This window comes from Mus musculus, chromosome 12 (assembly GCF_000001635.26).
Source record: "Mus musculus strain C57BL/6J chromosome 12, GRCm38.p6 C57BL/6J".
NCBI classification, from domain to species: domain Eukaryota; kingdom Metazoa; phylum Chordata; class Mammalia; order Rodentia; family Muridae; genus Mus; species Mus musculus.
This window is the reverse complement of record NC_000078.6, coordinates 21,583,544-21,871,901: the sequence shown is the minus strand read 5'-3', so window position 1 is coordinate 21,871,901 and position 288,358 is coordinate 21,583,544. Positions and strand designations below refer to the sequence as shown.

Genomic DNA, 288,358 nt, shown 5'->3' with positions numbered 1-288,358 from the left:
TGGAGTTCCTTTTCCAGCCTTCATCTTCTGGAGGGAGAGGATATCTCCTGCTGCCTTTTTTTCACTCCCCCACATTCCATAGACACTCTGTCCAGGTTGTCAGTGAGTCTAAAGGAGATACCCAGAAAGAGGCCCTTGTCTTCGGAGAGAGGGTCTTTGGGTCCCCTCAATAAAAAATAGACACAATGTGGTGTGCATTGCTGGGACTAAAGAGAGAAGTTCCTGAGTCTATATGTCGGAATGTCACCTGCATACATGCCTCCAGGCCTCAGGGTCCTTGTCTCCTCTTGAGCAGGCTCGACTGGCCAGGAAGAACGACACTGCAAAAGGATCCTTCTGCACATGTTTATTGGGAGAGCTTGATTGTAGAGGCGAAAAGACCCCAAGCCCAGCACTGGTGCTGCTTATATAGGCCTAGGAGAGGTGTGACTCAGACCTGGATTGGTTGTGCTTGGGTTATGCTAATCACCTCATTTGCATGCCTACATCTGATTGGTTAACTTCTCTCTCATCTTGGCAAAAGAACCTTTACTACCTATGTATGTGTGGTGGCCAGCAGTAGCCAACTGTCAATCTGCAACTGCCACTCTGTAACTGCCATACTGCAACTGCCACTCTGCAACAGCTTCCCACATCTCCTCCTTTTTGTTTTAATAAAATGAGGCTGGTCTAGGCCTGTGCAATTATGTCCATCCACCGTGGCTCCTGTTTTAGGTCGTTCCTCTAATGTCACAGCCTTTCCCGTCATAGGGTAACCCTATCACCACCGGACCCATGTCTTAGGTTGGTCTGTGCATGAGGAAAGTTGCCCATCTCTGGATACCGCAATGCTGTGTGACAGTAACTGCTAAATGACCTAGGGCGAACTCTGCAAAAGAGGCCAGCCAAAAAACGAATTAGTGGGGAAATCATGATCACCCTATCGCGTGCAATGAGGAAACCTCAGGGATGTGCAAGGGCTGATCAATGATCGTTGAGTCTCTCTCATCCCAGTGTCGTGGGGTGCAAGAGCAGAGAACTCAGATGCTGACTAATTCTTGAGCATAGATAACCAACCTTCAGGGGAGGTGCCGTTTTCAATAGCTAAAAGTGCCTGAGTTATAATCACCTTGTCACGTTTTTGTTGGGTTCTGAATTTGCATACCAACCAGAACATGAACACCAGTCCACAGCATATGGCAGCGCCAAACATAATCACTCCCACCCATTCCTTAAAGTAAGAAAAAGCAGAGGTAAGCCAAGTGGTAAATTCTCCGAGGGTCACTAGTTCCACTCTCGTCCCATTAAGGTTCAGGATCTGTATCTGCAGCCTCGTCTGCAACCTTTCCAGCTCCTGCGACCAGTTCCCCTTCAGGTAATTCGATAGGTCTGTACTTTTAATAAAAGAATTATTAATATACCTATTGGGAGTAATGCACACATGCAAAGTGGATGCCACACAACTCATTTGTATGACATCCATCATCTGTTCCATGTCATGTTGTAAAATATCCACTCTGGTTCACTAACATTAACCTAGAGGTGATATGAGAATCCACCCTTTGCAGGGTAAGCAATGCCTCAGACTTTTTTTTTTTTTTTTTGGTTTTGCTATCTGACTTATAGTGTCAGCAGTATTAATTTGATCTGCCCAATTAGAGATAATCTTTTTCTTAAAAAATATACAGGGTATAAAAGGTTTGTCTACATTATGCACAAAGCATAATGTATAATTTAAATGAAAACTAGTACTCTTATACACCCGTGGCTCTTGAGGAGTTTGTCGTGCATAAGGCACATCCAAAAAACATTCCTTTGCAAAAAACAAAGGCTAGGTAGAAGAATTGGAATGTACCGGTAAAGGTACTGGCCATGATCTTACTATGGCCCATAAAGGTATACTTATCCTGGTCTCAATCATCACAGGAGCAGGATCATCTTGGGATTCATCTTGATCTTTCACGGTCCTTGTCAGTCGTTCTGGGACCCACAGCTGTTGTCAATGATCCTGGGGAAACAAATAAACAGACCCTCTTGCCCACGTCAACACTGTCAACACCAGTGGGCAATCATTTCTACGCCCTTATGGCAATCTGATTCACCTGCTCAAACACCTGCATTGGTTATCTTGTCTGTTGCTGTGCAAAGTGACCTTGACCAAGCAGCATATCCCTATCCCATGCTGGATTTCCTGTAGCAGAGTTAGCCACTGCCTGTTCATTTGCAAATTCAATAAGGAAGGCTTTCCAATCTAAATACTGCCCAGGTGAAAGGCATGCCTTCCTCCTCCTCCGCCTCGGCTCTTTTATTTTGTCCTTTCTGTCCACCTGATAACACTGTCTCCTTTCTTTTTCCTTTTTCTTTTTAAGCCCTTCTCCTCTTCCGACATACATTCTTGTTGCTCTGTAAGGATTTTATGACCTGTCTTGACTGCCTCTACACACAGTTTCAAACAGTAACAGAGTCCATATATCAAAACAAACAAGATCGAAACTATCAGACCTACCCACAAAGGGTCAATAGGAGAAAAAAGCATAACTCATGAACCTTAACTTGTCCCAAAACCGGGAACCTTAACCTTCCCAAAGCCGGGAACCTTATTGTCTCAATCCTTTCTTTCCTTCCTTTCCTTTCCCTTTTTTTCCTTTCCCCTTTCCTTTTCTTCACTATTTCCTTTTCTTTATCACTGATTCCTTTTATTTTTCCTCCCTTTTCTTTTTTTTTTATTCCCCTTTAACCCGGGGATCAATTTGGGAGACTTACTGGTACCACCGTTCCTCAGCTGAAGAGTTCTGAATCCACGCTGGATCCTTCTCAGCAGTCTGTTTTACAGGAACACTTTATTACCACCGTTCCCCAGCTGAAGAGTTCTGAATCCACGCTGGATCCTTCTCAGCAGTCTGTTTTACGGGAACCTTTATTAACCACTCCTTCCCCGTGATGCAGTTCTGAATCCTCCCTGTAGCAGGGGGTCTTCGCTCGTGCCTGAAGATGTTTCTTTTCCCGGGTTTCAGCACCACTTCTTGAGCGCGCTCGACTGGCCAGGAAGAACGATGCTGCAACAGGATCCTTCTGCACACGTTTATTGGGAGAGCTTGATTGTAGAGGCGAAAAGACCCCAAGCCCAGAACTGGTGCTGCTTATATAGGCCTAGGAGAGGCGTGACTCACACCTTGATTGGTTGTGCTCCAAGCTAATGCTAATCACCCCATTTGCATGCCTACATCTGATTAGTTAACTTCTCTCTCATCTTGGCAAAAGAACCTTTACTGCCTATGTATGTGTGGTGGCCAGCAGTAGCCAACTGTCACTCTGCAACTGCCACTCTGTAACTGCCACTCTGCAACGGCTTCCCACAGACTCCAGATGCCATAAGTGCACAAGTGCATGGTAGGGTCCAGTCAAGCCTGGAAACTGATGTCTGCAAGCTGGAGCAGACAAAGAGGTTAGGGGAGTACAAGTTCTAGCCTATAGTGACTCTTCTCATCCTGAGGCCCTTGGATGCTTTGGTGTACACCCAGTGACTCCTTTGTAGCCAAAGACACTTCGGCACTGAATGAGGAGAGTCTGGGTCAGATAGTTCTTAATCTTGTGTCAGAACTTTGCTATGGGGTTAGAAGTCAGAGGATGATCAGTAGAAAGATCCCTCTGATGATTGGCACCCCCTCCATTCCCACCCACCTGCCTGTGGATGAAAGTCTATACAAGTCTGGGGCACAGCCTTACTTCTAGCTGTCTACATTGGCAGGCAGTATGGCTGTGCTCAGCATGTATTAAGAATATACTCTGTCCCCAGTGATCTTGAGGGCCCTGGCTTGTAGTGGCAAAGAAAAGCGAAGTAAAGCCTGGGCCTTGAACTCATTATAATATTGGAAAAAGTAAAGCTGGAAAGAGGTTAGGCTTAGAAGGTTGTGTGTAGAGGCTTCCCTTTTCGTCAAAGTATTCCAGGAAGGCTAAGAGATGTGAGCTCAGAGAGAGCCTGAAGAAGATGTGGGAGCAAAGGCCCAGTGGCAGCCATCGGGATGGATACAGAAGCAGTGGAGATGTTCGTGGCCAGAGAGGATAGGAAGATGGTTCAGGCTGATGGGGGTGCAGTGAATCTCTGCAGTTCAGAGCTCAACGTGTACTGAGTGACAGCTCTGCGGTTGTAGATAATGACCTGCTCCCACCCTACCTAATTTCTCCACATGTTCCTGCTCTCTCTGTATCATAGTGACTCACCTCTGAGCACACTGAGGCTTCCTCTGAGCATCCATCTTTCCTGTCCACCAGTCAGCATCTTCTCCATCTGCCCAAGGTGAGGGTCATTCGCTCAGCACACCTTCAGGCCAAGTCCATGCATACTTGGTAAAGGTGGCTGGATGAATGAATGAGCAAAGGAATCTTATTCCTGTGTGTAAGAATAGCGAGCTCCCAGTGGGGATATCTTCCGGAGTCCTATGTGTGCTCTGAGAAGTTCTCCTTCTAACAGCTTGTCCTCCTGGGCTACCACTGGAGCCAGGAGGTATGGGAGCATCTGAGTAGTCAGTGAGGTAAAACATCTCTGTGTTGGGAGAGGGGTGTTGGTGTGTGTGTGTGTGTGTGTCTGTAAACTTTGCAACGTGTATGGCATGAAGTGTGAGACACTGCCTGAGGGTCCCTAACCCTCACACTCCTATTCCCAAGCAGTAGGCATGGACTTCACAGGATACCTGCTGCCATGAGAGAAGGTACCTTCCTCCTCCTGAAACCCCACCCCTGTGTCTAGCAAGCCCTTGGTGCTTGGGCCGCTGTACTAGACCTGCCCCTCAGCAACAGGAGCTTCTGCGGTCCCTGCCCTGATGTCTCCCTGGCTACATCCTTCCTTCCCTCCCCTCATTTCCTCTTTGAAGTACAGGAGTTAGGAATTCACTGGCCCTACCCAGGGATGCTTCCAGATCACAGTGACCCCAGTCTCTTTACCAGCACAGAACAGGGTTTTTAATGCCACTGCACTGGGTGTGACCTGCAAGAGAAGCTTTTCAGGTCAGTAGCTCCCTCTCCACAGGGTGCTGTACTCAGATGGAGCTCATTGAGGAAGCCTGTGGTCTTTCACAGTAAAAGTCCTCCAATGTCCCCACCGAGCATTTGCCTGGTGGTTCAGTTTGTCTCTGTCTCCTCATAGCTTCTGTTTCCCTTTCTTTCATAGAAATAGGCTGTAAACTCCACACACAGGGACCTTCACTCTTGGTTTACAGCTAAGGAGACAGGACTCAGAGAAATCAAGGTAGCAAGAACATATGGCTAGAAGGGAAGGCTGTAGGCAGGGATTGACCCAGGGACGACCAAATCTCCATGTCCCATTGCAGCCTGACACAGTAAACTGCAGTTCTCTTTAGAGAGGAACACACATAAGCTCAGTCAGGGCAATGAGAGATATTCTACCTTGTTCTTTGCGAGGCCTGGCTCAGCACCCCTGGGTTACTGCTGGACCCTCCCAGGAGTGTTGGGTGTTGGCCACTGGCCAGGGCAGCCTGAGACATTGACCATGCAGAACCAGTTCTAGAGGCCCCATGCCATTCCCTGGCTACTGGGGAAAGGCCATTGCTGGCTTCTTGGCGTCCGGCATCAGAGCACAGTTGATATGACCTGTCATCCCAGCCAATCAGGAGCCCATGTGTGAGTCTTTCCATAGCTGGCTCAGGGACCCCAAAGAACCTGCTGGATCCAGCCTGGGACAACGTGCCAACCTGAGCCTGGGTGCTGAGCAGCAAGGCAAAGAAGCCTATTCTGACTCCATCCCACCAGGACTGACTGCACAAGACGTCCATCTGTAGAGGGACTGGGGGAATGAATTGGAGGCCTCTGCCCTCTCCTGCTTGCAGCAATGTCTTACATATCCTTCAAAAGAGCACTTAAGGTGTGCTGTTCTTCAGTAATTTCAGCAGACTGAGGAGTGTCTTGAGTTCAAGGCTGGCCTGGGCTGTATAGAAAGACTCTGTCATAGCCAGATGGTGGTGAGGCTCTCCTTTAATCCCAGTACTCATTAGGCAGAGGTAGATGGATCTGTGTGAGTTCCAAGCCAGCCTGGTCTACAGAGGACATTTCAGGACAGCCAGGGCTACACAGAGAAAAGACTGTGTCACATGAAAATAAGAGGAGGAAGGAGAGGAGGAAGGCTAGGCTGGAGTTGGCTACGACTGTTGGTAGAATGCTTGCCAAAGATTCACCGAAGTCTAAATCTATCCCTAAGTGCACAACAAAATGCATGTGGTGGTGAATGGCTCTAACCCCAGCCCTTGGGAAATCGAGGCAGGAGGATCAGGAGTTCAAAGTCATCGTTCTTTACATAATGAGTTCAGTGTCCAGCCTGGGATACATGAGACCCTGTCTCAAAACCACAGGGTGTGGACTCAGCCCACAGGAAGAAGACTGTATAACACAGGTGTCTGTTCCTCTGGCTCAGCCTTGAGCTTCTACTGTGCAGTCGAGCATTGATTGTGTCCTGAGATTTGGACTTGCTAATTCCCTAAGGTTTCCTTAAAGCTAGACATTAGGTGAGGAACGTGAGGGCCTGGATCTGCCCTGCCTTTCATGTCTTTCCAGCTATCCCCATTGCCAGTACCTAGTCTGCTTGGGTTGGTCCTCTTGGTTGTGCTCCATGTTAGCTGGCCAACCTCTGTCCCTGTGGGGATACTATCACTTCCTCATTGGGCAGCTGTTGTGTGCTGCAGGGCAGTGAGTTCTCCTTAGCTCTGGCCCTGGCACTCACCCACACATTGCTTTTTGCTTTCCCCTCCTCCACCACAGGGAACTGGCTGCTCAGATATCCTGCTGGTCCCATACAGAAGCAGAGGCCTGTCAAAGGTCTGGTCTGGTGATGAGCATCTTTGATGATAATGACCTCTTGGGAAGGAACAAGAAGCCTTACTTGGGACCCCATAGCTGGATTGCTGTCCAAAAGGAGGGACAACAGCATCTGGCAAGTGAACAGCTACTAGTGTGACACATTCCTGAGTGTCTATTCTACTATCACTATTGTGTCAGAATGGAGGTTTCTAGAAGACCAATTCACCCACATCCCTCACATTCCTTCCTGAGTCCCTAACCCTGGAGGTCACAAAGTGTTTGAGCCTTCAGGTCTCTTGGGCCTCATGCTGAGCCTCTGAAATGTCATGCAGCCCTGATTCACAGTTATCAAACAATGTTTACCCTGCCCTGTTTGGGGGCACTGTGGGGGTTCACGGTGGCAATATATTAAATACAGAAATGCAGTGCCCCACAGTCTTGAGAGGTGGAGTGCTCCCTGTGTGTAAGCATAAGGACCTGGGTTCAGATCCCCAGCACCTGTGTAAAGCGCCACATATGTCCTTCTTTGCTGTGACCCTGGCACTGTGGTATAGAGACAACAGGAACCAATTCTAGGGTCGTTCTGGCCAGCTAGTCTAGACAAAATGGTGAATAGTACTCTCTGGGTTCAGAGAGAGGCCTGACTCAAAAACAGGGGCAGGACTCTGAGGGCTGTAGATCTGGCTCTGTGCTTACAAACAACTACTACTGTTTCAGAGGACCTGAATTCAGTTCACAGCACCCACATCTGGCTCTGTGAGCCACCAGTAACTTCAGTTCCAGAGCCCTGACTTCTTCCCTCCTCTCTAAGCATAGATACACACAGCCATGCATGTGAATAGAAATTTAAGTCTTTTTTAAAACGAAAAAGATAGCTGGGCATTGGCAGCACACACCTTCAATCCCAGCACTCAGGAAATAGAGGCAGGTGGGTCTCTGTGAGTTTGAGGCCAGCCTGGTCTACAGAGTGAGTTCCAGGATAGCCAGGGCTACACAGAGAAATCTGGTCATGGGAGAAGGGCAGAGTAAAGAAAAGCAAAAAGAAGGAAAAACATTCTCATGTCAACCTCTATATCCTGCATGGGAAAGCATGCCTGTGTATGTGTATAAGGGTGCATGTGTGTGTGTGTGTGTGTATGAGGGTGTGTGTGATGGTTTGTATATTCTTGGCCCAGGGATTGGCACTATTAGAAGGTGTGGCACTTTTCAAGTAAGTTTTGCCTTTTGGGAGTACGCATTTCACTGTGGGTGTAGGCTTTAAAGCCCTCATCCTAGCTGCCTGGAAGTCAGTATACTGCTAGCAGCTTTCAGATGAAGATGTAGAACTCTCAGTTCCTCCTGCGCCATGCCTACCTGGATGATTCCATGTTCCCTCCTTGATGATAATGGACTGAACGTCTGAACCTGTAAGCCAGCCCCAATGAAATGCTGTCCTTTGTAAGAGTTGTCATGATTGGTCATGGTATCTGTTCACAGCAGTAAAACTCTAATTAATAAAGTATGTAAAACACACTCATGCGCGCGTGCACGCGCACAAACACACACATGCACGCGCGCGCACACACACACATACGCACACACTCAAACACACACACATGCACGCACTCACACACACACAAGAAAAGGGAGTTCAGTGTCTGATCTGAGGAAGTGCTCTGAACAAAACAGGACCAGAGTCTGAAGGTAGATGAGAATTGATGCTAATCCTAGAGACTTCTTCCAAGAGAAAGCACATATACCTGAGGACTGACCCTCTCTGAAACAGACAGCAAGAAGGGCAGAGAGGTGGAGGATCTGCAGATGCAGGGACCCTGGCACTGAAACAGACTTACCAGGGTCCAAAGAGGGGAAAGCACAGTAACGATGTCCCAAAAGTGTAAGTCTTAACAGAAGGTCAGAAATGCCATTCAGGATGTTGGGGAGAGTGACCATGGAGTCTGGGAAATCAGCCCCCAAGGAGTGGTGGGATCTTTGTATTTGAACAGTCTGCAGGGTGTGAGTAGGAGCTTGCTGGGTGACTGGAGTGGGTGTGACCCAGATGAGCCTAGCTTAGTGAGGAGAGTCACCCACATGGCTCCCTTCCTGTTACAGTAGCAGTTTCTGTTAAGAAAAAAGTTCTTGGGGATTTCCTGTTCTTTTCTCCACCTTCTCTGGTTCCCCAACTTGTGTGGGACCTCTCAGCCTTTGGAAAGAGCAGAGGGAGAGAGGTCTGTCAGTGCAGGGTGGAGCTTTCCGTGCAGCCTTGCCAGCTGCCCCACTTTCTCCTTTTATACTGAACTTTTACCTTGTTGCTTAAGTTTTATGCATATGAATGAGTTTGTGTGTGGTGGGCAAGTGATTCAGTGAATGTAGGTCAGAGGACACAACCTCTGGGAGTCAGTTCTCTCCTCCTACCACGTGAGTTCTCAGGTTTAAACTCAAGTCATCAGGGTTGGTGGCTGGTGCCTTTATTCAGGGAGTCATTTCAATCATTCTGCTGCGTTTAAACAACAACAACAACAAAACAGTCATTGATGCTCTGGGGAGTTGGGAGTTTGAGCTCTTGGGGTATGGCTTGGGAGTCAGGAAGGTTTTGCAGTGACTAGTGCCTTGACATGGGACTGTGGCTCAGATGGCAGGCTGATATTGCAGTAACACTCTAGTCTCCCTCCCATAGATCTCACTGGGTGGCTGGCTGTTGTCCCACTCAGAAGAGGAGGGTACCTCTCTCACTATAGCCTCTGCCTCCCTGGCTGGAGTCAGGCTTCTGGTACCTTATAGCTGGCTTCTCCAGATAGGTCCAAGGTAGCCCTGCAGGATAGGTCTGTGGACCTTAGGAGGACTGTGGGATGGCAACACATTATCACTAACTACTGGTCGGTATCAGTGAGTAAAGTATTCACCGGATGTCATAGGATGCTAATTGCTGTGAATAGGATCCCTGTGTGGTGGCATCAGCTCCAGAGTCCTTGGTACTGCCGAGTGCTGTCCAAGAAATATGATGACATTCATATATAATATGAGATTTTCCTACAACCACATGGAAAGAGGAAAGAGAAACAGGGTGAACAATGTCCACAGCCTGTTGGATTTAACCCATTGTATTTCAAGCAGGCCCAATAACTGTGTATTTAACCCTAAGGACTTACTTAGTTTGGACTAGTGGTTCTTAAACTTCTAATGATGTGACCCTTTAACCAAAATATTATTTTTATTGCTACTTCATAACTGTAAATTTTGTTATCGTTTTAATCGTAATATAGATATGTGCTTTCTGATAGTTTTAGGCAACCCCTATGAAGAGTCCTGCAATCCCCAAGGAGTTGGGACCCACCCATTGAGAAGCTCTGGTTTAGACCTACTATGCTTTCTTGCCTAGTTTAGAAATTGAAAGGGGTGTATGCAGAGGGCTAGGGAATCCGCCAGCCTGCGCCCTCTAGTTTCCGGGCAGCCTTAGTGCAGCTTGTGTGGCTCCAGGTGCATCTCCTGTAGCTGATGGCCATTCTGCAGAGGGCTGCACTGAAGTGGAGGCTAAGGTTTCAAATACAGCAGGATAGAGGAGGACGAGGACGAGGATGAGTACAAGGAATACGAGGATGAGGAGGACGAGAAACAATATTCTGCCGGTCACCAAAACAAAGAGCACAGTTGAGGCTGATTTCCCCCTGCCACCTTCTGTTCCACCTGACATGGAACAGGCTCTCCATCAGCCAAGCCCAGATGGTCTGCTGAAGTTCAAATTCACAGAGGATGCACCCAGTCTCTCCTGAGTCCAGGACTTCATAGGGATTTGGTACCCACATCTCCCACCACCTTCCCTCCAGGATCTATGTCTAGCAGTCTTTGAGGTTTGGCAATCTGACTGATGAGATTGCTGCGTGGTGGGATGAACTGTACCATGTGTGTTCCTAGCCAGCACTGAGCTGTGGTTAATGGGACACTGGAGCTCCCAAGGGCCTTTCCCAGCAACAGCACAACTGTGCTTTTAGCAAAGCTTTTTACTTGCAGTACCAAGCTTGGGTTAAATATTTTCACAGAGCTCCCCAGCTACTTGTTTGCTCTTTCTTTACTTTACAATTCAGTGTGTTAAGGACAAGAGCATAACAGACCCTGGGAGAAGGGGTAGGAGCTGTTAGCTCCCTCCCCCAATTCCTATTACTGTGAAGTCACATGTCCTTGATGCTCCAAGGCTGTTGTCTGTCAGATCTAAGCCCTGCTAGATTATGAAGTGAGAGGTGGCTGTGTGAAACCAAGAGACCCTCATTCCTCCCTCCTAAAAAGGTAAAAGTAGGGTTGTCTGATCAGTGAAGCCTGGGTTAGTCTGATGGCCAGAGCTAGGTAGGTATTTTTCTTCAGGGGGGCAGGCACAGTGATTTCTCTGTCCCTGCATAAAAGCGTTCTTTTTTGTCAAGTGTTTTCCCAGACAGCTAAACATCACTAAGGCTGGCTCAATTTCTTAATGAATGACAGAAGGGTCACAGGGTGTGTACCACTGAACCTATAACACATCTTTGCTGCTGTCTCAGTACCTCCAGGAGAGCTAAAAGGAGATCTCTCATATCAAATATTTTATCCAGGTCTCTGTTAGGCATCTACGGGCGAGTCCCAGGAAGCATCTATGAGGCCACCAGCATTTGTGGGCTCCACTTAGCAGTTTCATGGATGTGAGCATTAAGCCACTTTATTTGCCAGGAGCTTCTTTTGGTACCAGCTAAACGCACCTTGGAAACTCATTGCCTCTCAAGATGTTATTAGGAAGGGGCCCAGGATAGATCAAAACCCAAAGGACAGAGCCCAGCTCTAACCTAGGTCTTTTCTTTCTCTATGGGACTCATTCTGCTAACTCCTAGCTGAGCCATGTGAGACTGCTTACCACTCCCTGGAGGCTCTGTCATCTTCTACCATCCCCCCACCCCTGGACCTTCAGTTTTGACTCTAAATTCCATCTTCTTGGCCAAAGCACCTAGTTCTCCTGCCTAGGAATGTGCCATTGTTGTGCAGGGCACTCGAGAGTAGGGACCACAATCCAGCATGACTCAATCATCTATACTTCAAGACCCCAAGAGACTGGAAAACACTGGAACAGGTCCTGTCTGCCTGCTCAAGTATGGGCTTCTCTGGTGATCCACTCTCCCAGGTGACAGAGTGTATCTGTCAAGAAAGAGGCTAAGGTGGGGGTTGGGGGCTTTCTGCTGCTGTGAGCCTGCTTTCTTGTCCTCCCTCGGGGTTCTTTGGCTAGCTTGCTCTATGACTGTTGGTCCTCTGTCCCAAGCCTCTGTACTGAATCCTTGTCCCCTTTGGAGAGGAAGGGGGGTCACTGTCACTGACTGCACTGGCTGAGAGTTCCTATGGCTCAGGGCTAGCTGCTGGATATTCAAGAGTCTCAGCAGCACTTAGCATTGTAAAGGTGTGTTTTCCCATCTGGGTGTAGTGGAACAGGGCAGGGCAGGAGGACTATGATCCATGGAGTCCCTCCAGGACTAAGGCTTCTTTACATAGAGCTCTTCTTTACTGGAGTTTCAGAAAATGGTCAATTCTACCCTCTCTTCCTCCTTATCTCATACTGCTTATGCCATTGGTCCCAGGTGCTTAAGATGGCCAGACATATTCCCATTGTCACCACCCTTTCTTTAAATGGCATTGCATGCAGGAGCAGATCTTCAAGCCATTGCTCCTCAGAACCAGGTCCTGAGGCTCAGACCCTTCCTTTTCCCTTTTCCACATCCCATGAACCCTCAACGCCTCAGGGATAGCCCTGAAACATGGAATGAAGGCTCCCGGGTGGTCTCCATCCTCCTGATGCTTATGCCTTGTTCTTTGCATCCAAAGAGGGTCACTCGGAATCTGCTTGGATGCTAACTATGTCAAAGTTCTTCCTGCCTCCAAATTAGTATTAGTAGATCCTGGGAGCAAGGGCATGTGTGTTTGTATGTGTGCTTGCGTGTTTGTGTATATGTGTGGTGTGTGTATGTGGTGTGGTGTCTATGTCTGTGTCTGTGTCTGTGTCTGTGTCTGTGTCTGTGTCTGTGTCTGTGTCTGTGTCTGTGTCTGTGTCTGTGTGTATGCAGTATCACCACAGCAGCAAGAATATCCTAAACCAGTGCAAAGCATGCATTTTGCCTAGCAGCCTGATACCAGGGAGAAGGCAAAGGCCGGGCAGAGGCAACGCCCTGTATTCTGGAGCTCCCACCTCTGAAATGTTTCGTAAGGAGCTGGGAAATCAAGCATCTCCTCCTGCAACTCCAAGGCTGTCTGCACTGCAGCCTCTTCCCTGCAGGTATAGGCAGAGAGGGTACAAGGAGTTTGGCATTCTAGTAGCATCTGTTGGATGATAAATCATAGACACAGCAGTGATGTGTGTTCAATGAGGTGAGTAGATGCTGTGTTCATGAGCTGGAAACCAAGGGTCTGTGGCAAGGCTGTGGGGTGCAGGGCTGTTGATCATTAACAGGAGCTGCAAGCACAGGGCTGGCCATGGTGGCAATGAAACTGTTTCCACATTGCCCTCTCTGGGACTGTCATATCCGCACAATCCTATAGCCAGGCAACCTCGAGTTGGGTCCTGGCTCACTTAGGAGGGGTTCTGCAGCTCTCTGATGGTCAGTTCTGTGGTTAGCAAGATGTATCTGATGGGTGACATTTCTAAGTGGACCCCAGACCAGAGACACATTGTAAGTTTCCCTGTGTGAATGTTTCAGTGGTGAGGGCCTTAGCGCTACATGGCTTCACCAGGTCTAGGTCTTCTCTCTCCAATACTAGTATTTAAGCAGGGTTCCCCACTCCCAGCTTGGTCCAACCTGGCTTCTCTATCTTTCACCTCCTACTACCCCAAACTGTTCCCTGTTTTCTGGGGTCCCCTGTCCACCTTGTCTCACACAGTTGTATCTCCTGCCTGAAGGCCTCTCGAGGGCCTGCCATAACAGAGACATCCAAGCAGCCACCTTCCTGGGCTCAACTCATTCTCCCATCTTCTAGGTACTCCAGTTCCCTCTCCCTCCCCTGCCCTCCTTTCCCCTCTCCCTCCCTCCCTCCCTCCTTCCCTCCCTTCCTTCCTTCCTTTTTTCCTTCCTTCCTTCATTCCTCTTTCCCTCCTTCACTCCATCCTCCCTTGCTTCCCCATCAATATTCCTGGAATATCCCAGACATCTCTTTTTGCACGCCTTGTCCTGCTCCACTAAGGGATTCTTTGGACCAAACATCACCAGGTGTATTACCCTCCCACTGTTGGCTGTCCTATTCTTACCTCCACTTCCGTGTTCCAGTGTGGCTTCAATTTTATGAATGTCTTGTTAATTGAGTTTCCAAAATGAATTACCTACAATAAAACTAGGGCATTTCTATCCCTTCCATGATACGGTCTTACTCTGTGTTGGGGTGTGGATTAGAGCTCTGGGTAGTGGGCTCCATGGAGAGCAGCTAGCTCTTCATCTGTATGTTTATCCTAGGCTTCTGGTGACCCCTCAGCCACCAGCAGTCACATTTGTCCTCTTAGGGCAGACTCTGTGGCTGGAGAAGTTGGTATTGTGTGCTCCTGTTCAGAGCTGGATGTAGGTAGCTTCTGGGGGTACTTCCATCCAGCCCTGGCCACCCTGTCAAGCTCAATATCCAGTGAGCAAGGGAGAGGTTGGCTGCCTCGTGGTTGAAGCCCAGGCTGTAGGTGATAAGGAAAGAGGACCCTAAACCTTGGTAGAAGCAAGGCTGTGAGATAGGAAGTGTATGTAGCAAGAAAACAAAGGATCTGGCAGTCAGCCATCACCGGGGGATTTGAGAGGGCCTGTGCCCCTCTATGCAGGCCCTCCAGGACCATAGTTCTGCCTTTTTGGATTTGTTTTTTGTTTTCAAGACATTGTTCTCTCTCTCTGTAGACCAGGCTGGCATGGAGCTCAAAGTTATCTGGCTGGCTCTGCCTTCTGAGTGCTGGGATTAGAGCTGTGTGCCAGCGCCAAGGCTCCGTCTCTATTTCTGGTTCCTGAAGCCCCTCTCAGACAGGGCTTAGCCAACATTGTTCTGTCAACTTGGAGGTTCTTAGACGGATCACCAGTCAAGAGATAGAAGCTGGGCGACTATGATTTGGGGATGCTTCTTCTTTGAGTAGAAAATAAAATCTAAGGGGACTGGGATCCTGGAGAGAGGGCTCTTGCTGTTCTTGCAGAGGACCCCAGTTCAGTCCTGTTCCCTACACCCACATGGTGGCTCACAACTTCTGTAACTCCAGCTCCAGGAATCTGAAGTCCTATTCAGGCCTCTGCTGGTCCCAGGCACACACACAATGTATTACATAACAAGAAAACTCTTGTAATATACTATATAAGTAAATATTAAAGCATTGAAGGAGAAAAATGGAAATGAACATGTGGACACATTTCAACATCTTAAAACTGCAAATGAGCAAAGCCCGGTGGATCACAGCTGTGACTGCTAGACAGGGGAGGCAAGAAGGTAAGGGTGCAGGTTGTCCTCAGCTACATAGTAAGTTCGAAGCCAGTCTGAACTACATGAGACCCTATCTCAGAAAACAAATAAACAAATAAAATTACAAAGGAAAACACGACAAAAGGGCCTACAAGGTCCCTGTCCATCCAGCCTCTTGTCTCAACTTTACTGTTTCTAGTAAATTCTTCCAGAGGAGCCCTCCACTCACAAACCCATTTGACCTGTTCTCACAGATGGCAGCAATCACCACATGCCCTAGTGCATAATCTTCTTCCATTTGTAGATCTCTCTCTCTCTCTCTCTCTCTCTCTCTCTCTCTCTCTCTCTCTCTCTCTCTCTCCCTCCCTCTCTCTCTCCCTCTCTCTCTCTTTCATAACACATACACAGAGAGAGAGAGAGTCTCTCATAACACATACACACACACACACAGAGAGAGAGAGAGAGAGAGAGAGAGAGAGAGAGATTCTCTGTGTAGTCCTGACTATCCTAGATCTTGCCCTGTAGCCCAGGCTAGCCTTCCTTGCACTTCTATCTGTCTTTTCCTGTCACTGAGTGCTAGAGTTAAAGGCATGCACCACTACAGGCCTACTTGTTCTCTCTCTTTTACTATAATTTTTTGAGACAGGGTCTCATGTAGCCCAGGCTGGCCCTGAATTGCTATATAGTCAAGGATGACCTTGAACTCCTGATCCTGCTGCCCCCACCCTCCAGTTCTGGAGTTACAGATGTGTGTCACTAGGCTAGCTCATTTGCTGATTATTTCTGATCAAGATACTGTGGACATTTGAGTTGGTTGTTTGTACAGGGGAAGGCGTGTTTAGATAAGTAAACGCGTGCTTTGAAAGGCAATATCAAGCTTCCATATGTCTGTGTTGGACAAGGAACTTTAAATACCTCCTAGTCCTGTAGATAAGTAATTAAAATATGTACATTGAATGCTAACAGCCTGAGAAAGATGTGAAGAAGACAGGGGAGGTAGCAGGTAATACTGAGTGCATGTCTCATCTTCCTTAACAGGACCTACAGCTAGTGCTTAGAATTCATAAGCCTCTGAGCAGTTCAGAGTGGATTCCTTTGGGACTTGGGTAGAGGAGACTCGCCCACACTAGTTCTTCTTCACATTTCAAAAATAACTGAGCTATGCATGTGTGTTACTGTGAAGGAAAGAAACCAAAACTGAGGTAAGGAAGTGAATGAGCATTAATGTCCAGTGGCCATTCACTGCAAGATCTCACACTTGGGCCTTGTGGGAGACTGCAGTGGGGTGTGCTGGCCAATGAAGCACAGTCCTGAATTTCCATGGGGGCTGTTTCAGCTGTTAACATTCACATCGACATTCACCTACCAATTGATGTGAATTCTAGATGTCCCTGGCAGAACAGTATCTCAGAGGCATAATAAAGAGTGGGGACTCCCATAAGGTTCCCAGGTGTCTCTTCTAGGGTTAAAAAGAGCATGGCATGTGCTGGTAACTTCTCCCAGTATTATATGGATGGGGACAGGGAGGTCTTGGGAGTCTAGAAGCTCCCTGTCAACATGCTTCAAAGCTTTAATACCTGGGTCCCCATGAAACACTACTTACCCAAATTTACCCAGAAATCTGGGTAGGAATGGGGTTTTTAAATGTCATTTATAAAATTAGGGTTGCTGATAAATGAAGTTGAACTTTGAAAGGCTAAAGCTATGTTCCTGTTCTCTGGTATCATCCCTGAATCCACTCAGGATGGGTATCAACCTGCTTCTAAATTTACCCTTTAGGTAGGAATGTGAACCACTAACAACCACCTGCCCAGACATGATTTATTTACTATGCAGCATCAGCAAATGTATCTGTGACAAGGAAACAAACAAACACACTGGGTCCCCCAGGGGGAAAAAAACCTAGCTGTTCAAAACAGAGTCTGGACACGTTCACCCCTTAGAAGCAAACAGCCAAGATCTTTAAGCAGATGGACACAAACATTAATTGTGGGAAATGTGGCAGGACTGAGGGGGTGGGGGTGGGAGGAGGGTGTTGGGAGAGGGAGTGGGGGTGGTGAGAGGGAAGTAGATGAGCCTGTGAAACTGTTGATGGCACAGAGGTGTTTGGGATATACCCTCTGCCCTATGCAGGCCTGCCCTTTTCCAGATCACTTGATTCAGCTCTGGTTGAGGGAGGGAGACTAGAATTCAGAGTCAGGTACACCTAGCCTGCATCCTGCACCCTTCCTAGGGCTCTGTAACCATGGTATGTCAGTAGACCCTCTGACCTGTAGGCTTCATCCGTGTTGTCTGAGTTAGGGTTTCCATTGCTCTGATGACACACCATGGCCACAAGCAACTTGGGGAGGAAAGGGTTTATTCACTCACAGTTTCCACATAACAGTTCATCAACAAAAGCAGTGAGGGCAGGACTCAAACAGGGCAGCAACCTGAAGGCAGGAGCTGATACAGAGACCATGAAAGGGTTGCTACTTCCTGGCTTGCTCCCCATGGCTTGCTCAGCCTGCTTTCTTATAGAACTCAGGATCACTAGCCCAGGGTTGTACCACCTACAATGGGCTGGGCCCTCCTCCATCAATTACTAATTAAGAAAATACCCTCTGGTCAGGCATGGTGGCACATGTCTTTAATCCCAGCTCATAGGAGACAGGAGGCTTTCTGTGAGTTCAAGGCTAACCTGGTCTAAAAGGGGAGTTCTAGGACAGCCAGGACTGTTACACAGAGAAACCCTGTTTCAATAAACAAAACAAAAGGAAGGGAGGGAGGGAGGGAGAGAGGGAGGGAGGGAGGAAGGGAGGGAGGGAGGAAGGGAGAATGCCCTACAGGTTTTTCTGCAGACATTTTATAGAGATATTGAAGTGAGGCTCCCTCCTCCCTGATAACTAAAGCTTCTGTCAAGCTGACATAACATTAGCACATGTTGACAGAAGGAGTGGTCTTACTATTTCCACAAGTATATATGGGAAGGGGAGGCAGGTGTACTGGTGGCTGAGAGGTGAGACACTGTGAATCAAGGGGCTTTGAGTCTTGGGATTCTGAGAGGCTGTCCAGGCCATCATCCTGGGATGTGAGGCACCTCGGATACTCATGGGGTTCATCAAGCATAGAAGCCTCATCTGCCTGTGGTCATCGTACCTAGGACTGTGAGGTCCTACCACAGCTGCAAAACAGCAGGTCTCAGGCAGAGGCAAGGTGGTGAGAGGTCACCAGGACATGCCCTGTGTCCTCCTGTGCCTTGGCTGAGTTTCTCACAGGACCTCAGCAAGGGTGAGGTAGCTGCACGGTGAGTTGATCCTGCCCGTCTGTGACTTTGTAGAGCCAAGAGTGATTGGCTTTTGTTCCAACATGAAATGCAGCATTAAGGCATGAAAGGCTCCCAGGTCGAGCTGAGATTGAATGTAAGCTAATGCATAGGAAAGAGCAGTGAACAGCCTCCAGTGCTCTGTGCAGGTGAGCTGAGGACCGGGCTCAACGGGACTCAAGGCTCCCATGGAACTGTAGACAGCAAAAAGCTTTCCAGGGCTGGAGAGATGGCTCAGTGGTTAAGAGCACTGACTGCTCTTCTGAAGGTCCTGATTTCAAATCTCAGCAACCACATGGTGGCTCACAACCATCTGTAATGTGATCTGGTGCTTCTTCTGGGGTGTTTAAAGACAGCTACAGTGTACTTACATATATATATAATAAATAAATAAATCTTAAAAAAAAAAAAAAAGCTTTCCAGACAGCAAGGACATGATTTTCAAAACATGTCCGCACATACAGCAAGGCAGCCTCTTGCCTGGCACTGCCTTTTAGCCAGTTTCTAAAGTGTTCTTTACTCTCTTATGTTCTGACAGACCGTACTTAGGCTTGGCCACTTCCCAGGCTTGGCCACTTCCCAGGCTTGCCTTTCTTCTCCATGAAATATGGATAAGCGCACTTGAGTAAGTGTGAGGCTAAAGTAGCACTATGCTGCTGGGACACTTAACATGGAGGGCCATTGTTTCTGATTGTCAAAGTCAGGAACTTCACCAGTTTCAGAGTGGAGACTGCATCCCCACTGTGCACTTGTCCAGTTGTTTGTGTCTCACTATGGAGGCCACTGATTGCATACTCTGCCCTGTAAGCCATGGGCCACTTGCTAGCACTCAAGAGAGAAGTCAGGGCTTTCAGAGAAGCTGGTACAGACAGGATCAAGAATAGGACAGCAAAGGTGGGTAACTCTCATCTCCTGAAGCTGGCAAGAGTCTACACAAGGGGGCACTGTGATAGTTTTAACTGTCAACTTGACTCAGAAGTCCTTAAGATTTAGTATTTTATTTCTACATGAGGGTTTGCCCGAATGCATGTTTGTGTAATATGTTAGGGGCCAAAAAAGAGATCTGGGTCCCCCCTGAAACTGGAGTTACAAATGATTGGGAACCGCCCTATGGATGCTGGGAACTGAATCCAGGACCCTCTGCAAAAGCAGCAACTGCTCTTAACTGCTGAGCCATCTCCCAGCGCTAGAGGAGTCTTTTTTCCTTGTTGGTTTGTTTTTTAAAGACAAGTTTTCTCTGTGTAGCCCTGGCTGTCCTGGAACTTGCTGTTTAGACCATGTGGCTTCAAACTCAGAGATCCACCAGTCTGCCTCCTGAGTACTGGGATTAAAGATGTGTGCCACCACTGCTCAGCTCAGAAGAATCTTAATAAAGAATTATCTAAATCAGTGGTTCTCAACCTATGTGTCCCAACCCCTTTGAGATATCAAATGAGATTTTCCTAGGGGTTGCCTAAGACCAACAGAAAACACAGATACTCACATTCTGATTCATAACAGTAGCATAATTACAGTTATGAAGTAGCAGTGAAAATAATCTTATGGTTGAGGGTCACTACAACACAAGGAACTGTATTAAAGGGTCACAGCATTAGGAAGGCTGAGAACCATCCATCTAGATCATGGCAGTCTATGAGCATGCCTGTTGGGGGTTGTGTTGATGGTTAATTGATGTGGGAAATCCCATTACTATTGTCTAGACAGGGGGCCTGAACAGTGTAATAAAGGGAAAAGAAGAGTATCAGAAAAAAAGTGCAGAGTCTCATTATGAGCCAGGTGCTCATACCTCTATTCTCTGCCCTGTGAGGTTTTAAAGCCTTGACTTCCTGAAGTGATGAATTGTAACCTAGAAGTAAACCAAAGAAAACTTCCTGCCTTAAGTTGCTTTTAGTCAGGGGATTTTTATCACAGTAACAGAAATGTAATTTGACCTGCAGCCATAATTTGTCCTGTCTCCCCAGCTGCCCCAGATCATGGTGGCTCTCCAGGCCTCTAGATGGGGCTATCAGCTTACTTCAGGCCACAGAGTTCATTACCAAACCTCAGGACTTGTGCTCAATCCCCAAGACCTACACCATGAAAGAACCAGCTCTTACAAGTTGTCCCATGACCACTTGTGTGCCTCAACATGGCATGTGTGCCCGTGTGTGTGTGCGTGTGTGTGTGTGTGTGTGTGTGTGTGAGAGAGAGAGAGAGAGAGAGAGAGAGAGAGAGAGAGAGAGAGAGAGAGAGAGAGAGAGAGAGAGGAGAGAGGGAGAGACTGGATATTGCCCATTTTTCAGAGGGTTCCAGACTTTAACCAGAGCACTGACTAATCCTAAGTTGCCCTCTTCCGACCCTCAAACAAACTGTCCCAGGAAGAATTCATCAAAAGTGCCAAGAGGGACCCATCCATTGTCTGGTTGCTGCAGTGTGACCCCAGCAGTGCTAGCCAATTCTGAAGGGAATGGGCTTTTACACAGTTGTGAGAAACACAGGCTTGACCTGCCATCTTCAGCTTTGCTTGCAAAAGTGGTTTTCTCTGTGATTTCTCCTGCTCTCTCAGGACCTGGGTCCAGGTAGCAATCGTACCCACCTGGCCTGGCCTACTGTGGCTCCCTCCTCTATCTGATTTATTCTATATCCCTTCTCCTCCAGTCCAGGCTGGCTCCTTCCAATGGTTCAAGTGTTCTCGGCTGTAGGACTCCTCCCTGACCACAGAGCGCTTGGAGGCCCTTAAGGACACCAGACAGGACTTTTTAGTATCTTACCAAGACCACCTGATTTATTCTATGATCCCAGGTGACTTTGTGAGGATGAAAAAGATGGAGAGTAGACAGGCAAGCCCTTCCTGTGCATGGCTCCAACTCCCTTGTTCATTTTCTCTGACCAAAGCCACTTGCACATATATACCGTGGTTTCCTTACTTTTAATATATGAGTTATGTGTATGGTGAGATGGACTATAACGTTCAGCCCTTGAATTTAATGCCTCTGACTGACTTTGAGGCATGGTCCCCTGGGGCCTGTGATTCTCCCCACCCCCCAAGTCTGGCTGTGCTGTGGTATTTATGCATTCATGATTTGCCAGATTCCACAGGAGATAGATGCATGCCCAGGGCTGTGGACATCTGCCATCTGTCCTTCAAATACAGGTGTTTCTGTGTGCTCCGTCCTTCCTGTTGATTGGTCTAGCATATTATCAATGATCAAATAAACCAAGGTCTGTGAATTTCCTGTGTTGCAGCATTCACCCTGTTCATGGTTCTGCCCCTTTCCGATCCTGAGCAGAAGTGGGTCCCTCTTCTAACTGCCACTATGTCTAAATACATTCTATGCCTGTTCTACAATATCTGCCTAATGCCAAGAAAGCCTTGTGAAAATATAGGATGACTGTTCTTGGCAGGTCTGACTGTGACACGCTGCCTCCCTCCCCACTCCCTCTGTGGTTTAATCAGCAAGGTAGCAGGAAAGCCAACTTCAAGAGAAAGGAGTAGGGTCAGCAGCAGCAGCAGTTAGGGGGAAGACCTGGGCTCTCATTATCCTCTTCTGTTATCATGCCTATGTCTGGTCCCTAAAAGTGCTTCCATCATGAAGATGTTTGCCTCTTGTACCCAGAAGTCATCAGGAACCAATATGTATCTCCCGATTCCCATGTCCCCCATGTCTTAGTTAAGGTTCCTGGTGCTGTGATGAGACACCAGGAATAATAGCAATTTGGGGAAGAAGTGTCTTATTTCACTCGCAGTTGATAGAACAGTTCAGCAACAGTGAGGGCAGGAACTCAAGCAAGATCAGTATGTTCTCTTAATTGCTGAGCAGTCTCACCAACCTGGCTTGCTTTCTTACACAGCCAAGAGGTGGCACCACCCATATCAATCATTAATCAAGAGAATGCCCTCACAGACTTGCCTACATGCCAGTCTGATGGAGGCATTTTCTCTGGAGGTTGTGTGCTTATTTTGGATTTTATTTTATTTTTTATTTTTTGAGACAGGCTTTCACTGCAGGCTTGGGTGGCTTGAAGGTAAAATGGAAGAACAGACTCCCATAAGTTGTCCTTTGGCCTCCACATGCACTTCCAATCCCAGTGCTCAGGGGACCTGACAATCTGATCCGGAGTTCAAGGTCATTCCTAGCTACATACTGAGTTTGGGACAGGCCAGGGATCCATAGTGAGACCCCATCTCAAAAACAAAACCTGACAATTGTCATAGAAAGTACTTATTAGGACTTGGTGGTTTAGAGCACTGGTGGCACTTCCAGAGGCCCTGAGTTCAATTCCCTAGCACCCACATATCAGCTCACAACTGTCTTTAACTCCTGTTCCAGGTGATCTGGCACCCTCACACAGACATACATACAAGCAAAACACCAATGCCTATGAAATAAATTTAGATAAACCTTTAAAAAGAAAAGGAAGAACTTATTCAAGGAAGAACCTCTCTTGTGGCCAAACCCTGAGCTAGCCTTCTCCATGGGTCCCCAGAACACCCACAGGATGTCTTGTTGGAAGTGAAGGTGCTAATCAGCTGTCAGAGCCTTAGGGTTGGGGGTGCTATGGTGGTTTGAATGTGCTTGGCCCAATGGAAATGCACTATAATGAGGGGTGGCCTTTTTGGAGTATGTGTGGCCTCGTTGAAGGAAGTGCATTACCATGGGAGTGGGCTTTGAGGTCCTATGCTCAAGCTCTGCCCAGTGTAGAAGAGAGCCACCCCCTAGGTGCCTGTAGAAGACAGTCTCCTTCTGCTGCCTTCAGATCAAGATGTAGAATTCTTGCTCTTGCAGCACCATATCTGCCTGCATGCTGCCGTGTTTCCCACTATAATAATAGTGGACTGAGACTCTGAAACTGTAAGCTAACCCCAATTAAATGTTTTCCTGTGGGAAGCCATTGCAGAGTGGCAGTTGCAGAGTGGCAGTTGACTACTGCTGGCCACCACACATACATAGTTTTGCCAAGATGAGGTTTTGAGAATTAACCAAAGTTAACCAATCAGATGAGAGACAAGTTAACCAATCAGATGAGAGAGAATGCCTCTCCTAGGCCTATATAAGCAGCACCAATTATGGGCTTGGGGTCACTTCGCCTCTGCAATCAAGCTCTCCCAATAAACGTGTGCAGAAGGATCCTGTTGCAGCGTCGTTCTTCCTGGCCAGTTGGGCGCGTGCAAGAAGTGGTGCCGAAAACCCAGGAAAAGAAACATCTTCAGGCACAAGCGAAGACCCCCTGCTACAGGGAGGATTCAGAACTGCATCACGGGGAAGGAGCGGTTAATAAAGTGTTCCCGTAAAACAGACTGCTGAGAAGGATCCAGCATGGATTCAGAACTCTTCAGCTGGGGAACGGTGGTACCGGTAAGTATAAAGAAATTAATGTGAGTCTCTGAGAGGCATGCTCTCCTACGAAATAGATCCGATAATTGTCGCTGGGGTTGTACTGCTTGCTATCTTTCTTGCCTTGATCTTATGCCATAGCCTTAATTGCCAACGCCCAAAATGTAAAGATACAAAAGATAGTATAAAAAATAAAAAGCGGAAAATTAAGTCAATATACCCTCCTCTCGAGGACTCTGAGTTATTAGAATTGTCCAGCTCAGAGGATTCAGAATTATCAGCAGGAGAGGAAGAAGATTTGAAGGAGGCTGCTGCTGAGTATGAGGCAGAAAGATCTGGTCCAATAGGGAGGAGTTTCAGTGCTCCCCCACCTACTCCACCTTATGAAGATAAGAAAGCAATTGGCAATAGTCACTCTTTTTGCACTCCTAGAGGGTTGCGTAAAATATGTCAGGCTTTTCCTGTTTTTCAAGATCAAGCTCAACAGCGATATTATGAGCCAATATCGCATAAACAAGTGAAAGATTTAGCAGAGTCAGTAAGGACCTATAGAGTCAATGCCTCTTTTACTCGGTCCCAAATTGATAGACTGGCTCACCATGGCATGACTCCTTTTGATTGGATTAGTGTGGTAAAGGCATGTCTTACGATGGGACAGTATCTAGATTGGAAGTCTATATGGCATGATCTGTGTTTGAGTCAGGCCTGTGCTAATGCTACTGCAGGGCAACCAGCATGGAGCTTTGAAATGCTTACAGGTCAGGGTATATGGACAAACAATCAATTAGCATACCTAGTGCAGGTCTATGATCAAATCAATCAGGCAGCAGTGAAAGCCTGGAAAGCATTGCCTAATCGAGGAGAGGTATCTGGTAACTTGACAAAAATTATTCAGGGAAATAATGAGCCGTTCTCTGAATTTGTGACTCGCATGATAGAAGCAGCAGGACGCATATTTAGTGATTCTGAGGCCACAATGCCATTAATTGAACAATTGGTTTACAAGCAATGTACCAAAGAATGCAGAAATGCTATCACACCATGGAAAGGGAAAGGACTGGATGAAAGCCTGTAGCGAAATAGGAGGAACCCTTTCAAATGCAGGGCTGACTGCCGCAGTTTTGATGGCGCAAACAAAAGAAATAACCTGCTATAATTGTGGACAAACAGGTCATATGCAAAAGCAGTGTACAAAGGTTAGAAAGAGTAGGTTTGAAAAGGCAGTACCGGGTATTTGCCCAAAATGTGGGAAAGGAAGACATTGGGCAAATGAATGTAGATCAGTCAGAGATATAAAAGGAAGACCAATACCTCAGTTTAAAGTACAACAGCCAAAAAACGGAATGAGGGGCCCCCGTCCCCAGGGCCCCCAAATGTATGGGGAATTTCAGACCACAGTGTCCATGAGGTCACCCAGAGACCGAGGAGAGCCACTCCAGGTTCAGCAGGATTGGACATCTGTGCCACCTCCAGAGTAATTCTTACACCTCAAATGGGGTGCCAACCTATTTCATCAGATTTTAGAGGTCCGTTACCAAAGGATACAGTGGGCCTACTGTTGGGTAGGTCCGCTTCTGCTTTGAAAGGATTGATGATACATCCCGGAGTTATAGACTCAGATTATGAGGAACAAGTTAAGATTATGTGTTCTGCACCCCGAGGTATCGTAGCCATTTCTCCTGGAGATCTCATTGCTCAATTGCTGATTCTTCCTAGTTTGCATAACATGTTCCCTAGAAGCCAGGATTCCCAAGGAGATAAGGGACTTGGTTCTACAGGAACTAATGTGGCATACATATCTTTAGATTTGGATAATCGTCCCACTTTACAATTACAAATAGAAGGAAAAACCTTTCAAGGTATAATAGATACAGGAGCAGATAAAAGCATTATAACCAGTAATTGGTGGCCTGCTTCTTGGCCTGTTAATCAATCGTCACATAGCTTACAAGGATTAGGATATGAGGCTACCCCAACTATAAGTGCAAAATCCTTACAATGGAAAGATAAAGAAGGAAGGACAGGGCTTTTTCAACCTTATGTACTCCCTTTACCTGTAAACTTATGGGGAAGAGATGTGTTGTCAGCCATGAACTTTATACTGACTAATGATTACTCTCAGAAAAGCAAGGAAATGATGAAAGGAATGGTATATATACCTGGACTAGGTCTTGGAAAAAATTTACAAGGCAGAATTTCACCAGTTAAAGCCACAGAAAAAGCAGATAAGAAAGGGCTGGGTTTTTTCTAGGGGCCGCTGAGGAGCCTTTGCCCATTCCGTGGCATACGGAGGACGCGGTATGGGTGCCTCAGTGGCCTTTACCCTCTGAGAAGTTAAAAGCAGTTACAGAATTTGTACAAGAACAATTAGACCTGGGACATGTGGAACCCACACAATCACCCTGGAATACCCCTATTTTTGTTGTAAAGAAGAAGTCAGGTAAATGGAGATTGTTACATGACCTAAGAGCCATTAATGCACAAATGCAAGTTATGGGTCCTGTACAAAGAGGACTCCCCCTACTCTCGGCTCTACCTAAGGATTGGAGAATTATAGTAGTAGATATTAAAGATTGTTTCTTTCCCATTCCATTGAATAAGAAAGATCAACCTAGCTTTGCATTTACCCTGCCTTCTATTAATCATATGGAGCCTGATAAAAGGTATCAATGGCGGGTTTTGCCCCAAGGAATGGCAAATAGCCCTACCATATGTCAGTTATACGTAGGAAAAGCTTTGCAACCAGTTAGAGATAGTTTCCCCTCCTTAAAAATTTGTCACTATATGGACACTGTATTTGTCACTATATGATATTGTGATTTGTGGACCTGAAGAAGAAAGTATACAGCAAGCTTATGGCTTGCTTAATGAAACTTTAAAAAATAATGGCTTGATTATTGCACCAGAAAAGGAACAGCAGTCTAATGTTAGTCATTTTTTAGGAGCCACTATTACTCTACGGTGTGTCACCCCACAAAAGATTAGTATAAGAAAAGATCATCTAAAGACATTAAATGATTTTCAAAATTATTAGGAGATATAAATTGGATTAGACCTTATTTAAGGATCCATACTTCGGAATTAAAACCTTTATTTCAAATTTTAGAAGGAGAATCGCATATTACCTCATTGAGACAATTAACACCTGAGGCTTCTGATGTTCTTAGGAAGGCGGAAAGAGCTATCCAAAAAGCACAGTTAAATCGTATAAGTGAGCAAGAACCTTTGTACCTACACATATTAAGAACCATAAATTTGCCAAATGCTATGTTATGGAAAGATGGTCCTTAAGTATGGATACATCCACATATATCCCCTAATAAGACTATAGAGCATTATCCCACCATGGTGGCAAATATGGCCCATAAAGGTATAAAAAGTTCAATTACTCACTTTGGGAAAATGCCTGATAGCATAATTGTTCCCTATACTGCCGCACAAATGCAAATGTTATGTGCGACTATAGATGAATGGGCCATTCTTAGATGCAGTTATTCTGGTTTAATTGATAATCATTATCCTAAACATCCTTTATTACATTTTATGCTATTGCATCCAGTGATATTTCCAAAGGTAACGGCTAATACTCCTATAAAGGGAGCTGTTGATATTTATACCAGTGGATCCAAAACAGGAATTGGAAGTTATATGACAAATGAAAAGGCTGTAAGGTTGCAATTTACACTAGGAGCCCCTCAATTAGTAGAATGTTTGGTGGTTTTAGAAGTCTTTAAAAGATTTCTTGTGCCCATAAATATTATCTCTGATTCTGTTTATGTGGTTAATGCTGTACTAGCATTAGAGACTGCCGGAAATTTTAAGCAGTCTAGTCCAGTATCTGAAATTTTGATGAAAATACAAGACTGTATTTTGATGCGTAAGCACCCCTTTTATATTCAACATATTAGAGCACATACATCATAACCTGGTCCTATGGTTAAGGGAAATGCAATTGCTGATTCAGCCACCAGAGATATGGTTTTCCTATCACAAAGCTCTATAGACAGTGCTAAGAATTTTCATCAACTTTATCATGTCCCTGCTTCTACATTACGACAAAAGTTTAATCTCACACGAACAGAAGCTCGAGATATTGTCCTACAGTGTGGTAGATGTGTAGAATTTATTAATGTACCTTCCATGGGTGTTAATCCTCGCGGATTGCGACCCCTAGATGTTTGGCAAATGGACATCACGAATATCCCAGCTTTTGGGAAATTACAATATGTACATGTGTCCATCGATACCAGTTCTGGTGTCCTACATGCCTCTCCATTGACAGGGGAAAAAGCAGTTCATGTCATATCTCACTGCTTGGAGGCTTGGGCTGCATGGGGCAAGCCCTTAGTGCTAAAGACAGATAATGGTCCTGCGTATACTTCTTCTAAATTTAGCCAATTTTGCAAACAAATGCAAGTGAAACATATTACTGGGTTGCCCTATAATCCATAGGGCCAAGGCATCATTGAGAGAGCCCATCGTACTTTGAAACATTATTTGCAAAAACAAAAAGGGGGAATAGAGGCTATGACGCCAAAGATGGCTCTATCCCTTACAATATTTACTCTTAATTTTTTAAAATTGGATGATGCTGGAAGATCACCAGCTGAAAGACACTGACAATGGCCTCAATCACCCAATGAAATGGTCAAATGGAAAAATGTCCTTGATAATAAATGGTACGGCCCGTATCCTATATTAGTTAGATCCCCGGGAGCTATTTGTGTTTTGCTGCAGGGTGAAGAAAATCCACTTTGGGTTCCGATGCAACTGACAAGGACCATGAAAGATCAAGATGAATCCCAAGATGATCCTGCTCCTGATGATTGAGACTGGGATAAGTATACCTTTGTGGGCCATAGTAAGATCATGGCCAGTACCTTTACTGGTACATTCCAATTCTTCTATCTAGCCTTTGTTTTTTGCAAAGGAATGTTTTTTGGATGTGCCTTATGCACGACAAACTCCTCAAGAGCAACGGGTGTATAAGAGTACTAGTTTTCATTTAAATTATACATTATGCTTTGTGCATAATGTAGACAAACCTTTTATACCCTGTATATTTTTTAAGAAAAAGATTATCTCTAATTGGGCAGATCAAATTAATACTGCTGACACTATAAGTCAGATAGCAAAAACAAAACAAAACAAAACAAAACAAAAAAGTCTGAGGCATTGCTCATCCTGCAAAGGGCAGATTCTCATATCGCCTCAGGGTTAATGTTAGTGAATCAGAGAATGGATATTTTAAAACATAACATGGAACAGATGATGGATGTCATACAAATGAGTTGTGTGGCATCTACTCCGCATGTGTGCACTACTCCCATTAGGTATATTAATGATTCTTTTATTAGAAGTACAGACCTATCGAATTATCTGAAGGGGAACTGGTCGCAGGAGCTGGAAAGGTTGCAGACGAAGCTGCAGATACAGATCCTGAGCCTTAATGGAACCAGAGTGGAACCAGTGACCCTTGGAGAATTTACCTCTTGGCTTACCTCTGCATTTTCTTACTTTAAGGAATGAGTGGGAGTGATTTTGTTTGGTGCTGCCATATGCTGTGGACTGGTGTTCATGCTCTGGTTGGTATGCAAATTCAGAACCCAACAAAAATGTGACAAGGTGATTATAACTCAGGCACTTTTAGCTATTGAAAATGGCACCTCCCCTGAAGGTTGGTTATCTATGCTCAAGAATTAGTTGGTATCTGAGTTCTCTGCTCTTGCACCCCATGGATTTATGGATCCATTGCACTGGAATGAGAGAGACTCAACGATCTTTGATCAGCCCTTGCACATCGCTGAGGTTTCCTCATTGCACGCGATAGGGTGATCATGATTTCCCCACTAATTCATTTTTTGGCTGGCCTCTTTTGCAGAGTTCGCCCTAGGTCATTTAGCAGTTACTGTCACACAGCACTGCTGTATCCAGAGATGGCCAACTTTCCTCATGCACAGACCAACATAAGACACGGGGCCCGGTGGTGATAGGGTTACCCTATGACGGGAAAGGCTGTGACATTAGAGGAACGACCTAAAACAGGAGCCACGGTGGATGGACATAATTGCACAGGCCTAGACCAGCCTCATTTTATTAAAACAAAAAGGGGGAGATGTGGGAAGCCGTTGCAGAGTGGCAGTTACAGAATGGCAGTTGCAGAGTGGCAGTTGCAGGGTGGCAGTTGGCTACTGCTGGCCACCACACATACATAGGCAGTAAAGGTTCTTTTGCCAAGCTGAGGTTTTGAGAATTAACCAAAGTTAACCAATCAGATGAGAGACAAGTTAACCAATCAGATGAGAGAGAATGCCTCTCCTAGGCCTATATAAGCAGCACCAGTTCTGGGCTTGGGGTACCTTCGCCTCTGCAATCAAGCTCTCCCAATAAACGTGTGCGAAAGGATCCTGTCGCAGCGTCGTTCTTCCTGGCCAGTTGGGCGTGCGCAAGATTTTCCTTGGTCACAGTGTCTCTTCACAGTGATGAAACCCTGTCTACAACAGGTGCCAAGGTTAAAATCAGCCTATTTAGTCCTAGTTGGGCCCTGACCCATCTCAAGCTTAAGGGGTGCAGCTAAACTGAGTGCAGAGCAACCAGGCTTTGCCTAGAGCCCAGCTCAGGGCCATAGACCAGGCTGCTGCTTGTTACTTGAATTTATATTAACAAAATGAGTTCAAGAGGTCCAATTACTCCAGACACAGAAAATGATTAGTGAGCACAGCCCACTACAATTGTATTCTAATCTGTCTCATCCTGTCCCCCATGAGGTAGGTTAGAAGAGGGGTCTGTCCTGGGACCAGCTCTAAGTGATCTATTTAATCATGGCTCAGATGAAAGGATAGCAGTCCAGGGAAGACACGTAGTTTAGGGCTGCCCTCATGCTCTTGAGAGAGAAGACAAGATGGGGGCTGGGGGCAGGGCTGGAAAGAGCTGCCTGCCATCTGCCAAGTCTTTGGCAGACAGGCAGCAAGGGGCAGTGCAAACTGTGGTGGAATGGCCAGACATGCAAGTTGAACTCCTAGCCAGACCACTGGCAACCCACACAAATATAAACCTTCAGAAGGGGACACAGCCAGTGGCAGTGTCTCGAAATCTTTTAAGCCCAGCACTCAGAGGGCAGAGGCAGGAGGACCTCTGTGAGTTTAGAACTGTCAGTCTGGTCTACAGAGTGAGCTCCAACAGCCAGCGCTACATAGGGAAACCCTATCTTTAAGAAGAAAAATGAAAAAGGAGGGGCTGGAAAGATGGCTCAGTGGTTAAGAGCACTGACTGCTCTTCCAGAGGTCCTGAGTTCAAATCCCAGCAACTGCATGGTGGCTGAGATCAGATGCCCTCTTCTGGTGTGTCTGAAAACAGCTACAGTGTACTTACATATAATAAATAAATCTTTTTAAAAAGGAGGTTCTCCCATGCCAGGGACATGCTGGCCCCTCTCTCCATGTGAATTGCTGAGTTCTGTCTCTCCACTGTGCTGTCACTATCTAGTTCGTGAGGACAGGGGGAGAAAGATGAATTGTAGTTGGGGTGTCAAATGACCCACAGTATCTGAGCCGGGGGGAGGATTCTGTGACTGGTAGATCTGCCTCTGCTTCCTGAGTGCTGGGACCAAAGGGTGTGCCTACTACAGCACAATTTCCATCTTCTAGAGACGGCTTTTGAGGCAGCCTTGATGTGTAGCCAAGGCTGGCCTTGAACTCACACTGCTCCTATTTTCACCCTCTGAGTTCTGGGATCACACGTACAAACCTGCTGGCGCTAGGGTTTTTTCTTTCTTTAATATTGTATGGGGGACGGGGTACACATCAGGAGTGCACTAGTGTAAACACACTGGTGAAAAACAGACCTCAACTTGAGTGTCAGACTTCAGGTTCCATCTGCTTTGTTTTAGAAGCCAGGTCTCTCACTGCAGTGCCCAGAACTTGCCAAGTAGGCTAGGCTGGCTGGCTAGAAAACCCCAAGGATTCCCGTCTCTGCTTCTTCAGTACTGGGATTCCAAGTGCGTGCTACCAAACCTGGTTATTCACATAGCTTTTGGAGGATCTAACTCAGGTCCTCATGCTTGCACAAGAAGCACTTCATGAACTGAGCCATCTCTCCAGGTCTTAGGACTACCTTCTGTGATGCTTATTAGAAGAAAAAAAAAGACTAACAAAACAGCTGTCCCAGGTAAAACAGCGCTCTTCCCAGAATACACTGCTCTTCAACTAGTCCAGTCAGTTTTTCCTGAACTCACTTCCTTGTCTATGAAGATGAACAGGCCAGCTGTAATGCTGAGATCCCAGCAAAAGTACTGACAGTCCCATTAAAATATCTACTGGAGGACGGAGGTCAGCAAATGGAGTACTTGCTCACCATACACAAAACCCCATAAACCATATGTGGATGTTACAAGCCTATAATTCCAGCACTGGTGAAATGAAGGTAAGAAGATCAAAAGTTCAAGGCTATCCTCAGTTATATAGAAAGTTTGAAGTCACTCTAGGCTAAATACTCCCAGTATCATCTGCAAGATAGATTAGATGGATGGATGGATGGATGGATGGATGGATGGATGGATGGATGGATGGGTGGATGGACACATAGATAATAGATGATAGGTAAGTAGATGATACATACGTATGTTTATACATAGATATATAATTGTACATAGCTGAAAGATTGATACATAGATGATAGTTACATAGATACATAAATTATAGGTAGATAGGTATATAGATAATAGATATAGACATATATATTATATATACAAAGATGATAAATTATAGATACATAAACAAAAGATAGACAATAAATAATAGATAGATAGATAGATAGATAGATAGATAGATAGATAGATAGATAGATAGATAGATAATGGCTGCAGTGTCTTTGCCTTCTACAAACTGAGTGGCTGCAAGACAAAATTGTCACTGAGAGTAAGACTGCGCCATCAGCTCCCTTTAAGAGGATTATTCGTGTGTCTGAAAATAGAAATGCCACCAATGTGGAGGGAGAGTAGGCAAAACAAATGCAAAACACATGCAAGGGAGCAAGCACTCTCAGAGCCTAAACAAAGCTGGTTGCTTCTAGCAACACTCAGTTCCCCTCTGAGCCTCATCACTCAGTGAAGAGTCCAAGAGCCTCAACGTGAAGTGCTATGGTGCCTGTGTCTGAACTTTAAGACCAGGGTAGGCTCATCTCTGTGATGGGTATCGGGTTGGTGGCACTGAAGAGGGCAGAGTCACAGGTAGGAATCTATGGGCACAGGTCACCCTCTCTTGCCATCTGGAACTGGCTTCCCATGGCTTCCCAAGTTCACTTCCTGTGAGAAAAGAGTTGTGGTATCATGCTTTTCCAGTGTGCGTGTTTTTAAAATTTGTGATGCCTATTTAAAAGGTTTGGTGCTGCACACCTGTAATTCCAGATGAGGGGAGAGGACGGCAAGCTCAAGGGTGATCAAGCGGCAAAAAAAAGTTCAAGGCCAAACTAGGCAGTCTGCCCGGGAAGATCTTGTCTCAAAAAAAAGTAAGAGGATGGTTTGGGATATAGCTCAGGGGTAAAATGTTTGCCTAATGTGCATGAGACCCTGGGCTCCAATTTTCAGTTCCCCCCAAAATAACAGCAACAAGGAAGAGGAGGGTTGAAGAAGTCTGTGAGAGACCATATAAGTACTGGAATCAAACCCAGGTCTTCAGCAACAGCAACAAGTATTCTTAACTGCTGAGTCAACTCCCTAGTCCTCTTTATAGATCTTGGCTTTCCCCTCTCTCTTCTCAGCATCCACAAAGAGTTCTGAGACTGTCTCCAAATGCTTCCCTGTAGTAAACCATTCTGCTGGGGGGCAGCCCCACCTTGGGGTGTTTCTTCTTTCTTGTCGGTTCTTCTTGAGGCAGCGGAGGGGGAAGAGTGTAGGTGGAAGGCAAGACTTTGTCTTACAAGTTTCTGGGGTAAGACTTTGTCTTACAAAAAATTTAAGGTTGCTGTATAATAAAAAGTTTACTTATCTAAGTCTAAGTTACTATGCTATTGTAGCTGACCTGCCTTCTGTGATCCTCTGAGGCCAGAAACTGCAGTCTCTGGCACTTAGCACCTCATCCTGAAAGAGCAGGAGACTGAGTAAATTGATTGCTAAAATCTTTTCCTTATTGTCCAGAATGCCTCTTGCTTGTCAGGCTAGGGGGAAGTTTGGAGCAATAAACTCCTATTGAATCAAGAGAAGAGAATAACACTAGAAGAAGGAAAAACTTTTATATAAGCAAATATGCATAATCTCACATAAATTCATATTCAGCTTCATTCATGCTCATCTATTCATTTTCATTCAAACCCAGTTGGGCCCAGCTTGCATGCATTCTCACAGTTACACACACATACACACACACACACACACACACACACACATTCTCACAATTACATACTTACACACACATCCATACTTTCATATGCATATGAAGTAAAAGACCAAGCACTGGTGCAGAAGAACTCACTCATTCTGGATGAAAAATGCACTCCAATCTTTATTACATACAGAAAGAAAAAACTTCTACCTTTTTTATGTGGAATGAATTAAACCAATGTTTGTAAGAAAAAAAGCTTTGTTTCTTTTCTTTTAATAAGACTAAACCTGCCTTGCCCTCAACCATGGGACCTGTTCTGTCCCATGGTAAGGAGAAGCCTGCCTGCTCCTTCTGCTCTCTGCGACATCTTCTTTTTTCCTCTTTCCCTCTGCATTCTGTACATTGCTCTCTTAGTATTTTATGTGACCTATAATTTCTAAGTCACTCCACTCTGCATTCTCCTTCTAATCTAAAAAAAATGTTCTGTCCAAAACTTCTCCTCAGCTCAGATCCTCTCTCAGCTCAGTTCTTCTCACCTCCATTCCTCTCACCTCAGTCCCTCAGTCCTGACTCTTCTCTGTCCTCCACTCTTGAACATCATTCGGAATACATGATCACATGTTACAAAGTTTATCACAAGTCCACACAAAAAATCAAATCATAAATTGAAATAGAAGTTTACAACAGCGAATGCTTACCTGCATAGCCCTTAGGAGGAATTATCTTGCTAAACACCCATCATCTCTCTCAGCTCCACAGGTTCACTGAATGTTTAAAACCATAACTAACTTATTAGTGAAGTTTTGTATAGAGAAACACAGTTGATATTTTATCTTCTGCCCTAGCACCTATAATAAATCATTAGTTGCCTTGTAATGACCTTTGGTTAATAGTTTTACAACCTCTTGTATGCTCTGAGTAGGAGAAAGTTTGGTTACCATCTAAGAGCAATTAACTGGTGACACTGGCAGAGTTCTCATTGCAACTTTGAAGGAATTAATAGCAGTCCCATTATAAAAGGGCTTAATAATCACAGATTTAATTTTAGAAATTCTTATAGGATCATCATTAACTTAAGTCATCTATTTGTCTATATAGCATCACTACAAGATAGTACATCTTCATGGATCTGCAGAGATCTATTTCAAAGGGAGTGTGGTTTTACTTAGTGATTGTTATATATGTTTAATAATAACAACAGGAAAAGCATATTAATAGCAGGAATCTTTCCTAAAATTAGTCACTCACAGCCTTGCTTAATGAGGGCTCATCTGTCGCAGATTATATAATCATCCGAGGCAGGCCACTCCAGGACGATCACCTGCTAGTTATTAAGTTGTCCCATTATGGCTCCTGATACCATTCTTCTCAGGCAGCATTTCAAGCTTACTGGGTTGCTCCCCATGACTTGCTCAGCCTGCTTTCTTATAGGACCCAGGATCACCAGCCCAGAGATGACAGCACCCACAATGGGTTAGGCCCTACCCCATCAATCACTAATTAAGAAAATTTCCCACAGCTCTATCTTATGGAACCATTTCCACTCTCAATTGAGGCACCCTCCTCTTAGATGACTCTAGCATGTGTCAAGTTGACATAAAACTAGCCAGATCAATACTAATAACAATTTTGATGGACAGTACATGTGAGGGGACCATGGAGATGTGGAGTCTGAGTCCAAAGCTATATGCTCTTATTTCACAGACCTGTATGTTAGCACACACCTAGCTACATTGCCAGTGGTGCTGAAACTACCACCAAGTGGGACAGCAAAGAGCAGTACAACAGAGAGAGACAGGTGAGACCATTGCTCCCCACACTGTTACCCACAGGGCTGGTCTCTGTCCAGCCTCGTCCTTCTAGATGTTGCCCCAAGGGCAAGAACCAGGTTGACTTATCTCTGCTCCACACAGAACTCACTCAGGCCAACATCCTGTAGCCTGCACATAGCCTTAGGATGTAGCTAGAGATATATACATGGAGCACACGTGTACACACTCACACACACACACACACACACACACACACACACACAGGTCTGGCCCAGTTCCTTAAGCATGCCTCCTCATCTCACACAGAGGAGAGCCCTGGGGATGTGAATTCTCCTTACCATCTCCCTGGCTATATCACGACCCCAGCCAGAGTCATTACTAGCAAAAAAACAGGATGGGGAGCATGTTGTAATAACCGGAATTCTTCAGGCTTTTCACAGTGGGAACCTTATCATCTTCTCACCAGAACTGAACGTGACCTTTCCCTCACTGAGCTGCTGATGACTGCAGTTCCAGGGGCCTAAGGTGGCACTCATCCCTCAGCTGACCCCAATTCAGAAACCGCACTGCTGTGTTGGAACTAGCTATACTGATTCAGCTTGCTGGGAAGATGCACATTAGACAAGCTTAGCATGGGGGTCCAGAATCCACTTTTTCATTGCTATTGAGTGACTGCATGGTGATCAATACTGGCCGAATTTCTCCTTGACATTTGTCACCCTAAGCCCTTTTCTGGACAGTGTCCCAAGGCACCAGATCCAGTGCTTCTGCATGGGACATGAGCCTCCTCTTCAGTTTCTCGCAATGGTGTGGGTTGTCTCGGCCCCATGGGTGAAGCCCAGGGTACATCATCTGTCCCTGCTGCCCAGACACAGTGCCGGTCTCTTGTCTCTTCCCTTCTGCTGCAGACCCTTGTCCTGGGACTTTTGGGAAAACCCAAGGCCAGATGAGCTAGTGAGCCCAGAGGCTGCTCCCTTTGACCGGTTGCTATGCCCTGCCCAAAGCTCTAGGCTCAGTAAGAAGCAGGACCAGAAGGACCTGGTTCTTTCCTTGCGTGTGAACATCAGGCCTTGAGGATGGCTTCCCCAAATCTCCAGAAGACTCACAGAGAACACTGAAGCCCCTTCTCCCTTGCTTACAGAACCAAATTAGCACCTACTGGCTCACCCAGGCCTAGAAATTGTTCTCTCCTTACAAAGGCTGTTGCAATGGGGAGGAGATGTGGCTCAGCTTATAGAGTGTTTGCATATAAGGCCGAAAAGCCATGGGTCCAATTCCCTGCACTGAATAGAGGGATGTAGTGGTGCAGGCTTAGAATCCCATTACAAGTTTAAGGTGATCCTTGGCTACACAGTGAGTTTGAAACCAGCCTGGGCTACATAAATCCCTGTCTTAAAAGCAAACAAGACTCTGGTTATGCAGACAGTTAGACAGAGACCCTCACTGACTACCATAGTGTCATGAAGCACATGGATGCGTGACTATTAGCTTAGGAAACACCATGATCAAAAGCAAGCTGAGGAGGAAAGGGTTTCTTTGGCTTATGCTTCCACAGCAGAGTCTATCATTGAAGGAAGTCAGAGCAGGAAATGACAGGGCAGAAACCTGGAGGCAGGAGCTGATGCAGACACCATAGAAGAGTGACTGGCTTGCCCATGGCTTGCTCAGCCTGCTTTCTTATAGAACCCAGAACCACCAGCCTAGGGATGACACTACACACTATGGACTGAGCCCTCTCCCTTAAATCACTAATTTAGAAATTACCATACAGGTTGTCCTATAGTCCGATCTTTTAAAGGTAGAGGCTCTGCCCTCTGTTGACTCTAGCTTGTGACAAGTTGACATAAAACTAGGCAGTATACTTTAATACATATATTCATACAGTCCTTTAGGTCTATTCTAATTTTTCTGCACACATACATGTGTTTGTACTGCCATGCATGTACACGTGTATACACACTTATAGGAATATAGGTATGCATGTGTGTACATCCATCTTACTAATAGATATGACATGTGTTTGTACAAACTTTTGCTCATATATTTGGTGCTATCTCTGTTTGGGAGTACACATCGAAGCAGAACGGGTTTAGATGGATCCATCCCACACTTGCTACTTCCTAGTCCCTATTTTGCCTCACACTGTCCTCTGAGCTTTCTAACCTGGTGCAGGTACTGGCTCCACAGCCCCACCTGTTGACCACTTTATTTCTAGAGATAGATACATAGTTGATAGACTGATACTTAAATGATAGTTACATAGATACATAGGTTATAGATAGATAGATAGATAGATAGATACATACATACATACATACATACATACATACATACATACATACATACATACATAGATGATGGGTAGTTACATAGATACATAGATGCCACTATGCATCAGAGAGGACCGTGCATCAGAGGAGAAGCCCAGTGGATAGGGACACTACCAACACAGCCCCTAAGATCACAGTGTCTCCAGATAGTCCCACAGTCCATTTTCAAATCTAAAGATGAACTTCCTGTCAGGAAGCCAGGGCCATTCAAGCACGTGAAGGAAGCACCACCCAAAAGGGACAAAGTCTTGGTGAGCCTTGAATGTGGCTTTTGCACTTCTGTGGCTGTGGGTAAAGCTAACCCCAATCCACACCTTGCCCTATACCAAACCTTGTAGCTAGCCAGTATCAGAGACAGTGGTAGCAGGAGAGGGAATGTCAAGTTTGGGGGGTGAAAGGTTGGAGGAAGTTTGGAAGCAAGATGGACTCCTGAGCCCTCCTGGAGGTTCTAGCCAAACTCACCTGTTCTATTTCACTCAGTGGATTTTTAAGATGTGTTTTATTATTTCAATTGTGGGCATGTGTGTGAGAGAGAAAGACTACATGCATTTGCATATATGCATGCAGGTACCTGTGGAGGCCCAGAGCAAGATATTGGATCTCCTGAAATTGGAGTTACTGGCAGTTGTAAGCCCTGATACATGGATGCTGGGAACCAAACTCTGATCCCAGCAGAAGCGGTAAGTGCTCTAACCATTGAGCTTCTCTCCAGCCACACCTCATCCACTTTAAGCTTAGACCAGGTGAAACTCAATGAAATTCACTCAGCACAGTGGGACAATTCTTACTAAAATGCCTTTGTACACACAGTTCCTGCATCTGGACTGCCCTTCCCCCTTTGAATGGAAAACTCCTACTGACCCTGTAAAACCTTGTCTCTGGACCCTTGGTATTGCAAACTTTATATGCCCCAGTACAGGGGAATGCCAGGGCCAAGAAGCGGGAGTGGGTAGGTGTGAGGAGCGGGTGTGGCGGCAGTCCCAAAGGCGCCAGGTACTGCAGCTAAGTCGTATGACTTGCACCTGACTTCCTCATATAAGCCACAAACATCTTGAGAGCTGCGCAGGTGTACCAGGATACTGGTGAATCCATTTTGATGGAGATATGCCCCTGCTGCCCTGATTAGCTGAAGCTGCGTGCCTGGTGAGGTGGCGTGGCCTGCTATGCGTGGATGGGAACTGAGAGTATAAAAGAGTGAGAAGCCCAGGGTTCCGGAGAGATATAAACAAGGGAGATATAAACAAGGGAGATATATAGAGAAAGAAGAAACAGGACTGAATAAACGTGTGCAGAAGGATCCTGTTGCAGCGTCATTCTTCCTGGCCAGTTGAGCGCGCGCAAGAGGTAGGTAGGGGAGCAGGGCAGAGGGAGGGTATAGGGAACTTTCGGGATAGCATTTGAAATGTCTATAAAGAAAATATCTAATATAAATAAATAAATAAATAAAAATAAAGGGGGAAAAGGAAATAAAAAATAAAAAAATAAAACCTTGTCTCTGTGTCTCATTTGTGTAGCCTTCCCTGTCCCCCATAACTCCTTCTTAGTCTTACTAGCTACCAGTCAGTAAGAACTATATATGCCTTCCATTTGGTGGCTCTATTATGTTCCTCGTGGTTCACATATTTTTAATGGCCTAATTAGGGTCGAGTCTAGAGGAGAGGCCCTTGGTATTGCGAAGATCATATGCCCCAGTACTGGGGAATGCCACGGTCAGATAACAGGAGTGGGTGGGTTAGGGAGCAGGGCATGGGGAGAGTATAGGGGGCTTTGGGGATAGCATTTGAAATGTAAATAAAGAAAATATCTAATAAAAAACAAAACAACAACAACAACAAAAAATAACCAAAAATCAGAGTGTCCAAAACTTTAAACGGTCCAGGCATGATGGTTCACCAATCCCAGCACTAGAGGAGCTAAGGCAGAAGAATCTCAAAATTGAGTCCATGTTTGCCTCCCCAGGAACGCCCTGTCTCATAGAATGAGTGACGAGGCCTAAGTAGGTTGTTCTAGGTCCAGTACCTGACAAGGGACAGACTCAGGACTCAAACCCTGTGCTGCCTGACCCAGAGCCCCTAGATACTGTCACCACTGCTTGGCTCTGTCCCCTTCCAAAGGGTGTGGGAAGCCTTGTCAGCTTCATCTCAGGGTCCCCTTGACACCCAGATTCTCTACACTAGACTTCTTTTTTCTGGGAGCCATTGAAGTTGACTGAATTGTTCCCATTGAAAGGCCCGGGAACAGTCTAACAAGGCTCCATTCCAAGATATTCAAGAGCCACCCTAGGGTGCAACACTAAACATGACCCCTAGATGACAGTAGTGTACTACTCAATTGCTGCCTCTGCAGCCTGCAGGACTATTTTTCCACTGGGTGAGTCTGGGGCTTCTGTTTACAGACCTCCAATATCAGAGTTCATGGATGGAAGAATTCATATGCTAGTGAGTGACCGAAAATATGTGGAGCAGAAAATTGATATCAAGAAGATAGGGTGTTCCCCTCCCTATTGCTTTCGTCGGAGTTCATTTGCTAGGTTTCTCAGAGACTGTCTCAGTAGGAAAGACCCCCCCCCCCAAACTGTAGAATTTAGCCAAAAAACAGAAGCACCCCCAGTGGTGTCACTTGTGCACGGAGCTATGCTTTAAGCTCATGACACAGACTTCACGGTCACTCCAGCGTCAGCTGTAGCTGTTAAATGTAATCGACAAATCATGAAAGTGTATTTTCTTTGATTCAAGCTAAAATTAGCACAAGGCCCTTCAAAGCCTTCGAGACCTATAGCCTTTTCTGGTAAATGAAGCTTAGAAACGAGTCCATTGTGATTTCTAAGCTGGTTATTTACCACAGGATGGACCACAGGGGGAGGGTATTCAGAAGTGATCCTGAGCAGAAAGCCAAAACAAAAGGTACAGAACCGAGGATAGGGCAGGAAAGAAGAGTACAGAGCCGAGGATGGGTCAGGAAGGTTCACTATTAGGAGACCCTAGCGTCACCACCCCAAAGAAGCTTATCTGCCATTTTCTAACCAAAGGAAGAGCCATCAGTGACAGTGACAACACAGATCTACATATGCCCTGAAACTGCATCAAATACCATGCACACAGCATGAACATGCCTGCGAGAACACAAACACATGATATGACAGATAATGACAAAGCTGTGCAGATGGTAGCAGTGTCCCTATCCCTGACTTCAATGTCACTGTAGCTGTGCAGGACAGGACCAGGGGCTGAACCTGAAGGACAGATGTGTAGTCTCCCCTCCCCCAGCCTGACACCTGCTTGCTCAGGGGTGGAGCTTCCTGCTCATTGGTTCTGCCACGCCCACTGCGGACCGTGCTGCTTTGCTGTTGGTGCCATCACGTGCTCACCCTGCTACTGGACTCCAAGATTATTTGGCAGGAATCGGGTCCCCTCCCCCTTCCTTCATAACTGAGTGTCCGCAACAGTAAAATTGAGCTTTGATCAGAATGACTGTCTTAGCTACATTTCTTTATCTCGCCGCCTAGCCCTTCTTCTCTTCCAGGTTTCCAAAATGCCTTTCCAGGCTAGAACCCAGGTTGTGATCTGCTGGCCGGACACAACATTTGGCGAACCAACGCGGGACTGAGAAATGGCAAAGGATTTTTGGAAGAGACACTGCTGGTTTGGAGCTCCATGGAATAATTAAAGGATAAAGGAAATTCATACCGGAGAAGGTATGGGCTAAGCTGAAACAGTGTTAAACCCGAGCGCTGGTTCACTTAGGTTCAGCAGTGAAGCTTAAGAGGAGCTGGGTAACAGGCGGTAGGCCATGGCTCTCTGAAGCTACATTAGGCGTGAGAAAAGAAAGGGTTTATTAAAAGGAACAGGTGGATTGCCGCAGTTAATAAAAACTGCATCATGAGGGAGGAAAATGTCCCAAAAAGCAGAGAGAAATTTCTCTGTGGGCCTTATAACAGGAGTACTCTGTTCCCTTTTGTGTCTTGTCTAATGTCTGGTGCACCAATCTGTTCTCGTGTTCAATTCATGTATGTTCGTGTCCAGTCTGTATGAATGAATGTTCTATGTTTTATGTTGGATAATAAAGATGGTATAAAAAACTTTATCTGCAAAGCCGAGAGCTGCCACGTGCTTCCACCAGGAATCAGACACGTGGCAGGAGGGCCCCTGCTGGAAAAACTGTTTCGTTTTAGGAAAAAGGGGCGAGTGCACAGCCTCTTAGTTTCGGGGTGAAAAAGCTGATAAATGGTTTGTGACTAATGTGTTTGACAAATGGTAAAGTGCCTTTTATTCTATGATTGTAGCTACAAAAATTAATATTCTCTGATTGGTCTAAATATAACTGCTTCATTTAGTTCTTTTTTATTGGTAATGTGTTCTACATGTTTTCACATTCAGCTCATAAGTTGTTGGTTAAGATTAATAATTGTTACATTGCTTCAGATGGCTAGTGTTAAAATTGATAACTCAAGTTTAGAGTCCTTCCGACACATGGCATAAGGCAGGCCAAGAGGCTGGGTCTCTAAAGATATTTCTAGTTTAGATAATAATTAATGCAGTTCCTATCCTAAATAGTAAAATTTAAGATAAGATTTAAAACAATGCCTCTTTATTAAAGCATTAAAGCTTGCTTTAATAGGTATTCATAGGTATTAATTGACATCCAAACTTCGTAATATGATAGTAATGCTTCTAATATTGATTTTAAAGATGATAAATTGTTTTAAACTTGGGTTTTGCTTTCCCAAGGTTGTAGGTATTATCCTAACCTTGCACAAGAAACTTAAAAATTATGGTTAAAACTGCCAGTGTTCCACTGACTGCAGCTTGCAGTTTGATTGCAAATTTAAGATTCTCTACTCACCCATATATTGTTAATTAAGATTATTACAAGAGTAATCATCTTATGAGAGCGCTCATACAGCTCACTTCATACAAAACTGTGACAGAGTTATCTAGTTATGTTTGTCTTTGTGAATAGATTAGACAAACAGTTTGGCTATAGTTGCTGCCTGGCAGGAAACTGCAGTATGGGCAATTTTTTCACAACACTAAAGTTGTGAAGAACGTTTTAACTGTAAGTCATCTTAAGAAAAAGTATCAAAAATTAGAGGCGTAGACGGTTACATTGTTTCTCTAGAATCGGTCCTTATTACAAGAGGGCCAAGATGCTCAGATTAAAAAGTATTTTACGTTTGAGTCAATGCAGGGCTCTGGGCAGCCCCAGAGCGGCTTATGGCCTTTCTTTTGTTTTGCAAACAGTGCCTGAGAAAGTTTTTCCCTGTGTTCAAGAGAATTTCTTTTTAACAGTGTTGCAGATCTATTTAGATGTTTAATAATGCTTAAATTCAAAGAGTTTTGCTTCTAGTGAACTGTAATCACTAGAAAATTTTGCCTCTAGGTGTGGCTAATGTAGCTTTACATTATGTAAGAAAAATTTTTATTGTTTCTGCTTCTATACAAGAAGCCAAGAGTTTTAATCTTTCAGTGTATATTGTTTCCTAAGTGTAAAGCATTTTATTAACTAATGCTTCTCAAAAGAAGTTTACCTTAAATCCTTGCTCTCAGAGACAATATACTTTTATTACTTAGGGTTTTAGTTTACTACAAAAGATTTTACAAAAAATAAAGAGAGCTTTTATAATTGTTATTAATTATATTCATTGGTAATTAAATATTAGTTGTGCCCAAGACAATTCTTTGGCCAGAAAAAACATTATTGTAAAGTCATTTTTCCCATTCTCCCAGCCGATCATTGGCCCACGTGGGCCCAACTAGCTTCTGTGGGGCGAAGTCTTAAGACACACAGTTTCCCCTGTTTCAGCACAAATAATCTAGTTGTGTGCTGTAGATGTTGTTTTAAAATGCTGAACAATCAAACCTTAATTTGTATATTAATAGTCAATGCCATATCTCTGAGCTCACAATTGCTTAAATTGTTCATCCCTCAGATACTATTAATTCTCAAATTTACAATTGCTTATGCATATTTCTAGTTAATAAATAAATAAATTATGCACATGTGACTCTTAATAACTTTTCAAGCCTTCTAGTTACAACCGTTCCTTAAGAAAAATGATTGATAGTGCAATTAGTCACTGCCCCTTTACAGCCAAGTATTTAAAATATTTTGTCAACAAGTTATTAATTCAAAAGGTTAGATATTGTGAAATTTTAAAACTTTAACTTCTTAAAAGACAAAAAAGAGAGAAATTGTATCCCCGTACATACTATTTAGTGCATTCCCATGCACACTATTTACATCTTACCTTTATTTTCAAAATTTAAAATTTAAATGTCAAAGAATTTAATAAATGCATTATAGTATCTTAAAGGGATCTACTTATTGGCTTATAGATTGATCCTAAAACAGCTACCTTATTGGGAAAGGAAAAAACAGGTTTTCTCCACAGAACGCTGCAGAAACATATTAATTCGTGTGACGAGCTGATAGGTAAGTTGACTCAGTGTCCTGATTGAATTGACTAAAAAAAAACTAAATTAAATTCATGTTTTAGATCCATCCTTGCTTGTCATTTTTCCAGTTTAGACTAGCTTCTAGCCTTTTAACTTTATGGCAATAGTTCATCAGAGACTGTATATTCTGACTTAGTAAAATTAGTCACTTAATAGAGTCATAATGATTTCTCTTTTCTTCAGTGTGACCAGTCATTCTAACTCAATTTTAGACTGGTTTAACATTCAGTCCAATGTTAGAGATTCCTATATTCTAATTACCCAACAAAGTTAATTCAGAGCACATCCCCCACTTCCCCTAGGTCCCTAACCTCAGAAAAATTACTGGCCTTACAGCTAGTGAAAAAAGCTATTAAAGAGCAAATTGTCATTTATATAGATTATTCCTTGCCCCTGCATCTGTTAATTTTTAATACGACTCATGTGCCTACAGGACTGCTATGGCAAAAATTTCCTATAATGTGGATACATTCGAGGATTTCTCCCAAATGTAATATCTTGCCATATCACAAAGCAGTGGCTCAGATATAGCTGTCTATAGTTCCCTTAAAAGGCTTAACAATGATATCTGGCTCTTTTCCGGAAATAAGTTTTTCACGAGATGAAGATAGAGCGCGGTGGCTGCCAGAGAGATTAATTCGTCAGATGAACACAGATCCTGACTCTTCTTGTAAGTATTATTCTGAAGACTAAAATTCCTCTTATGCTTAAAATTCAGCTGGGAACGAAAGCTCCCAGAAAAGCTGTTTTCCTGCTACTCTCTAAGCCTGCTACCCGACAGGAGGCTAGAGATTAACCTCAGCTTTACAATTTGCATTTAATTTCAAATATTAATAAAAATTGTTTTTTATTTTGATAGACGGGCTTAGTCCCTTAGCTGACCTCTGGCTTTTCATCCTTGCTGTTACTGCAAGGTGTCCTTAGTTCCTCAGGCTGTGGAAATAACAGGGATGAGGAGGAACGACTTCCAGCTCCTATTTTAGCCACAAATTGTGGTGTTACTAATGACATAATTCTTGCCTAGACTTTGCTAAATCTGAGGTTGATAATTCCCCTTTAAGAGCTGCACAGTACCCAGAACTGTGCATACTGGTTCATGATCATACGAATTTAGTATGGGTATCGCTTGGTGCAGAGAACTACTGCAGGGGAAGGTCCAGCTTGACCATTTCTGAGTTTCCTGTGGGTTATACCCAGTTTAAAAAGGAGGTTGGTATCTAATTTTGGCTAAAAACCAAAAATATCTACGGCTCTGCCTCCCCTCCCCAAAAGATACCAAGAGCCACAGGTGTGGGTCGTGACAGCACCCACGGGAGGAATCGGGTCAATGTCCACCCAAGCCAAGGTTAAAAGCCCACTCATCTACGAATGAGAAAATCTTTTGATCACCTCAGTTAAGCGTTGCCTTATTTAACTTAATTAATAGGGGGGAGAGAGGTTGGAGACCATACTGTCTTCACTGCCTCCCACCCCAAAATAAAAAAAGCCAATTGGCCTTGTACTATGGAGCCAGTCATACCCCTTCCCCCTGTTTCCCACCTGTCATCCAAAAATGCGGAGGAATATCAACTCAGTGTTATTCTTAATAAAGTATATTTTAAATTTGTTCAGTCAAACTTAGCCAGGGTTCCAACGCCCTACTTAAAATTCAACTAGGAAGCTACCTATTCGGTACTAATTAACATTATAAAGTCAGAGCCTGCCGCTCCAGGCTTTTCAGTTAGTTGTTTACTAGGATAGAAAGGACAGTCTCAGCCAGATACAGTTTACCATAAGAAAAGTTAGGGAATCCCACGGAGACAGGTTTTTTCCTTAGCCCTAGAATTCAGGCAGAACTATTGAGCATAGATAAAGTTTTTTGCCTCAGGCCAGCTTTTTCTTTTTTCTATTTTTTGTTAACAAAAGGAAGGAGATGTAGTCTCCCCTCCCCCAGCCTGAAACCTGCTTGCTCAGGGGTGGAACTTCCTGCTCATTCGTTCTGCCACGCCCACTGCTGGACCATGCTGCTTTGCTGTTGGTGCCATCACGTGCTCACCCTGCTACTGGACCCTGAGATTATTTGGCGGGAATCGGGTCCCCTCCCCCTTCCTTCATAACTGAGTGTCCGCAACAATAAAATTGAGCTTTGATCAGAATGACTGTCTTAGCTACATTTCTTTAACTTGCCGCCTAGCCCCTCTTCTCTTCCAGGTTTCCAAAATGCCTTTCCAGGCTGAAACCCAGGTTGTGATCTGCTGGCCGGACACAACACAGATGCATGGATCCAGCTGCAGCTTCCCTTGGGTCTGTCATTACTTAAACACCAAAACTTTTATTTTATTTTTTAAACAGGGCTGTGGGGAGACAATGCCTTAGTGTACAAAACAGACACTATGTAGGCATGAAGACCGGGATGTAGATCTCTAGAACCATGTAATAGCTGGGCAGGTATGGCAGTTACCTGTAATCCCAGCATCTGAGAGACAGAAGGGACATCCTCAGGGCCAGCTGCCTGACTAGCTTAGCTGGAATCAGCAAGCTACAGTTCAGGAGACCTGGCCTCAATAAATACAGTGGAGAGTGGGATAGAGAGACACCCAATGTCTACCTTGAGCTGCCCACACATGCACATGTGCCCATACATATGGAAATACACATGCACAGTGCATATGCATACACATGCAAAAACATTAAAATCAGCGATATAAAGAAATCTGTAGGCCCGTGTGTCTGTGACCAGTCCATTCTTCTGACCTCAAGCTGAGGTTTGTAAATCCGGCCCTTTCCTCTCTGCATATCCCCCAGCTTTCTCAAACTAGCTTGGCCTGAATGAAACCCATCACTGCCTTGGTCCTGAATTCCAGGGCCACTCCATGCTAGAAACTGGGGTCCTCCTTAGCATCTCCTTCTATGTCCACTTAAAACAATGATTCTCAACCTTCCTAATGCTGTGACCCTTTAATACAGTTCCTCATGTTGTGGTGCCCTCCAGCCAAAAAATATTATTTAACTTGCTATTTCATAACTGTAATTTTGCTGCTATTATAAATTCTAATATAAATATTTTTGGAGAGAGAGGGGTGCCAAAAAGGTCATAATCCTCAGGTTGAGAAATTATAAATCTGCCTTGCTCAGGTTGGGGCTAGTTTCTCCATCTTTAGATCTGTCAAGAGTTCAAGCTCTTGACAATTGTCATCTTGAGCAATTGACACTGAGAATAGACCCAAAGTCCAGACCCATCACCCTGGCCAGGAGCCTTTCCCGGCAGAAAAATCACTTGGCATTGCTCCCTGTGGGCCGGGCACCTGCCTTACAGGGTATCCCTATGGTGGACACAGGGTTTGTCTCCGTAGGTAATGTCCTCCTCTTTTGTGGGAATTTTAGATAAATTCAGTGTCTGAAGCAAAAGACATGAAGATTTGAGGAGAGTTTCAGGCTGAAAGACAAGTAGTCTCTAGAGAGACCAGGTTCTGTCTGGTCAGAACCAACTACCCAAGCCTGATCCTCTGGTTCCAGAGCCAGAGCTGGCTCCAAAAGTCCACTCAGCACCTCTCATGCTTTAGGCACCAGATAAGAGGCCTGGAGCAACTTCCACAGGAGTAAGTGGCCATGTGATAGGGGAGTTTGGAGTTTAAGGACATTTTGTACCTCAGCTGCTCTTCTCACCCACAACTAGGACCGGTGTGATGTGAGCTAAGATCAGTTAAGTAGAATGTTGAAGAATATTCATGAGGCCTGGCAAGATGGCTTTAGTGGGCAAAGGAGCTTATTACCAAGCTTAATTGATCCTGTGGACAAATGTGGTGGAAGGAGAGAACTGACACTAGCAAGTTGTCCTGTGACCAAGCACACCACCCATGTATACAAATACATAAACATAATGTGTGTGTGTGTGTGTGTGTGTGTGTGTGTGTGAGAGAGAGAGAGAGAGAGAGAGAGAGAGAGAGAGAGAGAGAGAGAGAGAGAGAGAGAGAGAGAACACCGTGGGCAGCTTCCAGCTTGCAAGGTTCTGGTCCAATCCACGTCTGCTGGATATGTTTAAATCATCTGGATGATTGTAGTATGGCTTCAAGGATGAAAATCAACCTCACAATCTGAATGAAAAATTAAATAGTAGAGGGGGCATAACTACTCCTAAAGCATGGGGAAGGTTTTTATTGTAGCTATAAGGAAGAAAGCAGACAGAGAAAAGAGGCCAGACTGAACTTGCCAGCAGACTAAACCATGAGAGAAGACAGGGAGGGAGGGAGAGAGACAGAGAGAGACACACACACAGAGACAGAGACAGAGACAGAGAGACTATTACTGACCAAGAGAGGTGGCCAGGGGCAAGAGAACAGCATAACCCAAATGGCTGAGTTATACAGGGATCAGGCTTGGGGAAGGGAATCTGAAGTCTAACTCCCAGGAAAGAGAAGTTTAGGGTAGGGGATGGGATGAGAAGTGCTAGGAGGAGCCATGGGTACTAAGGAATGCTGGGAGAGCTGGGAGAAGCCATAGGTACTGAGGAATGCTGGGAGAACTGGGAGGAGACATAGGTACTGAGAGATGCTGGGAGAGCTGGAAGGAGCCACAGGCACTGAACAACACTCCTCCCTGGTTTCCTAGAGACCCTAAGTCTGTTCTTGCGCTCACGTGTGCCCCCTGAGCATGGGGGCCTGGACTCTGGAAGGAAGATTCTGCTGTCAAGGGAGGCAGCAGGGCTAGTGACAAGCTTTCTTCTGGCCCTATAAAGCAGAAGTTTCTGTACGTGTAACTGCCTGCCCCTAACTCTTCCTTTAAACAAAAACCCTTCTGTTTTTAGAAACTCAAATCCCAAAACTATGGTCCCAGCCACCTTGTACAGAGCCAAGGTCCTGACCCTGGCCATGAACTGGGATTTTATTGTGAAAAGGAGGCAAGAATCCTCCCTGGGGTGGCAGACATCAGCAGAAAGATCTAAGTACCCCTCTCTACCATCAGAGAATGTTCAGAAGCCACGGCTGGGCAGCAGGGTCCTGAGTGTAAGACCCCCTGAAGCTGGGCCTCCACTCAAGTCACGGCATGAGCTGGATAGCACCCCAGTGACCCAAGAGAAAACCACACCTGATGCAAACTGCAAGAGGTTTTATTATCAGCTAGCTGAGGATGAAGTCCCTCTGCCGTGCAGGGCAGGGGAGTTCAACCCTGAGTGGTGACAGTAGGGGGCTTTTAACAGCTAGCTGAGGAATTGGGAGGAGTTGGGAAGAGTTGGGAGGAGTTGGGAGGAGAGTTCTTCTTTTCCTGGTGCCCTTGATGAAATTTACAAGGCAGGAGTGGGGAGTGAGTTCTTTCTGAATTTTTATCTCCCTGTCCTCGGCACAGGAAGGCAGACACCTCTGGTTGTAAAGTATAGAAACAAAAAGGCTTTTTACTGGCTATAGAGAACAGAGAGCTTCTTTCTGGCTATATTTTTAGAGGTCAGGGGAAACAAGTTTGGGGAACGTCCAGGGGCTTTACCTTCCAGGGAGAAATGCTCTAAGCCAGGGTCCAACAAGAGGACAAATGCCACTGTACACAGTTGAAACGTGGTTCTGGCTGCATAGTGCCTCACCTAGTCTGGGACACTCTGGAGATCTGGGAGTCACCCAGATCTCACAAATAAACTCCCTTACTACTTCCATTAGCCAAATTAGTATGCTGTTTCCTTGGAACAAAGAGGCCATTGGCTGTGAAGTCAGAGGAAGCAGCAAAAAAACAAAGCAAAACAAAACACTTGTCCTTCATGGGACCAGGCAGTCTGAAGAGCATGCTCAGATCTAGGGAGGGTTCTGGGTGTTCTTCAAGCTATCTCCTGGCCTGTAGGCTTGTCAGTCTTCAGTAGGCAGAGAGGCAGCAATGTGCCTGAGGTTGGGTCTCCTAGAATGCAGCTCCTTGGGCCTGGCCCCAGGCCACAGCATCACAGTACTGGAGTGTGGCACCTTGATTTCTACACCTCTCCTGAGGTAATTCCTTTGGGAGCTGAAGCTTGAGAGCCCTGGTCTTAGCCTTCAGTGCAAGCCTGGAACAGCCCTTGAGAAGGCAGGGCTCTCCTAATGGAAAGAGACTGAAGTCTCCCAACATAAAAACCTTCATTTTTCAATGAGAAAACTGAAGCTGGGAGCCAAGTGGTTTATTCAAGAGCCATTGATTAGTGAGGATGGGAGTGGAGACCATAGGATACTAGAAGACAGGAGCATTGTTCTGAGAAGAGGGAGCCCACATAAATCACTCTAGATTGCACCCCACTAGAAAAGCACAGAGTTCATTGTGTAGATAGGGCAGGTTGGAGATGCAAACTGTGTTGGAGTTATCAGATTGGAAAGCAGGAAGAAACTGTGACTGTCATGGCAAGACCAAGGTTGTACTAAAGACACACTTGTGCCCTCCCTTCAGCTTTCTGAGGACTGTGACATGGACCCCAAGGAACTGGAATTTTCACCAGGAATTTCAAGCTGACATATGGAAAGTGCTGGGACCCTGACACTAGCCAGAGCAGGAGTCTGTCTCCAGTGCTGACAGCCTGCAGGACAGATATAGGGAAGGGTTGCGTGCTGAGAAGAGACAAGGATGGGTTGACCACAGGCTGAATCTTGACCACAACCGCCAAACCTAAACAGGTCTGTAGTCAGGAGCAGAGAGAGATGGATCCTGGTGCTCAGCCTTCTTTCCCCATTTTATTCAGGCCAGGATCCCGACCTACAGAAGGGTGCTACCAACACTTAGGTTGAGTCTTTCTATTTATATGGTGCTACCTAGAAATTCCCCTGCAGATGTGTCCACAGGTTTATCGTCTAGGTAATTCTAGATCCCATCAAGCTAACAATCATTATCCACTGTCTCAGAGCCATCAGTGAGTAGGTGGTGATCCTTGTTAGTGGGAGCACTGGATGTGGAGTCAAGGGACCTTGTTCTTGCAATGGCCTTGCTGGTAGACACACTTGTGGGAAACAGCCAGACTCTGCTGTCCTTCTTGCTTTGCCCTGGGTTCCAGCACCATATAAAATGGGTTTGGAAGTACATGCCTGTGATGCTAGTACTTGCAAGCAGTTTGTTATTGTTTGTTTTTTGAGGCAGGGTTTCTCTGTGTAGCACTGGGTATCCTGGAACTCACTCTGTAGACCAGGCTGGTCTCCAAATCAGAAATTCAGCTGACTCTGCCTCCTGAGTGTTGGGATTAAAGTCCTGCACCATCACTGTCCAGCTCAAGATTATCTTTATATCAGGCCAGCCTGGGATGCATAAGACTCTGTCTCAAACGACAACAACAACAACAAAAACAAAAACCCCAGTGTCTCCCATAACAGTAGTTAGTTTAAGATGACTGTACCATTCATCAGTGTCTTCTTTACTTCCTGGGGCTATTGTTAAAAAAAAAAAAAAAGGTTAGCAGTTAGGGTGACTCACCTGTATCATCTTGGCACTCTAGATGCAAAGGGCCAAGATCAATGTGCTAAAGGGGGTGATTCCATGTGAGGCCATGTACTGACTGGTTTTGTGTTGTCAACTTGGCTAGGGTTATCACAGAAAAAGGAGCTTCAGTTGGGAAACTGCCTCCATGAGATCCTGCTGTGGGGCATTTTCTCAGTTGTTGAAAAGTGGGGAGGGCCTATTGTGGGTGGTGCCATCCCTGGTCTGGTGGTCTTGGGTTCTATAAGAAAGGAAGCTGAGCAAGCCATGATAGCAAGCCAGTAAGTACCATCCCGCCATGGCCTCTGCATCAGCTCCTGCTTCCTGACCTGCTTGAATTCCAGTCCTGACTTCCTTGATGAAGTCAGGACTTTCCGGGTGTAAGCACAGAGTGCATGCAGGGAGCCCGGGATTACAGTGACAAGCCTAGATTCTAAGTTTCAGCTCTGTACTGTTTGAACAAGCTGCTGACAAGGGGAACTGGGATGTGCACTCACTGGTTGTTGGTCACTGTCCTCTGAGTTGAAGGTTTCCTAGAGTTTGGGCAGGAGGCGCATGTGGCAGTCATAAGATGGCAAGGGTTTGCCCTCCCTGAATTATGTGATTTCTCAGTTCCTCTTCACTGGGCCAAGGGTGTATAAGAAGTACTTGGTAATTTCTTTCTTCCTTCCTTCCTTCCTTCCTTCCTTTCTTTCTTTCTTTCTTTCTTTCTTTCTTTCTTTCTTTCTTTCTTTCTTTCTTTCTTTCTTTCTTCCTTTCTCTCTGTCTGTCTGTTCATCTATCTATGTCTGTCTATCTATCCAACTATCTATCTATCTATCTATGTCTATATATCCAACTATCTGTCTATCTATCTATCTATCTATCTATCTATCTATCTATCTATAGATATAGCCTGGCCACTATTCCCTGTAGATGCAGTGCTGAGGGTAGAGGTCAGGGCCTCAGGTATGCTTAGCATTCACTCCATTGAGCTACATCCTGACTACCTTTCAATAATTGATTTTATTTCTTTCTGAGACAGGTTCTCTCTATATAACCTTGACTAGCCTGGAACTTACTATGTAGGCCAGGCTGGCCTGGAACTCACAGAGATCTGCCTGTCTCTGTTTCTCAAGTGCTGGGATTAAAATCACATGCCATGATACATGGCCCAAGAATTGAATTTAAAACATGTGAATGTTTATATTATTATCAAATGAGCTGGCACTGGTGGAACATGCCTTTAATAACAGCACTTGGGAGGTAGAGGCAGGTGGATTTGTGAGTTTGAAGCCAGCCTGGACTTCACAGTGAGCTCCAGGACAGCCAGGGCTACACAGAGAAGCCTGTCTTGGGAAGAGAAACCTGTCTTGGAAAAAAAAAAAAAAAGGATCAAATGAGCATCCTTCCCATACCTCTCAATTTTCAAGGCCATTTAAAAAATTTGCTTTATTACTATTTGTGTGTTTGTTTGTTTTCTTTGTGCATGCATGTGCACATGTGTGTATGCATGTACTGTGGTACATTGAAGTTAGTGGACAACTTTCAGGAGTAGGTTCCCGCCTTCTACCTTGTGAGTTCTGAGATGGAACTCGGGGTGTAAAGTCTGTGCAGTAAGTATCTTTATCTCTGGGCAGTCTCATTGACCTTTTTAAAAATTCTGTATTTTTAAAAACACTTTGGACTAAAAGTCTCAGAAAATGTAAAGACGGTTGGACTTTTAAAGTTATTCATGCTGTAATATTGACATTAATATATGAAATATTGAGGATAAACAAGGAAAGAAGAGTTCTGGCTTAATAGTAGTGTGTTGGTGTTAACAAGTTGACTGGGGCCAAATGTGCTGATTGACATAAGCTAGAGTTATCTGGGAAGCAGCACCTCAGTTGAGATGATGCCCACATCAGATTAACTGTGGCAAGTCTGTGGGGCATTTTCCTGATTGGTGATTGATTGGAAGGCCCCACAGTCCCATCCCTAGACAGAGGGTCGTGGGGTGTATAAGAAGGCAAACTACCACCAAAGGGAGAAAGCCAGTAAGCATCATTCCTCCATGGTCTCCACTTCAGTTCTTCCCCCAAGTTCCTGCCTTGAGTTCTTGCTCTGACTGCCCTTCAATATGGAGAATAAACTGTAGATTGGATGAACCCTTTCCTCCCTAAGTTGTTTTTAGTCCATGTTTTATCACAGCAATGGAAACGTAACTAAGACATTGTCTTCTTAGGTCATGACACCTTTCTGTCATTTGACACTCCAGTTGAAGACCACTTCCTTTTCCTCCCCACAAAGGACTCTCCTATGCTGACAACATCCAGAACCATCTTTACAGATACTTTCCTTTCACAAGTCTTCCTTTTAGAAAGAAAGTGCTCTGAAGATTCATGTCAAGATAATGGCCCAAGCTACTATGACCATTTTTCAAAAATGGAAACTAATTAAAAAACTGCCATGGATAAATAGGACCTAGATCCATCTTGTAGCTCTTAATTCAGCATTGGGGAGGATGGGCTTCCAAGCTGCAGCCATGCAGATGCCCCAAGAGACATATGACTCATCAGTAGCCAACTACATCCACAGCATTAGGCAAGCCATGACAGCTAGTTAGCATCTAGTTAGCATCTGGATACTGGTGGAGCCACACTTTGTTCCCTAGTCTGTTTCCTCATTAGAAGACAGAGACAAAATTATGAGACTGAATCTGCTAATTTGCTAATTTTCTTTTCTTCTCTCTCTCTCTTTTAAAGGAAAAAATTCCTTTATGTGTCTGTGTGTTTTGCCTGCATGTATGTATGTGCACCATGTGTGTTCTTGGTGCCTGTGGAGGCCAGAAGAGCACATCTGCTCATCGAAGCTGGAATGGCAAACAGTTGTGGGCTGCCATATGGATGTGGGAACTGAACCTGGTTCCTCTACAAGAGCAGAAAAAAATGTTTCCTCGCTGCTAAGCCATAGCTCCAGTCCTCTCTACCTGTTCTTCAACATTATCTTTCACTTCAAAAGTAAACTCTCATCTGAGTCATCTGAATGTTGTCAGCATAGGAGAATTTGTTGCAGGGACAAAAAGGAAGTGTTCCTCACTGTGAGCACTCTGGAGTGTCAAATGGGGAACCAGCGCCATGACCGCTTGTGGAAAGAAGACAGTGCCATAGTTACTTTGCTATTGCCATGATAATACACTGACCAGATGAGTAAATGTACATTTACAGTTAAAATAAATGTCAGAGAACAGGCAGAGATGGCTGAAGAGGTGGATGGAGAGATGGCTGGAGAGGTGGCTGGGGAGATGGCTGAAAAGATGAATGGAGAGATGGCTGAAGAGATGAATGGAGAGATGACTGGAGAGATGAATGGAGAGATGTATGGAGAGATGAATGGAGAGGTGGCTGGGATGATCAGTGCTCAAAGGCAGCTGTCCATGTTCTTTCATCTAAGGTGGTGGTTCTCAAACTCTGGGTCATAACTCCCAATCAGATATCCTGCATATCAGATACTTGCATCAAGATTCATAACATAAGGCAGGTGTGGTGGTGCATGCCTTTAATCCCAGCACTCAGGAGGCAGAGGCAGGCAGATTTCTGAGTTCGAGGCCAGCCTGGTCTACAAAATTAGTTCTAGGACAGCCAGGGCTATACAAAGAAACCCTGTCTCGAAAAACAAAAACAAACAAACAAAAAGATTCATAACAGCAAAATCACAGTTATGAAGCAGCAATAAAGTAATTGGATGGCAGGTGGGGGGTCACCACAATGTGAGGATCTGCATCAAAAGGTTGCAGCATTGAGAACCACCGCTCTAAGATGAAGGTGCTGCTTCTGTATTACTCTATTTACACCACGGGTTTACTGCCTGCAGATGCATAGTAAAATCATGGACTTAGAGTCACAAGCACGAGGATGTAAAGTGGCTCAGAGTAAGCAGAGGCCCTTGGTGAGCACCATGCTTGGCTCTCAGGAGCTGAGTGACCATAGCCTGGGGAACAGGCCATTTGCTAGAGGAACGAGGCCCTGTCTGCCACAGCAGCCCAGGTGAACAGCAAGCTGTTGTCATTACATGCACTTTGCATAGATGTTTTCTCTTACTTCACAGGACTCTCGATCCATGCTACAGAAAAGGAAATTGAAATCCAAGCACTTTTTGTCTTTTTGTGGTATCAGGAAATGAACCCATGGCCTCATGTGCACTATGCAAGTACACTAACCCCGAGCTATACCCTCGTGTTCATTTTTATTTATCTTGAGATAAATAAGACAAATAAGGCTCACTATGTTGCCTAGAGAGGCCTTGAACTTGCAATCCTCCTCCATCAGCATCCCGTGTAGTTGGCATAACAAGCATACCCTAGACTGGGGAAATGCCAGAATGTGAAGTGTTTTGCTCTAGAGCACAGGGATATGTGGCAGGCAGGGATTCCTAGGATCTTTGGTTAATTTAAAATTTTATCCTTTCACTGGGCTCTCCTACTCTGCAGAGATGAAAGCAGACAGGCCCCAGAATCTGTGCAGTGTCTCATCAATACCAATAGATTCTCCAGGCTTCATCTTTTTCTTTTTGCTTGAGACAGTCACACTCTGCAGCCAGGCTAGGCTGGTGTGGACTTCCTCATGTAGACTAGGCTGACCTTGAACTTGTGACAATGTTTCTGCTTCAGGTTCCCAAGTGTTGAGTCTGCAGGTGCAAGTCACTGGGCCTGGCAGCCATGTCACTGCTGGCTGTTAGAGGGCCTTAGTTACCTTTCTATTACTGTGCTAAATACCATGACCAAGACAACTTATAGAGGGTTGGAAGCTATGCTGGTAGAGCAAAGGGATGGCAACAGGACACTGAGGCAGATGCTGGAAGATCACATCTTGATTTTGCAAGTAAGAGGCAGAGAAGAAACACTGGGAATGGCAGGAGTCTTCTGAAGCTTAAAGCCCACCCCCATAACACACCTCATCCAACAAATCCACACCTCCTAATCCTTCCCAAGCAGTTACATCAACTGGAGCCCCAGGATTTAAATATATGAGACTATAGGGGCCACTCTCCTTCAATACACCATGCTAGGATGGCCTGCAGCTATATCTTCAAATAGAGGTGATTTCAGAAGTCCCTTTCTCATCATGACTTGTTCATTGAGATATTTTTGCCTAGGCTTCCTGGCTACTGAATAGTTTGAAAATCACACTGGTTTGCCTAAACAAATCCCCAACAAACTGCATTTCTCAAGAGGGATCCAGGGACATTAACAAAAACTGAGTCCAAGGCTGGATTATTTGCTCTTTTTTAATTAATTAATTAATTAATTAATTAAGTAATTTATTATATGTAAGTGCACTGTAGCTGTCTTCAGATGCACCAGAAGAGGGCATCAGATCTCATTACAGATGGGCATCAGATCTCATTACAGATGGTTGTGAGCCACCATGTGGTTGCTGGGATTTGAAATTCAGACCTTCCGAAGAGCAGTCGGGTGCTCTTACCCACTGAGCCATTTCACCAGCCCCCGGATTATTTGTTCTTTAAGATTAGATTTAGCCATTACAAACTGGGTAACCTGCAGTGAATAATCTTGTTGCCCCCGGACCACTTAGCCATTGGACCAGTAGTTCCTGAGAACAGGACTCGCCTTACAATGGCTGTATAGCTCCCAGGATCCAGACACCAGTGAAACAGTACCTTCCCCAAGGGATTTCACAGTCTTGTGGAGACAGACAAGGTACCAAGGAAAACATAAGGAAGCAAGCAATGAAAGATTCTATACTAGGCTGGGTGAGCTTCAGAGGGCATGGACCATGGTGAGGATGAGGGGGCAAAGGCCAGGGAGGCTGGAAGAGCCAGCAAGATTCAATAGGGAAGATGCTATGCCATATAGAGAGCATAGATTATAGTTCTTTAGTCCTTGGATGAGGTATGGAAGACTGAGGGAGTCAATGGGCATCCCCAGAACTTCAGGGCACTCTCTAGGAGATTCCTGGGATCCAGGCTCAGTCTCCATCCAGGTCACTTTTGCTGGTTACTGCCCTGCTCCCTCCATCTCCCATCCTACTGATAACAGTTTGTCCTTTAGAATGTGTCACCTCAGCTCTAAGGGACAGAGATAGGGACATTCCATAGCTCTGTTGCCTTGGATGAACACAGTGCCTGGAAGGCAATGGCCTCAGCGTGTTCTGCAGTGTTGTGAACAAATGTGTAAGTAAGTGAAAGAATGAGCAAGTGGATCAGAGAATGGAAGGTGCAGTAAGCCGAGCACAGATGCATGTGTTATTGTCCTGATGGTTTTAGGGAGATGAGATCACACCTTCTCCTGGTTAGGACACCATGACTAAAAGCAACTTGGGGAAGAAAGGGTTTGTTTGGCTTACACTTGCACACGTAGTTAGTTCATCATCAGATGAAGTCAGGACAGGAACTCAAACCGAGCTGGACCTTGGAGGCAGAGCCTGATGCAGAGGCCATGAAAGAATCCTGCTTTCTAGCTTGTTTCTCATGGCTTGCTCAGCCTGCTTTCTTATAGATCCCAAGACCACCAGCTCTGGGAAACCTACCACTCACAATGGGCTGGGCCCTTCTCTATCAATCGTTAATTAAGAAACTGCCTTACAGAAGGAGGCATTTTCTCAATGGAAGTATGACACCATCCCTGAGATGACTCTACCTTGTGTCAAGTTGACATAAGGTAACCAGCATACACATGACATTAAGGAGCAGAGAATGAGGTCCAATTGCTGAGAACAGAGGAAGAAATTGTTGTTGTTGTTGTTGTAGATGGTGGTGGCGGTGGTGGTGTTGGTGGTGGTGGTGGTGGTAGAGGCAGTCAGGACAACAGTGCTCTTGAGAACAACATGTAACCTCTGTTCTGGGCTTCTTCTGTATCAGATAAGGGACCGTGCTTTTCATGAAACCCTGAAACAGGGTCTGATCACAAGGTCAGTGAGGAAAGCCGGCATCCAACTTGTGCTCTTGGCCTCTGGGCTCTCCCAGCCGATAAACGATGGAGTGGAGTGTGGAATGGGTGTCCAGGGAACCCTCAACTAGAAGCCTGCTTGAGATACATAGGGTGAAGGTATGAGAGGCCCAGGGAACAGTCTGGAATTTATTCTATCTCCTCTCATTCCATCTGCCTTTATTGATCCTGTGGACTGAGTGGAGAGTTGTCCCCCAAAAGAGTCGAAACCATCCTGAGAGCATGATTCTCCAACAGTGAGCTAGCCTGGGGAAACACATTGTGTCTTTTTTTGTTTGTTTTGTTTTGTTTTGTTTTGTTTTGTTTTGTTTTGTTTTGTTTTGTTTTGTTTTGTTTCGAGACAGGGTTTCTCTGTATAGTCCTGGCTGTCCTAGAACTCACTTTGTAGACCAGGCTGGCCTCAAACTCAGAAATCAGCTTGCCTCTGCCTCTGCCTCTGCCTCTGCCTCTGCCTCTGCCTCTGCCTCTGCCTCTGCCTCTGCCTCTGCCTCTGCCTCTGCCTCTGCCTCTGCCTCTGCCTCCCAAGTGCTGGGATTAAAGGCGTGTGCCACCACTGCCTGGCTTAACACATTGTGTCTTGGGAAGCTAGCCTTGGGAAACACATTGTGTCTCTCTTTCTTCCCTGACATAACAAGCATGCTACCTATGACTGCTTCCCTGCCAGATGACATCTGTGAGTAAAGGATGCTGAGAATTCTGATGTCACCTGTGTAATGCTCTGTCAGGACAGCCCCTGCTCTCAGGTGCCTGTGGGAATCTCTGGGGCATATTTTCAGATCTAAAAGATTCTATGCACACACACTGTTGAAGCTGAATCGCCTGGGAAATCACAGACTGAGACGTCTTTGTTCCTGTTAAATGACTCATGGGTGCCCTTTAAAAGAGAATGAAATAGACATGTTTTGATGGGAAAACACATGAAGAATGCAGCTGCTTTTTCCCAAACAGCCATCAGCCCATCTACTTTAGGCCAATGAGGGGAAACACACCCAAAGCTCCCAGTTGACCTTCCCCATGAGGATCTTGTGTCCTGGTCCTGGGCCCAGAGTGGGGGTGGGGGGTAAAGAGCCTGGCCTGGTGGCAAAGGGAAACAGCTTTCCCAGGGCTGTTTAGAAAAGATGCTGTGTCTACAGTCTGCTGTGCTTCTAGGCGAATCACTTTCTGTAGCAGGATAATAGATAATCCTGAGTCTCCTTATGGAACATTTACTATATGTACAACACAGTTCTGTGTGTTGTACAACCAAGTTTCCTAGCCTCTCAAGGGAAGAACCAGGGCTCAGAAAGAGTTAGAGACTTGCCAGGGTCATATAGAGGATGTCTCTGTGGGGACAAACAGGCAGCTAGATGCAGTGCCTCTCTAGAGTAGCAGGTCTCAACCTGTGGGTCGTAACCCATTTGGCAAACCTCTATCTCCAAAAATATTTACACTACAATTTGCAACACTAGAAAAAATAGTTATGAAATAGCAACAAATATAGTTGGGGGTCACCACCATATAAGGAACTGTATTTAAGGGATGAACTATATTTAAGGATGGCAGCATTAGGAAGGTTGAGAGCCACTGCTCTAGACTGTACCTGATGGATAAAAATTTACTTAGATTTTATTTATTTTTTGTGGATGGGTGTCTTGCTTCATGTAAGGCTTTGCTCCACTGAGTGTCTGCTGACCACTGGGGTCAGAAGAAGGCATAGGATCCCCTGGACCTGGAATTACAGATGGTTGTGAGGGGCCATGCAGGTGCTAGGAATTGAACCCAGGTCCTCTGAAAGAACAGCTAGTGTCCCTAACTGCTGTGCCTTCTTTCCAGCCCTTCACTTAACCTTTCTAATGGAGGAGGTGGATGACACTGTTATTGGAGGAGACAATCAGTAAACATGAGCTGATCTGGATAGTGGCATGTCCTAAACATCTGCCTCCAGGTCTTATCTGATTCACTCAGGCTTCGAGCCCTCTGTGTGCAATGGTTGGGTGGAGAAGCAGAGGAAGCAGAAGAAGCAGAGGAAGCAGGTTGCTATGGGCCTCCAGCACATCCTGATCTGTTGTTATGAGAACTGCCTGAATGTACAGTGATGGTAAATGTGTCCCTCCTATACACACAGCCAACAGGAACCCATCAGCTGTGAACCACAGTACTCCATGCCAAGCACAGACTAATGCCAGCAGTAGTTCCTGCGGCTGTCAAACTTGGTTTCATCAACTTGCCTGGGTTCCCAGGGGGTTTCCAGGAAATGTGGCTGGTTTGTATCAACCTCTTTGAATGGGGGAAATCCCATGTTGACAAAGGGGAAGCCACAACAAATCACAGTGAAGGAGCAGGAAGCAGCTCTCTGATTTCTGGCCCCAAGTGTAAGTTATCCAGGGAAGCCCTGGTCCTGAAGCTCTCTCCTTGATTCCTTAACAGGAAGGAAATGATATCCACATGGAGGAGGGGTTTCTTGTAAATGACTTGCTCTGGGTGGGCATTCTTGACCACTTTACCTCCTCTCCTTGTTGGGAGTGTTTCCCTCTCTCCTTACCCTAACTAGGGAAGTCCTATAGAAAGTCCTTAACACCCACTGGGGGGCCACCCAGAGAGACAGCAGTAGGCTGCCCTGCATGCCCATGTGTGGTGATGGCATCAAAGCCAGAATTCAGAACAATCAGTGCCACACTTCCTATTATTCTGCCTCTTCATTACCCCATAACTGTGTGCAACTCCAAGGTCTTGCCTCAGGAAGCCAGGCATGTGGTAGCCTCTCTGTGACTCCCCTGTCAGCACTCCTTAGTGGGCAGGTAGGCATGAAAGCCAATCAACATAAGTTTCTGTAATTAAGTCCCTTAGAATAGGACTTTGATCTCTCAGAACAGAAAGAGCCCTGACTGAGGGATTTTAGACAGTATGTGGAGTGCTGAGCAGTGTGAACTGGTAGGAAGAGGAGACCCCTGGGAGGTGTTGGAGCCTAAAGGGAAATCCTCATATGTGTTCTGTCACCGAGAGCATCTCCTAGGTGCTCCTATGAGTGTGTTCCTGTGTTGTGTCCCTATTCTAAGTGTGGTCCTTTCTAGGAACACCCTCTAATCCTCAATTGTTAACTGATGATTATATATAAGACACTGTGTGAAGTCCTTATCCAAATAAGGTTCTTACAGCAACACAGAGGTAAAACCTCTATTGTTAGAAAAATCAGACTGGTTGACCCAGCTTCAGGAGTTCCAGAAGTCTGAACAGAGATATAAATGTCCATTTGGGTGACTCTGAGAGCGCAGCTGTGAGGCTGGAAGGTGACAAGAAGGACAGGCAGGGTGGTCTGGTGCCTCACCAAGCTTGGGAAAGACAGGAGAGACCCACTAAGGAAGACAGGTGTTTGCGTGTGTCTGCTTGGGGACAAGTTGATTGGCGACTCTGTGAGCAGCAGTGTCATTATAGGAGAGGCTCATGACAAACACTGAGGATAATGGGCAGGTAGCTTTGTCACATGACACTTGAGCATCAGGCATGGAGGCATTTCTTACCTGTGGGCTGAATTGGGGCACAGTGCCTAGGCAGAGCTTGAGAACTGAAGGATGAGGTCAAGCCCATCCTTCTCTGCGACAATGAGTGTGCCACTTTGCCTTTCTGAACTGCAGAGGGCATATTAGTGCCCGCCCCCATTTTGTCTACCTACAGGTAAACCAGATAAAATCTTGTCACTCCTTGCATACCATTTGCATATCTGTTACCAGGGTGGCAATATAAAGGTACAAAATGTGTAAGCACATTTTTACAAAAACCTGAAAATATAAGTAATAGCAATTTGTGGACTGGAATGTGGGGACCATTCTGTTTTCTGGGATGACTACAAAGGCAGATGGAGGTTGGGGTCTAAGTGATGGAAATAACCTTGCAGGTCTAAGTTATACCCCGGCCCGAGGATAGGGTGAGAGTTTGGACATGCTTTCCCTCCTGCGTGCTGCTGCTGTCCCAAGGCAAAGCTGTCACTCAGGAAGCATGGCATGTAAAACTTCATCTGTTCCATGAAAAGTCAATTATCTCTTCCCAGACATTGCCTTCCCTGGGTGATAGATGGGAGCTATTAGCGTGCCCTTGGCAAAGACCTTGCCATGTTTTAATTCTGTCTTTCTGGCTGGACTGTCCCTGGCCAGACCCCTCTGGGGACCCAAGTCTGGGATCTGCCAACTGTGTGGAAACTTCCCAAACTCACTTAGACCCCCAAAGTCTCTCCTGTGGGCTGTGGAGGGACCTCAGTGCCCTTGGCTCTTGTTACTCTCCTATGTGGCTTTTGTTAAATCATCTGTGATCAGAGCAGTTCATACAAAGAACTTTAACGGCAGGAGATGAAACAAATACCTCCCTGATGTGGGCAGAGCCCTGTGCTGGTTCCTTTTTTGCAGAGCAACCCTGGACATCTTCACCTTGTGACCACAACATTAGAGCAATTAGTGCTGAGACCTATTTGAGATCACATTCTATTTTAGTCAGCTCAGGCAGGCAACTGTGAATAGTCTCAGTGGGACTGACTGACCATCCAGCTTCCACAGAGAAATCTTTAATGCTCAAGCTAGGAAGAGGGGGTCAGTGGGGGTGGCCAGGCTGCAACTCCAGGGCTACTACTGGCTTTTTCTCTGGGAGAAGTAACATTTTGGTATCACTATCCTTCTTCTTGATAAGTTATCAAGATGGGAAGGAGGACTCTGAAGTGCTATCTCCAAGAGCAGGTAGGCTTCTGGCATGTTTCTTCTATGGACAGACCAAATATGGCTGTCTCTTCTCCCATCTGATTTAGGCAGCTTGTTTTTATTCCCTTGCCAAGGAAGGTGCACTGTGCACTGTGAAGCCAGCTTAGTTTGAAACCTAAAAGACATATTCCTTTAGCTTAGGTTATACCACCTGTATATGGACCCTGATCCTTAGAGTCTGGCTTATATAGAACATTCACAGAAGGACAACAAAACAGCAGGGAAGCTCCTGTGCTTACAGATGGGCGAACACCACTTTGAAGTGATGTTAGCTCACAGAGCCAGCTGAGTCTTGTGTGTAAGGTGTGCATGGAGAGCCTACCTCACAGATAGTTAACATGGTGAAGTATGACAGAACACAGGCCACACCTCCTTCCTGTAGTGGTTTGAAATAGAAATATCCCCTAGAGCAGCAGTGCTTCTCCACCATCCTGATGCTGTGACCCTTTACTACAGTTCCTCATGTTGTGGGGACCCCCAACTGTAAAAGTATTTCACTGCTAATTCATAACTGTAATTTTGCTACTGTATTGCATCATAATGTAAATATCTTAATTGTGATCCATATGAAAAGGCCATGTGACTCCCCACAAGGGGTCGCCACCCACGGGTTGAGAACCACTGCCCTAAAGGCTCAGGGATTTAAACAGCAAATCTCCAGTTGGTGATGCTGTCAGAGGAAGTTCAGGAGGTATAGCTTTGCTGGAGCAAGCATAGCATAGGGGTGGGCTTTCAGAGTTTATAAATAGGCTTTCAGAGTTTATAAAACTTCCACGTTTGCTCTTCTCCTCTTTCTGAATGGAGTTGAAGATGTGATCTTTCAACCTCCTCTTTCTCCCTCTGTGCCTGTCACTTGCTGTTGTGCCTTCCTGCCATGAGAGACTCGTATCCTACTGTAGCTATGAGCTAAAACGAACCCTGTCTTCCATGAGTTGTTTTTGGTGAGGGGTTTTGTTATAGCAACAGAAAAGCAATGAACCCACTTTCCCTTTCTGTCATCCCAAGGGATCTGCTTTCTAAGGAATTGATGGGGAAAACACAGAACATAGATTTTTGCTTCTATGAGGCTTAGTGTGCCAGCTTAGTCTTATTATCTTGGGAGTTCCTCCTTCTTATTCTATGGCTAGATATGCAATGATAGACCTTGGTTTCTCTCTGGAGAACCATAAGCAGCATCTACTCCCTCCTCCTAAGGCCCCAGTGACAAACCAACATATGTTTCTACTGAGGATCATCCAGCAGAACCAATGAATTTACTGAGGTTACGTCCTGGTTAGTTTTTTCTCAACTTGACACAAGCTGGAGTCAAACAGAAAGAACCACAATTGAGAAAATGCCTCCATCAGATTTACTATATGCAAATCTGCAGGGTTTTCTTGACTCTTAATTGAGAGAGGATGACCCAGCCGACCATGAATTGTGTTCCCCTAAGCACATGCTTTTGAACAGCATAAGAAAAGAGGTTGAGCAATCTATTGGAGAAAGCCAATAAGCGGCATACTTCCAGGGCTTTTTTTTTTAGTTCCTGCTTCCAGGTCCCTGCTTTTAGCTCCCTCCCTGACTTCCTGTCATGATGGACTACAAGCTGTAAGATGAAAAACCCTTTCCACCCCAAGTCACTTCTGTTAACGGCAGTCTATCCTACCAATAGAAAACAAACTAAGCAAACTATTTCCTTACAGTGTGGGGGTGAAGAGTTACAAGCAGGTACATGTGTGAACCCTAAGAAGGCACACTGGAAACTCTTCACTCAGCACATCTGATACATCCCATCTATCTACATCCCCTCCACAGCCATTGTGCTTTAGTAATCCCTAAGCCCCAGACTAAGTACAATTAGGGCAGAATTGAATTAAATGCCTGCAAGGAGAAGCTGGAGTCTCTCCTAAGGATCCAGGGACTCCTTTTCTGAGGGAAGGTCAGCATTCCACAGGTTGCTTCTGATGGCCTCTTGAGAGAATGCAAGGTTGATCTGATAAAGATGATGTCTGTTTTGGTCAGAGAGCTGTGTTCTACAACAGTGTTCACCTGCTAAAGGCCCTCTGGCCAGCATTCCAGTACCATGATTCCTGCTATTCAGCTTAGTCCTTGGGATCCAACCCTCTGGGTTAGGGTCAGAGATCAGCTCCATTCACAGTAGCAACAACAGGTGTGGGACTGAAGGACCCAGGTCTATCTTCTGAAGGCTCCTTTCTACTTCTCATGCCAACTGTCCTTCATCTTGAGTCCAGCACTTTAGTAAGCCTGAAGACAGAGGTTTGGACACCAGTGTTTTAGCACCAAAAAATTTTCTCACCCAGTAATCCCGTCTTTTTTTTCTTTCTGAGAACTTGTGTTTCAGACATGGAAAACTTAGCATTACTCTATACAAGAACTGATTCTTGTAAGCAGATGTTTATCATGAAGGAATAATCATCAGGCTGCATAGTATAATTATTTTATATATGCTAAACTCTATTCAAAAGATAGCTATGAAATTATAAGATTGAAAGCAATCCCATCTACCAACTACTTTTGAAAGCATAATAAATTTGAATGGTAGCAAACCCCATAGACATGAACACCATAGACCACACTAAAGCATCCATAAGAGTAGAGAGCCTAAGGTACCAAGTTTCATGTAAAATAGATCCCTAATGACTAGGGAGTGTTTCCAGGGGAGTCCTGGTATGTAATGTAGATACACACTGTATTCTATATTTGTTTGTTTATAATAATAGGATCTCAATATAACTATGGCTGACCTCCAACTTGCTGCAAGGAGGGAAATGGCTTTGAACTTTGATCTTGCCTCCACCCTCCAAGGGCTAGCTTGACAGGCCGGTACCATCCCCACACCCACATTATGCAGTGCTGGGACTTGAAGCAGGACTGAATGAGCACTCTACCAACTGAGCTCTAACCCCAGTCAGTCAGACATGCATTTGTTCGCTGAACAGATCTTGAAAGAGTTAAGAGCCTGGATACCAAGCGCTCCCTCCACCATGAGCTTTACTGTTCTGACCACACTTCCTTTTACATCCACAACTCCATCTCCAGAGACACAGGCTCTGTGGTAAGCAGAGCTATACTAACTGACATGCTATAAAACTCCAAAGAATTAGGAAAAGCCCACAGTCTACCTTTCTCCTCGATGCTAAAGACTGTGCTTCACGTTTTATTGCCTAGGAAGATAAAATCGAACACAGAGTTTAATCTGGAGGTTGTTCTGCTAATTTGAAGCTCTCCTACCTTATGTGGGCTTGGATGCCATATGGCCCCTTCTTAACCTCTTAAATTTTGGATCACTGGAGCAGCAGCTATGACTTTTCAAAGGTTAGTGCCAAAGGCAGGGCTGGGGGGGGGGGGCTAGCATAACTCGGTCCTTCCACCCTTCTGTTTTCAACACCTCCTGATGTTTGTTTGCATCCTTCCAGGATGATAGAGCTTGAGAACCAGAGCTCCATGCAATCACTTGCTCTGTGATCTCCTCCTCTTCTCTGCATCTCCAAATTCTGTCAGTGCCAAGAAGCTGCCTCACAGGTTGCCAGTTTGGAATATTCTTCCTGGAGCCAGGGAGATAACTCAATGATCAATGAGAGATGACTCAGCAATTAAGATCTACTGCCCCTTCAGAACATTTGGGTTCAGTTCCCAGCGTTTCCATCTGGGGATCACATCCAGGGGATCACACTATGGCTTCTATGGGAAAGCACACTCATGAACGTACCTGTGGGCGAGCCCACACACACACATAGACACACACACACACACACACACACACACACACACGCACACACATGCATTCACACACATAATCTAAAAAAAAACAATCAAAATGCATAGTGGCATAAAATTTAATTCCAGCACTTTGGGAGGCAGAAGTAGGCAGAGTTCTGTGAGTTCGAGGCCAGCCTAGTCTATATAGTGAGTTCCAGGATAGGACCTTCTATTGCAGGTCATTCCTATTTCCTGGCATGCCTCAGTTCTTAAAGGGAGAGGACCCAGACTGAAACCCTACATTATGTCCTAAACTAAGCACACTTATTTAGCTTTGTTTTTGTTTTTGCTTTTTTTTTGTTTTTTGTTTTTTTGTTTTTTTTTTTTTGTTTTGTTTTTTCAAGACAGGGTTTCTCTGTGTAGCTCTGGCTGTCCTGGAACTCACTTTGTAGACCAGGCTGGCCTTGAACTCAGAAATCCACCTGCCTCTGCCTCCCAAGTGCTGGGATTAAAGGCGTGTGCCACCACGCCCGACTTATTTAGCTTTGTAAGTAACACAGTGGCAATTATAATAGATGCACTAAAGAGTTGTTGTGAGAAATAAACTGTGCAGAGTCATTGCTAGGCACAAAAGTGATGCTTGGACCAGTAACAAGGCTCAGTAGGTAACAGTGCCCGCAGGCAAGTCTGACATCTTGAGTTCAATCCCTGAAACCCACAGTAGAAGGAGAAGACTTACTCTTGAAAATGGTCCTCAAAAAAAAAAAAAAAAAAAAAAAAAGAAAAAGAAAATGGTCCTCAGATGGGGCTGGAGAGATGGCTCAGTCATTAAGAGCAGAGACTACTCTTACAGAGGTCCTGAGATCACTTCCTAGAAACCACATGGTGGCTCACAACTATCTGTAATTTGATCTGATGCACCCTTCTGGTGTGTCTGAAGACATCAACAGTATACACATAAATAATAAATAGATAAAACCTTAAAAATAAAAAAAATTTTGAAAAAGAAAAGAAAATGGTCCCCTGACTTTTGCATGCATACTGTGGTATGTGTGTGATACAAACAGATTAATAATGATAAAAGTGATAAAATAATACTTTTTAAAGTGTTAAATAAAATAAAACTATTAGAAAAGCGGTCCTTCATGAACATGTTGACTGGATGAATGAAGAAATGAATGAAAGAATGAGTGAATCTCAGTTTTTAAGGATTCGTACATAGAAATGAGCTTACCATTTCAGCAAAGTTGTTAGGTGCATTCTGAGTTTGAGTCCCAACCTGCTTCTTCCTTAACTGATTAATCTCAACTAAAGACTGACAGGATTTAGTCACAAATTCAGTCAAGCTTCTCACCCAAACACCCCTTCTGGTTTCCAAACCTCACAAGCTTTACTATGTGTAGTCCATGGAGAGCTGTTTTCATCATGGGGAAGTTACCTATTTCTCTTATTTCCAATGTCACCCATAGGCCATGCAGTCCAGGAAATCTGCAGGTCGATCTTGCCAATTGTGAAGGACAAGGGGACCCTTCCTCCCCATAGTTCCATGTCACACAGTCTGCATGGCCTTCTGCCCTGCTTCACTCAAGCCTACTGTGAGTTTACACCTCCCATGTAGGTCTGTGTTCAAGAGACTTCTATTCCAAATCATGCAATTTTGGGAGAATGCTCAAAACCCCCCTGCTTGGGCGAAGGAACAGCCCAATGGCAGAGTGCTTGTCTGGCAAGCTTAAGATCCTGGGTTTGACTCCCCAGGACAACAACAGCAACAGCCAAACCTAACCAACTCAATAAAAATAAACCCTCTTCCCCTTTCCTCTAGAAGCCTGTTTGTGGAATATTGAGCAACACACAGGGTCCACCTATCCCTTACAAGATTTTTGGGTCTTAGATGGACAGGGTCCTCCAGTAGTGAAAGACAGTGAATAAAGGCATTTTCTATGATTCAAAGGAGGACCTTTCTGTACTCTCACCACACACACACACACACACACACACACACACACACACACACACAGACACACACACAGACACACACACAGACACACACACACACACACACACACCAGTATAAATGTATCCATTCAAAAGATATAATTAAATCAAGTGCTGAGTTTTAGGGACATAAAGCTGAAAGGATTATATACCTGATCTGCTGCAAACTCATCTAGTGACAAAGACAGACCTGTGAGTGGAAAGTGTTGTGTGTCACTCACATTTACATCACTGTGATGAAATGAAAGAATCAATTTAGGAGGAAAGAGTTAGGTTTTGGCTCATGGTTTCAGTCCATGGTTGCTTGGCCCTATAGCTTTGGGCATCTAGCAAGTCAGTGCATCATGGTAGCAGCATGTAGCAGGTTTACCATGGCAGAGAAGCAGGGAGGGGAAGGGGAGCAAGGTCCCAAAAGTGCCTCAAAGGCATGCTCCCAATGACCTAACTTTCTTCCTCAGGCCACAACTAGAGGAGCAATTCTTCAAAACTTGGGTCTTTGGTAGATATTTCACATCTAAACTACCACGTGCTATAACAGAACAAGGTACCATGGGAAATGTTGAAGATATGCTCAACATGGCAAGGGAAGAAGGGAAGGAGTGCTCTTGAATTTTAAAGCTTGCAAGCTCAGTTTTGGACTGTGGGAATGAATTCATCAGGTAGACTAAAGTGGAAGTCAGCCCTAGTGGATGAAAGGTTGGTTGGTTTCTGTTAAGCACAGAAGACCATGTGGAAATCTGGGTTCAAGGCATTCGTTTTGGATTTTGTTTTCTCGAGACAGAGTCTCACTATGTAGCCCTGGCTGACCTGGAACCCACTATGGAGATCAGGCTGGCCTCAAACTCACAGAGATCTACCTGCCTCTGCCTCTCATGTGCTGGGATTCAAGACATGTACCACTATGCCTCGATTTCAAAATGTTCTTTCATTCCCAATCAGAGAGATACTTTGAAAATGCAAACCTTCTTGAAGTGGTTTGGTGACTTTCCATGAGCAGACAACCTGAGTTTGATCCTGTGACCTAAATCATGGGAAGATAGAACAACCAATTCCTGCAAGTTGCCCTCTGACCTCATATTAGGACAAATGCACACTCCCTTATATGTATGCTCCAGCCCCCGCCCCCAACATTAATTGTGTAATGATAAATAAAGCAGGAACTGGGGATGGAGAGATGGCTCAGCAGTTAAGAGCACTGACTGCTCTTCTAGGGGTCCTGAGTTCAGTTTCCAGCAACCACATGGTGGCTCACAACCATCTGTAATGGGGTCTGATGCCCTCTTCTAGTGTGTCTGAAGACAGCTACAGTGTACTCATATACATACAATAACTAGATACACCTTTAAAAAGAAATAAAGCAGGAACTGAATGAGGAAATGCCTGAGTCAATAGACTATGGTTCAATCTCTGGGTACAAGCAAGGTTGGAGGAGAAGTGAAGCAGCACAGTCAGGCATTCTGGGCCATGAAGGACCTCTTAGAGCATATTGAAGAATTTAGGGTTTATTCGTAGACTGTAGGGAGACCCTGGAAGATATTGAGCCACTTAAAACTACATTTGCTTTTTAGAAGGATCACTATGGGAAAGAGTCTGGCACCCAGTAAAGAGGGTGATTGGAAAGTTGATTAACCCAGAAATGGGAAGATTTATTATAAAATAACACTTGCAGATGAGGAAAGACCTAAATGGATAAGGGCACAGTGGGAAATGAGTGCTCAGGACCACAGTGCTCATGGATAATAAACTGAAATATCCAATCCAATGGCATGTGGATTCGTTGCCAACTGATTGTCATCAGTTGAAGAGGAAGAGCCCAGAAAGTGGTGCTGAAGCTTCTGCTTAGATAATTAGAGGGAGAAGAACAAAGACAGTGAACAGTGGGCAAGAGAAGCGTCCACTCCCTGTGGATTGGCAACCACTGGGACATCCATGAAAGTGAGCATGTTTTACTGCCCCAAGTAGTTAATCTGACAAGGGTCCTGTTGAAGTCAGGGGTACCATTACTGTGCTGAAACAGCATGACCAAAGCAACATGGGGGAGAAAAGGGCTTATTTGGCTTAGGCTTCCACCTCACAGTTCATCATCAAAGGAAGTCAGAACAGGAACTTGAGCAGGGCAGAAACCTGGAGGCAGGAGCTGATGCAGAGGTCTTGAAGGAGTGAGTGCTAGTTATTGGTTTGCTCCTCCTGGCTTGCTCAGCCTGCTTTGTTATAGAACCCAGGATCGCCAGCCCATAGATAACAGCACCCACATTTCGCTGGGCCCTCCCCATCTAATTATGAAATTGCCTTAATTTCTCCATTAAGAAAATGCCTTACAGCTGGATCTTATGGAAGCAATTTCTAAATCTAGATTTATCCTCTCAGATGACACTAGCTTGTGTTACGTTGACATAAAACTAGTCAGGACAGGATCTGTAGGATCAGACTTCAGACAAGGGAGAAGCCTGCTTATATGGGCTATGAGTCCCCTGAGACATGAAAGATGGAGGTTACTCCTGGCTTGCCATCAGTGCTCCTGGTTCACAGTAGTGAGCAGCATCTTCCAGGGATGCTGCTTGTTCCTAAAAGCTTCAGGCTGGATCACTGTGTCATCTTTTTTGGAACAAGGGACAAGGACCACATTGATCAGCTGGCAACCCTGCTGTCAAATCCCTTGGTCTTGGCCTTGCTGGGCTCCCGTCTCCAGCCATTTACTCAGAGGGACATTTCTACAGGTCTGGCCCATGCAGGGGCCTTCTTTGCCACACTCAGGGGTCCTACCCAGGGGAGGGTTCAGGGCATGACCCTGGGGAGGCTGGGAACCACTAGGAAACTTTGACCAGGACAGGAGCTAGCTGCTTCTGCGTTTACTTCTTGGCACTAGTAAGTGGGACTCACCAAAATGCAATGCAGAGTGAGCCAGGGAGATCAGCATTGGCTGTGAAGCCCAAGCTGAGTGGGAGAGGTCAGGAGAGAGAGGAGAGGAGTACTGGAACAAACAGAACCAGAATGTAACCCTGTTTTTTAAGCACTAAGAGAAAAGGGAAAGTTTGGGGGCAAAGTGCTAGGCTCCCCACTGCTATCTGGGGGGATTATGCCCAACCCTCAGGCTGCTAGAGTTAGTTTTCCAAGCAAATCAAAAAGCCTCAGGAAAACAATCTATAAGCTTTTTGCAAAGAAAGGCCCCCACAGGGCATCAGACACTAGGAATTCCACTGCACTGAGAAAACAGTCTGTAGGGACTAGGTCGCCTCTGTGATTTGGGCATTGCTTCCACTTACAGGTAGCTCAGAATCCTACAAGCAAATCCCTCTGCCTCAAACACATACCAGGAGAGCAAAGGAGTGATCCAAGCATGGATATTAGACACTTTCAGCTCCAGTGGGAACGCTTTTGGTCTTAAAAGTATTTCTCTTTATATTTGTGTGAGCATGCACTAATGTGGAAATCAGAGGGCACTCTGCAGGACTTGGTTCTCTCTTCTACCACGTTGGTTCAGAGAACTGAACTTAGGCCTCTAGGCTTTGTGGCAAGTGTTTTCCCCTACTTTTTGGCCATGTTTATTCTCGAGTCATTATTCTGTAGACGGATCCTCAGAGGTTTGCTGGATTGTGGGCTCTGGAATGGGCTCACTGCTCACTTACCTCCAAGAATGACCCCATGCCTGCCTACACTCATAAAGAAATTCCCAACACTCTGGCTTTGAGCTTCTCCACCTAACTGCCACATAAAGCTTCAGAATTTTGTTTGATGGAAAATCCTGGAAATCCTATTAAGCATACAAGCTACCTGAGCTCCTCTCCTGAAGACTAATTTTAAAGGTCTAAATTAGGCCTCCCAGAATCTAGATTTGGAAAATGAGGTCAGGGCAAGTGTACTTATTGGGCAAGCATGACTTGAGTTCAAAGCCTAGCACACATGTGGAGAGGAATTTTAATTCAGCAGCATGGCAGCTCTGGCACGGGATCACATCCAAAGATATGACCATGGCTTGGACCATGGTCATTGCAACCATAGCCCCAGTAGGTGAGAAAACATGCTGAGGACTGTACCTATGGCAACCCAGGAGTGGAGAGGACTAGGCTGGCCATGAGAAAAGACACAGCATTCTGAACAGGTGGGGGGGGGGTGCTGGACTATTCTGTGTGTTGGAGTTTATAGCCCATCCTTGGATAATACTTCTGAAATAACATGGGGCTGCTGTTGATGGAATGAATCCCAAAGTGAGCACCCACATAGCAGTTCACAACTGTCTGTAACTCTAGATCGAGGAGATCAGACAGCCTATCACAGACATTCATGCAGGTGAAATACCAGTGCACGAGAATGAAAACGAATATTTTCTTTAAAAAAAAAAAGAAAACTATTGTGGAAAAATGAAGAAAAAAGATAGACATGAGCTCCCAACTGCTGGTCATGGTGGGGCTTTTTCTCAGAAATAGGAAGTAACTAATATGACTGCTGTCCTTATGAAAGGAGAAATGTGGAATGCTTGCCCAGTTCCAACTAGGCTGTCCTCTCATTCTGTGGTCTAACAATTCCCATGCTCCCTTACCAGACATTCCCTTACATTCCTTCTATCTTCATCTACTTATCCAGCTAATCTTATCTTCTAGTATCTCTCTATAAAGTACAGATCTCCTGTATGACAATTAATCTCTGTGATATCTTCTTCTATGGTCTAGACCTGTCATCTATTTCATCTGCATTTTGGTTTTGTCTTAGTTTTAGTTTTTAGTTTTTCAAGACAAGCTTTTTCTGAATAGCCCTACCTATCCTAGCACTCAGTATTTAGATCTGGCTGGCTATGAACTCACCAACATCCTATTGACTCTGGCCCCTGAGTACTGTGGTTAAAGAATCAGGCTATCATGCTCGGCTACTTTATTTATCTATTGTCTTTGTTATCTACCTAGCTCTGTCTTCTCTTTTCTTACCTCTTCATCTGCTGGTCATGTACCTTATTATTCCCTATCATCTATAGATAGTATCGTATCTGTCATCCATCTCTCTTCTATTGTCTTTTACCTATCACCTATATCATTGTTTTCTATCATCTCCTCTATCTATCTATCTATCTATCTATCTATCCATAATTTATCTATCAATCTATCTATCTGGTCATCTGTCTTCTATTATTCACCACTATCATCTATAATCTATATTTGTCAACCATTATCTACTTTCCTATTTTGTGGTATTGGGGATGAAACCAGGGTTTCCTGGGTAAATGTATTTATTTATTCATCTATCTCTTTTCGTATATGAACTTGATGAAAGCTGGGAGAGTGAACCATAATTTTTAAGAAATGCCTCCACAAAACTGACCTGTAGGCAAGACTGTAGAGCATTTTCTTAATTGGTGACATTAGTGTTAGGCCCTACCCATTTGGGCACCTCTGGACAGGTGGTCCTGGAATGTATAAGCAGGCTGAGCAACTCATGAGGAACAAGCCAGTAAGTAGCCCTTCTCACTGGCATCTGCTTCAGTACCTGCCCTGAGTTCCTGGCCCTACTTCCTTTAATAAGGAACAGTGATGTGGAAGCAAAAGATGGAATTAACTCTTTCCTTTCCTTCCCAATTTGCTTTTGTACTTTGGTTTGTTCAGGGTTGTTTTGTTTGTTTTGGAGACAGAGACCAGTTTTTCCATGTAGGCCCAGCAGCCCCAGAACTCCCTCTGTAAACAAAGCTGACCTCAAACTCAGAAATCTGCCTGCCTCTGCCTCCCATGTGCTGGATGAAAGGTGTGTACCATCACCGGCTTTTGTCATGGTGTTTTGTCTCAGCAACAGGAACCCTAACTAAGACACAGGGTTTGTTGCATGCTAAATAGTCTACTGTTTCCACTGAGCTTTAATTTGAATTTTCAGTCATTCCTAAATTTTTTTAGGCTATACCCCAACCCATTTGATTTATGATTTTGATTGTGATAATATTTCTATATGGATATACACACATATTCATATCTGTGTATATGTATATCTCCAGATTTGTATTCTCTAGCTATCCAAATCATATACTTTATATAACCCGTAGGCAAGTTTGTAGGGCATTTTCTTAATTAGTGAGTAATTAATTAGTGATTAATTAATTAGTCAGTGATTAACATGCAGTAGACTGTGCCAGCTATTTTTCAGCAAAGCTTTTAGTAAGTCCCAGATTGGTCTTGGAGGAGACACATGATGAGAATTAAGAATCAATGAAAAGTTAGTGCTTGGTCAGGAGGGACTCTTCCAGAGCTCTGTTAGGCTCTTAAAACCCAGCATCCAACAAAAGCTTCTAATTCTTGCATTCTGTGGCCTGTAGCTCATCACAATGCCACCTCCATCGCTTGCTTGCTTAGCAGCAGGCAGCAAGGCCAGCACTTCCTGGAGTCCCCTTTATCTGGAGCCCACTGTGGCTCCTACATTTACTTCCTTGATGTGTGCTGCAAAAGCACACCCATATATAATTTGATAATGAACCCTGTCATTTTGTACAAATAACATAAGGTAATTAATTTAACAGTGGGATGTAATCTGACTTTCTATTACTAATAAGTGCTTTACCATCTGTTTTGGCTCCACCCTTAACCCATGAAATCATTTCTCTACAAGCAGCCAAAGGAATATTAGTGTGTGTGTGTGTGTGTGTGTGTGTGTGTGTGTGTGTGTGTGTGTGTGTGTGTGAGTGTAGTATGTGGTGTATGCATGTGTGTGAGTTTCTGGAGTACTGTCAACATTGGATTGTTGGATATCCCCTTTCATTGCTCCTCTGCACTCTTGTCTTGTTAAGCTTAGACAGGGTCTCTTGCTCAACCTGACACTCACCAATTGGCTACAGTGCTGGGCAGTGTGTCCCAGGGATTCTCCTGCCTCTGTCTATCAACAGTGGGATGAAAAGCTGCCACACCCAGTTTGTACTGGAGTATTAGGGGTCCCCATGCTGGAGCAGTGACCACTTTACCTGCTGAGCCATCTCCCCAGAGTCAAGTCTTCTTTGTTTTTAAAGTGAAAGGACAGTTGTGTTAGTTGCAGACATGAAAAACCATACTCTTGAAGGTTCTAGGGCCCTGTACAGTCAGTGCCTGCCAATGTCTGCAGCACCAGCTTTTGTCCGAGACCATCCCATGAGAAAGGGAGCCCTTCACAATCTCCCTAGGTGAAATGGCCTTTGCTAGGAGCTGGTTATCATCCCCTCCTCCCTATTCCCTTCCTGGCACCTGAGGCTGTAAAAGCTGAATTATAGTCCCCTCTTCCCTATCTCTTCCTGAACTCCCATGCCATCCAAGGCCAGGAGTTACGCCTGAGCCCAGCCTGACACCCAAGGCTGTCAAGGAGGATCTATGTTCCGCAGATAAGATGCAGAGTGCCCACTGCCTGGTGCCTGACTTTGCCCCCCATGTCAGCAGATGCCCAATTCTTTGTTCTTTGTAAAATTCCCTCTCAACCCCTCCCCTACTCCCTGAGATGTATGCTTTAAAAAGAAGGCACCTCAGCATAATAAACGAGACCTGGACAAATTTGCTTGGTCTCCTGCTTTCTTTCCCTTCCTCTCATCTCCTTCCAGGTTTGTGGCCCCCCTCGCAACCATGAATAACTGAATACTGCAGGATGGGATAGGCTTTCTTTTCCTTTGCGGGCAGGACTCTAACCCGTGTAAGGCCATCTTTCTCACAGCTAACAAGTTCGCACCTCAGGGCTTTGGCTCTCTACATTCCTTTGGAGGACTCTCCCCAGCCCCTTAGGCTAAGCTGTTTCTTCTCTTCATCTCAGACTTAGCTCGAAAGTTGCTTCCTCTAGGAAGCCTTTTCTGACTGCCACTGTTGATGTTCTGCCCCTGCCCCAGTTATTATTATGTCACCTCATTTTGTTTCTCTCAATAGGACTCACAGGAGGACTGTAGATGTAGCTCAGTGATAGAGTCCTTCTCCAGCATGCACAAAACTCTGAGTTGTAACTCCACCCACCCCCGCCCCTGCCCTGACCCCAGAACAAAATAAACTCTGCATAGAGTGTATTCCCACATATGAGAGGTAGAGGCAGGAGGCTCAGGAGTTCAAGGTTATCCTTAGCTATGTATCAATTTAGAGGAAAACCTGGGAGACACATGAGCCTAAACACACACATACACACAACTTCAAAATGACACATTCATATGATAGAGACCCAAACCTCTGATTTTTCTTAGATTAAATCCCAATAGTACAATAGAGTTCACATGATTTGAAATTGTAGCCGTCTGACAAGATGAGAAAACAAAGTCCTTGTTTTTGGTGTATCCCTGTGTAAGCTAGAAAAACATCTCTCAAAGGTTAAGTGCAAACGAGTTAGCTCGAGGTCTCCCTAAGTCTTGGTAGGAGTGAGTTCTGCATTTCTACCAGGCTCCCAGGCAGCTGCTGCTCTCCAGACCACAGTTGGCACACCACAGATTGAGGCAGGAGTTCCTTTATTCATATGGAACTGTGTTCATGGCTGTCATCTTGAGCCTTAGGCTTCCAACATGGAGGAGGAGGAGGCTTGAAAGTTACTGTGTCTGATTGGGAGCAGTGTGGGGAAGTGAAAGGTAGTCCAAACACCACCCTCCCAACCAGCATGTTCATTCCTCTATAAATAAGTTTCCCAGACTACTTGAGCAGCTTGCCTAACCTATCATGGGTGAAGACCCCATTCTGTCTTGGCAGATGGCAGACCAATGGCTTTCTCAGTAAGGATTTCATGTCACCTCTCATTCTGCCTTCCAAAAGCTAAGTGGTGCCATGCATTTAGTTTTCTAGTAGTGGTTAGGGAATCCATAGAAAGACCCAGTCTCAAAAAGACGAATGAAATTTATGGAGGTCCTACTCTGTGTCTGCCCCATTTTAGAGCTTCCCTGAAGCTGAGTGCAAGAGGTGAGCATCAAGCAGCAGATTCTGGAGCTGGTGAGCTGGCTCAGTGGTTAAGAGTGCCGACTGCTCTTCCAAAGGTCCTGAGTTCAAATCCCAGCAACCACATAGTGGCTCACAACCATTGGAAACAAAATCTGATGCTCTCTTCTGGAGTGTCTGAAGACAACTACAGTGTACTTACATATAATAAATAAATAAATAAATAAATAAATAAATAAATAAATAAATAAATAAATAAATAAATAAATAAATATTAAGAAGCAGATGCTTCAGCGATAAGTTCAAATCGTTCTATAATGGAAGCTTCTAGAACAGATTGGGGTTGAGATGTATTGTAAGTTCAGTGAAATGAGTGCTCTCACCTTGTCTGACTCAATATTTGGCCAAAAACCAATCACATCACATTTCTTTGAGGATGGAGACAGGCAGAGAAATGGGTGGTAGGTGTCTCACTGTGCACCAAGATCTATTAGTATTATTCTTATTAATAATAGTTCTTTTTTCTACAGTCCAGTCATTATCCCCCTCCTGGTCTAACCACAACACTTTCTCATCCCTTTCCTCTTCCCAGTCTTCAAGACGATGTACCTCCCTGCTGCCCCCATGCACCAAGATCTTAGTGCTGTGCTCTGCTATGCTTCTTTTCTGCTGCCTTACAGATTCTCTGTCTAATGCTTCAAGGAAGGAGAGTAGCCAAGACCACGAATTTTGCACAGACAGGCTGAGAAAGAATTGAAACGAGCTGGACCCTCAGGCTCAGGTTTGGGGTTAATTCTGAAAGATGGCCAAGACACTTCCCAAGCAGTCAAGAAAAAGAAGTGTTCCAGGCCAAGGATTTGGTGTGAGGGTATGAAGGTGTGTGAAGATGAGGAAGCTCTCAACAATGTTCCAGGGTCAGAAGCTAGCTAGCCTGTCCTACAGGAAGCCAATGAGGAGCAGAGCTGCTCTCAGTGGGGAAACACAGAGGGGCGCTCTGAGCTGCAGGGAAGGGCAGCTTGAAGTCTCAAGGATGTGGCTGACACTCTCTGCTGAGCAGGTCTAGTGTACTGCAGATGCTTTAGTGTGGGGATCTTGGGTGAGTGCTGCAACTTCTCAACTCTCTACAGGTGAATGAATGGTGTGGTCAAGAAAGTTTCTCAGACTGGACATGGTGGCAAAGAAAGAAAGAAAGAAAGAAAGAAAGAAAGAAAGAAAGAAAGAAAGAAAGAAAGAAAGAAAGAAAGAAAGAAAGAAAGAAAGAAAGAAAGAAAGAAAGAAAAAGTTTCTCAAGGGAAGAGAGGTAAAGCCGGGTCACTTCTGAGGAGCCAGGGACGGGTTGGAGTGTGAGTAATGGTGTGGAGTTGTGGTTCTAGATTCTCCCTGGCCTCGCCATTATGGGGGTGTGCTTGATCATATCTGTGGTGTCCACTGCATACATCCACAATGTCACCAACAGGGGCAAGGAAACAGAGCTGCTCAAGTTCAGTCCCAAGGGCCTGGAGAACATTGACTAAGGAAGTGTTTTCCTGGCTGATGAGGAAAATCACTCAGCTATGGTCATCTGTTCCTGTTAGAAGGCTATGCAGCATATTATATACTATGCACATGTTATGAAATGTGTAATAAAAAAAAGTTTCCCAGGCATTCATGTCTGAGTCCCACAGAACCTGTCAAAGTTATTCTTAGTGGAAGGCCCCTACACATGCAGGCAGGGTTTGGAGGTGCTTAGAGGTCAGAGGGTAGCTGGGAGAAGGGTTGGGGAAGGGCTAGAGTAGAATCAAGAGCGTCACTTTTATTTCATAGACAATAGGAACACACTGGAGAAATGCTTGCCCCATCTAAAGGAGAGGGAGAGAAACCTATGAATGCATCCACAAGCTGAAGGAAGAGGGATTTTTGTTTTGTTTGTTTCTTTGTTTTGTTTTCTAGAAATAGGATCTGCTGTCTGGAATTTGTAGCTTCAAATTCCTAAGCTTCCCACTCAGCCTCACCAGTGCTGGGATCACAGGCATGCACCACCTCACTCAGCTATGAAGAGAGTGCTGTGATCTAAGAAAAAAAATAAAGTATTGCAAGCAACCTTTAAAAGCTTTAGCAAAAGCTATCTGCATATGGAGTGCTAATTAAACTCTTATTTTTTTGTTTTGTTTTGTTTTGCTTTCCCATAAAAACAAACCCCGCCCTTCGCTGGCACTTGTTTGTATTATTCTAAGTGCTTGAAAACAACAAATGGCATTCCTTTAATTGCTGAAAGACAAATAATATTTTTAACACTAGTTGCCTTTGCTTGCATTTCAGCATATCAGGGCTTTAATCCTATATGTATTTCATTCCAGGAGCATGAATCAGAGTTGGGAGGGCCACTGCTCTGCCTGTTGGCAGGAAAGATAGAATTGTATTCAAAGTGGGCTGGTAAATACTGAAAGCCTAGTCTCTGAAAATAGATGTGTGTGTATATCCATAAATACACTTATTTTATGTTTGCTGACTTAGAGACTGGATAGCACACAGCCTGCAAAGGATTCAGAGATATCCGCTACTCTATAGTGAAGCCCATGTGGCTAATTGATTTTCATCCATGCTTCCATTGATTTTTGCCAAGTGCTTGCATCAATATCCAGTCTGCAGTTTAACCATGCCTGGACAAAATAAGACATAGAAGAAATGCTTATTATCCAGCTCAGACAGCAAAGAAGTAGCTGCTGTCATTGACAGATGAGTCTCTTTCTGACATCAATGTCAGTTGGCATTTGTTTATGTTAATGAGCAAGCAAGGCTGGTAAAGATGTCTGGTTTAACTTCATCTGCCCATGACACCTGTGGCCTCCTTGCTATTACATAGAGGATTGGCAGCTTTTTTCCACAAACATCTTTGCTACTCACAATGCGGTGGCTCAGATGTGCCTGCCTGTGAATATAATCCTCAACAAAGTCACAACACTCCGCTGCCTTGTTTGGCTTAGACAACCAGTTAAGCAAGAAGTCCAGTCATGATCAGTGGCTGGCCATTTCTCTGGTGTAAATACTCCTACAAAGCAATTTCAAGCTGCCAGACTATGGAACTGGGAAGAGATGCACAGTGACATACCACCATGTATTATTTCTACCACATCCTTTATCTAGGACTGTCTACTTTATTTCAGCACGGAGAGTCTACAGATTTATTAAGATGACAAAATGAACAGTCTTTGTGTGCTGTTCTGTAAAATAAGCTGAGGTTAGATCTGCTTGTCATTCATTTTCTAAAGTCAGTCATAAAGGTGACCCAGAAAACACACATTTTCAAATGTTGAGGCCTAAACTGGGCATGGTGGCACTTACTTTTAATCCCAGAACTCAGGAATGTAGAGGCAGGCAAATCTCTGTGAGTTTGAAGCCGGCCTGGTCTACAAGAAAATTCCAGGCTATCCAGGCTGCAAAGTACACCCTGTCTCAAAAAATAAGAACAAACACAAGTGTCTGGGCCCAAGGATGAGCTTCCTAAGGTATTTTCTTCTTTTCAGAAACAAACACAAAACATGGATAATGGGATCGTGAACATTAGAGCAGAGACTCGTGGTGTAGGCATGAGCACATCTAGGGCATACCTCAGTGGAAGAACACCTTTTAAAGGGGGGATAATTCAGAGGTTGAGAACAGGTTCAACTCCCAGCACAGAAGTTTACAATCATCTGTCATTCCAGTTCCAGGGAATGTGATGCCCTCTCTGGTCTCTGAGAGCACTGCATGTATGTGGTGCACAGATATACATGAAAGCAAAACAGCCACATACAATAATGACGAGAACTTTAAAATGTGTGTGTATATGTGCATGTATATGTGTACACTTGTACATGTGTGTGCATGCCTGTGAGTGTGTTTTAAAGATGGGGTAGGGTGGAAAATGATGACTTGGCAGTTAAAAGTACTTGTTGCTCCTTCTAGCACTCACATGGTGGCTTACAACTATCTGGCCAGGCAGTGGTGGCACATGCAACCACTGGGACACTTAGGAGGCAGAGTCAGGTGCATTTCTGAGATTGAGACCAGCCTGGTCTATAGAGTCAGTTTCAGGACAGCCAGGGCTATACAGAGAAACCCTGTCTCGAAGAAAAAAAAAAAAAAAAAACTAAATAAAACAAAACAAAACAACTATCTGTAACCCCAGTTCAAGGGGATCTGACACCCTCTCGGGTCTTTGGGCACACCAGCAAAAAATTGACCTCCAGATCTAAGTTTCCATCTGTGTTATAATTGTGTGCTGCCAAATCCTTCCCTCCTTCTGTCCCCAAAGCACAAACCGTGAGGTGAGTGACCCATACATGTGGCTGTCTCTCACCTTGGGGTGTAAATGGGTTGCTTTCACAACATTATCTGAGGGTAAGTACTCTATGAGGTGGAGGAGAAAGTCCAAGTGACATTTCCCTGTTCACATCACGGGTACTTGTGGGTGTCCCTATTTTATTGCATTGTTTACCACAAAGTTCCTGTAATACTCAGATCTGTTCATTCCAAGAGTAATCATTTACAAGTTAACTGCAAGCAAACTGGAAATGTCTGTGTTAAACCAGCCAAGCCTCCAGAAAATTCCGGAGCTGAGAACATTACCTTTTCCCTTGGCTGGATAGTGAGAAATCTCAGGTTCTTGGGAATAACTAGAGGCAGAACATTCCTCTGGAACATGGGGTGTTAGCCAATCTTACTGGGCACCAGGCATGGGCTTTTCTATCCTTCTTCCTTTGGTTGCCTTAGCTGAATTGAGTAAAGGATGAAGCTTAAATTGGCTCACAGGATTAGAGATTTCTGTCTTTTGGTCTTGCTGGTTTGGGGACTGTAGGTGAGGCAAGACATAGTGGTGGAAGAATGCAGGAGTGTGGAAATGCTCACAGCATGACAGAGGGGAATCAGAGAGAGGCTAGAAGCCAGACTTCCAGCATTTTCTTTCCTGAAAGGATCTAGTAACACTTCCCCAACAAAGGCCTGTCTGCTAGCTTCCATTACCTCCCAGAAGCACTGTTGAGAGGATGCTGATGATGTCATGAGAGGTCTACAAGTCTTTATCCAGACCTTTTTAGCTCTTCAAAGTCTCAAAAAGAATCCACTTGTCTGAGAGAGGGTCTCACTCTGCAGCCCAGGTTAGCCACGGCCTAAGAGAGATCTGCCTGTTTCTTTCTTCAGAGTGCTGGGATTAAAGGTATGGCCACCACATCTGGCAAAGGTCTAGTTTTTAAAAATAACTCTCAGTGGTAAAACTGATCTGAAGTGGGGGGCGTGGTGGTGCATGCCTTTAATCCCAGCACTCGGGAGGCAGGGGCAGGCGGATTTCTGAGTTCGAGGACAGCCTGGTCTACAAAGTGAGTTTCAGGACAGCCAGGGCTACACAGAAACCCTGTCTCCAAAAAAAACCAAAAACAAAAACAAAAAAAAACTGATCTGAAATGAACTTGTATGAATTTATGCATAGTTCTTGCTTATCCCAACTTCTGCAATAACAAATCCTTTCTCTCTCTGCTACTGCTCTGATGTGGTTTGTTCCCTAATGGTCCTCTTATTGGAGCCTAGGCCTTTGTGTCATGGTGGGTCTCAGGTGGGGACTAGGAGGAGTTAGGGCACTGAGGGTACTATCCTTGGAAGCAATTAAGGGAGTTTTCTTGGGACCCTCCATTAGTTCTTATTAAAGCGAGTTCTAAAGTAGGGAGTTGATGTCTGTTTTTCTGGCTTCCAGCCTGTGAACAATCTTACAAGTAAATAATGTCAACATTATGCTACCACCTATGTGAAGCTACATGGAAGGGGCTGCTTGATCTTAGACTGTACACCTCTGTCCTAGTTTGTTTTCTGTGCTGTGATAAAACACTGATTAAAAGGAACTCGAGGAAGGAAAGGGTTTAACTGGGCTACAGGTTATAGACCATCATTCAGGAAAGCCCAGACAGGAACTGGAGGCAGAAACAGAGACCGTGGAGGAATAGTGCTTACTGGCTTGCCTTCCTTGATCTACTTAGCCTCTTTCTTACACAGGCCAGGCTCACCTGCCTAGGAATTGTGCCACCCACAGTGGACTGGGCCATCTACATCAATTAATAATCATGAAAATGTCATACAGACATGTCTGAATCCCAATCTGATGGAAACAATTCCTTGACTGAGATTCTCCTTCCAGTTATATCTAGGTTTGTGTCCAGTTGACAAAACTAACCAGGGCAGCTTCAAAACCACTAGCTAACTTCCTCCCCTCTCCCCTCCCCTTGCTGTTCTTATCATCTCCCGGTGTAGAGATGAACCCACAGGCTCTATATACTCCAGACAAGCACTAACAATGTACCATTTGGGCAACATCCTAGTCAACCTCCTCTTCTTCAGAAATTTCTACCTCAGGTATATTATAGCAACAAAAACAGACCAGTACACCCAAGGGGACTATAGTCTTCTATATGAAAAATATAGGCTCAAATATATATGGATTCATAATTTCTCAGATTTTAACACTAACATAGGTTTACATGGTATGTATTTTGAACCAGCCCCTAGTGAGGTCTACAAGAACACTGTATGATCAAAGGCATTTATATTTTACAGCAAAACATAAACGTTTGTATGGTATGGGATAAGTGAAATTGTATATTGCCTCAATTCAGTTTTAGAACAATTTTATCCTTGAGAATTATTATATCTTTTTTGAGTCAGGGTTTCTCTGTATAGAACCCTGGCTATCCTAGAGCTCACTTTGTAGACTTGGCTGTCCTTAAACTCATAGAGATCCACATGTCTCTGACTCCTGAGTGCTGGGGTTAAAGGGATGTGACAGCATTCCCAACAAGAATTATTTTAAAAAATAGATATTTTAGGTATTTTTTAAACTAAACTTAGTGGTGTCCGTGTCTCTAATGGTAATACCAGCATCTTCTTTTCTCAATGCATTAAAAATATGTAAATGAGGGCTGGGGTAGTAACTCTGTGTTCGAGCACTTGCCTATAGGTTCAAGGCCTTGGATTCAATCCTCAGCACCACATACAAAAGAGTGGGTAGTGTTCTCTTGATTCCTGTTCAACATTTAAACCTTAAATTATGTTCATGTCTGTGTGTGTGTGTCTCTGTGTGTATGTGTTTGTTTCTATGTGTGTGTGTCTCTGTGTCTGTGTGTTTGTCTCTCTGTGTCTGTATGTGTATGTGTGTGTCCCTGTGTTTGTGTTCTCTTGATTCCTGTCAACATTTAAACCTTAAATTATGTTCATGTCTGTGTGTGTGTGTGTCTCTGTTTGTGTGTGTATCCCTTTGTGTTTGTCTCTGTCTGTGTGTGTCTCTGTATGTGTGTGTCTGTGTCTGTGTGTGTCTCGCTGAGCCTGTGTGTGTATGTGTGTGTCCTTGTGTTTGTATGTGTGTGTATATGTCTATGTGTATGTCTGTGTGTGTGTGTGTCTGTGTGTGTGTCTCTCTGTGTGTCTTTCTGTGTGTGTGTTTGTGTGTCTGTGTGTCTATGTGTCTGTGTGTGTGTTAGACACATTGATTAGTTTGACTGGTACTATATCATGTCAAGAAAAAACACTACTTTCTTTTAACTTCCCAAGGCATCACAGAGACCATGTCTCCAAAAATAAAACCTTGAAAAGTCACAGGGAACATCCTTCAATTTCAGAGAAGAACAAAAGGACTTATAGGTGGGAAGAGAGGCAGAGGGATCAGAAAATTGCCTTGTGAAGGAGAGCCTGTACTATAACACAATACCCTGAAGTTATACATGCTGAGATAGGTGTGTCCCTGAGACACTAAATGGAAGGATGTTCACAATGGTGGAAAGTTGCAGAGAGTTGCAGAGTTTTGGGATTGCAGTTTATTGCCTTGCGCAGGAATAAAAGCTACCCACTGGCACAGCCATTTTTGAAGGCTTAACTTATTCACAGGCAGTGCTGGTAAAATACCAGAAGCCATACATAATGTCTGACCTCAGCTGCTACCTCATACAGCATATTTGTACATGGGAGCCTTAAAAAGTTGGACTGGTCTACTGTCCTATGGCAGCAGGAGACCACTTTTATTTCCCATGTTGGGCTTATAATGTCCCTCACATTCCCTCCTTTTCAGACCCACAAAAGGTTTTTGTAAAGTTTCTCTAGGCTGTATTGTTGGCAGCAGCAGTAACCATGCCTCTTGCCTCGGGGAGTTAGAGGGTGTGATTTTTGACTAGTGTCTTCAGAAACTCTGGGTTTTTTAAATACAGCTGAGAATTTCTGAATGGGATATAGATGAAAATGTCCTAATTCAGATGATTTATTGGCCCAGTTGTGTCTGTGATCAGTCAGCTGTGGGTTGGAGTACTCTCTGAGAACCATCTGTACCTCTGGTTCTCTTGGGTGTCCCCCACTTCCCACAGCACATCACTGCATTCTATGATTTTCTCAGGGTGAAGCCTGACCTAGCACCCTAAAACTGTCTTCAGGTAACTGGGAGTGTCCCTAATTGTACAAGCTTAGGGGACAGGATGCTTAATAGGGGTTGGAGTATTCTTCCAAGGCGAAGGTCATGGGTTTGAATTCCCATTCGGCTTGTACCATGGTTACCTCCCTATGCAAAACACCTACCTTTATCCTTTATTCCTGGCTTCTTAAGGCTGTGAGAAGGAGCACAGACAGAACATGGTCCCTATCATTGCATCCCCAACTAAGTGTCCCTACATCTTGTCCCTCTAAAGTGCCCTGGAGGATTTCACTGTCTTGTAGGAGGTGAGCTACCCACACTGTCTCACTGGCCCTTTCCTGAGGTTCTGGTGGGGAATTCAGGGGGTTCTGAGGGTAACGGTGGGATTGGGAGCAAAAGGGTGGGCTCCCTTCCAGCTGGGAAGCAGTATCCCCGGTTCCACTCCACGCCCTCTGGACAATGTTGCTAGAGGTCAAGGAAGGTGCAGGGTGGGAGCCCGGCACCGCAGCCCAGGAGAGGACGCGCCCTCGAACCCAACAAGTCCCGAAGGCAGACACAAGGTGGCGGCCCACAGGCACTGACAGGCCCGGAGCGCACATAGCCCTCCTTGCTGAGACCTCTGCTTCCTGGTGGCGCGGTAGCGGCGGGCGACCCGATTGGCGGCCAGGCCTGCGCCCCGCCCCGCCGGGCGGGCCTCCGCGCCCTCCCCAGCCGGGCCCTCCCCTTTCCGCGGGAGGCGTCCGGGACAGCCGCTTGGTGGCGCGCAGTTCCCACTGCCTGTGCGCGCCCGCGTCTGGGCTCCTTTGCAGAGGACATGGTAGCTGCAGCTCCTGGAGCACAGCGGGCAGAGCTGCGGGCTGGGCGCGCCCCTGCTGCCACCGGGCGTCCCGCGGTGGCTCCCGCGCCCCGCGGCGACTTCCGAGCCCGCGCTTCCCTTTGTTCAAGTCCCCGAGCGGCGGCCCGAGCCCTGGGCGACTGACGCGCCCGCAGTCCGCGCCCCGGCGCCCTGGCGATGCCGGACCAGATCTCCGTGTCGGAATTCGTGGCCGAGACCCTTGAGGACTACAAGGCGCCCACGGCCTCTAGCTTCACCACGCGCACGGCCCAGTGCCGGGACACCGTGGCGGCCATTGAGGAGGTGAGCGGTAGCGTAGCCCGCGCCGGGCAGGAGGCTAGGGTCGCGGGGATCGCGCTGCGCCCTGGGCACCCGGTAGGCTTCCGCGCCTGGTGCCTGATACCCAGTGCCCCCTGCCTGCGCCCACACCCGGGAAAAGTTTCTGGTCCCCCAAAGCCGGACGCAGCCGGACCAGCAGTGCCCGACACAGAAGCCCTTTGGTCCCTGCTCTAGGGAGAGGCTGCTTGGCCACCTTGGGCCTTTTTGGAGAACAGTCCTGTCTGTTCCCATTTCCCTCGCAGGGTTTCAGGTTCTTTGCTCCCATCCTCGGAGAGGTCAACTTTGGCTGCAGAGTCTGTGGCGGCTTCGAGCCGGGGACCCCTGCGAGCTCTGTGGCCCGGGAGTGATGGGTCTCCCTGCGCGGACCTCTCCAACTTGTTCCGGAAGTAGCCCGGCGGGGGCAGCTGTGGCTTCTGAGCCAACATGTAGAGCAGATCCAGGGACCCCAAGCTGCTTAGGCACGGGTGCCCATCCCATCTTGGGAGGACTGGCAGTTCCCACTACTTGCCACAGAGCAGCGTTGTAGAGGGATGTGGAGAATGGTATCTTTGAGGTCCAAAAGGTCTTTGGTGGCCAATTCTGGGCTACCTGTGTTGTGCTTGTTGACAGTATGATCAGCTCCGTTGCCCTTAACCTGGAAAGGGCCTGCATAGTCATTGTATTGAGTGGCTAAGCAGTGAGCTAGCTCTTCAGGTCCTGGGGAAGAGGGACTGCGAGTAGCCAAGACCACCAATTTTGCACAGACAGGCTGAGAAAGAATTGAAACGAGCTGGACCCTCAGAGGCTCAGGTTTGGGGTTGATTCTGAAAGATGACCAAGACACTTCCCAAGCAGTCAAGAAAAAGAAAGTGTTCCAGGCCAAGGATTTGGTGTGAGGGTATGAAGGTGTGTGAAACTGAGGAAGCTCTCAACAATGTTCCAGGGTCAAAAGCTAGCTAGCCTGTCCTACAGGAAGCCAATGAGGAGCAGAGCTGCTCTCAGTGGGGAAACAGAGAGGAGAGCTGTGAGTTGTGGGGAAAGGCAGCTTGAAGTCTCAAGGATGTGGCTGACACTCTCTGCTGAGCAGGTCTAGTGTACTGCAGATGCTTTAGTGTGGGGCTCTTGGGTGAGTGCTGCAACTTCTCAACTCTCTACAGGTGAATGAATGCTGTGGTCAAGAAACTTTCTCAGGGGAAGAGAGGTAAAGGCGGGTCACCTCTGAGGAGCCAGTGATGGGTTGGAGTGTGAGTAACGGTGTGGAGTTGTGGTTCTAGATTCTTCCTGGCCTCGCCATTATGGGGGTGTGCTTGATCATATCTGTGGTGTCCACTGCATACATGCACAATTTTACCAACAGGGGCAAGAAAACAGCTGCTCAAGTTCAGTCCCAAGGGCCTGGAGAACATTGACTAAGGAAGTGTTTTCCTGGCTGATGAGAAAAATCACTCAGCTATGGTCATCTGTTCCTGTTAGAAGGCTATGCAGCATATTATATACTATGCGCATGTTATGAAATGCCCAATAAAAAAGTTTCCCAGGCATTCATGTCTGAGTCCCACAGAACCTGTCAAAGTTATTCTTAGTGGAAGGCCCCTACAAAGGCAGGCAGTGTTTGGAGGTGCTTAGAGGTCAGAGGGTAGCTGGGAAAAGGGTTGGGGGAAGGGCTAGAGTAGAATCAAGAGCTTCACTTTTATTTCATAGACAATAGGAAAACACTGGAGAAATGCCTGCCCCATCTAAAGGAGAGGGAGAGAAACCTAAGAATACACTTGCTGAAGGAAGAGGGATTTTTTGTTTGTTTGTTTTGTTTTCTAGAAATAGGGTCTCATTATGTCTGGCTTCTAATCGGCTCTGCTGCCCAGAATTTGTAGCTTCAAATTCCTAAGCTTCCCACTCAGCCTCACCAGTGCTGGGATCACAGGCATGCACCACCTCACTCAGCTATGAAGAGAGTGCTGTGATCTAAGAAAAAAATAAAGTATGCATGCACTCTTTAAAAGCTTTAGCAAACGCTATCTGCATATGGAGTGCTAATTAAACTCTTATTTTTTTTTGTTTTGTTTTGTTTTGCTTTCCCATGAAAACAAACCCCGCCCTCCGATGGCACTTGTTTGTATTATTCTAAGTGCTTGAAAACAACAAATGGCATTCCCTTAATTGCTGAAAGACAAATAATATTTTTAACACTAGTTGCCTTTGCTTGCATTTCAGCATATCAGGGCTTTAATCCTATATGTATTTCATTCCAGGAGCATGAATCAGAGTTGGGAGGGCCACTGCCTGTCCTGTTGGCAGGAAAGGTAGAATTGTATTCAAAGTGGGCTGGTAAATACTGAAAGCCTAGTCTCTGAAAATAGATGTGTGTGTATATCCATAAATACACTTATTTTATGTTTTCTTACTTAAAGACTGGACAGCACACAGCCTGCAAAGGATTCAGAGATATCCGCTACTCTATAGTGAAGCCCATGTAGCTAATTGATTCTCATACATGCTTCCATTGATTTTTGCCAAGTGTTTACATCAATACCCAGTCTGCAGTTTAACCATGCCTGGACAAAATAAGACTTAGAAGATATGCTTATTATCCAACTCAGTCAGCAAAGAAGTAGCTGCTGTCATTGACAGATGAGTCTCTTTCTGACATCAATGTCAGTTGGCATTTGTTTATGTTAATGAGCAAGCAAGGCTGGTAAAGATGTCTGGTGTAACTTCATCTGCCCATGACACCCTGGCCTCCTTGCTATAACAGAGAGGATTGGCAGCGTTTTTCCACAAACATCTTTGGTACTCACAATGCGGTGGCTCAGATGTGCCTGCCTGTGAATATAATCCTCAACAAAGTCACAACACTCAGCTGCCTTGTTTGGCTTAGACAATTAGTTAAGCAAGAAGTCCAGTCATGGTCAGCGGCTGCCCATTTCTCTGGTGTAAATACTCCTACAAAGCAATTTCAAGCTGCCAGACTATGGAACTGGGAAGAGATGCACAGTGACACACCACCATGTAGTATTTCTACCACATACACAAGTTCCCAAACCCAGCTTTCCTGACTGTGTGGCACAGCTCACCTGAGTAGCCCCCACAGATTCCAGTTTAAGGCTCCTTTATCTAGGACTGTCTACTTTATTTTCACAAGGAGAGTGTACAGACTTTATTAAAATGACAAAATGAACAGTCTTTGTGTGCTGTTCTGTAAAATAAGCTGAGGATAGATCTGCTTGTCATTCATTTTCTAAAGTCAGTCATAAAGGTGACCCAGAAAACACACATTTTCAAATGTTGAGGCCTAAACTGGTAATATCAGCATCTTCTTTTCTCGATGCATTAAAATATGTAAATGAGGGCTGGGGTAGTAACTCTGTGTTCGAGCACTTGCCTATAGGTTCAAGGCCTTGGATTCAATCCTCAGTACCACATACAAAAGAGTGGGTAGTGTTCTCTTGATTCCTGTTCAACATTTAAACCTTAAATTATGTTCATGTCTGTGTGTGTGTGTCTCTGTGTGTATGTGTTTGTATCCCTTTGTGTGTGTTTCTATGTGTGTGTGTCTCTGTGTCTGTGTGTTTGTCTCTCTGTGTCTGTGTGTGTATGTGTGTGTCCCTGTGTTTGTGTTCTCTTGATTTCTGTTCAACATTTAAACCTTAAATTATGTTCATGTCTGTGTGTGTGTGTGTCTGTTTGTGTGTGTATCCCTTTGTTTGTGTCTCTGTGTGTGTGTGTTGCGTGTGTGTGTCTCTCTGTGTCTGTGTGTGTATGTGTGTGTCCCTGTGTTTGTATGTGTGTGTATATGTCTATGTGTATGTCTGTGTGTGTGTGTCTGAGTGTCTGTGTGTCTGTGTGTGTGTGTCTCTGTGTGTGTGTGTCTGTGTGTTTGTGTGTCTATGTGTCTGTGTGTGTGTGTTAGACACATTGACTAGTTTGACTGGTACTATATTATGTCAAGGAAAAACTCTACTTTCTTTTAACTTCCCAAGGCATCACAGAGACCATGTCTCCAAAAATAAAACCTTGAAAAGTCACAGGGAATATTCTTCAATTTCAGAGAAGAACAAAAGCACTTATAGGTGGGAAGAGAGGCAGAGGGATCAGAAAATGCCTTGTGAAGGAGAGCCTGTACTATAACACAATACCCTGAAGTTATACATGCTGAGATAGGTGTGTCCCTGAGACACTAAATGGAAGGATGTTCACAATGGTGGAAAGTTGCAGAGAGTTGCAGAGTTTTGGGATTGCAGTTTATTGCCTTGTGCAGGAATAAAAGCTACCCGCTCGCACAGCTATTTTTGAAGGCTGAACTTATTCACAGGCAGTGCTGGTAAAATACCAGAAGCCATATATAATGTCTGACCTCAGCTGCTACCTCATACAGCATATTTGTACATGGGAGCCTTAAAAAGATGGAGTGGTCTACTGTCCTATGGCAGCAGGAGACCACTTTTATTTCCCATGTTGGGCTTATAATGTCCCTCACATTCCCTTCTTTTCAGACCTACAAAAGGTTTTTGTAAAGTTTCTCTAGGCTGTTTTGTTGGCAGCAGCAGTAACCATGCCTCTTGCCTCCGGGAGTTAGAGGGTGTGATTTTTGACTAGTGTCTTCAGAACCTCTGGGTTTTTAAAATACAGCTGAGGCTCTGATCTGATAAATGTTTGCTCTATGATGTGTTCTGACATGGGGTCTGGTTTTGGGGATCTGTTACTTTGGCACTATTCTTTTTTGCCTCTTAGTGTACTATACCTCAGCCTTATTTGAAATACAGAAGTCTAATTGAAGAATAGTCCTAGGAAGATACATAAAATGATTTGTTTTATAATTCATCCCCTATGTCCAGTTTGGTTAGCTTGTTATGCAATATAAGTCAAATGTATTCTTAGGTTTAACGGTGGGATTGGGGAGCAAAAGGGTGGGCTCCCTTCCAGCCGGGAAGCAGTATCCACTCCACGCCCTTTGGGCAATGTTGCTAGAGGTCATGGCGGGTGCGGGGTGGGAGCCGGGCATCGCAGCTTATGAGAGGGCGCGCCCTCGAACCCCAGCACGTCCGGAAGGCAGAGGTAATGCAGCAGCCCACAGCCACTGACACGCCCTGAGCGCACGTAGCCCTCCTTGCCTAGGCCTCCGCTTCCTGGCGGCGCGGTAGCGGCGGGCGACCCGATTGGCGGCCAGGCCTGCGCCCCGCCCCGCCCCGCCGGGCGGGCCTCCGCGCCCTCTCCAGCCGGGCCCTTTCCTTTCCGCGGGAGGCGTCCAGGACAGTGGCTTGGTGGCGCGCAGTTCCCCCTGACTGTGCGCCCTCGCGTCTGGTCTCCTTTGCAGAGGACTTGGTAGCTGCAGCTCCCGGAGCACAGCAGGCAGAGCTGCGGGCTGGGCGCGCCCCTGCTGCCACCGGGCGTCCCGCGGTGGCTCCCGCGCCCCGCGGCGACTTCCGCGCCCGCGCTCCCCTTTGTTCAAGTCCCCGAGCGGCGGCGGGGTCGGAGCCCGCGCCCTGGGCGACTGACGCGCCCGCAGTCCGCGCCCCGGCGCCCTGGCGATGCCGGACCAGATCTCCGTGTCGGAATTCGTGGCCGAGACCCTTGAGGACTACAAGGCGTCCACGGCCTCTAGCTTCACCACGCGCTCGGCCCAGTGCCGGGACACCGTGGAGGCCATCGAGGAGGTGAGCGGTAGCGTAGCCCGCAACGGGCAGGAGGCTAGGGTCGCGGGGATCGCGCTGCGCCCTGGGCACCTGTTAGGCTTCCGCGCTTGGTGCCCGATACCCAGTGCCCTCCGGCTGCGCCCACACCTGGGAAAAGTTTCTGGTACCCCAAAGCCGGACGCAGCCGGACCTGCAGTGCCGGACACAGAAGCCCTTTGGTCCCTGCTCTAGGGAGAGGCTGCTTGGCCACCTTGGGCCTTTTTTTTGGGAACGCTCCTTTATTCCCATTTCCAGCGCAGGGTTTCAGGTTCTTTGCTCCCATCCTCGGAGAGGTCAACTTTGGCTGCAGAGTCTGTGGCGGCTTCGAGCCGGGGACCCCTGCGAGCTCTGCGGCCCGGGAGTGATGGGTCTCCCTGCGCGGACCTCTCCAACTTGTTCCGGAAGTAGCCCAGCGGGGGCAGCTGTGGCTTCTGAGCCAACATGTAGAGCAGATCCAGGGACCCCAAGCTGCTTAGGCACGGGTGCCCATCCCATCTTGGGAGGCCTGGCAGTCCCACAATGTGCCACAGAGCAGCGCTGTAGAGGGATGTGGAGAATGGTATCTTTGAGGTCCAAAAGTTCTTTGGTGGCCACTTCTGGGCTACCTGTGTGGTGCCTGTTGACAGTATGATCAGCTCCTTTGCCCTTAACCTGGGTAAGTTATCCACCTGGATAACTGCGTAGTCATTGTATTGAGTGGCTAAGCAGTGAGCTCTCCAGACCCTGGGGAAGAGGGACTGCAAGAAGGAAGCAGTTTGGGTTGAAAATTGAAGCAGGCTTGGAAGAGGCTGTGTGAGTCCAGAGACTACGGCTGTCCACAGCTTGGGAAAGCCTCACTTACATCATTTTCTTTACCTCCCCAACAGAATTTAGAGTTTTGTGTTTTCAGCTCTGTAGGCTTTGTGCGTCCAGCTGGACTCACAAAAGGTAGCTGGAGAACGAGACACACATGTGTAGCAGTAGTGAACCGATGACTACATTTCTTTTGCTCAGAATTTTAAGATCAAGGTAGACATTTTAAAATACTTGTGCCAGAGGTTGGTGTTCGGAGAGCTTTTAAATTAAGCTATGTCATTACATCCTTTCCCCTTGCTTGAACAAAGCATTCGCTATTAGCCTTTGCCTGGGCAGGGGGTGGGGGTGGGTGGGGGGGACTAGACTACTATTCTTTCGTGTAAAATATTTGTCTTTGTAGACCTACACAGTCAGGACTAGACTCAATGAAAAATACTAGGTTCAGTATCCTGCTCTTGGAAGTGAGCTAGGGTATCCGTTCTTCTCCTTCACCCTCATCCCCTTTCTTTTCTCTCTCCTGTCTTCCCAAAGATCTGCTTGTAAATCTTTTGTAGCAAATTCAGTGAGAGCAGATTGCTTTAGTCCACTTTTCTCAACCTGGCCTTTAGGTGCCACTGATGCCTTTAATGAGGCAGGTGGAGGATGAGAGCCCCTTCCCCATGAGGGCCCTTGAAAAGCACTAGGAAGATAGTCACAGTGTTTTGAAAATACATCATTAATGCTTATGAAAATAATTATATCCAAAAAGGTAGGATTCCCTCTGTGGAAAGGACACTTGTGTGTGATGTCCTTAAAAGACAGCCCATGCGGCCGCCCAGTCTTCCGCCGCACGTGCCTTTGCTGTGATGCCCAAATCCAAGCGAGACAAGAAAGTTTCTTTAACAAAAACTGCCAAGAAAGGCTTGGAACTGAAGCAGAACCTGATAGAAGAGCTTCGGAAATGTGTGGACACCTACAAGTACCTTTTCATCTTCTCTGTGGCCAACATGAGGAACAGCAAACTGAAGGACATCCGGAACGCCTGGAAGCACAGCCGGATGTTCTTTGGCAAAAACAAGGTGATGATGGTGGCCTTGGGTCGAAGCCCATCTGATGAATACAAAGACGACCTACATCAGGTCAGCAAGAAGTTGAGAGGTGAAGTTGGGCTGCTGTTTACCAACCGCACGAAGGAGGAGGTGAATGAGTGGTTCACAAAGTATACAGAAATGGATTTTGCTCGAGCGGGGAACAAAGCAACTCTAACTGTGAGCCTGGATCCAGGGCCCCTGAAGCAATTCCCTCACTCCATGGAGCTACAACTGAGGCAGCTGGGGCTGCCCACTGCCCTCGAGAAAGGTGTGGTGACCCTGCTGTCTGACTATGAAGTATGCAAAGAGGGTGACGTGCTGACCCCAGAGCAGGCCCGGATCCTGAAGCTGTTTGGGTATGAGATGGCTGAATTCAAAGTGACCATCAAATACATGTGGGACGCCCAGTCGGGACAATTCCAGCAGATGGACGATGACCTGCCTGAGAGCGCGCCTGAGTCTGAGGGAGAGTCTGAGGAGGAGGATGACAGCTGACTCTGAGAGCCAGGACTATGGCCTTCCAGCAAGTTCTTCATCTCTGCTGGACACCCCACCCCACCTCACCCTGCCCCCGGACTGCTGTCACCCTCTAGAGGGAACAGCTATTTATTTTGCTATGGACAAAGACAAGGGAGGGTGCTAATGGAATGACTTTGTTTCTATAAAGAATAAAATTGTGTCCGCAGGGTGTTCCCGGGAGACAGCAAAAAAAAAAAAAAAAAAGACAGCCCATGTTTATAAAGTTAGGACGCTTCTCTCATTGTATTGAATCAGTTAGGTGTCAGTAATACTGGCAGATGTTGGAAAGCCCGGCAAATAGGAGTTGCAATTAAAGTTGGCATGGCCTCTCTCTGATTAATTTTAGTTTATAGTGGTTGAACCCAAAGCTGCTTTTCCATGCAGTGCAGTAGATTACCCAAGAGCTCAGTTACTGAATAGATTAAAGAGAGACTGGATTTGGTCATTCTGTCAAATTGCAGGCTGGCTTCACTCAGCCTCCAAAGCAGAAAATGGATTTGAGTCGGAAACAGGGAAAACCTGAACTCTTTGCAGGCTTATCTCATTTTAAGTGAGGCCAGCATCCACTCTAAGCTAATAGTGTGTATGAACTGATTTGAAGGGTGAAAGGACTCAGTGTGGATTACTTAAAATAATGCTGTCTTTCTCCTCCTACATTATTTAATGTTTACTTCCAAAACAAAAAGTTGTTCTCTGTCTAGTGTAATAACACACCATGTTTACAATACTTAGACTTTAAGCAAATGTCTTTTTATGGTCAGATGAGACATTAGGGTAGGTTTTGTGATATACAAAAAGTTACACATTTCATAGAAATACAACTAAAAAATAAGTCCCTGCTCTTCTACTTAAATGAGTTATGGAATTAGTAAACTTATCTGATTAACTTTGGCAAACCTGATTGCTTCCAATGGAGAATATGTCTAGCTGTTGTCATTTTCTGACTGAAATAGGCTTTCTTGACTTGCACACCTGTAGCTAGAATGTCAGTAGTTGCCAGTGCGTGGCCTGTATTACAGGTATCAAACTGTTGTGTTTAATCTCTATCCCTGCTCTGCAGATGACGAATTTGAGGCTAGGAGATTAGTTCAGGTTATAGATACAGCAAGTGGAGTTTAAACTTGGCTGGATGCTGCTTTCTCAAACTGCATGGCGTTATCTAATGATTAGTTATTGTGCATTCTCAAAACTGCCCATAGCTAGATCAGCCACCTCCAAGTCAGGCTCCATCACTTTCCAGTTGTATGAATTGGGATGAGACCCTAACCGCCCATATATACTTTTACCGTTTTCAGTCCAGTTCACAGTCTAGATAATCATGTCTATTTCTGAAGGTTCTGGTACAGTACCCAGTAGACTTAGTAAATGGTAGCTGCTTTACCAGATTTCACTGTAGTTACTGTATAGACCCTGGAATGAGAATGGAGGAGGGGAGAAGAAAATGGATGAATGGATGAAGGTGTGCATATAAATGGAAATTGTTGTCCCTCCCCCTAGGTGTGCCTGTGTGTGGATGTGTGTGTGTGTGTGTGTGTGTGTGTGTGATGGCTCCTGTGCTCACCGAGCACAGAGGCTGAACTTGCAATGCTTTGCTGAATAAGTTCCCCACAGCCTGTCTCTGCTCCCCATGAATCCTAGGGATCCCCATGCAGGTTCACAAGCTTGTGTAGCAAGCACCAGACCCCCTAAGCTGTCTTCCCAGCCCCCATGTATTCTCTCTAAGGAGCTTATTGTCTTGGTAACAGGTGAGAGTGTAGCTGGTTTGAAACTTTTGACTTCCTGTTGACTTTCTCTGGGTGACTTACTTTGCACAGTTTGCAAAGTGCAGAGTGCAACTGGTGTCAGCTTTGTGCTTTGAAAATAAGGGAGAAAATAAGTAGTTGAGGCATAAATCTGAAAAATGAGCTGTGCCACCCCCCACCCTCCTCCCAGCTTTGATTTTTGTATCTTACTTTTTTTTAAGCCTCTGGTTACTTCAAAATACTCTGGAAATAGAGAAACATTGTGTGCATTCTTGGGACAGTCCTGTTGTTTGTTAGGGCTTCTTCATAGCTCCATTCATTCCTACCCTTCTTATTTTGCATTGTTGTAGTTTTAAAAATAAATTTGATATTGACTCTTAAGTATTAAAATTTAACTTTTTCCTTCCATGGCCATGAGTCTCTTATTCTGTTGTCCTTGGTTACCTTGGAAATGCTTTGCTGTTCTAACTGCAAAAGGAGAATGAACATCTGGACTGTACAGACTCCCAGGGGGATGCTGTTCATGGGGCCAGGCTCCGCCCAGAATTTATAGTGGGAACTGGCCTTGCATTTGATTCTGAGTTGTAGTCCTTTGTAAACCAGCTCCTTCAGAATCCCAGGCTAACAGATTTTGAATCTATGGTCAGAAGGATGCCCCCTTTTTCTCAGTGTATCCTTGGAAGGGAGTAGGTTAACAGGCGATCATTTTATGCTGTCCTGAAATCTGAATTGGTGTCTCTGGAACGTCTTGAATCAGTTAGGGTGGAATTGGTTTCCCTCCAGCTGAATTCAATTTCTCTTTTATGATTAGTAGTGTAGTTACTATGATACCACTCCTTGTGCATCCCAGCTCTTGCTGTGGTTCATTTGGGACCTGCTGCTGTGTGTTAGGTGAAGGGATTAGACATCTCTTCTCTTTGAAAGAATCTGTGGTTCCATGGTGAGAAACCGATTCTCCAGGCAGATCAGTGACGTGAGGTCATGTCTGCCAGAGCATCTATGGTGATGATATAGAGAACAGGAAAACTGGACTGCTTACATGTGATCAGAGCATCTATGATGATGATGTAGTGAGCAGGAAGACTGGGACCACTTACATGTGATCAGAGCATCTATGGTGATGATGTAGAGAACAGGAAGACTGGACTGTTTACATGTGATCCGGGATGTGGATGAAAGGGCCTTGAATGGAAGCCTGGTGTAAGAGGCTCCAAGGTGGTTTTATCCAGTCTTCCATATCTGTGTCCCTACCTTAGAGAAATATTTATCCACTCTTGGGCTGGTGATCAACTAGGCCTTTGGTGGAATTTTCCTATCCATCCAGACTGCAGAAGGCTCCTTAGGCCAAGAATTTACAGAGGCCTTTCATGGTGGGGAACTGCACTTCTGGCTTTTGGTCAGAGTTGTAGCCCAAGAATGAAGTCAGCTCTTTGCTAACATTACTCTGTCTCAGATGCTTGGTGGCCACATGGGTTGGTGGCCACTCTGTTGCAAGATGTAGATTCAGGACTTTGTTCTCCATACTTGTAGGAAGTCTTGTTGATGAGCACAGTTTTAGGCCCTTGCAACTGCAAAATGCTTCACCTGACAGCACCAGTCAGTGAGGTGTGGAACTTGCAGAGCCTCAGATTCCATTGTAGAGCTGTGGAAATAGAGTCTGCATTTTAATAGCACTCTCAGGAGCAGTGTGTGCACCAGGGTTTGAAAGTACTGTTGTAGGCTGCCCTGAGTCCTGGCTGTGTTCAGAGTTGCCTGGTGGGGGAGGGGGTGTCTGTGGACTGGAAGAACCTAGTTCTGCTCTCCTGAATTCTGATTTCACAAGATTTGGGTGAGGCCTGGAGCTTTTATATTTGTAAAAGGCTCCTCCCTAGTTGATCATCACTGATAGACAGGTGATTATGTCATGTTGTGTGCCAGGTAGTGATGAATCAAGGTTATGCATAACTTGGGGATAGGATGTGGTTTTGGAGGGGAGGAAACTGAAGTCAAGACAGGCATCTCTGCAGAGGTGACCTTTGAGCACTCTGGAATGTAGAGGCTGCCTGCTTGCAAAGACCTGGGCATAGAGGAGTCCTGGAAAAGGGTTGAGTTGTGAGTATCAGGGCAGACAGAAGGCCTGTGATCAGAGGTGAGGGAGAACAGAGGGGCCTGTGTGTAGGGGTGGCTTAGGTCCAGATAGCACTGGGCTTTACCTTGGGGAGAGAATTTGCACTTTGGCTGTGGAGTGGTGGGAAGCTGTTAGAGGGTTTGGGGCTCAGACTCCCATGGTCTGATTTCCTCCTTAGGATTTACTTTTTATTGATTTGTATCTGTGTGTGACACTCAGAATGCAGATGTCCTTAGAGCTTATGCAGCTGGAGTTGTAGGCAGCTGTGATTTGCTTGGTTGTGAGTGCTGGGAATGAAACTTGTTACCTCCAGAAGAGCAGGAAGTTCTCTTACAATAAACCATTTCTCCAGCCACTGCTTCACAGTTTAAAGACATTTCGGTGCTTGTTCCTAGTCCCAGGAGAGAGGTGGGGAGACCAGCAAGGGAGTAGGGGTTCATTTGGATGCTGCGGTGGTGGCAGTGCAGAAGTGTCCTTTGAACTGGGTGTCATTCCCTGGTACTTGAAGCACGGGTCTCCTATCATCCCCAAGGTAAAAGTGACACTGTCCAGCATGCCTTAGTGGTAGAGACCAGCTCTACTGTGAAGATTGGCTGGCTGGAGGACTTGTATTGAAACAGTCTTTTTTTGTTTGTTTTTGTTTTTTGTTTGTTTGGTTGGTTGGTTTTGGTTTTGGGTTTTTTGGGGGGTGGCTGGGTTTTTTCGAGACAGGTTTTCTCTGTATAGCCCTGGGTGTCCTGGAACTCACTTAGTAGATCAGTCTGGCCTCGAACTCAGGAATCCACCTGCCTCTGCCTCCTGAGTGCTGGGATTAAAGGCGTGCACCACCACACCTGGCTATAACTAGCATTTTTATGAGCTTTAATTCTATGTTAAGAAAATGTGCTTTTGCCAGTTGGTTGCCTAATACCAAATGGTCAGCACCGAAGCCAGACATATAAATAATATTATACAGATTGTGCAGGCTGTGTTTACATGTTTAGGGAATATACATATATGTATAAAATAACAAAGGAAAAGAGAGGTTATAAATTTGAAAGAGAGTAAGCAGGGATATGTGGGTTGGTTTTGAGAATAGAAACGATGAGATTATATTACAATTTCAAAAAATAAAGAAAAGTAATTGTAAAGTAAGAAAGCATTTAATGGGCTCATTTAAGATTATTTCTTTTTGAGAGAGGTCATATTGGCACCATGGAGTCATGTGACTCTGGGTTTCAGCAGTTGACAAAACAGGAGTTCTGACCACTCTGGTTGGTTCTTCAATGCCCTTTCATTGTACAGAGGTGGGTTTACTTAGTGCAAGCTGGTGTCCATTGAGTCTCTGCAGGCCAGCTTCCATTGTTGTCAACTTAGAAGAGCCAAGACTGACAACTCCAGAGATATCAAGTGCTAACCCCTGGGGAGACAGGTAGCATTAGAGGCCCTTTTTTAGAGGCTTTTCTTTTCTTGTTTTACTTTTTAGTCAGGGCTTCAGGGTTGCCTTGAACTCTATGTACCAAATATAACTTTGGATTTCAGATCCTCCTGCCTCTGCCTCTGCCTCCACCTTCGAAGGCTGCAATTACAGCATGTGTTACCATGTTTGTTTTATGTGGTGCCAGGGATCAAACCCTGGGCCTCTTGAATGCCAGGCAAACATTCTACCAACTGAGCTGCCTCCGTAGCCTCTAGAGGCGTTTACTGAGAGGCCTTCACTGCCACAGAGTGAGTTGTCTAATAATATACCTGGTCCCTTAGGGCTGTGGGTTCCAGAAAACCATCTGGGTTGTGTACATAAAGGCCTCATAGTGAACGGACTCAGGCTGGGTCTTCCAGGCCAGGAGATCTGTGTGGCTGCTGCTTCTTAGAGGGGCACAAGCTAAACCATGGCAATTAAGGTAACAGTTAGGAACAGACCTTCCACCTAGGGTTTTCCTAATCATCAGGATATATTCTTCTCAGATCAAAAAAAAAAAAAAAAAAGTCTCCAAAACTAATGCCCACAGGAACATGGCAGAAGAGCAGAAGAGGGGCTAAAAAGAGCATCAGAGGACACATTTGGTAAAACACTTGTTTTCTGGATATAATGCGACCATTGCACCCTGGGCAGTGCCATTCCATTTATATGCACAAGATCCAGCCTAACAGATATTGAGTAATATTCCATCAGGCAGCACTAAGTGACCTTAGTAATGATGGTGATGGTGATGAAGAAGGAGAGGAGGAGGAAGAGAAGAAGAGGAGGAGGAGGAGGGGATGGAGGGGGAGGAGAAATGGGGAAACTAGGAGGAAAAAGAAGACACAATGGAGACATGACGGTGGAAGTGTCAGAGAGGATGTAGTAAAGGGAGGAATGAGAGATAGAAACAATCAAGATATATTTTGTGCACATATGAAATGGTCAAAGAATAAATTAATAACAAATAAATAATAAACCTTCCAGTTCAGCTCACCCCCGCTTCCTGACCATTGCTTTGCCTCTAAAAACCCTAACACTAAGAACCCTAATCCTAACCGTAACCCTCTAATAGCCTAACCCTAAGTCTAACCCTGCTTACTGTGAGGGAAATGTCTTCAGTATACCTTTTGAAGTGAGAAACCATTTCTTAATCTTGATCTTTTGAGATCATCAGATCCATCTTCAATCTAGGCAATAGATTCTTTTGGCATCCTACATACATAAAAGACAATGAACAGGATTGTTCTTTCATTTTTTATACTTGCCCTATTTTTGTATGTTAGAAAAGGTGATTTGCTAGTTTGATTTTTAAAATTGGCATTGAAAAATACTTATTTCTTCAGAATTCTAGTACATAGTGAATATCAGCTGTAATATCCTGCAACATGAGATAACCCGTCCTTGATTTTTCTAAGTTCCCTTGGCAGAGAGCCTTTCTATATTAGGCATTAGAGAGACATTCTATTAAATTTCCTTTCTGTATCCACAGAGAAATTCATTCTGATTTGAGATATGTTCATCTAGAGAACCTGTCCTAATACAACTGTGGCTTTTCTCTACTTTGCCACAGATGGCGATGTGCTGGCTAACAAGATGGCTCAACAGTGTTTCCCTTACATTTCTGGCTTTCCTCCCAGGGTTGGTTGGTACCTACTATCATCTGGGAAAGGGAGCTGCAGTCTCCCTGAGCCCAGCACTGAGCCACAAACAAAACTCTTGTTTCCTAAAATCCCTCTTTAATGTTCATTGCCTGGGCACCCTCCCACTCAGATTGATAACCCCACTGCACCTTGGGTAATGGGCTATGCAAGCTCTTCCCCTGGATTTCAGGAAGAAGAAGGCAAGTGATGTGAGGCAAGCTCAGGCAAGGTCTGAAGTCAGGTCCTGCTAATGCAGGATCATTGCTCACAGAAAACAGGAGCAGGCAGCTGACTAGCCTGAGCTGGAATGTGTTGGGAACTAAAAGGGGGCCCTGGGGAAGAAAGGAAAGGGGAGGAAGGCCAACGCACTGCCAGAGTTCCACCTATGCTCTGGACAGAGATGTGGGAGAGCTGCCATACATTCAACTCAGCCCCAGGTCGGCATCTAAGCCTTTGACCCACTCTTTGGGTCTGAACAAGGGGCAGCCCAACCTGGGAGCCCCGGGGCTCCTTTCCTAAAGCCCTGGGGTTACGGGAGAGAGGGATGAGGGATGAGAGGTTCCCACACCGGTGAGAGAGCACAGTGGATCTGGACTGGAGCACAAGAAGGCCTTCCATCTGGAGAGTAGAAAGGGCTCATTACGAGAAAGCCTATCCCATCCTCCAAGCACAGTGGGCCTTGATGAACAGAGACATTCTATGGTTTTAGAGCTTTATTATAGAAAGGCAGGAAGAAAGAGAGAAGGTAGAAGAGAGAGAGAGGCCCCCCTAGAAGCCTAGAAAGGGGGAGGCTAGATAGAAAGAGAGTAAGAGGGAGAGAGGAGAGGAGACGAGGAGAGGAGAGGAGAGGAGAGGAGAGGAGAGGAGAACACAAAGAGAAAGGAAAGAGGAGAGAGGAGTGCAAGAAGTGAGAGGTAAGAGATTGAAGGAGTGAGAGCAGGAGAGATAGGCGGGGCTGAACAACCCTTTTTATGGTCTTTACTGTTGCTAGGTAACTGGGGAGGAGTTTAGCCTGAAGGTCAGAAGCTTGGGACATTGCCTACATGACTTGTAGCCAGGCTTCTCTTGTGGTGGCTGGGGTTGGGGTGGGGGACAGTAACTTAGGCAGGAGCCTGAGTTCCAGAAGCATGAGGGAATTGATGCCTTCCTTGTCACATAGGTGAATTATCACCCTCCCGGGTTCAGACCTCCACTCAACTGTAGACCAACCTGTCTATGCATAGCCAAATGCCCCACATGAATGTTAAGTTCTCCCCCAGGGCTGGGAGGGGTGAGAGTCGTCTTGGTGGGCTGGCTCAAATGCTAATGTAGTGCAAACCACACCTGAGATCTGGAAAAGGTGTGGCCCTGGACTTGAAGCACACTTTAACCTTGAGGAAGGGTGAGACCCACTGGCCAATCAAGATCTCCACAGGCAGACCTGCCAGTCAGACAAGGAGGCGGGATCTTATGGGTGCCTTTCCCCAAGTTCACTTTGGCTCTGCAGGCTTGAATGGTTCTGTGTCCTGCTCTGACTCTGCTGTTGGGTGCTGTGAGAGGACCTCAGGGAAGCTCTGAATTTGAGACATGGTGAGCACAGGGTTACTGCCCACAGAGGGTAGGGGCAGGGTGCTGAGCAGTGGAAGCTGGGGTGGTGAGTCCTCTCTGGGGCTGGATGGGAAGTATAAGCCATATGTGAGCACCTGTGAGGTCTCTCGTGTTGCTCCTCACTTGCTCCATCAGGGATTGACCTCTGATAACTTCCATATCATTGCCCATATCGTTTGGACCTTAGTTAGGCTGGCTTGTGAAAACAAGGGTGGTTTCTTTGAGTCTGTAGCACACATGTCCAAACCCCTTTGTCTTTTAGTATACATTAAGAAGACAGGTAAAAATCTAATAGGTCTGATTTCATACATTATACTTGTTTTTGTTTTGTTTAAGTTTTGTTAATTTTTGTTCTGTTGCAGTTTTTCATATCTTTTACTTCATATGTTTAGTGATTTGATTATTATTTGGCAAAGGGACTTTAATAATTTCAGAATTTTTTATGGTTTTATTGAAAAATTATAGACCTCTGAGAGGATATTCTTCTATTTCGACTGTTTGTAATTTCACCTTCACATATTTTACAGAAGTCCCAATTGTTTGTTGCCATGAAACTTTTAGAATCCACATTTTTTAACTGAGATATCAATTTTTTCTCTTCATCTTGAATCCCTGAGATTCTGTCTTCCTTTCCTGTTCTGTGGGTGAACCTTGCCTCTGTAGTTGTCAGTGTACAGGTAATCTCATGTCCTGCTCTTAGGGACTTAGCAACAGCTTATGTCATTTCCTGCCTCCATCCCCTGTGTCTGTTGTCAGGCGTGCTTTATATACATGGACCACCAGCTATAGCAGCTCTCTATTTTTGTTCCCTGTCTCTGTTCTCTGCACATGCACACTCTCTGTCATCTCTCCCCTCATGGCTCTCTTTCTCCTCCCTGTCTGTGTGTCTGTCTGCAGGTCCTCTTGTGTACTTCTATCCCTTCCCCAGGTTCTCACTCCACTCCCTTCCCCCAAACAACCTCTTTTGCACTTTATCTGTTGCATGCTTTAATTTCTCAGACCTGCTGTGATGGGAGAGCTTGGATTTCTTGGTTGCAATTGTTCCTGGCTGTTACTCTCTATGTTGCTATGCTGGTGTGTAGCCATCTCTGTTTGGGTGATTATTGACCTAGGTACTGGCCTCTGGGTTTGTCTTTTTGGGTGGGAGTTTTGTTCCTGGGTTACTGTTTGATGCATGGATTTGAAGAGTGTGTTCACTGACAGTTTCCTATCTTACTGACCTATTTTGTGGGTATGGTCAACAGGGGGATGCTTTGTGATATTAAAAGCTGGGAGAAGAGACAGGCAGGAACAGAAGATCTTAGTAATCCACAAGGAGACATAGTCAGGAGAGAGGTCAAGCAGCCCATGGTGTTTCATACAATGTTGGAACAACTGGGAAAATTGAATCTGGGTTAAGAAACCAATCATGAAGTTGATCTAAGGAACCTTACCTTGTGTCCTTTCAGGCATGGAATGTGGTAGAACAGGGAGTATCTGCCCAAGTGGGGGCTGAGACACAGGGATCAGGCAGGAATGGATAGGCAGGTGGGGATTGTCTATGGTGTTTATAGGAGGCTTGCACAGGAGGAGAGGAAATTTCCACTGCTCCTCTGTTCCAGTGGTAACGGCAGCTGATAATAGTGTCTGCAGTAACAGATAGTGAGGTAGGTCTTTGGACAAAGTCTAGTCTACAGACAGGCATGGTTGTGGTTAACCAGGAGTTTCTGTTGATAATCAGGGGCTCGGGAACAGAGATGTGTTTATAAATCCCAAACAGTTTGCTTTTTGAGAATGTACATTTGTACATTCCAGCAAAAATCCCATGACAACATCCCCTTATCAACAGCCAGTTAAGGTACATCAGCAGGGTCAGCTACATAGAGATAACTAAGACCTCCTATAGAAAACAAAAACAGAAACAGCTTACCCATTATGGTTGTCAGATTTTTTATTTTGTCCTCCCTTGCTTGGTTCCTGCACATTATGCCAGACGATTTGTATGCAAACTCCCCACTCTTGTTGTAACTACAATAAATACTCAAAACCTCTAGACTTGATCTCTCAGTTTGTACCTAATGGGAGTTTGACTGCTGAGAGTCCTTGTTACTGAGCTTATAAAAAAGACCTCTGTGTGTTTGCATTGCAATAGGCTCTGTGCTGATCATTGCAGTTTCTGTGAGTTGGGCATAAAACCTTGATGCTTTGACTGGAACCCCAAGACCCTCAGGACTCCCATTGGAAGGGTTGAAAGACCGCTGTTAGGATGTGTCATTGCTGTTCTTTGTGTCAGTGACCTGTCTGTCAGAAATGTGTCCGTGTACATGGAGCTTAATCAGTTGTTCCCATAGGGTCTGGAAGATTGGAGTGTTGATAGTAATGCAGCCACACGAAGTTGAGGTCATACTATTTCAGTGGAAAATAGACTGAAAAACTTTAGGAAGAGGTCATTTCTGTGATATTTTGGCCAAAAAAAAAAAAAAAAAAAACAGAAAACTTTTGTACTTGGCTTATGTCCTGAGATATTGAGTAGGTCAAACAAACAAACAAAAATATTGCCTGATTTGTATATTTTTATGCGATTGATAAGTATTTGTTCAATCTTCCTATTTCTTTTTTTTTTTTTCCTCTGAGACAGAGTTTCTCTGTGTCTCCCTGGCTGTCCAGGAACTCACTTTGTAGACCAGGCTGTCTTTGAACTCAGAAATCCCCCTGCCTCTGCCTCTTGAGTGCTGGGATTAAAGTCGTGCTCCACCATGACCCGACTTCCCCTATTTCTTTATTCAATTTACATTGAAAACTTTAGGAAGAAGTCATTTGTGTGATATTTTGGCCAAAAAAAAAAATCTTTGTACTTGGCTTATTCCCTGAAATATTGAGTATTGATTAAAAATTATTGCTTGATTTGCATATTTTTATTCTATTGATATGTTTTTGTTCAATCTTCCTATTTCTTTACTCAATTTACATTCTAATCGGTACAACCACCCCATTCCACCTTCCACAGTCCCTCATCACTGACTCCCTTTTATCTCCCCATGGGGGGTGGGGACCACTTGAGTATCCCCCAACTATGGCATATCAAGTCTCTGCAGGGTTAGACACATCCTTTCCCACTGAGGTCAGCAGCCCAGTTATGGAAACAGTTTTCACAGACAGGAACAGCTTAAGGGACATGCCCTGCTCTGGATGTTGGGGACCCCATGAAGACTGAGCATCATATCCACTACATATATGGTGGGGGCCTCCATCCCAGCCTGTGTGTGCTCGTTGGTTGGTGGCTCCATCTCTGAGAGTCTCCTAGGTTCTGGGTTAGTTGACTCAGAGGGTCTTCTCATGGACTTCCTTTTCCTTCAGAGGCCATCAATTCTTTCGAGAACTCTTTTAAAATAATCCCTGAGCCCTGTCCAATGTTAGGCTGTGGGTCTCTGCATATGTTTCAGTCAGATGCTAGATGGAGACGCTCAGAGGACAATGATGCTAAGCTACTATCTGCAAGTATAACAAATTATCCTCAGTAATGCCAGCCTTGGTGCTTGCCCATGGGATGGGTTACCAGTTGGTCAGGGTATAGTTTGGCCATTCCCTCAGTCTCTGTTTCAACTTTGTGCCTGCCTTACTTGCAGACAGAACAAATTTTGGGAGGAACGGTTTTTGGTTTTCTTGGTGTACTGAACACTTCACTGCTGGTTCTGCCTGACTGCAAGATGTCACCCCTTCTGGTCCATAACTCAATGCTATCTATCTCAGTTAAGATCACCTCTCTAGCCTCATTTGTGCCCTCCCATTCATAGTCTCAGGCACATTCTACAGGTGCCCCCACCCTAACCCCGCTCCCTCCCACCATCTGCTGATTTCATTTCATTTTCCTGGCTCTCTGGCATTCTCTTGTCTCTTACCACAATTGTTCCTAACACTCCCCTTCTTATTTCTTAACTACTGTCCCATCCAGTTTCTCCCTTCCATCTGCCTCTTCTGTCTCTTTCATACCCCGTTCTGAGTGAGATTCAACCATGCTCATTTGTGCCTTGTCTTGATTAGTTTCTTTCGTTCTATGAAGTGCAGTGTGGATATTCTGTACTTATGGTTATTATTCACTTGTAAGTGAGTATGTACATGCATGACCTTTTGGGCCTGAGTTACCTCGTTCCAGATATTAGTTTCTAATTGTACCCATTTCTCTGCAAAATTCATGATGTCCTTGTTTTTTACACCTGAATAGCACTCCATTTTGTAAATGAAACATGGTTTTTGTGTCCACATTTTAGTTGAGGAACATCTGCATTCTTTCCTGTTTCTAACTGTTATGAATAAAGTGGCTATGAACTTAGTGGAGCAAATGCCTTTGTGGGGATGCGCCTATGAAGGTACCCTAAGTGTAGCACTTCCTCCTGCTTGTATGTTTTAAATTAATGGGAGGAGTATTCACAGTGTTTCCTCATCCCAGGATGGAACCTTAAACAAAACCTGCTGCAAATGTGGTCCAAGCGAGGCAGGGTCCATTAATTTAGAAGCCAAACTTCACAGGATCATCCACATTGTGCCACTTCTGGAAACTGAAAGATGAAAATACCATGGTCATAGATTCTTTCTCTATGGTTTCAGTTTAGCACCACTCCAGCCATCTTTTGACAGAGTCAGGATCCCAGGGAAGGCTCTGTGAGAGTTCCTTGCATTTAAGTGGTGAGGTTGATGCTTGAGTTGCATTTTGTGACCACAGGTTGTGGAGAAAAATAATGCATTGAGAAATCTGCCTTGGAGAGATGCTACAGGGAGATGAAGTACCCAAACTGAGAGATGTATGAGAAGTTACAGGAAGAGCACCATCTATGCCTTTAGGAATTGAAGTCCAATGTGTTTGAGACAAAACTAGGATTTGTTGTTTGCCCTGCTGTTTTTCTTGCCTTTGTCCAATCTTCTCTCCCTGTGTGCACATTCCTATCGATTGGAATGGGAAGGCGTATTCAGTGCCATTTTATGTTGGAAAGATACATCTTGCTTTCTGATTTTGCAAGATGTGGCTGTCAAGATATTGCCTTGAGTGTCAGCAGAGACGTTAGACATTTGAACAGTGCAGGAGCCTTTCTAGATTCATCTTGGGGAAGATGAAAGTGTATATTCACTCAAAATTTTCCTTTTTCTTTCTTTCCTTTTTTTTGTTTATCTTATAATTTAGATATTCATTATCACCTTGATCACTGTCCCTACTCTAGGTCCCTGCCCTCACAGACTCCCTCTTCCCAATCTCCTCTGTTTCTCCTTTGAGCAGGGTTGGGGCCCTCTGTCTACCCCCTGGGCACATAGGTTATAGTCTATTTTTTAGGATGGCATATGCTCATGACATCAATACTGACTGTGGCTTCAGAGTCATTGGATTCACGGTGTTGATGTTTCCCTAAACTCTTGTGTTTGTTTTGAAATTTTTGAATAAATAGGAGTGTTTTGCCTGTGTGCGTGAATATGAATATCATGTGTGCCTCATCGTTAGTGTTGTTTGAAGGTGGAATCAGAACTCCTGTTCATAAAGCCATGGGTCCCGTGAATGCTAGTATTGACCACTGTTATCTGGAAGACCAGCAAGAGCTTTCCACGGCTGAGTTATAGCTCTCTCCTGCCTTATGTTACTTTTTATGTTCAACACTTATATTACTAATATTTTCATCTGTCCATTGGTCCATTAAATGTGCCTTGATTGCTAGTAAAGTTTTACTAATGTTGCAGTTTAAAGCGTAACACTTCCTGTTTCTGCTAGATGAGTACAGAAGTGCAGGGAATGTATTCTTCTTTGTAGGAACTGTAGTAAACAACTGAGTTCTTTCTATCATTTTTGTCTCCGTGGTTGATTTTTGCAGTGGAGTAAGGGTCTTAAAATGTAACTTTTGCTGTCCTGGAATGTGTTACATAGAACAGACAGGGATCCAGCTCAATGACGTATACCTGCCCGTGACTCTGGGATTAAAGACATGAACAAATACACCCTGCTTGTCCATGATTTTTCTCGTTAGTGATTCTTCTTACAATTTCTGGGATGTGTCCTCAGTACTGTTGATCTGTTTCACCCTACATATCCCTCTCAATTGGAATTCCTCTCGAAAGACTTTACCCTATTTATTTAAAATGTTCATAAGCAACACAGGTGAACCTTTCAACTCAATTTCCTTTAAAATGTTATGGTACTTAGATTATAACTTCTGTGTCAGGAAGTCAGTGGAGGAAGCACCACAATTACATGAATATATGGTCAAGGAAGTGTACATTTACTTTACAGTGATTTCAGTACCATGCTTTGTGATGTACACATGTATGGGATATTTTAGGATGCAGTGACTTATGATGATGTGCATGTGAACTTCACTGGGGAAGAGTGGAAGTTGCTGGATCCTTCCCAGAAGAGTCTCTACAAAGATGTGATGCTGGAGACCTACTGGAACCTCACGGTTATAGGTATGACTGTGAATTTTCTTTTGCTTTTCAAAATAGTGGGAAGACATGTCTCTTGGTGAGTGATGGTGCTCTGTTATTTCAATCGAGAACAAGGAAGATTGAGTTGAATAAATAGTGTCCAGTGATGTGAAAATTCACAGTACCTTGAATTTTACCTTATTTTCAATACTATATCATTCATTTTTCTGGTACTGTCTTTTAGGCTACACTTGGGAAAACCATCAAATTGAAGGACATTGTCAAAGTTCAAGAAGAAATGAAAGGTAATTTTCATGTGCAAGCTGATGCAATTATGCCTCTGAAGAAATTTTACTATGTTATGGAAGCTATAGAAAAGCAGGAGTGTAAAATGTCAATAATTCAAGTGTAACTATAATTACAATATTCTTTTTTTTTAAGATTTATATATTTATTATATGTAAGTACACTGTAGCTGTCCTCAGATACTCCAGAAGAGGGCATCAGATTTCGTTACTGATGGTTGTGAGCCACTATGTGGTTGCTGCGATTTGAACTCAGGACCTTCAGAAGAGCATTCTCTGCTCTTAACCACTGAACCATTTCGGTAGCCCTAATTATAATATTCTTAACAAAATGTTCTGCCTCGATGTAGTTATCTGATTTATCTATCAAAGCATTCCTCCTTTTTAAAAAAAGACAAGGAAACATTGCCTTAAGAGATACCTTTATTCAATTTGTACCTCCATTAGAGCTATACTGATCTGACAATGTGTATAGACTTACAAGACTTAGATATTGCACATCGAATAGTGATAAATATATATCCAAAACCTTCAGATTAGCAAATAATCCATGGGAAAGTTGGTGATACTCATATTCTTATAGTGAAATTGATCATTTGTTTAGGGTACTGTTTATGAGAGTCAAGAGTATTGTCATAGGAGAAACCTTAATTCATATATTACATGTCTATGAGGAACAAAAAGTCAAACAGTGTGAATGCAATGTGGAAACCTTTCATCTGTTATTTTTCTTTTAATATATATATCATGTGTCACAATGGATAAAAGCCATTTGAGCATAGGGATATTGAAAGAAGCAATGTACTGCTTTCTATCCCAGAAAAGTGAGAAAATATGTCAGATTCTATCTTTGGTAGACATTCTTAATATGATAAAGTTTGTAATCAATTGGTTTTCTAATTTTCCTGGGAACTTCCCCAAGCTCACACTGTAGAAAATCTTTATGGGTACTAGGAATTTGGAAATTCTTCTGTTTGTCCTGGTGCACAGTCAAATGTGGTATAATTATGCTACAGGAAAAATTATGAAAGTAATTAGTGTTATAAAGCTTTGAGTTGTTCCATTTTCCACATATAGATGAAATACATCATGTAAATATCCCATACAAAAAGGATGTTATAAATATCAGTCATGTAATAACCATCACAGATATCTCGAAGATGCAAAACAACCCATAATGAGGGAGAACACCATGAAAATATAAAGTGATAAAACCAGATGATCTGGTACATCTTTATCATTAGACCAATTTGTAAACTTTATTTATCTTGATGAAACGATTGAACAGGGAAATTAATGTAGTAAACATATCACATGTGCCAATTTTCATTGCAGGTATGTAAATAATCATAGTGGAGAGAAACTCTATGAATGTAATGAACGTTCTAAAGCCTTTTCATGTCCCAGTCATCTCCAATGTCATAAAAGAAGACAAATTGGAGAGAAAACACATGAACATAACCAATGTGATAAAGCCTTTCCAACACCCAGTCATCTTCAATATCATAAAAGAACCCATACTGGAGAGAAACCCTATGAATGTCATCAATGTGGTCAAGCCTTTAAAAAATGCAATCATCTCCAACGTCATAAAAGAACCCGTACTGGAGAGAAACCCTATGAATGTCATCAATGTGGTAAAGCCTTTAAAAAATGCAGTCTTCTCCAACGTCATAAAAGAACACATACTGGAGAGAAACCATATGAATGTAATCATTGTGGTAAAGCCTTTGCACAACTCAGTAGTTTAAAATGTCATCACAGATCACATACTGGAGAGAAACCCTATGAATGTAATCAATGTGGTAAAGCCTTTTTACAACACAGTCATCTCAAATGTCATAAAAGAACACATACTGGAGAGAAACCCTATGAATGTAATCAATGTGGTAAAGCCTTTGCACAACACAGTAGTTTAAAATGTCATTACAGAACACATATTGGAGAGAAACCCTATGAATGTAATCAATGTGGTAAAGCCTTTTCAAAACACAGTCATCTCCAATGTCATAAAAGAACACATACTGGAGAGAAACCCTATGAATGTAATCAATGTGGTAAAGCCTTTTCAGGTCACAATGTTCTCCAACGTCATAAAAGAACACATACTGGAGAGAAACCCTATGAATGTAATCAATGTGGTAAAGCATTTTCACAACACAGTCTTCTAAAACGTCATAAAAGAACACATACTGGAGAGAAACCCTATGAATGTAATCAATGTGGTAAAGCCTTTGCACAACTCAGTAGTTTAAAATGTCATCACAGAACACATACTGGAGAGAAACCCTATGAATGTAATCAATGTAGTAAAGCCTTTGCACGTCACAGTTGTCTCCAATATCATAAAAGAACACATACTGGAGAGAAACCCTATGAATGTAATCAATGTGGTAAAGCCTTTTCAGGTCACAGTCATCTCCAATATCATAAAAGAACACATACTGGAGAGAAACCCTATGAATGTAATCAATGTGGTAAAGCCTTTGCAATTCACAAAGTTCTCCAATATCATAAAAGAACACATACCGGAGAGAAACCCTATGAATGTAATCAATGTGGTAAAGCCTTTGCACGACTCAGTAGTTTAAAATGTCATCACAGATCACATACTGGAGAGAAACCCTATGAATGTAATCAATGTGGTAAAGCATTTTCACAACACGGTCTTCTCCAACAACATAAAAGAACACATACTGGAGAGAAACCCTATGAATGTAATCATTGTGGTAAAGCCTTTGCAGGTCACAGTAATCTCCAACGTCATAAAAGAACACATACTGGACAGAAACCCTATGAATGTAATCAATATGGTAAATAAAGCCTTTGCAGGTCACAGTTGTCTCCAATATCATAAAAGAACCCATAATGGAGAGAAACCTTTGAAACGTAATCAATGTGATAAAAGACTTTTCACAAAGTTATTGTCTCTATAATCATAAAAGAACCCATATTCGATAGAAACCTCATGAATGTCGTCAGTGTGCTAAAGCCTGTGCATATCCCACTCATCTTCAAAACGTTAAAGATTCCACACTGGAAAGAAACCTCATAAAAGCAATCAATGTGGTAAATAAAGACTTTTTACAACTCTATAGTCTCCATTATTTTTAATGAACACATAGAAGACAGAAACCTTAGGAAGGTAATCGGTGTAGTAAAGCATTTGATGTCACGGTCATCTAAGGTGACAAAAGATCACATACAAGTGAGAAACCACGTGAATGTTATGAACGTAGTAAAGCCTTTGTATGTCATAGTTCTTTAGGCACACACAAGACAAACTGCACAGCAGAGAAACCCCAATTTAAATGTTTGCTTTTCTCAGAGTTTGTTTGGTCATGAGATCTGTCCCTAGCCATTGAAAGGCTGTTGGAGAAACCCTCTGATTATACTTAATGTGGCAAAGCCTTTGCACAATTTTGTAGTCATCTTCATCATGGAAGAATTTGAACTGGGTAGAAACATTGTGAATCTATTTAGTATGGTGAAGCTTTTTAATTGAGCTTCTTTTTATGTATATTCTTTTTATGAGACTATTCATACTGGAGACAGATGCTATGAATGTCAGCAGTGTGGTAAAGCCTTTAAGTTGTTGGGTCCACTGAGGTTCAACACAACTCACACTCCAGGACAATGCAAAGGATAAGAATTTATTGGGCTGGGTGGTGGTGGTGCACTCCTTTAATCCTAGCACTCGGGAGGTGGATGCAGGCAGATTTCTGAGTTAGATGCCCAACTAGTCTAGAGTGCATTCCAGGACAGCCAGGGCTACACAGTGAAACCCAGTCTGGGAAAAAAAAATTTAAAAAAAAAAGAATTTATTGGAATTAAGTCACTACTGATCAGTGAGAGACACAAAAGTATACTCAGAAGTTTATCTTCAAAACCCCACTGCCCACACCCAACCTGAGACAGAAAGTTGTATAGCTTTCAAACACAAAAACCTCAAAGTCCTGGGCCAATTTACAGCTACATTTTCTCCCAAATCAAAACTTATTTTTATTGAATGAGTCAATAAATGGTGATTGCTAACTCCTTGTATTTTTTTGTTGTTGCAGCTGTGGGTGGTGTTGGTGTTGGGCTGTGTGTGTGCTTTCCCTTCTTTTGTAGACAGTAAGAGATTATTTACTACCCGTGTATCCTTAACTTCCTCAGTTAGATTCTACCTCTATCTCTTTGTGTAGGTCTGTATGTTTGCTTAAATTTGAGTTTATCATGGACTATCTTAATTTTTTCTATTTACAGTGTAGTCATTTTTTTACATATTAAAATCCAGGCATCTGTTGTTTCTGGGGCACATGTGTGCAAACCCTTCTGGCATCTACAGACTCCAAGGAGAAGACATCTGTGATCTTAATAGATCTTCCTTTATGTTTTTCCTGGCTTTTTACCTTTGCAGCTTTTAGTATTCTTTCCTTGAACGGTATGTTTTGATTATTACACAGAGAAGAGACTTTATTTTTTGGTCCCTTCTGTTTGGTGTTTTGATGATTCTTGTGTTTTCTTTATGTTAGGAAATTTTTCTTCTAGGATTTGGTTGTCAATACTTTCTGAAACTTTGAGCGAGGATTCTCCTTCCTCTCATCCTAAGTATTCTTATGTTTAGTCCTTTTACAATGTCCTGGATTTCCATGATATTTTATATCAGGAAGATTTAGACTTATCATTTTCACTGTCTGATTTACCCATTCCTTCTATTGCTTATTTAATGATTGAGATTTTTCTTCCATGTCTGTGTTCTGTGGTTGAACCTTGCCTCTGTAGTTCCTTTTTGCAGTCCTAAATTTTTATTTCCACTATTTCCTAAGTTTTGGTTTTCTTTTTTCCTTCTATTTCCACTTTTATGTATTGAATAGTTTTGTTTACTTCACCCGTTGGTGTCTTCTTTCTTGGCTTTATTTATAGGAATTTTGGCTTCCTCTACATTTTGTTTTGTGTTTTCTTGGCCTTCTTTGTGGCATTCATTGATTTTCTACATTTTTTTTTTCTGTTTTCCTGGATTTCTCTAAGTGATTTGGTCATTTCCTCTTTAAGGAACTCTGTCCTCTCCATACATTTGGGGTTAGAGTGTTTTTCTTGTAATGTAGCTTTGTTGGAATATTTAAGACTTTCTTTGACAGTATAAATGAGCTCAGAGTCATTAACCAGAGAGTGATAAATGTTGGTCCTTATTACATTATCGAGTACCAAGGTCATGGAATGGAATGGCGCTAAGCTAAGTATTCAGCTTAGATTTAACCCGATGTGTGGTTTATCCCAAGGTTGTTCTTTCTCCTTACACTGGATGGGTAGCCAATTGAGGCACTTTTTGTGAGACACCTGTTTTTATCACTACCCTTGGAGTCATCATTAATAAAAAAAGACGTGATGGTGACAGGGTAAGCGACTTTGTAATTTTCCAGCATGTATTTATTCATGTCTTATGAATGAAGACAGACCAGATTGATAGATATGTAAATTGGGGACTTTAGCTTGGTCTAAGCAATATTGAATTTCTTACTTTGGAGATATGTCCAATGCACCTTCAGGCTTTAGTCAGCTCAGATGATTGTGACACAGGCCATTGGCTGTAGTTGTGTGTCATGTTACGTCAGTACAGTGACCTGTCCTTATGTAACATTTCAACCTACAACAATATATTGATATATCGATCTACATATTTCTATATCTATTCATCTATATATGTATATACCATCTATATATCTTCATCAGTACAGTCAGTACAGTGATCTGTCCTTATGTAACATTTCAACCTACAACAATATATCGATATATTGATCTACATATTTCTATATCTATCTATTCATCTATATATCTATATATCATCTATATATCTTCAATCTATACACCTATATATCACCTATTAATCTATATATGTACATATCTATACATCTATATATCTATCCATATATCAATAAATATATATCAATATATTATCTATAAATCTATATAAAATCTACATTTCTTAAATTTATATATATACATAGTATTATTATTTCATATTATTTCTTATTAGATTATTATCATTTCTTTTTCTCTTCATATTATTATTATTATTATTATTATTTCATACATCTATAATTTATGTGGTGGTAAGAAATCCACAAGTAATATTTACCACAACAAGTTGGCTGTAAAAACAGCTTGTGCCCAATGACTGAAATGTAATTGAAAGTAAGATTTGGTTTTACAAACTTGTAACCACAGAACCCAACAGACAAAACAGAAACATGGCCAACAGTCATTTTCTTGGGATACAGGAAGAAAGTCCTTTTGAGTCTCTGCTAATAAGGTCACACACACACATACTACATACGTACATTAACACATATACACACACACCACACGTATAGACATACACGCACCACACATACACCAAGCACACACACATAAACACAATATACACACCATACACATGCCCCCACCAAAACACGCACACGCACGTATACCACATACTTATATTCACACACATACACATGCACACACACCACACATACCCCCACACAGTCACATACATACCACATAGATACATTCGCACATATAAACATACACCACACATACACATGCACACATACTTACATTCACACACATACACACACACACATACACCACACAGCACATGTACACACACACCATATACAAACATTCACACGCCTACACACACCTCCCTTTTTGATTCTCGTTCATTTTGCTTAACAATGATTTCTAGTTCCTTCTGTTTCTGTGCAAGTATCATGATTTCACTTTTCTTCCTGACTGCATGAAATCATGTCATTTGTACTCTGTGATCAATTTGGTTAACAAGGGTTAACGCATAAGTAGGGCCTGGGCTGAGGAATTTGCATTGTGGGTGTTCCACATAGCCAAGAGTGACAAGGCATGTCCTAGAGTCTCTTCTCCCCCAGTGAGCCCCTTGGAGCATGGCTCTTGACCAAGGTTGTGGGGAAGGCAGGATGAGGAAATCAGTAGCTGACATTGTTTGTATACCTACTTGCCTGGTGATTTCTGCTGCAACCACCAGGTTGTGTGTCTGATGACCTTCCACAGGTTCCACCATTTGCCTGCACTTTGACCCCATGAGTGTCAAATCAGAACTCCTGGGACCTATTAAATCTGGGGGCTTTGAAACACTTTGAGAAAATATGGACAAGGTGGAGCACAGGGTATCTGAGGTCAGTGAAGCTGGTCTGTATACATTGTAGAGGACATGCATCTGTGAACCCACAACATGCAGCTCAAAGCATGAATGCTGTGTAGCCTGTAGACTGAGTGAGGGCAATGATTGTCCATGCTACAGATGCCCCATTCTGGTGGAGGGTGTTGGTCAGATGGCCCAGGGAATGTCTCTGTGCCTCTCTCTCAATGTTTCTATGAATCTAAAACTGCCCTAAAATAAAGTCAGTTAAAAATACATATGAATACATATTGCAGCCCAATAGGAGAAACACCAATATGAACCAACCAGTACCCCCAGAGCTCCCTGGGACTAAACCACCAACCAAAAAGAATCCCATGGCTCCAGCTGCATATGTAGCAGAGGATGGCCTAGTCAGTCATCAATGGGAGGAGAGGCCCTTGGTCCTGTGATGGTGCTATGCCCTAGTATAGGGGAATGCCTGGGCCAGGAAGCTGGAGTGTGTGGGTTGGGGAGCATAGGGAATGGGGGAAGTGATAGGTGATTTTCAAAGGGGAAACAGGAAAGGTGATAATTTTTGAAATGAAATAATGAAAATATCTAATAAAAAATACATATGTGGACTGGTGGGGTGGATCCATGCATAAGAGTTCTTACTTTTCTTTGAGCAGACCCTAGTTCATTTCCTCCCATGTTGAGAGGCTCACCATCACTGGTAACTCCAGCTCTGGGGGATCTGGTGACCTCTTCTGGCCTCCTCGGGCACCTGCACTAACATACATATTCCCACACTAATGTGCACATATCTGTTAGGGAAGTGCATGGCTTTTCTAGTCCAGATCTTGGATTTTTGGTCTGAGTCTGAATTCAGGGGTAGTCCTTTGTAAAGCACTGGGTATTGAGTGCCTGCTTTGTTTATAGCTCCTGGCTAGGCACTGATGCAAGGTAATGAATGAAGTGATGCCCTCTTGACTTCATGGTGCCCAGTCAACCTGGCTGTGTGGGAGGAGGGCAGACACACCGTCCTCACCCCTACCCCCAGTCTGCAGAGCAAGGGAAATCCTAGGTCCTCCTGCTCTTTAAAACAGGCTCTGGGGCAAACCAGTACTTGGTTCAGGAAGAACATTGCAAGTATGACCACTACTGTGAATGGAGAGACTCTGCACCATAAGGGGAAACTGAGACAATGCTGTAGCCTAGGAAGAGAAGTTGTGCTCGGGTGAAAGGACTTTCCCGACCCATTCTGACTGCCACTTAGCTCTTGAGTCAATTACTAGCCTCCCTGTGAGCCCCATTTTCCCTCTCAAGGAAATGGAGGTAACACTGGGCCTCCCTCCTTGGTGTCCTGAGGGTCTCAGGGGACAATGACAGCTTTGAGTGAGGTACAAGACTATTTAGGAACAGTCCCATAATACTGTTCACTGGGAAGAGGCCTCCAGTCCCCATGTGGGGAGCAGACAGGGAAGAGAGATGGCCTTCAGAGCTGGCTCTACAGGGGGGCTAAGTTATATTCATGATGCTGACTGTGTATCTTTGCCCAGAGTGGTGAAGGCTGGTGTGCTGTCTGAGTTGGGATATATTTTTACTCCATGTGTACATTTTCTATGTGCCATTTTCTGAGCCAGGGAAGCATGTCTGGGCAATATGGGCTTTGAGGAAAAGGCCTGGCTCGGGTCACTCCCAATAAGGTCCAGAGCAGGACCCTTGGGTGCTCCTTTGAGCCTTCCTAAGCTCAGCCAGGATGCTCCATCAAGCATCCTAATGACCACAAGGGAAAAAGGTCCAGGAGCCACACACAGCTGCATCTGGATAGCCCAGTCACCAGTTGAGTTATAATTAATATTCCGAGTCCAGAGAGCCATGGCTATGACTGTCACCCACACTGGCTTTGTGACAATGTTATTGCAGCTGAGGGTGAGCAGTATCTCACCAGGCTTCTCATCTTCCTATGGAGGATCATAGGAATTATATGCACACACACACACACACATAGAACATGCATACACAAATGCACACATGGTACACACGTGCATACACATGTAAACACACACACATTCAGTTTTGCTTGGGTACTTGGGGCAAGTGAAGGGATGTTGTGAGCTCACCCTGGTGCCAGTGCACTATGTGACCTGTGGTCTTCTTTTACGGGTATGGTCTAGCAGCTTGTCGAGCCTGTGCATCATCCCCCAGTGGTTCTGATCCCTGCTCTGCCTTGGCCTCCACTTGGTCCTAGAAAAGTCAACCTGAGGCCAAAGGGCCTGCAGAGCATTAGAGCTATGGATGAAAGGGGTGCCATTTGCAGAGACTGTGGGGACAGTCTCTTCAGTGATCTCAGAGGACAGGTCAGGAAACTGAGGCTGAGAGGTAAGAAGAACTTTGTAAGTACCAGGATGAACCAGGCCTACTTAACCATGAGGCCAGCATCACCACCATTGTTTCAGAGATTGTGCATGTGTCATGGTTCTTTCTAATCCCAATGGCTGCTACCTCAAGAGGTCTGCAAGATGCAGAGGCAAATGTCAAGCAGCACTTCTGTCCCTGGCTCTGGTAAATGCAACTAATTCCCTAGAGACTTAGACCAGCACTTCCCAGCAGACCTGGGAGTGGCTGGGTCTCCCTCACCCCTACCCCCAGCCCAAGACACTCAAGCTCCTACAGCATTCAAAGAGGGATTTTCATGGCACAGGGTGTCCTCAGGACTTCCTGTGGATGGAGTTCCTTTCTGGCCTTCACCTTCTGGAGGGAGAGGATATCTCCTGCTGCCTTTTTCTTCACTCCCCCACATTCCATAGACATTCTGTCCAGGTTGTCAGTGAGTCTGAAGGAGATACCCAGAAAGAGGCCCTTGTCCTCGGAAAGAGGGTCTTTGGGTCCCCTCAATCAAAAATAGACACGATGGAATATCGTGTGCAGTGCTGGGGCTAAAGAGAGCAGTTTCTGAGTCTATATGACTGAATGTCACCTGCATACATGCCTCCAGGCCCCAGGGTCCTCGACTCCAGATGCCATCCATGCACAATTATATCGTAGGGTCCAGTCAAGCCTGGAAACTGATGTCTGGAAGCTGGAGCAGACAACGAGGTCAGAGGAGTACAAGTTCTAGCCTATAGTGTCTCTTCTCATCCTGAGGCCCTTGGATGCTTTGGTGTACACCCAGTGACTCCTCTGTAGCCAAACACACCTCGGCACTGAATGAGGAGAGTCTGGGTCAGACAGTTCTTATGTCAGAACTTTGCTATGGGGTCAGAAGTCAGAGGATGATCAGTAGAAAGATCCCTCTGATGATTGGCACCTCCTCCATTCCCACCCACCTGCCTGTGCATGAAAGCGTGTACAAGTCTGGGTCACAGCCTGTTGCCAGCTGTCCACTTTGGTAGGCCATATGGCTGTGCTCAGCGTGTATTAAGAATATGCTCTGTCCCTAGTGAGCTTGAGGGCTCTGGCTTCTAATGGCAAAGAAAAGCAAAGTAAAGCCTGGGCATTGAACTCATTATAATATTGGAAAAAGTAAAGCTGGAAAGAGGTTAGGCTTCGGAGGTTGTGTGTAGAGTCTTCCCATTTTGACAAAGTATTCCAGGAGGTAAGAGATGTGAGCTCAGAGAGAGCCTGAAGAAGGTGTGGGAGCAAAAGGCCCAGTGGCAGCCATAGGGCTGGAGACAGAAGCAGTGGAGATATTCGTGGCCAGAGAGGATGGGAAGATGGGTCATTCTGATGGGGTTGCAATGAGTCACAGCCTATAGCTCAGAGCTCAGCATGTACTGAGTGACAACTCAGTGGTTGTAGGTAATGACCTGTTCCCTCCCTCCCTAATTTCCCCACATGTTCGTGCTCTCTCTGTCATAGTGACTCACCTCTGAGCACACTGAGGCTTTCTCTGAGCATCCATCTTTCCCGTCCACCCGTCAGCATCTTCTCCATCTGCCCAAGGTTAGGGTCATTCGCTCAGCACACCTTCAGGCCAAGTCCATGCATACTTGGTGGCTGGATGAATGAATGAGCAAAGGACTCATATTCCTGTGTGTAAGAATAGCGAGCTCCCAGGGGGGATATCTTCCGGAGTCCTATGTGGTACTCTAAGGAGTCCTCCTTCTAACAGCTTTTCCTCCTGGGCTCTCACTGGAGCCAGGAGGGATGGGAGCCTCTGAGTAGTCAGTGAGGTAACACATCTCTGTGTTGGGGGAGGGGTGTTGGTGTGTGTGTGTGTGTCTGTAAACTTTGCAACATGTATGGAATGAAGTGTGAGCCACTCCCTGAGGGTCCCTAACCCTCACACTCCTGTTCCCAAGCAGTAGGCATGGACTTCCCAGGATACCTGCTGCCATGAGAGAAGGGGCCTTCCTCCTCCTGAAACCCCACCCCTGTGTCTAGCAAGCCCTTGGTGCTTGGGCCCCTGTACTAGACCTGCCCCTCAGCAACAGGAGATCTGCGGTCCCTGTCCTGATGTCTGCCTGGCTACATCCTTCCTTCCCTCCCCTCATTTCCTCTTTGAAGTACAGGAGTTAGGAAGTCACTGGACCTACCTAGGAATGCTTCCAGATCACAGTGACCCCAGGCTCTTTACCAGCACAGAACACGGTTTTTAATGCCACTGCGCTAGGTGTGACCTGTAAGAGAAGCTTTTCAGGTCGGTGGCTTCCCTCCTCACAGGGTGCTGTACTCAGATGGAGCTCATTGAGGAAGCCTGTGGTCTTTCACAGTAAAAGTCCTCCAATGTCCCCACCGAGCATTTGCCTGGTGGTTCAGTTTCTCTGTCTCCTCATAGCTTCTGTTTCCCTTCCTTTCATAGAAATAGGCTGTAAACGCCACACACAGGGACCTTCACTCTTGGTTTACAGCTAAGGAGACAGGACTCAGAGAAATCAAGGTAGCAAGAACATATGGGTAGAAGGGAAGGCTGTAGGCAGGGATTGACCCAGGGACCACCAAATCTGCATGTCCCATTGCAGCCTGACACAGTGAACTGCAGCTCCTTTTAGAGAGGGACACACATAGGCTCAGTCAGGAACAATGAGAGATATTCTACCTTGTTCTTTTCGAGGCCTGGCTCAGCACCCCTGGGTTACTGCTGGACCCTCCCAGGAGTGTTGGGTGCTGGCCACTGGCCCGGGCAACCTGAGTCATTGACCATGCAGAACCAGTCCTAGAGGCCCCATGCCATTCCCCTGGCTACTGGGGAAAGGCCGTTGCTGGCTTCTTGGCCTGCAGCATCAGAGCACAGTTGTTATGACCTGTCATCCCAGCCAATCAGGAGCCCATGTGTGAGTCATTCCATAGCTGGTTCAGGGACCCCAAAGAACCTGCTGCCTCCAGCCTGGGACAACGTGCCAACCTGAGCCTGAGTGCTGAGCAGCAAGGCAGAGAAGCCTATTCTGACTCAATCCCACCAGGACTGACTGCACAAGACGTCCATCTGTAGAGGGACTGGGGGAACGAATTGGAGGCCTCTGCCCTCTCCTGCTTGCAGCAATGTCTTACATATCCTTCAAAAGAGCACTTAAGGCATGCTGTGCTCCAGTAATTTTAGTCAACTGAGGAGTGTCTTGAATTCAAGGCTGGCCTGGGCTGAATAGAAAGACTATCATAGCCAGATGGTGGTAAGGTTCTCCTTTAATCCCAGTACTCATGAGGCAGAGGTAGATGGATCTGTGTGAGTTCCAAGCCAGCCTGGTCTACAGAGCGAGTTTCAGGACAGCCAGGGTTACACAGACAAACCTTGTTTAAAAAAAAAAAAAGACTCTGTCACATGAAAATGGGAGGGGGAGGGAGAGGAGGGAGGATAGTCTGGAGTTAGTTAAGACTGTTGGTAGAATGCTTGCCTAAGATTCACCAAAGTCTAAAGTCTATCCCTAAGTGCACCACAAAATGCATGCTGTGGTGCATGGCTCTAACCTCAGCCCTTGGGAAATCGAGGCAGGAGGATCAGGAGTTCAAGGTCATCGTCCTTTACATAATGAGTTCAGTGTCCAGCCTGGGATACATGAGACCCTGTCTCAAAACCACAGGTGTGGACTCAGCCCACAGGAAGAAGACTGTTTGTATAATACAGGTGTCTGTTCCTCTGGCTCAGCCTTGAGCTTCTACTGTGCAGTTGAGCATAGATTGTATCCTGAGATGTTTGACTTGCTAATTCCCTAAGGTTTCCATAAAGCTGGACATTAGGTGAGGAACGTGAGGACCTGGATCTGCCCTGCCTTTCATGTCTTTCCAGCTATCCCCATTGCCATTTCCTAGTCTGCTTGGGTTGGTCATCTTGGTTGTACTCCATGTTAGCTGGCCAACCTCTGTCCCTGTGGGGATACTATCACTTCCTCATTGGGCAGCTGTTGTGTGCTGCAGGGCAGTGAGTTCTCCTTAGCTCTGGCCCTGGCACACACCCACACATTGATTTTTGCTTTCCCCTCCTCCACCGCAGGGAACTAGCTGCCCAGATGTCCTGCTGGTCCCATACAGAAGCAGAGGCCTGTAAAAGGTCTGGTCTGGTGATGAGCATCTTTGATGATAATGACCTCTTGGGAAGAACAAGAAGCCTTACTTGGGACCCCATAGCTGGATTGCTGTCCAAAAGGAGGGACATCAGCATCTGGCAAGTCAACAGCCCCTAGTGTGACACATTCCTGAGTGTGTATTCTACTGTCACTATTGTGCCAGAATGGAGCTTTCTAGAAGACTAATTCACCCACATCCCTCACATTCCTTCCTGAGTCCCTAACCCTGGAGGTCACAAAGTGTTTGAGCCTTCAGGGTAGGAAGAGTCTTGTGGGCCTCTGCAGAGCCTTTGAAATGTCATGCAGCCCTGACTCACAGTTATAAACCGTTTATGTACCCTCTCTTGTTTGGGGGTACTGTGGGGGGCTCACGGTGGTAAACTATTAAATACAGAAATGCAAGAAGCCACAGTCTGAGAAGTGGAGTGCTCCCTGTATGTAAAACTGCCACATATGTCCTTGTTTGCTGAGACCCTGGCACTGTGGGATAGAGACAACAGGAACCAATTCTAGGGTAGTTCTGGCCAGCTAGTCTAGACAAAATGGTGAATAGTACTCTCTGGGTTAATTGAGAGGCCCTGACTCAAAAATAGGGGCAAGACTCTGAGGCCTGTAGACCTGGCTCTGCGCTTACAACCAACTAGTACTGTGAATTCAGTTCACAGCACCCACATCTGTCTCTGTGAGCCACCAGTAACTTCAGTTCCAGAGCCCTGACTTCTTCCCTACTCTCTAAGCATAGATAAACACAGACGTACATGTGAATAGAAATTTAAAAATCTTTTTTAAAACGAAAAAGATAGCTGGGTAGTGGTAGCACACAATTTCAATCATAGCATTCGTGAAGCAGACGCAGGTGGGTCTCTGTGAGTTTGAGGCCAGCCTGGTCTACAGAGTGAGTTCCAGGATAGCCGGGGCTACACAGAGAAACCCTGTCTTGAGAGAAGTGCAGAGTAAAGAAAGCAAAAAGAAGGAAAAAACATTCTCATGTTGACTTCTATATCCTGCATGGGAAAGCAGGCCTGTGTGTATGTGCATAGGGGTGCATGTGTGTGTGCATGAGGGTGCATGTGTGTGTGTTTATGAGGGTGTGTGTGATGGTTTGTTTATGCTCAGCCAAGTGATTGGCAATATTAGAAGGTTTGGCACTTTTGGAGTAAGTGTGGCCTTGTAGGAATAGGCATGTCACTGTGGGTGTGGGCTTTAAGACCCTCATCCTAGCTGCCTGGAAGTCAGTATTCTGCTAGCAGCTTTCAGATGAAGACATAGAACTCTCAGTTCCTCCTGCGCCATGCCTGCCTGGATGAGGCCCTGTTCCCTCCTTGATGATAATGGACTAAACCTCTGAACCTGTAAGCCAGCCCCAATGAAATGCTGTCCTTTGTAAGAGTTGCCATGTTCATGGTGTCTGTTCATAGCTGTAAAACTCTAACTAATATAGTGTGCAACATACACACACACATACCTGCACACAAACACACACACGAAAAGAGAAGAGAAGAGAAGAGTTCAGTGTCTGATCTGAGGAAGTGCTCTGAACAAAGCAGGACCAGAGTATGAAGGTTGATGCTAATCCTAGAGGCCTCTTCCAAGAGAAAGCACATATACCCAAGGACTGACCCTCTCTGAAACAGACAGCAAGAAGGGCAGAGAGGTGGAGGATCTTCAGGTGCAGAGACCCTGGGGCTGAAACAGACTTACCAGGGTCCAAAGAGGGGGAAAAACACAGTAATGATGTCCCAAAAGTGTCTTAACAGAAGGTCAGAAATGCCTTTCAGGATGTTGGGGAGCGTGATCATGGAGTATGAGAAATCCTCCCCCAAGGAGTGATGGGATGTTTGTGTCTGAACAGGCTGCAGGGTGTGAGTAGGAGCTTCCTGGGTGACTGGAGTGGGTGTGACCCAGATGAGCCTAGCTTAGTGAGGAGAGTCACCCACATGTCTCCCATCCTGTTATAGTAGCAGTTTTTATTTAGAAAAAGTACTTGGGGATTTCCTGTTCTTTTCTCCACCTTCTCTGGTTCCCCAACTCTTGTGGGGCCTCTCGTGCTTGGGAAAGAGCAGAGGGAGAGAGGTCTGTCAGTGTAGGGTGGGGCTTTCCAAGCAGCTTTGCCAACTTCCTCTTTTTCTCCTTTTACATTGCACTTTTACCTTGTTGCTTAAGGTTTATGCATATGGATTGGTTTGTGTGTGATGGGCAAGTGATCCAGTGATGTAGGTCAGGGGACACAACCTCTGGGATTCAGTTCTCTCCTCCTACCACATGAGTTCTCAGGCTTAAACTCAAGTCATCAGGCTTGGTGGCTTGTGCCTTTACCCAAGGAGTCATTTCAATGGCTCTGCTGCCTTTTTTTTTAAACAGTCATTGAGGCTCTGGGGAGCTCAGAGTGTGCGCTCCTGGAATGTGGCTTGGGAGTCAGGATGGTTTTGCAGTGACTAGTACCGTGACATGGGATCTATGGTTCAGATGGCAGGCTGAGGTTGCAGTAACACTCTAGTCTCCCTCCCATAGATCTCACTGGGTGGCTGGCTGCTGTCCCACTCAGAAGAGGATATCTCTCTCACTGTAACCTCTGCATCCCTGGCTGGACTCAGGCTTCTGGTACCTTATAGCTGGCTTCTCCAGATAGGTCCAAGGTAGCCCTGCAGGATAGGTCTCTGGACCTGAGGAGGACTGTGGGATGGCAACACATTATCTCTCACTCCCAGTATCAGTGAGTAACGTGATCATCGGATGCCATAGGATGCTAACTGCTGTGAATAGGATCCCTGTGTGGTGGCATCAGCTACAGAGTCCTTGGTACTGCCCAGCGCTGTCCAAGAAATATGATAACATTCATATATAATATGAGATTTTCCCACAACCACATGGAAAGAGGAAAGAGAAACGGGGGTGAACAATGTCCACAGCCTGTTGGATTTAACCCATTGCATTCCAAGCGGGCCCAATAACTGTGTATTTTACCCTAAGGACTTACTTAGTTTGGACTAGTGGTTCTCAAACTTCTAATGCTGTGACCCTTTAATACAGTTCCTCATGTCATGGTCACCCCAACCAAAATATTATTTTTTTGCTACTTCATAACTGTAAGTTTTGTTATCGTTTTAATCGTAATATAGATATGTGCTTTCTGATAGTTTTAGGCAACCCCTATGAAGAGTCCTGCAATCCCCAAGGAATTGGGACCCACCCATTGAGAAGCTCTCCTTTAGACCTACTATGCTTTCTTGCCTAGTTTAGAAATTGAAAGGGGTGTGTGCAGAGGGCTAGGGAATCTGCCATCCTGCGCCCTCTAGTGTCCGTGCAGACTCAGTGCAGCTTGTGTGGCTCCAGGTGCATCTCCTGCAGCTGATGGCCATTCTGCAGAGGGCTGCACTGAAGTGGAGGCTAAGGCTGTTTGAGTTTCACCTACAGCGGATGGAGGAGGACGAGGGGGAGGACGAGGACGAGGACAAGGAAGACTAGGATGAGGATGAGGAGGACAAGGAACAATATTCTGCCGGTCACCGTAAGGAAGAGCACAGTTGAGGCTGATTTCCCCCTGCCACCGTCTGTTCCACCTGACATGGAACAGGCTCTCCATCAGCCAAGCCCAGATGGTCTGTTGAAGTTTAAATTCACAGAGGATGCACCCAGTCTCTCCTGAGTCCAGGACTTTCTAGGGATTTGGTACCCACGTCTCCCACCACCTTCCCTCCAGGATCTATGTTTAGCAGTACTTGAGGTTTGGCAATCTGACTGATGAGATTGCTGCGTGGTGGGATGAACTGTACCATGCGTGTTCCTAGCCAACACTGAGCTGTGGTTAATGGGACATTGGAGCTCCCAAGGGCCTTTCCCAGTGACAGCACATCTGTGCTGTTAGCAAAGCTTTTTACTCGCAGTACCAAGCTCTGGTTAAATATTTTCCCAGAGTTTCCCAGCAATGTGTTTGCTCTTTCCTTAATTTACAATTCAGTGTGTTAAGGACAATAAGAGCATAACAGACCCTGGGAGAAGAGGTAGGAGCTGTTAGCCCCCTCCCCCAATTCCCATTACTGTAAAATCATATGTCCTTGATGCCCCAAGGCTGTTGTCTGTCAGATCTAATCCCTGCTAGAATGTGAAGTGCTTTAAACAAGTGGGAGGTGGCTGTGTGATCCAGGGACCCTCATTCCTCCCCCCTAAAAAGATGAAAGTAGGGCTGTCTGAATGAAGCCTGGGTTAGTTTCATGGCCAGGGCTAGGTAGGTATTTCTTCAGGGGAGCACACAGTGATTTTTCTGTAACTGTGTAAGCATTCCTTTTTTTGGTCAGGTTTTTTCCCCCAGACAGCTAAACATCACTAAGGCTGGCTCGGTTGCTTAATGAATGACAGCTGTAACGGGGTGTGTACCACTGAGCCCATCACACATCTTTGCTGCTGTCTCAGTGCCTCCAGGAGAGCTAAAATGAGGTCCCTCATATTAAATATTTTATCCAGGTCTCTGTTAGGCATCTACGGGGGCAAGTGCCAGGAAGCATCTATGAGGCCGCCAGCATTTGTGGGCTCCACTTAGCAGGTTCATGAAAGTGAGCATTAAGAGAACACGGCTTTGACAGCCACTTTATTGGCCAGGAGCTTCTTTGGGTACCAGTTAAACTCAACTTGGAATCTCATTGCCTCTCAGGATGTTAGCAGGGAAGGGGCCCAGGATAGATCAAAACCCAAAGGACAGAGCCCAGCTCTAACCTGGGTCTTTTCATTCTTGATGGGACTCATTCTGCTAACTCCTAGCTGAGCCACGTGAGACCACTTACCATGCCCTGGAGGCTCTGTCATCTTCTACCATGCCCTCTAGGCCTACAGTTTTGACTCTAAATTCCATCTATTGGCCAGAGCACCTAGTTCTCCTGCCTAGGAATGTGCCACTGTAGTGCAAGGCACTCGAAGTAGGGACCTCAATCCAGCATGACTCAAGCATCTATACTTCAAGAACCCAAGAGACTGGAAAACACTGGAAATAGGTCCTGACTGCCTGCTCAAGTATGGGCTTCTCTGGTGATCCTCTCTCCCAGGTGATGGGGTGTATCTGTCAAGAAGGAGGCTAAGGTGGGGGTGGGGGGGCTTTCTGCTGCTGGGAGCCTGCTTTCTTGTCCTCCCTGGCGGTTTTTTGGCTAGCTTGCTCTATGACTGTTGGTCCTCTGTCCCAAGCGTCTGTACTGAATCCTTGTCCCGTTTGGAGGGGAAGGGGTGTCACTGTCACTGATTGCACTGTCTGAGGGTTCCTATGGCTCAGGGCTAGCTGCTGGATATTGAAGAGTCTCAGCAGCACTTAGCATTGTAAAGGTGTGTTTTCCCGTCTGGGTGTAATGGAACATGGCAGGGTGGGAGGACTATGATCCATGGAGTCCCTCCAGGACTGAGGCTTCTTTACATAGAGCCCTTCTTTACTGGAGTTTCAGAAAGGGGTCAATCCTACTGTAGTGGCTATTCCTGGTTGTCAACTTGACAATATTTGGAATGAACTACAATCCGGAATTGGAAGGCTCACCAGTGACCCTTATCTGGAGGCTTGGAGATCCTTATCTGGATCTTGGTTTGAAGATCTTGAGCCACAGAGGCTATGGATTCCAGAAGATTGAATCTCCGAGTTTAAGGAACACACCTTTAATCTGGGCTACGCCTTTTATCTGGGATTAAAGGTGTGGTGGAACACACCTTTAATCTGGGCTACACCTTCTGCTGGAGACAATATAAGGACATTGGAAGAAGGGAGTCTAGCTCTTGCTCCTGCTCCTTCGCCTGCTTGCTGCGTGAGACTGAGTAACTGCTAGATCCTTGGACTTCCATTCACAGCTGTGACTGAACGATTGTTGGGAATTGAGCTGCCGACTGTAAGTCATCAATAAATTCCTTTATTATCTAGAGACTATCCATAAGTTCTGTGACTCTAGAGAACCCTGACTAATACAGAAGTTGGTACCAGGAGTGGTTCTAGAGTAACAGAAGTACAAGAATGAATCTTTTAAAATTCTGGAATTGGCTTGTTGATCCACCAGCACTTTCAACTATTGAAACCTCTCCAGATTCTCTCCCTCCTGGGAGCTCAGAGAATTTTGAAGACCCATGGTTGAAACTATATTCCGAACTTAAAGAAGCTAATGCCCTTGATTTTCTTAATGAATTAGGTGATTCAGTGCACAAAGCTTTCTACAAGATGGGGAAAAAATCGAAAAATGATTTTACTGGCTGGCTGCTCTTAGTATCTGTGGAAAAAATGATGAATGAAAGGAAGGAGTTGTGTGATAAAATCGAAAGGCTCCAGACACAAGTAAACGATCTAAAGGTTGCTAAGTGTGTCCTTGAGGAGAATCTTCTCTCTTGTAGCAATAGAGCTCAAGTTGCAGAAAATCAAACAGAAACTCTCATTGTAAGGTTGGCTGAACTACAGCGAAAATTCAAGTCTCAGCCTCAGAGTGTGTCGACAGTTAAAGTAAGGGCTCTAATTGGCAAAGAATGGGATCCTACAACATGGGACGGGGATGTGTGGGAAGACCATGTTGAAGCTGAGAATTTTGAATCTTCAGATTCTCAAGGGTTTGCCCCACCTGAGGAAGTAGTACCCTCAGCCCCACCTCTTGAAATAATGCCTTTCCCACATGAGGAAATTAATTTTGCAGAGTCTGATAAACCAGCAATGACTTTCACTACTGATGTTTCTCAAGGCCCACCAATAGTTTCTTCTAGACCTGTAACCAGACTCAAAGCAAAACAGGCTCCTAGAGGGGAGGTAGAAAGTGTAGTCCATGAGGAAATTCGCTACACTACTAAGGAGCTTAATGAGTTTGCTAATTCATTCAAGCAGAAACCTGGTGAATATGTGTGGGAATGGATTTTAAGGGTGTGGGATAAGGGTGGAAGGAACATAAGACTAGAGCAGGCTGAGTTTATTGACATGGGTCCTCTGAGTAGAGATTCTAGGTTTAATACGGAAGCTCGCATAGTTAAAAAAGGTGTCAAAAGTTTGTTTGAATGGTTGGCTGAGGTGTTTATCAAAAGATGGCCTACTGGAAATGACTTGGAGATGCCTGATATTCCGTGGCTTAGTGTTGATGAAGGGATTTTAAGACTTAGGGAAATTGCAATGCTAGAGTGGATATATTGTGTAAAGCATAATTGTCCACAATGGGAAGGTCCAGAAGATATGCCTTTCACTAGCTCTATAAGACGCAAATTGGTGAGAGGGGCACCAGCACATTTGAAGGGTTTTGTTCTTTCCCTTTTCCTTGTGCCAGATCTTAGCATTGGAGATGCTTCTGCTCAATTAGATGAATTAAATTCACTGGGTTTAGTTGGATTCCGAGGTAACAAGGGCCAGGTGGCAGCATTGAATCGCCGGAGACAAGGTGATTCTAGTTATTATAATGGACAGCGTAGACAAAAGAATGTTTATAACATACCCAGTAATGGTCAGCACAGGAGAGGTGAAATTTATAATGGCATGACTCGGTTGGACCTTTGGTACTGGCTAACCAATCATGGTGTTTCCAGGAATGAAATACATAGGAAGCCTACTGCATATTTGTTTGATCTGTATAAGCAGAAAAATTCTCAAACAAATGAAAGAAAGGCTACATTAGATCGTGGTAAACAGCAATCTCGGCCAGTGAATCAATTTCCAGACTTGAGACAGTTTGCAGATCCGGAACCCCTTGAATGAAGGGGTGGCCAGGTTCCGCTGAGGAAGGATCTTGATAAGACACTCAAAGGTTTTGCTGTTACCCTTTCTCCAGTTCTTCCCCAGAGGGACCTACGGCCTTTTACAAGGGTAACTGTACACTGGGGAAAAGGAAATAATCAGACTTTTCGGGGTCTGCTGGATACTGGTTCTGAGTTGACACTGATCCCAGGGGATCCCAAGAAACATTGTGGCCCTCCAGTTAAAGTAGGGGCTTATGGAGGGCAGGTGATTAATGGAGTTTTGACTGATGTCCGACTCACAGTAGGTCCAGTAGGTCCCCGGACACATCCTGTGGTGATTTCCCCAGTTCCAGAATGTATAATTGGGATAGATATACTCAGAAATTGGCAGAATTCTCATATTGGTTCCCTGAACTGTAGAGTGAGGGCTATTATGGTTGGAAAGGCCAAATGGAAGCCTTTAGAGTTGCCTCTGCCAAAGAAAATAGTGAATCAAAAACAGTATCGTATTCCTGGAGGAATTGCAGAAATTACTGCCACTATCAAGGACTTGAAAGATGCAGGGGTGGTGGTTCCTACCACATCTCCGTTTAACTCTCCTATCTGGCCAGTGCAGAAAACAGATGGATCATGGAGAATGACAGTTGATTATCGAAAACTAAATCAGGTGGTAACTCCAATTGCAGCTGCTGTACCAGATGTAGTTTCGTTACTTGAGCAAATTAACACATCTCCTGGCACCTGGTATGCGGCTATTGATCTGGCAAATGCCTTCTTCTCAGTACCTGTCCATAAGGACCACCAGAAGCAATTTGCTTTCAGTTGGCAAGGCCAACAGTATACCTTCACAGTTTTGCCTCAAGGATATATTAACTCTCCTGCCCTGTGTCATAATTTAGTTAGAAGGGATCTTGATCGTTTGGATCTTCCACAAAATATCACATTGGTGCACTATATTGATGACATTATGCTGATTGGACCAAGTGAGCAGGAAGTAGCAACCACTTTGGACTCATTGGTAACACATATGCGTATCAGAGGATGGGAAATAAATCCAACCAAAATTCAAGGACCATCTACCTTAGTGAAATTCTTAGGAGTCCAGTGGTGTGGAGCATGCAGAGATATTCCTTCTAAGGTGAAAGATAAGTTATTGCACCTGGCCCCTCCTACAACCAAGAAAGAAGCACAACGTTTAGTGGGCCTATTTGGATTCTGGAGACAACACATCCCTCACTTGGGTGTGTTACTTAGGCCTATTTACCAAGTGACTCGGAAAGCTGCTAGCTTTGTGTGGGGCCTGGAACAGGAGAAGGCCCTTCAACAGGTCCAGGCTGCTGTGCAGGCTGCTCTACCACTTGGACCATATGACCCAGCAGACCCGATGGTACTTGAGGTATCTGTGGCTGATAGAGATGCTGTTTGGAGCCTCTGGCAGGCCCCTGTAGGTGAATCACAGAAAAGACCTTTGGGATTTTGGAGCAAAGCTCTACCATCATCTGCAGACAACTATTCTCCCTTTGAAAAACAGCTCTTGGCCTGCTATTGGGCCTTAGTGGAAACTGAACGTCTGACAATAGGACACCAAGTCACTATGCGACCTGAACTACCCATCATGAGCTGGGTACTATCAGACCCTGCAAGTCATAAAGTGGGACGTGCACAGCAGCAGTCTATTATCAAATGGAAGTGGTATATACGTGATCGGGCCAGAGCAGGTCCTGAAGGCACAAGCAAGTTACATGAAGAAGTTGCTCAAATGCCTATGGTTTCTACTCCTGTTACAATGCCATCTGCTGCCAAGCATGCACCTATAGCCTCATGGGGTGTTCCCTATGATCAACTGACCGAAGAGGAGAAGACTAGAGCCTGGTTTACTGATGGCTCTGCACGTTATGCAGGCACCACCCAGAAGTGGACAGCTGCAGCATTACAACCCCTTTCTGGGACAACCTTGAAAGACACAGGTGAAGGGAAATCTTCACAGTGGGCAGAACTTCGGGCAGTACACATGGTATTACAGTTTGTTTGTAAGAAGAAGTGGCCAGATGTACGATTATTCACTGACTCATGGGCTGTAGCCAATGGATTGGCTGGATGGTCAGGGACTTGGAAAGATCACAATTGGAAAATTGGTGAGAAAGACATCTGGGGAAGAAGTATGTGGATAGATCTCTCCAAATGGGCAAAGGATGTGAAGATATTTGTGTCCCATGTAAATGCTCACCAAAAGGTGACTTCAGCCGAGGAGGAGTTCAATAATCAAGTGGATAAGATGACCCGTTCTGTGGACAGTCAGCCTCTCTCCCCAGCCATCCCTGTCATTGCTCAATGGGCACATGAACAAAGTGGTCATGGTGGTCGAGATGGAGGTTATGCTTGGGCTCAGCAACACGGGCTTCCACTCACCAAAGCTGACCTGGCTACTGCTGCTGCTGATTGCCAGATCTGCCAACAGCAGAAACCAACACTGAGCCCCAGATATGGCACCATTCCTCGAGGTGACCAGCCAGCAACCTGGTGGCAGGTTGACTACATTGGACCACTTCCTTCGTGGAAAGGACAGCGTTTTGTTCTTACTGGAGTAGATACTTATTCTGGTTATGGATTTGCCTTTCCTGCACGTAATGCCTCTGCTAAGACCACCATTCATGGATTGACAGAATGCCTCATCTATCGTCATGGTATTCCACACAGTATTGCTTCTGACCAAGGAACTCATTTCACAGCCAGAGAAGTACGACAGTGGGCCCACGATCATGGAATTCACTGGTCTTACCACATTCCCCATCATCCTGAAGCAGCTGGTCTGATAGAAAGATGGAATGGCCTTTTGAAGACGCAGTTACAGCGCCAATTAGGTGGTAACAGCTTGGAAGGCTGGGGTAGAGTTCTTCAGAAGGCAGTATATGCTTTGAATCAGCGCTCGATATATGGAACAGTTTCACCCATAGCCAGGATTCATGGGTCCAGGAATCAAGGGGTGGAAAAAGGAATAGTTCCACTTACTATCACTCCTAGTGACCCTCTAGGAAAATTTTTGCTTCCTGTCCCCATAACTCTAGGTTCTGCTGGCCTAGAAGTTTTGGCTCCAGAGAAGGGAGTGCTCCTACCAGGAGCTACAACAAACATTCCATTGAACTGGAAGCTCAGACTTCCCCCTGGTCATTTTGGGCTTCTAATGCCCTTAAACCAACAGGCTAAAAAAGGAATAACAGTGTTAGGAGGGGTGATAGATCCAGATTACCATGGGGAAATTGGATTACCTCTTCACAATGGTGGTAAGCAAGATTATGTCTGGAGTGTAGGAGATCCCTTAGGGCGTCTCTTAGTACTACCATGTCCTGTGATTAAAGTCAATGGGAAACTACAACAGCCTAATCCAAGCAGGATGACAAAGGACGCAGACCCATCAGGAATGAAGGTATGGGTCAATCCTCCAGGAAAAGAGCCAAGACCTGCTGAGGTGCTGGCTGAAGGTGAAGGAAATACAGAATGGGTAGTAGAGGAAGGTAGTTATAAATACCAATTAAGGCCACGTAACCAGTTGCAGAAACGAGGATTATAAAGTAATATGAATGCCCATTGTAAATTTACTAATGCGTTTGCGATTGTACGAGGGATAGTTATATCATGTTAGGCGTATTTACAACCTTGTTATTGTTTCATGTGAACATGAGATATTATTTGTGTCAAGTTGACAAGGGGTGGATTGTAGTGGCTATTCCTGGTTGTCAACTTGACAATATTTGGAATGAACTACAATCCGGAATTGGAAGGCTCACCAGTGACCCTTATCTGGAGGCTTGGAGATCCTTATCTGGATCTTGGTTTGAAGATCTTGAGCCACAGAGGCTATGGATTCCAGAAGATTGAATCTCCGAGTTTAAGGAACACACCTTTAATCTGGGCTACGCCTTTTATCTGGGATTAAAGGTGTGGTGGAACACACCTTTAATCTGGGCTACACCTTCTGCTGGAGACAATATAAGGACATTGGAAGAAGGGAGTCTAGCTCTTGCTCCTGCTCCTTCGCCTGCTTGCTGCGTGAGACTGAGTAACTGCTAGATCCTTGGACTTCCATTCACAGCTGTGACTGAACGATTGTTGGGAATTGAGCTGCCGACTGTAAGTCATCAATAAATTCCTTTATTATCTAGAGACTATCCATAAGTTCTGTGACTCTAGAGAACCCTGACTAATACACCTACCCTCTCTTCCTCCTTATCTCATACTGCTTATGTCATTGGTCCCAGGTGCTTAAGATGGCCAGACACATTCCCATTGTCACCACCCTTTATTTGAATGACATTGCATGCAGGAGCAGATCTTCAAGCCATTGCTCCTCAGAACCAGGTCTTGAGGCTCAGACCCTTCCTTTTCCCTTTTCTACTTCCCATGATTCCTCAACGCCTCAGGGATAGCCCTGAAACATGGATTGAAGGCTCCTGAGTGGTCTCCATCCTCCTGATGCTTACGCCTTGTTCTTTGCACAGTGACCCAGAGGGTCTGCGGCACAATCCCGTAGCTGGGTATCCTGGAGTCATGTCCTGGCTGACTTAGGAGAGGTTCAGGAGCTCTCTGATGGTCAGTGCTCTGGTTAGCAAGATGTAACTGATGGGTGACATTTCTAAGTGAACTCCAGGCCAGAGACACATTGTAAGTTTCCCTGTGTGAATGGTTCAGTGGTTAGGGCCTTGGAGCTACATGGCTTCACCAGTTCTAGGTCTTTTCTCTCCAATACTAGTATTTGAACAGGGGACCCAACACCTCCCATCTTGGTCCAACCTGGCTTCTCTACCTTTTAACTGCTACCACCCCAAACTCTGCCCTCTTTTCTGGGATCTCCTGCTCACCTTATTTCACAGTTTTGTCTCCTGCCTGAGGGTCTCCCGAGGACCTGCCTCTGACAGTAACATCCTAGTAGCCACCTCCTGGGCTCAACTCATTGTCCCTTCCTCTAGGTACTCCAGTTCCCTTCTCCCTCCCCTGCCCTCCTTTTCCCTCTCCCTTCCTTCCTTCCTTCTTTCCTTTCTCCCTTTCTCCCTTCTTCCTTCCTTCTTCATTGCTTCCTTCCTCCCTTCCTTCCCCATCAATATTCCTGGATTATCCCCAGACATCTCTTTTTGCACCTCTTGTCCTGCTCCACTAAGGGATTCTTTGGACCAAACATCACCAGGTGTACCACCCTCCCACTGTTGGCTACTCTATTCTTACCTACACTTCCGTGTTACCAGGGTGGCTTCAATTTTACATGTGTTTTGTTAATTGAGTTTCCAAAATGAATTACCTACAATAAAACTAGGGCATTTCTATCCCTTCCCAAAGAGTCATGATATGCTCCTACTCTGTGTTGGAGTTTGAATGAGAGCCCTGGGTAGTGGACTCCATGGAGAGCAGCTAGCTCTTCATCTGTATGCTTATCCTAGGCCTGTGGTGACCCCTCAGCCACCAGCAGTTGCATTTGTCCTCTTAGGGCAGACTCTGTGGATGCAGAAGTTGGTATTGAGGGCTTCTCTTCAGAGATGGATGTAGGTAGCTTCTGGGGGTACTTCCGGCCAGCACTGACCACCCTGTCAAGCTTAATGTCCAGTGAGTGAGGGAGAGGTTGGCTGACTCGTGGTTGAAGCCCAGGCTGTAGGTGATAAGGAAAGAGGACACTAAACCTTGGTAGAAGCAAGGCTGTGAGATAGGAAGTGTGTGTAGCAAAAAAAAGCAAGGATCTGGCAGTCAGCCATGACTGAGGGACTTAAGAGAGCCTGGGCCCCTCTATGCAGGCCCTCCAGGACTTCAATTCTGCATTTCAGTTGGTTTTTGTTTTTGAGACAGAGTCCTCTCTCTGTAAACGAGTCTGGCATGGAGCTCAAAGTTATCTGGCTGCCTCTGCCTTCTGACTGCTGGGATTAGAACTGTGTGCCAGCGCCAAGCTCTGTGTCTATTTCTTGTTCCTGAAGCCCCTCCCAGACAGGGCTTAGCCAACATTGTTCTATCAACTCGGAGGTTCTTAGACATGCCATCAGTCAAGAGATTGAGGCTGGGACACTATGATTGGTGGATGCTTCTTCTTTGAGTAGAAAATAAAATCTAAGGAGAATGGGATCCTGCAGAGAGGGCTCTTGCTGTTCTTGCAGAGGATCCCAGTTCAGTCCTGTTCCCTACATCCACATGGTGGCTCACAACATGTGTAACTCCAGTTCCAGGGATCCGACATACTATTCAGGCCTCAGCAGGTACCAGGCAACCTCTCAATGTATTATATAACAAGAAAAACAGTTGTAACATACTATATAAGTAAATATTCTTAAAGCTTTGAAAGAGAAAAAAGGAAAAGAACATATGGACACATTTCGACATCTTAAAACTGTAAATGACCTTTAATCCCAGCACTTGGGAGGCAGAGTCAGGTAGGTTTCTGAGTTCGAGGCCAGCTTGGTCTACAAAGTGAGTTCCAGGACAGCCAGGGCTATACAGAGAAATCCTGTCTCTAAAATAAAACAAAACAAAACAAACAAACAAACAAACAAACCCTGCAAATGAGCCAGGCTTTGTGGCTAATAGCTGTGACTGCTGGACAGGGGAGGCAGGAAGGTAAGGGTGCAGGTCGTCCTCAGCTACATAGTAAGTTTGAAGCCAGCCTGAGCTACATGAGACCCTGTCTCAGAAAACAAATAAGCAAATAAAATTACAAAGGAAAACACGACAAAAGGTCCTACAAGATACCTGTCCATCCAGCCAATTCCCCACTTCAGTCAACTTTACCTTTCCAGTAAGTTCTTCCACAGGAGGCCTCCACTCACAAACCCATGTGACCAGTTCTCACAGATGGCAGCAATGGCCACATGCCCTAGTGTATAATCTTTGTCCATTTGTAGATATCTCTCTGTCTCTCTGTCTTTTTCTCTCTCTGTGTCTCTCTCTCTCTGTCTCTCTGTCTCTGTCTGTCTGTCTGTCTGTCTCTCTCTCTCTCTGTGTGTGTGTGTGTGTGTGTGTGTGTGTGTGTGTGTGTGTGTGTGTGTGTGTGTGTGTGTGTGTGTGTGTTTGTGTGTATGTCTATGAGAGAAAGACAGGGTTTCTCTGTGTAGTCCTGGCTATCCTAGAACTTGCTCTGTAGCCCAGGCTAGCCTTCCTTGAATTCCTATCTGTCTGTTCTGTCAATGAGTGCTAGAGTTAAAGGCATGCACCACTACTTGCCTGCTTGTTCTCTTTCTTTTCATATAATTTTTTGAGACAGTGTCTAGTGTAGCCCAGGCTAGCCCTGAATTGCTATATAGTCAAGGATGACCTTGAACTCCTGATCCTGCTGCCTCCACCCTCCAGTTCTAGAATTACAGATGTTTGGCACCTGGCTACCTGAGTTGATGATTATTTCTGATCAAGATACTGTGGACATTTGAGTTGGTTGTTTGTACAGGGGAGGACATGTTTAGATAAGTAAATGTGTGCTTTGAAAGGCAATATCAAGTTGCCATATGTCTGTGTTGGACAAGGAACTTTAAATATCTCCTAGTCCTGTAGATAAGTAATTAAAATATGTACATTGAACGCTAACAGCCTGAGAAAGATGTGAAGAAGACAGGAGAGGTAGCAGGTAATACTGAGTGCATGTCTCATCTTCCTTAACAGGAACTGGAACCTAGTGCTTAGAATTCATAAGGCTCTGAGCAGTTCAGAGTGGTTTCCTTTGGGACTTGGGTAGAGGAGACTCACCCACACTAGTTCTTCTACACATTTCAAAAATAACTGAGCTATGCAGGTGTGTTACTGTGAAAGAAAGAAACCAAAATTGAGGTAGGGAAGTGAACGAATATTAACGTCCAGTGGCCAATCACTGTAGGATCTCACACTTGGGCCTTGTGGGAGACTGCAGTGGGGTGTGCTGGACAATGAAGCACAGTCCTGAATTTCCAAGGGGGCTGTTTCAGCTGGTAACATTCACATCGACATTTACCGACAATTGATGCAATTCTAGATGTCCCTGGCAGAACAATATCTCAGAGGCATAATAAAGAGTGGGGACTCCCATAAGGTTCCCAGGTGTCTCTTCTAGGGCTAAAACAGCATGGCATGTGCTGGTAACTTCTCCCAGTATTATGTGGAGGGGGACAGGGAGGTCTTGGGGGATCTAGAAGCCCCCTGTCAACATGCTTCAAAGCTTTAATACCTGGGTCCCCATGAAACCCTACTTACCCAGATTAACCCAGGAATCTGGGTAAGAATGGGGTTTTTAAATGTCATTTATAAAATTAGGGTTGCTGACAAATGAAGTTGAACTTTGAAGGGCCAAAGCCATGTTCCTGTTCTCTGGTATCATCCCTGAGTCCACTCAGGATGGGTGTCAACCTAGTTCTAAATTTACCCTAGCTGTGTTAGGTAGGAATGTGAACCACTAGCATCTGCCTATGCAGGCAAGATTTATTTACTATGCAGCATAGCAAATGTATCTGTGACAAGGAAACAAACACACCGGGTCCCCCACGAGAAAAAGAATTAGCTTTTCAAAGCGAAGAGTCAGCATTGGGTCCATGAGACCCCTTTGCCCCAAGCTGATGAGCTGAGGGGTTTGTCTCAATCCTGACTCTTGTTTAACCCTTACAGGACATTTGACAAAGCTTCCTTCCACTGATTTAGGCTTGCCTCTCCCTGTCCCTTTTACCACGATTCTGCATGCATGCTCCTAGTAGACTGTATTTAGCCATAAAAAGATATCTTTTCTGTCTTTCCTAGAGTGTTCTGGGTTTTGCCATGTTATATAGAACCATTTTGTACCTCCTGAGGAGAGCCATCCTGGAAATGCTAAAAGTCAGAGCTTGCACTATCATGGTCTTGAGTTCTTCTGGCCCAGAAGATCTCAACCTGTGTTATCATAACCCCTTTGAGGATGAATGCCCCTTTCACAGGGAGTCACCTAAGACCCTCCTGCATATCACATATTTACATTATGATTCATAACCATAGCAAAATTATAGTTATGAAGTAACAACAAAAATGACTTTATAGCTGGGGGTTCACCACAACATGAGGAACTGTTTTAAGGGGTTGCAGCTTTAGGAAGGCTGAGAACCACTGCTGTAATGGATGGCACTGGACATACAGAGGATATTGCTTAGCCACCATGGTGGTAGGGTGTGATAGGAAGCCAGACCTGGGGTTTCAGGTATCCACAGCTCACCTGTGTCTTGGCCTTGCAGGTTTAGTCTCCACTGCCAGCTGCCATGGGCAAGCAGAACAGCCAGCTGTGTCCTGAGGTGCTGCAGGACCTGCAGAAACACAGGGAGTTCACCGACCATGAGCTTCAGGAGTGGTACAAGGGCTTCCTCAATGACTGTCCCACTGGCCACCTGACCGTGGACAATTTCAAGATCTAGCCCAACTTCTTCCCCTACAGAGATGCCTCCAAGTTCGCTGAACATGTCTTCCACACCTTTGACACCAACGGCGACAGCACCATCAACTTCCAAGTGTTCATCATTGCTGTGAGCATGACCTCTTGGGACAAGCTGGAACAGAAGCTGAAGTGGGCCTTCAGCATGTCTGACCTAGACAGCAATGGCTACATCAGCTGCAGTGAAATGCTGGAGATAGTGCAGGTACCTGCACTTGACAGGGCCTTAAGCATGGGGAGTGCAGGGATCCAGGACCCCCATCCCCGGCCCCATACACCAGGTCATTCCTCTGCCCACTTGCTACCTGGTGTACTAAAGGACTGCATGTCTTTGCAGTGAGTAACGATAAAAGCCAAGCATCTATCGATTGCTTGCTGGACATCAGGTCCCAGCTGAGCTCATCCATCAGGTTTATTCACACAATTCTATAAAACGGGTCTTTTTTTAAAAGAAAAGAAAAGAAAAGAAAAGAAAAGAAAAGAAAAGAAAAGAAAAGAAAAGAAAAGAAAAGAAAAGAAAAGAAAAGAAGAGAAAAGAAAAGAAAACAAACCTCTAATGAGATCTGAGATAGGTGATTAAGAATTGTCAAAGCAAGAACTGGGAAAATGGCTCAGTGGGGAAGAACACTTGATACCCAGCATGAGGACCTGATCTGATCCCAACACCCATGGAAATGCCAGGAGTGGCTGAGCATGCCCGAAACCCTAGAACTAGGGGACAAGTGAGTCCCAGAAGTTTGCTGAGCAGGCAGCGTAGCTACAATGTTAAGCCCCGGTTGGGTTCAGTGAGAGAGAAAAGGTTATACTGTGAACACCGGGATTCCTGTTTGGCCTCTGCACAGGTGGGTGTTCATCTGCACACACATGTATAGCATACACACACATTAGCTGTCTATAGGGCTTCCTATAGAAATCAGAACGACACAGTAAAGGATGAGTCAGCAGTCAGTTCTTCACAGGAGCAATGCTTATGTGCACCCTGCATCCTTCCTGCTCCATGCTCTAAACCATCTCTGTATTTAGTCCAGTGAGCTGACTCTGTGGGTAAAGGTGCTTGCTTCCAAGCCTGGCAGCCTGGGTTCAATCCCTAAGACCCACATGGTAGGAAAAGAGAACCAGCTTCCACAAGTTGTCCTCTGAATTCTCCCTGAGATCACCTCCCCCAAATAAATAATTACATACATCCATAAAATAAGTAAAGTAGTTATATACAGTGCCTAATACAATGGCTATAGATGTTAATAATAATTTGTATTATTTGGGAAATAAGAAGAAACTGTCTGTGTACCTCCAGTTTCATTTTCTAGACTATTTCCCACCTATAGTTTGTTGAATCTGCAGATTTGGGATCCATGAGTGGGCAGGGCTCAATGTATTTCCCCTTTGACCTTCCCTCCAGGATTTTCCAGTTCCCACCAAAGATCTTCCTTTCAGACAGAAGCTGTGCCCCACAACCTCCCCTCTACTCTGAACCAAGGAGCCCTCCATTCTTCCATTCCCCAGCTGTATCCTATGCTCTTGAACGTCACTTAAACTTTCCTGGCTCCCTTTGTCCAGCACCTTGTCTGTGAAACTTGTTCTGATGAGAGAAGGGAGTGAGCAGGTGGAGTGGGAGGAGGGGATTGGGAGAGGGGGTGGATGTGGGGAGAGGGGAGTAGATGACCCTGTGAAACTGTTGATGGCACAGAGGTGTTTGGGATACACTCTCTGCCTATGCAGGCCTGCCCTTTTCCAACCCACTTGATTCAGTTCTGGTTGAGGGAGGGAGACTAGAATTCAGAGTCAGGTACACCTAGCCTGCATCCTGCACCCTTCCTAGGGCTCTATAACCATGGGCATGTCAGTAGACCCTCTGAGCTGTAGGCTTCATCCCTGTTGTCTGAGTTAGGGTTTCCATTGCTCTGATGACACACCATGGCCACAAGCAACTTGGGGAGGAAAGGGTTTATTCACTCACAGTTTCCATATAACAGTTCATCATCAAAAGCAATGAGGGCAGGACTCAAACAAGGCAGCAACCTGAAGGCAGGAGCTGATACAGAGACCATGAAAGGGTTGCTACTTACTGGCTTGCTCCCCATAGCTTGCTCAGCCTTCTTTCTTATAGAACTCAGAATCACTAGCCCAGGGTTGTACCACCTACACTGGGCTGGGCTCTGCTCCATCAATCACTAGTTAAGAAAATACACTCTGGTCAGGCATGTTGGCACATGTCTTTAATCGGAGCTCATAGGAGACAGCAGACTCTCTGTGAGTTCAAGGCTAACCTGGTCTAAAAAGTGAGTTCTAGAACAGCCAGGCTGTTACATAGAGGAACCCTGTTTCAATAAACAAAACAAAAGGGAGGAAAGGAGGGAGAGAGGGAGGGATGTAGAAAGACAGGGAGAGAGAGAGAGACAAACAGAGAGAGAGAGAGAGAGAGAGAGAGAGAGAGAAGAGGAGACTGGACATTGTCCATTTTCCAGAGGGTTCCAGACTTTAACCAGAGCACTGGCTAATCCTAAGTCTCCCACTTCCATTCCTCAGGCAAAATGTCCCTGGAAGAATTCAACAAAGGTGCCAAGAGCGACCATCCATTGTCTGGTTGCTGCAGTGTGATCCCAGCAGTGCTAGCCAGTTCTGAGGGAAATGGGCTTTACACAGTTGTGAGAAACACAGGCTTGACTTGCCATCTTCAGCTTTGCTTGCAAAAGTGGTTTTCTCTGTGATTTCTCCTGCTCTCTTGGGACCTGGGCCCAGGCAGCACATCACACTCACCTGGTCTGGCTGGATGCAGCTCCCTCCTCTGTCTGACCCAATAGATGTCCCTCCCCATCCAGTCCAGGCTGGTTCCTTCCAAGGTTTCAAGTGTTCTCAGCTGTAGGGCTCCTTCCCTGCCCACAGAGGGCCTGGAGACCCTTAAGGACACCAGACTGGACTTTTCAGTATCTTACCGAGACCAGCTGATTTATTCTATGATCCCAGCTGACTTTGTGAGGATGAAGAAGATGGAAAGCAGACAGGCAAGCCCTTCCTGTGCATGGCTCCACCTCCCTTGTTTATTTTCTCTGACCAAAGCTGCTTGCATGTATAAACCGTGGTATCCTTACTTTTAATATATAAGTTTTGTATAAAGTGAGAAGGTTCAGCCCCTGTATTTAAAGCCTCTGACTGCCTTTAAAGCATGGTCCCCTGTGGCCTGTGATTCTCCCCACCCCCCAAGTCTGGCTGTGCTGTGGTATTTATGTATTCATTTGCCTAATTACACAGGAGATACATGCATGCCCAAGGCTGTGGACATCTGCCCTACATCCTGCAAACATAGGTGTGCCTGTGTGCTCCATCCTTCCTGTCCATTGACCTGGCATATTAAAATAATCAAATAAACCAAGGTCTGTGAGTTTCTTGTGTTGTCACAAGCACCCTTTCACAGTTCACTCTCTAGTGAGTTTGGGAATGAAGCAGGTAAGTGGTAGACATGGAGAAAGTCCTTGAATGTCTGGAACAGCCGAGAATTTAGTCAGAGTGGAGTCTATGCCAGCCTTTCCCTACTAAGGCCGTTGGCCCTTCTGTGCTGTTGGCTAGAAGGTGTTTTAGATATTGGACAGAAACAACAGTGCCTCAGGACCAAACAGGACATGTGCCCTGGCTAATGTCATCCAGCAAGTTCAGGATCACTTATTCAAATAATGGGGAATAAGAGGATGGATGTATGTGTGTGCCCAGTTATGAAGACCTCATGTGATTGCTGGGATTTGAACTTAGGACCTTTGGTAGAGCAGTCAGTCCTCTTAACCACTGAGCCATCTCTCCAGCTTTGGGAGCCTTCTCAAATGGAGAACCCAAAGACACACAAGATGTGAGTACAGTGAGTGGCAGAAATAAGAGCATAGAAATGGGGCGGCTGAGGCAGGAAAGTTATGAGTTCTTGGACAACCTGGACTCCATAGTGAGACCTCAGCTCAAAAATCCAAGAGCAGAGACTAAGTCTGATCTCCCAGACCCATAAGTTGTCCTCTGGCCTCCACCTGTGCTTACAACCCCAGCAGTCTGGGGAGCTGAAAATCACATCAGGAGTCCAAGGCCATTCCTACCTACATTCTGAGTTTGAGGCCAGCCAGGGTTCCTTAGTGAGACCCCGTCTCAAAAACAAAATGTGACAATTGTCATAGGAAGTACTTATTAGGACTTGGTGGTTAAGAGCACTGGTGGCACTTCCAGAGGCCCTGAGTTCAATTCCCTAGCACCCGCATATCAGCTCACGACTGTCTGTAACTCCTGTTCCAGGTGATCTGGCACCCTCACACAGACATACATACAAACAAAACACCAATGCCTGCGAAATAAATTTAGATACACCTTTAAAAAGAAAAGGAAGAACTTATTCAAGGAAGAACCTCTCTTGTGGCCAAACCCTAAGCTAGCCTTCTCCATGGGACCCCAGAACACCCACAGGATGTCTTGTTGGAAGTGAAGGTGCTAATCAGCTTTCATAGCCTTAGGGACACTACCAACACACCCCTAAGATTACATTCCCACAGTCCATTTTCAAATCTAAAGATGAACTTCCTGTCAGGAAGCCAGGGCCATTCAAGCACGTGAAGGAAGCACCACCCAAAAGGGACAAAGTCTTGGTGAGCCTTGCAGAATGTGGCTTTTGCATTTCTGTGGATGTGGGTGGAACTAACTCCAATCCACACCTTGCCCTATACCAAACCTTGTTGTTAGACAGTGTTGGAGACAGTGGTAGCAGGAAGTCCAGAGAGGAAATGTCAAGGTGGGGAGGTGAGAGGTTGGAGGAAGTTTGGAAGCAAGATGGACTCCTGAGCCCTCCTGGAGGTTCTAGCCAAACTCACCTGTTCTATTTCACTCAGTGGATTTTTAAGATTTATTTTATTATTTCAATTGTGGGCCTGTGTGTGAGAGAGAAAGACTACATGCATTTGCATATATGCATGCAGGTGCCTGTGGAGTCCCAGAGCAAGATATTGGATCTCCTGAAATTGGAGTTACTGGCAGTTGTAAGCCCTGGTACATGGATGCTGGGAACCAAACTCTGATCCCAGCAGAAGCGGTAAGTGCTCTAACCATTGAGCTTCTCTCCAGCTACACCTCATCCACTTTAAGCTTAGACCAAGCCAAAATCAATGAAATGCACTCAGCACAGTGGGACAATTCTTAATAAAATGCCTTTGTTCACATGGTTCCTGCATCTGGACTGCCCTTCCCCCTTTGAATAGAAAACTTCTACTGACCCTGTGAAATCCTGTCTCTCTGTCTCATTTGTGTAGCCTTCCCTGTACCCAATACCTCCTTTTTAGTCTTACTAGCTACCAGTCAGTAAGAACTATATATGCCTTCCATTTGGTGACTCTATTATGTTCCTCGTGGTTCACATATTTTTAATGGCCATGCTGGCCTAATTAGGGTCAGATCACTACTCCTGTTTCCCACTAGGTATTAAAAACACGAGTCTTCAAAAGTTCAAGTGGTCCAGTCATGATGGTTCACCCTTCTAATCCCAGCACTAGAGGAGCTAAGACAGGAGAATCTCAAATTTGAGGCCATGTTTGCCTCCCCAGGAAGCGCTGTCTCAAAGAATGAGTGACAAGGCCTAAGTAGCTTGTTCTAGGTCCAGTAACTGGCTAGGGACAGACTCAGGACTCAAACCCTGTGCTGCTTGACCCAGAGTCCCTAGATACTGTAACCATGCTTGGCTCTGTCCCCTTACAAAGGGTATGGGAAGCCTTGTCAGCTTCATCTCAGGGTCCCCTTGACCCCAGCTTCTCTACACTAGACTTCTTTTTTCTGGGAGCCATTGAAGTTGACTGAATTGTTCCCATTGGAAGGCCCAGGAAAAGACTAACAAGGCTGGATTCCAAGATACTCAAGAGCCACCCTATGGTGCAACACTAAACTTGACACCTAGGTGGGAGTGGTGCACTACTCAATTGCTGCTTCTGCAGTCTGCAGAACTGTTTTTCCACTGGGTGAGTCTGGGACTTCTGTTTACAGACCTCCAATATCAGAGTTCATGGATTGAAGAATTAATATGCTAGTGAGTGACCGAAAATATGTGGAGCAGAAAATTGATATAAAAAAGATAGGCAGATCTACCCATGCCCTGAAACTGCATCAGATACCATGCACTCAGCATGTAGTTATCTGTGCGCACGCACGCGCGCGCACACACACACACACACACACACACACACACACACACACGATATGACAAAGCTGTGTGGATGGTAGCAGTGTCCCTACCCCTGACTTCAATGTCACTGTAGCTGTGCAGGACAGGACCAGGGGCTGAACCTGAAGGACAGATGCATGGACCCAGCTGCAGCTTCCCTTGGGTCTGTCATTACTCAAACATCAAGAGTTTTATTTTATTTTTTAAACAGGGCTGTGGGGAGACAATGGCTTAGTGCATAAAACATGCACTGTGTAGGCATGAAAACCGGAATACAGATCTCTAGAACCAGGTAATAGCTGGGCAGGTATGGCAGTTACCTGTAATCCCAGCATCTGAGAGACAGACGGTACATCCTCAGGGCCAGCTGCCTGGCTAGCTTAGCTGGAATCAGCAAGCTACACTTCAGGAGACCTGGCCTCAATAAATATAGTGGAGAGTGGGGTAGGGAGACACACAATGTCTACCTTGAGCTGCCCACTCATGCACATGTGCCCACACATATGGAAACACACATGCACAGGGCATATGCATACACATGCAAAAACATTAAAATCAGAAATGTAAAGAAATCTGTAGGCCCCGGTGTCTGTGACCAGTCCATTCTTCTGACCTCAACCTGAGTTTGTAAATCTGGCCCGTTCCTCTCTACATATCCCCCAGCTTTCTCAAACTAGCTTGACCTGAAGGAAACCCATCACTGCCTTGGTCCTGAATTCCAGGGCCACTCCAGGATAGAAACTGGAGTCCTCCTTAGCATCTCCTTCTATGTCCACTTAAAACAATGATTCTCAACCTTCCTAATGCCTGCGACCCTTTAATACAGTTCCTCATGTTTTGGTGACCTCCAGCCAAAATATTATTTAACTTGCTACTTCATAACTGTAATTTTGCTGCTATTATGAATTCTAATATAAATATTTTTGGAGATAGGGGTGTGCCAAAAAGTCATAACCCTCAGGATGAGAACTGATAAATCTGCCTTGCTCCAGTTGGGGCTTGTTTCTCCATCTTTAGACCTGGCAAGAGTTCAGGCTCTTGACAATTGTCATCTTGAGCAATTGACACTGAGAATAGACCCAAAGTCCAGACCTATCATCCTGGCCAGGAACCTTTCCCAGCAGAAAAATCACCTGGCATTAGACCCTGTGGGCCGGGCACCTGCCTTACAGGGTAGCCCTATGGTGGATACAGGGTTTGTCTTCATAGGTAATGTCCTCCTTTTTTTGTGGAAATTTTAGATAAACTCAGTGTCTGAAGACATGAAGATTTAAGGAGAGCTTCAGAATGACAGACAAGCAGTCTCTAGAGACACCAGGTTCTATCTGTTCAGAACCAACTAGCCAAACCTGATCCTCTGGTTCCAGAGCCAGGGCTGGCTCCAAAAGTCCACTCATCACCTCTTAGGCATTAGGCACCAGATAAGAGGCCTGGAGCAAGCTTCCACAGGAGCAGGTGGCTATGTGATAGGGGAGTTTGGAGTTTAAGGACATTTTGTACCTCAGCTGTTCTTCTCAACCACAACTAGGACCCATGTGATGTATGTGTGAACGGCCAAGTCACACAACTTCCCAAACCTTTCCTCCTCCCTTTGTGAAGGGAGACTAACTAAACACATGCAAATCCCTCCTCTGGGGAGACAAAATGGTACAGTTCCCCCTAAGGTCTCAACATCAAACGGAAACAAGATTTGCCTAAGTTCATTCTGTAAAGCCAATGAGCTTATTGAGCTTCCATAGAGAACATAAGGGGGAGGTGTTTGCAGTAGTGTGGGTGCTCCTCACCCAAAAGGCTGCTCATAGAAAGCCTTTATCTTGCAGGGACCAGTTCTTCTCCATAGCCATATGGATGACGGAGCCTCACCCCTAGTCTTCCCAGATGTCCTGGCCATCTTGGAGGGTGTTTGTTTAAGCCAGGATGGGGCAGTCTACCTCAAACCCACAGATGTGCAGGCTAGGATGCAGGAGATAAAGAGCAAGCAGGGACCAACCACACCCTAACTCTCTCATCTGTGTTTGCAGTAGTATAATCTACTGGTGTACAGACATAGCCAACAAGTTTGGATTTTAGTTGATGCCAGATGTAGTCAAGATAACTGGTCAAGATCAGTGGTTATGGGGGTAAAGAGAGGCTGGGCAGCACTTTCTTCACTGGGGCCAGTTGGATACTAACTAAGATGGATTTTGTTAAGCCTGGAACAGTACTGGCATGGAAGAGGTGCAAAGTGAGGGTTAACTGTGGCAGGGAGATTGGATAGGAGGTCAGCAGTGAAGACAGTCAGTCCATTCAACAGACACTGTGCTCAAGGGCCAGAGCCGTGCCACAATGGTGGCTCTTGTCAGGAGTTCAGGCTCCACTGTGGAAATGGACATTGGGGGTCGGCTGTAATATGAAACTATAGCCTGCAGGGATGTGGTCTCTGAAGTGGTAGAGTGAAGACTTGAGGAATGATGCTTGGGAGAGGGCCCCTCACTTTAATGGAGACTCCACACTCAGTCCTTCACTGAGTCACTTCTGACGTCCCCTAGGGCAGATCTCTTAGAAACAGTTCCTCAGCTCAGAGTGGCTGAGCAATGCAGGCAGAGCTGGCAGGGTGTGTTGGTTTCTTTGGTGTCTGTGACCAAATATCTTCAAAAAGCAACTCATGGGAGAAAGGGTTTCTATGGCAGATGGTTTAAAAGGATGCAATCTATCATGGCAGCAGCAAGCACAGAGAGATGAGTACTGGGGCTCAGCTGGCTTTCTTCCGTTTATGCTCTCTGGAACGCTAGCTGCGGAAATACTGCTGCCCATTTTTAAGGTGGGTGGCTCTTCCCGTTTCAATTAACCTAACAGACAATCCCCCGAAGACATACCCTGTGTCACATCTCTATGGTGATTCTAGATCAGTGGGTCTCGACCTTTGGGTCTCAACCGCTTTGGGGGTAGGGGGTCACATATCAGATATTTTCAATCCGATTTGTAACAGTAGAAACATAAAGTTTTGAAGTAGCAACAAATAACTTTGTGGTTCGGGGTCAGCAAAGCACACGGAACCAAGAACTTCCTAACACAAGGGTTGCATCGTTAGGAAGGCTGAAAATCGCTACTCTAGATCCTGTCAAATTAATAACTAATATTAAGCAACCACAGAGGGTCAATCACAAATCTCTTCCAATGGATCTCCATCCATACCTGGCCCACTGAGTCTCACTGAGCTGATTCTTATAATTTGGGTAGAAGAAAAATTGCCACCAATGTGTCTCCCCAGTAGGCACAGACTAACAACAGGGAGATAAATGCCTTTCCTGACCTCCAGCAATCACTGTGAGCATGGCTTGTCAGGGGCCTTGGAGTGAGGAAGACCAACATTAGGCACTGTAACTCAGCGAGGAGATGATGGCCCTTTCAGGTCTTGGGGCTGAGCAGAAATCAATGTCAGAAGACCAAAGGAGGAAGAAAATTCTATCGTGCTCAGGGCTGCATGGAAAAGGAATGGAGGTCAGAGAGCCACAGTCCAGAGATGCAATTACACTGCACAAGTACTTATAACTGACTGTTCCCTATGTTTGTCTCCAGCCTTGAACGGCAATTCTGTTAACAATGGTGTTCATGTTCAAGGTGTAGTTAATCCATTATTCCTGCACTAGCTGTCAGAGCATGGCAGCTAAGGCCAGGACTGTACAAGGCTTCCATTTGGAGTTTCAGCTGATACCTGCTAGTGGAGATCTCCCAGGCCCAGAAAGACAGACATGGCAGATAGTCCTGAGGTAGCCTCCGAGTTCTGAATGGAACCCTGCTCAGGTCACTGTGGGACCTGGAGGAGAGATGCCCAGTCTGACCTGGAATGTTCATACAGGTTGCCTGAAGCTGGTAAGGGAGTTATGGAGCTTAGGCTGCAAGCAGTGCCACCTGCAGAAGAACAAGAAGCATAAGATAGAGGCAAGATGATCAGTGGGAAGGGAGGGGAGGGGAGGGGAGGGACGGGGAGGGAGAAGGGAAGGGAGGAGAGAGGAGGGGATGAGAGGAGAGGGGAGGAGAGACAACTGCCTGGGCCTTGCTGGTACTTGTTAAGAAGCTATGAGATGAGCCAGGGTTCAGGTCAGTTAGAGGTCAGAGCGAGGACGGAAGGAGACTAGACAGACATCAGAGCTTTCTTCCTCATCCACACAGAAATGACTGGCAAACGCTCACTAGAGCATTCTTTGTCATGAGAACTGGACATCAATCCCGAGAGATGCAGTCAAGCAATTTTGGGGTATGGAATGCAGTATGCAGGATGTGTGATACACAGACATAGGTACATATATTCACAAGACTAAGATATATCTAAATAGCCACATGAAAAAGCTTGGCATGCTTCTGTATATAAGAATAAGGCACCAGGCAGTGGTGGAGCATGGCTTTGATCCTAACAGGAGGCAGCAATAGGTGAATCTCTGAGTTCGAGGTCAGCCTGGCTACAGACTGAGTTCCCAAACAGCCAAGGCTACCCAGAGAAACCCTATCTCAAATAAATAAATAAATAAATAAATAAATAAATAAATAAATAAATAAATAAATAAATAACATAAAGGAGAGGGATGAGAGGCAACCTTCTTAGGGACCCCCAAGGGTTCCAACCTCAAGCAACTGGTGACTTCTAAGATCTGGTGATAAAACAGGCCCCTGAGTTGGTCTCTATCAACTTATTGTCCACTCATTATGAGGAGGGAGGCTACCTGCCAGTGTTAGTAGCCCTATAGAGAGGCCCAGGTAGCAACAGCCCACAGGAACCAGGGCCTGCCAGCTGCTACCCGAAAACACACAGAGAGAAAGCTGCCCTGGCCATAGCCCAGATTCTGGGCCAGCTGAGCTACTGCATTCCTGAGGGATAGTAATGCTGGAAGAGCAACATGACTTTAAGGGTAACCTTGGGAGGAAGTCCACTGTCTGAAGGCACACCCGTGGGGACCTGTCGGGAATGTGACTGCTTCCTTAGAAGTCCTGGGCTGCTGACAGTCACTAAAAGCTCTTCAACAGTCACAGACAACATTTAAAACAAAAATAAAACCGCCTGGAGAGATGGCTCAGTGATTCAGAGCACTGGCTGCTCTTGCAGACAACCCATTTGGTTCCCAGCACTCACACAGCATCTTACAACTGTCAGTTTCTTCAGTGACTCCCTCTTCTGTCTTTCAAAGGTACTGCACTCATGTGGCACAGCTACATACATGGGGACCAATGCTTATACACATAAAATTAAACAACCCCTTAAAAAAAAAAAAGCAGAAGCCAGGCAAGTAGGCATATACCTTTAATCCCAGCACACAAAGACACAGCCTGATCAACAGCCTGTATCTACATAGCGAGTTCTAAGAGAGCCAAAGTTACATTATAGACAGTCCTGGTCTGCATTAAGAGAGAGGGAGAGAGAGAGAGAGAGAGAGAGAGAGAGAGAGAGAGAGAGAGAGAGAGAGAGAGAGAGAGAGAGAGAGAGAGAGAACATTGGGCTAAAGTAAAGAAATGGCCCACTCATCCCATCCTATTTCCCACCATGCCAACTGCTCGTCTCCAACACAGACTGGCCAGCAAGTAACGGAGGGAGAATCAGTCCCAAGAGTTTCTCAAGACACACTGAGATAGGTGCTCAGTGCTCTCACCTTCTGTCTGTCTGTCTGTCTGTCTGTCTGTCTGTCTGTCTGTCTGTCTCTCTCTGTCTCTCTCTCTGTCTCTGTTTCTCTCTCTCTCTGTCTCTCTCTCTCTGTCTCTCTCTCTCTCACACACACACACACATACACACACACACACAAACACAAACACACACACACACACACACAAACACTCGAGTCCATCTCACTGCCTCCTCTGCCCACTCGCCTACTCCAGAGTTGTTAGTGAGGTGGGCCTGCCCATCTGAGAGCTGGAATCAGTAGAGGAAGCACACTGTCTATGGGTTTGTATGAGAAAAGAGAAACATTTGGTCTCAGAAAGGATGGCATTGCTAGGAGTACCGGGGTGGAATGGGCTCCCATCCTGGCAGGGACTATGAGGAAGTCACCTCCCTCAGGTTGGGGAGAGGGCCCTTAGGGAGCTCACCTGGGACTGCAGTTGTCCCTCTGCTGTGTGATCTGAGGCCAGTTTGGAACCTAGGAGAGTCTAACCCACAGTTCACCAGCTTTCAAATGTCTCTGATTTGTATGGGATATCTTTTCTCACAGCAAAATATAAACCTAATATATCAATGTAAGTTAAACCTTCTCTTTACCAAGGGAGGGACTTAGAGGGGCCACACTGTTCCTGCACTTCTACTCCATCCCAGACACCCTTGCCCCATTTTGGTCCTCAGAGCCAGACCTTTAATGAGTCCCATGTAGAAGGGTCTGTAGCAGTGACATTACAGAAGACTATCCTATGGGACAATTGTTTCCTCTTTGTGTTTCCTCATGAGCTTTAAATAGATGGCCAATCACAGTGTAACTCTCCCTGCCACCAAGACAGTGCTGTCCCCTGTCTCCAGAAGACAGCCTGGTGAGTCACAGAGAACCATGAAGACTGTCCCCTTGGCTAGGATCTCCATGCCTCCTCCTGGCCCCTGTAGCTTAGGGTTTCATCAGTATCAAGAGTGTGTTTTAATGAATAGACTCCCCACAGCAGTTCATCAATTAGTTTAAAATTGCACCCGACCCACCCCATACACACCTTGTGAGCTTGGGATGAGGCCACATCTCCAGAAAGAGCATTGGCTCCCCTCCCACATCTGTCTCCTCTACTGGGCAGCGACTTGTCAAAGGGTAGAGGGAAACAGCATCTAAAATTAGGAAGAAGAAATGCCTTTCGTGTCACCGACCTGCATTCTTTCCATATATTTGTTTTCATAGAAACAAACCAAATGTTTTAAAACAGAAACCAGAATTGATGTGAAGCAATTTCATCACCTGCCTTCCACAGCACAATTTGTGCCTCTCTATTAAGTCCTAACTGTCCTGTCCTTCCTCCTTTGGGAGCTTCTTTTGGACACGATTTTCTCTTTTGAGCTACTCACTTGCAGCTAAGAAAGAGCCTTTTTTCCATAGTAACAGGACCCATAAGTGGGTAATCCAAGACAGCAACATGCCCTTATTGCCATCATCAGAAAAGAGCCAGGCCCCCTTCCAACGCACAAAGTGGCACAGACCTAGGAAATTCCCAGCTCCTGCTTTCCCCACAAAGTGAGCTCAGTGACATTTTCCAAGTGGGGAGGCAGGAGAGGAGGTGCTGTCAGTCTAGACTAGACTGATGAATAGGCTTTCTCAGCACACTCATTGCAGCATGTGTGGACACTGACATGTGGGGCTGCTTCTTGACTTTGCCCCAGAAGATACAAGCCCCACAGAGCCTCACCCAAGAGCCTGAGTTCAACTAAGTATTAACTAACTCTCTTCCTTACTCACAGATACAGCTCAGTCATGGGCAGAGCAAACATGCTCATGGGAATTCAGAAGGGAAAACTGTTAGCAGTGACATGGGTCCTATCCTTCCTGAGGGAGCTGGTCACAATATTCAGGCAAGGTAACCTCTGAAGAACAAACATGGCATGCTTATGCAGCAAGGAGAGACCTGGCCCTGATAGAGCCAAAGAGGATGTTTGGAGTAGGAGAGGGACAGAGAAAAGACCTGTAGATGGGTATGAACAGGTACACCAGCAGCAGATACATCATCTTCCAGCAGCTAGGGATTTCAGAGAGAGGCGAGGGCAAAGAACAAGAACCCGTGCCTATGGTTCGTGAGGTACAGGCATCCTTGTGGCTTTTGAGGTTGCCCGTGACTCTCAGAAACCTGTGTCACCAACCCAGGTGGAGATGGAAGTTGTTGGGTAGAAATTTAGAAGTCCTCATTTGCAGTAGAAGTGTCTGCCTTCTCACCATCCCGCAGCAGCCCAAGAAAGTACTTCAGGCTCCAGCTTAGCAAGGTTTAAGCAACTGCTACTAATATGAAGAGGTTTATTTTTAAAGCAAAATCTCCCTTGTAGTTACAAAATAAATCATATTCAGGCTGGCATGTAGCAAAGTTGGTGGTTGAGGGCTTGCCTAACTTTCATTACACCCTGGGTGGGGTACTCAGTGCTACATAAAACTAGGCATGGTTGCAGACATCTATAGTCCCAGAACTCAGAGGTGGAGGCAGGAGGATCATAAATTAGAGGTCATCGTCATCATCTGAACAGTAAGCATGAAGTTTGGGTCCACTTTGGGCTATATACATCCTATACTGGAAACAAACAAACAAACAAATAAATGACACTTGTAAAACTTCAAATAAGCTAGGCAGCAGTGGTGCACACCTTTAATCTCAGCACTTGGGAGGCATAGGCAGGTCGATTTCTGAGTTGGAGGACAGCCTGGTCTTCAGAGTGAGTTCCAGGATAGCCAGGGCTATACAGAGAAACCCTGTCTCAACTCCACCTCCCCCCCACTCCAAAAAATTCTCCAGATGGTTCCAGCCCTCCCATTGCCTTTTAATAATCATATACTTTCTCTCTCTCTCTCTCTCTCTCTCTCTCTCTCTCTCTCTCTCTCTCTCTCTCTCTGTGTGTGTGTGTGTGTGTGTGTGTGTGTGTGTGTGTGTGTGTGTGTGTGTCTTCCTCTCTTCCTTTTTGGGATATTTTTTCACTCCATAGAATTCCCTAGAGCCTCTTTATGGCTAAGCTGCATTCCACAGCACCAGTGCATGGCAGCTGAATTACCAAGTCACTATTGAAGGACATCTGGACAGCGCTTATGGCCATTACACACAATCATTGTGAACACTTACAAAAAGGTGTATCTGTGAACACGAGTTTCCATGTCTCTGGGATAACTGCCCGGGAGCACAATGGTTGGACCTCACAGCAATTGTATGCTCAGCTCAATTGTTTGCTTTAAAATTTTATTCATTTACTTCTTTCATATGTGGAGTGTGTGAATGTGGAGGTCAGAAGACAAATTGAAGGAGTCAATTTTGCTACATTGATCCTGAGTTTTAGCCTCAGGTTATCAAGCACCATTACCCACTTAGCCATCTTACCAGCCTGTGTGCTGTTGGTCAATGGGCTATACACAGACAGTCTGGTCTCCAGTCAAGCTGAGGTGTAACCCTGGGACCCAGTGGTGATAATTCACCTACATGAGACGGAAGTTCTCTCATGTCTCCTGGACATGATTCCCACCCGGGTCCGAGTGGAAAGCGTCTGGCAGCCCTCCTAGGTCTGCCTGCCCAGAGCATAGGAGGAACTCTGGCCAGACGTGGGCTATCCTCCATTCTCCCTCCTGCCCTTGCCCCTCTTTAGTACCTGAAAGAAAATAAAACTTGAGACATGTGATTCATGTAATTTATGTCAAATAGCCCAAAGAGTTGTTTATGAGCTTTGAAACCTGGGGCAGAGAACATAGCAGAACAGGCCAGGACATTCCCGGGCAGGCCCGTTTTTAAGACATCCCTGTGGCCGGGCGTGGTGGCACATGCCTTTAATCCTAGCACTCGGGAGGCAGAGGCAGGCAGATTTCTGAGTTCGAGTCCAGCTTGGTCTACAAAGTGAGTTCCAGAACAGCCAGGGCTACACAGAGAAACCCTGTCTCAAAAAAAAAAAAAAAAAAGACATTCCTGAGGCTGCTTAGCCATAAAGATAAAGAGAATGACATGCCAGACTGGCCCAGTGCCTCCCTATCTCCCGCCCTTCTGACCTAAGTTAAATGCTATCTGCATGTATAGTCTGCTGATGTTTAAATGAACCAATCATGTGAAACCGCTCCAATTCCTCCCCCAGCCCCAGTCCCAGCCCCTTTTCTATAAAAAAAAAAACCCTAGCTTCCAAGCCTCGTGGTCGAATCCACTGTCTACTGCATGAGATACGTTTCAACATGAAGCTCTGCCATTAAACTACCTCGTGTTTTTACATCAAGGCATTCTGTTCTGTTCGTGATTCTTGGGTGCACGAAGATTCAGGAATTGAGTGGGGGTTTACCCACTAGGTTCTTTAAGTACCCACAGTGTGCTGTTTTGTTTCTTACAAAACAGCTGAACTGTTTCCTAGGAAGGTGTATTAGGAGACCTGAACAGATAGCAAACCTATACAGAGACATAAAAGGGGGATTTATTAGAGTGTCTTCCAGGCTGTGGTCTAGTTAGTCCAACACAGGCTGTATATTGGTCCAGGAATCTAGTAGTTTTTCAGTTCATGAAGATGAGCATCTCGGCTGGTCCTCAGTAGACACTGGAATCCCAAAAACATAGAAAGCCAGTGTAGGAATGAACTTGCCAGTGAGAGCAAGGGCAAGCAGGCAAAGAGCAAAAGCTTCCCTTTTCTGTGTTCTTTCTATAGGCTGCCACGGGAAGGCACAGCCAGATTAAAGGTGGACCTTCCCACCTCAAAGGATCTAGATTACAGGTTGGTCTTCCAACCTCAGAAAACCTAGATTAAATGTGGGACTTCCCACTTCAAAAGAAAAAAAGTTCTCACAGGTGTTCCTAGCAGCTTGGGTTTTACTTCATTCCAGATGAAGTCAAGTTGACAACCAAAAGTTGCCAGTACAGGTGGCTGGGACATTGTATATCTCCACCCAAAATTTATGAGAAATTCAGTCACTGTGAACTTTTGTCAGTGTTTGGTGTGTCACCCTTTTTATTTTAACCATTTTGACAGATAAGCAATGATAGTTCACTATGGGGTTTATTTGATTAAAAACAAAGAGAAGGGGATAGAAAGATGACTCAGTGGTTACAGCATTTGATGCTCTTCCAGAGGATGGGAGTTCAGTTCCCAACACCTCCATCAGGCAGCTCCCAACCAAGTGTAAGGCCAGCTTCAGGAAACCAACCAACTCTTTACCTTCCATGGGCACTGCACTCAAATGCATGCATGTGTCTATTCACACACACACACACACACACACACACACACACACACACACAGAAATCTCTACATAATTAAATATCGAGGAAATTTTAAATAAAACATTCGCTGATGTAAAATGTCCAGGGAAACAGTTTTTATGCATTCATACTAGAGGTGTACATTGCATGTGTGTCTGCTGCCTGTGGAGGTCAGAAGAGAGCATAAACCCCACCCCCCCTCATCTGGAATTGGAGTCATGGTTGTGAGCAGGTGCTGAGAATCAAACCTGGGTCCTCTGAAAGAAAAAAAAAAGGACTTTCATTGATCCATCTCTCTTGTCCTGGAGAACTTGTTGGTTTTTCTTTGTTTGTCTGGATTTTTTGTTGTAGTTTTTGTGTTTGTTTTTTGGTTGTGTGTTTGGTTAGTTGGTTGGATTTTGGTTTTTCAGGACAGGGTTTTTCTGTGTAGCCCTGGCTATCTTGAAACTTGTTCTGTAGACCAGGCTGGTCTTGAACTCAGAGATCTGTCGGCCTCTTCCCCACACTCCAAGTACTGGGATGAAAGGTGAGAGGGCAGCCACCACCATCACCACAGCCTGGCTGTAAAAGCTTGTCTTTTATCTGCATGCCCAGGTGCATTCTTTAGTTTTCTTAGTTTATTTAGTTTTCTTTAGGTTCTTTCGTTTTCAGGTTAGACTTAACTTTCTGTCTTTAGGGCCCAGTCCCCTGAGGTGCCAGGAGTCTTTAGATCTGCCAATGCAAGACATTTTTCAGTTGATTCATGATAAAACTAAATCATCTCTGTTCATCTGCTCCCCATCTTCTCAGAGTTATTGCTGATCTCCCTGACACCCACACAGGCATGTGTGGATCCACGGAGGATAACCTCCCTCCAGTATTAACTGAACACAGCTCTTCACGGTCCCCAAATGCCAATAAAAGCAATACCTAACTCACTAAAATACTTTGCTTCCTATTGCTGCGTTAAACGCTATGATCAGGAGCAACTTGGGGAGGAATGATTTCATTTCACTTGGCAACTCAGAGTCCATTATGAAGGAAAAGAAGGCAGAAACTCAAACAAGGCAGGTACCAAGAAGCAGGAACTGAAGCAGAGACCATGGAGGAGGGCTACTTATGGTCTTGCTCCTCACAATGTGCTCAGCTTGCTTTTTTTTTTTTTAAAGAGACTTATTTATTTTTAGCGTATGTATCTATTATATATTTATTTACTTATTGCTTTTCTGCATAAGATGTACATGCTATATCCAAAGCAGCCACGAGAGGGTTCCAGAACCCCTGAAACTGGAACAACAAATGGTCATGAGCCACCATGTGGATTTTGGAAGTTGAAACCAGGTCCTCTAGAAGAGCAGCCAGTATTAACCACTGAGCCATCTCTCCATCTCCTCAGATAGCATTTTTTATACACACCAGTCCCACTAATCACAGTGGCTGGGCCTTCCCACACATCAATCATTAATCAATACAATGTCTCAAAGACTTGCCTACAGGCAATCTGATAGAGGCATTTTCTCAATTCAAGATTTCACTTCTTAGATGACTCTAATTCCTGTTAAGCTGACAAAACCACTAACCAGCACACCCCCTATCAAACACCTAATAGAATCCATCTTGTTTTACAGGTAAGCAAGCTGGAACCCCTACAGGATGTTGCAACTCACCCAGCAACTCACCACAGACTAAATATCGATGGATGTCAGTGCCGCAGACCCTCTTGGTCCCTTATCTGCATAGAATGAGTCTCTGATACAGGTGGGCAAGGAGTCGGCGGGAATTGACAGACAGACTCAACACAAGGGAGTGTGGATCTGAATGTAATTTGTCAAATCAAGCATCAAACTTTTTATACAGAAGAAAATAGGGGAGTTGGGTGACACACCAGCAAGGTACAAAGAGGTTACTGGATTCTTACACAAAACAGAGGAACACAAACAGGGAAGAACTGGCAGGAACCAACTGGGATAAAACTCAATGTTAACAACTGGGATCAAAAAGAGCTCCACCTAAGGTCCACTTAATCTTAGAAGTCAGGGGCAAGGGCTTCCTGCCCTTGCCATAGTTCCTACTCTAGTCTATTGTGTAGTCCACCTTCCCCCTAGGCCATTGTAAATACTTGTTGTGTATGGGTGTAACTCAGTTACCTATAGTTCTAAGTATCTACTCTGGTTCCTCTTTAGGTCACAAACTTCCTTCTTCCTAGATAATGGTAAATTTCTGAGAAGGGCAGTGACTTAGCAAGGTTGGATCAAGGACTGCCTAGAATCTAACTTAGCTCTATGTCAAAATATCAATCCTAAGGAGTACTTGTAATAAAGCAATATTAAGGGAAAGCACACATATTCGTTTACCAACTAAAGGAAGGACATTGGAACATTCTTTATACAGGATGCCACAGTTCCAGCAGACCAAGTTTCCATGAACTTTTTGCCTCGGGACAGTACCCAGGTTTTTGGGGATGCTTGTCACTATTTGAGTGGATGTAGCATGTCAGAATCCCAGAATGTGTGTCTGTGGTACAGGTAACATCTTCTATCTGTCCAGTTGTCTGTCCGGTCTATCTGGCCACCCTTTCTAAGGTCCATTATCACAAGATTCTTCCAGGCTACAAGTACTCTCTCTGATCACTAATTTGAGTATCCAGACTGAATCTGTCTCTGTCAAACAAGGAAAAACCATTGACTGTTTCCTGTTTTCTGTAAGCCGAGTCAGATCCACCTAGTGGGAAACTAAATAGCTCTCCCTGACTCCTGTTTGGACCTGGGGCTCAGGCACAGGAATGCAAAGAGAGGCCCACCCCCATGTCCCTTCTCAGGTGCCCTACCTGGCTGTTTCCTTCCCTCTAACTCAGGAGCACTGCTCCCCAGTCCCTTACTTTTCTAATCCTCCTTCCTGAGTGAACACAGTCAACATAGATTTTCACAATAAGACTCATGACTACCAGCCCTGATGCAAGTTAAGATCAGTTGAGTAGAATGTTGAAGTATATTCATGAGGCCTGGCAAGATGGCTTTAGTGGGCAAAGGAGCTTATTACCAAGCTTAATTGATCCTGTGGAAAAATGTGGTGGAAGGAGAGAATGGACTCTAGCAAGTTGTCCTCTGACCATGCACACCACCCATGTATACAAATACATAAACAAAATGTTTGAGAGAGAGAGTTAACCGTGGGCAGGTTATGGTCCAATCCACGTCTGCTGGATATGTTTAAATCATCTGGGTGATTCTAGTATGGCTTCAAGGATGAAAATCAACTTCACATATTGAACGAAAAATTAAATAGTAGAGGGGGCAGGCATAACTACTCCTAAAACACGGGAAAGGTTTTTATTGTAGCTATAAGGAAGAAGGCAGACAGAGGAAAGAGGCCAGACTGAACTTGCCGGCAGACTAAACCATGAGAGAAGAGAGGGAGGGAGGGAGAGAGGGAGGGAGGGAGAGAGGGAAGGAGGGAGGGAGGGAGAGAGAGAGAGAGAGAGAGAGAGAGAGAGAGAGAGAGAGAGAGAGAGAGAATCACTGACTAAGAGAGGTGGCCAGGGCCAAGAGAACAGCATAACCCAAATGGCTGAGTTATACAGGGATCAGGCTTGGGGAAGGGAATCTAAAGCCTAGCTCCCGGGAAAGAGAAGTTTAGGGTAGGGGATGAGATGAGAAGTGCTAGGAGGAGTCATAGGTACTGAGGGATGCTGGGAGAGCTGGGAGAAACCATAAGTACTGAGGGATGCTGTGAAAGCTGGGAGGAGCCACAGGCACTGAACAACACTCCTCCCTGGTTTCTTAGAGAGCCTAAGTCTGTTCTTGGATGGTGTCCTCATGTCTTCCCCCTGAGCATGGGGGCCTGGACTTTGAAACGTAGATTCTGCTGTCAAGGGAGGCAGCAGGGCTAATGACAAGCTTTCTTCTGCCCTATAAAGCAGAAGTTTCTGTACCTATATCTGTCTGCCACTGACTCTTCCTTTAAGCAAAAACCCTTCTGATTTTAGAAACTGAAATCCCAGAACTATGGTCCCAACCACTTTGGACAGTGCCTAGGTCCTGGCCCTGGCCCTGGTCCTGAACTGAGATTTTGTTGTGAAAAGGAGGCAAGAATCCTCCCTGGGGTGGAAGAAATCAGCAGAAAGATCTAACTACCCTCCTCTACCATCAGAGAATGTTCAGAAGCCACAGCTGGCAGCAGGGTCCTGAGAGGACAAACATCACTGTACACAGTTGACACGGGGTTCTTGCTGCATAGTGCCTGACCTAGTCTGGGCCCCTCTGGAGATCTGGGAGTCACCCAGATCTCACAAATAAACTCCCTTACTACTTCCATTAGCCAAATTAGGATGCTGCTTCCTTGGAAAAAAGAGCTCATTGGCTGTGAAGTCAGAGGAAGGAGCAAAAAAGAAAAAACAAAGCAAAACAAAACACTTGTCCTTCATGGGACCAGCCAGTCTGAAGAGCATGCTCAGGTCTAGGGAGGGTTCTGGGTGTTCTTCAAGCCATCTCCTGGCCTGTAGGCTTGTCAGTCTTCAGTAGCCAGAGAGGCAGCAATGTGCCTGAGGTTGGGTCTCCTGGAATGCAGCTCCTTGGGCCTCGCCCCAGGCCACAGCATCACAGTACTGGAGTGTGACACCTCGATTCCTACACCTCTCCTGAGGCACTTCCTTTGGGAGTGAAGCTTGAGAGCCCTGGTCTTAGCCTTCAATGCAAGCCTGGAGTAGCCCTTGAGAAAGCAGGGCTCTCCTAATGGAAAGAGACTGAATTCTCCCAACATAAAAACTTTCATTTTTCAGTGAGAAAACTGAAGCTGGGAGCCAAGTGGTTTATTCAAGAGCCATTGGTTTGTGAGAATGGGAGTGGAGACCATGGGATACTAGAAGACAGGAGCGTTGTTCTGAGAAGAGGGAGCCCACAGCAATCACTCTAGATTGCACCCCACTAGAAAAGCACAAAGTTCATTGTGTAGATAGGTCAGCTTGGAGATGCAAACTCTGTTGGAGTTATCAGATTGGAAAGCAGGAATAAACTGTGACTGTTGTGGTGAAAGAAAATTAAAATTCAAGGTCCATGACTCATGCAGCTTGCTAGTTAGGAGGGCTTTTTGGGCTTAGAGCAAAGAACAAAGGCTGTAAAGTCATCCCAGGAACCAACTAGCCATAAAGATAGGGAAGACGTAAAAGAATGTCCTGACTGGCCCAGCACCTCCCTATCTCCCTCCCTTCTGACCTGGGTTAAATGTTAACCAGATGCTCTGCTGACTTAGATAAGCACCCGGCTCTCAGAATTCCTGACGCCCTGACCTGCACATACTCTTTTTCTGTAGTGTAATCATTCTGCTGAAGTTTAAATGAACCAATCGTGTAAAACCGCTCAAATTCCTCCCCCCAGCCCCAGACCCTTTTCTTTAAAAACCCCTAGCTTTCGAGTCTCGTGGCCGACAACTGCTGTCACCTGTGTGAGATACCTGTTTGCCCAGAGCACCCACATTAAACTACCTCATGTGTTTGCACCAAGACGGTCTCTCATGATTCCTTCGGTGCACACTGAATGGGGAATTCAGTGAGGGTTTCCCCATTAAGTTCTTTCAGTGGCAAGACCAAGGTTGTTCTAAAGACACACTTGTGCCCTCCCTTCAGTTTTCTGAGGACTGTGACAATGGACCCCAAGGAACTGGAATTTTCACCAGGAATTTCAAGCTGAAATTGGGAAACTGCTGGGATCCTGACACTAGCCAGAGCAGGAGTCTGTCTCTAGTGCTGCCAGCCTGCAGGACAGATATGGGGAAGGTTTGTGTGCTGAGAAGAGACAAGGATGGGTCGACCATGGGCTGAATCTTGACCATGGCTGCCAAACCTAAACACATCTGTAGTCAGTAGCAGAGAGAGATGGATCCTGGTGCTCAGTTGCTTTCTCCATTTAATTCAGCCCAGGATCCCAACCTACAGAACGGTGCTACCAACACTTAAAGTGAGTCTTTCCTTTTATATGGTGCTACCTAGAAATTCCCCTGCAGATGTGTCCACAGGTTTATCATCTGGGTAATTCTAGATTCCATCAAGCTGACAATCATTATCCACCCTCACAGAGCTACCAGTGAGTAGGTGGTGATCCTCATTAGTGGGAGCACTGGATGTGGAGTCAAGGGACCTTGTTCTTGCAATTGCCTTGGTGGTAGTCACACTTGTGAAAAAAAGCCAGACTCTGCTGTTCTTCTTGCTTTGCCCTGGGTTCCAGCACCATATAAAATGGGTTTGGAGGTACATGCCTGTGATGCTAACACTTGCAAGCAGTTTGTTATTGTTTGTTTTTGAGACAGGGTTTCTCTGTGTAGCACTCGCTATCCTGGAACTCACTCTGTAGACCAGGCTGGCCTCCAAATCAGAGATTCAGCTGACTCTGCCTCCTGAGTGTTGGGATTAAAGTCCTGCACCATCACTGTCCAGCTCAAGATTATCTTTATATCAGGCCAGCCTGGGATGCATAAGACTCTGTCTCAAAAGACAACAAACAAACACAGCAGACAGGGATTCTTTCACACATCTTGCAATAATAATAAATGTATAAAATGTATTTTTAATAGAGCCATCAAGTAGTAGGGACTTAGTGAGCTGTCTTTTGTGAACTTGGAAGGGAATATTGAGAGCAATGCAGACAATGGAGGACTGGCAAGTGGGGTTTCAGAGGAATATTTGAGAATCCCTTGAAGATTTTATCAGGGCAGTGTGTATGATATATTTGAATTATGAATATGTGGGTCTTGTCAATTTGAGCTGAAAAATCTGGTGTGATTAATAAGAAACCAGTACAACTAAACTGAAACCTTTACTTTACTGGGAAAATAGAGAACTGATCAAAAGTAGCTGGAACTGAGAAATTAGTGGTGATTAAGAAGAGACCATCATCGTTGAGGTGAGGTTTGGGAGTGTTTCATTAGAGTAAGCACACTAAAGCTGTTGTTCAAAGGGAGCCAAGCCCATAAGCCATGCTGGTAGCCAAACTCAGTAATGTGTCACATCTAACTGTTTTTGAAGACACAGTGGGGTCATGGAGAACAGCTGAAGCTTGGCACTCTGAGAGGTCAACACCGGTCATCAGTAAAAGTGCAGCCTCAGCTGTGGTGGGAACCCAAAGACTGGAGGAGCCATGGAGGGAGGCTGAGGCTTGGCACCATATGTCAGTGTCAGGGTCCCTGAAGAGATACCAGGAGGCTATGTGAAGGCGCAGCTTTTGGAGCCCCCAGCAGATGGAGATGTCAGGATGGTGAGGCCACTGCCCGTGAGAGCAGAGGCTGTAGAGTGGAGATGGCCTGTGCCTATGAGTTGAGTTGAATTTGCGTGTTTTAAATGTCAGAACCTGTGAAGCAGAGTTGCGTAGGATTTCTGGAGCCCAGAAGATCATGAGTGCCAGGCCCTGGGGACTGAGTTATTTGCATGGTTGGAGTTTAGCTTTGTTTTGTTCAGACTGTGGCTATACCCTGGGTCTTCCCTCATGAAATGAGAAAATATTATTATTATTTTTATTTCACAGGAGTCTACAGTTTAAAGACATTGAACTTTCAAAAATTCTGTATTTGTAAAAAGACATTGAACTAAAAGTCTCAAAAATGTAAAGATGGTTGGACTTTTAAAGTTATTCATGCTGTAATATTGACATTAATATATGAAATATTGAGGATAAACAAGGAAGGAAGAGTTCTAGCTTAATAGTAGTGTTGGTGTAACAAGTTGACAGGGGCCAAATGTTCTGATTGACATAAGCTAGAGTTATCTGGGAAGCAGCACCTCAGTTGAGATGATGCCCACATCAGATTAACTGTGGCAAGTCTGTAGGGGCATTTTCTTGATTGGTGATTGATTGGAAGGTCTCACAGTCCCATCCCTAGACAGAGGGTCCTGAGGTGTATAAGAAGGCAAACTACCACCAAAGGGAGAAAGCCAGTAAGCAACATTTCTCCATGGTCTCTACATCAGTTCTTCCCCCAAGTTCCTGCCTTGAGTTTTTGCCGTGACTGGCCTTCAAGATGGAGAATAAACTGTAGCCTGGATGAACCCTTTCCTGCCTAAGTTGGTTTTGGTCCATGTTTTATCACAGCAATGGAAATGTAACTAAGGCATTGTCTTCTTAGGTCATGACATCTTTCCATCATTTGACACTCCAGTTGAAGACCACTTTCTTTTCCTTCCCACAAAGGAATCTCCTATGCTGACAACATCCAGAACCGTCTTCACAGATACTTTCATTTGACAAGTCTTCCTTTTAGAAAGAAAGTGTTCTGAAGAATCATGTCACAATAATGACACAAGCTGCTATGACCATTTTTCAAAAATGGAAATTAATTAGAAACCTGCCATGGAAAAATAGGACCTAGATCCATCTTGGAGCTCTTAATTCAGCATTGGGAAGGATGGGCTTCCAAGCTGCAGTCATGCAGATGCCCCAAGAGACATATGACTCATCAGTAGCCAAGTGCATCCACTGCATTAGGCCAGCCATGACAGCTAGTTAGCATCTAGTTAGCATCTGGATACTTGTGGAGCCACACTTTGTTCCCTAGTCTGTTTCCTCATTGGAAGACAGAGACAAAAATATGAGACTGAAGCTGCTAATTTTCTTTTCTTCTCTCTCTTTTAAAGGAAAAAAATCCTTTATGTGTCTGTTTGCTTTGCCTACTAGTATGTATGTGCACGATGTGTGTGCTTGGTGCCTGTGGAGGCCAAAAGAGCACATCTGATCCTCAAAGCTGAATGGCAAACAGTGAGCTGCCATATGGATGTGGGAACTGAACCTCATTCCTCTACAAGAGCAGAAAAAAAAATGTCTCCTCACTGCTAAGCCATAGCTCCAGTCCTCTCTACCTGTTCTTCAACATTAACTTCCACTTCAAAAGTACACTCTCATCTGAGTCATCTGAATGTTGTCAGCATAGGAGAATCCCTTGCAGGGACAAAAAGGAAGTGTTCCTCGCTGTGAGCACTCTGGAGTGTAAAATGGGGAGCCAGGGCCATGACCGCTTGTGGGAAGAAGACAGTGCCGTAGTTATTACATTGCCATGGTAATACACTGACTAGATGAGTAAATGTACATTTGCAGTTAAAATAAATGTCTAAGAACAGGGGGAGATGGCTGAAAAGGTGGATGGAGAGATGGCTGAAGAGATGAATGGAGAGATGCCTGAAGAGATGAATAAAGAGATGGCTGGAGAGATGAATGGAGAGGTGGCTGGGATCATCAGTGCTCAAAGGCAGCTGTCCATGTTCTTTCATCTAAGGCGGTGGTTCTCAAACTGTGGGTCATGACCCCCAATCAGATATCCTGCATATCAGATACTTGCATCAAAATTCATAATATAAGCCGGGCGTGGTGACACATGTCTTTAGTCCCAGCACTCAGGAGGCAGAGGCAGGCAGATTTCTTAGTTCCAGGCCAGCCTGGTCTACAATGTTAGTTCCAGAACAGCCAGGGATATACAAAGGAACTCTGTCTCGAGAAACCACACACACACATAAAAGATTCATAACATAGCAAAATCACAGTTATGAAGAAGCAACAAAGTAATTTGATTGTGGGTGGGAGGTCACCACAATGTGAGGAGCTGCGTCAAAGGGTCGCAGCATTGAGAACCACCGCTCTAAGATGAAGTTGCTGCTTCTGTATTACTCTATTTACACCACGGGTTTACTGCCTGCAGATGCATAATAAAATCATGGACTTAGAGTCACAAGCAGGAGGATGTAAAGTGGCTCAGTGTAAGCCGAGGCCCTTGGTGAGCACCATGCTCGGCTCTTAGGAGCCGAGTGACAGTAGCCTGGGGAATAGGACATTTGCTAGAGGAACAAGGGCCTGTCTGCCACAGCAGCCCAGGGGAAAGCAAGCTGTTGTCATTACATGCACTTTGCATGGATGTTTTCTCTTACTTCACAGGACTCTCGATCCATGCTACAGAAAAGGAAATTGAAATCCAAGCACTTTTTGTCTTTTTGTGGTATCAGGAAATGAACGTATGGCCTCTTGTGCACTATGCAAGTACACTACCCTCACTACGCTCGTGCTCATTTTTTATATATCTTGAGACAAATAAGACAAATAAGGTTCACTATGTTGCCTAGACAGGCCTTGAATTTGCAATCCTCCTGCATCAGCCTCCTGTGCAGTTTGGCATAAGAAGCATACCCTAGGCTGGGGAAATGCCAGAATGTGAAGTGTTTTGCTCCAGAGCACAGGGATATGTGGTGGGCAGGGATTCCTAGGATCTTTGGTTAATTTTAGATTTTATCCTTTCCCTGGGCTCTCCTACTCTGCAGAGATGAAAGCAGACAGGCCCCAGAATTTGTGCAGTGTCTTATCAATACCAATAGATTCTCCAGGCTTCATCTTTTTCTTTTTGCTTGAGACAGTCACACTATGCAGCCAGGCTAGGCTGGTGTGGACTTCCTCATGTAGCCTAGGCTGGCCTTGAACTTGTGACAATGTTTCTGCTTCAGGTTCCCAAGTGTTGAGTCTACAGGTGCAAGTCACTGGGCCTGGCAGCCATGTCACTGCTGGCTGTTAAAGGGCCTTAATTACCTTTCTATTATTGTGCTTATTACCATGACCAAGACAACTTATAGAGGGTTGGAAGCTATGCTGGTAGAATGAAGGGATGGCAACAGGACACTGAGGCAGCTACTGGAAGATCACATCTTGATTTTGCAAGTAAGAGGCAGAAAAGAAACACTGGGAATGGCAGGAGTCTTCTGAAGCTTAAAGCCCACCCCCATAACACACCTCATCCAACAAATCCACACCTCCTAATCCTTCCCAAGCATTTCCATCAACTGGAGCCCCAGGATTTAAATATATGAGACTCTAGAAGCCACTCTCATTCAATCCACCATACCAGGATGGACTGCAGCTATATCTTCAAATAGAGGTGATTCCAGGAGTCCCTTTCTCATCAGGACTTGTTCATTGAGATATTTTTGCCTAGGCTTCCTGGCTACTGAATAGTTTGAAAATCACACTGGTTTGCCTAAACAAATCCCCAACAAACTGCATTTCTCAAGAGGGATCCTGGGACATTAACAAAAACTGAGTCCAAGACTGGATTATTTGCTCTTTAAGATTCGATTTAGCCAGAACAAACTGGGTAACCTGCAGTGAATAATCTTGTTGCCCCCAGACCACTTAGCCATTGGGCCAGTAGTTCCTGAGAATGAAAGACTCAATGAGGAGCCCCTCGCTCAGGCCTCAGTACAATAGCGGACACCCAAGAACTCACAATAGACCGAGTTTGTTGCAAACCACATGAGGATTTATTCGAGGAAAGCCAGAGCTCTGGGGACGACTCCTATCCCACGCAGGGGTAGAGGAGTCGACCTCGCGGGGAAAGAGGTTCCAGTTTTTATAGGCCCTCAGGGAAGTAAGGAGAAGGGGGGGAGTAGGGGATTTCCAGATCTAAACAATGTCTATTCTCAAGAAATGGGTATGGGAGGGGTACCAGGAAAGAGTCTGGTGCAGGTGTAGCAACTCAGGATTGGCCGGGCTGTGGTTGCTGGGGAGATTTACTGACTCTTTCTCAGCAACCAATATCACAAACACCTGGCAATGGGCTTCTTCAGTGGGCACACACATGAATCAAGGAACGGTCAAAACATTGGCAGACACACAGTTTCAAGGAGTGGCCAGAGCATTGTGCACCTCTATTTTTCTAAATCAGTGAAGCTAGTTCTGCTAACACTGACATCTATCTTGCCATTTCAGGACATCTGTGTCCTTTTACATTCTGTCAGGATCTTTCATTCCCCACTCCTTCTAGTTACTAGTTCTAATCTTAGAACTAAACTGCAACCTCTTTTTTAAGGTTCTGCAGAGACTGGTATTGTTGTCGTAGTACTAACAGCTGGACGGCACCAATCTTCTCTCTAATAAAGGTCACCAATTTATTAAGAACTATCGGGCCACACATCAGCAGTAACATAAAAATTATTAGAAAGTCTATCAGAATAGAAATGAGGGTGGCCAACCAAGGGGATTTATTCTTCAGGAGCTCGCTTTACGTGAGAGGCATGAATCTAAGCAGAGATGCCTTCTACTTTGACAGCAGTGGGGGTGGTCAGCAGCACAATGCAAGGGCCTTTCTAACAAGGTTTCAGATTCTCAGCTCCATGTCATCAGACGAGAACTGCATCTCCCACCTGAAGCTGGTGTGGTACCATCAAATCTCTTGGTTCGTAGGCCTCTTTGAGCTGCTCTCAGGCAGTGTTTCTGACCACTTCTAGGGCTTTCATGTGTGTAAACAATGAAGGACCAGGGTTAAATTTTAAAGGATCTAACACTCTCTCTACTTCAATGAGTGGGGGACCCCCCCCCCACCGTACAGGATTTCATATGGAGTGAGCTTAAATGTTCCCAGTGTGTTCCTGACGCAGAACAAGGCAAAGGGAAGGAGGGCTGTCCAGTAATTCCCGCCAGTCTCTAAGATTAATTTAGTCAATTTTTTTTTAGAGTTCTATTCATCCTTTCTACCTGTCCTGAACTCTGGGGTCTATAAGCACAATGTAATTTCTAATCAATCCCAAGTTGGATGGCCAGTCCCTGACTTACCTGGGCAACAAAGGTGGGTCTATTGTCAGACCCTATTACCTTAGGTATTCCAAACTGTGGAAAAATTTCTTCTAGGATTTTCTTAACCACAACATTGGCAGTTTCTTTTCTTTGTTGGGTAGGCCTCCACCCATCCTGAAAAGGTATCTATAAAAACTTAAACTAGGAAACTGCTTCTGTCTGTGTACCAGTTTGGAACACCTGGCCACGGCCACAAAGATCACTTTGCAGGCAGGGTTGAGAATAGTAGGAGGAGCAAACACGACCCATTCAGTCAGCAGCAGACTCTGGTACTGAGTCATCCGGGCATTTGTCATCCATCGGTCTAGGGGCTGGCGGATAATGCTTTCAAGAGAGTGGGGGGCTATCACAGTTATTTGCTGTCCCAGAGTTAATTTGTCAGCATCCTTAACGAGTAGGGCTACTGCAGCAACGGCCTTTAAACATGTGGGCCATCCGCTGTCCACTGGGTCCAGCTTCTTAGACAAATATGCCACTGGCCTCTTCCATGACCCTAGAGCCTGAGTAAGAACTCCTCTTGCCACCGCTGCCCTCTCATCAACATAGAGGATGAAGGGCTTGGTTAGATCTGGCAATGCCAAGGCTGGCACAGTCAGCAGGGCCTCCTTAATATTTTCAAAGGCTTTCTGATGTTCTGATGTCCATCTGAATTCTCCACTTTCCTTGGTTAGGGGGTACAGGGGGGCAGCTAGTATATCAAACCCAGGTATCCAAAGTCTGCAGAACCCAGCGGTGCCCAAGAATTTTCTTACCTGTCTTGGAGTGGCCGGTGTTGGTATTTGAGTCACAGTCCTTTTTCTATCCTCTGTCAGCCACCGTTTTTCATCCCGGTGGGTATATCCCAAATAGACTACTTCCATCTGACATAGCTGGGCTTTTGTAGCAGAGGCCCGGTAACCCAACTCACCCAGTTCTGCTAGCAATCTCTTGGTCCCCTGCCAGCATTCTCTCTCCGTGGTTGCAGCAAGGAGCAAGTCATCAACATATTGAAGCAGAGTTATCTGGGAGTTTTCAGCTCGAAAGGAGGCTAAATCTCGATGTAGAGCCTCATCAAAAAGGGTGGGGGAGTTTTTGAACCCCTGGGGTTACCGTGTCCAGGTCAATTGTCCCATTTGTTCAGTTTCAGGATCTCTCCACTCAAAGGCTGGAGAGATGGGCTGGCTGGAGGGATGTAACTTCAGGCAAAAGAAAGCATCTTTTCAATCAAATACTATGTACCATTTTCGCTCCGGAGGGAGTGAGCTGAGGAGGTTATAGGGATTAGGAACAGTTGGGTGAATATCTTGGACCCTCTTATTGACCTCTCTTGGGTCTTGGACTGGTCAGTAGTCACTCGTGCCAGGTTTCTTTACCGGCAGTAAAGGAGTATTCCAGGGTGACTGGCAAGGTACCAAAATACCTAATTGTAATAGTCTCTGAATATGTGGCCTGATTCCATCTCTTGCTTCATGGCTCATTGGGTATTGTTGCACTCCTATAGGGGTTGCATCCGTTTTCAGTCCCACGACCACAGGGGAACTCTGACAGCCATTCCCATGCCTCCAGTCTCTGCCCATGCTCTGGGGAAAGCAGTCAACCAATCTTTTAGGTCTGGCATCTCCGTTTGCTTTTTGCTTTCTAGAAAAACAAATGGGGGCTCTGTAGGGCCCTGCATCACTTCTCTTACCTTAACCAAATTGGTGGGGTGTCTCATCGCTCCCTTTAGACTAGAGCCCGGCCGGTAAACTGTCAACCTCTCCTTTCCTTGAGCCGTGTTGTAGTTCTAATCTGGCCGGTCCAGAGGGAACCCAGTGTTCCAATTGTACAGATCAGCCGATGAGAAAGGCCAATATTGGAGGGTCTGCAGAGACTGCCTGTCTGTGGGCAGGTTGCCCACAGCTCGCAAAGGAAAAGGCAGAAGTGGTGTCAGGAGCTTCATCTGCTGGGGGACTCTGGGCTTGTTGGCTCCGGGTCCCAACTGCAGGTCCTCAGTCCTCAGGCTGTGCCTTTAGCAATCTCAGAGCCGGTGCAGGGACTGCTTCTTAGGGCAGAAAGCGAGGGCACTGTGCTGACCCACTCACTTGCATGGGAGCAGCTGGAGGAGGGCTCTGAGAGGTGCAGGTGGAATCCATGGTTTGATTTATGGCAGTGAATTCTAAATGAGGTAAGGCTGTTGATCCGGGTGGGACTCAGGTCCGCTCTGAAAAACAATGGCTTTTACTTCAAAGATAAGAGTAAACCAAAAGTCCCCTCCGGAGACCATTTTACATTAAAAGTCAGCCACTCGGAGGAGCAGAAAGTCTGCCAAGGTCCCTTCTTAATTTCTACTCAAAGATTATGGGCCCTTGATCTAACTTCAGTCCAGTGGTCTAAAGTCAAACTTAGGGGGGGGGGTCGTTATAGTCTGTCCAATATCAGGAAAAACAGACACAAAACACACACACAGACACACTGACAAATACCTGAAAACAGGCACAAAAAACAAACACACACTGACAAATGCCTGTCTTCTAACGGACAAACAAAAACCAACTCAGAAATGCAAAAAAGTCAGGGAAGTGCTTAAGTCTTTCCAATCCAGGAAGACTACCAACTCTTCACTTCCCACCTCAGATGGACTCCTGGAGTCCTTCCCCTCGCTCAGGGCGTCCCCCAGAGCGAGCAGCAGCCTGTAATTCCAGCACATCTGCTGTTCACACTCAGTGCCTCATCCAGAGGCAAAGGTCTCTCCTGTGGGCTGTGGAGGGACCTCAGTGCCCTTGGCTCTTGTTACTCTCCTATGTGGCTCTTGTTAAATCATCTGTGATCAGAGCAGTTTATACAAAGAACTTTAACATCAGGAGATGAAACAAATACCTCCCTGATATGGGCAGAGCCCTGTGCTGGTCCTTTTTTTGCATAGCAACCCTGGACATCTTTACCTTGTGACCATGACAATGGAGCAAGCTGGTTGCTGAGACCTATTTGAGATCACATTCTATTTTAGTCATCTCAGGCAGGCAGCTGTGAATAGTCTTAGTGGGACTGACTGACCATCCAGCTTCCACAGAGAAACCTTTAATGCTGAAGCTAGGAAGAGCGGGTTTGGTGGGGGTGGCCAGGATGCAAGGCCAGGCCTACTCCTGGCTTTTTCTCTGGTAGAAGTAACATTTTGGTATCACTATCCTTCTTCTTGGTAGTTATCAAGATTGTAAGGAGGACTCTGAAGTGCTATCTCCAAGAGCAGGTAGGCTTTTGGCATGTTCCTCCCATGGACAGACCAAATACGGCTGTCTCTTCTCCCATCTGATTTAGGCAGCTTGTTTTTATTCCCTTGCCAAGGAAGGTGGACTGTGCACTGTGCAGCCAGCTTAGTTTGAAACCTAAAAAGACATATTCCTTTAGCTTAGGTTATACCACCTGTATATGGACCCTGATCCTTAGAGTCTGGCTTATATAGAACATTCACAGAATGACAACCAGACAGCAGGGAAGCTCCTGTGCTTACAGATGGGCAAGCACCACTTTGAAGTGATGTTAGCTCACAGAGCCAGCTGACTCTTGTTTGTAAGGTGTGCATGGAAAGCCTACCTCACAGATAGTTAAAATAGTGAAGTATGACAGAACACAGGCCACACCTCCTTTCTGTGGTGGTTTGAAATAGAAATATCCCCTAGAGCAGTGCTTCTCAACCATCCTGATGCTGTGACCCTTTAATACAATTCCTCATGTTGTCGGGGACCCCCAACCATAAAAGTATTTCACTGCTAATTCATAACTGTAATTTTGCTACTGTAGTCAATCATAATGTAAATATCTTATATGTGATCCGTATGAAAAGGTCACGTGACTCCCCACAAGGGGTCGCCACCCACAAGTTGAGAACCACTGCCCTATAGGCTCAGGGATTTAAACAGCAAATCTCCAGTTGGTGGTGCTGTCAGAGGAAGTTCAGGAGGTATAGTTTTGCTGGAGCAAGCATAGCATAAGGGTGGGCTTTCAGAGTTTATAAATGTTCCCCACTTCCACTTTTGCTCTTGTCCTCTTTCTGAATGGAGTTGAATATGAGATCTTTCAACCTCCTCTTCCTCCCTCTATACCTATCACTTGCTGCTGTGCCTTCCTGTCATGAGAGACATGTGGGAAGCCACATGTGCCGTTGCTGAGTGGCACTGACTACTGCTGGCCACCACGCATAAGATTGGACAAACAACCAATGTGTACATATGCAGTAAAGTTTTTTGCAAAGACACTGCCTGGCCCAGGCATGATAATGAGGTTCTGTAAGGTACTGAGAGTATAACCAATCAGATGTGAGACATGCAAATGAGGTATGATAATGAGGTTCTGTCAGGTACTGAGAGTATAACCAATCAGATGTGAGACATGCAAATGAGGTATGATCATGAGGTTCTGTAAGGTACTGAGAGTATAACCAATCAGATGTGAGACATGCAAATGAGGTATGATAATGAGGTTCTGTAAGGTACTGAGAGAGAGTAGCCAATCAGATGAGGAACATGCAAATGAGGCTTAGTGCATAACCAATCCGGGTGTGAGACACGCCCCTCCTAGGCCTATAAAAGCAGCACCAGTTCTGGGCTCGGGGTCTTTTCGCCTCTACAATCAAGCTCTCCCAATAAACGTGTGCAGAAGGATCCTGTTGCAGCGTCATTCTTCCTGGCCAGTAAGCACGCGCAAGATATCCCGCAGTAGCTATGATCTAAAACGAACCCTGTATTCCATGAGTTATTTTTGGTGAGGGGTTATAGCAACAGAAAAGCAAAGAACCCACTTTCCCATTCTATCATCCCAAGGGATCTGCTTTCTAAGGAACTGATGGGGAAAAACACAGAACATAGATTTTTGCTTCTATGAGGCTTAGTGTGCCAGCTTAGTCTTATTATCTTGGAAATTCCTCCTTCTTACTCTATGGCTAGATATGCAATGATAGGCCTTGGTTTCTCTCTGGAGAAACATAAGCAGCATCTACTCCCTCCTCCTAAGGCCCCAGTGACAAACCAACATATGTTTCTACTGAGGATCATCCAGCAGAACCAATGAGTTTACTGAGGTTACGTCCTGGTCAGTTGTTTCTCAACTTGACACAAGCTGGAGTCAAACAGAAAGAACCACAATTGAGAAAATGCCTCCATCAGATTTACTATACACAAATCTGCAGGGTTTTCTTGACTGATAATTGAGAGAGGAGAACCCAGCTCACCAGGAATGGTGTTCCCCTAAGCACATGCTCTTGAACAGCCTAAGCAAAGAGATTGAACAATCCATGGGAGCAAGCCAGTGAGCAGCATACTTCCATGGCTTCTTTTCCAGTTCCTGCTTCCAGGTCCCTGCTTTTAGCTCCACCCCGACTTCCTGTCATGATGGACTACAAGCTGCAAGATGAAATAAACCCTTTCCATCCCAAGTCACTTCTGTTAATGGCAGTCTATCCTACCAATAGAAAACAAACTAAGCAAACTATTTCCTTACAGTGTGGGGGTGAAGAGTTACAAGCAGGTACACGGGTGAACCCTAAGAAGGCGCACAGGAAACTCTTCACACAGAACATCTGATACATCCCATCTAACTACAGCCATTGTGCTTTAGTAATCCCTAAACCCCAGATTTAGTACAATTAGGGCAGAATTGAATTAAATGGCTGCAAGGAGAAGCTGGAGTCTCACCTAAGGATCCAGGGACTCCTTATCTGAGGGAAGGTCAGTATTCCACAGGTTGCTTCTGATGATCTCTTGAGAGAATGCATGGTTGATGAGGGAGAATTCATGATAAAGATGATGTCTGTTTTGGTCAGAGGGCTGTGTTCTACAACAATGTTCACCTGATAAAGGCCTTCTGGCCAGCATTCCAGTACCATGATTCCTGCTATTCAGCTTAGTCTTTGGGTCCAGCCCTCTGGGTTAGGGTCAGAGATCAGCACCATTCACAGTAGCAGCAACAGGTGTGGGACTGAATGACCCAGGTCTATCTTCAGAAGGCTACTTTCTACTTCTCATGCCAACTGTTCTTCATCTTGAGTCCAGCACTTTGGTAAGGCTGAAGACAGAGGCTTGGACACCAGTGTTTTAGCACCAAAAAATTGTCTCACCAAGTAATCCTGTCTTTTTTTTCTTTCTGAGAACTTGTGTTCCAGACATGGAAAACTTAGCATTACTCTATACAAGAACTGATCCTTGTAAGCAGATGTTTATCATGAAGGAATAATCATCAGGCTGCATAGTATAATTATATTATATATGCTAAACTCTATTAAAAGATAGCTATGAAATTATAAGATTGAAAGCAATCCCATCTACCAAGTACTTTTGAAAGCATAATCAATTTGAATGGTAGCAAACCCCATAGACATGAACACCATAGACCACACTAAAGCATCCATAACAGTAGAGAGCCTAGGGTAACAGGTTTCATGTAAAATGGATCCCTAATGACTAGGGAGTGTTTCCCAGGGGAGTCCTGGTATGTAATGTAGATACAAACTGTATTCTATATTTGTTTGTTTATAATAATAGGATATCAATATAACTATGGCTGACCTACAACTTGCTGCAAGGAGGAAAATGGCCTTGAACTTTGACCTTGCCTCCACCCTCCAAGGGCTGTCATAACAGGCCTTACCATCCCCACACCCACATTGTGCAGTGCTGGGACTTGAAGCCAGGACTGAGTGAGCACTCTACCAACTGAGCCCTAACCCCAGTCAGTCAGACATGCATTTGTTCGCTGAACAGATCTCGAAAGAGTTAAGATCCTGGATACCAAGTGCTCCCTCCACCATGAGCTTTACTGTTCTGACCACACTTCCTTTTACATCCACAGCCTGCTCCAGCTCCAGAGACACAGGCTCTGTGGTAAGCAGAGCTATACTAAGTGACATGTTATAAAACTCCAAAGAATTAGGAAAAGCCCACAGTCTGCCTTTCTCCTCGCGGCCAAAGAATGTGCTTCACGTTTTATTGCCTAGGAAGATAAAATCGAACACTGAGTCTGATCTGGAGGTTGTTCTGCTAATTTGAAGCCCTCCTACCTGATGTGTGCTTGGATGGCATAAGGCCCCTTCTTAGCCTCTTAAATTTTGGATCACTGGAGCAGCGGCTATGACTTTTCAAAGGTTAGTGCCAAAGGCAGGGCTGGGGGGGGGTGGGGGGCTAGCATAACTCAGTCCTTCCACCCTTCTGTTTTCAACACCTCCTGATGTTTGTATCCTTCCAGGATGATAGAGCTTGAGAACCAGAGCTGCATGCAATCACTTGCTCTGTGATCTCATCCTTTTCTCTGCATCTCCAAATTCTGTCAGTGCCAAGAAGCTGCCTCACAGGTTGCCAGTCTGAAAGGATCTTCCTGTAGCCAGGGAGATGACTCAATGATCAATGAGAGATGACTCAGCAATTAAGATCTACTGCCCCTTCAGAATATCTGGGTTCATTTCCCAGCATTCCCAACTGGGGATCACAACCAAGGGATCACACTCTGGCTTCTGGCTTCTATGGGAAAGTGCACTCATGAAAGTACCTGAGGGTGAGCACACACACACACACATGCATTCACACACATAATCGAAAAAAATAAAACAATCAAAGTGCATAGTGGCATAAAATTCAATTCCAGACTTTGGGAGGCAGAAGTAGGCACAACCTGTGAGTTCGAGGCCAGCCTGGTCTATATAGTGAGTTCCAGGATAGGACCTTCTATTGCAGGTCATTGGTATTTCCTGGCATGCCTCAGTTCTTAAAGGGAGAGGACCCAGACTGAAACCCTACATTATGTCCTGAACTAAGCACACTTATTTAGCTTTGTAAGTAACACAGTGGCGATTATAATAGATGCACTAAAGAGTTGTTGTGAGAAATAAACTGTGCAGAGTCATTGCTAGGCACAAAAGTGATGCTTGGACCAGTAACAAGGCTCAGTAGGTAACAGTGCCCGCAGGCAAGTCTGACATCTTGAGTTCAATCCCTGGAACCCACAGTAGAAGGAAAAGACTTACTCTTGAAAATGGTCCACAGATGGGGCTGGAGAGATGGCTCAGTCATTAAGAGCAGAGACCACTCTTCCAGAGGTCCTGAGATCACTTCCTAGCAACCACATGGTGGCTCACAACCATCTGTAATTGGATCTGATGCACCCTTCTGGTGTGTCTGAAGACAGCAACAGTGTACACATAAATAATAAATAGATAAAAACTTAAAAATAAAAAAAATTTTGAAAAAGAAAAGAAAATGGTCCCCTGACTTTTGCATGCATACTCTGGTATGTGTGTGATACAAACAGATTAATAATGATAAAAGTGATAAAATAATAGTTTTTAAAGTGTTAAATAAAATAAAAATATTAGAAAAGCGGTCCTTCATGAACATGTTGACTGGATGAATGAAAAAATGAATGAAAGAATGACTGAATCTCAGTTTTTAAGGATTCGTACATAGAAATCAGCTTACCATTTCAGCAAAGATGTTAGGTGCATTCTGAGTTTGAGTCCCAACCTGCTTCTTCCTTAACTGATTAATCTCAACTAAAGACTGATAGGATTTAGTCACAAATTCAGTCAAGCTTCTCACCCAAACACCTCTTCTGGTTTTCAAACCTCACAAGCTTTACTATGTCTAGTCCTTGGGGAGCTGTTTTCATCATGGGGAAGTTACCTATTTCTCTTATTTCCAATGTCACCCATAGGCCATGGAGCCCAGGAAATCTGCAGGTCGATCTTGCCAACTGTAAAGGACAAGGAAACGCTTCCTCCCCATAGTTCCATGTCACACAGTATGCATGGCCTTCTGCCCTGCTTCACTGAAGCCTACTGTGAGTTTACACCTGCCATGTAGGTCTGTGTTCAAGAGACTTCTATTCTAAATGATGCAATTTTGGGAGAATTCTCAAAACCCCCCTCCTTGGGCTAAGGAACAGCTCAATGGCAGAGTGCTTGTCTGGCAAGCTTAAGACCCTGGGTTTGACCCCTCAGGACATCAACAGCAACAGCCAAACCTAACCAAATCAATAAAAATAAGCCCTCTTTCCCTTTCTTCTAGAAGCCTGTTTGTGGAATATTGAGCAACACACATGGTCCACCTATCCCTTACAAGATTTTTGGGTCTTAGATGGACAGGGTCCTCCAGTAGAGAAAGACAGTGAATAAAGGCATTTTCTATGATTCAAAGGGGGACCTTTCTGTACTCTCACCACACACACACACACACACACACACACACACACACACACACACACACACACCAGTATAAATGTATCCATTCAAAAAATACAATTAAATCAAGTGCTGGGTTTTAGGGACATAAAGCTGAAAGGATTATATACCTGATCTGCTGCAAACTCATCTAGTGAAAAAGGATTATATACCTGATCTGCTGCAAACTCATCTGTGAGTGGAGAGTGCTGTGTGTCACTCACTTTTACATCACTGTGATGAAATGAAAGAATCAATTTAGGAGGAAAGAGTTAGTTTTGGGCTCATGGTTTCAGTCCACGGTTGCTTGGCCCTGTAGCTTTGGGCATCTAGCAACTTAGTGCATCATGGTAGCAGCATTTAGCAGGTTTACCATGGCAGAGAAGCAGGGAGGGGAAGGGGAGCAAGGTCCCAACAGTGCCTCAAAGGCATGCTCCCAATGATCTAACTTTCTTCCTCAGGCCACACCTAGAGGAGCAATTCTTCAAAACTTGTGTCTTCGGCAGACATTTCACATCTAAACTACCACATGCTATAACAGAACAAGGTCCCATGGGAAGTGTTGAAGATATGCTCAACATGGCAAGGGAAGGAGTGCTCTTGAATTTTAAAGCTTGCAAGCTGAGTTTTGAACTGTGGGAATGAATTCATCAGGTAGACTGAAGTGGAAGTCAGCCCTAGTGGATGAAAGGTTGGTTGATTTCTGTTAAGCACAGAAGACCATGTGGTAATCTGGGTTCAAAGCATTCTTTTTGGATTATGTTTTCTCAAGACAGAGTCTCACTATGTAGTCCTGGCTTACCTGGAACTCACTATGGAGATCAGGCTGGCCTCAAACTCACAGAGATCTATCTGTCCCTGCCTCTCAAGTGCTGGGATTCAAGGCATGTACCACTATGCCTGGATTTCAAAATGTTCTTTCATTTCCAATCAGGGAGATACTTTGAAAATGCAAACCTTCTTGAAGTGGTTTGGTGACTTTCCATGAGCAGACAACCTGAGTTTGATCCTGTGACCTAAATCATGGGAAGATAGAACAACCAATTCCTGCAAGTTGCCCTCTGACCTCATGCTAGGGCAAATGCACACTCCCTTATATGAATGCTCCAGCCCCACCCCTCCCAAACACTAATTGTGTAATGATAAATAAAGCAGGAACTGGGGCTGAAGAGGTGGCTCAGTAGTTAAGAGCAATGACTGCTCTTCCAGGGGTCCTGAGTTCAATTTCAAACAACCACATGGAGGCTCACAACCATCTGTAATGGGGTCTGATGGTCTCTTCTAGTGTGTCTGAAAACAGCTACATTGTACTCATATGCATACAATAGATAAACCTTTAAAAAAATAAAGCAAGAACTGAGTGAGGAAATACCTGAGTCAATAGACTATGGTTCAATCTCTGGGTACAAGCAAGGTTGGAGGAGAAGTGAGGCAGCACAGTCAGGCATTTTGGGCCATGAAGGATCTCTTAGAGCATATTGAAGAATTTAGGGTTTATTCCTAGACTGTAGGGAGAACCTGGAAGATTTTTGAGCCGCTTAAAACTACATTTGCTTCTTAGAAGGATCACTATGGGAAAGAGTCTGGCACCCAGTAAACAGGGTGATTGGAAAGTTCATTAACCCAGAGATGGGAAGATTTGTTATAAAATAACACTTGCAGATGAGGAGAGACCTAAATGGATAAGGGCACAATGGGAAATGAGGGCTCAGGACCACAGTGCCCGCGGATAATAAACTGAAATATCCAATCCAGTGACACATGGATTCGTTGCCAACTGATTGTCATTAGTTGAAGAGGAAGAGCCTGAAAAGTGGTGCTGAAGCTTCTGCTTAGATAATTAGAGGGAGAAGAACAAAGACAGTGAACAGTGGGCAAGAGAAGCGTCCACTCCCTGTGGGTTGGCAGCCACTGGGACCTCCGTGAAAGTGAGCATGTTTTACTGCCCCAAGTAGTTCATCTGACAAGGGACCTGTTGAAGTCAGGGGTACCGTTACTGTGATGAAACAGCATGATCAAAGCAACTTTGGGGAGAAAAGGGCTTATTTGGCTTAGGCTTCCACCTCACAGTTCATCATCAAAGGAAGTCAGAACAGGAACTTGAGCAGGGGAGAAACCTGGAGGCAGGAGCTGATGCAGGAGGTCATGAAGGTGTGAGTGCTAGTTATTGGTTTGCTCCTCCTGGCTTGCTCAGCCTGCTTTCTTATAGAACCCAGGATGGCCAGCCCAGAGATGGCAGCACCCACAATTGGCTGGGCCCTTCCTCATCTAATTATGAAATTGCCTTAATTTCTTCATTAAGAAAATGCCTTACAGCTGGATCTTATGGAAGCATTTTCTAAATCTAGATTTCTCCTCTCAGATGACTCTAGCTTGTGTTAAGTTGACATAAAACTAGCCAGGACAGGATCTGTAGGATCAGACTTCAGACAAGTGAGAAGTCTGCTTATATGGGCTATGAGTCCCCTTAGACATGAAGGATGGAGGTTACTCCTGGCTTGCCATCAGTGCTCTTCCTGGTTCACAGTAGTGAGCAGCATCTTCCAGGGATGCTGTTTTTTCCTCAAAGCTCCAGGCTGGATCACTGTGTCATCTTTTTTGGAACAAGGGACAAGGACCACATTGATCAGCTGGCAACCCTGCTGTCAAATCCCTTGGTCTTGGCCTTGCTGGGCTCCCATCTCCACCTAATTTGTGTGAGCATGCACTAGTGTGGAAATCAGAGGGCACTCTGCAGGACTTGGTTCTCTCTTCTACCATGTTGGTTCTGAGAACTGAACTTAGGTCACCAGGCTTTGTGGCAAGTGTTTGTCCCTACTTTTTGGCCATGTTTATTCTCGAGTCATTATTTTGTAGACGGATCCTCAGAGGTTTGCTGGATTGTGGGCTCTGGAATGGGCTCACTGCTCACTTACCTCCAAGAATGACCCCATGCCTGCCTACACTCATAAAGAAATTCCCAACACTCTGGCTTTGAGCTTCTCCACCTAACTGCCACATAAAGCTTCAGAATTTTGTTTGATGGAAAATCCTGGAAATCCTATTAAGCATACAAGCTACCTGAGCTCCTCTCCTGAAGACTAATTTTAAAGGTCTAAATAAGGCCTCCCAGAATCTAGATTTGGAAAATGAGGTCAGGGCAAGTGTACTTACTGGGCAAGCATGACTTGAGTTCAAAGCCTAGCACACATGTGGAGAGGAATTTTAATTCAGCATCATGGCAGCTCTGGCACGGGATCACATCCAAAGACATGATCATGGCTTGGACCATGGTCATTGCAACCATAGCCCCAGTAGGTGAGAAAAGATGCTGAGGACTGTTCCTATGGCAACCCAGGAGTGGAGAGGACTAGGCTGGCCATGAGAAAAGACACAGCATTCTGAACAGGTGGAGAGGGGAGGTTTTGCTGGAGTATTCTGTGTGTTGGAGTTCATAGCCCATCCTTGGATAATACTCCTGAAATAATGTGGGGCTGCTGTTGATGGAATGAATCCTGACAATGAATCCATGAGCACCCACATGGCAGTTCACAACTGTCTGTAACTCTAGCTCAAGGAGATTGGACATCCTAACACAGACATTCATGCAGGTGAAATACCAGTGCACTAGAATGAAAACAAATATTTTCTTTAAAAAAAAAGAAAACTATTGTGGAAAAATGAAGAAAAAAAGATAGACATGAGCTCTCAACTGCTGGTCATGGTGGGGCTTTTTCTCAGCAATAGGAAGTAACTAATATGACTGCTGTCCTTATGAAAGGAGAAATGTGGAATGCTTGCCCAGTTCCAACTAGGCTGTCTTCTCATTCTGTGGTCTAACAATTCCCATGCTCCCTTACCAGACCTTCCCTGAAATTCTTTCTATCTTCATCTACTTATCCAGCTAATCTTATCTTCTAGTATCTGTCTCTATTAACTACAGATCTCCTGTATGACAATCAATCTCTGTGATATTTTCTTCTATGATCTAGACCTGTCATCTATTTCATCTGCATTTTGGTTTTGTTTTCTTTTTAGTTTTTCAAGACAAGCTTTTTCTGAATAGCCCTACCTATCCTAGCACTCAGTATTTAGATCAGGCTGGCTTTGAACTCACAAGCATTCTATTGACTCTGGCCCCTGAGTACTGTGGTTAAAGAATCAGGCTACCATGCTTGGCTACTTTATTTATCTATTGTCTTTGTTATCTTCCTAGCTCTGTCTTCTCTTTTCTTACCTCTTCATCTACCGGTCATGTACCTTATTATTCCCTATCATCTATAGATAGTGTCATATCTGTCATCCATCTCTCTTCTATTGTCTTTTACCTATCACCTATACCATTATTTTCTATCATCTTATCTATCTATCTATCTATCTATCTATCTATCTATCTATCTATCTATCTATCTATCTATCTATAATTTATCTATCAATCTATCTATGTGGTCATCTGTCTTCTATTATTCACCACTATCATCTATAATCCATATTTGTCAACCATTATCTACTTTCCTATTTTTTGGTATTGGGGATGAAACCAGGGTTTCGCGGGTAAATGTATTAGTTATTCATCTATCTCTTTTCGTATATGAACTTGATGAAAGCTGGAAAAGTGAACCATAATTTTTAAGAAATGCCTCCACAAAACTGACCTGTAGGCAAGACTGTAGGGAATTTTCTTAATTAGTGACTATTAGGGTTGGCCCTACCCATTTGGGCACCTCTGGGCAGGTGGTCCTGGAATGTATAAGCAGGCCGAGCAATACATGAGGAACAAGCCAGTAAGTAGCCCTTCTCACTGGCCTCTGCTTCCATACCTGCCCTGAGTTCCCGCCCCTAATTCCTTTAATAAGGAACAGTGATGTGGAAGCAAAAGATGGAATTAACCCTTTCCTTTCCTTCCCAATTTGCTTTTGTTCTTTGGTTTGTTCGGGGTTGTTTTGTTTGTTTTTCAACACAGAGACCAGTTTCTCCATGTAGGCCCAGCAGTCCCATAACTCCCTCTGTAAATAAAGCTGACCTCAAACTCAGAAATCTGCCTGCCTCTGCCTCCCATGTGCTGGATGAAAGGTGTGTACCATCACCGGCTTTGGTCATGGTGTTTTGTCTCAGCAACAGGAACCCTAACTAAGATGCAGGGTTTGTTGCATGCTAAATAGTCTACTGTTTCCACTGAGCTTTAATTTGAATTTTCAGTCATTCCTAAATTTTTTTAGGCTATACCCCAACCCATTTGATTTATGATTTTGATTGTGATAATATTTCTATATGGATATACACACATATTCATATCTGTGTATATGTATATCTCCAGATTTGTATTCTCTAGCTATCCAAATCATATACTTTATATAACCCGTAGGCAAGTTTGTAGGGCATTTTCTTAATTAGTGAGTAATTAATTAGTGATTAATTAATTAGTCAGTGATTAACATGCAGTTGACTATGCCAGCTATTTTTCAGAAAAGCTTTTAGGAAATCCCAGATTGGTCTTGGAGGAGACACATGATGAGAATTAAGAATCCAATGAAAAGTTAGTGCTTGGTCAGGAGGGATTATTCAAGAGCTCTGATAGGCTCTTAAAACCCAGCATCCAACAAAGGCTTCAAATTCTTGCATTCTGCGGCCTGTAGCTCATCACAATGCCCACCTCCATCGCTTGCTTGCTTAGCAGCAGGCAGCAAGACCAGCACTGCCTGGAGCCCCCTTTATCTGGAGCCCACTGTGGCTCCTACCTTTACTTCCTTGATGTGTGCTGCCAATGCACACCCATATATAATTTGATAATGAACCCTGTCATTTTGTACAAATAACATAAGGTAATTAATTTAACAGGTGGATGTAATCTGACTTTCTATTACTAAGTGCTTTACCATCTTTTTTGGCTCCACCCTTAACCCATGAAATCGTTTCTCTACAAGCAGCAAAAGGAATATTAGAGTGTGTGTGTGTGTGTGTGTGTGTGTGTGTAGTGTGTGGTGTATGCATGTGTGTGAGTTTCTGGAGTACTGTTAACATTGGATTGTTGGCTATCCCCTTTCATTGCTCCCCTGCCCTCTTGTCTTGTTAAGCTTAGACAGGGTCTCTTGCTCAACCATCTGATGCTCACCAATTGGCTACAGTGCTGGGCAGTGTGTCCCTCGGATTCTTCTGCCTCTGTCTATCAACCGTGGGATGAAAAGCTGCCACACCCAGTTTGTACCTGAGTGTTAGGGGTCCCCATGCTGGAGCAGTGACCACTTTACCTGCTGAGCCATCTCCCCAGAGTCAAGTCTTCTTTGTTTTTAAAGTGAAATGACAGTTGTGTTAGTTGCAGACATGAAAAACCACACTCTAGAAGGTTCTAGGGCCCTGTGCAGTCAGTGCCTGCCAATGTCTACAGCACCAGCTTTTGTCAAGACCATCCCGTGAGAAAGGGAGCCATTCACAATCTCCCTAGGTGAAATGGCCTTTGCTAGGAGCTGGTTATCATCCCCTCCTCCCTATTCCCTTCCTGGCACCTGAGGCTGTAAAAGCTGAATTATAGTCCCTTCTTCCCTATCTCTTCCTGAATTCCCATGCCATCCAAGGCCAGGAGTTACACCTGAGCCCAGCCTGACACCCAAGGCTGTCAAGGAGGATCTATGTTCCGAAGATAAGATGCAGAGTGCCCGCTGCCTGGTGCCTGACTTTGCCCCCCATGTCAACAGATGCCCGCTTCTTTGTTCTTTGTAAAATTCCCTCTCGACCCCTCCCCTACTCCACGAGATGTATGCTTTAGCAAGAAGGCACCTCAGCATAATAAATGAGACATGGACAAATTTGCTTGGTATCCTGCTTTCTTTCCCTTCCTCTCATCTCCTTCCAGGTTTGTGGTCCCCCTTGCAACCACGAATGACTGAATACAGCAGGATGGGATAGGCTTTCTTTTCCTTTGCAGGCAGGACTCTAACTCATGTAAGGCCTTCCTTCTCACAGCTAACAAGTTCCCACCTCAGGGCCTTGGCTCTCTACATTCCTTTGGAGGACTCTCCCCAGCCCCTTAGGCTCAGCTGTTTCTTCTCTTCATCTCAGACTTAGCTCGAAAGTTGCTTCCTCTAGGAAGCCTTTTCTGACTGCCACTGTTGATGTCCTGCCCCTGCCCCAGTTATTATTATGTCACCTCATTTTGTTTCTCTCAATAGGACTCACAGGAGGACTGTAGATGTAGCTCAGTGATAGAGTCCTTCTCCAGCATGCACAAAACTCTGAGTTGTAACTCCACCCACCCCCACCCCCACCCTCGCCCTGACCCCAGAACAAAATAAACTGTGGATAGAGTGTATTCCCACATATGAGAGGTAGAGGCAGGAGGCTCAGGAATTCAAGGTTATCCTTAGCTCTGTATCAATTTAGAGGAAAACCTGGGAGACACATGATCCTAAACACACACATACACACAACTTCAAAATGACACATTCATATGATAGAGACCCAAACCTCTGATTTTTATTAGATTAAATCCCAGTAGTACAATAGAGTTTGCACGCTTTGAAATTGTAGCCTTCTGACAAGATGAGAAAACAAAGTCCTTGTTTTTGGTGTATCCCTGTGTAAGCTAGAAAAACATCTCTCAAAGGTTAAGTTCAAATGAGTTAGCTCGAGGTCTCCCTAAGTCTTGGTAGGAGTGAGTTCTGCATTTCTACCAGGCTCCCAGGCAGCTGCTGCTCTCCAGACCACAGTTGGCACACCACAGATTGAGGCAGGAGTCCCTTTATTCATATGGAACTGTGTTCATGGCTGTCATCTTGAGCCTTAGGCTTCCAACATGGAGGAGGAGGAAGCTTGAAAGTTACTGTGTCTGATTGGGGGTAGTGTGAGGAAGTGCAAGGTGGTCCAATCACCACCCTCCCAACCAGTATGTTCATTCCTCTATAAATAAGTTTCCAAGACTACTTGAGCAGCTTGCCTAACCCTATCATGGGTGAAGACCCCATTCTGTCTTGGTAGATGGCAGACCAATGGCTTTCTCAGTAAGGATTTCATGTCACCTCTCATTCTGCTTTCCAAAAGCTAAGTGGTGCCATGCAATTAGTTTTCTAGTAATGGTTATGGAGTCCATAGAAAGACCCAGTCTAAAAAAGACAATTGAAATTTATGGAGGTCCTACTCTGTTCTGCCCCAATTTAGAGCTTCCCAGAAGCTGAGTGCAAGAGGTGAGCATCAAGCAGCAGATTCTGGAGCTGGGGAGCTGGCTCAGTGGTTAAGAGTGCCGACTGCTCTTCCAAAGGTCCTGAGTTCAAATCCCAGCAACCACATGGTGGCTCACAACCATCGGTAACAAAATCTGATGCTCTCTTCTGGAGTGTCTGAAGACAACTACAGTGTACTTACATATAATAAATAAATATTAAGAAGCAGATGCTTTAGTGATAAGTGCAAATCGTTCTATAATGGAAGCTTCTAGAACAGATTGAGATTGAGATGCATTGTAAGTTCAGTGAAATGAGTGCTCTCACCTTGTCTGACTCAGTATTTGTCCAAAAACCAATCACTTCACATTTCAGTGAGGATGGAGACAGGCAGAGAAATGGGTGGTAGGCGTCTCACTGTGCACCAAGATCTATTAGTATTATTCTTATTAATAATAGTTCTTTTTTCTACAGTCCAGTCTATATCCCCCTCCTGGTGAGCACAGAGTTACTGCCCACAGAGGGTAGGGACAGGGTGCTGAGCAGTGGAAGCTGGGGTGGTGAGTCCTCTCTGGGGCTGGATGGGAAGTATAAGCCATATGTGAGCACCTGTGAGGTCTCTCGTGTTGCTCCTCACTTGCTCCATCAGGGATTGACCTCTGATAACTTCCATATCATTGCCCATATCGTTTGGACCTTAGTTAGGCTGGCTTGTGAAAACAAGGGTGGTTTCTTTGAGTCTGTAGCACACATGTCCAAACCCCTTTGTCTTTTAGTATACATTAAGAAGACAGGTAAAAATCTAATAGGTCTGATTTCATACATTATACTTGTTTTTGTTTTGTTTAGGTTTTGTTAATTTTTTTTCTGTTGCAGTTTTTTCATATTTTTTGCATCATATGTTTAGTGAGTTGATTATCATTTGGCAAAGGGACTTTAATAATTTCAGAATTTTTGTGGTTTTATTGAAAAATGATAGACCTCTGAGCTGATATTCTTCTATTCCAATCGTTTGTAATTTTTGCCTTCACATATTTTGCTGAAGTCCCAGTTGTTTATTGCCATGAAACTTTTAGAATCCACATTTTTTTATCTGAGATATCAATTTTTTCTCTTCATCTTGAATCCCCGAGATTCTGTCTTCCTTTCCTGTTCTGCGGGTGAACCTTGCCTCTGTAGTTGTCAGTGTACAGGTAATCTCATGTCCTGCTCTTAGGGACTTAGCAACTGCTTATGTCATTTCCTGCCTCCATTCCCTATGTCTGTTGTCAAGGGTGCTTTATATACATGGACCACCAGCTATAACAGCTCTCTATTTTTGTTCCCTGTCTCTGTTCTCTGCACATGCACACTCTCTGTCATCTCTCCCCTCATGGCTCTCTTTCTCCTCCCTGTCTGTGTGCCTGTCTGCAGGTCCTCTTGTGTATTTCTATCCCTTCCCCAGGCTCTCACTCCTCTCCCTTCCCCCAAACAACCTCTTTTGCACTTTATCTGTTGCATTCTTTAATTTCTCAGACCTGCTGTGATGGGATAGCTTGGATTTCTTGGTTGCAATTGTTCCTGGCTGTTACTCTCTATGTTGCTATGCTGGTGTGTAGCCATCTCTGTTTGGGTGATTATTGACGTAAGTACTGGCCTCTGGGTTTGTCTTTTTGGGTGGGAATTTTCTGGGTTACTGTTTGATGCATGGATTTGAAGAGAGTGTTCACTGACAGTTTCCTATTTTACTGACCTATTTGGTGGGTATGGTCAACAGGGGATGCTTTGTGATATTAAAAGCTGGGAGAAGAGACAGGCAGGAACAGAAGATCTTAGTAATCCACAAGGAGACATAGTCAGGAGAGAGGTCAAGCAGCCCATGGTGTTTAATACAATGTTGGAACAACTGGGAAAATTGAATCTGGGGTAAGAAATCAACCATGAAGTTGATCTATGGAAGCTTACCTTGTGTCCTTTCAGGCATGGAATGTGGTTGAACAGGGAGTATCTGCCCAAGTGGGGGCTGAGACACAAGGATGGGGCAGGAATGGATAGGCAGGTAGGGATTGTCTGTGATATGTATAGGAGGCTTGCACAGGAGGAGAGGAAATTTCCAGTGATATTCTTTTCCAGTGTTAAGGGCAGCTGATATTAGGGTCTGCAGTAACAGATAGTGAGGTAGGTCTTTGGACAAAGTCTAGACTACAGACAGGCATGGTTGTGGTTAACCAGGAGTTTCTGTCAATAATCAGGGGCTCAGGAACAGAGATGAGTTTGTAAATCCCAAACAGTTTGCTTTTTGAGAATGTACATTTGTACATTCCAGCAAAAATCCCATGACAAAATCCCCTTATGAACAGCCAGATAAGGTACATCAGCAGGGTCAAGCTTCATAGAGATAACTAAGACCTCCTATAGAAAACAAAAACAAAAACAGCTTACCCATCATGGTTGTCAGATTTTTTTTGCCCCTCTTGCTTGGTTCCTGCACATTATGCCAGACATACAATTTTTAAAATGTTACAATGCTGATTTCGATGCAAATTCCCCAATCTTGTTGTAACTACAATAAATACTCAAAACCTCTAGACTTGATCTCTCAGTTTGTACCTAATGGGAGTTTGACTGCTGAGAGTCCTTGTTACTGAGCTCATAAAAAAGACCTCTGTGTGTTTGCTTTGCAATCGGCTCTGTGCTGGTCATTGCAGTTTCTGTGACTTAGGCATAAAACCTTGATGCTTTGACTGGAACCCCAAGACCCTCAGGACTCCCATCTGAAGGGTTGAAAGACCGCTGTAAGGATGTGTCATTGCTGTTCTTTGTATCAGTGACCTGTCTGTCAGAAATGTGTCTCTGTACCTTGGTTTTATGATTTTTCTTGAGTACTCGTGGAGGGAGATGAACATAGTGAATGTGGAACTCCAGTGAAGTGGAAATGCTGGAGAGTCGTAGCTATAAAGGGCTAGGAAGATGTTCCAGACCCTGGAACAGGGGTTGTGTGCCCCTGGCCTTAATTTCTGGGAAGTTACAGTAGTCTTGGAACCGTGCTCCATGGCTCACAGCTGCCATTCTGTCTTCATTTCCTCCTCTGTACAAGTGGTGGAATCTGCTGCTTAGCCTTCACCGCCCCCTTGTGGTCCTCTATTATGTGTGTGCTACTTTAGTATTCTCTTACTGAGAGAGGAAGTGAGACTGTTTCCATCCCAATTTATATAGTTACTCATCTTCCACCTTGGATTAAATCCCTCTTATCAAGAGGACCTGTACCCATTAAATTGCCCCTGACAGAGAGCTCTTTATGACCGCATTCAGGGCAAAATCAGACAATGCAAAACATGGTGGAAAGGACAAAAGACCTCATTTTGCCCCCTTCTAAACAACCCTGTTCTCGGTCTATATGTGACTCTGTAGTTTTGAACTTGGAGCTGTCAGTATATGGGAGGTTGTTTTTCATCCCTTCCAGCAAAGTTAGCATATCTTCCTTAGACCAGAGTCTTATTTCCAGGTCTGTGGGGCAATCTGCTCCTCTATTCACCTTCCAGCTGTTTGGCCACCTCTTTTGTCTCCCTGGCCTGGGAATCCAGGGTTAAGGACACCTCACCACAGAGCAGTGCAGCCTCCCTTCTCCCCATTCCACTGTATCCTTCCATGCTCTGAGCCAGGAGCCCTTCCCATTTTATCCTGGCTCAGACACTACTCCAACTCCCTGATGTGGTGGCACGGGTCCTGTAATTGATATGGTTAGATCGTTGGTTTTGAAGTTTTACAACTTTCTCATTTATTATTGTCTCTGTGTCATAGTTATTTTAACTCAACATTTCAGACTACAGTCATCTGAAGGAGCCTCAGTTGCAGGTGTTCTCCCATCAGAATGGCTGGTTTCTATGTCTCTGAGAGATAGTGTTGATAATTGATATAGGAAGACTCTTCCATGAAGGGTGGCAATATAGGGAAGCAAGTGGTCTTGGGTTGGATGAGAGAGCTAGGTGAGCATTGTTGCCGCCTGTGGCCATGTGAACTGGGTTCCCCTGAAAGGCAGCCCGGGGCTGAAAGAGATCAGAGGGCAACAAAAGAATGAGGCCAAGACAAACCTTTCTGTTCAAAGCCTCTGAAGTTTACTGAGAGTCCCTGCTTATAAAGAGGGTAGGCCCATCTGCCAGCCCATTCTTTGTGCCTGGAGCCAGTCCATAGGTAATCTACAGGGCTTGTCTCCAGATAGTCTCCAGGACCTTTCAACAGGAAGCAGAGTATTGGAGAAGATCAAATAGAGCCATCAAGGTCAAATGTACTGGCTGGTTTTATGTGTCTACTTGACACAGCTGGAGTTATCACAGAGAAAGGAGCTTCAGTTGAGGAAATGCCTCCATGAGATCCAACTGTAAGGCATTTTCTCCATCAAGGGGGAAAGGCCCCTTGTGGGTGGGACCATCACTGGGCTGGTACTCTTGGTTCTATAAGAGAGCAGGTTGTGCAAGCCAGGGGAGGCATGCCAGTAGTGAACATCCCTCTATGGCCTCTGCATCAGCTCTTGCTTTCTGACCTGCTTGAGTTCCAGTCCTGACTTCCTTGGTGATGAGAAGCAGTATGGAAGTGTAAGTCGAATGAACCCTTTCCTCCCCAACTTGCTTCTTGGTCATGGTGTTTGTTTAAGAATAGAAACCCTGTCTAAGACACTAGGTAATCTCCTTCTTAGTGGCAGCAAGGACAAAGTCTGGATCAGCCTGCTCCAAGGCTAAGGGAGGCTACAGAGCATGAGAGAGTGACCAAGCAAGAAAGCAAGGCAGGAAGTAGTGTTTGTCAAATATTTTTGCCTTCATTTTCTAGCTTCAGTTTCTAGTCTGAGCTCGCAGAAGGATGGGCTGTGATCTGACAGAACCGTGTAAAACAAACATTTATTACCTAAGATGCTTCTGCTCAGAGGAAACCATCACAGCAGCAGAGTTGCAAGGTAGAACAACAACAACAACAACAGCAACAAAAACAGCAACAACAACAATTGTTTCAAAAGCTGATTTTGCTGCTAGACAGAATCTCTGGTCTCTTTTGAAGGAATATGGAAAATATCAGAAATTGAGATGGCAAAATCGTAGAAAGCTGTACATGGAGCTTCATCGGTTCTTCCCATAGGGTCTGGAAGATTGGAGTGTTGACAGTAATGCAGCCACACGAAGTTGAGGTCATACTATTTCAGTGGAAAAGAGACTGAAAAACTTTAGGAAGAGGTCATTTCTGTGATATTTTGGCCAAAAAAAAAAAAAAACAGAAAACTTTTGTACTTGGCTTATGCCCTGAGATATTGAGTAGGTCAAACAAACAAACAAAAATATTGCCTGATTTGTATATTTTTACGCGATTGATAAGTTCAATCTTCCTATTTCTTTTTTTTTTCCTCTGAGACAGAGTTTCTCTGTGTCTCCCTGGCTGTCCAGGAACTTACTTTGTAGATCAGGCTGTCCTCGAACTCAGAAATCCCCCTGGCTCTGCCTCCTGAGTGCTTCGATTAAAGTCGTGCTCCACCACGACCCGACTTCCCCTATTTCTTTATTCAATTTACATTCTAATTGTTACACCCATCCCATTCCACCTTCCATAGTCCCTCATCACTGAATCCCTTTTATTTCCCCAGGGAGGGTGGGAACCACTTGAGTATCTCCCAACTATGGCATGTCAAGTCTCTGCAGGGTTAGACACATCCTTTCCAACTGATGTCCGACAAGGCAGCCCAGTTAGGGAAACAGTTTGCACAGACAGGAACAGCTTAAGGGACATGCCCCACTCTGGATGTTGGGGACCCCATGAAGACTGAGCAGCATATCCACTACATATATGGTGGGGGCCTCCATCCCAGCCTGTCTGTGCTCTTTGGTTGGTGGCTCTATCTCTGAGAGTCTCCTAGGTTCTGGGTTAGTTGACTCTGAGGGTCTTCTCATAGACTTCCTATTCCTTCAGAGGCCATCAATTCTTTCCCCAACTCTTTTAAAATACTCCCTGAGCCCTGTCCAATATAGGCTGTGGGTCTCTGCATATGTTTCAGTCAGATGCTGAATGGAGACACTCAGAGGACAATGATGCTAAGCTACTATCTGCAAGTATAACAAATTATCCTCAGTAATGCCAGCCTTGGTGCTTGCCCATGGGATGTGTTATCAGTTGGGCAGGGTATAGTTTGGCCATTCCCTGAGTCTCTGTTTCAACTTTGTGCCTGCCTTACTTGCAGACAGAACAAATTTTGGGAGAAAAGGTTTTTGGTTTTTTTGGTGTACTGAACACTTCACTGGTGGTTCTGCCTGACTGCAAGATGTCACCTGTTCATAGTCCATAACTCAATGCTATCTATCTCAGCTAAGATCACTTCCCTAGCTGCATTTGTACCCTCCCATTCATAGTCTCAGGCACATTCTATAGGTGCCCCCACACTAACCCCGCTCCCTCCCAGCATCTGCTAATTGCATTTCATTTTTCTGGCTCTCAGGCCTTCCCTTGTCTCCCACCTATTCCTAAAACTCCCCTTCTTCTTTCTTAACTACTGTCCCATCCAGTTTCTCCCTTCCATCTGCCTCTTCTGTCTCTTTCATACCCCGTTCTGAGTGAGATTCAACCAAGCTCATTTGTGCCTTGTCTTGTTTACTGTCTTTCGGTCTATGAAATGAACTGTGGATATCCTGTACTTATGGTTATTATTCACTTGTAAGTGAGTACATACATGCATGTCCTTTTGGGCCTGAGTTACCTCGTTTCAGATATTAGTTTCTAATTGTACCCATTTCTCTGCAAAATTCATGATGTCCTTGTTTTTCATACCTGAGTAGCACTCCATTTTGTAAATGAAACATGGTTTTTTGTGTCCACATTTCAGTTGAGGAACATCTGCATTCTTTCCTGTTTCTAACTGTTATAAATAAAGTGGCTGTGAACTTAGTGGAGCAAATGCCCTTGTGGGTATATACCTATGAAGGTACCCTGAGTGTAGTACTTCCTCCTGCTTGCTATGTTTTAAATTAATGGAAGGAGCATTCAACGTGTTTCCTCATCCCAGAATGGAACCTTAAACAAAACCAGCTGCAAATTGGTCCAAGCGAGGCAGGGTCCATTAATTTAGAAGCCAAACTTCACAGGATCATCCATATCGTGCTGCTTCTAGAAACTGAAAGATGAAAATAGCATAGTCATATATTCTTTCTCTATGGTTTCAGTTTAGCACCACTCCAGCCATCTTTTGACAGAGTCAGGATCCCAGGGGAAGACTCTGTGAGAGTTCCTTGCTAAAATTTAAGTGGTGAGGTTGATGCTTGAGTTGCATTTTGTGACCACAGGTTGTGGAGAAAACTAACGCATTGAGAAATCTGCCATGGAGAGATGCTTACAGGGAGATGAAGTACCCAAACTGAGAGATGTATGAGAAGTTACAGGAAGAGCACCATCTATGCCTTAAGCAATTGAAGTCCAATGTGTTTGAGACAAAGCTATAGGATTTGGTGTTTGCCCTGCTGTTTTTCTTGCCTTTGTCCAATCTTCTCTCCCTGTGTGCACATTCCTATCGATTGGAATGGAAAGGGGTATTCAGTGCCAGTTTATGTTGGAAAGATATAACTTGCTGTTTGATTTTACAACTTTGCTTTCTGATGTGGCTGTCAAGATATTGTCTTGAGTGTCAGCAGAGACTTTAGACATTTGAACAGTGCAGGAGCCTTTCTAGATTCATATTGGTTAAGATGAAAGTGTATATACACTCAAAAATTTCCTTTTTCTTTCTTTCCTTTTTTTTGTTTATCCTATCATTTAGATATTCATTATCACCCTGATCACTGTCCCTACTCTAGATCCCTGCCCTCACAGACTCCCTCCTCCCAATCTCCTCTGTTTCTTTTTTGAGTGTGGTTGGGGCCCCCTGTGTACCCTGTGGGCACATAGGTTATAGTCTATTTTTTAGGATGGCATATGCTCATGACATCAATACTGCCTGAGGCTTCAGAGTCATTGGATTCTGGGTATTGATATTTCCCCAAACTCTTGTGTTTGTTTTGAAATTTTTAAATAAATAGGAGTGTTTTGCTTGTATGCGTGAATATGAATATCATGTGTGCCTCATCATTAGTGTTGTTTGAAGGTGGACTCAGAAGTCCTGTTCATAAAGCCATGGCTCACGTGAATGCTAGTATTGACCACTGTTATCTGGAAGACCAGCAAGAGCTGTCCATGGCTGATTTATCATTCTCTCCTGCCTTATGTTGCTCTTTATGTTCAACACTTATATTACTAATATTTTCATCTGTCCATTGGTCCATTAAATGTGCCTTGATTGCCAGTAAAGTTTTACTAATGTTGCAGTTTAAAGCGGCACACTTCCTGTTTCTGCTAGATGAGTACAGAAGTGCAGGGAATGTATACTTCTTTGTAGGAACTGTAGTAAACAACTGAGTTCTTTCTATCATTTTTTTCTCCGTGGTTGATTTTTGCAGTGGAGTAAGGATCTTAATATGTAACCTTTGCTGTCCTGGAATGTGTTACATAGAACAGACTAACATCCAGCTCAATGATGTATACCTGCCCGTGACTCTGTGATTAAAGAAATGAACAAATATACCCTGCTTGTCCATGATTTTTCTCGTTAGTGATTCTTCTTACAAATTCTGAGATATGTGCTCAGTACTGTTGATCTGTTTCACCCTACATCTCCCTCTCAAATGGAATTCCTCTCGAAAGTCTTTACCCTATTTATTTAAAATGTTCATAAGCAACACAGGTGAACCTTCAACTCAATTTTCTTTAAAATGTTATGGTACTTAGATTATAACTTCTTTGTCAGGAAATCAGTGGAGGAAGCACCAGAATTGCATGAATATATGGTGAAGGAAGCATACGTTTACTTTACAGTGATGTCAGTACCATGTTTTGTGATGTACACATGTATGGGATATTTTAGGATGCAGTGACTTATGATGATGTGCATGTGAACTTCACTGGGGAAGAGTGGAATTTGCTGGATCCTTCCCAGAAGAGTCTCTACAAAGATGTGATGCTGGAGACCTACTGGAACCTCACTTTTATAGGTATGACTGTAAATTTTCTTTGCTTTTCAAAATAGTAGGAAAACATGTCTCTTGTTTAGTGATGTGCTCTGTTATTACAACTGAGAACAAGGAAGACTGAGCTGAATAAATAGTGTCCAGTGATGTGAAAATTCACAGTACCTTGAATTTTGCCTATTTCCAATACTGGATCATTCATTTTTCTCGTACTGTCTTTTAGGCTACACTTGGGAAAACCATCATATTGAAAGACATTGTCAAAGTTCAAGAAGAAATGAAAGGTAATTTTCATGTGCAAGCTGATGCGATTATGCCTCTAAGGAAATTTTACTATGATATGGAAGCTCTAAAGAAAAGCAGGAGTGTAAAATGTCAATACTTGAAGTGTAACTATAATTACAATATTTTTAAGATTTATTTATTTATTATATGTAAATATACTGTAGCGGTCCTCAGATACTCCAGAAGAGGGCATCAGATTTCGTTATGGATGCATGTGAGCCACCATGTGGTTGCTGGGATTTGAACTCAGGACCTTCGGAAGAGCAGTCTGTGCTCTTAACCACTGAGCCATCTCGCCAGCCCTAATTATACTATTCTTAAAAAATATATACTGCCTCGATGTAGTTATCTGATTTATCTATCAAAGCATTCCTCTTTTTTAAAAAAAAGATGAGGAAACATTGCCTTAAGAGATACCTTTATTCAATTTGTAGCTCTATTAGAGCTATACTGATCTGACAATGTGTATAGACTTACAAGACTTAGATATTGCACATCAAATAGTGATAAATATATATCCAAAACCTTCCAATAAGCAAATAATCCATGGGAAAGTTGGTGATACTCATATTCTTATAGTGAAATTGATCATTTGTTTAGGGTACAATTTATGAGAGTCAAGATTGTTGTCATAGGAGAAACCTTAATTCATATATTACATGTCTATGAGGAACAAAAAGTCAAACAGTGTGAATGCAATGTGGAAACCTTTCATCTGTTATTCTTCTTTTAATATATATATCATGTGTCACAATGGATAAAAGCCATGTGAGCATAGGGATATTGAAAGAAGCAATGTACTGCATTCTATCCCAGAACTAGGAGAAAATTGTCAGATTCTGCCTTTGGTAGACATTCTGAATATGATAAAAATTTGCAATCAATTGGTTTTCTAATTTTACTGGGAACTTCCCCAAGCTCACACTGTAGAAAATCTTTATGGGTACTAGGAATTTGGAAATTCTTTTGTTTGTCCTAGTTCACAGTCAAATGTGGTACAATTCACGCTACAGGAAAAATTACGAAAGCAATTACTGTTATAAAGCTATGAGTTGTTCTATTTTCCTCGTATAGATGAAATACATCATATAAAAATCCCATATAAAAAGGATGTTATAAATGTCAGCCATGAAATAACCATCACAGATATCTCGAAAGATGCAAAACAACCCATAATGAGGGAGAACCCCATGAACATATGAAGTGATAAAACCAGATGATCTGGTCCACCTTTATCAGTAGACCAATTTGTAAACTTTATTCATCTTGATGAAATGACTGAACAGGGAAATTAATGTAGTAAGCATATCACATGTGCCAATTTTCATTGCAGGTATGTAAGTAATCATAGTGGGGAGAAACTCTATGAATGTAATGAACGTTCTAAAGCCTTTTCATGTCCCAGTCATCTCCAATGTCATAAAAAAAGACAAATTGGAGAGAAAACACATGAACATAACCAATGTGGTAAAGCCTTTCCAACACCCAGTCATCTTCAATATCATAAAAGAACCCATACTGAAGAGAAACCTTATGAATGTCATCAATGTGGTCAAGCCTTTAAAAAATGCAGTCATCTCCAACGTCATAAAAGAACACATACTGGAGAGAAACCCTATGAATGTAATCAATGTGGTAAAGCCTTTGCACTACTCTTTAGTTTCCAATGTCATAAAAGAACACATACTGGAGAGAAACCCTATGAATGTATTCAATGTGGTAAAGCCTTTGCAAGACCCAGTCATCTCCAACATCATAAAAGAACACATACTGGAGAGAAACCCTATGAATGTAATCAGTGTGGTAAAGTCTTTTCACAACACAGTCATCTCCAATGTCATAAAAGAACACATACTTTCCCGATATAGCTGTCTCCTGTGAGGCTATTCCAGTGCTGAGCAAATACATAAGTGGATGCTCACAGTCATCTATTGGATGGAACACAGGGCTCTCAATGGAGGAGCCTGAGAAAGTACCCAAGGAGCTGAAGGGGTCTACAACCCTATAGGTAGAACAACAATATAAACTAAACAGTAACCCCCAGAGCTCATGTCTCTAGCTGCAAATCTAGCAGAAGATGGCCTAGTCTGCCATCATTGGGAAGAGAGGCCCCTTGGCCTTGCAAACTTTATAAGCCCCAGTACAGGGGAACTCCAAGGCCCAGAAGTGGGAGTGGGTGGGTAGTGGAGCAGTGCCGGGGGATTGTATAGGGGAACTGTCGGGATAGCTTTTTAAATGTAAATAAAGAAAATATCTAATAAAAATTGAAATATAAAAAAAATACTGGAGAGAAATCTATGAATGTAATCAATGTGGTAAAGCCTTTTCACAATTCAGTAGTCTCCAATGTTATAAAAGTACACATACTGGAGAGAAACCCTATGAATGTAATCAATGTGGTAAAGCTTTTGCAGGTCACAGTCATCTCCAATATCATAAAAGAATCCATAATGGAGAGAAACCTTAGAAATATAATCAATGTTATAAAAGCCTTTTCATAGTTATTGTCTCTATAATCATAAAAGAACCCATATTAGATAGAAACCTCATGAATGTAGTCAGTGTGCTAAAGCCTGTGCATATCCCACTCGTCTTCAAAACGTAAAAGATTCCACACTGGAAAGAAACCTCATGAATGGAATCAATGTGGCAAAGACTTTTTAAAACTCTATAGTCTCCATTATTTTCAAAGAACACATAAAAGACAGAAACCTTTGGAAGGTAATCGGTGTTGTAAAGCATTTGATGTCACGGTCATCTATGATGACTTAAAAGATCACATACAAGTGAGAACCCATGTGAATGTTATGAACGTAGTAAAGCCTTTGCATGTCATAGTTCTTTAGGCACACACAAGACAAACTGCACGGCAGAGAAACCCCAATTTAAATGTTTGCTTTTCTGAGAGTTGGTTTGGTCATGAGATCTGTTCCTAGCCATTGAAAGGCTGAGGGAGAAACCCTCTGAGTATATTTAATATGGTAAAGCCTTTGCACAATTTTGTAGTCATTTTCATCATGGAAGAATTTGAACTGGGTAGAAACATTGTGAATCTATTTAGTATGGTGAAGCTTTTTCATTGAACTTCTTTTTATGTATATTTTTCTTTTTATGAGAATATTCATACTGGAGACAGATGCTATGAATATCAGCAGTGTGGTAAAGCTTTTAAGTTGTTGGGTCCACTGAGGTTCAACACAACTCACACTCCAGGGCAATGCAAAGGATAAGAATTTATTGGGCTGGGTGGTGGTGGTGCACTCCTTCAATCCTAGCACTCTGGAGGTGGATGCAGGCAGATTTCTGAGTTCGAGTCCCAACTAGTCTAGAGCGCGTTCCAGGACAGCCAGGGCTACACAGAGAAACCCTGTCTCAGAAAAAAAAAATTATTGGAAACATACTCAGAAGTTTATCTTCAAACCCCACCGCCCATACCCAACCTGAGACAGAAAGTTATATAGCTTTCAGACACAAAAGCCTCAAAATCCTAGGCCAATTTACAGCTACATTTTCTCCCAAATAAAAACTTGTTTTTATTGAATGAGTCAATAAATGGTGATTGCTAACTCCTTGTATTTGGTTGTTATTGTTGCAGCTGCGGGTGATGGTGTTGGGCTGTGTGTGTGCTTTCCCTTCTTTTGTAGACAGTAAGAGATTATTTACTACCTGTGTTTTCATGTATATCCTTAACTTCCTCCGGTTAGATTCTACCTCTATCTCTTTGTGTTGGTCAGTATGTTTAGAGAGAGGTTGTTTAAATTTGAGTTTATCGTGGACTATCTTAATTTTTTCCATTAACGGTGTAGTCATTTTTTTACATATTAAAATCCAGGCATCTGTTGTTTCTGCGGCACATGTGTGCAAACCCTTCTGGCATCTACATACTCCAAGAAGACATCTGTGATCTTAATAGATCTTCCTTTATGTTTCTCCTGGCTTTTTACCTTTGCAGCTTTTAGTATTCTTTCCTTGAACTATGTGTTTTGATTATTACACAAAGAAGAGACTTTATTTTTTGGTCCCTTCTGTTTGGTGTTTTGATGATTCTTGTATTTTCTTTATGTTAGGAAGTTTTTCTTCTAAGATTTGGTTGTCAATACTTTCTGAGACTTTGAGCGAGGATTCTCCTTCCTCTCTTCCTAAGTATTCTTATGTTTAGTCCTTTTACAATGTCCTGGATTTCCATGATATTTTATATCAGGAAGATTTAGACTTAACATTTTCATTGTCCGGTTTACCCATTCCTTCTATTGCTTAATCAATGATTGAGATTTTTCTTCCATGTCTGTGTTGTGTGGGTGAACCTTGCCTCTGTAGTTCCTTTCTGCAGTCCTAAATTTTTATTTCTACTATTTCCTAAGTTTTAGTTTTCTTTTTTGTTTCTATTTCCACTTTTATGTATTGAATAGTTTTGTTTACTTCACCCATTGGTTTGTTGTTTCTTGGCATTATTTTTAGGAATTTTGGCTTCCTCTATTTTCGGTTTGTGTTTTCCTGGCCTTCTTTGTGGAATTTATTGATTTCCTCTAATTTTTTTCTGTTTTCCTGGATTTCTCTAAGTGATTTGGTCATTTCCTCTTTAAGGATCTCCGTCATCTCCATACATTTGTTAGAATATTTAAGACCTTATTTGACAATATAAATGAGGTCAGAGTCATTAGCCAGAGAGTGATAAATGCTGGTCCTTATTACATTATCAAGTACCAACATCATGGAATGGAATGGCGCTATCTAAGCTAAGTATTCAGCTTAGATTTAACCCAATGTGTGAAATATCCCAAGGTTGTTCTTTCTCCTTACACTGGACGGGTAGCCAAGTGAGGCACTTTTTGATAGAGTTACTTTTTGTGAGACACCTGTTTTTATCACTAACCTTGGAGTCACCATTTAAAAAAAAAAAAAGACCTGATGGTGACAGGGTGACTGACTTTGTAATTTTCCAGCATGTATTTATTCATGTCTTGTGAATGAAGACAGACCAGATTGATAGATATGTAAATTGGGGACTTTAGCTTGGTCCAAGCAATATTGAATTTCTTACTTTGGAGATATGTCCAATGCACTTTCAGGGTTTGGTCAGCTCAGATGATTGTGACACAAGCCATTGGCTATAGTTGTGTGTCATGTTACAGATCACAGCAACTGATACTGCATACAGGAGCCAGGTCAAAGAGTAATGTATTAATGCCATTTTTTTTTCTGCCAGATAACTTTTCTCTCTCTCTCTCTCGCTCTCTCTCTCTCTCTCTCTCTCTCTCTCTCTCTCTGTCTGTCTCTCTCTCTCTCTCTCTCCATATATATATATATATGCATATATATTTAATTATATTTCATTTTTTCTTTTTAAATTATTTTTTTCATTTAATTATGTACATCCTGTTTGTGTCCCATTGTGGACAGAGAGACAAGGCAGTCCTCTGCTACATATGTGCCTGGGGCAATGAGCCAGTCCCTGGATGCTCCTTGGTTTTTGGCTGGGAGATCTGAAGTGTCCAGGTTAGCTCACAGTTTTGTTCTTCTTATCGGGTTGCCATCTTCTTCACCCCCTTAAGTCAGTATAGTGACCTGCCCTTATGTAACATTTCAACCTACAACAATATATCGGTATATCGATCTACATGTTTCTATATCTATCTATCTATTCATCTATATATCTTCAATCTATACATCCTTACATCTATATATCACCTATTGATCTATATATCTACATATCTATATATCTATATGTATATATCTATACACCTATACATCTATATAGCTATCAATAAATATATATAATCTATATATCTATATATTATCTATAAATCTATATATCTATAAATCTATATAAAATCTATATATTTAAATCTATCTATCTATCTATCTATCTATCTATCTATCTATCTATCTGTCCATCCATCCATCTATCTATAAGTCTGTCCATATGTTTAGCTTGATGAAGCCTTGTCTAAAAGGTCTGTTATTTTCTAGGTTTCAGACGTTCAGCCTGAGAGGAAACAGTATGAGTAACATTTGTCTAATACCAGATCCTCGACTCTGGACCCATATTTTAGATAATTTGGGGGATTGTGATTACATCAGTCCTACCTCCTGTGATCAATCAGTAAACACATCTAATGCCTGCAGCTGGCAAGAAGAAAGGTTGATGGCACTTCAGTTCCCAGCCTTGGTGTCTTTGGAAGAGACCATGAAGGAGAGGGAAGAAGAAGCAGGAAAAAGGTCCCATGGGTGGATAGAGCATGACCAGGAGGGCGAGTCTGAGAGTATGAGCAGCCTAGGCAGAATACGGCGAGTGAGCCGGGCGTGGTGGCACTCGCCTTTAATTCCAGCCCTTGGGAGGCAGAAGCAGGCGGATTTCTGAGTTCGAGGTCAGCCTGGTCTACAAAGTGAGTTCCAGGATAGCCAGGGCTATACAGAGAAACCCTGTCTCGGAAAAAAAAAAAGAATATGGCAAGTGATAACTCACGGTTCTTAGTAAAGAAGTAGAGAAATTAGAATAGAAGAATGGTATCTGCCCCATGATGGTGCTTTAATGCTTATAATTATTATTATTAATTATTATTAATTATTTTATTATTTCATATTATTTCACATTATCATTTACTATATTATTATTTCACATTTAATATTATTTCTTATTTTATTGTTATTTCATATTATTTCATATAATTATATATTATTTTATTATTTCATATAATTTCTTTTTATATCATAGTATTTCTTGTTATTAATTTATTATCATTTCCTCTCTTCATATTATTATTATTATTATTATTATTATTATTATTTCATACCTCTATAATTTATGTGGTGGTAAGAAATCCACAAGTAATATTTACCACAACAAGTTGGCTGTAAAAATAGCTTGTGCCCAATGAGTGAAATGCAATTGAAAGTAAGATGTGCTTTACACACTTGTAACCTCAGAACCCAACAGACAAAACAGAAACATGGCCAACAGTTATTTTCTTGGGCTACAGGAAGAAAGTCCTCTGGGGTCTCTGATAATAAGGTCACACACATACATACACACACACATACCCCCACACAAACATGCACACACACACACACACACACACACTACATACATACATTAACACATATACACACAGACCACAAACATACTACATACATGCACCACACATACACCAAACACACACACATAACCATGCCCCCACAAAAGCACGCACATGCACATACCACATACTTACATTCACACACACACACATACACTGCACATACACAATTTACAGTAATACACATACACACACCACACATACCCCCACACAGTCACATACATACATTCACACGCATACACATGCACACACACCACATACTTACTTTCACACACATACACCACACAGCACATGCACACACACACCATATACTTTCATTCACACGCATACATACAAACACACCACACATAACTCCCTTTTTGATTCTGCTTCATTTTGTTTAACAATGATTTCTAGTTCCTTCTGTTTCTGTGCAAGTATCATGATTTCACTTTTCTTCCTGATTGCATGAAGTCATGTCATGTGTACTCTGTAATCAATTTGGTTAACAAGGGTAAACGCATAAAGCATGGCCTGAGCTGAGGAATTTGCATTTTGGGTGTTCCACTTAGCCAAGAGTGACATGGAATGTCCCAGAGTCTCTTCTCCCTCAGTGAGCCCCTTGGAGCATGGCTCTTGGCCAAGGTTGTGGGGAAGGCAGGATGAGGAAATCAGTAGCTGACATTGTTTGTGTACCTTCTTGCCTGGGGATTTTTGCTGCAACCACTAGGTTGTTTGTCTGATGACCTTCCACAGGCTCCACCATCTGCCTTCAATTTGACCCCATGAGTGTTAAATGAGAACTCCTGGAACCTATTGAATCTGGGGGCAGTGAAGCTGTCCTGTGTGATAAGGAGTCTCGCCGGCGAGGACACACACACACACACACACACACAGGACACACACGGGTCCTTCTGCAGCATAGCTTTAATCCATCTCGAGAGAAAAATGATCAGCTTCTGGGGGAGGAGGCCCAGAACACAGGAAACTCAGTCCTTAAATAGATCACAAGAGCATTTGGAGACGTTTTTCACCCTGACTGGTTGCTCACTATCAGCCCAGATGACGCCACGGGACAGGCAGGGCACAAGGAATGGAAAAATACCCTAGCACATGTGCAGACTACTTGTTTACCAGTTAGAACACCGGATATCAGCGCCATCTTGTAATGGTGATTGCAAGGGCGGCTCCTCACATCTCCCCCTTTTCTTTTATTTAAAAGGCAACAGGCCACCCAGTACTGAGAGTGGAGATAGAGGTCAAATCCCCAGTGTGCAAAAATAGGGGCATTACACAAAACCTTCTCCCAGGTTCATCACCCAGAGGGGTCTTGGTCCGCTCCCATGTCATTTTTTCCTGGGGGAAGGACACTTGGACACTCAACCTTCATACAAGATGACATGTCTCCCTAGAATAGGCTCATTTTATGCCACAGAGCATTTCTACTGCAGTGCTTAGTCGTGCAACTCTCTCAGGCTGCTGAAGCACACTCACTCTATCCCGTGCAATGAGACTAGCCTTGTGGGGTGCAAGAGCTGAGTGGCCAGCGACCTATTGCTTAAGTATAGATAACCATATATCAGGGGAGGCACCGTGTTCTAATGCTGCAAGTGCTTGGGCTATCACCATCTTGTCCCTTTTTGTTTGGGCTTTAAGTTTACAGACCATCCAGAGCAAAAGCAACGCTCCACCGCATAGGATCATGGCAAACAAGCCTACCCCCACACACTCCTTAAAATAAGAAAATGCAGATGAAATCCAGGAGGAGAGGCCCTCTGTCAATGACAGGTCCACTCGCCTCGAGTTGATCCTTAGAACAGCTGCCCTCAAGGCCTCAAGGGTCTCATCGAATCCTTCAGACAAATTTCCTGCAAGATACAAAGAAAGCTGCCTAGATAGATTAGCTGCACGAGTAAAGTTTTCATATTGAACACTGGTAATGCACAGAGCACCCAATTTTCTTTCACAGCCCAACTGGGCCAACTGGTATAGGACACCTATATGTTCCTCAAACAGATCAAGGCGCTGATTCAAAATCATCAACCCTCCTTTCAACTGGGCACTAGCACCTGTCTCATTACTTAGAATCCATTGGTAATATGGCCAAATATTTTCTTTTTCTGTAGCATCTCCTTTATCATTCATTACAGCAAAAATCCAATGGAGGTGACAAAACAAAACCCTTTGTTTTTTCTTTTCGAGGAAAAAATTTTTGATTGACAAGGTGAAAAAACTATAGGAAATGCAAGGTCCAGATGACACCAAGGCATGCTGAGTATAGCAGTAGCATTGTCAACAGGCCATTGTGATCTTTTTGGAATAGTCGCATTTCCCTTTATCATAATCGTGGTGATGTTTATAGGTGAAGTTACATTATTTCCAACATCACTTGAGCCTGACTGTGCTCCTTGAGCAACTTGTGTTAAAGCATTAAATAACACTCCAGAGCTCACTTTATTTTTGCTAATGAAATCTGCCCAATTAGAGATAATCTTCTTCTTTAAAAATATTCAGTTGCCAAAAACAAAAGCGAGGTAGAAGAATTGGAGTGTGCCGGTAAAGGTACCGGCCATGATCTTACTATGGTCCACAAAGGTATACTTATCCCTGTCTCAATCATCAGGAGTAAGAATAACAGGATCATCTTGAGATTCATCTTGCTCTTTTATGGTCCTTGTCAGTCGCGTCGGAACCCAAAGTGGATTATCTTCACCCTGTGGAAAAAAACACAAATAGCTCCCCGGGATCTGATTAAGATAGGATCCGGGCCATACCATTTATTATCAAGGACATTCTTCCATTTGACCATTTCATTGGGCGATTGAGGCCATAGTCCGTGCCTTTCAGCTGGTGATCTCCCAGCATCATCTAATTTTTAAAAAGTAAGAGTAAATATTATAAGGGATAGAGCCATCTTTGGCATCATAGCCTCTATCCCCCCTTTTTATTTTTGTTTTTTTAAAGAAGTTTTAATTCTCCTAGTTACCTAATGACCGGTTTGAGTTAGAGGCCTTTATATACATTTCGTGTCCTCCCCAGGACATAGCCTGTGGGAGTCGGTTGCCTTGATGCTAGGTGTAGATTATGATATTTCTGACTAACAAGACCAGAACATTTGTTTCTAGGGTGGCTTTTCAGCCCAGTTATATACTATTTAGATTTACAAAATAAACTGCTAGGACTTATCTGTTTAGTCTTTTTTTCCAGTGGCTAACTTCAGCTTAGGAATTTCTCCCTTGAATAGGAGCCAGGTAATGATGTATGTGCTCTAATATGTTGGATATAAAAAGGGCTGCTCAAGCATCAAAATACAATCTTGTATTTTCATCAAAATTTTAGATACTGAACTGTTAGTCAGTTTTAATATAACATGAACAGTGACTAATTACACTTTCAATTGTTTCTCTTGACGAGAGATTGTAACTAGAATGCTTCAAAAGTCATTATAGTCACTTGTGTACAATTTATTTATTTATTAATCAGAAATTAGAGAAAATCTTTAAGTTGTCTCTACAAATAACTATCTTCTAAAACCCAAATAAATATAAGAATCCTGAGTTTGTATCTTTTCAGGAGCTATCTGTAATCTTTATCAGTTAAAGCTTTATGTAAACCTCTATAACACAAAAGCAAATCCTGGGGGTCATTTCCAGGCAACCCAGGACAAGTACTTAACTGCCCAAAAACAATTTTCTTAAAGGAACAGTATTTTTCTTATAAGTTGCATAAGCAATTGCAAGCTCTGAGATATAATATTGACTATTAATATACAACTTAAAGTTTGATTGTTCAACATTTTTAAACACCATCTTCGGCATCTTTAATTATCTGTGGTGAAACAGGATGAAACTCAAAAGAATAATCATGTGACTTAATTCACATATAATTTTCTCTCATGTAAAGGCTATTTTTAAAACACAGTAAATGGGATGCATGCATTCATGAATTTATAGGAATTATGGGAGCATGCATGAAAATAAAATTTTAACTTATCTTAGGATAATGATGATCAATTTTACTTCATATGATGGTATGCAATAGATCAAACATCAATATTCTGCAATAACCAAATTAATGGCTGTTTGGAACAAGGAACAGACACTTATACATGTAAGCAAACTCTGTACACTATAACTTTATATAAAGTAGGCAAGTCAAATCGCAATGTATTGATAAATTTCACAGCCTAATTGACCTTTTATAAACTTTGAATTTAAATTTTATTTAGAACAACATCTGGCTAGGTCTGTAATAAGGCTCTAAGAAGTGCCACACAAGCTGAGCTGAGGCTGCTCCCCTCCGAGCTCAGCCTTAACCCAAATGCAAACTTTTCTCAATCTGAACACTCTGCCAGAGTCTTGGCTCAAAGATTATCCCTATGTTGAAGTATCCTTAAAGACCTGTTTTCTTGTGTTTGTTCATGTTGTTTAGAAAGACTCTAACCTTGAGTTCCCAATTTTAAGCTAACTTTCTATTACAAGCAAAAGGCTGCCTGCCCCTTTAAGAGCTCCGTTTGTAATCGGCCCTCAGCAGGGCTTTTTCAGCTGTACTTGGCTCCCAGCCACAGCGCTTTTTGCTGTGTAAATTGAGACAGCCAGCAGATTCAACATGAAACATAAAACAGTCATTCACACAACGAAACAATCATTCAGACAACGAAACAAAAGACATACATGAATTGACAGAAACATGGATAATTTGTTTTGGTGCACCAAAAGCAGACAATAGACAGACATGGAATAGAACTTGGTGTCTCAAAGGGACACAAATATCTTAACCAGAGCTAAGAGCTCTGAAATAGCTTATTTTCATTTTTTCTCTTTTTTGCTAAAAGATCCCAAACAGGGAATAACTGCCTTTTTTAAAACTTATTTTCTCTCTCTCATGTTCAGACTCTACTTCCTTATCTCCTTCTTCTGAGAATACTGCCAGAGAAGAGAGAAGAGGCACAGTGACCCTGAGAGCTATCTTTAAGCCTTTTATGAAGGCTGCCTTTTTACTAGGGTCTAAATCATTAGGATCTGAGCTATCAAGTTCTAGGGATTTTAGCTCTCGGATGGGATAAATATTACTAAGTTTACCTGTAGGGGAGTGCGTTTTCACCTTCCCCTTTTTTCACTCCCCACTTCCAACTTCCGGGAAAGTTATTTTTCCTTAGACATGTCTTTTTTTTTTTTTCTTTTTATGAACTCCTTATCTATCGCTCCGTTCGGTTTCTGACATGCTGTCCTGAACCTCCTCTCAAAGGGAACAACAGGCTCAAGGTCAGACATACCTCTCTGAATCTTATCTTTTCCACTGCAGTTCTGAACCCGCCCCTTTTCTGGGGGGCCTCCTCAATGCTGGCGATGTAGAATTCCCGGGTTTCGGCATCATATGTCCCTGTTTGATAAGGAGTCTTGCCAGCGAGGACACACACACACACACACACACACACACACACACACACACACACAGGACACACACGGGTCCTTCTGCAGAATAGCTTTAATCCATCTTGAGAGAAAAATGATCAGCTTCTGGGGGAGGAGGCCCAGAACACAGGAAACTCGGTCCTTAAATAGATCACAAGAGCGGTTGGAGACGTTTTTCACCCTGACTGGTTGCTCACTATCAGCCCAGATGATGCCACGGGACAGGCAGAGCACAGGGAATGGAAAAATACCCTAGCACATGAGCAGACTACTTGTTTACCAGTTAGAACACCGGATATCAGCGCCATCTTGTAATGGTGATTGCAAGGGCGGCTCCTCACAGACGCACTTTGAGAAAATATGGACAAGGTAGAGCACGGGGTATCCAATGTCAGTGAAGCTGGTCTGTATACATTGTAGAAGTCATGCATCTGTGAACCCAGAACATGCAGCTCAAAGCATGAATGTTGTGTAGGCTGTAGACTGAATGAGAGCAATGATTGTCCATGCTACAGATACCCCATTCTGGTGGAGGTTGTTGACCTGATGGACCCAGGGAATGTCTCTAAACCTGTCCCTCAATTTTTCTATGAATCCCTGTAAGCACCTGTAAGTACCAGGATGAGCCAGGCCTACTTAACCATAAGGCCAGCACAACCACCATTGTTTCAGAGTTTGTGCAAGTTTCATGGTTCTTTCTAATCCCAATGGATGCTACCTCAAGAGGTCTGCAAGATGCAGAGGCAAATGTCAAGTCGTACATCTGTCCCTGGCTCTAGTAAAGGCAGCTAGTTCCCTAGAGACTTAGACCAACACTTCCCAGCAGACCTGGGAGTGGCTGGGTCTCCCTCACCCCTACCCTCAGCCCCAGACACCCAAGCTCCTATAGCATTCATGGAGGGAATTTCATGGCACAGGGTGTCCTCAGGACTTCCTGTGGGTGGAGTTCCTTTCTGGCCTTCATCTCCTGAAGGGAGATGATATCTCCTGCTGCCTTTTTCTTCACTTCCCCACATTCCATAGACACTCTGTCCAGGTTGTCAGTGAGTCTGAAGGAGATACCCAGAAAGAGGCCCTTGTCTTCGGAAAGAGGGTCTTTGGGTCCCCTCAATCGAAAATAAACACAATGGATTATGGTGTGCACTGCTGGGGCTAAAGAGAGCAGTTTCTGAGTCTATATGACTGAATGTCACCTGCATACATGCCTCCAGGCCCCAGGGTCCTCGACTCCAGATGCCATCCATGCTCAAGTGTATGGTAGGGTCCAATCAAGCCTGAAAACTGATGTCTGGAAGCTGGAGCAAAGAAGTCAGAGGAGTACAAGTTCTAGCCTATAGTGTCTCTTCTTTTCCTGAAGACCTTGGATGCTTTGGTGTACACCCAGTGACTCCTCTGTAGCCAAACACACCTCAGCACTGAATGAGGAGAGTCTGGGTCAGATAGTTCTTAATCTTATGTCAGAACTTTGCTATGGGGTCAGAAGTCAGAGGATGATCAGTAGAAAGATCCCTCTGATGATTGGCACCTCCTCCATTCCCACTCACCTGCCTGTGGATGAAAGCATGTACAAGTCTGGGGCACAGCCTTGCTGCTAGCTGTCTACCTTGGCAGGCAGTATGGCTGTGCTCAGCATGTATTAAGATTATACTCTGTCCCCAGTGATCTTGAGGGCTCTGGCTTCTAATGGCAAAGAAAAGCAAAGTAAATCCTGGGCCTTGAACTCATTATAATATTGGAAAAAGTAAAGCTGGAAAGAGGTTAGGCTTAGAAGGTTGTGTGTAGGGGCTTCCCTTTTCAACCAAGTATTCCAGGAAGGCTAAGAGATGTGAGCTCAGAGAGAGCCTGAAGAAAGTGTGGGAGCAAAGGCCCAGTGGCAGCCATCAGGATGGATACAGAAGCAGTGGAGATATTCGTGGCCAGAGAGGATGGGAAGATGGTTCAGGCTGATGGGGGTGCAATGAATTACAGCCTGCATCTCAGAGCTCAATGTGTACTGAGTGACAGCTCTGAGGTTATAGATAATGACCTGTTCCCTCCCTCCCTAATTTCTCCACATGTTCCTGCTCTCTCTGTGTCATAGTGACTCACCTCTGAGCACACTGAGGCTTCCTCTGAGCATCTATCTTTCCTGTCCACCAGTCAGCATCTTCTCCATCTGCCCAAGTTTAGGGTCATTCACTCAGCACATCTTCAGGCCAAGTCCATCCATACTTGGTAAAGGTGGCTGGATGAATGAATGAGCAAAGGACTCATATTCCTGTGTGTAAGAATAGCGAGCTCCCAGGGCAAATATCTTTCAGAGTCTTATGTAGTGCTCTAAGGAGTCCTCCTTCTAACCGCTCTTCCTCCTGGGCTATCACAGGAATCAGTGAGGTAACACATCTCTGTGTTGGTGAAGGGGTGTTCGTGTGTGGGTGTGTCTGTAAACTTTGCAACGTGCATGGTATGAAGTGTGAGCCACTGCCTGAGGGTCCCTAACCCTCACATTCCTATTCCCAAGCAGTAGGCATGGACTTCCCAGGTTACCTGCTGCATTGAGAGAAGGGGCCTTCCTCCTGAAACCCCACCCCTGTGTCTAGCAAGCCCTTGGTGCTTGGGCCCCTTTACTAGACCTGCCCTCCCCTCATTTACTCTTTGAAGTACAGGAGTTAGGAAGTCACTGGCCCTACCCAGGGATACTTTTAGATCACAGTGACCCCAGGCTCTCTGCCAGCACAGGACACATTTTTTAATGCCACTGCACAAGGTGTGACCTGCAAGAGAAGCTTTTCAGGTAGGTGGCTTCCCTCCTCACAGCGTGCTGTACTCAGATGGAGCTCATTGAGGAAGCCTGTGGTCTTTCACAGTAAAAGTCCTCCAATGTCTCCACCGAGCATTTGCCTGGTGGTTCAGTTTCTCTGTCTCCTCATAGCTTTTGTTTCCCTTCCTTTCATAGAAATAGGCTGCAAACTCCACACACAGGGACCTTCACTCTTGGTTTACAGCTAAGGAGACAGGACTCAGAGAAATCAAGGTAGCAAGAACATATGGGTAGAAGGGAATGCTGTAGGCAGTGATTGACCCAGGGACTACCAAATCTGCTTGTCCCATTGTAGCCTGACACAGTGAACTGCAGTTCCTTTTAGAGAGGGACACACATAGGCTCAGTCACGAGCAATGAGAGATATTCTACCCTGCTCTATGCTAGGCCTGCCTCAGCACCCTTGGGTTACTGCTGGACCCTCCCAGGAGTGTTGGGTGCTGGCCACTGGCCCGGGCAACCTGAGTCATTGACCATGCAGAACCAGTCTTAGTGGCCCCGTACCATTCCCCTGGCTACTGGGGAAAGGCCATTGCTGGCTTCTTGGCCTGCAGCATCAGAACAGAGTTGATATGACCTGTCATCCCAGCCAATCAGGAGCCCATGTGTGAGTCATTCCACAGCTGGCTCAGGGACCCCAAAGAACCTGCTGCATCAAGCCTGGGGCCAAAGTGCCAACCTGAGCCTCAGTGTTGAGCAGCAAGGCAGATAAGCCTATTCTGGCTCAATCCCACCAGGACTGATTGCACAAGATGTCCATCTGTAGAGGGACTGGGGGAACGAATTGGAGGTCTCTGCCCTCTCCTGCTTGCAGCAATGTCTTTCATATCCTTCAAAAGAGCACTTAAGGCGTGCCGTGTTCCAGTAATTTCAGCAGACTAGGAGTGTCTTGAGTTCAAGGCTGGCCTGGGCTGTATAAAAAGACTCTATCATAGCCAGATGGTGGTGAGTCTCTCCTTTAATCCCAGTACTCATGAGGCAGAGGTAGATGGATCTGTGTGAGTTCCAAGCCAGCCTGGTCTCAGAGGGAGTTTCAGGACAGCCAGGGCTACACAGAGAAAAGACTGTGTCACATGAAAATGGGAGGGGGAGGGAGAGGAGGGAGGATAGGCTGGAGTTGGCTACGACGGTTGGTAGAATGCTTGCTTAAGATTCACTGAAGTCTAAAGTCTATCCCTAAGTGCACCACAAAATGCATGCGGTGGTGCATGGCTCTAACCCCAGCCCTTGGGAAATCGAGGCAGTAGGATCAGGAGTTCAAGGTCATCGTCCTTTACATAATGAGTTCAGTGTCCAGCCTGGGATACATGAGACCCTGTCTCAAAACCACAGGGGGCGGACTCATCCCACAGGAAAAAGACTGTATAACACAGGTGTCTGTTCCTCTGGCTCAGCCTTGAGCTTCTACTGTGCAGTTGAGCACTGTTTGTATCCTGATATTTGGACTTGCTAATTCCCTAAGGTTTCTGTTAAGCTGGACATTAGGTGAGGAGCGTGAGGGCCTGGATCTGCCCTGCCTTTCATGTCTTTCTAGCTATCCCCATTGCCAGTTCCTAATCTGCTTGGGTTGGTCATCTTGGTTGTGCTCCATGTTAGCTGGCCGACCTCTGTCCCTGTGGGGATACTATCACTTCCTTATTGGGCAGCTGTTGTGTGCTGCAGGGCAGTGAGTTCTCCTTATCTCTGGCCCTGGCACACACCCACACATTGCTTTTTGCTTTCCCCTCCTCCACCGCTGGGAACTAGCTGCCCAGATGTCCTGCTGGTCCCATACAGAAGCAGGGGCCTGTAAAAGGTCTGGTCTGGTGATGAGCATCTTTGATGATAATGACCTCTTGGGAAGGAACAAGAAACCTTTCTTGGGACCCCATAGCTGGATTGCTGTCCAAAAGGAGGGACATCAGCATCTGGCAAGTGAACAGCCCCTAGTGTGACACATTCCTAGTGTGTATTCTACTGTCACTGTTGTGCCAGAATGGAGCTTTCCAGAAGACTAATTCACCCACATCCCTCACGTTCCTTCCTGAGTCCCTAACCCTGGAGGTCACAAAGTGTTTGAGCCTTCAGGATAGGAAGGGTCTCTTGGGCCTCATTCTGAGCCTCTGAAATGTCATGCAGCCCTGACTCACAGTCATAAACAGTTTGTGTAACCTGCCCTGTTTGGGGGCACTATGGGGGTTCACAGTGGCAAAGTATTAAATGCAGAAATGCAGGAAGCTGTAGTCTGAGAGATGGAGTGCTCCCTGTGTGTAAGCATAAGGACCTGGGTTCAGATCCCCAGCACCCTTGTAAAGCGCCACATATGTCCTTGTTTGCTGTGACCCTGGCACTGTGGTATAGAGAAAACAGGAACCAATTCTAGGGTCCTTCTGGCCGGCTAGTCTAGACAAAATGATGAATAGTACTCTCTGGGTTCAGAGAGAGGCCTTGACTCAAAGACAGGGGCAGGACTCTCAGGCCTGTAGACCTGTCTCTGTGCTTACAAACAACTACTACTGTTTCAGAGGACCTGAATTCAGTTCACAGCACCCACATCTGGCTCTGTGAGCCACCAATAACTTCAGTTCCAGAGCCCTGACTTCTTCCCGCCTCTCTAACCATACATACACACAGACATACATGGGAATACAAATTTGAAAGTCTTTTTTAAAACGAAAAAGATATCTGGGCAGTGGCAGCACACACCTTCAATCCCAGCACTCAGGAAATAGAGACAGGTGGGTCTCTGTGAGTTTGAGGCCAGCCTGCTCTACTGAGTGTGTTCCAGGATAGCCAGGGCTATACAGAGAGACCCTGTCTTGGGAGAAGTGCAGAATAAAGAAAAGCAAAATGAAGGAAAAAACATTCAACTGTCGACCTCTATATTCTGCATGGGAAAGCATGCCTGTGTTTATGTGTATAAGGGTGCATGTGTGTGTGCATGAGGGTGCATGTATGTGTGCATAAGGGTGTGTGTGATGGTTTTTTTCTATATGCTCGGCCCAGGGATTGGCACTATTAAAAGGTGTGGTACTTTTGGAGTAAATGTGGCCTTTTAGGAGTAGGCATGTCACTGTGGTTGTGGGCTTTAAAACCCTTATCCTAGCTGCCTGGAAGTCAGTATTCTGCTAGCAGCTTTCAGATGAAGACGTAGAACTCTCAGTTCCTCCTGCGCCATGCCTGCCTGGATGATGCCATGTTCCCTCCTTGATGATAATGGACTGAACCTCTGAACCTGTAAGCCAGCCCCAATGAAATGCTGTCCTTTGTAAGAGTTGCCATGGTTGGTCATGGTATCTGTTCACAGCAGTAAAACTCATATAATGTGTAACACACACACACACACACACACACACACACACACACAGGAAAAGGGAGTTCAGTGTCTGATCTGAGAAAGTGCTCTGAATAAAACAGGACCAGAGTCTGAAGATAGATGAGAATTGATGCTAATCCTAGAGGCCTCTTACAAGAGAAAGCACATATACCTGAGGACTGACCCTCTCTGAAACAGACAGCAAGAAGGGCAGAGAGGTGGAGGATCTGCAGATGCAGAGACCCTTGGGCTAAAACATATGTACCAGGGTCCAAAGGGGGGAAAAACACACTAATGAAGTACTAAAAGTTTAAGTCTTAAAAGATCAGAAATGCCATTCAGGATGTTGGGGAGAGTGACCATGGAGTCTGGGAAATCTGCCCCCAAGGAGTGGTGGGATTTTTGTGTCTGAACAGGCTGCAGGGTGTGAGTAAGAGCTTCCTGGGTGACTGGAGTGGGTGTGACCCTGAACAGCCTAGCTTAGTGAGGAGAGTCACCCACATGGTTCCCATCCTATTTTAGTGGCAGTTTTTATTAAGAAAATGTTCTTGGGGATTTCCTGTTCTTTTCTTCACCTTCTCTGGATCCCCAACTCTTGTGGGGCCTCTCGGGCTTGGGAAAGAGCAGAGGGAGAGAGGTCTGGCAGTGCAGGGTGGGGCTTTCTGTGCAGCCTTGCCAGCTGCCCCTCTTTCTCCTTTTACATTGCACTTTTACCTTGTTGCTTAAGTTTTATGCATATGGATTAGTTTGTGTTTGATGGGCAAGTGTTCCAGCTCATGTAGGTCAGAGGACACAGCCTCTGGGATTCAGTTCTCTCCTCCTACCATGTGAGTTCTCAGGCTTAAACTCAAGTCATCAGGCTTGGTGCCTGGTGCCTTTTCCCAGGGAGTTATTTCAATGGCTCTGATGCCTTTTTTTATCATTATTTAAAAAAACAAAAACAGGAAAAAAAAACCAAAAACAAAAAAAAAAAGTCATTGATGCTCTGGGGAGTTGGGAGTTTGAGCTCTTGGCGTGTGGCTTGGGAGTCAGGAAGGTTTTGCAGTGACAGTGCCTTGACATGGGACTGTGGCTCAGATGGCAGGCTGAGGTTGCATGCTGGTACCCAGTAATACCCTATCCTCCCTCCCATAGATCTCACTGGGCAGCTGTGTGTTGTCCCACTCAGAAGAGGAGGGTACATCTCTCACTGTAGCCTTCAGCCTCCCTGGCTGGGGTCAGGCTGGCTTCTCCAGAGAGGTGCAGAGTAGCCCCTGCAGCCTAGGTCTGAGGACCTGAGGAGGACTGTGGGATGGGTACACATTATCTCTCACTCATGGTATCCGTGAGTAAAGTGATCGATCACTGGATTCCATAGGATGCTAATTGCTGTGAATAGGATCCCAGTGTGGTGGCATCAGCTCCAGAGTCCTTGGTACTTCCCAGCACTGTACAAGAAATAGGATGACATTCATATATAATATGAGAGTTTTCTACAACCACATGGAAAGAGGAAAGAAAAACGGGGTGAACAATGTCCACAGCCTGTTGGATTTAATGCTTTTTATACCAAGCGGGCCCAATAACTGTATTTTACCCTAAGGACTTACTTAGCTTGGAATAGTGGTCCTCAAACTTCTAATGCTGTGACCCTTTAATACAGTTCTTCATGTCATGGTCACCCCAACCAAAAAATTGTTTTTATTGCTACTTCATAACTAATTTTTGTTATCGTTACAAATCATAATATAGATATGTGCTTTCTGATATTTTTAGGCAACCCCTATGAAGAGTCCTGCAATCCCCAAGGAATTGGGACCCACCCATTGAGAAGCACTTGTTTAGACCTACTGTGCTTTCTTGCCTAGTTTAGAAATTGAAAGGGGTGTGTGCTGAGGGCTAGGGAATCCGCCAGCCTGCGCCCTCTAGTATCCGTGCAGACTCAGTGCAGCTTGTGTGGCTCCAGGTGCATCTCCTGTAGCTGATGGCCATTCTGAAGTAGCTGCACTGAAGTGGAGGCTAAGGCTGTTTGAGTTTCAACTACAGCAGAATGGAGGAGGACAAGGGGGAGGACGAGGACGAGGACAAGGAAGACGAGGATGAGGAGGACGAGGAACAATATTCTGCCGGTCACCATAACGAAGAGCACAGTTGAGGCTGATTTCCCCCTGCCATGTTCTGTTCCACCTGACATGGAACAGGCTCTCCATCAGCCAAGTCCAGATGGTCTGTTGAAGTTCAAATTCACAGAGGATGCACCCAGTCTCTCCTGAGTCCAGGACTTCATAGGGATTTGGTACCCACGTCTCCCACCACCTTCTTTCCAGGGTCTATGTCTAGCCGTCCTTGAGGTTTGACAGTCTGACTGATGAGATTGCTGCGTGGTGGGATGAACTGTACCATGCATGTTCCTAACCATCACTGAGCTGTGGTTAATGGGACACTGGAGCTCCCAAGGGCCTTTCCCAGCAACAGCACATCTGTGCTGTTAGCAAAGCTTTTTACTCTCAGTACCAAGCTCAGTTAAATATTTTCACAGAGCTCACCAGCTACTTGTTTGGTCTTTCTTTAATTTACAATTCAGTGTGTTAAGGACAATAAGAGCATAACAGACCCTGGGAGAATGGGTAGGAGCTGTTAGCTCCCTCCCCCAATTCCCATTACTGTAAAGTCACATGTCCTTGATGCTCCAAGGCTGTTGTCTGTCAGATCTAAGGCCTGCTAGAATTTGAAGTGAGAGGTGGCCATGTGAAACCAAGAGGCCCTCATTCCTCCCTCCTAAAAAGATAAAAGTAGGGTTGTCTGATCAATGAAGCCTGGGTTAGTCTGATGGCTGGAGGTAGGTAGGTATTTTTCTTCAGTTGAGGAGGCACAGTGATTTTTCTGTCCCTGCATAAGCATTCTTTTTTTGCCAGGTGTTTTCCCAGACAGCTAAACATCACTAAGGCTGGCTTGGTTGCTTAATGAATGACAGAGGAGTAAAGGGGTGTGCACTACCGAACCTGTAACACATCTTTGCTGCTGTCTCAGTGCCTCCAGGAGAGGTAAAATGAGTTCTCTAATATTAAATATTTTATCCAGGTCTCTGTTAGGCATCTACGGGCGAGTCCCAGGAAGCATCTGTGAGGCCACCAGCATTTGTGGGCTCCACTTAGCAGGTTCATGAATGTGAGCATTAAGAGATCATGGCTTTGACAGCCACTTTATTGGCCAGGATCTTCTTTGGGTACCAGCTAAATGCACCTTGGAAACTCATTGCCTCTCAGGATGTTAGCTGGGAAGGGGGCCAGGATAGATCAAAACCCAAAGGACAGAGCCCAGCTTCTAACCTAGGTCTTTTCTTTCTCAATGGGACTCTTTCTGCTAACTCCTAGTGTAGGACCCCCGATATGGGGACCCCCACTCTAATCCAGGGGTAGGGTGCACCCACGAACACGCAAGAATCCCTCTTGTTGCAATACACACGAGGCTTTATTGGCAGAGCTCTGGGCCAACACGTACCTCACACGGGAGGCAGGGGAGTCGACTCCGAGTCTCCAGAGCTAAGGGTTTTTATGAAAGATAAAGGGATAGGGGTGCGAGGAATTTCAACAAAGGTATGGGATTGGCTCATTCAAACATTAACAGTAAGATTACATGTCAGCCAAAGGGCATCATGACCTTGTTCCTGTGGGCTGGGGGCTTATCTTTGTTCACATAGCAACTAGTTGATGTATGACTTTATCCCGGCACCAAGGGGCAGTAGACAGAGGGGAGGTTCCAGCCAGATGGTGTCAACTCAGACTAGATAGCCTTGCCTGCACCCTTGCATTCTTTTTCATCTTTACAGTCAAGAGCCCGGCCCTGGCATCTGGGCTCCTAGACAACTCTTTTACTTGAATCACAAGTTACAAAAATCTCATTTTCCTTCATTCCCCTCTTCTTCTACTAAATAATTCTAATCCTAGAATTTTAAAAACCTGTGTCTCCTAACTATTCTTCTATCTGAACTATGGGTTGATATTGTCGTTGTAAAACCATGAGTTTGACTGCATCTATCCTACTCTGGATAAAAGCCATTCACCTATTTATTATGCAAGGGCCAAAGATCAAAATTAAACATATGAAAATAACTGGTCCAGCTAGGGCAGAAAATAGGGATGTCATCCACGGTGACCAAGAGTACCATGACTCTAACCACCCCTGTTGGGCCTCTCGTTCTTGCTTTCTCCGTTCAAGACTTTCTCTCAGCTTTTGCATAAAATCCCTGACTATCCTGGTGTGATCTGCATAAAAACAGCATTCTTCTCTTAGGGCTGTGCACAGTCCTCCTTCCTTTAGGAAGAGCAGAACAAGGCCCCTTTTGATTTGTAGTACTACTTCTGATAGTGAGGACAAAGATTTTTCTAACGCATCAATAGATTTTTCTAACATCTCTAGGTCTTCATTAACAGCATCTCTTAAGGATTGGATCCCTTGTCTTCCTTTGATTAAGGCCGATACTCCTGTTCCCACTCCTACTGCCATCCCAATGCCTAAAAATGTGGCTAAGGTTAAAGTAACAGGTTCTCTCTTAAATCTTGTATCAGCGTATGTTTCTTCTAGACTAGATGCAGAATGATAATACACTCGAGGTAACAGTTGGATCATAACACAGAAATCATGGGAAGATTCAAAAACCTTGGTTGATACACAGGGGCTAAGCCCTGAGTTACAGGCCCACCAGCCAACCAGAAACGGCACAAGGTAATAATTAGTTTCTGTTTTGGATACAAACTGTATTCGGCCAAACAAATGTTTGTGGGTAGTAGGGGGAGTACCTATACAGAGACCTGGGTTTCTTGCCGATACCTCCGTCAGGGTCAGTTTCTGCCCTGTCCCCCATGAGCAGAAGGTATGGCTGCTAGTTTTATTGAAATATCCATTAAAGGCAATTCCTTCATAATAAGGGGCGCCCCGAGGACAAACATAGCCAACAGTCCTCTGTAGCCTCTGGATTTGTTCTGTTGAGGGCATAGAAGTCTCCTCTCACTAAGTTAAACATTCGCTGTCCCATCGAAGGGTTTGTTGGGGCCACAGTCAGAGGGTTTTGTAAGGCGGTGGTGGGAGTAAGAGTGTCAGTATAAGAGGGGCCCATGGGCTGGGCGGGCATTTGAGTCGGGGGGTGGGGGGAGTTGGATTTGGCTGGGGGCCCTATTCCAGAAGGACCTTGTTGGGCCCTATGGGTGCCACTGCTGGGTCTCCCACTGTCAGTATGATCTTAAAAATGAACCCAGGGTCTCTTGATGGAGTATATACTCGCCAACCCCACCTATTTCCCTTAAGCCAACTCTGACGATCTTGTCTCCCTTTCTCGGTGAATTTTATAATTAGGGGGTTGCAGTATTTACCTTTGCATGGTCCTGGGGGGCTGTTTTTAAGAACACACCTGTTCTCTGGATACTTAGAGGGGTCCCTTTCTCCTTGGTTTGACCCATCATGATCACTACCCCATTTTACCGTGATTAAGTCCCAGGCAGAGGAAGGGTTCCAATAGGCATGTCCTGTTGTTTCACATCCCCATTTACCGCCAAAAACAAAAATCAAAAAAAAACCAAAAAAACCAACTTGGTGTCCCTCCACACTCCTGTCGAAAACTTCTGCTCTGACCCTGACCAGGGCAAACATAGAATTCTGCAGCTCTAAGATTAGCTTGGTAGAACTGCCCCAAACACCCATACATGCTCCCTATCCCGCTCAGGACACACCGCTCTTCAGGGGGTGGGTCATTAAGATCTGTATGATCGGGGAAGTCCCAGGTAAGACATCCTGCCACTAACTTACAGATGTCAGGTGTGAGATCAGGCCACCAAGTCCAAGGGGGGTGCACTGTGGTGGTCGCCCATACAATGTTTCCCTCTTCACCAAGCACCTCCCAAGTCTGCTGAATTGGAGTGTGAGGGTTAAAGTCTGGCGGGGTTGCCCCTGCGCAGCAAGCGCAGCTTAAAAGGATTAGTAGTCCTTTCCAGGGTCCACTCATCTGGATCAGCCTCTTGGGGAGCCTTCAGGACGTGGGATGCATGAACCCAGGTGGGGATTCCTTCTACTTTGACGGCAGTGGGTGTTGTTAGCAGCACCAGGTAGGGTCCTTTCCACCATGGCTCAAGGTTCCCCGCTAGATGTCTCCTCACCAGGACAGCGTCTCCCACTTCAAACTGGTGCGGCACCTGAGTATCACCAGGGACATAGGTTTCTTTTCATTGTTCCCAGACTTCTTTCCTCACCGTTTCAAGAGCCTTGAGATGGGCTAAAAGGCGAGTAGAAGGGACAAAGGAAATGTCTGGGCAAGTCTTACTTTCTACAGTCATATAGATGGGCGGTGGCGCCCCATATAATAATTCAAAAGGTGTTAGACCTAGGGCTCCGGGGGTGTTCCGGACCCGGAATAAAGCACAAGGGAGAAGGGCTATCCAATCGTTCCCGCCAGATTCTAATGCTAATTTGGTCAAGGACTCTTTTAGAGTTCTATTTATCCTTTCTACCTGTCCTGAACTTTGGGGTCTGTAAGCACAATGTAATTTTCAATTTGTCCCCAGTTGTCTGGCCAATCCCTGGCTTACCTGAGAGACGAAGGCAGGCCCATTGTCTGACCCGATTACCTTGGGTACTCTGAAGTGACTAATAATTTCTTCAAGTATCTTATTGGCTACTATGGTAGCTCTTTCTTTCTTGGTGGGGAATGCTTAAACCCACCCTGAAAAGGTATCTATAAAGAGTAACAGACATTTATTTCCATATCAGGCTGGCTTTACCTCTGTAAAGTCGACATCCCGGTAGGTCCCCGGTCTATCTCCTCTTAGGCCTACTGGATACGGCATTGGTCAGTGTGCAGGCTCGACAGTTTCTCACTAAGCCCTCTGCAGCCTGTTGTAGTCCAGGGATGTGATAAGGGTACCTACTGACCAGCTTTATCATCTTTTTAGCTCCTAAGTGAGTCAGGCGGTGAATGTCAGCTAAATATTTTAGCCCCTCTTCTTCTGTGAGAACTCTTTTCTCAGTCCTCCCTTTAACCATCTGGAGCACTTTTTTGATCACCAAAGTCATTGTCCCCTGGGCCGCCTCCTTAGCCACTTGGTCTGCCATCAGGTTTCCTCTCTCTATTGGTTCAGTTCCTTTTTGATGTCCTGGGCAGTGGATGATCGCCACCTTGAGAGGTAGGTGGACAGCCTCTAGGAGGCTGAGAATCTCTTCTCTATTTTCAATGTCTCTCCCTGCAGAGGTTAACAGGCCACACTGTCTGTAGATTGCCGCATGGACATGAGCCTTGGCAAAAGCATATCGGCTATCCCTGTAGATGTTGATAGCCTTGCCCTCTGCCAGTCTCAAAATTTGTGTTAGAGCGATAAGTTCAGCTTTTTGGGCTGACGTTCCTTCAGGCAAACTGCTGGACCATATAACAGATTTTCCATCCAATACTGCTGTCCCTGCCCTGCGCTTACCTTCTACCATGAAGCTACTTCCGTTGGTGAACCAGGTTGCTGCTCCCAGCCATGGCTGATCTGTGAGGTCTGGTCGAGTTCCCATTTCTTCTGCCAATGCCAATATTTCTTCACAGTTGTGCACTGGAGTCTTGTCAATTTCGGGTAACAAATTGGCGGGATTGACGATGGTAGGAGGGGCAAAAGTCACTCTCTCAGTGAGGAGCAAGCTCTGGTAGTGAGTCATTGGAGTGTTGGTCATCCAGCGGTCCGGTGGCTTCCTGATAATGCTCTCAAGGGAGTGTGGAGCCACCACAGTGATATTTTGGCCCATGGTTAATTTATCAGCATCCTTTACCATCACCACTGTAGCTGCTATCGCATGCAGGCAAGAAGTCCATCCGCTAGCCACTGGGTCCAGTTTCTTTAATAGATAAGCAACGGGACGCTTCCAGGGTCCCAGAGTCTGAGTGAGGACCCCTCGGCCTATTCCGTTCCTCTCCTCGATGTATAGGGTGAACAGCTTATTTAAATCTGGCATTGCTAGGGCCGGGACCTGAAGCAAAGCCTTTTTCAGAGTTTCAAAAGCCGACTGATGGTCTTGGGTCCAAGTAAATTCCCCTTTTTCTTTAGTTAGGGGGTAAAAGGGGCTGCTAGGGTGGCAAATCCCGGTACCCACAGTCTGCAGAACCCTGCTGTTCCCAGGAACTCTCTTACCTGACAGGGAGTGGTTGGAGTTGGAATCTGCATCACTGTTTGTTTTCTGGCATCAGTCAGCCATCATTGTCCATCTTTCATGATGTATCCGAGATAGGTCACCTGGGTCCTGCATAACTGTGCCTTCTTAGCTGAGGCTCGATATCCCAACTCACCTAACTCAACCAGGAGATTCTGAGTTCCCAGTTCGCACTCTTTGTGTGTCCCTGCGGCTAGCAAAAGGTCATCAATATATTGCACCAGAGTCACTTGTGGATTATTAACTTGAAAAGAGGCCAAGTCCTGGTGTAAGGCTTCATCAAACAGGGTGGGCGAATTTTTGAACCCTTGGGGCATCGTCGTCCAGGTGAGCTGTCCTGTCCTTCCACTCTCTGGATCTCTCCACTCAAAGGTGAACAGTGGCTGGTTATTGGAATGCAATCTTGGACAGAAGAAAGCATCTTTAAGATCTAAAACAGTGTACCAAGTTCACTCAGGCGGGAATGTGCTAAGCAAGCTATAAGGGTTGGGCACTGTGGGGTGGATGTCTTGTACTCATTTGTTTACTTCTCTAAGGTCTTGGACTGGGCGGTAGTCATTTGTTCCTGGCTTCTTTACCGGGAGCAGAGGGGTATTCCAAGGGGATTTGCAGGGAACTAGGATTCCCTGCTGAAGGTGATATGAGGACGTATACCCTCTTGTGTTTCTTTGCTCATAGGGTACTGCCGAACACCAATGGGAGTGGCTCCCGATTTGAGCTCTATCACAACCCAGGGAACTTGTCTTGCCACACCCATTCCTCCCATCTCGGCCCATGCCTGAGGAAATTGATCAAGCCAGGCCTGTAGCCCCTCAGGGGGGGGGGTTGACTCATTTTGATAAATCCGGTATTCTTCTCCAAATCGCAGAGACAGTGCTAAAGTCTGAGGCTATTCTATTCTCCGTGATACTATCGGCCCAGGAGGAGCAAAGGTTATTTGTGCCTTTAATTTGGTTAATAAATCTCTTCCTAGCAGGGGTATAGGGCACTCTGGAATGACCAGGAATGAGTGAGTCACCTGATTCCATCCTAGGTCTATTGTCCCGGTCGTAGACCATGGGTATGACTTTTGCCCTGTGGCCCCAATTACTAAGGTTCTCTCATTTTTACTTAATTTGCCTAAAGGTTCTGAAGCACTGAAAATTCTGCACCTGTATCAACCAGAAAAATTATAGTGGTCCCCTCCACTTCTAGGGTTACCCTAGGCTTGGGGAGGGGGGCCGAGTCCCGTCTCCTTTAGTCTTCACCTTCTCCAAGAGACAATACTTGTGTCCTTTGCTTCTTTTTAGGACACTTGCTGGCCCAGTAGCCTTTCTCCTTGCAGTATGCACACTGATCTTTTTCTAGGCGTGGTCGGTCTCTTCTGGGTCTCCTTGGCCCCTGCCATTTTTCATCTCTCAGATCCCCTGTCTGTCTAGTCCTACCCCTTTCTCTATCTACCACTGTGGCCAGAATTCGAGTCAGAGCCTTCTCCTGCTTCCTGTCCCTCTTATCTTCATCTTCTCTCCTCTCTTTCTTTTCTCTTTCTAACTTTTCCTCCTCTGTTTCTCTCTTGTGATACACCTTCTCAGCTTCTCTAACCTCATCCCTTATAGTATAATCTTGCAATCCTTCAATCCGCTGCAGCTTTCTTCTAATATCAGTAGCTGACTGCCCTATGTAGGCCATAATCACTGAAGCCCGCTCTCCCTCTGACGTAGGGTCAAACGGGGTATGCCTCCTATAAGCCTCCATGAGTCTCTCTAAATACTGAGGAGGGCTCAATTGGCCTCTGGATAACTTCTCTTACCTTAGCCAAATTAGTGGGCCTACGAGCGGCCCCTCTGAGACCCGCAACTAGTGCCCGTCAGTAATTGGACAGCCGTTTCCTACCTTGTGCTGTGTTATAATCCCACTGAGGACAAGTCAAAGGAAATCCTTCGTCTATCTCGACCAGGGTCTGGACCGGCCAACCAGCCCCATCTTAGACATTCTTCCGTGCCTCGAGGAGAATTCTTTCTCTCTCCTAGGTGGTGAACAGGGTTTGTAGGAGCTGTTGGCAACCATCCCAGGTGGGCTGGTGTGAGTATATCAGAGATTCTATCAACCCTTTAAGCCCTGTAGGATTTTCTGAGAAAGGGGGGGCGTGGTTTACTTTCCAGTTATAGAGATCAGAGGAAGAAAAAGGCCAGTATTGCAGAAGCTGTAGATCATTCTGGCTGGCAGGGGGAGCTCCAACAGCCCTAAGGGGAAGTGCCACCTTAGAATCGGCTGGCCCCTCACTGGGGGCTCCCCGCTGGCTTCTTGTTCCTGCTGAGGGACCTCCCTCCCCGATCTCTAGAACTGAAGGTGGAGCCATTGGAACTGAGGGTTGGGGTACAGGTTGGAGAACCAGGGGATAAGGTGGTGGTAAAGAGTCGGGCCATTCAGGGGGCCACTCTATTTCTGGGTAGATTTTAGAAATGGCTGCTGGCTGCAGCTGAGTAGATTTTTCACTGGCTTCTCCAGGTAGTAGTTTCGATTTCCCTTTCTCAGCATTCTCTCGAACCATCAAAACCTTGGTCCCTGGATGTAGGGGTGGGAGAAATGGACGAACCCAAGCAGGCGGAAATCACGCTAAATCTTCCCACACTGTGATGTACAGTTGCCGGTCCGGGTCCAATCATGGTCCTTCCTGAAAAACAATGGCCTTTACAACCCTAATGGTGGGGAGATCAAACATTCCTTCGGGAGGCCAACCCACCCCAAAGTGGGCCATTCTGAGGTACAGTAAGTCTGCCAAGATTTCTTCTTAACTATTACTGATAGATTTCGTCCTCTTGCCCTAACGTCTGTCCCGGCTGTACCTGACCCTGAGCACTTCCTCCAGGGTCACCCTTGGAACATCTTCCCAGGGTTGCAGCTTGTGGACTCAGGACATCTTCTTCCAGAGCCACTGGACCCACACGGACCTCAGCGGCAGCTGCCAGAACACTAAAACTGGAAAACCTAGACACAGATTCAGCGGCACTGCACTCAGACACACCAAACTCACACAGTATTCTTGGGGTTCTGGGCGCTCCCAAATCCCGGACGAGGCCCCAAATGTAGGAACCCCCAATATGGCAAATCCCACTCTAATCCAGGGATAGGGTGCACCCACGAACACGCAAGAATCCCTCTTGTTGCAATACACACGAGGCTTTATTGGCAGATCTCTGGGCCGACACGTACCTCACACAGAAGGCAGGGGAGTCGACTCCGAGTCTCCAGAGCTAAGGGTTTTTATGAAAGAAAAAGGGATAAGGGTGTGAGGTATTTCAACAAAGGTATGGGCTTGGCTCATTCAAACATTAACAGTAAGATTACATGTCAGCCAAAGGGCATCATGACCTTGTTCCTGTGGGCTGGGGGCTTATCTTTGTTCACATAGCAACCAGTTGATGTATGACTTTACCCCGGCGCCAAGGGGCAGTAGACAGAGGGGAGGTTCCGGCCAGATGGTGTCAACTCAGACAAGATAGCCTTGCCTGCATCCTTGCATTCTTTTTCATCTTTACAGAAGAGCCCTGCCCTGGCATCTGGGCTCCTAGACAACTCTTTTACATGAATTACAAGCTACAAAATCTCATTTTCCTTCACTAGCTGAACCATGTGAGACGGCTTACCACTCACTGGAGGCTCTATCATATTCCAAAATACCCTCTGAGCCTTCAGTTTTGACTCTAAATTCCATCTTCTTGGCGAGAGCACCTAGTTGTCCTGCCTAGGAATGTGCATTTGTAGCGCCGGGCGCTCGAGAGTAGGGACCACAATCCAGCATGACTCAAGCATGTATACTTCAAGAACCCAAGAGACTGGAAAACACTGGAGCAGGTCCTGACTGCCTGCTCAAGTAAGGGCTTCTCTGGTGATGCACTCTCCCAGGTGACAGGGTGTATCTGTCAAGAAAGAGGCTAAGGTGGCGGTGGGGGGCTTTCTGCTTCAGGGAGCCTGCTTTCTTGTCCTTCTTGGAGGATTATTTGGCTAGCTTGCTATATTACTGTTGGTCCTCTGTCCCGAGTGTCTGTACTGAATCCTTGCCCCTTTGGAGTGGAATAGGGGTCACTGTCACTGACTGCAGTGGCTGAAAGTTCCTATGGCTCAGGGCTAGCTACTGGATATTGAAGAGTCTCAGCAGCACTTAGCATTGTAAAGGTGTGTTTTCCCATCTGGGTGTAGTGGAACATGGCAGGGCGGGAGTACTATGCTCCATGGAGTCCCTCCAGGACTAAGGCTTCTTTACATAGAGCCCTTCTTTACTGGAGTTTTTTTTAATTAGGTATTTTCCTCGTTTACATTTTCAATGCTATCCCAAAAATCCGCCATACCCACCCCCCCCCCAATCCCCTACCCACCCACTCCCCCTTTATGGCCCTGGGTTTCCCCTGTACTGGGGCATATACAGTTTGCAAATCCAATGGGCCTCTCTTTGCAGTGATGGCCGACTAGGCCATCTTTTGATACATATGCAGCTAGAGTTAAGAGCTCCGGGGTATTGGTTAGTTCATAATGTTGTTCCACCTATAGGGTTGCAGTTCCCTTTAGCTCCTTGGGTAATTTCTCTAGCTCCTCCATTGGGGGCGGTGTGACCCATCCAATAGCTGACTGTGATCATCCACTTCTGTGTTTGCTAGGCCCCGGCATAGTCTCACAAGAGACAGCTATATCTGGGTCCTTTCGGCAAAATCTTGCTAGTGTATGCAATGGTGTCAGCGTTTGGGAGCTGATTATGGGATGGATCCCTGCATATGGCAATCACTAGATGGTCCATCCTTTCGTCACAGCTCCAAATTTTTTCTCTGTAACTCCTTCAATGGGTGTTTTGTTCCCATTTCTAAGAAGGGGCAAAGTGTCCACACTTTGGTCTTCATTCTTCTTGAATTTCATGCGTTTAGCAAATTGTATCTTATATCTTGGGTATCCTAAGTTTCTGGGCTAATATCCACTTATCAGTGAGTACATATTGTGTGAGTTCCTTTGTGTTTGGGTTACCTCACTCAGGATGATGCCCTCCAGGTCCATCCATTTGCCTAGGAATTTCATAAATTCATTTTTTAATAGCTGAGTAGTAGTCCATTGTGTAAATGTACCACATTTTCTGTATCCATTCCTCTGTTGAGGGGCATCTGGGTTCTTTCCAGCTTCTGGCTATTATAAATAAGGCTGCTATGAACATAGTGGAGCATGTGTCCTCCTTACCGGTTGGGACATCTTCTGGATATATGCCCAGGAGAGTTATTGCGGGATCCTCCGGTAGTACTATGTCCAATTTTCTGAGGAACTGCCAGACTGATTTCCAGAGTGGTTGTACAAGCTTGCAATCCCACCAACAATGGAGGAGTGTTCCTCTTTCTCCACATCCTCGCCAGCATCTGCTATCACCTGAATTTTTGATCTTAGCCATTCTGACTGGAGTGAAGTGGAATCTCAGGGTTGTTTTGATTTGCATTTCCCTGATGATTAAGGATGTTGAACATTTTTTCAGGTGCTTCTCAGCCATTCGGTATTCCTCAGGTGAGAATTCTTTGTTCAGCTCTGAGCCCCATTTTTTAATGGGGTTATTTGATTTTCTGGAGTCCACCTTCTTGAGTTCTTTATATATATTGGATATTAGTCCCCTATCCGATTTGGGATAGGTAAATATCATTTCCCAATCTGTTGGTGGCCTTTTTGTCTTATTGATGGTGTCTTTTGCCTTGCAGAAGCTTTGCAATTTTATGAGGTCCCATTTATCGATTCTCGATCTTACAGCACAAGCCATTGCTTTTCTATTCAGGAATTTTTCCCCTGTACCCATATCTTCAAGGTTTTTCCCTACTTTCTCCTCTATAAGTTTCAGTGTCTCTGGTTTTATGTGGAGTTCCTTAATCCACTTAGATTTGACCTTAGTACAAGGTAATAGGAATAGATCAATTTGCATTTTTCTACATGATAACCGCCAGTTGTGCCAGCACCATTTGTTGAAAATGCTGTTTTCCACTGGATGGTTTTAGCTCCCTTGTCAAAGATCAAGTGACCATAGGTGTGTGGGTTCATCTCTGCGTCTTCAATTCTATTCCATTGGTCTACTTGTCTGTCACTATACCAATACCATGCAGTTTTTATCACAATTGCTCTGTAGTACAGCTTTAGGTCAGGCATGGTGATTCCACCAGAGGTTCTTTTATCCTTGAGAAGAGTTTTTGCTATCCTAGGTTTTTTGTTATTCCAGATGAATCTGCCGATTGCCCTTTCTAATTCATTGAAGAATTGAGTTGGAATTTTGTTGGGGATTGCATTGAATCTGTAGATTGCTTTTGGCAAGATAGCCATTTTTACAATGTTGATCCTGCCAATCCATGAGCATGGGAGATCTTTCCATCTTGTGATATCTTCTTTAATTTCTTTCTTCAGAGACTTGAAGTTCTTATCATACAGATCTTTCACTTCCTTAGTTAGAGTCATGCCAAGGTATTTTATATTATTTGTGACTATTGAGAAGGGTGTTGTTTCCCTAATTTCTTTCTCAGCCTGTTTATCCTTTGTGTACAGAAAGGCCATTGACTTGTTTGAGTTAATTTTATATCCAGCTACTTCATTGAAGCTGTTTATCAGGCTTAGGAGTTCTCTGGTGGAATTTTTAGGGTCACTTATATATACTATCATATCATCTGCAAAAAGTGATATTTTGACTTCTTCCTTTCCAGTTTGTATCCCCTTGATCTCCTTTTGTTGTCTAATTGCTCTGGCTAAGACTTCAAGTACAATGTTGAATAGGTAGGGTGAGAGTGGACAGCCTTGTCTAGTCCTTGATTTTAGTGGGATTGCTTCAAGCTTCTCACCATTTACTTTGATGTTGGCTACTGGTTTGCTGTAGATTGCTTTTATCATGTTTAGGTATGGGCCTTGAATTCCTGATCTTTCCAGGACGTTTATCATGAATGGGTGTTGGATTTTGTCAAATGCTTTCTCAGCATCTAACGAGATGATTATGTGGTTTTTGTCTTTGAGTTTGTTTATATACTGGATTACGTTGATGGATTTCCGTATATTGAACCATCCCTGCATCCCTGGGATGAAACCTACTCGGTCAGGATGGATGATTGTTTTGATGTGTTCTTGGATTCGGTTAGCAAGAACTTTATTAAGGATTTTTGCATCGATATTCATAAGGGAAATTGGTCTGAAGTTCTCTGTCTTTGTTGGGTCTTTTTGTGGTTTAGGTATCAGAGTAATTGTGGCTTCATAGAATGAGTTGGGTAGAGTACCTTCCATTTCTATTTTGTGGAATAGTTTGTGAAGAACTGGAATTAGGTCTTCTTTGAAGGTCTGATAGAACTCTGCACTAAACCCATCTGGTCCTGGGCTTTTTTTGGTTGGGAGACTATTAATGACTGCTTCTATTTCTTTAGGGGATATAGGACTGTTTAGATCATTTACCTGATCTTGATTTAGCTTTGGTACCTGGTATCTGTCTAGAAACTTGTCCATTTCATCCAGGTTTTCCAGTTTTGTTGAGTATAGCCTTTTGTAGAAGGATCTGATGGTGTTTTGGATTTCTTCAGGATCTGTTGTTATGTTTCCCTTTTCGTTTCTGATTTTGTTAATTAGGATGCTTTCCCTGTGCCCTCTAGTGAGTCTGGCTAAGGGTTTATCTATCTTGTTGATTTTCTCAAAGAACCAGCTCCTTGATTGATTGATTCTTTGAATAGTTCTTCTTGTTTCCACTTGGTTGATTTCACCCCTGAGTTTGATTATTTCCTGCTGTCTACTCCTCTTGGGTGAATTTGCTTCCTTTTGTTCTAGAGCTTTTAGGTGTGTTGTCAAGCTGCTAATGTGTGCTCTCTCTAGTTTCTTTTTGGAGGCACTCAGAGCTATGAGTTTTCCTCCTAGGAATGCTTTCATTGTGTCCCATAAGTTTGGGTATGTTGTGGCTTCATTTTCATTAAACCCCAAAAAGTCCTTAATTTCTTTCTTTATTCCTTCCTTTACCAAGTTATCATTGAGAAGAGTGTTGTTCAGTTTCCATGTGAATGTTGGCTTTCTATTATTTATTTTGTTATTGAAGATCAGCCTTAGTCCATGGTGATCTGATAGGATGCATGGGACAATTTCAATATTTTTGTATTTGTTGAGGCCTGTTTTGTGACCAATTATATGGTCAATTTTGGAGAAGGTACCATGAGGTGCTGAGAAGAAGGTATATCCTTTTGTTTTGGGATAAAATGTTCTGTAGATATCTGTTAAGTCCATTTGTTTCATCACTTCTGTTAGTTTCTGTTTCCATGATCTGTCCATTGGTGAAAGTGGTCTGTTGAAGTCTCCCACTATTATTCTGTGAGGTGCAATGTGTGCTTTGAGCTTTACCTTTGGAGGAGTTTACCTTTGATGAGTATGAAGTGCCCCTCCTTGTCTTTTTTGATTATTTTGGGATGGAAGTCGATTTTGTTAGATATTAGAATGGCTACTCCAGCTTGTTTCTTCATGCCATTTGCTTGGAAAATTGTTTTCCAGCCTTTCATTCTGAGGTAGTGTCTATCTTTTTCTCTGAGATGAGTTTCCTGTAAGCAGCAAAATGTTGGGTCTTGTTTGTGTAGCCTGTTTGTAAGTCTATGTCTTTTTATTGGGGAGTTGAGTCCATTGATATTAAGAGATATTAAGGAAAGGTAATTGTTGCTTCCTATTATTTTCGTTGTTAAAGTTGGCATTCTGTTCTTGTGGCTGTCTTCTTTTAGCTTTGTTGAGGGATTACCTTCTTGTTTTTTCTAGGGCATGGTTCCTGTCCTTGTATTGGTTTTTTTCTGTTATTATCCTTTGAAGGGCTGGATTCGTGGAGAGATAATGGGTGAATTTGGTTTTGTCATGGAATACTTTGGTTTCTCCATCTACGGTAATTGAGAGTTTGGCTGGGTATAGTAGCCTGGGCTGGAATTTGTGTTCTCTTAGTGTCTGTATAACATCTGTCCAGGCTCTTCTGGCTTTCAAAGTCTCTGGTGAAAAATCTGGTGTAATTCTGATAGGCTTGCCTTTATATGTTACTTGACCTTTTTCCCTTACTGCTTTTAGTATTCTATCTTTATTTAGTGCATTTGTTGTTCTGATTATTATGTGTCGGAAGGAATTTCTTTTCTGGTCCAGAGTATTTGGAGTTCTGTAGGCTTCTTGTATGTTCATGGGCATCTCTTTCTTTAGATTTGGGAAGTTTTCTTCAATAATCTTGTTGAAGATGTTTGCTGGACCTTTGAGTTGAAAATCTTCATTCTCATCCACCCCTATTATCCGTAGGTTTGGTCTTCTCATTGTGTCCTGGATTTCCTGGATATTTTGAGTTAGGATCTTTTTGCATTTTCCATTTTCTTTGATTGTTGTGCCGATGTTCTCTATGGAATCTTCTGCACCTGAGATTCTCTCTTCCATCTCTTGTATTCTGTTGCTGATGCTCGCATCTATGGTTCCAGATTTCTTTCCTAGGGTTTCTATCTCCAGTGTTGCCTCACTTTGGGTTTTCTTTATTGTGTCTACTTCCCTTTTTAGGTCTTGGATGGTTTTATTCAATTCCATTACCTGTTTGGTTGTGTTTTCCTGCAATTCTTTAAGGGATTTTTGTGTTTCCTCTTTAATGTCTTCTACCTGTTTGTTTATGTTTTCCTGCAATTCTTTAAGGGATTTTTGTGTTTCCTCTTTAATGTCTTCTACTTGTTTAGCAGTGTTCTCCTGTATTTCTTTAAGTGAGTTATTTAAGTCCTTCTTGATGTCCTCTACCATCATCATGAGATATGCTTTTAAATCCAGGTCTAGCTTTTCAGGTGTGTTGGGGTGCCCTGGACTGGGCGAAGTGGGAGTGCTGGGTTCTGATGATGGTGAGTGGTCCTGGTTTCTGTTAGTAAGATTCTTACGTTTACCTTTCGCCATCTGGTAATCTCTGGAGTTAGTTGTTATAGTTGTCTCTGTTTAGAGATTGTTCCTCTGGTGATTTTGTTACCCTCTATCAGCAGACCAGGGAGACTAGCTCTCTTCCCTGAGTTTCAGTGGTCAGAGCAGTCTCTGCAGGCAAGGTCTTCTCTTTCAGGGAGGTGCACAGTTATCTGGTGTTTGGACCTCCTCCTGGCTGAAGATGAAGGCCCAAAACAGGATCTTTCCCAGAAGCTGTGTTGCTTTGGCCTGTCACAGAAGCCATTGTTTCAGTAGTCCACACTCTCACCTGTGTAGACTACTTTCCGCGGAGTCCCAGAACCAAGGTGGCCCCCACGGAACTTGAGGCAGAAGCCTCTTGGGCCGGGTGGACACCTGTGCTCTGACCAGGAAGGTGGCTGGTTGTCTGGAGCCGAAAATGGCGCCGCCTCAGAGGCTCTGTGGCTCTCGCATGTCCCAGAAGCTGCTGGCCTCTGTGTTCCACACTCTCACCTGCAGACTGCCCGCCATGCAGTCCTGGAACCTTTACTGGAGTTTTAGAAAAGGGTCAATCCTACCCTCTCTTCCTCCTTATCTCATACTGCTTATGCCATTGGTCCCAGGTGCTTAAGATGGCCAGACACATTCCTATTGTCACCACCCTTTCTTTAAATGACATTGCATGCAGGAGCAGATCTTCAAGCCATTGCTCCTCAGAACCAGGTCCTGAGGATCAGACCCTTCCTTTTCCCTTTTCTACATCCCATGAACCCCCAGCACCTCAGGGGTTGCCCTGAAACATGGATTGAAGGTTCCCGGGTCATCTCCATCCTCCTGATGCTTACGCCTTGTTCTTTGCATCCACAGAGGGTCACTTGGGATCTGCTTGGATGTGAGCTATGTCAAAGTTCTTCCTGCCTCCAAATTAGTATTAGTATATCCTGAGAACAAGGCCATCTGTGTGTGTGTGTGTGTGTGTGTGTGTGTGTGTGTGTGTGTGTACTATAACCACAACAGCAAGAATGTCCAAAACCAATGCAAAGCATGAATTCTAATTAGCATCCTGTTACCAGGGAGGAAGCAAAGGCTGGGCAGAGGCACAGCCTGTGTTCTGGAACTCCTACTTCTGAAATATTTGGTAAGGAGCAGATCTTCAAGCCATTGGGAAGGGAATGAGAAATAAGGGAAACGAAGCCTCTCCTCCAACAACTCCAAGGCTGTTTGCACTGCAGCCTCCTCCCAGCAGATATCTGCAGAGCAGGTACAAGGAGTTTGGCATTTCAGTAGCATCTGTTAGATGATAAATCACAGACACAGCAGTATGTGTGTTCAATGAGGTGAGTGAATGCTGCGTGCGTGCGTGAGCTGGAAACCAAGGGTCTGTGGCAAGGCTGTGGGGTGCAGGGCTGTTGATCATGAAGAGGAGCCATAAGCACAGGGCTAGCTATGGTGTCAATGCAGCTGTTTCCACATTGCCCTCTCTGGGACTGTCATACCAGCACAATCCCATTCCCGGGTATACTGGAGTCAGGTCCTGGCTGACTTAGGAGAGGTTCTGCAGCTCTCTGATGGTCAGTTCTCTGGTTAGCAAGATGTATCTGATGGGTGACATTTCTAAGTGAACTCCAGGCCAGAGATACGTTGTAAGTTTCCCTGTGTGAATGGTTCAGTGGTGAGGGCCTTGTAGCTACATGGCTTCACCAGGTCTAGGTCTTTTCTCTCCAATACTAATATTTGAGCAGGGGACACCACACCTCCCATCTTGGTCCAACCTGACTTCTCTACCTTTTACCTGCTACCACCCCAAACTATGCCCTCTTTTCTGGGGTCTTCTGTTCACATTGTTTCACAGTTTTGTCTCCAGCCTGAGGGCCTCCCGAGGGCCTGCCTCTGACAGTAACATCCAGTAGTCACCTCCTGGCTCAGCTCATTGTCCCTTCTAGGTACTCCAGTTCCCTTCTCCCTCCCATGCCCTCCTTTTCCCTCTCCCTCATTTCTTTCTTCCTTCCCTCCTTCTTTCCTTCCTTCCTCCTCCCCTCCTTCCTCCCTTCCTTCTCCATCAGTATTCCTGGATTATCCCCAGACATCTCTTTTTGCACCTCTTGTCCTGATCCACTAAGGGATTCTTTGGATCAAACATCCCCAGGTGTACCACCCTCCCACTGTTGGCTGCCCTATTCTTACCTACACCTCCGTGTTCCCAGGGTGGCTTCAACTTTACATGTGTTTTGTTAATTGATTTTCCAAAATGAATTACCTACAATAAAACCAGGGCATTTTTATCCCTTCCCAAAGAGTCATGATGTGGTCTTACTCTATGTTGGGGTGTGAATTAGAGCCTTGGGTAGTGGGCTCCATGGAGAGCAGTTCATCTGTATGCTTTTCCTAGGCCTGTAGTGACCCCTCAGCCACCAGCAGTCGCATTTGTCCTCTTAGGGCAGACTCTCTGTGGCTGGAGAAGTTGGTACTGTGTGCTCCTGTTCAGAGCTGGATGTAGCTAGCTTCTGGGGGTACTTCCAGCCAGAACTGGCCACCCTGTCAAGCTCAATGTCCAGTGAGCAAGGGAGAGGTTGGCTGACTTTAGGTTGAAGCCCAGGCTGTAGGTGATAAGTAAAGAGGACACTAAACCGTGGTAGAAGCAAGGCTGTGAGATAGGAAGTGCATGTAGCAAGAAAAGATACTCATCTGGCAGTAAGCCATCACCAGGGGAGTCAAGATAGCCTGGTCCCCTCTATGCATGTCCTCCAGGACCCTAGTCTGGGTTTCGGTTGTTTTTTGTTTTCAAGACAGGGTCCTTTCTCTGTAATCCAGGCTGGCATGGAGCTCAAAAGTTATCTGGCTGCCTCTGCCTTCTGACTGCTGGGATTAGAACTGTGTGCCAGCGTCAAGGCTCTGTCTCTATTTCTTGTTCCTGAAGCCCCTCCCAGACAGGCCTTAGCTTATAGTGTTCTATCAACTCAGAGGTTCTTAGACATGCCACCAGTCAAGAGATAGATGCTGGGCAACTATGATTTGGGTATTCCTCTTCTTTGAGTAGAAAATGAAATCTAAGGGGAATGGGATCCTGGAGAGAGGGCTCTTGCTGTTCTTGCAGAGGACCCCAGTTCAGTCCTGTTCCCTACACCCACATGGTGGCTCTAAACTTCTGTAACTCCAGTTCCAGGGATCCGACATACTACTCAGGCCTCTGCAGGTACCAGGCAACCTCAGAATGTATTATATAACAAGAAAATCATTTGTAACATACTATATAGATAAATATTCTTAAAGCTTTGAAAGAGAAAAAAGTAAAAGAATACATGTACACATTTTGACATCTTAAAACTGCAAATGACGTTTAATCACAGCACTAGGGAGGCAGAGTCAGGGCATTACTGAGTTTGAGACCAGCCTGGTCTACAAAGTGAGTTTCAGGACAGCCAGGGCTATACCGATAAACCCTGTCTCGAAAAACAAAAAACCAAAGAAACGAAACAAAAAAACCTGCAAAAGAGCCAGGCTTTGTGGCTCACACCTGTGACTGCTAGACAGGGGAGGCAGGAAGGTAAGGGTGCAGGTTGTCCTCAGCTACGTAGTAAGTTTGAAGTCAGGGTGAGCTACTGTGGGGAGAAGATGTGGCAGCAGTCCCAAGATGGCACCCGGGACTGCAGCCAAGTCTTATGACTTGCCCCTGACTTCCTCATATACCTGAAAATAAGGTGCGACCATTGTGAGAACTGCGCAAGCGCACCGTGATGCAAGACCAGACCATATGACGAGTGATGATTCTGGCCAATGGACTGCTGTTATATGGACTGGGCTGATGGGTTGTGGATGAGGGGTTATATAAGGGATTGTGATTGGGTGCAGAGAGATACACAAGAGACTATTCCTGGAGAGAGATTCATGCATGCATATTGAAAGGTTCCTGAATAAACTGCTTTGAGAAGAACGTATTGTCATCGCTCCTTTCTGCTGGTCGGAATCGGAAGTTACAAATGGTGGCCCATATGGGGACATTCAGAACTCATCCCAGTCAGGGCAGCTAGCTGGAAAGGTTCCCGGGTAAGTGGGACAATTTAAGTTCTTGGATTGAGACTATAAGTTTCCCAGTTTTGGTACAAGTTAAAGTTCCCGTTTTTGGGACATGTTAAGGTTCCCGGTTTTGGGACAAGTTGCACCAACCACCACGGGGAATTCAACCTCAGGTCAAACAGTTAGCCAAGCCCTTAAGGACTTGCTGAAAGTGAAAGGAATCAGGCTGAAAAAGGAGACCCTGGAGAACTTTTTAAAAGTAGTGGATCAGGTCACTCCTTGGTTCTCCATATCAGGACTTCTTACGGGGCTCAGGTGGGAGAAGTTAGGGAAGGACTTGAAGTTTGCAGAAGAACAGGGAGTTCTCGCTAAAGGGGTGCTGCCAGTGTGGAAGCTAATACAGGGTTGTATCGAGGATAAGGAAAGATGTGGAGCAGAACTCCAAAAGGACAATGAGGCACTGAATCAGGTGCGAGAGGCGCGATCCCAAAAGTCAGAGGCAGAAGGAAGTTCTAGTGATGGGGATATGTCTGAGGACAATCTGGAGAGCATAGCCGACAGTCTAGAGAAAGTGAAAATGAAGGTAGAACCTTCAGGGCCAGGGCCACCATGGGCGCCTCCGTAAGCCCCTGAAAGAGGATCCGGGCATAGTCTGCATTCAGAAACCTGGAGGGAACTGGGAGCCCAGTGCTTTCCTGTATTTCAGGATGCACAGGGAGGTCATTATCATGAGCTGCTTGATTGGAAGATTGTTCAAAGTATAGAGGAAGGGGTTCGTACTTACCGTGTCAGTGCTGCTTTTGTAAGAGTGCAATTAGAGAACCTGCACCACTACTGCATGACTCCAAGCAATTGGCAGAATCTGGCTCGCGCCTACTTGTCACCAGGCCAATATTTAGACTGAAAGGCATTTTTTCATTGAGGTTTCTGCCTAGCAAGCAGCCAGCCTGGGATCAAGACATGCTGATGGACAAGGGAGATTTGTAGTAGCTCAAACTCATTATCCCATCCAAGTGTACGTCTTGACTGGTTGTTGGAAGGGCACTGACCCAGTGTTGGTTTGGGAGAGAGGGTCTGTTTGTGTGTTTCCCCAGGATCACCGACAACTGCTGTGGATCCCAGAGCAGCTGACCAGAGCAATTCAGGGCAAGCAGAGCGATGAGGACGTGGATATTCCTGTGGCTGGGAATGCTCCCGCTAGTGAGAACTGAAGAGCTACATTGGGGAATTATGTCTGTGTTCCTGAAAACCATGCCGTTGATGCATTCGGCACAAGTGTTTCCTCAATTCTTTACATCTAATGCTTTACTAAAATTGCCTTTTTTTATCATGGGATTGAGAGATAGCTCCAGTGCAGGAATCTATGCTGCTTCAGCTAAGGGGATTGTTGTGTTTTCAGATGATTCAAAATATTTCACAGATGAGTGATTGTGTTCAGCTGTATCTACTAAAGCTAATGCTGCCTGGATTCGAGGGTTGTGACCTGCCAGTATATCCAAGGGCAATAGCACTATACCCTCCTAACCTAGATGGGACCCTTTTTTGAAGGAGTGTTCGTAATTCCCTTCCACCTTGGACCGGCTGTCAATCTAGAAAGGTACCTTGGGCAGTGAAGAATTATTTTTCATTTTCCCCTAATATAGGTACAGTCCATAATAGTTCCTTTTCAGGGTATAATTGGACATATGAAAATCCAGCTCAAGTAGGAGCTAGTAATCCTTTTAATGTATGGTTGTTAGGTGGGGTGAATGGTAGTTGCACTGATCTTTCCCCCTTAAGCATGGTGGCAGGAGGGGCCTAGGGCAATGCAAGATTTTATTGGAATGGTTCTAATGTGTTTAAAACTTCTGTATTTCAATTTGCTGGAGGGAGGAATGCTTCTTTTCAGGCTATGCCTGTTTGTATGTGCCCTCCTTTTGTGTTTATCGTTTATAATGGTAGGTATGAGAATAATGTTGTTAATTGTAGTAGTGTTATTTGTTATTATAGTATGTTCTGGAATGCATCTGAATATCATTTAGCTGTTGTGACTAGGATGCCTCGCTTTGTACCTTGGCCCTTTCAGGCTCCTTCTGCTATGACTTTGTTTAGACCTAAGAGCGATTTTTGGCATTGCTGCAGCCATTGTCACTGCTGTAGCAATCTCTGCCCCCGCAGCCACCTGTGCGGCCATATCCCTTACAAACTGCCGCGTCTGTGAATAATTTAACCGTTGATGTTGCAGAAGCTTTGGATTGCTGACCGCTGTCTCCTGCTTGAAAGAGTGAGCCGGAATTTATGGACTTGCCCTGTGTCTGATATTAATCAGCATCCTGGCCTTCTGGTGCATTTGCTGCATGCAGAGTCGTGAGCACGGAGCCCAAGCCTTGATGATACAGGCTTTTGCGGCAGTGAAAACAGGACAATCTCCTCATGTGTGGCTTGGCATGCTAGAGAAGTAGTCAGTGACGGGTAAGATGCCCTGGGCGTGTCACCAACCTAAGATAGGGATCAAACCAATGCAGTTTGTCTCCCGATGATGGGTAAGGGGTATTGCCGCAGGGTGCAACCTAAGACAGACATTCTGTCTGCCAATAAGTACAGAAGGGGGAGATGTGGGGAGTGGGTGTGGCAGCAGTCCCAAGATGGTGCTCGGGACTGCAGCCAAATCTTATGACTTGCACCCGACTTCCTCATACACCTGAAAAAAAGCCACGACCATTGTGAGAACTGCACAGGTGCACCATGATGCAAGATCGGACAGTTTTGAAGTAGCAACGAAAATGACTTTATAGCTGGGGGTTCACCACAACATGAGGAACTGTATTAAGGGGTTGCAGCTTTAGGATGGCTGAGAACCACTGCTGTATTGGATGGCACTGGACATACAGAGGATATTGCTTAGCCAGCATGGTGGTAGGGTGTGATAGGAAACCAGACTTAGGGTTTCAGGTATCCACCGCTCACCTTGTGTCTTGGCCTTGCAGGTTTAGTCTCCACTGCCAGCTGCCATGGGCAAGCAGAACAGCAAGCCGGGTCCTGAGGTGCTGCAGGACCTGCGGAAACACAGGGAGTTCACCAACCATGAGCTTCAGGAGTGGTACAAGGGCTTCCTCAATGACTGTCCCACTGGCCACCTGACTGTGGACAATTTCAATTTCTAGGCCAACTTCTTCCCCTACAGAGATGCCTCCAAGTTGGCTGAACATGTCTTCCACACCTTTGACACCAACAGCGACAGCACCATCGACTTCTGAGTGTTCATCATTGCTCTGAGCATGACCTCTCGGGACAATTGGAACAGAAGATGAAGTGGGCCTTCAGCATATAGGACCTAGACAGCAATGGCTATATCAGCTGCAGTGAAATGCTGGAGATAGTGCAGGTACCTGCACTTGACAGGGCCTTAAGCATGGGGAGTGCAGGGATCCAGGACCCCCATCCCCGACCCCATACACCAGGTCATTCCTCTGCCCACTTGCTACCTGGTGTACTAAAGGACTGCCTGCCTTTGCAGAGAGTAATGATAAAAGCCAAGCATATATCGATTGCTTGCAGGACTTCAGGCCCCAGCTGAGCTCATCCATCAGGTTTATTCACACAATTCTATAAAACGGGTCTTTTTTTTTTTTAACCTCTAATGAGATCTGAGGCTCAGATAGGTGATTAAGAATTGTAAAAGCAAGAACTGGGAAAATGGGTCAGTGGGGAAGAACACTTGATACCCAACATGAGGACCTGAGTTCTGATCCCAACACCCTTGGAAAAGCCAGGAGTGCTTGAGGATGCCCGAATCCCTAGAACTAGGGGACAAGTGAGTCCCAGAAGCTTGCTGAGCAGGCAGCCTAGCTACAATGGTAAGCCCCGGCTGGGTTCAGTGATAGAGAAAAGGTTATACTGTGAACACCGGTATTCCTGTTTGGCCTTTGCACGGGTGGGTGTTCATCTGCACACACATGTATAACATGCACACACATTAGCTGTCTATAGGGCTTCCGATAGAAATCAAAACGACACAGTAAAGGATGAGTCAGCAGTCAGTTCTTCACAGGAGCGATGCTTATGTGCACCCTGCATCCTTCCTGCTCCATGCTCTAAACCATCACTGTATTTGGTCCAGTGAGCTGACTCTGTGGGTAAAGGTGCTTACTACCAAGCCTGGCAGCCTGGGTTCAATCCCTAAGACCCACATGGTAGGAAAAGAGAACCAGATTCCACAAGTTATCCTCTGAATTCCTCGTGAGATCATCTGTCTCAAATAAATAATTACATACATCCATAAAATAAGTATAGTAGTTTTATACAGTGCCTAAGACAATGGCTATAGATGATAATAATTTGTATTATTTGGGAAATAACAAGAAACTGTCTGTGTACCTCCAGTTTCATTTTCTAGACTATTTCCCACCTGTAGTTTGTTGAATCTGCAGATTCAGTACCCATGTGTGAGCAGGGCTCAATGTATTTCCCTTTTTATCTTCCCTCCAGGATTTCCCAGCTCCCCACCAAAGAACCTCCTTTTAGACAGACGCTTTGCCTCACAACCTCCCCTCTACTCCGAACCAAGGAGCCCTCCATCCTTCCACACCCCAGCTGTATCCTGTGCTCTTGAATGTCACTTAAACTTTCCTGGCTCCCTTTGCCCAGCACCTTCTCTGTGAAACTTGTTCTGATGAGAGAAGGGTCCTGATTCTGTCCTGTCCATTCTCCTTGGTTAGCTGAGCGAGGACCATAACCCACCTTCCATCCTCCAGAGCACACTCACAGATGCCCCTTTGTAGGCCATCTACAAGATGCTATCCTCTGTGATGAAGATGCCCAAGGACGAGTCCATGCCCGAGAAGCGAACAGACAAGATCTTCAGACAGATGGACACAAACAATGATGGTAGGAAACATGCAGGAGTGAGCAGGTGTCGAGGGAGGAGGGGATTGGGAGAGGGGGTGGGGATGGGAAGAGGGGAGTAGATGAGCCCGTGAAACTGTTGATGGCACAGAGGTGTTTGGGATACACCCTCTGCCCTATGCAGGCCTGCCCTTTTCCAGCCCACTTGATTCAGTTCTGATTGAGGGAGGGAGACTAGAATTCAGGGTCAGGTACACCTAGCCTGCATCCTGCACCCTTCCTAGGGCTCTGTAACCATAGGTATGTCAGTAGACCCTCTGAGCTGTAGGCTTCATCCCTGTTGTCTGAGTTAGGGTTTCCATTGCTGTGATGACACACCATGGCCACAAGCAACTTGGGGAGGAAAGGGTTTATTCACTCACAGTTTCCATATAACTGTTCATTATTAAAAGCAGTGAAAGCAGGACTCAAACAGGGCAGGAACCTGAAGGCAGGAGCTGATATAGAGAAATGGTTGCTAATTACTGGCTTGCTCCCCATGGCTTGCTCAGCCTTCTTTCTTATAGAATTCAGGGTCACTAGCCCGGGGTTGTACCACCTACAATGGGCTGGGCTCTTCTCCATCAATCACTAGTTAAGAAAATACCCTCTGGTCAGACATGGTGGCTCATGTCTTTAATCGGAGCTCATAGGAGACAAGAGGCTCTCTGTGACTTCAAGGCTAACCTTGTCTAAAAAATGAGTTTTGGACAGCCAGGACTGTTACACAGAGAAACCCTGTTTCAATAAAACAAAACAAAACAAAACAAAACAAAACAAAACAGGGAAAAGGAGGGAAAGAGAGAGGGAGGTAGAAAGACAGGGAGAGAGAGAGAGAAAGAGAGAGAGAGAACACCCTACAGATTTTCCTGCAGACATTTTATACAGAAATTTTCACAACTGAGGCTCCCTCTTTCCTGATAACTATAACTTGTATCAAGCTGACATAAAATTAGCTAGCACACATGTTGACAGAAACAGTGGTCTTAATATTTCCACAAGTATATATGGGGAGGGGAGGAAGGTCATACTGGTGGCTGAGAGGTGAGACACTGAATCAAGGGGTGTTGAGTCTTGAGATTCTGAGAGGCCATCCAGGCCATCATCCTGGGATGTGAGGCACCCCGGATACTCATGGGGCTCATCAAACAGAAACCACTGAGCCTCATCGTACCTAGGACTCTGAGATCCTACCACAGCTGCAAAAAGGCAGGTCTCAGGAGGAGGTGAGGTGGTGAGAGGTCCTGCTGTGCCTTGGCTGAGTTTCTCACAGGACCTCAGCAAGGGTGAGGTAGCTGCATGGTGAGTTGATTCTGCCAGTCTATGGCTTTGTAGAGCCAAGACTGGTTGGGTTTTGTTCCAACAGGAAATGCAGCATTAAGGCATGAAAAGCTCCCCGGGTTGTACTGAGATTGAATGTAAGCTAATGCACAGGAAAGAGCAGTGAACAGCCTCCAGTGCTCTGTGCAGGTGAGCTGAGGACCGGGCTCAGCGGGACTCAAGGCTCCCGTGGAACTGTAGACAGCAAAAGCTTTCCAGGCAGCAAGGAAATGCTTTTCAAAACATGTCCGCACACAAAGCAATGCAGCCTCTTGCCTGGTGCTGCCTTTCAGCCATTTTCTAAAGTGTTCTTTACTCTCTTGTGTACTCTGACACGGAGGCTTGTGTTCCAACAGACCATACTGAGGCTTGCCCACTTCCCAGGTTTGGCTTTCTTCTCTGTGAAATGGGGATAAGCCCACTTGTGTGGGTGTGAGTCTAAAGTAGCACTGTGTTGGTGGCACACCTAACACGGAGGGCCATTGTTTCTGATTGTCAAAGTCAGGAACTTCACCAGTTTCAAAATGGAGACCGTGTCCCCACTGTGCACTTGTCCAATTGTTTGTTTCTCACAATGGAGGCCACTGAGTGCATACTCTGCCCTGTAAGCCAGGGGCCACTTGCTAGCACTCAAGAGATGAGAAGTCTGGGCTGCCAGAGAAACTGGTACAGAATAGGACAAGTTAGGACAGCAAAGGTGGATAGTTCTCAACACCCGAAGCTGACAAGAGTTAACACTAAGGGGCGCTGTGATAGGTTTAACTGTCAACTTGACTCAGTTTAGAATCACCTCAGAAGTCTTTTTTTTATTATTTTAATTTTTATTTTATTTTAGATTTAGTATTTATTTTCTACATGAGCGTTTAGCTGAATGTATGTTTGTGTAATATGATAGAGGCCAGAAAAGTGCACTGGGTCGCCCTGGAACTGGAGTTACAAATGATTGGGAACCGCCCTATGGATGCTGGGAACTTTATCCAGGACCCTCTGCAAAAGCAGCAACTGCTCTTAACTGCTGAGCCATCTCACCAGCCATAAAGGAGAGTCTCTTTTTTTTTGCTTGTTGGTTTGTTTTTTTAGAGATAAGGTTTCTCTGTGTAGCACTGGCTGTCCTGGAACTTGCTGTTTAGACCATGTTGGCGTCAAACTCAGAGATCCACCAGTCTGCCTCCTGAGTACTGGGATTAAAGATGTGTGCCACCACTGCTCAGCTCAGAAGAATCTTACTGAAGAATTATCTAGATCAGTGGTTCTCAACCTATGGGTTCCAGCCCCTTTGGGGGATCAAATGAACTTTTCCCAGAGGTGACATAAGATCAACAGAAAACATAAATTTTCATATTCAGATTCATAACAATAGTGTAATCACAGTTATGAAGTAGCAGTGAAAATAATCTTTTGGTTGAGGGTCACTACAAAACAAGGAACTGTATTAAAGGGTCACAGCATTAGGAAGGCTGAGAACCACTCATCTAGATCATGGCAGTCTATGAGCATGCCTGTTGGGGGGTTGTGTTGTTGGTTAATTGATGTGGGAAACCCCATTACTATTCTCTAGACAGGGGGCCTGAACAGTGTAATAAAGGGAAAAGAAGAGTATCAGAAAAAAAGTGCAGAGTCTCCTTATGAGCCAGGTGCTCATACCTCTATTCTCTCTGCCCTGTGAGGTTTTAAAGCCTTGACTTCCTGAAGTGATAAATTGTAACCTAGAAGTAAACCAAAGAAAACTTCCTCCCTTAAGTTGCTTTTAGTTAGGGAATTTTTATCACAGTAACAGAAATGTAATTTGACCTGCAGCCATAATTTGTCCTGTCTCCCCAGCTGCCCCAGATCGTAGTGGCTCTCCAGGCCTCTAGGTGGGGCTATCAGCTTATTTCAGGCCACAGAGTTCATTACCAAACCTAACCTCATGACTAGTGCTCAATCCCCACTACCTACACCTTGAAAGGAGAACTAGCTCTTACAAGTTGTCCTCTGACCACTTGTGTGCCTCAAAATGGCATATGTTCCCGAGTGTGTGTTTGTATGTATGTGTGTGTGTGTGAGAGAGAGAGAGACGGGGAGAGAGAGAGAGAGAGAGAGAGAGAGAGAGAGAGAGAGAGAGAGAGAGGAGGAGAGGAGAGGAGAGGAGAGGAGAGGAGAGGAGAGGAGAGGAGAGGAGAGGAGAGGAGAGGAGAGGAGAGGAGAGGAGAGGAGAGGAGAGGAGAGGAGAGGAGAGGAGAGGAGAGGAGAGGAGAGGAGAGGAGAGGAGAGGAGAGGAGAGGAGAGACTGGACATTGTCCATTTTCCAGAGGGTTCCAGACTTTAACCAGAGCACTGGCTAATCCTAAGTCTCCCTCTTCCATTCCTCAGGCAAACTGTCCCTGGAAGAATTCAACAAAGGTGCCAAAAGGAACCCATCCATTGTCCGGTTGTCTGGTTGCAGTGTGATCCCAGCCGTGCTAGCCAGTTCTCAGGGCAATGGGCTTTTATACAGTTGTGTGAAACACAGGCTTGACCTGCCATCTTCAGCTTTGCTTGCAAAAGTGGACTTCTCCATGAGTTCTCCTGCTCTCTTGGGACCTGGGTCCAGGCAGCACATCACACTCACCTGGTCTGGCTGGCTGGATCTCCCTCCTCTATCTGATCCAATAGATGTCCCTCCCCATCCAGTCCAGGCTGGTTCCTTCCAAGGTTTCAAGTATTCTCAGCTGTAGGGCTCCTTCCCTGCCCACAGGGGGCCTTTAAGCCCTTAAGGACACCAGACAGGACTTTTCAGTATCTTACCGAGACCAGCTGATTTATTCTATGATCCCAGGTGACTTTGTGAGGATGAAGAAGATAGACATTATATAGGCAAGCCCTTCCTATTCATGGCTCTACCTCCCTTGGTCATTTTTCTCCGACCAAAGCTGCTTGCATGTTTATACCATGGTATCCTTACTTTTAATATATAAGTTTTGTATAAAGTGAGGTTTAGCCCCTCTTTTTATTTTTTTTTAAATTTTCATTGGTTTATTTTCCTCTCAAGTACACTTTAGAAATAACATTTAGACACAGGCACATGCGCGCACACACACACATTTACATGCTCACACGAGCAGACACACAGACATACACAGACACACACACACAGCCACACTGCTTATCTCATGAAGGGCTTTCCCTTGCTTCCTTTAGTTGTTTTATATAAAATGCAAAGCTTTCAGGGGGCTCGGGGAAGGGTACTGGTTCCCCGACATCCTTGAGCAAACACGCATAGCGCTTGAGAAACAGGCCATCCAGCTTCAAGTTCTTTAGCCCCTCTTTTTAAAGCCTTTGACTGCCTTTAAAGCATGGTCCCCTGTGGCCTGTGATTCTCCCCACCCCCAAGTCTGGCGGTTGTGTGGTATTTATGTATTCATTTGCCTAATTACACAGGAGATACATGCATACTCAAGGCTGTGTACATCTGCCCTCCATCCTGCAAATACAGGTGTTCCTGTGTGCTCCGTCCTTCCTTTCTATTGGTCTGGCATATTAAAATAATCTAATAAACCAAGGTCTGTGAGTTTCCTGTGTTGCCACAAGCACCCTGTTCATGGTTCACTCTCCCGTGAGTGTGGGGATGAAGCAGATAATTGGTAGACATGGGGAAAGACCTTGAATGTCTGGAACAGCCGAGAATTTAGTCAGAATAGTCCATGCCAGCCTTTCCCAACTCAGTTGGCTCCAAACACAGCAAGGCCACTGGCCCTCCTGCTTAAAGCCACAGAACCTGTAGACTGAGCCCCAGACCATCTGATGATGTTCAGGAAACACCCACTGAGCATCTGTCCTGGGTGAGCACTGGAGACTCTGAGATTGGCCAGACATTGTCTTTGCTCCCACCTCACCTCAAGAAGAAAGGTGCTGTTGCTTAGAAGGTGTTTTAGATATTGGACAGAAACAGTCCCTCAGGGCCAAACATGGCATGTGCCTTGGCTAATGTCACCCAGCAATCTTGCAAGGCGTCCAGAGGCTCACATGGACTGGGTACACCTGAGTGGCAGGCTGGCACTTAAAGAAAGGGAAACTAGGCAGATGAGAGAGAAATGGAGCCAAGACCATGTTCTGATCAAGGCTCAAATATTCAATGGCGAAGGCACTTATAAGGGGGCAGGGAGGAGCATTCCTGCCACTTCATCCTTGGAGACTGGAACCAACTGCAGGTGATGACGTGCAGGATAGGGCGTAGTCTCCAGAATAGCTCTGGGGCCTCTCAGCAGGTAGCAATATCTTGAAGAGAAACAGAGACAGTGGCTGAACAATTGAGTGATCTAGGGAGGAAGGCTCCACACTAGGTAATCTCCTTAGTGACAGCAAGGTCCAAGTCTGGCTCAGCCAGCTTCAGGCTGAGGGAAGGTTACAATTTCCTCCCTGTTATTTATATTAAAAAAATAACTGGACTATGGCGTAAAATTTATTTATGCTCCATAGTCCTGCCTGGGAATTATGCTGGCTGGCAGCCACACCTGTCTTAGGAAATCATAGATCTTCCCGAACCATCCAATTCTGTCTTTGAGGCTACTTGCAGCTAGTTTGTGTTATATTTCACACAAACATGGCTCTGTGGTGTGTTATCAACAGCCACGGCCTTTTGGCATGTACCCCTGTCTTAGATTTCGATGGTTCTGAGATCTGGGCGCTCGTCATTGACTGTCCAGCCCTCATTAGCACACCTTATTCCCAATTCAGAACAAAACCACAATATGTACTTAGAATACGTGCCACTTGCACTATTGGAGGTGAGGCTGTACACCTGCTGCAGTCAGGCTGACCTGCTTGAGAAACAAGGGTGGGAAATTGAAAAGCAACAGTATAAAAGCTTTTTTGGAGAAGTCCAGGTACTCACTCAGTTGCAAATTAGCAACGATCAAGTTTAGACTTAAAGCTCCCAGTGTGGGGAAGGTGGCTTGGAGAATTGCAGAAAGGCTGCAGCTTCTCTGGGGGTGGAGGTTGTGCTCCAAATTAACTTTTCGGCTAAAGAGGATTTTTAGTCATCATCAAGGTTAGAGTCATACTTACTAGAAGATTCAGGATCTGTGTCCAGTTGACAAACTAATCTCCCAGGCAGCCATCGCGCTCCATCTTCTTTTTGAGAAAAAACACAGGCTGAGCCCCTTTCCCAGATTAGGACCTGGTCTTTAGTTAATGAGTCCTGCCACTTTACCATGGCATAAGAACTAGAAGTAACTGGATGCCAGTGGCAGTGCACTGAAGATTGACCTTTAACATCAGTTTGCAAAAAAAATTTAGAACAAATAAAGCAAAAGCAAGATGTGCCTTTTGTGACCTTGGGGGATATAACTGCCCCTGTTTTGTCTTTAAAAGCCAATTTTTTTTAAATGCGATGAGCACGTTCAACTATTCCTTGTCCCATGGGGTTATGAGGAATTCCAGTTTTATGTTTGATGCCAGATTCTTTACAAAATGAAGTAAAAATTTTGCTAGAATAGGATGGCCTGTTATCTGTCTTAATAAGTTTAGGCAATCCCATGGAATTAAAGGCTTGTAGGCAATGATCAATTACATTTTTGAAGGCTTCTCCAGTATGCAAAGAAGCAAAAAGAAATCCTGAAAAAGTGTCAATACAAACATGTATATATTTAAATTTTCCAAATTCTGCATAATGAGTTACACCATTTGCCAAATATGATTAGGTATAAGACTTCGTGGATTAACTCCTAAATGTGGCACTGGAGATAATGTAATACATTTAGGTAATTGTTTTACAATCATTCTTGCCTGCTCCTTAGTGATCTTATGTCGGATCCTTATGGTATGACTAGAGAGATGAAATTTTTTATGATCACGCTTGGCCAAAGCAACAGGATCTGAAATTAAGGCTTCTTCTATTAGAGCTCTGTTGATGCAATCATTGCCTTCAGCTAAAGGTCCAAAAAGACCAGAAGGAGATCATATGTGGCCAATATAGAACAGGTGTTTTTGAGCAAGAATGATGGTTTGCAATTGTGAAAACAGGGATCCTGCTGGCATATTAAAGTTAAACGTGCCACAGCTCTCCAATAAGGGTACCGATTGTGCAACATATAAACTATCAGTAAAAATATTAAAAGCCTCATTCACAGACTGAAAGACATTCAGTACTGCTGTTAATTCTGCTAGTTGAGCTGAGAGGCCAGGAGTCTTTATGATTACCTGTTGATTATTTATAAGAAATCCAGCTCGCCCTTTAGAGGAACCATCAGTAAACACCACAACAGCATTGTGTAAGGGTTGTAAAGAGGTCATATTAGGAAATATCAACTCATGTACACTCAAAATTTTTATCAACCTATCTTGAGGGTAGTGGCTCTCTATAGTTCCTTTAAACCCTATTTGAGCAAGCAACCAATCTGTACTGTGCTGTTTCAGCCAAGTGTCTTGACTTACGTTATAAGGCTGAAAAATAATATCTGGCTCTTTGCCAAAAATATGTTAGTGTCTGCATCCTTCCAAGGATAATCATCTGAGCTACTGCTTCATAATATGGCGAGATATTATGTTTAGGAGAAATCCTGGAATGTATCCACATTAGAGGAAACTTTTGCTGTAACAATCCTGTAGGCACATGGATTGTATTAAAAATTAACAGATGTAAAGGCAAAGAGTAATCTATATAAGTGACAAGTTGCTCTTCAATAGCTTTTTCCACTTGTTGTAAGGCCAGCAATCCTTCTGAGGTTATAGATCTAGGGGAGGTAGGATCAGAACTCCCTTTAAGAATATCAAATGAATGTTTCAACTCCCTTATAGTAAGCTTTAAATAGGGGCAAAGCCAATTAATATCACCTAACAATTTTTGAAAACCATTCAAAGTCCTTAAGTTGTCTCTGTGAATAACTATCTTCTGGGGAAAAACAGTTTGATTAGTAAGTCTAAAGCCCAAATAATTATAAGGATCCTGAGTTTGTATCTTTTCAGGAGCTATCTGTAATCCTTTCTCAGCTAAAGCTTTTTGTAAATCTCTATAACACAAAAGCAAATCCTGGGGGTCTTTTCCCGCCATCAAAACATCATCTGTGAAATAAATGATGTAAATCATAGGCCATTGTTGTCTCACAGGATGAATGGCTTGTGCCACAAACTTTTGGCATAAGGTAGGACTATTAGCCATGCCCTGTGAGAGAACTGTCCATTGATATCTCTTCATAGGTTCCTTAAAATTTATAGAAGGAACACTAAAAGCAAATCTTTCACAATCCTTTGGATGCAAAGGAATAGTAAAGAAACAATCCTTCAGATCTACCACAATTTTATAGTATCCTTTAGAAATGGCTCCTGGGGACAGAAGCCCAGGTTGTAAAGGTCCTATAGATACCATGGTCTCATTAACTTTTCTTAAATCTTGTAACAATCTCCATTTACCAGATTTTTTTTCTTGATAATGAAAATGGTGTATTCCAAGGGGACAGAGATTCTACTAAATGTCCTGCCTCTAGGTGCTCCTGCACTCGAGAAAAAGTGGCTTCTATTTTTTCTTTAGGTAAAGCCACTGCTCCACCCACACTGGAATATCATTAAGCCATTGAATTTTATCGGCATGGGATGCAGGCAAGATAGTGGCCATTACTGAAAATACTCCAAACCTCTTGTGTTAGAGTGAGGTTTAGGATCTTCAGAAGTCTTAATTCCTTGCCCCTTCTTTTTTAGTCCATGACCAGGCAAAAGTCCCTGTCTAAGCATCTGCTTAATCACCATCTCATTAGGACTGTACATTATAACGCTCATCTGTGACAAGAGATCTCTTCCCCATAGAGTTACAGGCAAATTTGACATAACATACGGCTGAATTTGTCCTGATTTATCTTCCCCACCTCTCCAAGTTAGCCATTTGGAGCTTCGTTTTGGGTTACTAGCATAACCAATTCCTTGAAGGTGAGTAAGTGTATCAGTCAAAGGCCAAGTTGAGGGCCAATCCTGTCCTCTAATAATTGTTACATCAGCTCCAGTATCTATCAGTCCTTCAAAGCTTTTTCCATTAAATGTCAATTTAAGGTTAGGTCTCTGATTAGTAATAGATTGAACCCAATTCACATCAGAGGAGTCAAAACCACCTTGTCCTCTCTCATTCTTAACAAATCTGGACAGTGTTGGATGTAGAGGAATTAAAACAAGTTGAGCAATTCTTTGATTAGCAGGTACAGTTATAACACCATGAGGGGAATCAGCTATGATTTTAATTTCTCCTTCATAATCATTATTTATAACACCTGGATAAATCTGCAGACCTTTTACGATAGAACTGCTTTGTCCTAAAAGAAATCCACAAGTTTCTACAGGTAGAGGTCCAAAGACTCCAGTAGGCAGAGTTTGGACTCCCATTTCTGGGGTTAATACTTCATGGGTGGTGAAACAGAGGTCCAATCCTGCACCTCCTGGTTTTGCCCTGACAAGCTGAAAAACTGATCTCTTTGGCTGGGCAGCAAGTTCATGGCCCCATAAGCTGTTTTCTGTGAGTAAGGCGGGGTCTGGGGCTGGCCCAGCCTCTCGTTTCCCAGCAATGGACAGCCCAGAGTACCTAGCTTGGATTTGCACACCTTAGCCCAATGGTTGCCCTTCCTGCACTGGGGACAAATTCCTAGTGCACGGCCTGCTTGCCCACTCTTGGCACCTTTTTTCTTAGCACTACTACTTTTAAAATGACCCAAACTTCCACACTTAAAACATGCATTATTCTCTCGTTTCCATGAGAACATTGCTTGTACGGTAGTCCCTTGCAAAGTGGCACCAAAAGCCAAACCCTGATTATATGCTGGGCCGATCTCTGCACAAAGATGGACATATCCCGCTAAATCTGTTTGTCCTTTGTGCGGCTGGATAGCGCTGCAACACATTGCATTAGCGTTCTCATAAGCCAATTGCATAAAGAAAGGACTTCCCGTGTCAGATTTTCCAAGGATTCTACTAGCTGCTGTTAATAACCTATCCACAAAGTTCTGGTAAGGCTCATCAGGACTCTGCCAAATGCTGGCTAAACTCCCACCAACATCCCCTCTAACAGTAACTGTCCCCAGGCTCAGCGGGCAGCCGCCACGATCTGTGCGTACACTCCAACGGGAAAACCAATCTGATTAGTCTGACCCTCATACGGACCATCTCCAAGAAGCATGTTACTATCCCAGTCTGGATTACTGGTCTGATCATTTAAAGCAGCAGGTTTCTTACTGGCTTCTCGCCATTTAGAATCCCAAAGTAAGAAATCTCCTCCTGACAGGGTAGCCTTACATAGTCTTCCAATCTAGGGGGCTTAAGTGTGACTCCACGACCATATCCAGTAATGCTTGTGTGAAAGGGGCTGAAGAACCATATTGTACAACAGCTGTTTTTAACTCCTTTATCAACTTGAAATCCAAAGTCTGGTAATGTCTGACTCTAGTGTCTTGCTGGTCAATTACTTCCATGACAGGAAAGGCTAGCAGATCAGATGTATTCTGTCCTCTCCCATGAGCCTGACTCACAGCTCTTCCTAGTGGCACTTGGTACATTTCAGAAGAGTTTCTCCTTCCTGTATCTGACATTCTTTTTAGCTCCCAAAGCTCATTAGTCAGTTTCTGCAGCCTAACTTCAAACTCTAATTTGCTTAGTTGCGTGTCCCTATGAGTAGCATCTCCCACGGTAGAGGGTATAGGTGGAGCGGGAGACTTGCAAGGAGGCCAATCCTCTTCAAAATATTTGGCAGCTCCTCTTTCTTAGGGATCTTCTTTGTCTAAAATTAGCTCATCATCAGAGTCTCTATATCTATCAAATTTAGAGTTGAGAGGACCCTTTTCTGCGAAGACCCTCTCTGAAAGGTGCTCTTCCTGAGATTCATCAAGCTCTGGCTGGGTACTATCTAACTCCTGTGAGATCACATTTTCAATAGCATCTTTTATGAGTGCCCAGAGGCAAAGGGTGAAATTATCTGCCTGAGTGATTTTCAAGGCTTTTCCAATTTTCACCCAGGTTCTGATATCTAAACTGTCTTCTTCCTTGAACCATGGGCAACAAGAATCTATCCTATCTAAAAGATTTTCTAACAATTGTACTTCAATTCCTACTCCTTTTGCTCAAAGCAACTCTTGAAAACTGAGGACAATCACCTGATTCATTTCTTTTTTTAAACCCTTTTCCTCTTGCCTGAGGCAGCTTTTAAAAGCTGTGGACAACAGCCTGATCAGTTCCTAGTTCCAATAATTCTACTGCAGACCTAAGTGGATCCAGTGCTGGGTTAGCACCTAATCCAAACTTAGCCCATATCTTTCCACACCTCTAGCAACCCCTTAAAAAATGAAGTTTTAAACTAGTGCTAGAATGTGTACCTGTTGCTTTGGCATCCGATACGATCCTTTTCTTTTTCTTCCCGTGGAGCTCCAAATGAAACAGCGTTCCTTCAGAGTCTTCCTGAACTTCTACAGGTCCCAGTCCAGGCACCAGATTGTTGGGAGCCCTCCAGTGGCTCACATGGACTGGGTACACCTGAGTGGCAGGCCGGCACTGAAAGAAAGCGAAACTAGGCAGACGAGAGAGAAATGGAGCCAAGACAATGTTCTGATCAAGGTAAGAAAGCGAAACTAGGCAGACGAGAGAGAAATGGAGCCAAGACAATGTTCTGATCAAGGTTCAAATGTTTAATGACAAATGCACTTAAGGGTGGGGGGGGTAGGCCCATTCCTGCCCATTCATTCTTGGAGCCTGGAACCAGGTGCAGGTGATGATGTGCAGGATAGGGCATAGTCTCCAGAATAGCTCTGGGGCCCCTCAGCAGGTAGCAGGATCTTGAAGAGGACCAGCAACTGTGGCTGAACAACTGAGTGATCTAGGGAGGAAGGCTCCACCCTAGGTAATCTCCTTAGTGACAGCAAGGTCAAGGTCTGGCTCAGCCAGCTTCAGGCTGAGCAAAGGTTACACAACAAGTTCAGGATCACTTATTCAAATAATGGGGAATAAGAGGATGGATGGATGTGTCTGCCCAGTCATGAAGACTTCTCTCTCTCTCTCTCTCTCTCTCTCTCTCTCTCTCTCTCTCTCTCTCTCTCTCTCTCTCTCTCTCTCCCTCTCTCTCTCTCTCTCTGCCACCATGTGGTTGCTAGGATTGGAACTCGGGACCTTTGGTAGAGCAGTCAGTGCTCTTAATAACTGAGCCATCTCTCCAGCCTTGGGAGTCTTCTCAAATGGAGAACCCAAAGACACACAAGATGTGAGAGTACAGTGAGGGGCAGAAGTAAGAGCACAGAAATGAGGTGGCTGAGGCAGGAAAGTCATGAGTTCTAGGACAACCTGGACTCCATAGTGAGACCTCAAATCAAAAATCGAAGAGCAGAAACCAAGTCTGATCTCCCAGACCCACAAGGTGAAAGGGAAGAACCGACTCCCATAAGTTGTCCTCTGGCCTCCATCTGTGTTTACAACCCCAGAAGTCTGGGGACCTGAAAATCGCATCAGGAGTCCAAGGCCATTCCTAGCTACATACTGAGTTTGTGGCCAGCCAGGTTTCCATAGTGAGACCCCGACACAAAAACAAAACGTGACAATTGTCATAGAAAGTACTAATTAAGACTTGGTGGTTAAGAGCCCTGGTGGCACTTACAGAACTTGAGTTCAATTCCCTAGCACCCACATATCAGCTCACAACTGTCTTTAACTCCTGTTCCAGGTGATCTGGCACCCTCACACAGACATACATACAAGCAAATCAACAATGCATGTGAAATAAATTTAGATAAACCTTTAAAAAGAAAAAGAAGAACGTATTCAAGGAAGAAGTTGTCTTGTGGCCAAACCCTAAGCTAGCCTTCTCCATGGGACCCCAAAACACCCACAGGATGTCTTGTTGGAAGTGAAGGTGCTAATCAGATTTCATAGCCTTAGGGACACTACCAACACACCCCTAAGATTACAATCCCACAGTCCATTTTCAAATCTAAAGATGAACTTCCTGTCAGGAAGCCAGGGCCATTTAAGCATGTGAAGGAAACACCACCCAAAAGGGACAAAGTCTTGGTGAGCCTTGCAGAATGTGGCTTTTGCATTTCTGTGGATGTGGGTGAAGCTAACTCCAATCCACACCTTGCTCTATACCAAACCTTGTAGCCAGACAGTGTTGGAGACAGTGGTAGCAGGAAGCCCAGAGAGGGAATGTCAAGGTGGGGAGGTGAGAGGTTGGAGGAAGGTTGGAAGCAAGATGGACTCCTGAGCCCTCCTGGAGGTTCTAGCCAAACTCACCTGTTCTATTTCACTCAGTGGATTTTTAAGATTTATTTTATTATTTCAATTGTGGGCCTGTGTGTGAGAGAGAAAGACTACATGCATTTGCATATATGCATGCAGGTGCCTGTGGAGGCCCAGAGCAAGATATTGGATCTCCTGAAGCTGGAGTTACTGGCAGTTGTAAGCCCTGGTACATGGATGCTGGGAACCAAATTCTGATCCCAGCAAAAGTGGTACGTGCTCTAACCATTGAGCTTCTCTCCAGCTACACCTCATCCACTTTAAGCTTAGACCATGCCAAACTCAATGAAATGCACTCAGCACAGTGGGACAATTCTTACTAAAATGCCTTTGTACACACGGTTCCCGCATCTGGACTGCCCTTCCCCCTTTGAATGGAAAACGCCTACTGACCCTGTGAAACCTTGTCTCTCTGTCTCATTTGTGTAGCCTTCCCTGTCCCCCATACCTCCTTCTTAGTCTTACTAGCTACTGGTCAGTAAGAACTATATATACCTTCCATTTGGTGGCTCTATTATGTTCCTCGTGGTTCACATAATTTTTAATGGCCATGCTGGCCTAATTAGGGTCAGATCATTAGTACTGTTTCCCACTATGTATTAAAAACACCAGTCTCCAAAAGTTTAAGTGGTCCAGTCATGATGGGTCACCCTTCCAATCCCAGTACTAGAGGAGCTAAGGCAGAAGAATCTCAAATTTGGGGCCACCTTTGGCTCCCCAGGAACGCCCTGTCTCATAGAATGAATGAAGAGGCCTAAGTAGCTTGTTCTAGCTCCAGTACCTGACAAGGGACAGACTCAGGACTCAAACCCTGTGCTGCCTGACCCAGAGCCCCTTGATACTGTCACCACTGCTTGGCTCTGTCCCCTTCCAAAGGGTGTGGGAAGTCTTGTCAGCTTCATCTCAGGGTCCCCTTGACTCCCAACTTCTCTACACTAGACCTCTTTTTTCTGGGAGCCATTGAAGTTGACTGAATTGTTCCTATTGAAAGGCCCAGGAACAGTCTAACAAACCCAGATTCCAAGATATTCAAGAGCCACCCCATGGTGCAACACTGAACGTGACCCCTAGATGGCAGTGGTGCACTACTCAATTGCTGCTTCTGCAGCCTGAAGGACTGACTATTTTTCCCCTGGGTGAGTCTGGGGCTTCTGTTTACAGACCTCCAACATTAGAGTTCCTGGATGGAAGAATTCATATTCTAGTGAGTGACTGAAAATATGTGGAGCAGAAAATTGATATCAAGAAGATACGGTGTTTCCCTCCCCCTTGCTTTTGTGGGAGTTTACTTGCTAGGTTTCTCAGAATCTGTCTCAGTAATGAAAGAACCCTCAAAGTGTAGAATTTAGCCAAAAAACAGAAGCACCCCCAATGGGGTCACTTGTGCACGGAGCTATGCTTTAAGCTCATGACACGAAATTCAGAGTCACTCCAGCTTCAGCTGCAGCTGTTAAATGTAATCAACAAGAAAATATTTTTGATTCTCTTAAAACTCCAAACATATACATTTGTATAATTCATTTGAGCATACAAATCCATGACAATTTTTTGCAGATTCAATAGTAATGCCCCTCTATCCCACTCCTCTCTTCAAATTCTCTTACTATTTTTGATTTGTATTTGTTATTATTATTAGTCACCTTCTATGCCAATTAATGTAGCCCACACATACATGGACTTGTGGCTTTAAAGTAAGGCATCATAAACTAAAATAAGCCTCATATGCAAGGGCCGGTGACCCTCCTTCTATCTTTAGACACCTAGTTCTCTGAGCCTTAGATGGTAGAAAGTTGATAACTGATGCATATCAGAACAGTAAGAATAAGTTTTACTTTGTACCTAATTGACTAATTATGCTTTTCTGTACGACTTCCTACTGCAGAAAGAGGACATGTAACTGAATTTTAGAGCAGCCTAAATCTTTGGGAATATGTATAAATATTTAGGATGAAGGCTGTTATTGTAATTAATGCATTTCTCTGAAATATCACTTGATATATTTCCTATGTTTCTGATGAGCAAATTAAATATCCGTTGCCTTGTTTAAAAAAAAAAAAAGAAAGTGTATTTTCTTTGATTTAAGCTAAAATTAGCACAAGGCCCTGCAAAGCCTTCTAGACATGTAGCCTTTTCTGGTAAATGCAGCCTAGAAACTAGTCCATTGTGATTTCTAAGCTGGTTATTTACCTCAGGATGGACCACAGGGGGAGGGTACTCAGAAGTGAGCCTGAGCAGAAAGCCACCTAGACAAAGGGTACAGAGAGGAGGATGGGGCAGGAAGGAAGGGTGCAGAGCCAAGTATGGGGCAGGAAGGAAGGGTGCAGAGCCGAGGATGGGGCAGGAAGGAATGATTCAGGGATGAGGATGGGCCAGGAAGGTTCATTATTAGGAGTCCCTACGGTCACCTCCCCACAGAATCTTCTCTGCAATTTTCTAACCATAGGAAGAGCCATCAGTGACAGTGACAACACAGATCTACACATGCCCTGAAACTGTATCAGATACCATGCCCACAGCATGCACATGTCTGCACGTGCACACAAACATGATATGACAAAGCTGTGTGGATGGTAGCAGTGTCCCTATCCCTGACTTCAATGTCACTGTAGCTGTGCAGGACAGGACAAGGGGCTGAACCTGAAGGACAGATGCATGGACCCAGCTGCAGCTTCCCTTGGGTCTGTCATTACTCAAACATCAAAACTTTTATTTAATTTTTTAAAACAAGGCTGTGGGGAGACAATGCCTTAGTGCATGAAACATGCGCTGTGTAGGCATGAAGACCGGAATGCAGATCACTAGAATCATGTAATAGCTGGGCAGGTATGGCAGTTACCTGTAATCCCAGCATCTGAGAGACAGACCTCAGGGTCAGCTGCCTGGCTAGCTTAGCTGGAATCAGCAAGCTACAGTTCAGGAGACCTGGCCTCAATAAATACAGTGGAGAGTGGGGTAGGGAGACACCCAATGTCTACCTTGAGCTGCCCACACATGCACATGTGCCCATACATATGGAAACACACATGCACAGTGCATATGCATACACATGCAAAAACATTAAAATCAGAAATGTAAAGAAATCTGTAGGCCCGGGTGTCTGTGACCAGTCCATTCTTCTGCGCTCAGCTGAGGTTTGTAAATCCAGCCCTTTCCTCTGGAAAAGGTTTCCCCCAGCTTTCTCAAACTAGCTTGGCCTGAAGGAAACCCATCACTGCCTTGGTCCTGAATTCCAGGCCCACTCCATGCTAGAAACTGGGTCCTCCTTAGCATCTCCTTCTATGTCCACTTAAAACAATGATTCTCAACCTTCCTAATGCTGTGACCCTTTAATACAGTTCCTCATGTTGTGGTGACCTCCAGCCAAAAAATTATTATTTAACTTGCTACTTCATAACTGTAATTTTGCTGCTATTGTGAATTCTAATATAAATATTTTTGGAGAGAGAGGGGTGCCAAAAAGGTCATAATCCTCAGGTTGAGAACTGATATATCTGCCTTGCTCCGGTTGGGGCTTGTTTCTCCATCTTTAGACCTGTCAAGAGTTCAGGCTCCTGACAATTGTCATCTTGAGCAATTGACACTGAGAATAGACCCAAAGTCCAGACCCATATCCTGGCCAGGAGCCTTTCCCAGCACCAAAATCACCTGGTGTTGCTCCCTGTGGGCCGGGCACCTGCCTTACAGGGTATCCCTATGGTGGACACAGGGTTTGTCTCCATAGGTAATGTCCTCCTTTTTTGTGGAAATTTTAGATAAACTCAGTGTCTGAAGACATGAAGATTTAAGGAGAGCTTCAGAATGACAGACAAGCAGTCTCTTGAGAGACCAGGTTCTGTCTGGTCAGAACCAACTACCCAAGCCTGATCCTCTGGTTCCAGAGCTAGGGCTGGCTCCAAAATTCCACTCACCACCTCTCAGGCTTTAGGCACCAGATGAGAGGCCTTTGTGAAGTGAGACTAACTAAACACATGCAATACTAAAATCCCTCCTCTGGAAAGGCAAAATGGTACAGTTCCCCCTAAGGGCTCAACAACAAATGGAAACAAGATTTGCCGAAGTTCATTCTGTAAAGCCAATGAGTTTATTGAGCTTCCATAGAGAACATAAGGGGGAGGTGTTTGCAGTAGAGTGGGTGCTCCTCACCAAAAGGCTGCTCATAGAAAGCCTTTATCCTGCAGGGACCAGTTCTTCTCCATAGCCATATTGATGACAGAGCCCCACCCATAGTCTTTCCAGATGTCCTGGCCATCTTGGAGGGTGTTTTTTTAAGTCAGGATAGGGCAGTCTTCCTAGAACCCACAGATGTGCAGCCTGGGATGCAGGAGATAAAGAATCTACAGGGACCAACCACACCCTAACTCTCTCATCTGTGTTTGCAGTTATATAATCTACTGGTGCATAGACATAGCCAACAAGTTTGGATTTTAGTTGATGCCATATGTAGTCAAGATAACTGGCCAAGATCAGTGGTTATGGGGGTAAAGAGAGGCTGGGCAGCACTTTCTTCACTGTCACCAGTTGGATACTAACTAGGATGGATTTTGTTGAGCCTGGAACAGTGCTGGCATGGAAGAGGTGCACAGTGAGGGTTAACTGTGGCAGGGAGCTTGGGTAGGAGGTCAGCAGTGAAGACAGTCAGTCCATTCAACAGACACTGTGCTCAGGAGCCAGAGCCGTGCCACAATGGTGGCTCTTGTCAGGAGTTCAGGCTCCACTGTGGAAAAGGACATTGGGGGTCGGCTTTAATATGAAACTATAGCCTGCAGGGATGTGGTCTCTAAATGGGTAGAGCAAGTCTTGGGGAATGATGCTTGGGAGTGGGCCCCCTCACTCTAATAGAGACTCCAAGCAATTCCACACTCAGTCCTCCAATGAGCCACTTCTGACGTCCCCTAGGGCAGATCTCTTAGAGACAGTTGCTCAGCTCAGAGTGGCTGAGCAATGCAGGCAGAGCTGGCAGGGTGTGCTAGTTTCTTCTCTGCTATCTGTGACCAAATATCTTCAAAAAGCAACTCATGGGAGAAAGGTTTCTATGGCAGATGGTTTAAAAGGATGCAGTCTATCATAGCAACAGGAAGCACAGAGAGATGAGTACTGCGACTCAGCTGGCTTTCTCCTGTTTATGCTCTCTGGAATGCTACCTGGGGGAATACTGCTGCCCATATTTAAGGTGAGTGACTCTTGCCATTTCAATTAACCTGACAGACACACCCTGAGGCATATCTCTATGGTGATTCTAGATCAGTGGGTCTCGACCTGTGGGTCTCAACCTCTTTGGTGTGTGTGGGGGGATCACATATCAGATATTTACAATCTGATTTGTAACAGTAGAAACATAAAGTTTTGAACTAGCAACAAATAACTTTGTGGTTCGGGGTCAGCAAAGCACAAGGAACCAAGAACTTCCTAACACAAGGGTTGCATTGTTAGGAAGGCTGAGAATCGCTACTCTAGATTCTTTCAAATTAACAACTAATATTAAGCAACCACAGAGGGTCAATCACAAATCTCTTCCAATGGAACTCCATCCATACCTGGCCCACTGAGTCTCACTGCGCTGATTCTTATAATTTGGGTAGAAGAAAAGTTGCCACCAATGTGTCTCCCCAGTGGGCACAGACTAACAACAGGGAGATAAATGCCTTTCCTGACCTCCAGCAATCACTGTGAGCATGGCTTGTCAGGGGCCTTGGAGTCAGGAAGGCCAACAATAGGCACTTGGCAAGGAGATGACGGCCCCTTCAGGTCTTGGGGCTGAGCAGAAATCAATGTCAGAGGACCAAAGGAGGAAGAAAATTCTATCGTGCTCAGGGCTGCATGGAAAAGGAATGGAGGTCAGAAAGCCACAGTCCAGAGATGCAATTATACTGCACAAGTACTTAGAACTGACTGTTCCCTATGTTTGTCTCCAGCCTTGAAAGGCAACTCTGTTAACAACAGTGTTCATGTTCAAGGTGTGGTTGATCCATTATTCCTGCACTAGCTGTCAGAGTGTGGCGGCTAAGGCCAGGACTGTACAAGGCTTCCATTCAGAGTTTCAGCTGATACCTTCTAGTAGAGATCTCCCAGGCCCAGAAAGACAGACATGCCAGATAGTCCTGAGGTAGCCTCCAAGTTCAAATGGAACCCTGCTCAGCTCACTGTGGGACCTGGAGGAGAGATGCCCAGTCTGACCTGGAATGTTCATACAGGTTGCCTGAAGTTGGTAAGGGGAGTTATGGAGCTTAGGCTGCAAGCAGGGCCACCTGGGGAAGAACAAGAAGCATAAGATAGAGGCAAGATGATCAGTGGGAGGGGAGAGGAGGGAAGGGGAGGGGAAGGGAGATGAAGGGGAGGGGAGGGAAAAGGGAGGGGAAGGGGAGAGGAGGGGATGAGAGGACAGACGACTGTCTGGGCCTTGCTGGTATTTGTTAACAAGCTATGAGATGAGCCAGGGTGCAGGTCAGTTAGAGGTCAGAGGGAGGAAGGAAGGAGACTAGATTGACATCATAGCTTTCTCCCTCAGCCATACAGACAGGACTGGCAAACACTCACTAGAGCATTCTTTGTCATAAGAACTGAACATCAATCCTGAGAGATGCAGTCAAGAAATTTTGGGGTATGGAATGCAGTATGCAGAATGTGTGATACACAGACATAGTTACATACAGTCACAAGACTAAGATATATCTAAATAGCCACATGAAAAAGCTTGGCATACTTCTGTATATAAGAATAAGGCACCAGGCCGTGGTGGAGCATGGCTTAACCCCTATGTCAAATAAATAAATAAACAAACAGACAGACAGACACATAAACAAGGGCTCCAACCTCAAGCTACGAGTGACTTCTAAGGTCTGGTAATAAAATAGGTTCCTGAGTTGGTCTCTATCAACTTATTGCCCACTCATTATGAGGAGGGAGTCTACCCGCCAGTGTTCGTAGCCCTATAGAGAGGCCCAGGTAGCAACAGCCCACAACAACCAGGGCCTGCCAGGTGCCACCTGAAAACACACAGAGAGAAAGCTGCCCTGGCCACAGCCCAGATTCTGGGCCAGCTGAGCTACTACGTTCCTGAGCGACAGGAATGCTGGGAGAGCAAACACTAAGAGTTTAAGGGTAACCTTGGGAGGAGGTTCACTGTCTGAACGCACACTGGTGGGGACCTGTGGGGAATGTGACTGCTTCCTGAGAAGTCCTGGGCTGCTGACAGTCACTAAGAGTTCTTCAACAGTAACAGACAAGATTTAAAACAAATAGAAAACAGGCTGGAGAGATGGCTCAGTGATTCTGAGCACTGGCTGCTCTTGCAGACAACCCCATTTGGTTCCCAGCACTCACACAGCACCTCACAACTGTCAGTTTCTCCAGTGACTCCCTCTTCTGTCTTTCAGAGGTACTGCACTCATGTGGCACACCTACACACATGCGGACCAATGCTTATACACATAAAATTAAACAACCCCTTTAAAAAAAAAAGCAGAAGCCAGGCACGGTAGCATATACCTTTAATCCCAGCACACAAAGATACAGCCTGATCTACAGCCTGAATCTACATAGCGAGTTCTAGGACAGCCAAAGTTACATTACAGAGAGACCTGGTCTGCGTTGAGAGAGAGAGAGACAGAGACAGAGACAGAGACAAAGAAGGGAGGGAGAGGGTAGAGGAGGGAGGGAGGGAGCATTGGGCTGAAGTAAAGAAATGGCCCACTCATCCCATTTCCCACCATGCCAACTGCTGGTCTCCAACAGACTGGACAGCAAGTAACAGAGGGAGAATCAGTCCCAATAGTTTCTCAAGACACACTGAGATAGGTGCTCAGTGCTCTCACCTTCTGTCTGTCTGTCTGTCTGTCTGTCTGTCTGTCTGTCTCTCTCTCTCACACACACACACACACACACACACACACACACACACACACACACACAAGCCCATCTCACTGCCTCCTCTGCCCACTCGCCTACTCCAGAGTTGTTAGTGAGGTGGGCCTGCCCATCTGAGAGCTGGGATCAGTAGAGGAAGCACAGCAATTGACTGTCTATGGATTTGTATGATAAAAGAGAAACATTTGGTCTCAGAAAGTCTTACACGCGTTCTCGCGACCGGCCAGGAAGAACGCAACAAACCAGAATCTTCTGCGGCAAAACTTTATTGCTTACATCTTCAGGAGCCAGAGAGCAAGAGAGCAAGAGCTCTATTGCTTACATCTTTAGGAGCCAGAGCGCAAGAGCGCAAGCAAGAGAGAGCCAGAGCAAGAGTGCAAAGGGGAGAATGGCGAAACCCCGTCCCATTTTAAGGAGAATTATTCTCCGCCTAGGACGTATTACTTCCTGATTGGCTGCAGCCCATCGGCCGAGTTGTCGTCATGGGGAAGGCAGAGCACATGGGGTGGAAAACTACCCTTGGCACATGCGCAGATTATTTGTTTACCACTTAGAACACAGGATGTCAGCGCCATCTTGCAACGGCGAATGTGAGGGCAGCTTCCTACATATCCCCCTTTTCTTTTAATAAGAGCAATAGGCCACCCATATTAATGAGAGTGGAGATAGAGGTCAAATCCCCAGTGTGCAGGTAAAGGAGCCGTACACATAACCTCCTTCCAGGCTCTTCACCCAGAGGGGTCCTGGTCTGGTCCCGTGTCGTTTTACCTGGGGAGAAGGACACTTGGACACTCAACCTTCTTGAAAGATGACATGTCTCCCTAGAATAGGCTCATATGTGCCACAGAGCCCTTCTACTGCAGTGCTTAGCTGTGTAACTCTCTCGGGCTGCTGAAGCACACTCACTCTATCCCGTGCAATGAGACTAGCCTCGTGGGGTGCAAGAGCTGAATGGCCAGCGACCTATTGCTTAAGCATAGATAACCATATATCAGGGGAAGCACCATGTTCTAGAGCTGCAAGTGCCTGGGCAATAACCACCTTGTCTCTCCTAGTTTGGGCCTTAAGCTTACAGACCAACCAAAGAAGCAACACTAATCCACAGCAAAGCGTATCTCCAAATAATCTCACCCATACCCATTCATTAAAGAAGGAAAATGCTGAGGAGATCCAATTGGGTAATCCTTTGGTCAGGGACAGGTCCAAGCGCGTGGAGTTGATCTGAAGTCTCAATTCCCGAAGGGTCTGTTCAAATTCAGCCATCCAATTTTGTAACATATACTGAGAAAGACTTTTTGACAAATTAGCTGTCCTAGTAAATTTCTCATACTGAATGGAAGTAACGCACAATCCCGGAAACTTTTGTTCACATCTCAGCTGAGCTATTTGCCATAATACATCTAGTTGTTCCTGGACAAGATCTATGCGTTGATTAATTTCTGCCCATGGAGCATTTTTGGGATTGGAGGATGGCGGCCGCTAAGCCTGCATTGGTGAGAGGTCCCCCAAGCTCCCGACAAACCCTGAGCCAGTCTTGTAAACCTTTGTTCTTTCTTGGGGCTATGGCCGCTCGGCACTCCTGTGTGGCTTGCTCATAAATGAGCTGTTCTACCAGAGGTGTGGCTTGCTCTGAATCTCCAAAAATACGCTCTGCTGTCTCTGTCATTCTGGCCACAAAATCTGAGAAGGACTCCTGAGGTCTCTGGACGATCTTTGTTAGTTGTCCAGTGGCTTTACCTGCTCGGGAGAGCGCCTTCTAGGCCCTAATAGCCTTTTTATCTGATTCAGAACTACTAAGAACTGGCTCTTTGAGCTCATCTAGTGATGGGTATAGGCTCCTTCTCCTAGAAACCTCCGCTAATTGATCTTTTTTTTTCCTTCCTTCTAATCTCTCCCCAGGTATTCTTACCTGACCTAAACTTTTCCTCGGGTTCAAGACCCGTGGAAAGGCCTGTATACTTATTTTGTGCGCCATATTTTTTTTTGTTCCTACTCTCTCTCCCCGCTTTACTTCTGATAGATTGCCCTGAATTTCATCCAGAATTTTTAGCCCTGCCTTAACCGCTTGATAACATGTGAAAAGGAACAAAAAGGCTCCTAACACTAGAAAAAGTTCAAGGCCAAACATACCTTGTAAAGCTATTTCCAACTTTACTTCTGATAGACTGTCTTGAATTTCGTTAGAAAGTTCAAGACCAGACTTACCTTGTAAAGCTATACTTACGGGTACCCTGTTCCCCAGCTGAAGAGTTCTGAATTCACGCAGTTGAATCCTTCTCAACAGTCTGTTTTACGGGAACACTTCATTACCACCGTTCCCCAGCTGAAGAGTTCTGAATTCACGCAGTTGAATCCTTCTCAACAGTCTGTTTTACGGGAACACTTCATTACCACCGTTCCCCAGCTGAAGAGTTCTGAATTCACGCAGTTGAATCCTTCTCAACAGTCTGTTTTACGGGAACACTTCATTACCATGACCCGCAGTTCTGGTTCCGGAATGAGGGATCTTCTTTGCGCCGGTGATGGTAACCGTCCCGGGTTTTCTCGTCCCAGGATTTCTCGTCCCGGGTTTTCTCGTCCCGGGTTTCGGCACCAACTCTTACACGCGTTCTCGCGACCAGCCAGGAAGAACGCAACAAACCGGAATCTTCTGCGGCAAAACTTTATTGCTTACATCTTCAGGAGCCAGAGAGCAAGAGAGCAAGAGCTCTATTGCTTACATCTTTAGGAGCCAGAGCGCAAGAGCGCAAGCAAGAGAGAGCCAGAGCAAGAGTGCAAAGGGGAGAATGGCGAAACCCCGTCCCCTTTTAAGGAGAATTATTCTCCGCCTAGGACGTATTACTTCCTGATTGGCTGCAGCCCATCGGCCGAGTTGTCGTCATGGGGAAGGCAGAGCACATGGGGTGGAAAACTACCCTTGGCACATGCGCAGATTATTTGTTTACCACTTAGAACACAGGATGTCAGCGCCATCTTGCAACGGCGAATGTGAGGGCGGCTTCCTACAAGAAAGGATGGCATTGCTATGAGTACCAGGGTGGAATGGGCTCCCATCCTGGCAGAGACTATGAGGAAGTCACCTCCAGCATGCAATGCCCCAACTCCTCAGCTGGGATGGGAGGCAGGTAGAGGCTTATTGCAGGGGCTGTGCTGGGAGGGCAGTTTTCCCAGAGCAAGGAGTGAATTAGGGCTGAGTTGGTGCCAGGTCCTTCAGATACAGACATTGCTGGCTGGCTGGCCACCCTGTCAGGGTGAGCTTGAGCCCAAGACTCCCTTGGGTACTGTGTCTCTGCTCTAGGGCCTACCTCATGATAGCAGCATCTCACAGGAGGCCACAGAGGCACCAGCAATGCCAGGAGAAGGGCATGGTCATAATAAGGCCAAGGCACAGTGGCTTCTAGGCACTGACAGGAAGAAGAGCCTCATCAACAGGACAAGGCAGGACCTGTGGGGTGACACTAGCTGGAGCAATCACAGTCTGAGCAGAGCCACCTCTGCCCCTTGAGGTACCACAGCTAAGGAAACATCTCGTGGCAGGATAAGGACACTGAGAGGAGGGAGCTGGGGAAGGCAGGGTCTGGAGGGCAGTGACATGCCACCTCTGAAGGAAGAACCTCCATCAGTGTTGATGGATCTGCCCAAGAGCAGGCCCATTGTAACATGCTGAAGGCACAGGACAGGTCAAAGCTTCATCATAGCAAAGCTCAGAGAGTTGATGAAACTGATTTCTACTGAGGAAACTTGTACCAGAGGAGATATATGCGTTGCCTGATGTCCCTGAGCAGCTGCCAGTGGCAGGCAGCCTGGCACCTAGAACGAGGTTTTTAGTTTGTTTATTTGTATGTGTGTATTTTTGAGCTAGAGCCTCACATGGCCCAGGCTGGCCTCAAACTTTCCCTGTACCCTAGAACTTGGAACTTCTGTTCTTCTGCCTCCACATTCCAAGAGCTAAGAATATGTGCTACCACACCAGTTTATACAGTGATGGATGGGGCTCGAACACTGGGCCTCTCATATTCTAGGCAAACATTCTACCAATATAGCTAAATCTGTAGCCCAGGACTGTGAGTTTTGATCCTTGGTGCAGAGTCCTTCCCTCTTTACCATGGCAAACTCTTACTCTTAGGACCTAGGTGGGTCAACGGTCAGCCTTACTAAGCAGGGGCGTGGCTATATGCTTCCTGTGGCACTCAAGGTACCCTGATAAGCAGGATCCACACTCCCATGGGAGTGGAACAGACAATAATGCAATAATAGAAAGAAAAATGGGGTTCTGAGCCAAGTGCTGCCACCTTCTAGTTATCTGATCCCAGCCTAGGCTTCCTTAATTTGTATTATGAGGCATGGCTTAGATGTAGTGAGGCTCATTAGTTCCAGCAGAAGACATGGTACTAATGGGCCAGTGGAAGTCAGGGTCAACCAGGTATGTCCCTACAATCCCAGCACTTAGGAGGGGGAGGCAGTCAGATTCTGAGTAAAAGGTCATCCTGGACTAAACAGGAATTTCAGGTATAGTCTGGGCTACATGAAACTCTGTTCCAACAATAGCAACAATAACAAGAAGCCATGGTTAGATGGGAATCTGCAGTCATGGATCCTCTCTGCAGAGTGATTCCAGCCCGGAGAACCCAGCTTGGGAATGGACACTTTGTCAAGCCTTTCTGACCCTGCAGTACTACCTGACACCAACATTTATAAGTTGGATGCACTCATTCTGGCCACAAGCTACATCTCCCACCTCATCCGGACCCTGGGCCATGAGTGGCCTGGCCCCACCTGGCCTCCCTTCCTGCATGGATTCTGTTACTTGCACCTGCTGAAGGTAGGTCACAGGCCTAGGGACTCTGTCAGGAACCTTGGGAGAAGAATAGGAATTGTGGCCATTTTCTTCTGATTCTCTCAGAAGGAGGACCGAGGCTGGCTCTTGGGGTGGAGTGGGGACTGGGAGCGGCTGCATTGGGAATGTGCTTGCTGTGGGAGGAGGAAAAGACTGAGATTCTTAGTGTCAGGAAAAAGAGGAGCAGGTTCCTGGTCTGAGGCCCAGAACCCAAGAGAGTCATCTGTCTCCTAACAGCTTCACCTTGATGTGTATCGCCTGCCTTACTTGTCTACAAATAAGGACTACAGTTATGGCAGAGGTCTGCTCTCTGGGAGAGCAACAGCTAAGCCCAGTAGTGCAGAAGTCATCAGATTGGAAGGCCATCAGTCAGGGTAGGAGAGCTTCCAGCACGCACCATGCCAAACTCTTACCTGGTTTTCTGGAACCTCAGCTTGAGAATGTGCAAGATAGAACAAAATGAATGAAAAGGGGATAATCAACAATAATTGTTATTAAGAGGAAAGTTCACAAGAGTCATTCAGTAGCAACAGCCATTGTGCTTGGCCACTAAGGACAAGCTAGAGGCTGAGCTGAGCACTTTAGAGTGTTCTTACCTCTTGACTGCAAGAGCCAAAGGAAGATTACCCATGAGGAGATGGGAGGTTGGGGAGGACAAGTGGCTGGATGCAGTTTGAGCCTGGGCCTCTCAGCTCCTCTGCCCTCAGTAAGTGCCTCCCTCACAAGGACCTGTGTAAAGAGTATGCTGTGAGCCAGGTGGACCATACAGGAAACCAAGGCAGAGGGATGGCCAGTTCCAAATGGCTCTAGCAATTTAGCAAGACTGTCTTAAAATGAAAAAAAAAAAAAGCCAGGTGGCAGAGGCAGGCAGATCTCTGTGAGTTCAAGGCCAGCCCTGTCTACAAAGGGAGTTACCAAATAGCCAGGGATGCAAAAAGAGAAAACAACAAAGCAAACAAACAAACAAGCAAGCAAAAATAAGCAAACACAAAGGACTGAGCTGTATCAGAAAGGGAGGGCAACCTTGCCTTCTAAAGGAATAACTTTTTTTTTCAAAGGCAAGATGTCACATATTCCAAGCTGGCCTCAAACTCATATGTAGCCTATGATGACCTTGACCCTCTGTTCCTCCCTCCTTCACCTTCCAGAACTCAGGCCTGCCTGCCACACTTGATTAACCCTGTGCTGGGGATTGGACCCAGGGCTTCGTGCATTCTGGTCAGCACCTACCAGTCCAGCAGCATCTCTAGCCCTCAACCTGATTTTTGTGATGGATACTTTTTATTGTCTCTTTCTCTTACATATTGTTCTTTTGAAAAAAATATATATTTTCCCCTAGAGAATATAGATGAAATGCAAACCTCTGAGACTAAATAGGGTATGTCTAAAATGCTAAAGGTAGCCCTGGGCAGAGGGCCATGTGTAAGAGAGCAAAGTCCTTATCTGTACAATGGGGATTAATGTAACCTCTCCCTTTCCCTGCCCCTCTCCCTCTCCCTCTCTATCTCCCTCTCCATCTCTATCTCTATCCATATTTCTTCCCTCCCTCCCTCCCTATTTCCCTCCCTCCCTCCATTTCTTCCTTTCTTTCTATTTGAGACAGGGTTTCTCTGTGTGGTTTCTCTGTGTGCCCTGGCTGTCCTGGAACTAGATCTGTAGGCCAGGCTGGTCTCAAACTCAAGGATATTTGCCTGCCTCTGCCTGCTGAGTGTTGGGATTAACGGTGTGTCACCACCACTACCTGGCTATTCTTGCATTTTCTAAGACCACCCTTGCTCCTGGTGGAAAGAGCTTGATCTCCTGACAGGGTGTGAGCTAAAGAGCCCCATCATCGCCCTCCTCCATCTCTCACACTCCCTCACCCAGTGCATCTGTCTACCCTCCCCCACCCCCCACCAAACAAGTTGTGCTCCTCTTAAAGCCTTCTCTGCCTATAGTAGGCTCTTCCTATGCTTCTGTCAGACAGTTGGAAGATTATTGAAGATTGTGATATTTGGATACATGTCAAGCAGAGGATGCCAGGGAAGGCCAGACTTAAGGTCTTAGTGGTTCTGGTCTACACAGGACCACAATAGGTGTGTTAATCATCTCCCATGTTCTGTCTTTTTCAGAAGTTGCCCATGCAATCTTGCCTCTATGCAGGAGGCTTGGGATGCTCTGGCCTCGATTCCACAACAGCCATCACTACCAGCCAAAGACTTAGGGACACAGAGATGGCATCTCAAGTCTCTGTAGCTGCAGACAGTCTCCTCACCTCTCCAGACTCTGCAGCTCTTAGTAAAAAATGACCACCATGACCATCCTATTCTCTGGTGACTCCACTTAAGGACCTGGATTTTCTGCCTGTTCCACCTGTCTTCCCCTTGACTCCCAGCCTTTGGATTTGTCTCAGGCTCAAGTTTCAAGTTCAGGCTTGGCTTCCAGCAGGCAGTAGAAGCAGTAGCCCCTGATGCTCATGGGCATACCAGGGTGCCCGAAGGGCTTTTGGTAGCAGTAAGTATGAACACATCTGGGGTCAGGTCACAAAGCCAGAGAGGAAGCTAAAGAATGGAGTGTGATTTTTTTTTTTGAAATTTCACTATGAGAGGTTTATCCAACATAAAGAGTTTAGAGTCCTTCTCTCTGGAATATGGTCTCTCCAGTGGGCCTTTGTTGCCACCTTCCTGCACCAGGGCCCTGCAGCCTTTCACATCTCATCAGATGAAGCCACCAGACTTACATGGCTTACAATCCAGGGAAGTTTAGCTATCTAGGGCCAGATCATTTTATCCCACAGCAGCTCTGCATTCACTCAAAGAGGCAGCCACTCACAGCCGTGCCTGTAAAGGACATTAATGCTCCCAGCCACTCACAACCATGCCTCTAAAGGACAGCAATACTCCTGGCAATTCATAGCCATGCATGAAAAAGACAGCAATACTCCCGGCTTTATCTCCTTGAATGGCCCAAGATAAAGCAGGCACATCACTCTCCTGGGATGAGAAGCAATGTCCTCTCTCTCTGGTATGTTAGAAACCTCACCTCAAAGAAATATAAAACAAGGTGAGCTTCAGCATGATTACTGTACCATCATCGACGGGGACTTTATTGATTTTGGTATAATATGTGCACTTCTAAATTCAGGTCCAGGTCCAACTTCTCTTCACAGGCATTGACTTCCCAGGCTTGCACCAAATCCTGGTACAAGGTGCCAAAAGTTTTCTAGAGCTTTAGTGGCATTTGTCCTTGACCCTGAAGAAATAACTGGAAACCAAGCATACACTAAGCATACACTAAGGTGGGCTTTCCAAGTCAGTTATAGTTTCAGGTTGACCCCTGGGGTCTAAACATAGCAGGAACTGCCTTCCTTTCAAATTTCAACAACTGAGGCCAACTAGAGTCCCAACAGCGTGCTCATGAGTTGAGAGGAGGCTCTGACAGGCTGGGAGGGACTGGGTCTGCTCCTCCATAGGGATGACCCCCTAAGGGATCCAGGAAACGGGAATGATGGGGTGACTAAGCAAACTGTGGTGGAGATAGAAGGCAAAACGTCCCAGCCTCAGCCGCATGGGCTGTGGCTGGGAGCCATGGCAGACAGCTTCATCCAAGGCCAAGGCCCAGCAGCTGGACAGAACCAAGCAGGTGCAGCCACCAGGTGTAGGAGAGCTGGAACCATGTTCCTCACAGACCATAAAAGTCCAGCCTGGGTGTTCTATTTTTAAAACCAAATGGCAGCATCTCCCTGGTTGAGTTGGAGGGTGATAAAAGGGAGCGGGGATGATTTCTTTCCACACAGTGGCATATGATCTGTCTCTGGGCAGTCTGGGGACTAGCTTTGGGTACCTGCTGGAAGTCAGCTCAAGGCTTAAAGCATCTCCAGTAATTGAGGATAGTTTGATCTGGAGCTTGAAGTGTCCACCTTGTCTTGAGTCACGCTTTTGCCTCTTTCCACAAACCCTTCAGGGCTGACCACATAACACCACCTTTGTGGAGAATCCAAGGAGGGAAAGGAGGGTGAAGTTGGTAGAGAATAAGGTAAAGAAAAAGTCCAATCAGGAAAAGTGTTTTGTTTTTTGTTTTGTTTCGTTTCGTTTCGTTTCCTTTATTTTCTTGGCATGGCTTGTTTTCTGTGTAGCCCAAGCTGGCTTTGAACTTGAAATCCTTTTGCCTCAGCCAGGATTATGGGCTCACAGGCCTATACCACTCTGCCCAATTAGGGCAAATCTGTAAGTCTGTTTCCAGAGAATCTGGTTTTTCCCACTGACTAGGACAGTGTAAGGAACAACACAAGAAAATGGAAACCAAACCTAGAATGTGTGCATGAGTATGATAATGTAACCATGGAAACCAAGGTGTGTGTGTGTGTGTGTGTGTGTGTGTGTGTGTGTGTGTGTGTGTGTGTGTAAGATAAAGTTCCAATTCCCCATGTCTTGTATTATGGTTGTTAATCTGGACATTGCAGATATTGTGTGTTGCATCTTTGTGTCTGGTAGGTATGGGTAGACATATGTGTTTGCTCCTAATTTAATGGTGTCTTCAAGTGGGATATAGAGAGAGCTATTCATGGTGTTAACTGATGAACCACAGGAAGTAATTGATCAGTATTATGGATTTGTTGCCTAGTTTCTGTGGCATGGCTTTGTTGTGATATCCTGGGTATGAGTTGTCCAGGAATACCTGTATTAGGTATTCCTAATACATATCTCGCATATGCCTTTTGCACAATATGATCTCTTTTGTTATCTAATAATGTTTGGAAGGCTGGGGTGCTTCTTCCAAGTCCTGTTGTAAAATGGGTATCTAACTCTCTCTACTTCTACTAGATTACTTTTATACATTTGGCACATAATTGAGTTATGGCTCTGAGTTATAAGGTTCCTTGTTCTATTATATTCCTGTTTATATTGTTCCCTAAATGCTTGCATTTCGGTGTTCATGGTGTATACCATGATGTGGAAAGAATCTATTCTTCTTGATAGTGCATGGAGTGCCTGGACTATTTTCTTGTTAATTTGCTGAATATTGTGATTTCTGCTTTGATGGGTACAACTAGTGCTTCTGCTACTCCTCCTCCCATCAAGCCTCCTAATAATGCTCTGGCCATGAATGCTCCTATGGCCAGTGCCTTTTGTTTGGGCTGCTGTATTGATATGATGTGGTGTCTATTTCTCCACAATATAACTTAGGAGGTTTAAAGGCTTGTAATGAGATGGAATTCTGGATCTTCTTGATTCTGGGAGTCAACATTATTTCTACTGGCAAGGTTGTGTCTGGTACTACAACTGGGGTCTCTTTGACTGAAGGTGGCCCAGGTGGTGGATTTAACCATCCTGGTGGGTAACATGCCATCATGAATCTTATGCTGGTTTTATTAATACTTGCATAGCCTGTTGTAATGTTGAATCCTCCTCTGTCTGCCAAGCAAGGATTATTGTGTGAGTGGTCTGATTTGTGGCCGTCTTGTAGTGACATGGGTATAAGATCTTTGCCCAGTCATCTGCGACTGTCAGCATAGGGCTTGCTTTTGGCTTTTGTGCTGTCCAATCTGACATTTGCCAGTCTTAATGTTGGGGATTTGGTAGTATGAAGCTAAAATAATATAAGCCTGAATGATATATGATTCTTGCATTATGATGTATGATTCCCCAAGTTTTTCACCATTGTATAGTCCTTTCTGGTGCCTTGATGTGGTATTTAGGTGTTAGGCTGCTAAGGTTCTAACTGCAGTCAACTGTTGCTATACTTGTTGCTGTTAAATTGGGTTTCTCATATCTAATGTTGTTAAATTCTGTGTAGTTAAAACTAGGAAAGGACCCGCAAGGACCCACACAGGATCTGCCACGAGATCCTAAGACCTCTGGTGAGTGGAACACAGCACCTGCTCCAATCCAATCGCGCAGGACCCGAGACTGCATTGATTAAGGAAGCAGGTAACCTGGCCAGATACGGGGCTCAAGTCCCTTCCAGCCGGCCCACAGCAACACCATGGTCCCTGGCCCGGGGGTGTCTCCGGACACCTACAAGGAACCACACAGGATCCGCCATGGGCTCCTAAGTCCTCTGGTGAGTGGAACACAACTTCTGCCAGGAGGCAGGTTCAAACACCAGATATCTGGGCACCATCCCGGCAAGAGAGGAGCTTGCATGCAGAGAGTACTCTGACCACTGAAACTAAGGATAGAACTAGTCTCCCAGGTCTGCTGATAGAGGCTAACATAATCACCTGAGGAACAAGCTCTAACCAGAGACAACTATAACAACTAGCTCCAGAGAATACAAGATGGCAAAAGGCAAACGTAAGAATCCTACTAACAGAAATCAAGACCGCTCACCATCATCAGAACGCAGCACTCTCACGCCACCTAGTCCTGGGCACCCCAACACAACTGAAAAGCTAGACCCGGATTTAAAAGCATATCTCATGATGATGGTAGAGGACATCAAGAAGGACTTTAATAACTCACTTAAAGAAATACAGGAGAACACTGCTAAAGAGTTACAAGTCCTTAAAGAAAAACAGGAAAACACAACCAAACAGGTATAAGTCCTTATAGAAAAACAGGAAAACACATCCAAACAGGTGATGGAAATGAACAAAACCATACTAGAACTAAAAAGGGAAGTAGACACAATAAAGAAAACCCAAAGTGAGGCAACACTGGAGATAGAAACCCTAGGAAAGAAATCTGGAACCATAGACGCGAGCATCAGCAACAGAATACAAGAGATGGAAGAGAGAATCTCAGGTGCAGAAGATTCCATAGAGAACATCGGCACAACAATCAAAGATAATACAAAACGCAAAAAGATCCTAACTCAAAACATCCAGGAAATCCAGGACACAATGAGAAGACCAAACCTACTGATAATAGGAGGTGATGAGAATGAAGATTTTCAACTTAAAGGGCCAGCAAATGTCTTCAACAAAATTATAGAAGAAAACTTCCCAAACATAAAAAAAGAGATGCCCATGATCATACAAGAAGCCTACAGAACTCCAAATAGACTGGACCAGAAAAGAAATTCCTTCCGACACATAATAATCAGAACAACAAATGCACTAAATAAAAAGAGAATATTAAAAGCATTAAGGGGGAAAGGTCAAGTAACATATAAAGGCAGACCTATCAGAATTACACCAGACTTTTCACCAGAGACTATGAAAGCCAGAAGAGCCTGGACAGATGTTATACAGACACTAAGAGAACACAAATGCCAGCCCAGGCTACTATACCCGGCCAAACTCTCAATTACCATAGATGGAGAAACCAAAGTATTCCACGACAAAACCAAATTCACACATTATCTTTCCACGAATCCAGCCCTTCAAAGGATAATAACAGAAAAGAAGCAATACAAGGACGGAAATCACGCCCTAGAACAAGCAAGAAAGTAATCCCTCAACAAACCAAAAAGAAGACAGCCACAAGAACAGAATGCCAACTGCAACAACAAAAATAAAAGGAAACAACAATTACTTTTCCTTAATATCTCTTAATATCAATGGACTCAATTCCCCAATAAAAAGACATAGACTAACAGACTGGCTACACAAACAGGACCCAACATTCTGCTGCTTACAGGAAACCCATCTCAGGGAAAAAGACAGACACTACCTCAGAGTGAAAAGCTGGAAAACAATTTTCCAAGCAAATGGTCCGAAGAAACAAGCTGGAGTAGCCATTCTAATATCGGATAAAATCGACTTCCAACCCAAAGTTATCAAAAAAGACAAGGAGGGACAATTCATACTCATCAAAGGTAAAATCCTCCAAGAGGAACTCTCAATTCTGAATTTCTACGCTCCAAATGCAAGGGCAGCCACATTCATTGAAGAAACTTTAGTAAAGCTCAAAGCACACATTGCACCTCACAGAATACTAGTGGGAGACTTCAACACACCACTTTCATCAATGGACAGATCGTGGAAACAGAAACTAAACAGGGACACAGTGAAACTAACAGAAGTTATAAAACAAATGGATCTAACAGGTATCTACAGAACATTTTATCCTAAAACAAAAGGATATACCTTCTTCTCAGCACCTCACGGGACCTTCTCCAAAATTGACCATATAATTGGTCACAAAACAGGCCTCAACAGATACAAAAATATTGAAATTGTCCCATGTATCCTATCAGACCACCATGGCCTAAGACTGATCTTCAATAACAACATAAATAATGGAAAGCCAACATTCACATGGAAACTGAACAACACTCTTCTCAATGATACCTTGGTCAAGGAAGGAATAAAGAAAGAAATTAAGGACTTTTTAGAGTTTAATGAAAATGAAGCCACAACATACCCAAACCTATGGGACACAATGAAAGCATTTCTAAGAGGGAAACTCATAGCTCTGAGTGCCTCCAAGAAGAAACGGGAGAGAGCACATACTAGCAGCTTGACAACACATCTAAAAGCTCTAGAAAAAAAGGAAGCAAATTCACCCAAGAGGAGTAGACAGCAGGAAATAATCAAACTCAGGGGTGAAATCAACCAAGTGGAAACAAGAAGAACTATTCAAAGAATTAACCAAAGAGGAGTTGGTTCTTTGAGAAAATCAACAAGATAGATAAACCCTTAGCTAGACTCACTAGAGGGCACAGGGACAACATCCTAATTAACAAAATCAGAAATGAAAAGGGAGACATAACAACAGATCCTGAAGAAATCCAAAACACCATCAGATCCTTCTACAAAAGGCTATACTCAACAAAACTGGAAAACCTGGACGAAATGGACAAATTTCTAGACAGATACCAGGTACCAAAGTTAAATCAGGATCAAGTTAATGATCTAAACAGTCCCATATCCCCTAAAGAAATAGAAGCAGTCATTAATAGTCTCCCAGCCAAAAAAAAAAGCCCAGGACCAGATGGGTTTAGTGCAGAGTTCTACCAGACCTTCAAAGAAGATCTAATCCCAGTTCTGCACAAATTATTCCACAAAATAGAAGTAGAGGGAACTCTACCCAACTCATTCTATGAAGCCACAATTACTCTGATACCTAAACCACAGGAAGATCCAACAAAGATAGAGAACTTCAGACCAATTTCCCTTATGAATATCGATGCAAAAATCCTCAATAAAATTCTCGCGAACCGAATCCAAGAACACATTAAAGCAATCATCCATCTTGAACAAGTAGGTTTTATTCCAGGGATGCAGGGATGGTTTAATATACGAAAATCCATCAATGTAATCGATTATATAAACAAACTCCAAGACAAAAACCACATAATCATCTCGTTAGATGCGGGAAAAGCATTCGACAAGATCCAACACCCATTCATGATAAAAGTCTTGGAAAGATCAGGAATTCAAGGCCCATACCTAAACATGATAAAAGCAATCTACAGCAAACCAGTAGCCAACATCAAAGTAAATGGTGAGAAGCTTGAAGCAATCCCACTAAAATCAGGGACTAGACAAGGCTGCCCACTTTCTCTTCAACATAGTACTTGAAGTCCTAGCCACAGCAATTCGACAACAAAAGGAGATCAAGGGGATACAAATTGGAAAAGATGAAGTCAAAATATCACTTTTTGCAGTTGATATGATAGTATATATAAGTGACCCTAAAAATCCACCAGAGAACTCCTAAACCTGATAAACAGCTTCGGTGAAGTAGCTGGATATAAAATTAACTCAAGCAAGTCAGTTGCCTTTCTCTACACAAAGAATAAACAGGCTGAGAAAGAAATCAGGGAAACAACACCCTTCTCAATAGTCACAAATAATATAAAATACCTTGGCGTGACTCTAACTAAGGAAGTGAAAGATCTGTATGATAAAAACTTCAAGTCCCTGAAGAAAGAAATTAAAGAAGATCTCAGAAGATGGAAAGATCTCCCATGCTCATGGATTGGCAGGATCAACATTGTAAAAATGGCTATCTTGCCAAAAGCAATCTACAGATTCAATGCAATCCCCATCAAAATTCCAACTCAATTCTTCAACAAATTAGATAGAAAGAGCAATCTGCAAATTCATCTGGAATAACAAAAAACCTAGGATAGCAAAAGCTCTTCTCAAGGATAAAAGTACCTCTGGTGGAATCACCATGCCTGACCTAAAGCTTTACTACAGAGCAATTGTTATAAAAACTGCATGGTACTGGTACAGTGACAGACAAGTAGACCAATGGAATAGAATTGAAGACCCAGAAATGAACCCACACACCTATGGTCACTTGATCTTCGACAAGGGAGCTAAAACCATCCAGTGGAAGAAAGACAGCATTTTCAACAAATGGTGCTGGCACAACTGGTTGTTATCATGTAGAAGAATGCGAATCGACCCATTCCTTTCTCCTTGTACCAACATCAAATCTAAGTGGATCAAGGAACTTCACATAAAACCAGAGACACTGAAACTTATAGAGGAGAAAGTGGGGAAAAGTCTCGAAGATATGGGCACAGGGAAAAAATTCCTGAATAGAACAGCAATGGCTTGTGCTGTAAGATTGAGGATTGACAAATGGGACCTCATGAAACTGCAAAGCTTCCGTAAGGCAAAAGACGCCGTCAATAATCAAAAAGACCACCAACAGATTGGGAAAGGATCTTTACCTATCTTAAATCAGATAAGGGACTAATATCCAATATATATAAAGAACTCAAGAAGCTGGACTCCAGAAAATCAAATAACCCCCTTAAAAGATGGGGCTCAGAGCTGAACAAAGAATTCTCACCCGAGGAATACCGAAAGGCTGAGAAGCACCTGAAAAAATGTTCAACATCCTTAATCATCAGGGAAACGCAAGTCAAAACAACCCTGAGATTCCACCTTATACCAGTCAGAATGGCTAAGATCAAAGATTCAGATGACAGCAGATGCTGGCAAGGATGTGGAGAAAGAGGAACACTCCTCCATTGCTAGTGGGATTGCAAGCTGGTACAACCACTCTGGAAATCAGTTTAGCAGTTCCTTAGAAAATTGGACATAGTACTACTAGAAGATCCAGCAATACCTCTCCTGGACATATACCCAGAAGATGTTCCCACTTGTAATAAGGACACATGCTGCACTATGTCCATAACAGCCTTATTTATAATAGCCAGAAGCTGGAAAGAACACAGATGTCCCTCAACAGAAAAAAGGATACAGAAAATGTGGTATATTTACACAATGGAGTACTACTCAGCTATTAAAAACAATGAATTCATGAAATTCTTAGGCAAATAGATGCACCGGGAGGATATCATCCTGAGTTAGGTAACCCAATCACGAAAGAACACACATGATATGCACTCACTGATAAGTGGATATTATCCCAGAAGCTTTGAATACCCAAGATACAATTCACAAACCACATGAAACTCAAGAAGAAGGAAGACCAAAGTGTGGATACTTCGTTCCTTCTTAGAATGTGACCAAAATACCCATGGAATGAGTTGTAGAGACAAAGTTTGGAGCAGAGCCTGAAGGAACGACTATTCAGAACGACTGCCCCACTTGGGGATCCATCCCATAAACCACTACCAAACCCAGTCACTAGGCAGATGCCAACAAGAGCCTGCTGACAGGCGCATGATATAGCTGTCTCCTGTGAGGCCCTGCCAGTGGCTGGCAAATACAGAAGTGGATGCTCACAGTCATCTATTGGATGGAGTACAAGGTCCCCCATGAAGGAGCCAGAGAAATACCCAGGGAACAGAAGGGGACTGAAGCCCCATAGGATGAACATCAACATGAACTAACCAGTACCCCCAGAGCTCCTTGGAAAAGAAAACACATGGTGGAACTTGTGGATCTAGCTATATTTATAGGAGACGATCTCCTAGTCGGTCATCAATGGGAGGAGAGGCCCTTGGTCCTGTGAAGGCTCTAGGCCTCAGTATAGGGGAATGCCAGGACCAGGAATGGGAGTGGGTGGTTTGGGGAGCAGGGGGGGGGGCGGAGAGGGAAAAAGGAATTTTTGGAGGGGAAACTAGGAAAGGGGATAACATTTGAAATGTAAATAAAGAAAATATCGAATAAAAAATAAACAAGAAAGTTAAGTTTATATTGTAGATTGGAGATTTTATTGACAGTATATCTCATCTTACACATGGGATATTGATATGTTTTATATCAGGTATCAACTCAGCTGTCTTCTATAACCATATCATTAGTTACTAGTTATTTTGTTTTTTAATTTATTAAATATAGTAAGGAACCAGCAAGATGGATATGTAGGCAAAAGTGCTTGACAACAAGCCCAAGGACCTGGGGTCCATCTTGGGAGCTCTGGCAGTAAAAGAAGAGAAGCAATTTTCACAAGTTCTCCCACATACCTCCACATGCACACCATGGCATTTGCACATGCACACACACACACACACACACACACATTATTATGTGTTTTTTTAGAACTAAGGTCTAGATTGCTATGTGGTATACTCAGAGTAAACATAAATATGAATGCTGTACTCTAGAGACATGCGTTAATAAGGAAACCAGCCACCTAAACAAATAAGAGATCATGTGGGAACCAGCAAAATGGCTCAGTAGGTACAGGTGCCTGTTGCCAAGCCTTGAAACCTACTTTTAACTCCTATGACCTTCAAGGTAGATGGAAGAACTGACTCTTGCAGGTTGTCTTCTACTTCTCTATGCCCCATGACACTTGCACACATGTATGCGCGCACACATGCACATACACAGGTAATCTTTTTAAAATATGGTAAATGTAATAAAAATGCATCAGTGAACACAGAACACCTTTTACTCCACAAATTTCTATTTGTGATAGAACTCAGAGAGTCAGCTGATTTCTGGGTGAAAATGAACATTATAAGCAAGTAAGACATCACTGAAAACGGCATAGTATAATTGGAAGGCCTTCCTGAACTCCAACCATGGACCAAACCAAGGACTCTCACCCACATGGGAACCACCCAGTGCCCCCTCTCTCTCTCTGCCCTCTCCTACTTTTGGCCCCAGGGATGACCAAGCCACCTTGAGGACCTCCACTTTGTTCTCAGCTCTTCTGCGGTGTCCAGCAACTTCTGGGATGCCTGAGACTGAGAACCTGTTATCTCTGGCCTAAGTGAGGCCCAGAGACCTCAGACTTCCCCTTGTCCACCCTCCAGCTGGCTAGATTCTGTGGCTTCCCACAGCCAGACACCCACCCAGGGCCACGTGGAAAGCATATATATAGCAGTCCTCCTACTTAGACCCACCCAGAGCATGGGAACTCCAGTGGGTCTTGGGTTTTCTCCCACTCCCTTTATTCCCCATGCCCGCTGTCCAATGACCAATAACTATGAAAGTGATGGTAATAGACATTTCCAACAAATCTAATATATGCACACAAACATATTGTTTGATTTGTGGTTTTTTGTTTTTTGGTGGTTTTTGTTTTTTGTTTTGTTTTTTTTTTGTTTGTTTGTTTGGTTGGTTTTTGGTTTTTCGAGACAGGGTTTCCCTGTGTAGCCTTGGCTGTCCTGGAACTCACTTTGTAGACCAGGCTGGCCTCAAATTCAGAAATCTGCCTGCCTCTGCTTCCCAAGTGCTGGGATTAAAGGCGTGTGCCACCACACCTGGCTTTGATTTCTGTTTTTGAAACAAGGACTCGTAATTCAGGTTGGCCTGATCTACACTGATCTGCTACTCCCAAATCTATCCCTCTCTCCCTCCCTTTCTCTCTTCCACCCTCCCCTCTCTCCTCTCTTCCCCTCTTCTTTCTCTGATAGATATTTAGGCCAATGGTGGCTATAAAATGCGTGCTCATCAGGTGAGGAAGAGTAAACTCACAGAGTATGTTTCCACTGAAATGTCTCGTAAGAGTGGAAAGCCTCTTCCTCAAGGCAACATAAGTGACCAGAATTTACAAAGACATATGATACATGATTAAACCAATAACTATGAACATGGCAGTAATAGACATTCCCAACAAATCTAATATACACACACATACATATTGTTTGATTTGTGTTTTTGAGACAAGGACTCATGTAGCCCAAGTTGGCCTTGTGTTTGCTAAGCAGCTGAGGATGACCTTGAATTTCTGATCCTTCTGCCTCTGCCTTCCAGCACAAGCTACTGGCATGGGCCACTCTGCCCTATCTTTGTTTCTATATTGAACTAAGGACTCATATAGCTTGGGCTGCATTGGTCTCCTTTTTTGCTGAACATGACCTTGAACTCCCGATCATCCTGTCTCTGCCTCCCAAGTGCTGAGGTTCCAGGCAAACACTACCAAACCAAGCTATATAAAGTGCATACAGTACATGTCACCAAATTTATGAATACAAAACAATTTATAAATATTAACAGCTGCTGAATCTAGTGACACATGCCTGTAATACCAGCACATGGGCTAAGGAAAAGGATTGTCACAGGTTTGTGATAATTATGTATGAGCACCAGCCTAGCCAGGGCTATAAAGCAGGATCCTATCTCAAAAACTAAAACAAAGTACACACACTCACTCACACACACACACACACACACACACACACACAGGCTTTTTAATTCAGTAAAAACTCTATAACACTTAAAGTAATAAAATATATTCTTTATATTAATAAAAAGTATAAGATATCAAAGTATTGAATTAATACATAAGACATTTGTATTAGTTAGGGCTTTACTGCTGTGAACAGACACACCATGACCAAGGCAAGTCTCATAAAACACAACATTTAACTGGGGATGGCTTACAGGTTCAGAGGTTCAGTTCATTACATTAAAGTGAGAGCATGGCAGCATCCAGGCAGGCATGGTGCAGGAGGAGCTGAGAGTTCTATGTCTTTATCCAAAGGCTGCTAGTGGAAGACTGACTTCCAGGCAACTAGGGTGAGGATGTTATGCCCACACCCACAGTGACACACCTACTCCAACCAGGTCACACCAATTTCAACAAGGCCACACCTCCAAATGGTGCCACTCCCTGGTCCAAGAATATACAAACCATCACATTCCACTCCCTGGTCTCCATAGACTTGTTCAAACACATGAGTCTATGGGGGTGTATTAGTCAGGGTTCTCTAGAGTCACAGAACTTATGGATAGTCTCTATATAGTAAAGGAATTTATTGATGACTTACAGTCGGCAGCCCAATTCCCAACAATTGTTCAGTCGCAGCTGTGAATGGAAGTCCAAGGATCTAGCAGTTACTCAGTCTCACGCAGCAAGCAGGCGAAGGAGCAAGAGCTAGCGCAAGAGCTAGACTCCCTTCTTCCAAGGTCCTTATATTGTCTCCAGCGAAAGGTGTAGCCCAGATTAAAGGTGTGTTCCGCCACACCTTTAATCCCAGATGAAAGGCGTAGCCCAGATTAAAGGTGTGTTCCTTAAACTCAGAGATTCAATCTTCTGGAATCCATAGCCACTATGGCTCAAGATCTTCAAACCAAGATCCAGATAAGGATCTCCAAGCCTCCAGATAAGGGTCACTGGTGAGCCTTCCAATTCTGGATTGCAGTTCATTCCAAATATTGTCAAGTTGACAACCAGGAATAGCCACTACAGGGGGCCATACTTAAACATTTAGTCCAACTTTCAAAGTTCTCATAGTCTATAGCAGTCTCAACAATGTTAAAAGTCCAAAGTTCAAGGTCTCAACTGAGATTCATCCAATCACTTAACTGTAATCCTCAAAGAAAGACAGGAAACCAGCTGGGCAAATTCCAAACTCTGCATCTCCATGGCTGATGTCAAAGAGGTCTTCAGATCTCCACTCCTTTGTCATCTTTGTTAACTAAAACAAACTGTTCTCTTCTGGGCTAGTTCCACTCCCTGTTAGCAGCTTTCCTCACCATGGCTCTGGCATCTTTAACCTCTTTGAGTCTCCAAGGCAATTACTTTTTTTTTAAGATTTATTTATTATATGTAAGTACACTGTAGCTATCTTCAGACACACCAGAAGAGGGCATAGGATCATATTACAGATGGTTGTGAGCTACCATGTGGTTGCTGGGAATTGAACTCAGGACCTTCTGAAGAGCAGTCAGTGCTCTTAACCTCTGAGCCATCTCTCCAGCCCTCCAAGGCAAATTCAATGTTACAGCTTCTTGTTTCAGTGTCTGGGATTCCACTTGATCTTTTGGGCTCCTCCTAAGGGGTGGCATCACTTCTCCAGCTCTGCCCTCTGTAGCACTCTAAACTCAGGTTGATCCACTCCACTATGGCTTCTGTTCTTGGTGATCATCCCATGGTACTGACATCTCCAATACACTGGGGTGTTCCACTCCAACTAGGCTTCACCAATAGCCTCTTATAGGCTCTCTTCATGGTGCTAATCCTCAAATCCTTTGCATGATCCCTTCAGTCCTGGGCCATCAACTACAACTGAGGCTGCACCTTCACCAATGGCCTTCCATGGCCTCTTACAGTGCCAAGCCTCAGCTGCTCTTCATAACCCCTTCACACTTTCAAAACCAGTACCACCTTAGTGACTCTTTCCCATTACCAAGTACAGCTGCAGTAGGAGGTACAACCTTGGCTATCTCTGGAACACAGCTTCTATATGCTCGCAGAATATACTTCCTAGAAGATTTCACCTCAGTGACACTGGTCTCTTCTTAATCACTGCAAATTTCTTAGCTCCAGCTAACCAGCATCAATTGTCCAAGTAGTCCCTTCTATTATTCACTCTAAAGTCAGAGCCATATGGCTGAAACTGCAGAATTCTGCTGCTTGCAGGAACTGTAACATGGCCCCCTTGTTCTATTACATTATCACCAGCTTTCTGTTCTCCAACTCCTTCACTACCTAAGATTGGCTGTTCTGGATCTTGCTCTGTAGATTGACCTTGAATGCAGAGATCATCATGCCTATCTCCTGAGATTAAAGGTGTGTATCACCATGCCTGGATCTAAATTTAGCTGGGTAGGATCTTGCCCCAAGGTCCCACTCACTTAATCTGTTATCTCCTAGAACACAAGAGTTTGCTCCATTTCACTTCCTGGTACCCATTTAATACTCAAACCATGTATTTTACATTTTTCCTTTCTAAGCTTGCTATGCTTGTTCACACTTCTCTTCATAAGACTTAACCAGAGAATAAAGTCTCTGCTGGTTTTTTTTTAAACTTCCTTTGTCAATGCAATTAATCTGAGTCTCTTCACCTTAGCCTCAGGCAGACTTCAGAAAAGGGCAAAAAGTAGTTACATTCTTCATCAAAATATCACAAAAAAACAGTCTTTATGCCACATTCTGAAATTCTTCTACTTTGAAATCTCTTGGGCCAGGTCAACACAGTTCAAATCACTCCCAGCAACAAAATCTTCCATATTCCTACTAGGATGACCCATTAAGCCCCATTTAAAGCATTCCACTGATTTCCAAATCCAAAGTCCCAAAATCCACATTCTTTCAAATAAAGAATGGTCAGGCCTACCACAGCAATACCCCAGTCCCTGGTACCAACTTCTTTATTAGTTAGGATTTTACCGCTGTGAACAGACACCGTGACCAAGGCAAGTCTAAAAAAAAAACAACAACATTTAATTGGGACTGGTTTACAGGTTCTGAGGTTCAGTCCATTATCATCAAGGTGGGAGCATGGCAGCATCCAGGCAGGCATGGTGCAGGCAGAGCTGAGAGTTCTATGTCTTCATCCAAAGGCTGCTAGTGGAAGACTGACTTCCAGGCAACTAGGGTGAGGATCTTATACCCACACCCACAATGACACACCTACTCCAACCATGTCACACCAATTCCAACAAGGCCACACCTTCAGATGGTGCCACTCCCTGGTCCAAGAATATACAAACCATCACAACATTCACATATAAAATCATAAACATTTAACACAGGAGATACATGATGATCTGAATAATTGGACAGAGATTTCAGGCTTTTGGCTGGGATGATTTTAGTATCAAAAATATCAGTCCTCCCCAAGTTATATTCTGTTTTGAGGCTTTCTTAATGGAGAATGAGAAGAGAGGGAGAGACTTGCAAGACCAAAAACTAAAACACCTACAAAAGCATAGTTACTAAGAACAGGAACCGTCAGGAGGGATTAAATTTTTTAAAGGCTCTGAAACAATCAGGAAGTAAAGGATTTCTGTGCATTGAAGGCCAGCCTGGTCTAAATAATGAGCTCCAGGACACCCAGGACTACAGAAAGAGAGCCTGTCTTGAAACAAATCAAAACACCCAGCTTTAAAGGACGTTCACTTAACATGTGGCAATACGACAGCTCAATTGAGGTGATCTCCATACAGAGCAAGAAGAGAGCACTCCCACCACTGTGACGACAAATGTCAGCAGGACAAAGTCCAGAATCATCTGGAGATGAGCCTCTGAGAATGCCTGTAGGGAACTGTCTGGATAACTGTCTCAAGGTGCCTCTGGGTGGCGTCATTCTATGACTGGGATCCAAGACTGTGTCCAAGGTGGAAGAGGCCTGAGCAGCAGCTTGGACTCATTATTGCTCTGGGCTTCTTTACTGCAGATGCACTGTGAGTCTGAGTCGCTACCCTAAGCTCCTACAGCAGTGGCTTCTTCCCCTGCCAAGGTGGCCTGACAGACCATAACTTTGAATGATTGTGAGCTGAAATTAACCTTTCCCCAATGAAGTCACTTTAGTGAGGGTGTTCTGTCATAGAAACAGAAAACAAACTAAGATGACAGCAACTACTAAAGAGAAAGGGTGGATGCTTTCTCTATATGGGACTCAGAGATAAACTCTCAGTGAACTGAGAATTCAAATGCGAAGGGATTGAAGAGATGGTTCAACAGTTAAGGGCACTGACTGGCTGCTCTTACAGAGGACCTAGGTTCAGTTCCCAGCACCCATATGGTGGCTTATAGCTGTATCTCCAGTTTCAGAGGATCTGATACTCTCTTATGACCCCTGGAAGCACCAGACATAATGTAGTGTACA

The 288,358-nt window shown here is 44.9% G+C and overlaps 1 protein-coding gene, 1 long non-coding RNA gene, 1 other non-coding gene and 3 pseudogenes across 8 annotated transcripts; 5 read left to right on the top strand and 1 right to left on the bottom strand.

The window, feature by feature from the left end:
• Window positions 1–87,344: 87,344 nt before the first annotated feature.
• Window positions 87,345–145,080, top strand: 6030426L16Rik. Of its 5 annotated transcripts, none has more exons than XR_001780508.1 (4): window positions 87,345–87,759; window positions 110,641–110,767; window positions 110,970–111,030; window positions 141,504–145,080. It is a non-coding gene; the product is annotated as an RIKEN cDNA 6030426L16 gene (transcript). The 5 variants fall into 5 exon arrangements; XR_001780512.1 differs by lacking the exons at window positions 110,970–111,030; window positions 141,504–145,080 and adding exons at window positions 88,932–88,975; window positions 93,086–93,425 and having other exon boundaries at window positions 110,641–110,681; XR_001780509.2 differs by lacking the exons at window positions 87,345–87,759; window positions 110,970–111,030; window positions 141,504–145,080 and adding exons at window positions 87,787–88,975; window positions 93,086–93,425 and having other exon boundaries at window positions 110,592–110,682.
• Mrto4-ps2 lies at window positions 95,034–101,641 on the top strand (annotated as a pseudogene).
• Window positions 110,697–248,160, top strand: Gm4036 (annotated as a pseudogene).
• On the top strand, window positions 112,553–113,830 carry Gm46305 (predicted gene, 46305; the record flags this gene model as incomplete). The annotated part of the gene is made up of 1 exon (XM_030247015.1): window positions 112,553–113,830. A coding segment is annotated over one exon (1,278 nt), but the record flags the coding sequence as incomplete, so codon positions are not given.
• Window positions 247,616–270,781, bottom strand: Gm31624. 2 transcript variants are annotated; one of them, XR_872552.2, is made up of 4 exons: window positions 270,151–270,781; window positions 254,946–255,120; window positions 249,670–249,735; window positions 247,616–248,880 (listed from the first exon to the last, which is right to left on the bottom strand). It is a non-coding gene; the product is annotated as a predicted gene, 31624 (long non-coding RNA). The 2 variants fall into 2 exon arrangements; XR_872553.1 differs by lacking the exons at window positions 247,616–248,880; window positions 249,670–249,735 and adding an exon at window positions 249,373–249,425.
• On the top strand, window positions 268,037–271,815 carry Gm18241 (predicted gene, 18241; annotated as a pseudogene).